At 41.8% G+C, this 207,624-nt stretch overlaps 3 protein-coding genes across 9 annotated transcripts; 2 read left to right on the forward strand and 1 right to left on the reverse strand.

The window, feature by feature from the left end:
• Positions 1–6,617: 6,617 nt before the first annotated feature.
• Positions 6,618–80,244, forward strand: LOC128836010 (signal recognition particle 54 kDa protein). 4 transcript variants are annotated; one of them, XM_054025999.1, is made up of 17 exons: positions 6,618–6,804; positions 11,346–11,456; positions 16,695–16,786; positions 17,569–17,653; positions 20,058–20,162; positions 21,457–21,523; positions 21,613–21,670; positions 22,347–22,497; positions 23,537–23,685; positions 25,430–25,530; positions 25,648–25,734; positions 26,183–26,256; positions 26,770–26,878; positions 27,840–28,010; positions 28,850–28,945; positions 76,428–76,525; positions 77,691–80,244. In XM_054025999.1, the coding sequence occupies exons 2-17, from the start codon at positions 11,379–11,381 to the stop codon at positions 77,901–77,903; spliced, it is 1,734 nt and encodes a 577-aa protein (XP_053881974.1). In that variant the 5' UTR covers positions 6,618–6,804; positions 11,346–11,378; the 3' UTR covers positions 77,904–80,244. The 4 variants fall into 4 exon arrangements, with proteins under 4 accessions (XP_053881974.1, XP_053881972.1, XP_053881970.1 ...); XM_054025997.1 differs by lacking the exons at positions 76,428–76,525; positions 77,691–80,244 and adding exons at positions 8,723–8,781; positions 29,663–30,147 and having other exon boundaries at positions 6,619–6,804; XM_054025995.1 differs by lacking the exons at positions 76,428–76,525; positions 77,691–80,244 and adding an exon at positions 29,663–30,147 and having other exon boundaries at positions 6,619–6,804.
• A 754-nt stretch (positions 80,245–80,998) lies between these two features.
• On the reverse strand, positions 80,999–107,140 carry PPP2R3C (protein phosphatase 2 regulatory subunit B''gamma). 2 transcript variants are annotated; one of them, XM_054026001.1, is made up of 13 exons: positions 107,036–107,140; positions 105,104–105,231; positions 103,719–103,823; positions 101,539–101,651; positions 100,205–100,302; positions 95,261–95,331; positions 94,101–94,233; positions 92,837–92,892; positions 92,684–92,759; positions 91,855–91,991; positions 90,305–90,442; positions 82,491–82,550; positions 80,999–81,707 (listed from the first exon to the last, which is right to left on the reverse strand). In XM_054026001.1, exons 1-13 carry the CDS (start codon positions 107,082–107,084, stop codon positions 81,519–81,521), a joined length of 1,353 nt encoding a protein of 450 aa, XP_053881976.1. In that variant the 5' UTR covers positions 107,085–107,140; the 3' UTR covers positions 80,999–81,518. The 2 variants fall into 2 exon arrangements, with proteins under 2 accessions (XP_053881976.1, XP_053881975.1); XM_054026000.1 differs by having other exon boundaries at positions 105,104–105,234; positions 107,036–107,101.
• Positions 107,141–107,287: 147 nt separating this feature from the next.
• Positions 107,288–196,015, forward strand: PRORP (protein only RNase P catalytic subunit). 3 transcript variants are annotated; one of them, XM_054025992.1, is made up of 8 exons: positions 107,288–107,647; positions 109,430–110,845; positions 112,872–112,919; positions 118,269–118,401; positions 129,294–129,401; positions 189,275–189,423; positions 192,864–193,059; positions 195,682–196,015. In XM_054025992.1, the coding sequence occupies exons 2-8, from the start codon at positions 109,845–109,847 to the stop codon at positions 195,808–195,810; spliced, it is 1,764 nt and encodes a 587-aa protein (XP_053881967.1). In that variant the 5' UTR covers positions 107,288–107,647; positions 109,430–109,844; the 3' UTR covers positions 195,811–196,015. The 3 variants fall into 3 exon arrangements, with proteins under 3 accessions (XP_053881967.1, XP_053881968.1, XP_053881969.1); XM_054025993.1 differs by lacking the exon at positions 107,288–107,647 and adding an exon at positions 107,744–107,909; XM_054025994.1 differs by lacking the exons at positions 107,288–107,647; positions 109,430–110,845 and adding an exon at positions 107,751–107,909.
• The last annotated feature ends 11,609 nt before the right edge of the window (positions 196,016–207,624 follow it).

Genomic DNA, 207,624 nt, shown 5'->3' on the forward strand with positions numbered 1-207,624 from the left:
ATCTCTGCTCATACTCCAATTTTCCCCTCTCAAGGCAAATCTGAATTGTAAAGAATGGAGATTGAACTCTCTTTTAAAGATAAACATTTTCAGAATTATATCACAGAAGAAATTCTGGTTTTTCTTCTAAACAAATGGTACACCTGAAATATCCTAGTCCACCCTATAGGATACTCTGATTTTTTTATTATTATTAATTATGATTATTAAAAGGAGCGGGATAATTTCCTATTCAGTGGGTAGAGAGAAGGCTAGTCAGACTCTGCTCCTGGAATTAAGTGAACAACTCCAAGCTACAAAATTAGAATGTGCAAACCACCCCTCCCAAGAAAGTTTTAAAACATTAATTATCTTCACTATGAAGCAAATAGACTGACTTCAAAACAAGTCAAATTTATTCTTTTTAGACTCAAACGCATGAAGTGGGGAAGAGAGTAGAGAAAATTCGTACATATATATTAAAAGAGAGAGGTTAAACATCCTGAACAGTATTACTCAAATCAGAACAAGGACAGGTAATCAAAAAGAGATCAATGATAAATTTTTACCAGGCTCTTTACAATAACGATTCACAATCTGACTCAGAAGACCCAAATAATTTTGTTCAAACTCTTAACCTCCCACAAATCTCAGAAAAGCAGCAGACCAAGCTGGTTTTTCCTTTGTAATCAGAAGACATAATAAAGGCCATGGAGGAAACAAGTCAGGGTAAGACCTGGTGCTGGTGCTGATGACCTATCAATAGAATTCTATCAAACTTCCAAAGAAATTCTGGTCCCTAAGCTGTTATATATTTGCAAAGATGCCTTAAAAAAAAGGTATGTTACCTTCTAATATGAGGGAAGCCCTTATTACCACCATACAAATTATATCAAGTGAGAATGCACAAAAGCCCAACAGCTATAGACATCTTTCATTAATACTAATAAAAATACTTGAAAAAAATATTGGCTAAAAGGCTTGAAAAAAGTAGAGTGATAAGGTTAATCCCAGTCAGCTGGGATTTATTAAAAAAGGTTAATGTTGTGGTATTCCACCAACACTCTAGAAATTCCCATGCAATCATTTCATTTGATGCAGAGAAAGCCTTTGACAGAGTGAACTAGCAATACCAGTTTCTTACCCAGGATAAATTTGGGTTGGGAAAATCCTTTATTTCATGGATGAACTGTTATATTCTAATTCAAACTCTTGTATCCTATCAAACAACACAACATCCCCCTCCCTGGATCTGTTTTAGGGAGGTAGACAGAGATACCCCCCTTCCCCTCCTGTTCAATCTGGCATTAGAACCACTTAAAATACTAATTAGGGAACACCAAAGTATTCAAGAAAAGAAGAACAGGAGTACTTGTGGCACCTTAGAGACTAACAGATTTATTAGAGCATAAGCTTTCGTGGACTATAGCCCACTTCTTCGGATGCATATAGAATGGAACATATATTGAGGAGATACATATACACACATACAGAGAGCATAAACAGGTGGGAGTTGTCTTACCAACTCTGAGAGGCCAATTAATTAAGAGAAAAAAACTTTTGAAGTGATAATCAAGCTAGCTCAGTACAGACAGTTAAGAAGTGTGAGAGTACTTACAAGGGGAGATAGATTCAATGTTTGTAATGGCTCAGCCATTCCCAGTCCTTATTCAAACCGGAGTTGATTGTGTCTAGTTTGCATATCAATTCTAGCTCAGCAGTCTCTCTTTGGAGTCTGTTTTTGAAGTTTTTCTGTTGTAATATAGCCACCCGCAGGTCTGTCACTGAATGACCAGACAGGTTAAAGTGTTCTCCCACTGGTTTTTGAGTATTTTGATTCCTGATGTCAGATTTGTGTCCATTAATTCTTTTGCGTAGAGACTGTCCGGTTTGGCCAATGTACATGGCAGAGGGGCATTGCTGGCACATGATGGCATATATCACATTGGTAGATGTGCAGGTGAACGAGCCCCTGATGGTATGGCTGATGTGATTAGGTCCTATGATGATGTCACTTGAATAGATATGTGGACAGAGTTGGCATCGGGGTTTGTTACAAGGATAGTTTCCTGGGTTAGTGGTTTTGTTCAGTGATGTGTGGTTGCTGGTGAGTATTTGCTTTAGGTTGGGGGGTTGTCTGTAAGCGAGGACAGGTCTGTCTCCCAAGATCTGTGAGAGTAAAGGATCATCTTTCAGGATAGGTTGTAGATCTCTGATGATGCGCTGGAGAGGTTTTAGTTGGGGGCTGAAGGTGACAGCTAGTGGTGTTCTGTTATTTTCTTTGTTGGGCCTGTCTTGTAGGAGGTGACTTCTGGGTACTCGTCTGGCTCTGTCAATCTGTTTTTTCACTTCAGCAGGTGGGTATTGTAGTTTTAAGAATGCTTGATAGAGATCTTGTAGGTGCTTGTCTCTATCCGAGGGATTGGAGCAAATGCGGTTATATCCAGGGTATCCAGGTTTATGGATCTTGGGTAGCAAATAGAATACTCCTGGTCAGGGTTCTAGGCATGTGTCTGTACAGATTTGTTCCTGTGCTTTGTCAGGGAGTTTTTTTAGCAGATGGTGTAGTTTCTTTAGGTAATCCTCAGTGGGATCAGAGGATAATGGCCTGTAGAATGTGGTGTTAGAGAGCTGTCTAGTGTTAGAGAGCTGCAAATACTCACCAGCAACCACACATCACTGAACAAAACCACTAACCCAGGAACCTATCCTTGTAACAAACCCCGATGCCAACTCTGTCCACATATCTATTCAAGTGACATCATCATAGGACCTAATCACATCAGCCATACCATCAGGGGCTTGTTCACCTGCACATCTACCAATGTGATATATGCCATCATGTGCCAGCAATGCCCCTCTGCCATGTACATTGGCCAAACCGGACAGTCTCTACGCAAAAGAATTAATGGACACAAATCTGACATCAGGAATCAAAATACTCAAAAACCAGTGGGAGAACACTTTAACCTGTCTGGTCATTCAGTGACAGACCTGCGGGTGGCTATATTACAACAGAAAAACTTCAAAAACAGACTCCAAAGAGAGACTGCTGAGCTAGAATTGATATGCAAACTAGACACAATCAACTCCGGTTTGAATAAGGACTGGGAATGGCTGAGCCATTACAAACATTGAATCTATCTCCCCTTGTAAGTACTCTCACACTTCTTAACTGTCTGTACTGAGCTAGCTTGATTATCACTTCAAAAGTTTTTTTCTCTTAATTAATTGGCCTCTCAGAGTTGGTAAGACAACTCCCACCTGTTTATGCTCTCTGTATGTGTGTATATGTATCTCCTCAATATATGTTCCATTCTATATGCATCCGAAGAAGTGGGCTATAGTCCACGAAAGCTTATGCTCTAATAAATCTGTTAGTCTCTAAGGTGCCACAAGTACTCCTGTTCTTCTTTTTGCGGATACAGACTAACACGGCTGCTACTCTGAAAAGTATTCAAGGGTTCAAATCAGAGACTTGGGAGACAAAAATCCTTCTATATGCAGACAATGTCATTTCCTCCTATTTATTAAAAAAACAGCTCAATCCATTCCTAATATCCTACAAATAATAGGCAACTTTGATATATTCTTTGGCTTTGAGATAAATTGGGATAAGTCAGAAGCAATGAAGATCTCATTGGCTTTAGTTAGAAGTGCACCTTAGATCTCACACCAAAGACACTACTTGTAGCTAATCCTATAATAAGATATCTAAACATTTATTATTAAACAAGGAAATGAATTATTTAAGAGGTTAAAGCAGGTAAACACACATACACAGATGTGTTGCAATCAAGTTTCAAAAGATAATAGAAGCTTCTATAATAAGCAAGCTCTACATGTCTTTTATGGTTAAGCAGCTGGGAATCCCTTACTTATGTCTAGAAACCTTGCCCCTGAGAGTCCAAGCAGCATAGAGATCTAGTGCCTTAGTTCTTGTTAGGGTTTTTATCTCCCTCCCCACATTGGTCTGAGCTGCAAACTCAGCTGACAGAAGGAATTCACTTACATAACTCACCTTCAGGAGGCAGGTGGAATAGCAGAACAAACTCTTTTGTCCTTTTTAATGTCCTACAATAGCCCATGTGGTATTGTCGGCCTTTTCCTGTTGGGAAGGTCATAACACCTTCTGTTGGAGATCAGCACTTCACACTAATTAATGTCTCTCTCCTGTTTGATGATTTACACAATTACAGAGGCATACAATACAAATGCTTAAATATTACCGTACAATATGAGATATAGACATTGTAAGAGAGATTAATGCATGCACTAACTCATTCAATAAAGTCTAAACACATTCTTATAATCCTAATATCTAATTTAACAATACTAACACACTGATGGAGCCAGAGTGATTCCAGCTGTATTTGTCAGTGTTCAGGTAAGACATGGGGACTTTGCCGTGAGCTGGTACCTGGTCTGCCAGCAACACAATGGATGTTCTTCCTAGGATAAATTTTATTCTGAATTCCCTTCCTGTCGATATTCCTCCCTTTTATTTTACCAAAATTGACAACATGTTCAGGTCCTTCTCATGGGGTGCTGGCAACAATCTCCTTACAGCTCCCTATCAAAATAGGTGGTTTCAGATTTCCCAACTTTAAACTTTAGCATCAGGCAATGATTCTTAACCAAGCAGGCCAGTGGCTCATTCTCTCATGCTGCAGAGCCCCAGATTGGCTCCAGCTAGAGGCAGAATTGGTTGCTTCTTTTCCTGTTTCCATTGCGCTGCACTCAGATTACCACTGATTTCCTAAAGAACAATTACCAACTATTGTGGCAGCCAGAAATACTTGGTGTACTATGTCTATTAAATGTAAAAATCACTCCCTTCTACATATCAAGGCCTGTATCTGGGATAACTTGAAACTCTGTATAGTAGGCAACCCCATCATTTGGCCAGGCTGGATAGGAAAGGGATTTTGACCATCAGTCAATTTATTGAAAATAATATCTTCCTCCTTTTTCCAATATTAAACAAAAGGTTCAATCTAGAGACTAAGAAGGAGTGGAAATATATCCAATGTAAACATGCCATCTCCCACCTATTTAGCCTCAATGCCTGTGCTACCTCTACCCACCTGAACTGCTTTCATTTCTCCAGATATTACCGATTGCCAAAACCTATGGCAACACTATATACAGACTTGGTCTGCAAATTTGAATTAAAAACAGATCTCCTAAAAAATAATTAGGAGGAAGAAGTAGGCCAATTATTTTCTGCTAACAATGGAAACACATTTTAACCAGTGCTCTGAACTGTTCTTTGGACTTTTGTTTAAGATTAATCCAGCAGAAAATTATATGGAGAATGCACTGGTCCGCTCTCTGTTCAAAATGCATGCTGCTAAATCAGACAAATATATGATTCAGCTTGTGCCAATTTAACCCATATGCTCTGGAAATGCCCCTATACCCATATGTTTTGGGCAGAACTTCATTGCAGAGTAAATTTCACCCTAACAAATAAAACTGTGTTACAGGATAAACATGTAAGTTTAAGCCTAATTGATGTTAATTGGAAGCTGAAGAATTTGGAAAACTTTTGCTCAACAGAGCAATAATAATTGCTAACAGATTAGTACTACCAAAATGGAAATCCAAATAGAGCGCAACAATTGAAGACTGGAGCATAGACATTGTAGGCTTAGCCACCCTGGAAAGAATAGTATATCATCACAGAAATATACAAAGAAAAATCCTCAGAATATGGGATGCTTTTCTAGAAGTATCTGAATTAAATACATTCCGCCTCCTCTTTGCCCCAACCGACCCCTCCTCTCTACCCACTCTCTTCCCTCCCCATCTTTATCTCCCTCCTCTGATTTTTGCTTCTGCTCTTTATCTTTTTTTGAACTAGCTGGATTTGTAAAAACAAAAGTTGTTTCTGCCTAAAATTCTGTAATACAAATAACGGATTTGCATTGTAACCAGTCATATAGCATTAAATAAAACAGACTCCAAAGAGAGACTGCAGAGCTAGAATTGATATGCAAACTAGACACAATTAACTCCGGTTTGAATAAGGACTGGGAATGGCTGAGCCATTACAAACGTTGACTATCTCCCCTTGTAAGTACTCTCACACTTCTTATCACACTGTCTGTACTCGGCTAGCTTGATTATCACTTCAAAAGTTTTTTTTTTTTTTTTCTCTTAATTAATTGGCCTCTCAGAGTTAGTAAGACAACTCCCACCTGTTTATGCTCTCTGTATGTGTGTATATATATCTCCTCATTATATGTTCCATTCTATATGCATCCGAAGAAGTGGGCTGTAGTCCACGAAAGCTTATGCTCTAATAAATTTGTTAGTCTCTAAGGTGCCACAAGTACTCCTGTTCTAATAAATTTGTTAGTCTCTAAGGTGCCACAAGTACTCCTGTTTTTTTGTTTTTTTTAGCTAAGGTGAGACAGCAAAGGGTTAATCTATTATGAGACGTTTCAGCATCGTTTGTTATGTTGGTTTTTCTCTAGAGATACTTTAAAAAGTTAATAAAAAAGAAAATGTTTCGGCCTGTTAGCGCGTGGCTAGGAGCGAGACCCCCTAGAGCGGAACGTCTCAGCTCCACCTTAAAGCGGACAGGCTCAGCTGGCGTGTCCCGGAAACGGAAGTGGCTCCCCGGGAGGTCGGGGATCGAGTGGTAAGGTGACGTTTCCTAGGCTGAGTGGCGGCGCTGGTGCTCGCTGTGTTGTGAGTCGCAGCGGCAAGGGGCAGACGGGGTGAGAGAGAGGAGCGTGGCCCCCGCGGGCCCGGCCTGCCCTGCGGCCCCTCGGGCCCACCGCCTCCCGCGGGACCGCTCTGCGCCTGTGCTTCCTGGTGAGTCCCGTGGGCGGCCGGGCGGGGGGTCCCGGGGACGGGCCCGTTCTCATCTACTTTCCTCCACTGCCCCGAGCGCAGGTTCGCTCTGCGGCACCTGTCTCCGGCGCAGCCCGGCTGTTGGCCTCTCCCCGCGCGCTCGGCGGCAGGGCCCTGCCGGTGATCTCCCGCCTGGCCGGGCCTGCCCTTGCCCCGCACTCTCCAGCTGGGGGAAGTCTCAAGCGGCTCGCTCGCTCCGAGACTGAGGCGGGGTGTCGGCACCGGGGGAGGGGGCACCGCCTGCCTGGCAGCCTGGGCAGATTCGAAACACGACAGACATACACCCTTCCAGGCACCAGCCTGCCGCTGATTCCGGCCCAGCCCCGGGGCTCTAGAGCCGCGCTCCCGTTCTTAAACGGTCCGGCCTCTGCTCTAAAGATCTACCCAGAGTGGGGCGGGTGATGTCTGGTCTCTGCTTCTAGCAATCCGGACCCTCACCTGTTGTAACGGCAGGTATGAAGCGTGGGTATAAACGTTCTTTTTTGAGTTGCTGGTGTTCCAGACTAAATGTGGCTTTGTTGTATTATGCGAAATAATTTCTAGTTGGCCACGGATTTGTTCATAAGTAGCCATGTAGGGTTTTATGTTTGCCATTCTGCATTTTAAAATATTGACACATTTTCGTTCAACAATACCAGATATTTTTCATTAACCATACAACTTTGAATTGCGTTATGTAATTCTACAGAAAAAAAAAAGCAGCAGAGAGGACTCCATAAGTATCACCTGAAATAAATAAACATATCCAGTCTCAAAGTAGATAATTGGTATTCCATAGGCTAGAAAACAATATTTTAATCCTTGGGATAAATTTAATCAGCATTGGGCACTAGTAAATATCAATGTTTCTAGGAGTGTTTTCTTAATCTCAGTACAACAGTCAACTATAACAACCCTATTCCCTGATCTGACTATGCTTGCTGACCCAAGAGTAGAAATTATTTTGGGCTTTCAAGCATGCAGGGTGGTTCTTACCTGAGGGTTTATAGCACTGGATTTGAAACTACTTTGTTTTGAAAGAGCCTGCATTTGTTATGCCTTGCAATGTGACTGGAAGATCATCTGCTCATTTAGGCTTTGAGGAGAGTTCTACTGTTGGCGATTATAACTATTTAAATTTAATATGGTATGTTTTCAGAGAGAACTACAAATTAAATCTTGTGGAAAAAAAATTTTTTTACAGAATGTAAAACAAAAATGTTTTCATGGTTTTTTTAAAATTACAGCCCCTTCCCCCCCCCCCCCCCCCAAAAAAAAAAAAAAAAACCCCAAAGCCCCAGAGAAACAAAGTGGGTGAGGTAATATCTTTTACTGGAACAACTTCTGTTGGTGAAAGAGAAGCCTTCAAGCTACCCAGAGCTCTTCAGGTCTGAGAAAAGTACTCGGGGTTTGTCTACACTTAAAGCTGCTGTAGCACTTCAGTGTAGACATTACCTACCCCAATGGGGGAGAGTCTCCCATCGGCATAGGTAATCCACTTCCTCGAGAGGCGGTATCTAGGTCAATGGAAGAATTCTTCCCTTGACCTAGTGCTGTCTACACAGGGACTTAGGTTGGCTTAACGACGCTGCTCAGGAGTGTGGATTTTTCAGCAGTCATTCACGCATATTCTAAGAGTCCATTTGAGGTCAAGTGGTCTGTTAATATCACTGTGGTCATAGGAAAATAAAGGGGGGTTAGTGGGTACAGATTGTTGTAATAAGCCATAAATCCAGTGTCTTTATTAAGACTTATGAATAAAAGCTCCCAGGTTCATTTTTTAAATGTGTTGTGTGCATGTTTCCTTTGAAGATGAGGACTGAGAGGTCAGATATGGAGTGATGGTTTTGTGAAAAGTGTTTGCCCATGGGTGATTTTGTTTTTTATTATTTTTCTCCAGGAGTTCATTCACCCCCTTTTTTGCCTGTGACTGCCAAGGTATTAACAGGCCACTTCACCGTAAGTGTTCCCTGAGAATGTGTGTTAACTACGTATGCTGAACAGTCTGTTCCACCTTGTGTTTAGCTGTGACACTATCTTTCTTAGACCTGAAGAAGAGCTCTGCGTAGCTTTAAAGCTTGTCTCTTTCACCAACAGAAGTTGACCCATCAGAGGATATTACCTCACCCATCTTGTCTCTCAGGTCTGTCTATGCTACAAACCTATATCGGTATAACTACGTTGCTCAGAGGTGTAAAAAATCCATACCCCTGAGCAATGTAGTTGTACTGACCTAGCCCTTCGTGTAGACAGTGCTATGTCGGTGAGAGAGCTTCTCCCATAGATATGTCTACAGTAGCACTTTTGTAGGTAAAACTTTTGTCAGTCAGAGATGTGAAAACTCCCCCCCACCCCTCCCCCCGACTGACATAAGCTTCACTGACAGAAGCGCTGGTGTGGATGACTGTGTCTGCAGGAGAGGCTCTCCCACTGACATAGCTACTGCCGCTTCTTGGGGGTGATTTAATTATGCTGACGGGAGAGCTCTCTCCTTTCACCATAGAGCGGCTGCACGGGAGCCCTTACAACGGCACAGCTGCAGCAATATAAGCTGTGCCACTGTAAGGTCTGTAGTGTAGGCATAGCCATAGCTGTCACCTCTCGAGGTGAAGTAACTATGCTGACGGGAGAGCTCTTCCCCCTCAACGTAGAGCATCTTTATTAAAGCGCTACAGCAGTGCAGCTGCGTCAGTGCAGCATTTTAAGTATAGATTTACCCTTTAATATACTTGGACCAACAGGGCTGCAACAGAAAACGCTGTTTAAATAAATGCTCTCCTGCAATGTTTGTGACATTAAAGGGACTATTAACAAAAGTAAAGCTGACTTCACTGATTTTCATCGTACAAGCTGTGAGAAATGCAAAAAGGAAACATGATGAAAAGAGATCTGTATTTAACATTTTTTTCCATTCTTAATAATCCAACATGTTGGTAACGTAGGCAAATAAATGTTTGTTTGCAGTATTACTTGAGTCCCTTGATTTTAGTATTCATGTGCCTAACTTTAAACTGTATAAACTTTTACAAATATTTAAAAAAAAAAAATCCCCATGAAGTTTTCTGGTATAAAAGAATGAGTTGAGTAGTATTTTTCTTTTTTACTAATACCAAGACTTGTATTCAAATAATTTCACAAAAGTAAATATTTGGATTTGTCTACCACATGAGATGCTTCCCTTTGAAGAATAGGTGTCTACTTTACGATGATGATGAAGGAATAAAGCAAGTTTATTAAAGTCTTCTTTCCCCATCTCATCTTCGTTAGTTATATCCAAATTTCTGTGAAATATTCGTGGTTTCTTTGAGTCTCGGATTCCTTTAACATCATTAGACTTCAGCAGTTCCCAGCCCTTCTGTTGAAATGTGCTCCCTATGTTAATGGCTGGTAACTCATGGGAGAATGGCAGTTGGAACTAAATGCTGAAGCTGAAATGTAGAGTCTTTTGGCCTCCCCATCCCCAATTTCTTATCTGTAGGCTCACTGTAATGGTGTTACAAGCTGAGCCACTTGATTTCTTTAGTTTTGGTTTCAAATTTCTGTGGCAAAAATAACACTTTGTCAGGAAACAATATGTAACGTCTGCGCTTACAGAATATGAAAGCTTATTTTAAATTCTATAAATATTTACTTAAGACTACTCATGACCACAGTGCACCTATCAAACTTAACATATAAAATAAAGCCCTTGTGTAAATGTCTGCAGGATTGGGGCTTCGATTGGTAATAACAGGAAGCTATTAAAATGTAACTTTAAAAAGTAGATCTTTTCTATTTAAGCTGTGGATTTCACAGAAGTTGGACAAGGAAAATCAATGAAGTCTAGTCAAATTTGAGTTGTACCTCTACCTGGCAGAATCAAAATCAGAAGGTGTACTGAAAGATGAGGGTTTACTGGTCAAAACTGTGCTTTCTTATCTTTATGTGACATCATTCAACTTTCACATGGCTTTTGTCACAATATTTTTCCTACCTAGAAATTTTTTTTCTTGACAGGTTGTCAGATATATATTGTAAGTAAGGCAAGATTTACCATCTAATTCTGGTGTTTTCCTAGTGTCGTTGGCTCACTGAGGGAGATCTAGATTTGAACATGGGTCTCTTACTTGGTATATTTCTCTGGAACAATTTTTCACTTCAAAGTTTGAGTTTGTTCATATCCTCTTCTTCCTTGCCATAACTCAAATCAGGTTGTGACATCACAGCTAGTTGCTTGGAAATGCTCTAAAGAGAATTCTAGGACTTGAGATGAGAAATGAGCAGCAGTAACAAACTCCAAAATAACCTGTTTTTCATGAGTGTCCTCAGGAAATGCGAAATTCAGATTGGTATAGAGCAGCAAAACTCTCTAAATAGTCTTAGAACAAAGCTGATTATGAGACAGAGACTTTCCTTTCACTCTGTATAAACATCAAGATGACATCATGGTAATGTACCTCACCTAAAATCAGACACACAAAAAAAGTAACAGAATATTTCCTAAAATTAATGTAGCATGTTTACCTTTTCTTAATGCTTTACAGATTGTTGTGTGAGATTTCTCTGAAGCCGCCAAGATGGTGTTAGCAGACCTTGGAAGAAAAATTACCTCAGCATTGCGCTCGCTGAGCAATGCTACAATTATCAATGAAGAGGTATGTAATATTTGTGTACATTATAGCTCTGTTATCACAAAGAAGGCAAAATATTACCATGATGGACTAGGCTGATGTTGCTTAAAAACAACTGGAATTTAGTCACCCCAAAGTCAGATGGCCAAACTAATGCGTCAGCTTGAAGATACCACAATTTAATTTTAACTAAGTGTACAAGGCATGGACAGGGGATCACACTGTCTTTTCTGAAGAGGAAATGGGCTGGGGAAGAAGGTAGGCAGCTGAAATCAAAGGAGTAAATGGGAGGAATAAAACGAACACATAAGTTTGGGTCTGCCAGCTGGTAGAAGGTACTGAAGCACATCAGTAAGGGAGTATAAATCTTTTGCATCAACTTCACTGGATATAATTTATAATTTATATGCTTAATAGTATATACATTATTAATTCTATGTTTTTAAGCTCATTTGGGTATCCTCTGTATGATTTTTGGGTTACTTAGTAGTTAGTGTATGTTTAACAAAACCTAGTGAACAGGTCTCATAGCCTTTAAGATCAGAAGGGACCATGGTCATCTAGTCTGACCTCCTGCATGTTGCCCACCCACTCTTGAAATAGACCCCTAACCTCTCACTGAGTTACTGAAGTCCTCAAATCATGATTTAAAGACATCAAGTTACAGAGAATTCTCCATCACTAGTTTTAAACCTGCTTGTGACCCATGCTTCAGAGGAAGCCATAAAACCCCCAGGGTCTCTGCCAATTAGGCCTGGGGGAAAATTCCTTCCTGACACCAGCTATGGTGACCAATTAGATTCTGAGCATGTGGGCAAGATCCACCAGACACATGCTTGGGAAAGAATTCGCTCTAGTAACTCAGAGCCTTCCTCATCTAGTGTCCTGTCGCCAGCTGTTGGGGATTTTTGCTGCTGGCTGTCACTGATGGGCCACATGCCATCATAGGCAGTCCTATCATACCATCCCCTCCATAAACTTAAGCTCAGTCTTGAAGCCAGTTCGGTTTCCCCCCTCACCCCCTGCTTCCCTTGGAGGCTGTTCTAGAACTTCACTGCTCTGATGGTTAGAAACCTTTGCCTAATTTCAAGCCTAAACTTGTTGATGGCCAGTTTATATCCATTTGTTCGGTGTCCGCATTGGCGCTTAATTTAAATAACTCCTCTCCCTCCCTGGTATTTATCCTTATGATGTATTTATAGAGAGCAATCATATCTACCCTCAGCCACCTTTTGCTTAGGCTAAACAAGTCAAGCTCTTTGAGTCTCCTTTCATAAGGTAGATTTTCCATTCCTCTGATCAGCCTAGTAGCCCTTCTCTGCACCCTTAAGAAAGAATTCATTTTTCTTAAACCTGGGAGACCAGAATTGCACACAGTATTCCAGATGCGGTCTTACCAGTATCTGGTATAATGGTACTAAAACTTTCTTGTCTCTGCAGGAAATACCTCACCTGATGCATCCTAGGACTGTGACTGCATTAGCCTTTTTCAATGTAAATTTTTGGAATAATTGGTTAAGCATGCATCCATTAAATATTGAAATAGAGTTTAAACTTTTTTCACCCAATAACAGTCCAATAGTTTTTGAATATAAGTGCAGGTTCTTTTAACAAAAAAGAAGTTAAACAATTATTTCTTTAAAGGACTGAGTTACAGTGCTTGTGAAACTAGTAACATTGGCTATAGGCAGCCATAATGTAGCCAGGAGCTAGTAAACTTTACATTGACAGAAACTCTGGATCTTATTCCTGACTGCGTGGTACCTGTTTCATTTCACTTTTAAGTCTGAGCGTGTTGTTAGATCTCCAAAAAAGCCATAAGCCCATAATTGAGAGAGAGAGAGAGAAGGCGACAGTGGTTAAAAAACAATCCTGGCTTAGAGGGGAAGTGAAAGTTATATAAAACAAATGGAAATAAACAGAAGTTGATAGCAATGAATATGAATTAGAAGATGGGAATAGCAGAAAACTGACATAGGAAGCAAAAAGGACACAGACAGATATCTATGGCCAGCAGAATTAAGGACAATAAGGAGTTTAATTATATTAGGTACAAAAGGAATTCTAACAATGGTATTGGTTCATTACTAGATGAAAATGGTAGAATTGTCAATAATGCAGAAGAGGCAGAAATGTTCAATAAATAGTTCAGTTCTGAATTTGAACAACAAGTATTTCATAATACAATATGAATACATCACCTTGCTTCTCAATCAGTAACTAAAGAGGATGTTAAACAGTAGCTAATAAAGAGATTTTTAATCAGGTTTGGATAATTTACAGGAGAATTAAACAAACTGTTCAAAGAGCTCTCTGGACCATTACTTTTTTTTTTTTTTTTTTTTTTTTTTTTTTTTTTTGAGTCTTGGAACACTGGGGAAGTTCCAAAGGACTGGAAAAAAGCTAACGTTGTGTCAATACTTAAAAAAGGTAAAAGGGATGACAATGGTAATTATAGCCTTCTCAGCTTGACAGCAATCCTGTGGCCCCTTTTTTTTTTTTTTTAAATGGCTGATACAGGATTCAATTGATAAAGAATTAAAGTAGGGTAACTAATGCCAATCCACACAACATGGTTTTATGGAAAATAGATCTTGTCAAACTAATCATCTTTTGATGATAATAGCATTGATGTAGTATGGTTAATTTCTGTAGGTATTTGATTTGGTACTGCACCATGTTTTGATTAAGAAACTAGAATGATACATAATCAACATCGCACACATTAAGTGGATTAAAACCTGACTAACATGACTCAACATATAATTGTAAACAGGGAGTAGCTATAGAGCAGGTGTGTTTGTAGTGGCATTTGCCACTGATTGTTTCTTGGTGCTATGCTATTTAACATTTTTATCAATGATCTGAAAAAAATAAAATAAAACCATCAGTGATAAAGTTTGCAGATGACCCAAAGATTGGAGGAGTGGTAAATAATGAAGTGGACAGGTCACTCATACAGAGAAATCTAGTTCTTGGTAAGCTGGGCACAAGAAACAATAAGTGTTTCAGTATGGCCAAATGTAAGGTCATACATCAAGGAACAAAGAATGTAAGCCATAGATACAGGATGGGGGAAACTTCAGAACTGGACACAGTATTCCAGGGACTGGACACAGTGACTCTGAAAAAGATTGTGTTATGGTGGCTAAACAGCTGAACACGTGACCTCTGTGCAAAGCTGCAACCAAAAGAGCTAATGTGAATCTTACATGTGTAAAGAGGGGAGTACCAAGTTGGAGTAGAGGTTTTATTACTTCTGTACTTGGCACTGGTGCGACTGCTACTGTGAATATTGAATATCTGGTTCTGGTGTCTACACTTAAGGATGTTGATAAATTGGAGAGGGTTCAGAGAAGAGCCATGAGAATGATGCAAAACATGCCTTAGTGACTGAGCTGCTTGAGACTATCTGGCTTAACAAAGAGAAGGTTAAGGAGTGACTTGATCACAACCCTAAATATCTGCATGGGGAGTAGAAATTTGGTGATAGAAGGCTCTTCAATCTAGCAGGTTTCTGTCTAGTTATAACAAGATCTAGTGGCTGGAACACGAAGCTAGATAAATTCAGACTGGAAATAAGGCCTAACTAACCATTGGAACAATTTACAAAGGTATGGTGGATTTACATCACTGTAAATCAAGATTGGATGTTTTTCTAAAATAGGGTCTGATTCAACCACAGCTATTGGACTTGAAGCAGGAATTCATCCAGAGAATTCTATGGCTGGTGTTTTGCAGGAAATCCAGTTAGACAATAACAATAATCCCTTCTTGCCAATTATCCTAAATTTTATCATGTGTTTTTATAACAAATTATCAGATTTGATTGAGACCATAAACTTTTCATCTTACCCCAAGCTCGTATCTATGTCTGAAGATGTATAATACCTCAGACAAAATTCTCAAACCTGGGTGCCTAAGTTAGGCAGTTAAATAAGTAACCTGTTTTTTTTCAGAGGGGCGAGCATCCATATCTCCTGTTTTCTCCAGTGAGAACTAGAAGAGCTCAGTGTTCAGGCCACTGAGAGAGCTGTGTAGAGTATGGATTAGTGGTAACATTCTTAAATACACTCAACTCTTAAAATTTAACCTTTATTATGAACTCTAGCCACCCTGGTTTGAAAACACTGGCCTTAGTGTGTGAACCATGATGTACCTTCTCAATAAAATGTGCTTATTTTGCTTCTAGGGAATACTTTTATTTATGGATGTTACTGTGTTCCAATGTTTGTTCTTGTTCACTTTTGTCTGTGACTGGATATAAACTGTTCTTGTCAATGTCATTTCATCTGCTATTTGTCATAACTATTTTGTGCACATTTATAATTACTTTTTACAGTATAATTCTTTCAATTAACTTGAGTTTATCTTTACATGTGGCTGAATTATCTCTTATTGTTATGAAATTATGATAAGGGGGAAGGAACATTCTTTTAATATAGTAGAGTAAAAGTTGCATGATATAAACTGATCAACTGTGCTTTCCATAGCTGAACTTTTTTTTTTTTTTTTTTTTTTCTCATAGAACTATAGTAGAACCTCAATTACGAACACCTCAGGAATGGAGGTTGTTCGTAACTCTGAAATGTTCATAATTCTAAGCAAAACATTATAGTTGTTCTTTCAAAAGTTTACAGCTGAACATTAACTTCATAGTAAATTTTCAAAGCTTTACTGAGGAGAGAAATTCTGCTTTTAATCATCTTAATTTAAATGAAACAAGCACTGAAAGTTTCCTTACTTGGAAAAAAAAGATTTGTCAAACTTTCCCTTTATTTTTATTTTTTTTTTTTTTAGTAGTTTAACACAGCACTGTACCATATTTGCTTTTTTTCTTTTGTGTCTCTGCTGGCGTTTGCATACTTTCAATGATTGCATACTTCCAATTCTAAATGGGGTGTGAGGTTGACCGGTCAGTTCGTAATTCTGATGTTCATAACTCTGGGGTTCTACTATAGTACTTTTGTTTTATTCCTGTGTTTACACAATTGAATCAAATATTTTTAATTTATAAATCAGTGTGTGCCAGTAAGACCCATCTAAAATCATCAACTTCCACTTAAGGGCTATCATTCTGTCTATGGTTTACATCAGATTAATGGATTACGTTAAGTATTAATCATTTTATGTTTACTGAACACTAAAACAAAAGTGCCATTGTTTTCATGATGCAGATATGAACAAACTTGATTTCCGCACAATTGTAAATTTTAAATGCCCCTTTTTTTTTTTTTTTTTTTTTTTTAAATCCTCCCAAAGGTTTTAAATGCTATGTTAAAAGAAGTATGTACAGCACTACTGGAAGCTGATGTTAACATTAAATTAGTGAAGCAGCTGAGAGAAAATGTCAAGTAAGTCAAATAATCAAAATAAATTAAATTGACTAGTTCTATTGTGTTTGTATGGAGGTTGCAGACAAGTGAGGTGTACAGTAACTTACATATGATACCGTAAGGAACACACACGTGATTTTCATTTAATTATTTCCCCATCATTCCACTTCTTTCACTAGAGAAATTTAGTCTGAGCATTTAAATGTTAGTGTCAATCCAGTTTTACCTAAAACATTTTTCCTCAAGTTAACTAGTTTATGATGATGCTCTTCTAAAGAAGAAAATAGCATATATAAAATCTGTTTTTATATCAAATATCCTATTTCATGAAGTTTCCATGAGAAGTAATGAGGTCAAATTAGACGTTTTAGTGTAGTGAAACTCCTTCAGAGTTTCACTAGTTGGCCGTACATCATACCTTTTAATAGTAACCATACTGATGCCTCTTAAGGTTTGCCTGTTTCATTCTGTGTTTGATATAAACGGGTCTGTTTACATGTGACAGTACTGTTAGACATATTTTAACTTTTAGTGTACTTGACTTGAGTTTATGCTCTTCAAAATATTCAGGTATACTGGAAAGCTGGTAATCTACCCTAAACATGAGAATAATGTTTCTACTGTATGTCTCTTAATGTTTAAGAAAATACGGACAGTTCAAGACACTTAGAGAATGTAGGGCATTTTTCTCTGTTCATGTAAACTAAGACATACTTCTAATCCTCTTCAAGGCTTGCTTAAACTATACTAATGTTTCTTGTCTTGTTTTGATTTTATTTTAACAAATTTTAAAAATTTAGGTCTGCTATTGATCTTGAAGAGATGGCATCTGGTCTTAACAAAAGGAAAATGATTCAGCATGCTGTCTTTAAAGAACTTGTCAAGGTAAAACTGCATGAAATTTGCATATTTTTATTTTGGATTTTTATCTCTTTTTATGTAAGTAACCATCCAGTCCAAATAACAGTTCATGTATGAACATATTGTACAAACATTTGAATTACAACATATGAGCTACTGTTACGTATTAAAATAGATGGGTATTGGTAAACGTTGTTCCTGTTTGGATACATTGCATTTACCTGTGCCAGGACATTAAATCCAAAGATGTTTAACACTTTTTTATGGCAATCTACAACATTATTTTTTTGAATCGTGATTGAACAATGGAAAAAAACAGTCTTTGTAACTAGAGAGTAGAAAAATTGTTTCTGTATAAAACTTTCTGTTGAATTTTGAAAGAATGTAGGATTAGGTAACTGGAGTCCTTTCCAACTCTAGTGCTCACACAAACTATTTCTGTCTGTAACTGGATCATGAAAAATTTGTCCAACATCTACAAGGCTGAGAAATAAGCCTATTAGCAAGTGGAAAAGAGCTGTTCTGCAATGCCCCCAATCCAAGCCACACTGCAATTTAAAGGAATAAAGCGGTTGTGTATTGTTTTTATTCTTTAATAGACACATTGTGACATACTGTCAATTTAATAAAATTTTTAAAATATAATCTACTAAATCTCCCTTGCTTTCTTAGGGTAGGCCTACACTTAACTCTGCAGCCGCAGTGCTTTAGCACTTCAATGAAGGTGTTACTATGCCGACAGGAGGGTTTCTCACAGAGGTGGATTGTCGACTGGAGAAGCCCTTCTGTTGACATAGCGCTTGGCATAACTGCATCGCTTATGTGTGTGGATTTTTCACACCCATGAAATGTAGTTCTACCAATATAAGTTTATAGTGTTGATCTGGCCTTGGACATTTTCTCCCTTCCTGGCTTCACTCCACTTCTTTCTTTCCCCTCACTAGATCACTTTGTATCTTATTCTTGAGCTGACTTCAATGTTTCTTCCTGTTCTCTCCCCTATGTTTTCTGCTTCTCTTTTTTTTTTCCTCCATTTTTCTCAACTTTTCTAACTTATCCCATCATTCTTTCCTGCTTACTTCCCCAGCATTTTTTGTTCCCATTTGCATATATTCCTTTCCTCCATCCACTTGTAAAAATGTCAAGTCCTACGTACAAGACTCTTAATAGCCTAATGTTACTAGCCAAAGACCAAGTGAGAGGGATAGAGGTATTGTTTGTGAGGAACACCTACGTCAGAAACCAACACCCCCCTGCTTCTGGGAAAGAAAAGGGTGCCATGATTTCTCCCTTATTGTTGTGGTGTCCTGGAATGCTGCTTGAGGGGAATAGGGCTGGGCCTGGGTTCCATCTAGAAGACATCTGACAAATTTGAAGTACACCTCTACCTCGATATAACGCTGTCCTCAGGAGCCAAAAAATCTTACCGTGTTATAGGTGAAACGGTGTTATATTGAACTTGCTTTGATCCACCAGTGTGTGCAGCCCTGCCCCCGCCGGAGCACTGCTTTACCGCGTTATATCCGAATTCGTGTTATATCGGGTCGCGTTATATTCAGGTAGCGGTGTATACAAATTCTCCCCAAGGCTGCAGGAGGGGTAAGGAGGGTTCTTCCTCTGGGTACCTTGCTCTCACAATCTCTTGGCTGCTGCATATTCGGTCTCTCTCTAGTAATCTTACCCCTTTTTGTCTCCATTTGTGAGTTGTTGCCCTCATTTAATAACTTCAATGTCTATTTGCACAGTTACTCAGCTTTTCCCAGCCTCTACGGAGCTGTGTGCACACTGCCGCTCTTCCCCCTCGCTAGGGCCATCAGTTGATTGGCGCAGGGACGGAGAGGAGGAGGGGCAGGAAAGCACCACACTGGGGGAAGAAGCGGGGGGAGGAGGGGGAGAGCTTGGTTGCCGCAGAACCAAGCTTCTGCCTCCTGCCCCTGCAGGGGAGAGCGGTGGGTGGGGGGGCAGAGTGGGGCCGGGACCATGGCAGGGAGCTGCGTGCCATTCAAAATCGGGTCGCGTGCCATAGGTTGCCGACCCCTGTTCTAGCCAGTCCTTCAGTCACCTGTTGGCCCGGCTGTCAGTGACACCAGACACCTAAAAATCAGAATTAAGTTTGTTTAAATATTTTGTTTCAAATTAAGCAAAACAAACCAAACAAATTAAAATCTGAACTCAAGGAAATTTTGTGTGTATGTATTTAGGGACTAGCCAAATCTACCTTGAGTTAGACCTATGAAATGTGTAATTAATAGCACTGTTCAATCAGTTAGCCTTTTAAAAGACCAAGCTCAGACTCACAGTTGGGTATGTAAGTCAGGCCATCCTTCTGCACAGTGACTTGGGTGAAGGTAGGAGCATTGTATGTGCTCTAACAATTCCACACTTCTGAGGTTTAACTTTCTATCATTTATTATGCTTTGTCTTACAGCTTGTAGATCCAGGAGTCAAAGCTTGGACACCAACTAAAGGAAAACAGAACATTATAATGTTTGTTGGGCTGCAGGGAAGTGGTAAAACCACAACATGTTCAAAGGTAAGTTACACTGAATCTTTTTACAACACTTAATAGAGAAAATAGTAAAAATTAAACTGTCTGAAACACAATTTTCTGTTAGATGTTACTGTTGGCTTGTATACTTTTATGGTTATTAATATAGCTTGCTGAATACAGTACAACCCTATTTATATAAGATACAGTCTCTGCAGGAAAACTTTTTTCTACACAATGCATAATTAAAAGAAATGATAATGAGAACATTCATTTGTATTTGATGGGATTAAAGAGAGAAGAGAAACCTTGATAAATGAAAGTTGAAGCCAGCCACCAGCTGATGAGATCTGGGAAGAAATTCCTTTCCTCTGCTCCCCCCCCCCCCCCCCGTAGGTTATTCAATAATTGTTCACTGAGTGGTGGTGGTTGTACCTTTTTTTGAATCATTGGGATAATGGCCACTGTTGAAGATGGGGTACTAGACTAGATAGACTACTGGTCTGATCTGGTTAGGTAATTCATGTTCTGACAGTACTGCATAGTGGAAGTGTTTTCTTTCTCTCATTGAGTCACCCTAATGTTTTCTGACATTTGCTTTGCACTGTTGCAGTTTAGTGTCAGTGTTACAGTAAGGGGCAAATTGTTCCAGCTCTTATTAAAGTGTTTATGGAGTGGAGGAGATATATTTTTCTGAAATGGATACATGAAAAATAATTGACTACTGTCACATCTGAATGTTAATGTGGTAGAATGGGATGAATGTATATAATGAAGGCTTTCATTTCACAAAGACAAGTATTTAAAGCAATGGGGCTCGCTTCAAAAGCTGTTATCAGTTGAAAGGTTCAGGACCAAGCAACCAGTCTGCAAGGCCAAAAGTTGGCAAATACCACAGTGGTTGTTCACCTTTCCATTCTCCACATGTACTTCTACATCTTGCTTGACCATCACTAGCTCAGGAAATTAACATTACATGTCCCATTCCAAACCTGCCTAGTGTATGATAAGGCAAAGCCAATCTACCATGATCGAGATGCTAATGAATCACGTGGTAGAAAAGTTTTGCTTTAAATGCTAAATAAAGGCAATAACCTCTGATAATGCCTTACATTTTTACTATTGCTAATGTATGACCGAAGGTCTCTGGTTGCAGGCAGTGTGGTCCAGGAAAAGTGTCTTGATTCTGTCTCGTTTGGAAAATATCAGTACAAAACTTCAGTGACTTATTTAGCTTTTTTATAAATCTAACGTTCTATTTTTAAGAAAAGGATTTTTCATCTCACAAATCACGAAAATGCTTGGTACTGTATTCACATTTTGTATTTCCTTTTAACAGTTAGCCTACTATTACCAGAGGAAAGGTTGGAAGACATGTTTGATATGTGCAGACACATACAGAGCAGGTATTATGAGTAACTTTAAATAGGTTTTGTTACGTTTTTGCACACTTATACATTGCAGATGGTCTGCTGACAATATCTCTATTTTACAGGTGCTTTTGACCAGCTAAAACAGAATGCAACAAAAGCAAGAATTCCATTTTATGGGAGGTATGCACCTTTTGGTTTTGGGAACAGTTCAACTCATTCTAATGTTACATATTTGGAAAATATATATATAGTGGATCAGTGAGCTGTCAAACAGATTTTAACAAGAACAGAACCGTTATAAAAGCGTAGACTGTTGACACATTCAGGTCTTCAGGGAGATATGAATATATCCTTTTTGATCTTTAGAAATGTTAGAAAACACTTAATCTCTATCCCCAAATATAAACAGTGATAGGAGGCTCACAATAAGATGGCAATTCTGTAGAGCAAAAAAAGTGGATCACTCTTCTGAATCATGCTTTGAATGCATTCTCAGTGCTTTTCTATCTTGCTGCCATGTGCACATTGATGGAAGAATATAGATTTTAAACCTGCTCCACCTCTATATTAGTAGAGCTGAGATAAGGCACAGTGTATAAATTTATGCTTTTCAATGCAAGAGATGCCAAAGGAAAGAGGTTAAATATAAAATCTTTAGACGTTGCATCATATAAACCAGAACTCTATAACTAAGAATGTCTATATCTAGAAATTTGGGATGGATTTGAAGTTATTTGATTGCATACGTATGAATTAATTAAAAGTTCGTTTCCTAAAAATAGGTCCTTGAGATGGGGGTGCATGGAGACAGAAAGTTATTTCATGTAATTTAGATATGTCTTTACCTTTTGAATAGTTACACAGAAATGGATCCTGTGATTATTGCCTCAGAAGGTGTTGAGAAATTTAAGAATGAAAACTTTGAGATAATCATTGTTGATACAAGTGGGCGCCACAAACAGGAAGATTCTTTGTTTGAAGAAATGTTACAAGTTGCCAATGCTATAGTGAGTAACTACTGAAAGTGTAAAATGGTTCTTGATTTGCTTTTGTTTTTATAGTAATTTTGAATACAACATATCACTATCCAAATGTGTGTTACATAGATGCTGTCTATTATAGAACATGTCAGGGCTTTAATTTACATCTCAGGAGTTTCTGAAATGTGGGGACAGTTCTGGACTGTTATAAGAGCAAGGATAAATGAAGTCTGAAACTTATTAGCCTTCAATTGGTGAAAGTTCAGTAAAACTACTTAATTTTAAACTGTTCTTCTGCTCATGTATATAATTAGTCATTGAATTAAAGTTGTCTTGCCATATATCAAGGTTGACGTTTTCACTTCACACAATATGTTCTTTTCCTTGGTGATCTTTGCATAAGCAGATTCAAAGAAAAAGGACTGATGTGTATTTACATCATTACGGAGATTTATAGCAAATGTGCTAGGGTTTCATCTGCCACTTCTTTGCATGTCTGGTTTATGTGAGATAGATCAGGTAATCATCGGTCATGCTGATGAACAAATGAATATGGTGACTACACACGTGGATTAAGAAACAGTCTTTACGAAGTAACAAAACTGACAGCCTCATGTTGGCCACCAGACTTGGGATCAAATGGAAGATATTCTTTGGCATGTTTTATTAGTAAGCCTAATACTTAATAGGAGAGTAATAGGAGGACAGCATGGTCAAATATTGGCTTAGCATTGCTTGGTGTAAACAATAATGTTTACAAATATTTTAATAGTTCATATTAAGTAGAGGATTATAACTTGTGAAAAAATCCATCATTATAGCTAGTAGAATATCTTTGGAAGTAAGTATCCTTAGTTTTCTGGAATTTTCTTTGGGGAATGAAGTGAAAAAATATATGTAAAGTTGCCGTTTTTCTTGCTCATTGTTCAGTCTTGATTCACTCTTTAAATACTTCTAGATTTGTACCATTTCTTTAAACATTTCATTGTTCTTAAGAGTCTACTACAGAACATAATACATAGATACAGAGTTAAGACCCAGAAATAACTCATGTTAATTTTTCCAGCAACCAGATAACATTGTTTACGTTATGGATGCCTCCATTGGTCAAGCTTGTGAAGCTCAAGCAAAGGCTTTCAAAGATAAAGTAGATGTAGCCTCTGTTATTGTGACAAAACTTGACGGCCATGCAAAAGGAGGTGGCGCTCTCAGTGCGTAAGTATTGTGCAATAATGGGGTTTCAGCTGTATGTGATGTTTAAACTATCAGAAGAGTTGTTAAACAAAGTTCTCTTGTTTTTGTCATATGCAATTGGGTGTGCTGATTCTTAGCTCAGTGAGTAACACTGACCTTGATGCAAACCACTTATGGCCTGATCCTGACTTCAGGGGGAGTTATGGGTGCTTGGCAGCTTTCAGGATCCGATTGTGTCACTTTTTATATTTTTGATATTACACACCTTTCTGTAAGCGTCAACTTGTTCTCTCAGGATAGTATCACTGGTCTCTCTGTACATGTGAGAGGGGTGTTAAGTTAATGGGAGTTTTGTCTTAATACCCTTTACAAAAATTAGTAGATAAATGCCTTAGAGACATGGTTCAGGTGAAAAAATTGTTTCCCATTAAGAGTCTAAGATGACATACCAAAAAAAGATAAAATTGAAACTTCATATGTTGTGAGGCGATGCTGGATGAGACTCATATCAGTGGAATGCAAGTCAAATCTCTGATTGATAAAAGTCCAGAAAATGGTCAAAGGAACCCACTTATAAATTCCTCAGTTACATTTTCTTTGATTCCATGCTTCTGTCGAAAGCCATGCAGCACATCATCCTGAAACTGAAGCCAGTCCTAAAGTTACTAGAACACATCAGAAATATGATCTCTAAGCATCTTTATACAGGCAGACATGGCAAACCCTCTTAGAAATTAGGTTGGTTATAGAAACCATGGAGAATATTGGCAAAACAATCTGGTCTGTTTTGATGCCAGCTCTTTAAGTCAGTGTCTGACTGAACTGAAAAGTTAAGGCTCTTAAACGCCTATAAATATTCTATTCTGTCAGTAAAAATACAGTTGGCAGAAAACTAAGCGTATTAGCTAGAAATAGACTCTGATGGTGAGAGCTGCACCTTGCAGGTCCTGGGCCATGCAAATAAGATGACCAGGCCCTCTTTTTCTTAACACTCCACCTCTACAGCTGTTGGTAATTCAGAGTGCAGGAATTTCTAGCAGAGTGTGGTCCCTGCTTTAGAGTTTTTTGCCTTTCACATTTCTTGCTGGTAGGTGTCTGACAACCTTGAAGCTCCAACCATCCTCTAACTTCTGGAAGGGAGAAGCTTTATCTGTCTCCCCATTTGGGAGCCTCCTGGCTGCTTTAAGATGTGGAAGAAAAAGAGAAGTCTCCACTATTCTCCATTTTGTTGTCTGCTCCTCAATGAATAACTTCAGTACTTGCCTCTGTTGGCTTCCCAACAGCAGGAAGAAATGGACGGGGTTAAGTTTTAGGTGCCCACGAGGTTCTGAATGTGAACAGTGAAACTGACAGTCTTAATTTCCCATTAGTGGTGCTTGTTAAAGTTATCAGCAGTGTTACAGGCACTGAGTCTGTCTGAAAATTCAGAAACACATCTATTTAAAGTTTGTTCATATTTTGAAGGTTATGTTTATAATCATAAGGAATAAAAACTTTTTTTTTTAAATATTACAAGCCTAAAATGATGGCTTAAATCCCTGAGCTTATTAGGGAATGATTCCCAGTTGCTACTGGCAAGTGGCAGTTTCAAATCCTGTATGCTGAATCCTTTTGCGCTGGTAATTTGAGGAGCTACTAGGATAGTGCAGGCAAGTAAAATCTGACTAGTGTCATTACATTCATTTACTTTAATATAAGGGAGCAGAATTTGGGCCATATTGACTTTGTTTAAAGACACAATCTTATTACTTATACTTCATTGCAGAGTTGCAGCCACAAAAAGTCCTATTATTTTTATTGGTACTGGAGAGCACATAGATGACTTTGAACCATTCAAAACACAGCCTTTCATCAGCAAACTCCTTGGTATGTACTATTTATAACTACAGACTAGACAAGTGTTCTCAAAAATGTCACTGTCACAGAAAAAAATTGGAGCATAATTTTCCTCACAAATTTTGAAGGAGGCTTTCTGTTTTCCAGGCATGGGTGATATTGAAGGATTGATAGATAAAGTAAACGAATTGAAGTTGGATGATAACGAGGCACTCATAGAGAAGCTGAAACATGGTAAGCAAATCCTCCCCCAAAACATTTATTTAACAGAGCTAACCTTTTATTTGAAGTAACCAACTTTTTTTCTTTTTTTCTTGTCATGGTAAACGAAGTAATTAAAGAGAAATATAAATTTAAATCGTACAGGTAAAAAAAAATCCAGACTTCTCATGAAGAGTTGAAATGTGAAAGTAAATGGATTGCTCCTCTGACATAGCATTATTTGCAAGCTTTCTCAACACAATTGCAACTTACCTAAGGTTCTTAAATGTGTTATGCAAAGTGAGATACAGCCAAATAATCGAAGAATATGCAGAAGCAGTATCTTTGTATCTAACACGATTTGGCTCTATGTCCGTTCTTTTCATAAAGTGTAATCAGAGATGGGTGGACAGGATCAGTCTACATAAAAATGTAATTGTGTGATCATCTTCACTAACCTTCCATTTCTGTTGTACTTCAGGTCAGTTTACATTGAGAGATATGTATGAACAATTCCAAAACATCATGAAAATGGGACCCTTCAGTCAGATCTTGGTTAGTTATCCTGAAAATTGTGTCCAAACTTAATTCGTTTTCGATTTTTGTAGAAAGTGCTGGAGAACTTTTGTGAATTTTAAGGAATTCTTCCCATGGAATAACTGTCTGTCTGATAGCTGTCTGAAATGCTACCACATAATTTTAATGGCTTCTGGTAAACATGAATAACTTGCCTATTTCTGCATTTGAATATGTTCGAATTTGCTGAATAAAATATTTTAAAATTATATAGAGCTAGCTATTTCTCAGGTCACTCAGACAGTAGTACACCTCTACCTCGATAGAATGCTGTCCTCGGGAGCCAAAAAATCTTAGTGTTATAGGTGAAACCGCCTTATATTGAACTTGCTTTGATCCACTGGAGTGCACAGCCCCGCCACCCCAGAGCACTGCTTTACCGTATTATATCTGAATTCGTGTTATATCGGGTCGCGTTATATCAAGGTAGCGGTGTATCTTGTAATTTGCAAAACTGACATAATTAACTCCTTTAACTGTACTATTTTATAGGGTATGATCCCTGGTTTTGGAACAGATTTTATGAGTAAAGGCAATGAACAGGAATCAATGGCAAGGCTAAAGAAATTGATGACTATAATGGACAGTATGAATGATCAAGGTAAAACAAGTTCCAGTAATAGAAAGTTAAGAACAGTTACTTAAATTATTCATAGCTGTGTTCATTATTTTATTGGAACAAGTGTTGGAGCGGGTGGAAAGAAACAGGAGAGTACTAATTTATCATGTTGTTCGTATAAATATCCATACATAACTGAAACAATCCAATGAAACAATTGGAAAACTCACACCAGGATTGAAGTGCACATCACATATAGGCTTTCAAAAATAACTCTGAGTAGAGGAGCCAGATACTGCTTGATCCAAAGTAAATTATTTGAAAGGGATATTTTATTTTATTTCATTAGCTAGAGGAGATTTCTAAGCATACTTTTGGAGCTGGAGTAGACACAGTCCATATGCTCATTATCTCTATAATGACTGACCGTCACTTCCTTAAAGTCATTGTCAGGGTAGAATTGCCTGCAAAAATGTGTGAGGTTGCATATTTATTATCTAATATCCATATAAACCTTTATCAGTTTGCAAGTAAAAGTATTGTTTTCCAACTGTCAGACCCACCAGCTCACCCTGGTCTCTGGCACTCAAATTGGTTTGTTTTTATCTTGCACAACATCATTAGTCATAGAAGCTTTGCTGGCAGATTATGCCCTCAGTTATACCTGTGAAAAACCCAGTAATCTTCAGTGGGGTTGCACACATGTAGTTAGGGGCATAATTTGTTATGCAGAACATCTGTTGCTAATGGTGATGCACAAGAATAAAGGAAATCCAGCTTGAGTGACTGCTAGTTGGAAAAATTATAGAAATCATTGAGATACAATGTATATGGAAGTCCACTGTCACTTTTCAGGGTAGCACCACACTTGAGAATTTTTTTTTTTTTTTAATTAAAACAAACAACTACTGAGTTCTCATTAAAACCTGTATTACATCCAGATTATGTGAATTTATTAACATTAAGTTAGGGTATAGATATTTTGCATTGTCTTTAATTGCAGAACTAGATAGTACGGATGGTGCGAAGGTTTTCAGTAAACAACCAGGAAGAATCCAAAGAGTAGCAAGAGGTTCCGGTGTTTCTACCAGAGATGTTCAGGAGCTTTTGACACAGTACACAAAGTTTGCACAGATGGTGAAAAAGATGGGAGGCATCAAGGGACTTTTTAAAGGTAAGTAAAACATCCATCTACTTGGCACTCACTCAGCTGTAGGAAAAGCATTGTGATGGTGGTCACAAGTGGGAATAGGGCCAAAAATGAGGGGGTTTAACAATGTAGTTTGAGGTCTAAGGGAGGAAAGGGAATAAGTGTGGCTGCAGAATGAAAGTGGGCTATAGCACCCTCTATTGCTCTATGGACAATGGAGTTATATAATGAGCCTAGAGCTGAAATTGGTATTTCTGATTTTGAAGTTAGTTAATAAAGGCAAAGTCATTGAACGAACACTACCAATAAAGTGGACAAGATTGAGAAATCTGATTAATGAGGTTTCCCTTCGGTCCCCAAATAATAAGGAAAAAGGATCAAGATTTTTTTCCTATAATCTTTTATTGGTCAGAAACATCATTTACCCAACAGTTCTCAAGTCCTGTTTATAAGCTTATTTTTGCTCTACATGGTAAATTCAACCCAGCAGTGACTGCTACATGTAGATTCAATTTAAGGGGAAATTACTTCTTAGAGGAATGCACCTGGAATTGCCATTTTCTGCTAACCCCTGGAAAATACTTTGAATAGCTTTATGTACCACTAAAAAGTGTGAAGTTCATGAACCGTTTCAGACTGGTAGTAAAGATTTTCTGTTGAGGAGGAGAAAACTTTCTCCACTACAAATATACAGACTGCTGATTTCTCCCCACCCCCTCCCCATGCACTGCCAAACACACATAGATCATCAACCACTTAGCAAGCGGCAGCGTCACTTTTGATCGTTGTTAACTTAAGCTGGTTTGAATCCAGCAACTATCAGTCTTTGGAGTAATGCATATTTCTTGTCACTTGTATTTAAGGAGGTGACATGTCAAAGAATGTAAATCCATCTCAAATGGCAAAACTGAACCAACAGATGGCAAAGATGATGGATCCAAGAGTTCTTCATCACATGGGTAAGTGTTACATTTTTACAGTATAAACTAGGCAATTTGCAAGGAATTATGGGGGAGCATTTGACAGAGCATATTTCAGTGTTACAGATATGGATATGTTTTTATGTTAAGATTTTTAACATTCTTTTAATTACAACCTGGAAACACAACTTGAGCTCATGGAATACTTTGCAGCTATCTTTCCTATTTCAGCCGCCTCTTGGGGTGCTTCGGCAGTGTGGGAAGGAACAATTAGGTGAGAGAGGTGATAAGTAAAAAGGTTCACACAACTGCCAGAAAACTCTTCTTCTATCTGTTACTGCTGGGCTGAACCACAGTGGGCAGCAGCTCCCAGTCCAAACCTTACATAATTTCTCCTGAGAGTTCCAGTACTGTCTTGTGACTGGGCTATTCATTGACAAAAGCTTGTACCAATAATTAGATGGATTAGTTCTGGTTTCCAGGCATGGAAACAGGTTCCTTCTCTCTCTCTCTCTCCTTTAAAATCCACTTTAAATCTAGCCTTCAGTTGCTGATTTCCTCTAACCATCTACTCCCATTCACATACTACTTTGATCCAAACTAGACAATGCCTGTTGTGTTTGTAAAGCACAGTTGAACACCTATGGTGCTGTGCATTAGTGGTGAAGTATGAGGTTTCTTAACCAAAAAGGGTTACTACTAATTGAATTGCCAGGCTACTTACCTACCCAGTTCTCATTGATCTCTCTTCTCTAGGTGGCATGGCAGGATTGCAGTCAATGATGAGACAGTTTCAACAAGGTGCTGCTGGAAACATGAAAGGCATGATGGGATTCAATAATATGTAAAGAAGCCTTAATAAAAACTGACTTGGCTGAGGACATTTGCTGCGACTTCGGTAAAAGGATTTGATTTCTTCCTTTTTACAGTGAGAGAGAAGTGTGTTGATGGGAGTGGAGGAAGTGACCTTTTGAAACTTCTATTTGGGCTTCTCAAGAAGATTCTAAATTGATTTCTGGAAAACAGTTATATTTTTGCTTAGTTCCTTCCCATCAAAAGAAGTTTTTTAGTTTAATAAATAAAAATCATGATGTAAAATTTTAATATGTAGAGACACTTTTTAATTGTTTGCATTAAATGGCAGCCATTATATTTGTAAACAATCCAGATATTTGGTTAATAGTAACATAAAATGTCCCAAGAAATATGTTGTAAAATAAACTTAAATGGTTGTAAATGAAGGATGTGCTTATTTCTTTGGTTTTAAAACGGTCACTAGGAATGCACCTTTTTATTGGTGTAGTATAGCTCAGTGGTCTCCAAACTTTTTTGATCGCGCACCCCTATCAGTAAAAAAAAATTTTGAGCACCCTCCTCATCCCCCCGCTGTGCCAGCTCTACCATTTTTGCCAAAGTGCCAAAAAAAAAAGCTGCTCTGACTACTGCCTGATAAAGCGCAAAAAAAAAAGTGCTCCTCCTGCCACCCCCCCCCCCCAAGGATCCTCTTGTGTACCCCCTGGGGTGCATGCACCCCACTTTGGAGACCACTGGTGTAGCTGGCCACTGCTCACTGATAGCAGTACTTAAATAACAGTTACTAGAGAGATGACCAGAGGAAATATATGCCTTTGATATCCTTGAATGTGAGGTGTTGAGTTGCCTGCAGACCGAAATCAGGGTAGATAGGGCAGCTTGTTGGTGTGCATCTACCTCCTTTGCTGCGCATTCTCAGAGACTGGTTTTGGGGGAACTGCTGCTCCTTTCCATGGACATCTTGTGCAGAATCTCACAAGATTGCTTCTTATCGCGTCTCCTGTTTAGAGTGAGTGTGTGTGTGTGTGTGTGTGTGTTGAGAGGGTTATTGAGGAGACCTGGGTTTCAAGTATCTTCAGTACACTCATGACCTCATCTTTGTCTTAATCTCACCAGACTGCTAATTAAGCAGTGTATTTTGCTGTGAGCATAATACACTGGTGCTCTATAATCTGCACTAAATGGAATTTTAAATATTGATATTGACCATAAAACTCTAAATGGCCAGAGACTGATGAATTCAGAGACCACCTTTCTCCCTGTACAGTAGAACCCCATTTATCTGACCCTTCATTATGTGGTTTTATGTATTAACCGAACAACCTGCGCGCACAGGTCCAGAAGCAGGTGGTCTCACCTGTGGCCGCTAGATGGTGCTGCAGCCTTGCATTTTCCCATTCTCCAGTTTGGATAATCAAAAATTCAGATAATCTGGCTCCCATCCCAATTAGATCAGATAAATGATGTTCTGAGTGAGCAGGGGTGCTTAAGCTAGAACTCCCTTTTGAATAAAAGAGAAGGCATTAGCTGGCAATTATGTGAGGATCTTTGATTTTGGAACTTAATCCCCAGCCCTGGTCTGAAATAGGCAGAATCTACTGACCTTCAGGCATGCTTCAAAGTTCTGGAGTCATAGAAGAATTATTGAGGGGGTGGGTGAAGGGCAAGGACAGATTTTTCAATATCTATTTTCTGTCTATCAATTGTTGACTGGGGAGGGGGTGTTTGTATTAATTTCAGTGGAATATATGGGCCCAAAGAGTCAAAAGTGTTAATGTCACTGCTCAACATTAAATAGTGTTAAACAAGGTTTGGGGTTTGGTATACTGAAACATCAGCCTACTTAGTACCATTGTAAATACCTTTTTATTAAAAAAAATCTTTTAAAACTTTAATGAAAGTTTCTGATTTACAGGCAAAAACGTGAGGCATCGAGTACAGCATTAGGAGGCCAATGAGGATTTGTTTACATTGTACAAATGTATTGTCTTGTTTCCTGAGGTAACAAGTGTCATTTCTCCCAAGTGTGAAATCTGTAGTAAAACATACTTTAACCTGTTTTTCTTTCCTCTTATTACCCTGTTTACACTGCAGTCAGTGGAAAACCACGTTGAGCTGAAACCAGGTCTCTGATATAGCTGTATTTATAATATAGACAGGGCCTTGCAGCGAAAAGACAAAATGTTGACATTGCACTGCGCAAGAGATTAATCAAGACTTCCTGCCACGATTTGTAGGAAAGAATAGTATGTGAGGAAGCTGTCAATCTTATCAGCGTGTGGGGAAGTGTTAGCTATACAGCAACAATATTCATCTTTGTACGGTTTTATCTTTGGCTGACGTGTGACAGGCTGTTACATCCTGCTTTGAATGCTTGCTGCTTGTAATAATCGTGGCTTTACACACTCCATCCCTCTTCAAGTGTAGTCTGAAGTATTCAGCCTAAACAGAATAGTAGTAATCACCTAAATACTGTGCAAGTGTAACTTGGAATACATACAAACATAATTCTACTGCTCAGTCAATTTTCCACATCTTGTAGAGTACATATTGTAGGAGGTGATATCAAAATTAGTTACAGCATGGGGGAATCAAATTCATAGTGGCCTTATATTATTTGTTCTTGCACATGAGACCAGCTACAGCCCTTCTCACCCTTTCCCATTTTAAGTGGGTTTTGTGCTCCCATGTAACATTTGGCATTTCTCTATCTGAACCCAGTAATGCTTTTTCTTCTACAAGCTTTAACTTTTTAGCATATGTTCACATCTTCAGCTTGCATTGCTTCATTGTGGTAGAAGGATCCTTTTTGTGTGAAGAGGTTTCTCTTACTATCTCTCAGATCCTGGTCCCTTCCTGACATCTGTCTTGTCAAGGTGGCTTCTGAGCTAGCTACCCTTCTGTTTTATAGCACCCCCCTTCTTTATCTCTTAGGACCCTACTTCCATTTCCATACTATGTTGTATGTGGATCCCCTAAGGTGGTTGTGACTGTAATTTGGACAGACCCTTTATACAAAAAGAACAAAACCCTTTATTTCCCCTCTTTCTTCTGTTTTTTTTTTTTTTTTTTTTTTAAGATGAACTTTTGTGGACGCAGTTAATAACATCAATTCTTTTTAAAGTTAGGATGATATATCCTAGCAATGATCTGTTTAGGGACTGGTCAGCCAATTGTCTCTTGAAAAGAGTAAAGATACTTTAGGTGGGCTCTGATACATACCCCCAAATGCAACATGTTCAACATACACCTAGATGCTAAGAGCTTTGAGTGGATGAGTGAAGGTTTGGGCAAAAACACATGGCAAGCCTACAGTGTAGACAAATCCAAATAAAACTGATGCTGAGGAATGTTATTGACCCAGTTCCCTGTGCAAGGTAAAACGACAGTATGGCTTGGTTTTATACTCCTGGGGCAATTCTGCATCAAAAAAACAAAAATGCTGCGCACAATTTTAAAATTCTGCAGAATTACTGATATTTTATTTTTCAAAATAACAATATAATCATACCAGTTTAAATTATTTTGGTAATTTATTTCAAAATCCATGTCAGCATGTATTTCTGTAACAATACAGACAACACTAAAAGAGTCAGGAAATGTGTGTTTACCGATTCATAGTAGGCATATATTCATACAAAACTGAGTAATAATTCATTTTCAACTACGGAACAGAACCATATTTCCTACCCCCCTCAGAAGCAGTGTAAAGGCTTGGGCTGAGGGAAGTAATTGCTGGGAAGGAGCCTGGGTGTGAACTTGAAGGGTTGTTGGGTATGGGTGGGAAAAGTATGGAACAGGTTTTTGGGGGTGCAGGGAGTGATCGTAAGGGAGTTGGGGAGCTTCACCCATTCAGTCCCCTGGCCTCTCCCATTCAGTCAAGGTGCATCTGCTCCTGTCTCCATGTGTCCCTGTACCCCCTGTCCACATGTCCCTTCACCCCCACTCAGACACCCTCTTCCCTTATAGCTATGCACCCCATCCCCCTCTGCCCATGTGTCCCTGCACTCCATCAGTCAGCCCTCTTCTCCTGTCCTCCTGTGTGTCTATACCCCCCCCCCACCCTCTGCCCATGTAGCCCTGCACCTCCCTCCGCCCCCTGTGCTTCCACTACCATTCAGACCCTGCCCCAGGCTATCCTCCCCCACTAGCACTTATGAGCCCTTGTCTGACCCCACCCCCCAGCAGCCCCATGCTGTCTGTCTCTCCATATCCCCTGTCTCCTGACCTGGCCTGACAGGTGCTATGAAGAAAGCATTGCAGGCTCTTTTTCTTCCCTATCCTAGTTAGGACTGGCCAGGAGTGGCTGCTGTGTTCTAGCACCACAGTGCCCTCTGGTGGGCAAAAGGCAGAACTGCAGCAACTTTTCAGCAGAAGCTATTTTCTGCAAAAAAAATTTAAAATATGCATAACACATGAAATAGGTGCTGTGGTGCAGCATTCCCCCAGGAGTATTTTTATTTATAACTTTGAGCTACAGTAATGATCTTGGCATTGTCAGCATGGTTCACATTCAATACATCAGATATGTAGTATCTTAGTAAACTTGACATGCAATTCCTCAATTGAAAACACTACATTTTTGCCTTTTTAAGTAATCCCTCTGAGAGATCTTGTACAACTGTTCCTTTGTCTTAAAAAAAAAAAAAATTAAACTACCTGTATCAAAACTATGGACACTTTTGTGTAACCATTTTACATGAGAGCAGTCCTGCAATTGCAAGGGTGCTGTTTTCAAATAACTGTACAGGAATTGAACAGGTTACTTGAACTACCTACTTTGGTTCATTATAAACAATGATCAAAATCCATGTAATCTATAAACTGTTGAAAAGAGAACATGTTTTCTGTTTTAGCAACGGAAGAAGATTCATATAACCATCTTCTCAACCAGAACTTTATATGCAAGAGTTTAGACTTAGAGTTGAATGCCCTTAATGAAAATTAAACTTACAAAGAAGGGGTATATTGAACAGGAACAGTGAAGCACTGTACTTCTGTACAGGCCAATCCACAGAGACAAATGGTTCTTTATTTCTATTTTCAACTCGGAGCACAACTGTGGCTTTCTTACAATTTTATGGTTATCTCAAATCTCAGTTACTGCCACTAGACAGTGATTGTCAGGTCAACACACTGGTGAAATCTTCCTACAGCAGCTCCTGCAGCAGCATGTGCAATAGGCATTTCCTAACCTACTGGGTATGTGAACTGGTCTTCAACTAGACATACACATCACTGTGCACAAATTGCTAGTTCAGTAGTGAAATGTAGGTGATCTCTTGTCTTTTTATTTTTAATATAAGCTTTTGTTTTGGAATTAGAGTTTGTAATAATGGCATCAAAACATGAGCTGAAAAGTGATAAGTAGGTAGGCTATGAAAAGATACCTCTTCCTTCTGGGAAGTCTAGTAGTTCACCATTATAAAGAAGCACTTAGACTGTTGGGAGCTTGTTATAGGGGGAGGGAGAGGAAGTTATCTAGTGTTGGTTTAGTTCATAAACATGACCTGCAAATGAGAATATACTGAGTCTGACTTGCGTTGACTTCTCTATGATAAAGCAATTTAAAACTGGATCCTGTGAAATAATGGATCCGGAAAAGGGAGATGCGTAGGGGATAATGCTACAGTGCTGCCTCGACAGCCAAATTAAGTTGCTGGCTCCACTATCTGGAGTTCCTCCATGCACCCTCTTGGTGGGAACATGGTCCAGAGCCATACTCTTGTGAAACTTAGTTACACCAGACATGGGGAAGCTTGGTAAAAATGCTGCATCTATAGAAGTCAGTAGCAGCAACTCCTACACCCCTTCCCCAGGCAGAGCCTATTGTGCCCCTCCCTGCACCCTCTCTCCTCCCCTTCTTCCTCCCTCAGCACTCTGCCCTATTCTGCAGAAGGAGCATTTCTATTCTTTCTAATTTATAAAGGAGGCCTGACATTTTAAAGAAGCAAAAAGACCTAAACCAATGTTTTGGTTTTGCAGTTCACCTATTCATGGAGATTCTTGTAACTAGTGCATTGAAAGAACTACTAGAGAGAACTAGAGAACAAGGCAGCAGCACATTAAGTTGGTGAGTAGGTAATGTACAAAACTGGTTTACCTCTTTATAGTCAGCTATTGCTATAAACATCTTGTCTTATTTTCATAGATTAGAACAGCGGTTTTCAAACTGGGTTGGGACCCCATTTTAATGGGGTCGCCAGGGCTGGCTGAGACTTGCTGAAGCCCAACCCCCACTGTCTAGAGCTGAAGCCCAAGGACAATGAAGTTTGAGAACCCCTGGATTAGAGATTTTTTTTATCTTTATCACAAAACCAATGACAAAGCCTCTTGTCACTGATGTGGTTAGTTAAAATACATAACTTTATATTTCTACTGATTTCAAACAGATGGCCAGGACAGCTGAGAGTTTGCAAATAATAGACACCCTGAGAAAATTTTAGTCAGTAATGCCTAATGACCTAAAAGTAGGCAGCTCCCAAAAATAAACACTTGGAGATAAATCATCTAGAATTTCAAGAGTGTGTCCTCAAGATTCTGGCTAGGGGCAGGCAGCTGGAGGTCGTCAAGAATTTTATTTTAAAAGTGTAACTTTTGCAGCCTTTTATTTCTTGCCAATTCTAGAGCCTCAGTTAATATGACTAGGTACATGTTTTGTACATTTGTCTTATTTTTTTATTAGAGAAGCGAAAATCCATTGAAGGACTTAGATTGATGGGTTTGACAAATCCAGTTCAAGTGCTAGTCCCTACATGTATTCTATGGTGGGTATCCATGTGCTCCAGGGACCTTAGACTGGAGAACTCTTGCAAGCAGTGTCCATTGATCTGTGCCTGTGCCTTTACTCTCACCGTGCTTTGCTCCAAGCATATAAGGGGCAAAGCAGACCAATTACTTCTCCAGTTCCTCCTTACCACCGCATAGCCTGTGTTGGAATCTCCAGTGGCTGGAGCTTCTCCTTTCTTTGCATCCTTGTCTTCAAATCTGTAAATATTTCAAAGTTTTATATAGTTTTAGATCATTAGTGTAGATGGTGTTAATAGTCTTATTAGGATAACTAGTGAATAGTTAGAATCTCTAATCTGGGGGAAACTTCCCACCTCCCTGGTACAGGAATTAGCTTATACCCAGAATTTCAGGCTTTGAAAACTCTGTTCGGTCACCACTCTTTCTTAGTCAGCAATGACCACCAGCACTGCGCCTTTACTGTCTCAGAGAAATGCGTATCTCCACCCAGTGCAGTATCTGTTGCCTTTTCCCCAGCCAGACCTGACAGGCGCAAGAACTCCAGCTTAAAAAGTACCATCTGGAGAAAGCTATGAGGCTTCAGTCAGACTCAGGCTGGGAGGACCTCCCTGTACCTTGGCCAGAGACATTGAGGAACACACCTCCTAACAGAAGATCTGATGCAGAAGCGGGAAAGGGCAAAGCCAGAGACTGTTCTTTGGGGTTTCCCCATTAGAGTGAGGGATACTTTCATATGTACAAGAGCAGATCCCCCTTTAAGTCCACTTTGAAGCGGATAAATTCCTCCCTCAGCCTGTCCAAGTTGGGTGAGTCTTTGCACCCAAGTTCCAAGGACTTCAGATGTCCTAAGCCTCAGGAGTAGGATAAGAAGGCACAAAGGATCAAGGCTCTCCTGATACTGGACTTTGCATGGGCAGTAATGCCTCCTGTGGTACCATCCAGGTCAAGGGTCCAAGAACCACCAATAATGAGAAAGAGCACTAGATGGGAGACTCATATATTGATAGTACTGCAATGACTCCAAATGGATCTGCCAATCAAGAGTCTTCCCACATCAACTCTGATGGGAGAGGCAAACAAGACCCTGTGTGCCCCAGTGTGTGTAAATATATACACCACTCTGGAGGACATCTTTGTTCTCTCAGATCTGCAATCTCCCCTGTTGCTGGGACCGATCCTTACCAGGGAGATTTTGTCCCCATCAGGAGACACGGAATATGGGAAAATAAGTCTAGCCCCCATCTTATCTACTAGCCAGGACTTTCCTTCAATGGAACTGACAGCACCACCAATTGAGCTGGATCTCACTGGCTTGTCATTGGGGAAAGCAACTGTACTGGAGGAACCACCATCACCTCCACCAAAGGAGTTTAGTCCAGACAAGAGATTGAGAGCTTCCTGGAACCAGCGTCATCCACCCAAACCAGGAGTTGCAGGATCTGTGCAATCTAATAGAGCATCACATCACCCCTCCAAGACAGCAATCAATACTTCCTCCTGAAGTCATAGAGGAAAAGGGGAATGAGCCAGTTCCGCTGGTACCAATGGATCTCTCCTCATCGCCAGACGAGGTGGCTGCTCCGCTTCACCATGTCCTTTGGATGACCACAGAATTCCAGAAGCTGCTACAGAGGGAGATGGAAGAGCTCCAAATCTCCTTCTAGAGGTCTAGGACACACAGCATAAGCTCTTGGACATCCTTCAAGCCATGAGATCCAGCCAGATAGCACTTCCAGTGAATGAAGACATACTGGAACCAGTAAGGGCTTCCTGGTATACACTGGCAACATGAGCCCCTATTCCCAAGAGGGCTGACAAGTGTTACTTTGTCTCAGCAAAGGGAGTAGAGTTTTTATTTACCCACCCTACACCAAACTCCCTGGTTGTTCAGGCTACCACTGTCATGTACTTCTGTACCAGATATGGACTGGGCACAGAGCTTCCTCACACACAGCAGATGTGTTCACCTAGTGGATGAACAGTATAATACAGTTTAGCATTCCATTACAGCCACAGAAAAATACAGGCAGCAACACCCAAGAACCATCCCCATTGATAAAAAGGCCAAATATCTGGACCTTCTGGGGAGGAAGGTATTTACATCTACAAGCCTCTATTTTAGAATAGCAGACTATCAAACGCTGTTGGCTAAATATGATTTTCTAAATTATTCAAAGCTCCTAGATTTGAAAGACAAATTACCACTGCAGGACAGGGCTCAGTTTCAGGGCCTTATTGATGAAGGCAAGCTGGTGACCAGAACTTCATTACAGGCAATGATCAATGCAGCCGATACAGCATCAAGATCAATGGCAACTGCCATTGTGATGGGCTGGGAATCATGGCTATACTCTTCCCAGTTTCCCAGTGATGGCCAGAACACTGTAGAGGACTTGCCCTTAGAGACCAGTCTTAAACAAAAAGACAGGTAAGTCTTTGCACTCACTAAAAGACTCTAGGACAACCTTCCACTCCCTGGTATATATACACTGGCCCTAAAGATGAAATGCCATAAGCAAACCAAGGCCTGTGACGCAGCCATTTTACAATCCATGCCGTTACGAAGCACCTCGCAAATGACAGAAGATGCAAAAAACATGATACCCTCCTCTTTCCACTTCAACAACATCAACCCCAACCTCACCAGCCTGTTTAAAAGATACTTTTGATGAGATGCTCGGGAGTTGCAAACCAATATTGATGCCATCCCCACCTCATCCTCAGGTCTCCTTTCATGCCACCTAGCACTTTTTTCCTACAACTTGAAGGCAATAACAGTGGACAAGTGGGTGTTGGATATCATCCATTCCAACTATACCATTGAGTTTCTTTCCCTTTTCCCTCCAAAACCTCCTTCCCTGGCCCTTTTCGGGAATCACTCCCAGGAGCTGACCCTCCTTCAAGAAATAGAATCTCTTCTCCAATGGGGAGCAGGAGCAGATACCTCTTTAACACCAGGGAAAAGGGGTGTATTCAAAATATTTTCTAGTTCCCAAGAAAGGAGGAGGATGGAGACCCATTCTCAACCTGCAATAACTCAATATTTTTATTTGCAAACAAAAATTCTGCTTGGATACACTGGCATTGATAAAACCAACTCTGGAAAAGGACACATGGTTCACAGCTCTTGATATGAAAGATACATACTTTCATATAATTCACCCTTCCCACAGAAGATTTCTCAGGTTTGTGGTGGCTTCCAACCACTATTAATACAGGGCACTCCCATTCTGTCTAGCAACACAACCCAAGGTCTTCACTAAAGTGTTTTCAGTAACAGCAGCACAGCTCAGAAGGGGCAGCTCCATCATCTTCCCATATTTAGATGACTGGCTTCTCACAGGAAGGACATGCCTAGAAATCCTGACATGGCCCTTGTCACTGCTCCATCTCCCAGCATCCCTGGGAATCTGTGTAAACATGGAACAGTCTACCCTGATTCCGATGTAGACTACAGAATTAATAGGACCAACCTTAGACTTAGTCAGGGTGAGGACTTATCTCCCTATGCACAATTATATAGCTTAATATTTTCAGATTCTTATTAATTAATTGTATGTTTTTAGTACGTTAGAAAATCATGAATGATATATTGTTTATTTACAAAAAAATAACTTTTTAGTCATGATTTGTATCAAGCTACATTAGGATGGTAAATGAAATTTAAACAAACACACAAAACAGAATATAAACTTTATTTTTATTAAACAAAAGAAGCCCTTTATACAGTACACGACCAGTTATGTCATACTTACAAAGCTTGACCTCAAAACTTAGAAGTTTTTTCTCCTGATTCTTCCTTTATATAGAAAAACAGCCTTTAACTCAAAGTTTTTGATAGAGGCACATGGAGTCAGCATATTTATTTTTTATTTAAATGTTATAAGAGATTATAGTAAGTTTAGACCTTAACATGTTTTCTGTTAATTCAGATTTAATTTTAAACAGATTTATTTTTTAAAATAAAAATTTATTATAATTTAAATAGAAACATCAAAACTTTTTTTTTTTAAATCTGATTTTTAATTTTTTTCAAACAAATTGTTTTTACCCACCCTGTACTCCTCCTCTGTGGCTTGCAAGCTTGGTTTTGAACAATAGCTACATGAAGCAAACACAGCACAAACACCATAGTGACAATTCCCATCAAAGTGAGAGTCTCAACTGACTTGCTGGAAAGCTCCTGGACAAATGTGCATGGGTGTTCCTTTGCTGTCCCTGACAAGATGATAATTATAGACACCTCCTTATTCAGCTGGGGGGCTCATGCAGCTCAGGGCTCTTAAATGCCCCAAGAAACTAGAATGCACATAAATCTTCTGGAACAATAAGACAACTGTATTCTACATAAACAAGTAGGAAGGAGTAAGATTCATGTCCCTATGTATAGAAGCAGTCAACTTATGGAATTGGTGTATCAGGAACCACATCACCCTAACGCAGTGTACTTCCCAGGAGCTCAGAATTTGCTGGCAGACAGCCTCAGCAGGCATTTCATTGTCAATCACAAATGGGAGTTACACTGTTCTGTGGTAAACAGCATCTTCATTCAGTGGGGAACTCCCACTTTGTATCTGTTTGCCTCCCAGGAGAAGCAACATATATTGCTCCAAAGAAAACCAAGGCTGGTACTCCAGAGACAATGCTCTGCCTACTCCCTTGAACAAACCACTTGGACTATGCCTTTCCTTCTATTCCACTGCTACCTTGGGTTCTTCGGAAAATTCGACAGGACAGAGCACAAGTCATCCTCATCATGCCCAAATGTCCCATGCTGTTCTGGTTACCAAATCTCCTAGGAATATCAACCCATCCAACCGTCAGCATTCAGCTCTTCCTGAATCTCTTGACTCAAGAGAACAGCAAGGTCAGTCACCTCACCCGGATGCTCTTCACCTCACTGCTTGGTATTTGGATGGATGTCAAACCTAAAACATTCCTGCTCTGAAGCTGTACAACCCATTCTCAATCATAGCAGAAAGGACTCCACCCAAAAATGTTATCTAGCCAAATGGAAGAGTTTCTCTCTCTGGACCCAGCAGAATCACGTGTCTCCAGAAACAGCAAGTATTCCCACTATCTTGGATTACCTCTTTAACCTCAAGATGGATCTTTCCCTTAGCTTGCTACAGGTTCACCTGGTGGCAATCAACAGGTCACCCACCAATACTCTGACTCAACTCACCGAGTAATGTCTAGGTTCCTAAAAGGAGGGATAGGTGAACTTGGTGCCCTAATGGCAGACCCACCATACACAATATTCCATAAAGACACTTTCACTATGACTACACTCAAAATTGACCCGTAAGTGGTTTTGGAATTTCACATAAATCAGATTATCAATTTACCTGTGTTGTTCCCAAAGCTCCATGCTTCCAGCAAGGAGAAGAGACTTCATTCCCTCAATGTGAGGCGAGCATTGGCATTTTACCTGCAAAGGACAAAACAGATGAGAGAATGCTGTTGTGGAATGAATCTGAAAACAAGCTATTTCCTCCCAAAGAATTTCTAAATTAATCGCTAGGTGTATCCTGCTTTATCAGTTGGCACATCTGCCCCCTGACCACCCACATGGGATAAGGGCTCACTCTATGAAAGCACAAGCAGCCTCAGTAGCATCGCTTCCCAAGGCACCCTTGCTTGATATTTGCAAGGCGGCAAGATGGAGTTCCATCCACACATCTACAAGTCATTACGTCTTGGTCCAAGCCTTCTCTACTGATGCATCCTTTGGGACAGCAGTTCTACAAGCAGTCATACCACCTACATCCTTGCAAACTCCTCCTCTCTGAAGTGCTGCTCCTCAGTCACCCACTGTGGAATACACATAGGGACCAGTACTGAAAGAAGAGAGAATGTACATACCCTCTTATAACTGGAGTTCTTCCAGATGTGTGGTCCCTATCTGTATTCCACTACCTTCCCTCCTTCCTCTCTGCTTTGGATTATGTCTGGATTCACGGTAGAGAAGGACCTGGCGAAGCGGTTGGTCTGCACTGTCTGTTATGCCCTCAGAGCAGAGAATGAGGAGAGCAAGGTGCAGGCATGGACCAACGGATGCTTCTTGCAAGAATTTCCAGACTCAGGCATGAAGCACATGCATACGAACAGTGGAACACAGATAGGGATCAGACATCTTGAACAACCATTACAATCGGGTAAACTTCCCTTTTTCACTCTCTTTACAAATGGGTAGAGTACACGCAGCTCTTATGTGAGCTTCGATCTCAAAGGATGAAAGAGTAACTCAGTCCATGACATTCATTTTTTAGCCTTTTTGCTGAGATTGCCAACACAGGAAGCAGTTGTAATGGTGGACAGACACCTGTTCATTAGCAACTGGATAATTAATTCATGTAGGCAACAAAACAGCTATTAAAGGGCCTGGGTGCAGGCAAGCATTTGGCATGATGTTGAATTCTTAATTTCCTAGTAGCAGCCTTTCTACTCTTCATTAGGACTTTCAATACACTGCTAAATTAAAACACACTAACCTCCTGTGTTAGTGGGCATGTTGGTGGAAGGCCAGGCACAATGCTACTGTACAAGGGCTACGGTTATAGTACTGGCAGGGGGCAGCAAACTGGCTGCTGACACCATCTGCTGAGCATAGCCAGGGCTTAAATTCTCAGAGATTATTTCCCAGAGGCTCCCCCCTCTACTGCCTCATTCGGGGTTCCTGACTTCAGCTGTGGGGTGAGAGTCTTGGGGCTTTAGCATGAGGGGGAGAGGAGCACTGGGGCTCAGGGCTTCAGCCCCATAGGAGGCAGTGGGGCTCCTGCAGGTTTGAAAATATTTACCAGAGCTCCGCTCCAGACAGCTCCAGCTGAATTTAAGCCATGAGCATAGCTAATACTTCTTTTGATAGCACTAACCTAACTAGGATTTAAACTGGCAACATAGAGGTGAAGTCATTTTTATTTTCCTATATAGTGCTCATCATAGCGTTTCTGTTCAGTTTTATCTGAACAAAAACACTAGGGATTTTTATACTTTTCTTATCTGAAAGTCTAGGGAGCACTTCACAGTTGCTGTAAATATAATAATTTGGGGTTTTCTTTCTTTCACTAATTCAGTTTTACTCTCCTAGGTCACTAGAAGTGGGTTCCGTGGAATAATACATCTTTAAAAAGGCGATAATAGCTCTTTTTAGAATTCACAACCAATCATTATGACCTAAATGGACCTCTGTTGTTGAATGCTCTACAATCCTATCCATTATTGCCAGCAGAAATGCAGTCTTCCAGCTAAGGTTATAGATATTGAAGAAAATTGTCAAGTTTCTATCTCCTGCACCATTTCAAGCTGTTGTTCCATTTTTGTTTATTTGTTTACTCTTACAATGTACCCTTCTACAAAGCTTATGTAGGTTTGTATTACAGTTGGGGTCCTTGCCACATGTAATGAAGATAACTGTCTCTAAATTTAGATAACACAGCCCTTGTACTCTTCTCCCCTGCCCACACATGAATTCTGTACAGTATGTGTGTGTATAGGGAGTCAGAGTTCTCCAGCCTCTCTTGCCTTTGTAGTAGTGGTGGTTGCAGCAGCTATGCTCTTGCTTAAACCATCCTGTCTCAGTTACAGGGCTAGCTGCACCTCTTTTGCCTGCCTGGTCTCTTTACATGCTCCCCCTCAGGTGTCAGGCTTCGTACCTTTACCAGTCCTGGGTGCAGAATTACATAATTCTCCCCCCCTCCTACACTGGGCAGTGGGCTACAGTACTCTGTGTATCAACAGTGCTTACCCAGTATCTCCATCTGAGGTTGGCACCTGTGATTCTTCTCTGTGGAAGTCTCTGACCAGTGGTATATATGATCATACAGCATTCTGAAAACCACAGTATTTATTTTAGCAGTGGGAATAAAGCCTTTAAAGAAAAAAGATTTTAAAACAACAAATGGTCTAACCACCCATGTCAATCTTACCTAAATTCTTACTATTCCCTACTTGTAAGCTAGGCAGGCCTAACTTTTTCAGACACTGCTAGTGGGATTTCTGTGTCTGTCTGGTTCCCCTCTATAACACCGGCTTCTCTCTCTTGAAAGAAGAACTCATTTAATCCTCCCAGAACTCTTTTGTTCTTCTTTATTCACAGGCTTTTCTGTCCTGATCCAAACCAATGTTGTAGGCTCAGGGCTGGTGCTACTATTAAGGGGAAATAGGCGGTTGCCTAGGGCGCCAAGATTTGGGGGCACCAAAAAGCACTGCCCCCAATTTTTTTTACAGCATTCCTCCCCGAGCGTGCGGTCACTGCTCCACTTCTCCTGCCTCCCAGGCTTGCAGCGCCAATCAGCTGTTTGGCACCGCAAGCCTGGGAGGAGAATTAGAGCGGGGGCGGCATGCTCAGGGAGGAGGTGGAGCAGAGGTGAACTGGGGTGGGGAGGTGCCGCAAGGCTCCCTGGGCCGGGGGTGTGGGGAGTTGCCGCAGGGGTGCCTCAGGGCGGGGGTGGGAACTGCTGCAGGGCTCCCCACCTCAGCTCACCTCTGCTATGCCCCCTCCCCGAGCACGCCATTGCTGCTCCACTTCTCCCACCTCCCAGGCTTGCGGCGCTAATCAGCTGTTTGGTGCCACAAGCCTGGGAGGGGAGGAGAATTAGAGCGGGGGCGGCGTGCTCAGGGAGGAGGCGGAGCAGAGGTGAGCTGGGGTGGGGAGCTGCTGCACGGCTCCCCGGGGTGGTGGGAGCTGCAGCGGGGGTTGGGGGCGCCTCAGGGCAGAGGGAGGGGGAGCTGCTGTGGGAGGGGCGGGGAGCTGCCGCAGGGCTGGAGGGGGGGGGGGGGCGCGCATGGTGGAAGTTTCGCCTAGGGCGCAAAGCTTCCTTGCACTGGCCCTGCATATCACAATCATATCACAGTGGTAAAAATGGAGGTTCCAGGGTGTTACTTTGAAGTACCGAGTGTCAACAGTCTGTCAGTGCTCAGCTGATGCCTATAGACTTGACAAGAGCTGGCACAAGGTTTACCAGTGTCACAAGGGGTTCTGGTCTCTTTGAGTGGAAGTGGGTACAGTAAATGCTCATTAGTAGCAACATATCTGTTCCCCATTTGCTATGTTCCTCCTAAGCAACTGTTGCTGTTATGGGGAGTGTCATCTGACCAAGGGCAGCCTGCTTTTTCTGATAAGTAAACAGTTACAGTATATTCATTATTATTGCTACAGTATTACATTAGTATACCCACTCTACATTTTAAACATATGCTCTGTTCTGCATTTGTAGTCTACTACCATATTGTATCAAGAACATGGTATTGAGTTAATGTTCTAAAAATATCAAGTTTTATTTTTTTGTTTTAAGGACAATCAAACATCAATGATGACAACAAACACAACCTCTTGCTCTTATTTGTAAACATTTTTTGTACTTGTGCTTAACTATAATACTTCGTATGCACTGTAAGTTGCCCTGGATAAGGGCATCTGCTCAGAAAATAAATAACAATGCTGTAATAACCTAAATTAAAATATGATTCCACATCAAAGTGTATTCTACTTATACAGGGGTCTGGCTGTGAAGGTGGGTGGTAGTGACTTCAGGTGGTCCAGCTGTGGGTGTGGGTGGCCTGGCTACGGAGGTGGGTGTCTGGCGGCAGAGGTCCTGGCTTTGGGGGTAGGTGGGTGTCTGGCTGCTTCTGGTTATTGGGGTGGCAGCAGGGGTCCTGGCTGTGGGGGTGGGTCTCTGGCGGTTATGGGGGTGTCTGTGGCGGCGGAGGGGCCCGGCTATGGGGGGTGGGTCCTGGCTGTGCAGCCGGGCAATATCTGGGGTTGCGGGACTCTCCGCCACAGGAGGTGCCAGGCCCAGCCGGTTGCTTGGCAACGGCCTCTCCACCCGCCCTTGCGCTCCGCGGGTGCGTGCGGCGGGCGGGGCCGCTCGTGACCTCACTTCCCAGGGCCCGGCGGAGTCTGGCTCGGCCTGTGCCGCCGCTTCTGTGGTCTGGCGGGGGCATGGAGCAGGGTCTCTCCGCTATCACCCTGTACTGCGCCTCCCCAGCCGGGACCGCACCCGCCGTTGCCCCCCGCGCCATGGAGCAGGAGCAGGTGAGACCGGCTTCCCCAGGGGCTGGGCACCGCCTGAGCCCTCATCCCCGCCCCGTACAAGGGAGGGGCCGGGGCCGGGCTGGGCTGGGCTGGGTCGGGCCGGGCCACGGTGACCCAACACCACCCATGGGGGACTGGCCGGAGCCTATTCTCTGTTCTTCCGAGGGCTTGTGGGGCAGCTGCTGCCCACCGCAGAGAGGCTTCCCGGCCCCTAGGGGAGCAACGGGGGGTGACGTGGGTCCGTACCTAAGCAGAGGGGTTGGGAGTCAGGACTCTTGGGTTCTTTTTCCAGCGCTTCCTGTGGGTGGTCCTCAGCAAATCACTTTTCCACGGCTTAATGCCCCGCCTGTGCCACCACAGGGTAGTGATTCCCTGTCCCCCAGGACTGGCGTGAGGCTGAGGTCATCAATGTTTGTAAACTGGTTGGAGAGTCTTGGGTAGAAGATGCTACATAACTACAAAAATTTTGTTTATTTCGATGGTAATAATAGCCCCCTAAACTCTAGACGTTACTTGCCTCTTCCCGTGGCTCAAAATAGTTGTCAAATATATATAGACACAACATTGTTTTACCTTGTAATGTATAGCTTGAAGGCCCTTTCCTGTGGCTTCTCCTCCCACCTTTAGAAAATTGGACCTCTTTCCATAAATCACTGCTTCAGTAACTGCATGATTGACTTGAAATATGGCTGCCCACTTTTGTCAAGGCTTATTTGTAACCCTACAGGTGATGGTTCTGTAGAGTTTAATATCTGATGGCAAGTGGTTCCTCTCAAGTGGTTGGTAGGGTCGGATTGAGGGCAAAAAATGTCTCTTGGACTTTGGTTTAAGTGTGAGAAGCTCAGTATTTCTTCCTAGCTTACATCTTGTTTTCTTGCTTGCCAAAGCAGCACAACCATTTACTACAATGCCTGTTATGCTTTTGCATAATTTTTTTTTCAAATAGAGCTTTAATTTGTTTTCATTCCATTTAGGTTGTGAACAAAGACTTTTTTCTGGCAAAACTAGCTGTGTACAGTGTACCTGGGTGAGGGTGTGCAAGTGAAGTCAATGTAGTTTTAGTATGTGGCTTTGGTTTAATGATGACTGGCTGGTGAGATAGTGTGTCTTGTCAATTTTTTTTAATCTTTTACAACAGGGGGCAGCAGCATCATGGAGGTGGTGGCCCCAAGTGATACCTGATTCACAGGCCTTATCTTGCAAGCCCTCCAATGTAGAATTCCCAGTGAATTCATTAAGAGTTCTGCACATGGAAGGTTTTGCAGAATCCAGGCTCATGAATAGCATTGGGGAAATTGGAAGCTTACTAGGTTCTTACCTGTCTCAGATTTTATACTAGAATATTAATCACTTCATTTGTTCAGAAGTTTAAACACTTCAAACATATCTGCACTGGCCCAAATTTCTTGTGCTTCACTTAGTAAATAATGTCTGTTACAAATGAGTTTGATACATTTTAAATTCAGACAAGTTTCAGCTTTCAGCAAGTTGTGGTGCTAACTTGGCAAGTGTATTGAGATATAGCCATCTTACATATAAGGGACATTACTTCTTAAAAATAGTCTTTAACCAGACAAATTTCCTTACCTCTGCTACTAGTGACATCTGAGATGACCAAAAGTGAACATTTAAAAAAAACCCAAAAGTAATATGCTCTTTCGCTACTTCATGCTTTGTTTACTTTTTGCATTTCACAGAGTTTCGCTTTTGTAGCCAGCCTCAGGCTGTTTTCAGTTATTGTGTTTTGGTGGTTGCTGCCCTCAGCAGAACACTTTTTAATATTTCAACTGAATTTAATAAAGGTGCAAACCTCCCCCCAAAAACCCAACAACAAAAGAAAATAGGATCAATAAAGGCATTAGGAGGCAGTGTGTATGGAAATATTTCTCACTAAAGCCTGCCAACTTTTCCAGTGCTTCTTTAAGCTCCCTGATCTTTATTTTACTCTCATTTTAGATCTTTTGTCCTATACTGAGGCTTGTGTAAGTTGACAAGTTTTACCTGAAACAAAGTAAGGACATCCTTTGGTATAGAATTTTAGGGGACTTCTGATCTGAACAAGTGATGAGGCTAATGGATTGAAAAGATTGATGCACAGCCCTGGTTTCCATATTATTTTTTTCTCTTGGCATTTTTCTTTAAGTATGTGAATTGAGTACATGTGAAACTGAGGAGGTCTTGTAGCACTGTTTTAGGTCAGTCGTACTATAGCAAGCATAGCAGCTCTGTCAGAGCACCCAAGTCCGCTATTATATTTGTGTTCCAGTAACACCTAGGAGCCCGTCACGGATCCTGGCCCTATTGTGCTAGGCACTGTACAAGCCCAGAACAAAAACTCCCTGCCCCAAATAGCTTACAATCTAGTATAAGACAGGAGACAGATGGATACAGACAGGAGCACAAGGAAACAATGAGACTGTATTGGCCAGCATAATAGGCAACAGTTTCAGTGTGTCAGGAGCCTAACCATTGTCCAGATTTGTGCAGGTGTCCTATTAAAAGAGGGATTTGAAAGAGCACAATGAAGTAGCTTCACAGATGTTTACGAGAGGCTGCTCCCAATTTTGTGGGATAGCATGGGAGAGAGCACAAAGGTACTTGTTTGCAAGAAGTAAGGTGGTGAAGGCTGACAGAGCAGAGATGGGAGTTGACATCTTAATAAAGCATATGAGAGATAATAGGGGATAGGTTGAGAAGGGCCTTGAAGCTGAAGACAAATAATGTGATTTGATGGAGAAGGGGGAGCCAGTGGTTGGATGCAGAGAGTGAGGTGATATTGTCAAAGTGCTGAGCTGGGAGAATTATCTTTGCCTTAGCATTCTGCATGGATATGAGTCGGGGAGGATTGCATTTGTCAAGGCTGAAGCAGAGGTCATTGTAGTGATCCATACACAAGCTGATGTGAGGCTGGGTGAGAGTTTTAGCTGTGTGGACGCATAGCAAGGAATATATGTTGAAGATCTCAAGCACAGAGAATTGCCAAGTCTTTATCACTTCTGCTATTCTGTTCTTGGGCTACTGTTCTTAGCAAACTGCTGGTTGTGTGATGCTTTTATGATGTGCACAAATGAGAATGAGATGAGAATACTAAATTAATTCCTGTTTGTGATCCAAACTAAGATTTGAGCTCAGGTATCATAGAATCATAGAATATCAGAGTTGGAAGGGACCTCAAGAGGTCATTTAGTCCAACCCCCTGCTCAAAGCAGGACCAAGGTATGCAAATAGAAAAGCTAGCATAATAACCCACTGGTATATTTAGCCCCTTCAAGGTGTACTAATTTAGTCTATGTCACACTTCACATGTTCTTAAATTGTTTAGATACTGATTTCTTTGAGATATGAACCTCTTAAGAATGGAATTTGAATAACACTAAAAGCAAACTACTGTATTAATTAAATATTAAGATTGTAGGATTTTTACTTTATAGATGTAGCAGTGCACAAGGCTACATACATACATTTAAGAGTAGTGGAAAAGTAGAATTTAAACACAAATAATAAATATTGAATCATTACAGTTTTATTGTAGGAGTAGCGCAGACAAATGGGCAGTTCCATTATTATAATTTCTATGGTGTATTGCATTGTCATTGTGTGGATATGTAACAAAGAGCCCTATTGTAATGCATATACACAGTTTCCACAGTAGCCTTTACTGTAGCTCCTATCTTAGAATTTACTGACTTCTGTGTAATTAATGCAATGTTAAGGTTTAGATTGGGGTGGGCAAACTACGGCCCAGGGGCCCCATCCAGTCCTCCAGATGTTTTAATTTGACCTTTGAGCTCCCGCTGGGGAGCGGGGTCCGGGGCTTGCCCTGCTCCGGCACTCCAGCCAGGGAGCGGGGTCAGCGGCATGTCCCCTCTCTGGCTCCTACGTGGCGGCACAGCTAGGCGGCTCTGCATGCTGCCCCTGCCCCAAGCGCCTGCAGACAGGGCAGCATGCAGAGCTGCCTGGCTGCGCCTCCACATAGGAGCTGGGGGGGACATGCCGCTGCTTCTGGGAGCTGCTTGAGGTAAGCGCCTGGCCCCCTCCTGCACCCCAACCCTCTGCCCCAGCCCTGATCCCCCTCCCACTCGCTGAACCCCCTCGGTCCCAGCCCGGAGCATCCTCCTGCACCCACTATCCCTCATCCCCAGCCCCACCCCAGAGCCCGCACTCCCAGCTGGAGCCCTCACCCCCCCACACCTCAACGCCTTGCCCCAGCCCAGAGCCCCTTCCGGCACCCTGAACTCCTCATTTCTGGCCCCACCCCAGAGCCCGCACCCCAACCCCAGCTTCATGAGCATTCATGGCCTGCCATACAATTTCCATACCCAGATGTGGCCCTCGGGCCAAAAAGTTTGCCCACTCCTGATTTAGATGTTAAGGTCATCTTTTACCTTTAATTAAAAGAAGCCAGAATAGAAAAGCTGTTTCAATAAATACTTTTTCAAATGCACCTGTTTAGTTTAATGTCTGGGGATTGGTCCTGCTTTGAGCAGGGGGTTGGACTAGATGACCTCCTGAGGTCCCTTCCAACCCTGATATTCTATGATTCTCAAACAGGTTTTCTTCATTTTTCAAAATAATTACCTATGAGTTGAGAATTAGTAGGAGACCTCATTCATGAGTTGCCAGCTAGCCATTTCTGTTCTAAGTGTTTGTACTATTTATAAGCACAGAGATGGGGAAAGGAGAACAACAACAGTGGAAAACATAATAAAGAAAAGCATCTGTGTATGCAGACTTTAGACTTACAGGGGATTTACACTGTAACTTCTACTAGTTAATGTGCAGCAAAACCGTTGGGGAAAAAAATTGATTTACTTCCTGGTGCTGCAGTGTCTTTTCAAATGAGTATTTACAGTTGCAGTATTTACTAGATCTCTTGTTTAAACTAGTGGAAGGAATACATTCTTGATAGATTCAAGTGATTTCATCCCTGACTTCATAATTGTATGGATGTGAAAGAACTGAAGCTAGTCTTGCAATAGCACAAGACAGTGAAGTTATACAGACTAAGCAATTTCACATTAAATATTTTGACACTAGGTTTTGAGTTATCAAAGTTAAGCTGAGATCATACAACCTGAATGTAATAGTAAAAAAATTAATTGGTTTGTCTTCTCTCTTCTCCCCACTTTTTCCTTTGTCTGTTTAGACTGTAAAATCTTTGGGATAGGGACTGTCTGTGAAGCATTTAGTATACGCTATGATATAGAACAGTCTAAATGTTATTAAAATTTATATAATCATAGAAATGTAGGGCTTGTAAGGAACCTCAAGAGGTCATCTAGTCTAGCCTCTTGTGCCTAGACAGCACCAAGTATGCTTTCCTGGACCATTCCTGACAAGTATTGTCTAACCCATTCTTAAAAACCTCCAATGACAGGGATTCCAAAACCTCCCTTGAAAGCCTATTCCAGTGCCTTACTATCCTTATAGTTAGGTTTTTCCTAAAATCTAACCTGTCTCCCTTGCTGAAGATTAAGCTGATTAATTCTTGTCCTACCTTCAGTGGATATGGAGAACAATTGCTGTCCTCTTTATAATAGCCCTGAGTATATTTGAACATTATCAGGTCCCCCTATAGCAGGAGTAGGCAACCTATGGCACATATGCCGAAGGCAGCACGCGAGCTGATTTTCAGTGGCACTCACACTGCCGGGGTCCTGGCCACAGGTCCGGGGGCCTCTGCATTTTAATTTAATTTTAAATGACGCTTCTTAAACATTTTAAAAACCTTATTTACTTTACATTAAACTATTGTTGTGCTATGTTATAGACTTCTAGAAAGAGACCTTCTAAAAACGTTAAAATGTATTACTGGCGCGTGAAACCTTAAATCAGAGTGAATAAATGAAGACTCGGCACACCACTTCTGAAAGGTTGCCAACCCCTGCCCTATAGTCTTCTTTACTCAAGACTAAACATGCTAAATTTTTGTAACCTTTCCTCATAGGTCAGATTTTCTAAACTTTTTATCATATTTGTTGCTGTCCTCCGGACTCTCTGTTGAATTTGTCCACATCTTTCTTAAAGTACTCAGCCTGAGGCCTCACTTGTGCCAAGTAGAGCAGGAGAGTTACCTCCTATGTCTTAAATACATGTGTGTGTTACTTACATAAATACCGATCAGTGTTTAAAATTTCGAAATCGGGTACGGTGTTTTTATTCAACAGAATGTTACTGGTGAATTGTGAGGGACTAGTTTAAGGATAACCCCACAACCCGTAACTACACAAACAAAACAAACTAACAGGAAGTGATGTTAGAAGGACAGGGATTTCTCATTGTGCTTTTACAGAGATAGGACAAACTTATTTATCCACAAATTTAACTTCCAGATCCTGGAATTTTGGGGAGTGGCTCTGGGCATTGGGATGCAGGATTACAATATTTTCACTGAATATAAAAAAAACCCCAAACAACCTATTAGATTAGACTACTGCCGCTTTAATTTAATTATATGTAAACTGTGCCACAAACATGCAAAGGAAAATTGACAACTGTTACAAACCAAATGCATAACTACTTGTTTAGCATAAGTAGTTAGAATATGTGCTAAATGACCATTCAAGGTAGAGTGGCCCCTTAACACACGTGCAGTCATGGGAAGAAAAGAGGGAGGGTTAGTGGGTTACAGATTGTAGTAATAAACCATAAATCTAGTGTGTATCTACTTATGCTAAACAATTTGTTCCACCTTGCATTTAGCTGTGACACTTGGAGTACTTTTCGCAGACTGGAAGAATTGCTCCGTGCAGCTCGAAAGCTCCTCTCTCTCACCAACAGAAATTGGTCCAATAAAAGATATTACCTCACCCATCTTGTGTGTCTCATATCCTAGGACTGACACAGCTAAAATTATGCTGCATTAGCACTAATAGGCTTTATACTGCCCAGGCAGAAGAGATTTTATCTGTTCATCTTAAAGATATGGATCCTGTTTGTATCTGACTTCATTTTGATTCTGTTGGTGGAAAGAATCCTCCAAGCCACCTGATAGAAACTCGTCTTTTGTTCAGCCGTGTTGTGACTGTAAGAATTTATTTTTGTTTTTTGAGCATTAGCATGGTGATGATTTTTCCTGTTGCTGGCTTTGGTTAATATTTTAAATAACTACATTTTTGTAGAGTAGAGGGACTCTATCACAACATAATAGGCTGGATTTTTTCACTGTATAGTATGTTGTTGTTTTCTGTAAGCCTTTATGTATGTGGACGTTTTTGTGTTCCATTCGTGTAGCTAACAAATAGTGTTCTAAACATCACTGCTCAATCATAGAGACAAGGTGGACCAACTCTTTACCTGCCTTGTCCCTCTAATATCCTGGGACCAACACTGCATACAACTGCTCAATCATATTACTTTTTGTTGCATACCATTCTTGTATGTTGCCCATATAGATTGCTAGCTCTTCATGTCAGAGATCTTGTCTTCCTGTCTCTAAAGGGCCTAGTATGTTCTTTCTGTTGTGAAAATGTGTCTAAAACTTACAGATCTATGCAGTCCCATTAAGTGTATGGAAACTCATCTCCTTGCTGGCATCTTCTCTATAGGTACACCTCTACCCCGATATAACACTGTCCTCGGGAGCCAAAAAAAATCTTACTGCGTTATAGGTGAAACCGCGTTATATCGAACTTGCTTTGATCCGCCGGAGTGCGCAGCCTCGGTCCCCCGGAGCACTGCTTTACCACGTTATATTAAATTCATGTTATATCGGGTCACGTTATATCGGGGTAGAAGTGTAGTTGGGCTGTTAAATTCAGTTTGTTGAGAAATAAAAGCAGCGTGAAATTCTTTCCACTGGAATTCTGTTTGGTGGCATGTGTGTTGGAAGATGTCTGTTTAACAGTTAATTCTGATGGTACCCTAAAGTTCACCTTTCTATCTTTCTTTTATGTGCTGTGACTTACTTATTTCAGAATGATTTAGAATTACATTGTGTGTCAGTTTGATCTTGAGACTTGCCTGCTTTTCCAAATCTTTGCAGTTCATTTTCAAAAAATTTTGATCTTTGAAGACCATATTATTGGGTGAGTTTGAATGACTTGGAAACATAATTTAAAAAGGTGATGTTAGATTAGTTCTGCTATCTTTAGCTGTGGTCTTGTGGGAGAAGCAAGGGTACAACATTTGAGATGTAAAAAATGTTTACTAAGTAGAACAGGGAAGTTTTAACATCTATTTGGGGGGAAAAAGTAAGAATAATAATGTAGATAATACACTTAACTATCTGGATTTGTTTTAATATTTTTGATATCTGTATAAAAGGGAATTAGTTTAATCCAGAGTGGATAAAAATAGATTATTAAAACATTTTTTATTTAAATTGGACTCTTAAATTTAAAATTAAATATACCGTATATACTCGATCATAAGTCGGTTCGTTTATAAGCCAATCTCCCCCACCCCCCAAAATGGCTAAATAAAATTGGAAAATGTTTGACCCATTCATAAACTGACCCTATAATTCACAGGTTGGCAAACTTTGGCTCCCGGGCCATCAGGATAAGCCACTGGCGGGCTGAGACGGTTTGTTTACCTTGAGCATCCGCAGGCATGGTTTACCTAAGTAAACAAAGTGTCCCGGCGCGCCAGCTACTTATCCTGACGGGCTGGGACAGCAACTAGTGGGGAAATTTTTCGGGGGGGAGAAGCTGGGGATCAGGGAAGTAACCCCTGTGACCACCCCCCACATGACCACACCCCTAGCCTGGGACCTCCACACTTTCTACTTGGCGGGCGGGGCTGAGCGGCGCAGGCGCAGCCTGCCAGCACCGGAGCTGCAGCTGGTTCCGAGGCTGTTGGGAGAGCAGCATGGCCAGAAGCGGAGAGACTCTGGCCCCGCCTCTTCCCTTCTGGCTCTGCTGCCTCTCCTTTTCCCCCTCTGTTGGGGGGAGAGGCTGTGTCCCACCTCTCCCTCTCTATACCTGTTCATAAGCCGACCCCCTTCTCTGATGCTTCCCTTTTGTACAAAAAAAATTCAGTTTATGAATGAGTATATACAGTAGGTTGTGGTTGTTGGTGTTTGTTTTTTTTTTTTTTTTTATTAAATAAGCCTATTTTAAAATTTGAAATTGACAATTTATTTTAAGGCCTAAACTTATTTAATGTAAATGATTTCAATAGATAAAAAAAAATTAAGCAGTAATGTTTTCTGCCAAGTTTTAAAGAGAATCAAACCACTGAGTGTGTTGAGGTCACTGGATGAGCACCTGGAACCAGAGTTTGTTGATGTGCTAAACCAGTGTTTGACAGCAATAGCCTGTTCTGTAGGTGCAGAGAGAATATTATCTTCATTTCAGCTTATTCAACCAGTTCAGTTCAGTGACTAGCTCATTGATACTTAAAGCCTGGTCTATACTAGAAAATGAAATTGGCTTAACTACGTTGCTCAGAGGAGTGAAAAATCCACACCCCTGACCAATGTAGTTAAGCTGACCTAACCCCCAGTGTAGACAGTGTTAGATTGACGGAAGAATTCTTCAGTTGACCTAGCTTTGTGGTCCCCAATCTTTTTGTGGCCAATAGCACATTCATGTTTTCAGAAGAGTGTGGCGGGCACCAACAATTTTTCAAGGCTTATTTTGTATTTGTACATTAAATAATATGAAAAACATCATATTTAATATTACATAATATATGAATCCATAAGAGAGAAAAGGTAATTTTACATGTAAAAAGGCATTAATTAAATTATCCATCAATTACTCTTTCACCTTACCATGTGAATTTGCTTTTTTATCTGCCTGTAAAAAAAATTAAGGAGTTTTTACAAAATAAATATCATAAACAGTTTACATCTTATTTATTTAAAAAAAGTAAAACATTGTTGAACTGCTGGTCCAAATATATTTTTTATTCTTACTTTAACATAGATAGCCAGTTATGGCTAATTAAAAAATATTCTTTGTATTGTTACTTTGTATCTGGATTTCAATAAACAAATATGAAAAAACGTTAACACAAGTTAATCATACGCACTCATCAGCACTTAATGGAAAATAGGTATCATTAATTCACGTGGTTTTTCTAATAAAGTCAGTGTGATTTTTGGCACTGCATTTCTTCAGCCAATCTTTCGTAGTTGGGAGAGTAGGATGATATTCCAGTTCATAAGCAATCGTCAAGATGGGCATCTGTAAGCTGAGATCTGTATTTTGATTTTATAATGTTCATTGTTGAAAACAGAACTTCACATAGATAAGAGGAACCGAAATAAGATTTTATTTTGTATGCTACATTTTTTAAGGCAGGAAACTTTTTTCGGTTAACCAGATTCCAAAAGTTTTCATCTGTTGCACAGGATTTTAGAACAATATCATTTTGAAGGTCTAAAATCTCCAGTTCCACGTCTTCTGTTCTTACTTGAATGAGACTCGCAATTGATGTAGCCATTTCTGTTACCTCTATTTGGCAAGTAAAAGGATTCACAAGAAAGGCAACTATAGCTCAATGATGGTGAACTGTTGAAATCTCTTTTCAAATTGTTCCAGAAGTATTTGAATGTGGATAACAAATGGTGATGGGTTAAAATCACTGTCACATATCATTTTCTTCATACTTGGGAAATGTACGAGAGACTACTTCTTCATATGTGACATCCACAAGATCAGTTTTGCTTTAAATGATTTTACAGAACCTATCATTTGAGCCACATGTTTGTCTTTTCCCTGGATTTCCCAAGATTTAAAATGTTCAATTTGTCAGTGATGTCGGCAAGAAAAGCCAAGTCCATTAACCAGCTGGAGTCTTCTAGTTGCTCGAAGTTCTGATTTGTGGAGTTCAGAAATTCTTTGATCTCTTCAATTAGGCTTAAAAAACGTGCAAGAACTTTACCTTTGTTCAGCCATCGTACTTCTGTGTGCAAGATAAGATCAGATTGTTTATTATCAACATCTTCCAACAGGACCTTAAAAAATCGGTGTTGCAAAGGTTTCACTCAAATAGAGTTAATTATTTTAATAACAACATTCATGACGTGTTGAAAAGAAAGAACTTTGACGCACAAAGCTTCTTGGTGGATAATGCAATGAAAAGACATAAAGTTCGGAAAGGATTCATTCTTCTTGCAGAGTGCAATGAATCCATTGGCACTGCCCATCATTGCTGGTGCCCCATCAGTGGTGATCGCAGACAGCTTGTGTAGTGGCATATTAATGGATGATGCGTATGATTTGAATAAATGATAGATGTCCTGACCCTTTGTTCACCCTTTCATAGGCAATACTTTTAGTAACTCTTCTTTTACGGTGAAGTCACTAAATACCATCCTCACTATAATTGCCAACTGCACTGTATCCGATATATCTGTCGACTCATTGAACTGCAGTGAAAACCAGTCACATATTTCCAAGTCCTCCTTTAGCTGAATTTGCATGTTGCTTGAAATTGCATATATCCTCCTCGTAACTGTTTCTGATAACTGCAAGTCTTCTATTGCTGACAAAATCTCACGCTTGTTAGGTAATCCTTGAAACAGGCAATCAGCACCAGTCAAAAATGCTTCCTTCAACAATTCACCATCTTGAAAGGGTTTTTTCTTCTTTGCAAGCAGATAAGCAATTTTAAAGGAAGCAGTAGTAGCACTTTTAGACTTTACCACTTGTCTAGTGAAAACAGATTGCTGGACAGATAGGTTTGATTTGAGTTGATTAATTTTCTTCTTTCTCAACTCAGATTTAAGTGGATGGCTAATGTCAAAAGAGCCGTGATTAGTTTGGAAATGGCATTCAACATTGTTTTTTGGCACTGCAACAGTACCACCGCAGAATTAGCAAACACATTTCCCTTTATTTTCAATAAAACAACAGGATTCTTCCCAATCTGCGTTGAAATAATACGTACATTGTCTTTTATTGAACCACTCATTTTGGGGCAAAATGTTAAAAAATAATAAATCACAAGTAAACGGCAGTATCAGTGCAGCGGAAGAATACTCGCATACAGGGCCAGTTCCAAGCACAAGAGGAGCGAGCACGTGCCTGGGGCGGCACATGCTACGGGGCGGCATTCCGTCCATTCTTGGGATGGCAGAGTCCGAGCGGGTTTTTGTTTTTCTTCCTGCTTCGGCAGTTTGGGCTATTTTATTTATTTATTTTATTTATTTGCGCTTTGGCAGTTCGGGCGGCGGCAGTCCGAGCCGCTGCCTTTTTTTTTTTTTTTTTTTTGGCACTTCTGGGCAGCGTAGGGAGAAACAATCTTGCACCTGCAGCCCTGGAGTTCTCTGTCCCCGGCAGGCACGAGGCTGTGGCTTCTCTCCCCTGCTGGGCACTACTTTTTACACCGTATCACTAGGCGGGCGCACATAAATGCCCCGGCGGGCGCCATGGTACCCATGGGCACTGCGTTGGGGACCACTGACCTAACTACTGCCTCCTGGGGAGGTGGATTGCCTATGCTGATGGGAGAACCCCTCCCATCTGCGTAGGTAGTGTCTACACTGAAGCGCTACAGCAGCACAGCTGCAGCAGCATTTCAAGTGTAGATGAGCCCTAAGATACCAATTGGGAGTTTTTGAAAAAGCTGAAAAGCTCGTTTTCCTCTTCCAATATATGAATGAAAATTAAGTATGAGAGGATGTGATATACTGTTTCTATAATTTGGAAGGACATGGCGAGATCAGAAACAGTCAGTTCAATTCACTATCTACAGCTAATACTTCCTAGTTTAATAAATCAGTTGATTCTTAAATGCAAAACATGTTTTGATAACCTTCTTTTCTAGTGTACAGCACATTTAATGTAGTTTTATTTAATAATAATACAAAAATTAAAATGCTGTTTTGAGCTCTTTTAATTGCACATATTGCAGATGATGCACTTATTTACTAGACTATTTTCAAACATAATAAAAATGTAAAAAATAAGAAATGAAAATTAATTGAAATTGAGCTGTATAATTAAATAACTGTATAGGCACAGTGTATCCCTCCTGGTTAGAAAAAGAATAAGCCGCAGATTTAGTGTAAAGTCTAGTTACAAATCAACATGTTTTTATAGTTACCAACCAGTGAGAATCAACTATTTTCTTTAGGAAAAGAACTAACAAGTACAAATACAAAACATGATTAAAATCAAGGTTGTATGGTTGCTGATTTAGGTCATGATGACAATCTGTTATTTAAATAGTTTTGATTTAAATCACTCTATCCTGATTTAATCTCTTACAACAGCATTTTTCAAAGCATGGGTTGTGACCCCTCCTTGGGGTAGGCCTGAAGGACTAAACTGTGTGTGTGTGTATGTATGTATGTATGTATGTATGTATTTGGGGAGGGAGAGAGAGCATGGACAGGCCTTTCAGTTGTTTTTCAGTGTCTCAACTTTAATTTTTTTAAAGTTACTCTCTAGCTCTCATGGTTTTGAAGAAAGAAGAACAGGAGTACTTGTGGCACCTTAGAGACTAACAAATTTATTAGAGCATAAGCTTTCGTGGACTACAGCCCACTTCTCTAAGGTGCCACAAGTACTCCTGTTCTTCTTTTTGTGGATACAGACTAACACGGCTGTTACTCTGAAACTTGTCATGGTTTTGAAGGATACCTTGAAAACATGAATTGAGTGTTATGAGAGAGCTGTCTGCCTGAATTTGCAAAGAGCTTGAAACAGTTAAGAAATCTGACCTCTGTTCATTTCAATGAGTGTTAACTCAGATGCCAATGATGATATTTTAAATGTCAACATTAACTATTCCATTGTTCACCAAAGCATGTAAAGAAAAGAAAGGATGTGCCGTGTAGTGAAGATCTATACAATATAACTTCAGTGACTGGCTCATTTTGGGTAGACCTCTAATAACAAAAGGCAGGGTTGAAGTGAATGTGATTAATTTAGTTTTCTTGAAATAGGGAGCTCAGCTTGCATAAGTTTGGGAAATGCTACCTTACAGCTGCATCACTTAAAAAACTCCACTTCAATCTTCAGAAAAGCTCTCAATGATCTCTGTTACTTCTAGTAAGGTACTTTAGATTGGCTGACAGATATTTTGTGATATTTGTGAGAACCAAACCTCCAGTTTCACTGCTTATCCTGCAGAAGCTTGTGTTTTTGAGACCATTATTTTCTTTGTTACAGCTGCACTCAAATGGCGATAGAGGCTTTGAGAATGTGGAACTGGGGATCATAGGAAAAAACAAGAAAATTCCAAGAAGGGTCATTCACTTTGCAAGTGGAGAAACCATGGAAGAATATAGCACAGATGAAGAGGAAGATCCGGTGCAAGAAAAAAAAGACCTCTTGCCTTCTATTGATCCTGTAGGTTTGTTACAGATAATTCTTTATTTTATTTGCCATTTACTGGAAAAGTGATAACCACTTTTTGCACTTGGAAGAAACATAAATAATTATTGAATTCAAATCTGACTTCTATTTTATTTTAGCTAGTTACAGTTAAGAATGTAAATAGGGTTTAAAAATAGTGACCATGTAACCTATTAAAAGTCTATCGGTTAAATGGTTAACCATTGAGGAGTTCACATAGGCGGGGAACTAGGGATGCAGGGGTGCTGCAGCCGCCCCACGTTTACATGGTGAGCAACTCCGTATAATAAAAGGGAGCAGTAAAGAACTTGCAAAAGTTAAATAAAATAAAAAATTTAAGTGTTTCAGAAAATACCAAAAATATATTTTAAAGTATGTTGTTAGACTACATCAAGTTCAACATCTACATTTTATTTCAACTATCCATATTTTCCTGATCATGTTGTGTTGGAAGGGTAGAACACTGTCTTTAATACTTTGTCTTGAATAAGTTCACTGTGGTGTCTGTAACCCAGGAAGTATAGGTATGGGGGAGGAGATGCTTGCTTATCTCACTTCATTGGAGTGTGTGCTACCATGCTCTAGCCACTAAGTGATGGCACATTAGAGGAACTAACCACACAATCATACCACTGTGTCAATACACCCATCACATCTTAAAGAAATGTGACTCCAATGGAGAGCTTTACTGGTGGGGCACCCACAAGGAGGATCATGGCTTTTGGTATGGATAGTCTGCTTGTTTCTTCCTGAAGAAGTATTGTTGCCATGGGATTTGGTTAATTAGAGGGTAGCTGTGGGAAGGGGCTGTAGATCACATTTGTCTTTTCCATGGGCTTTGAGTTAAACTAGGTGGGAAAGAGAGAAATTGAGGATATGAGAGACGCCAGGTTGAAGATCTGGAACTTCAGCAAAGGGGAAGAGGGTATGTGGGGAACAGAAATTGGGACAAATGCAAATTACAAGGGAAACTGTGGAGTTAATCCATAGTGGATTTGTAGCTTTGAGCTCTCTATTATTGGGCTGAAGCTTGTCTTCATTTGGGAAAGAGAAACATGAATATTGGCTGGAGTGAACATAGGATGGGATAAGCAACAAAAACATGTAAAGCGTGCAACTTATTAAAAATGACAGTATATTAAGTAAAAATGCTTTAAGTTTCTATTCACATGTTTAAGTAAAGGGCTGTTCTTAAGCTTGCTCATATCCCATTTCTTTAAGGAATCTGTGGGGAGGACAGCATGAGTCACTCTGTACTGGCTAAGGAGGTCACAAATTTATGCCTGTATTCAAGTATTATTGAGTCAAAGTTATCCCCAACCACTCAAAATGTATCCAGGTCTTCTCCAATGCAAATCTCTCATTTAAATGTTCCAAACTATCTGCAATCAGCAGAAGGCCAGGCCAGGATGAGTGATGGGACATTGTATGCAAGGTTAGGAGTACAGGTGAACTGCCTTCCCCTACATAAAGTACAAAAAGATGGTTTTCTTTTCAGTCCACTCCAGAAAGCCACTTCTTAGCACATGATCCAAAGCCCATTGAAGTCAGTGAAAAGAGTTTCACTGAATTTAATGGGCTTTGGATAAAGCCTTTAAGAAAAGTGCAGTGGCCAGTTCTTGTATTCCTTTGAATAGCACTCTCCCATCTGTGCTGTGCTGAGGGAAGGCACTGGAGAGTTAGCTGTAGTGAGGGCAGAGGCTATGTCTACACTAGAAACTTCAAAGTGTTGCTGCGGGAGCGCTCCCGCAGCAGCGCTTTGAAGTGTGAGTGTAGTCATGCGCAAGTGCTGGGAGGGAGCTCCTGGTAATCCATCTCCACGAGGGGAATAGCTGTGAGCGCTGGGAGCTTGTCCACACTAGCGCTTTAAAGTGCTCAAACTTGCTGCACTCAGGGTGTGTGTGTGTGTGTGTGTGTGTGTGTGTGTGTGTGTGTGTGTGTGTGTGTGTGTGTGATTTTTCGCACCCCTGAGCCAGCAAGTTAGAGTGCTATAAAATGTAAGTGTGCACAAGCCCAGAGACACACCACTCTACAAACTGGCACATTTTCAAAGTACATTCAAAGATGCATGATAGATGGAAATAGTATGAGTTGTTCCTCTTCTTGCTTCCTGGTTACAAATTTGTGTACACTAAGGAACATGAAGTGTGCCAAAGTTGAGATTGGTTCTCTCCCTCCCCCCCCCCCCCCCAATTACTATGTAATCCTTAGTTTTTTATTAACTTTTTGAATTAAAATAATTCTATGGCTTGTGGAGCACTATATGCTTTATTGTTCACTCCTTTTTTTTCTTTTATGGAAGAAGCTTCATTATAACAACTTCAATTAAGGTAAACTAGATGAAGGGTTGCTATTATCTGCAGTATGTTTTATGTATCCCAAATGAGTTGAGGACCCACTAGCCAAGCTGAGCTGTGATGTTTTGGTAAACAGCTGCTTTAAAAATGTTTTGTATTGTAGGATTTCTATACGCACAAATAAATAGTCAGTTTGCTGGGACCAGCATGTCTACAACTCATTATCCCAGTTGGGATACAAAAAAACTATGTTGCAAATAATAGCAGCTTCTGGTCCAATTTACCTTATGGTACATTTAGTACTTTGGAAATTCTACATCATAAAATTTTGGAGCCCAGCTGGTGTTGGCATCTTTACAGCTCCTCTATTGAGTTGAGGGAAACATTTTTTTTATGTTGCAGAGAAATTATAATTAAGCCAAAACACTTACTGAATGTTTTAGAACTAAACTGAAAATGACCACGTTCCCTTAGCTGACAAGCTTTAAGCTTAGATTTTCAAAGATTATTTGAAAAAATAGCCAGGTCTGAGGAAAAGAAACCGTATCAACCCAGTCTATCTAATTACCCTTTCCTACTCAAAACCCAGAACCAGTACTCCACCCTCATCTGACTTATCGGCCATCTTTGACACCATCTACCATCCTCTTTTCCTTGAAATATTGTCTTCTCTTGGCTTCTCTGACTCTGTTTTCTCTGGGTTCTTCTACCTCTCTAATTGCTCCTTCAGCTTGTTGTTTCCAGAGGATCCTCCTCATTTCCCCCCTCCCACTTAGTGTGGGTTCCACAGGACTCTCTCCTTGGTTCCCTTTTCTACTCCCTCTGCACCTTATCTCTGCATCATTTCATGAGTAAATTCAACTGCCACCTCTATGCTGATGACTTCCAGGCCTGCCGCCTTCTGTCCAAACTAAAATCTCTGCCTGTATCTGGCTTCTCTTCAGTGATGTCTAATCAGAAGGTCATGCTCAACATGGCTAAACCAGAGCTCTGAGTCTTCCCTCAAGCCTTCCCTGCTACTTTATTTCTCGATCACTGTGGACTTGCACCTCTCTAGGTCCTCATATCCAGACTGTCTAAATCTTGCTGATTTTTTTTCTGCATAACATCTCTAAGATATGGCATTTTCTATCCATCTACATAGCTAAAACTTTTATCCAGGCTCACTTCATCTCACGTCTTGTTTTACTACATCGTCCTTTTCTCTGGCCTTGACAAATGCAATCTTGCTCTACCCATTCCGAAAGCTTCTGCAAAGATCATTTTCCTAACTCATTGCTTTGACCATGATGCCTCTGTTTTGTATCCCTCCACTAGCTTTCCCTTCTGTATGCATCAAACATAAGCTGGCTTGTTTTTATTTTCAAGGCCCTTTGTGATGTTTCCTATCCTACCTGTTAACTCTCATTCACTATCAAAATGTCAACTCTCGCCTCCAATTGGCTCATGGTGCTAGCCTCCATCACCCATTTGTTAAATTTTCAAACAAGCACCTTTGTTCGTTATCTCATGCTGCTGCTTATGCTTGGGAGGAGCTCCCCATAGAATCTGCAAAACTACCTCATTATCCTCCTCCAAAAATGTCCTTAATTTTTGTTTGTTTGTTTTTGTTTCATACAAAAGACTTAAGTGGTTAGGTGGCTGATGTGCTCAGACCACTGTCTATCTTACTGACCAATATTGTCTCATTGTTTCCTTGTACTTCCTCATCTGTTTGCCTGTCTCTTGTTTGTATCTCGATTACAAGCTGTTTAGAGCAGGGACATTCTTTTTGTTCCGTATTTGTACAGCACCTAGCACAGTGGGGTCCTAGTCCAGCATTAGGGTTCCCAGGTGCTATTACAATACAAATCGTACATAAATAAGTAATCTGTGAGTTGGTCAGACAATAAAGTAAAAGCAAAGCCAAGGCCATGCACTTTATAAATATATCAGAGGGATAAATATCAGGGAGGGAGAGGAATTATTTAAGCTTAGTACCAATGTGGACACAAGAACAAATGGATATAAACTGGACACTAGGAAGCTTAGACTTGAAATTAGACGAAGGTTGCTAACCATTAGAGGAGTGAAGTTCTGGAACAGCCTTCCAAGTGGAGTAGTGAGGGCAAAAGACATCTGGCTTCAAGACTAAGCTTGATAAGTTTATGGAGGGGATGGTATGATGGGATAGCCTAATTTTGGCAATTAATTGACCTTTGATTATTAGCAGGTAATTAAGCCCAATGGTCTGTAATAGGATGTTAAATGGGGTGGGATCTGAGTTGCTACAGAGAATTCTTTCCTGGGTGCTGGCTGGTGAGTCTTGCCCATATGCTCAGGGTTTAACTGACCGCCATATTTGGGGTCGGGAAGGAATTTTCCTCCAGGGAAGATTGGCAGAGGCCCTGGAGGTTTTTTGCCTTCCTCTGCAGCATGGAGCACGGGTCACTTGCTGGAGGATTCTCTGCATCTTGAGGTCTTTAAATCACGATTTGAGGACTTCAGTAACAGACATAGGTTAGGGGTTTTGTTACAGGAGTGGGTGGGTGAGATTCTGTGGCCTGCGTTGTGCAGGAGGTCAGACTAGATGATCATAATGGTCCCTTCTGACCTTACGTCTATGAGTCTATAAGAGGAAGCCAAAAATGAACTACCCCAAAATAATCATTGGTCTTAAAGATTTTTCAGTTCATGTGAGTGGGGTGGGGAACCTGCACTGTCTAAGTCCTTTACCACAATCTTCAAGGACTTTGTTCAACTAAAACATTTTACGTTGTAAACCTAGTAACACTGAAATTCTCTTGAAATGTATCAACAAAAATACAATTCACTCCCCATCCTTAGCAACAATGTGTGTTGAGTCTTTCTTAGCTTTGGCTAAATGATGTTAGGCTTTTTTGAAATTTAAAGTCGTTAGTCCATTACAGTGTGTAGTTACACTAGATTTGTTGTTCCTATTGTCATGACAGGTAGTTTGCTGCCATGTTCTCTCTCCAAAATAATCTAAATGTGTGGGGTTATCTTTTTTAAAATAATAGGTGGGTCCACAATGTGTAGAGTTCTTATTAAATGTCCTTTTGAGTCTTTTAGATACTAGGGCTAATATTTCTTCTAGTGAGTGAGCTTCTTTACTACAATTCAACTTCCTTAGGAATAGAACTGTATACTGCTCTAGCTGAATCTTCCTTAAGATGTTTGTAAATTTTAATTGCACCTTCCTTCTCTGTCTGAATTTAGTTAGAGAGGGTATGTGTGTGTATTTAATGTTGCAAATCTTATTTAATTTCTGTCTGTTAAGCACTAATACCATCTTCTAATGCAAATTTGATAAATTCCATTAGAAGAACGTAGTACTTTTCCACCCCCATTCTCCCAATCAAAGTATTGAGATTTCTTTGAGCATAGGGGATTGAAATGCACTGTCTGGATGCTTGTTAATAAGGCTTATTTTTAAGTGCCATTTTTTCCAGTTTTACTCAATACATTTAAAGACTCTTCACAGAGTAAGAGTTATATATATTGAGCTATTCTGTGGTAATTCTGTTCATCTAACTCTGAAGGGTCTCTATTAGCCACTTGCAAACTAGCTAATCTCTACATCTTAATTTGTATTGCTTTTGGGAAATTTTGGCACCTTTGGAAAATCCTATCCATGTAAACTGACTGAGCAAGTAAGAAGAAAGGAAAGCAGGATTATTCCCTGTGTGTGTTTCCTTGTTCCTAGTATTTCACAGTGAAACACATCTTTTTCTTTTCCTGTTGAATTAGCACAGAATAACTTCTCTTTTGTCTTTCTCCCTCCTTTGAGACAGTTGAAGGAACACTTTACCTTTTGGATTATGGGACACAATGTTTCATATTGACTAGTTATGCTGGTTGTATTAAGGGCACGATTTGTAATTGAAGCAGGGATATCTGTGATAAATAACTGTTTTTCCTAGAATCTTCTTAAAACTTTCCATAGAGGTGGTCCTGACTTACTAACTTTGTTTAATTTTGCATTGTGGCAAGATAGTGGAAACTAGAAGATTATGTACATATCATTGAATTAAAAGTGCTATTAAATTGTATCTGAATTTGCATTATTTCAATAGTATGTTTAAAAGAATTCTGCATTTGGTTTATTACATTCCTGTTACTTTGAGAAGTTCAGTTCCTTTTGGTATTTTTAAATGTTAAAGTAATGCTTCTAACCGCTTGCTTGCTGCTAACCAGCATCGCTCTAAAATGGTTTGTCCTGTGCTCTGTGTGAATGCCTTTTTCACCTTATCACGTTGTTTATCTGTAGGGTTGTGCTGGTGCCAACCATTACTCCCATTTATAGCAACATCCTTTCTAGCACTCTTCCTGACTTCTTTGACTAAACAGGCACAAAAGTGACTGCCATTAGAACGACTGCCAACTGAGTACTTAATTAACAAGCATAGGGTGCTTTTGTGCAGCTACGACAGCAGCCTTTTTGCTTATGCTTGTCACCATAGCAGAACACTTCATATAACCCCTGCTAAAAATACATCGTGTCTGGATTCTCAGTAGGCAGTCAACAGAATGATGCAGGTAGTGTGAAAGCTAGTCTTGTGTAAGCCAGAGGAACGTTCTATCAGATAAGCACTGAAATCTGGTAATCTGCATACATACACAAAATGTAATTGTAATGCTTGTCTTAAAACCATAGAAATTAGTTCTAAAACCTTTAATAGCTATATACATTTTAAACAGTACTTGTCAGGGTGACTTGCTTTAAATCAAATTGATTTAAATCACTAGTCAGGAAGACTAGATTTAATTATGGATTTCTACGTAAAAGTGCATTCTTGTTGGTTGTTATAACCTAAATACATATTCTTCACAACTCAGAGATAGATGTAGGTTTCATTTTTAGATGGTACACACTATACATTTTTAAAGTGATTTATTTGAGAACTTTCCAGATTAGTTTTACAGCTATATCAGAAAATGAACGATTATTTGGTTATTTCATTTACCAAAGGTAATTGAAGCAGATAGTTCACCTTCCAATGACTTCATAAATATCTCCAATTCAACAGGTTAATCATTAATATTTGGAGGATTTTCTTGCCATGCTGTATTAGGAGGAGAACATCACCAGACATATAAATTGTTTTATTTAACTAAAACAACAACGTTATGTATTCTGGATTTTTTTCTTCAAAAACAAACATATAATATTATAACAAAACAAGCATATGAATTTTTGAATTTAGTTAAACATTCAAGTTTTTTAAAATCAGGTTTGTTTTTGTTAAAATTGTTTTTCTAAAATAGTTGAATGAAATATTTAAAAAAAAAATTAAATCAACTATGTCAGCCAAGTCAACATGAGAAACTTAAAATTTAGGCTTCTGCAGCTAACTCAGTTGTCTTCACCTTCATTTTCCTTTGTTCATTCATAATTTGGAAAATGAAAAACAAGCTTTCCTGCTTTTTCAGGTCTCAAACAATTTCTCAATTTGGAATGAATTAGTCCAAAGGAAGAAAATATTCTTTCACAGAGTGCAGCAGCAGTCAAAAAAGCAATCAGGATGTTAGGAATCATTAAAAAGGGTATAGAGAATAAGACAGAGAATATCTTATTGCCCTTCTATAAATCCATGGTACGCCCACAACTTGAATACTGCATATAGATGTGGTCTCCTCATCTCAAAAAATATATACTGGCATTAGAAAAGGTTCAGAGAAGGGCAACTAAAATTATTAGGGGTTTGGAATGGGTCCCATATGAGGAGAGATTAGAGGCTAGGACTTTTCAGCTTGGAAAAGAGGAGACAAAGGGGGGGGGGTATGTAAAATCATGAGTGGTGTAGAGAAAGTGAATAAGGAAAAGTTATTTACTTGTTCCCATAATATAACAACTAGGGGCCACCAAATGAAATTAATGGGCAGCAGGTTTAAAACAAATAAAAGGAAGTTCTTCACACAGTGCACAGTCAACTTGTGGAACTCCTTGCCTGAGGAGGTTGTGAAGGCTAGGACTATAACAGGATTTAAAAGAGAACTGGATAAATTCATGGAGGTTAAGTCCATTAATGGCTATTAGCCAGGATGGGTAAGGAATGGTGTCCCTAGCCTCTGTTTGTCAGGGGGTGGTGATGGATGGCAAGAGAGAGATCACTTGATCATTATTTGTTAGGTTCACTCCCTCTGGGGCACGTGGCATTGGCCACTGTCGGTAGACAGGATATTGGGCTGGATGGACCTTTGGTCTGATCCAGTATGGCTGTTTTTACATTCTATGTCCTACACCGGCAGAAGAAGCTACTGCTGTTAAAAGTGAGATTATCACTTCAACAGTCTCTGAATCCAAGTGCTTAAGTGACTTCCACCAGTTCACTGGTGTGACTTTCTTTAAAACGTCATCAGTAAACATATTTCTTGAATAGTTCACCCTTAGCTCTGAAGTTTTATAGTTGGCATTATGGAGGGATGATTGCTGGATATCCATGTCATAGCCAACACCTCTTCTTCAGCAGTTAAGATTTGACCCTGGTACCGAGTATTGAGAATATTTGCAAGAAAATGAGCTGGAGATAGTACTGTACTTGTCCCATTTGGTTTTTTTGATGCTTGTAATTTAGCTCTGTTATTGCATATTTCTCTTTTTAAGATCTCACTCAGTTCCTTCCAAATTTCAACAGCATCTGCAATAAAACAGCTATTTCCCTGCATTTTGTTCAAGGCTACAGAAATAGGCTTCAGGGTACTCAGCATGTGTTCAACATTTCTCTTAAGACCAATGTTGAGAACTTTGGCTGTGACAGTGCCATCTATTTTTTCACAGTTTTGTTCACAAACTATCATCAGATTAGGCCAGTTCTTGATATAGTGCTCAAAACAGTCCACCCCTGAGTTCCATCACATGTCTTGTGGGAGAGTTAGCTTGGTTCCTCCCACTTTTTTCAGAGCAGCTGCTGCTGCAAAGTGATTGTTATGGAAGTATTTTGCAATTTCAACAACATTAGCCTTTATTTCTGGAACACTGAAGTCTTTGGCTAGGAGGTGCATCAATTGAGCACTGCAACTGTATGTTGTTAGCTTGGGACTGTCTTCGCTCCCTCTTCTAAATTTCTTCCAATCTTGGATAAATTTGCAGCATTGTCTGTGACCAACCTGCGTACTAGACATTTGAATTTTTTTTCAGTTTGTTATAGCTTTTACTGCTACTTCTTGTAAATATTCTGCGGTGTGTGCATTTCCTGATGTATCAATTATTTCTGTAAGGAAGACATTCCCTTCTTTTGTCACACAAACACATACAACAGGATCATTGTGGACATTGCTCAATCCATCAAGACTCAGGTTAACAATTTTACCCTCTAGACCTTTTGCACACTGCTAAATTTCTCTTTCATGCACTTTATCCAGCAATCTGCCTGCGACATCTGCTCTGTTGGGTGGACTGTATCCTGGTCTTAATGACTGAACCATGTTAATGAAGTGTGGAAATCATACGGAAAGGAGAGTTTGTTGCATAAACAAACTGGGCAATTTTTTCATCAATTACCTCTTTTTGTAATCTGCTGGTTCTTATCACAAACTTACCTATTGTTTCTGGATGATTTTTTTTTTTTCTCTTTCTGCCACAGGTGATATACTATGGCTATGTGACATACATGATGTGACTGAAACACTACTATTGGCAGATAACTCTGAAACTAATGATAGTGATCTTGAAGGTGGATAGTCTTCAGAATCCTGAATGTTGAGGATAGATTCTCCTAAACAAAATAAGTCAATGCAGTTATTTAATTATTAACACACTGCTCATTTAGTATTAGTCATTGTATTCACTGGCACTCAGTACTACTTTAAAGGTGAAATTGTAAAAGGAAGGTCTGCCTATTTCAACTTTTTATTTTTTATCACAACTACATCTAAAATGATAGCACCATAGAATAACTATAGTTTTTTGCTCAAACGTGAGAATTCAAGAATAGTCCAGAAGGAAGACAGGCAGTCCTAAATAAAGAAGTTTACCAACCTGAGATCCTGCATGTTCAGACATTTTCCTTTCATCATCTTCAACGGAGCTTCCTCCTGAGAAGGAACACTTCTCATGATGTTGTTTCCTTTAGGCAACCAGGCCTTGCATTTCTTTGTTGCACTGTTTGCATTTTGCATGCATGCCTGTCTCACCCTCAGGTACAGGAACTTCATTAAAATATTCCCAAACTGGGTCTCTTTTACACGAATTTGCAGAGGGGCAATAGGGTTGAGGTCTGTTATTTCTCACCTCTGTATATTATTTATTTATTTAAAATTTTTTTTGCTGTTAACAAGCATGTTATCTCTGAAGACACAAATCCACAGTTTGAGAACTGCAAAACTAAGCATCTCTGATGTTATCTTCTAGACTGAGCACCGAGTCCCATTGGGTAGATAGAAAGATTAACCTAAATAATTATACAGAAGCCCCTGGAACCTCATAAGATTGGGTCCCTAATCCATGAACTATTGGAACTCATTTACAAAACTTTTCTTAAACATTACATGAATATAGTGTCTCATACTATAGAATTAGAATTTATAATCTCTATTCCATGATGAGATATCTTTGAGTTATACTGTATCTTAGTTTGTTTTTTTCCCTCAAAAAAAAAAAAAATCCGATTTAAATAAAAAACAATCTGATTTTTATCCACCCTGGTACTTGTAATGGCTTAAATAAGTCCATCGTTGTAAAATAGCATCTGAAAACTCTTGCTATTGCACGGGTGTGGCAGTTGGGCTAAGTAATCCATCATCTATGTCGGGGTGGACAAACTTTTTGGCCTGAGGGTCACTTTGGGGTTCCGAAATTATATGGCAGGCTGGGTAGGGACGGCTGTGCCTCCCCAAACAGCCTGCCCCTGCCTGCTCCCCTCAGAACTCCCGACCCATCCAACACCCCCTGCTCCTTGTCCCCTGACCATCCCCTCCCGGTATCCCTACCCCCTGACAGGCCCCCTGGGACACCCACGCCTATCCAACCGCTCCCTGTTCCCTGACAGGTCCCCCAGGACTCCCATGCCTATCCAACTACTCCCTGTCCCCTGACTCCCCCCGGGGACCCCTTACCCCTTATACGACCTCCCCGCTCCCTTATCATGCCGCTCAGAGCACCAGGACTCACAGCCACGCTGCCCGGCAGAAGCTCGCAGCCCTGCTGCCCAGAGTGCTGGTGGCACGGCGAGCTGAAGCTGCGGGGGAGGGGGAATAGCGTGGGAGTGGCCGGGGGCTAGCCTCCCCAGCCGGGAGCTCAAGGGTCGGGTAGGAGGCTCCTGCAGGTTGGATGTGGCCCATGGGCTGCAGTTTGCCCACCTCTGATCTATGTAGTCTCTTTCGTGTGACCAGTGAAATTGTTGCATGCAAACTAGCTGTAGAGTAAGAGTGGTGATTGGTTGAGTTATCTTTGTACCATTTTACTGGTACTTTCCAGCAGAAAGATCCCTCTACTGACAGTTTCTTATAAAAAACAAACCTCATTTGAATTCAGGAGCAGGAGATTTTCAAAGTTTTATTCAGGCAAGCTCTATTATTTACGAGAAACATATATTCGTCTTCTAGTTAATTATATAATTTGTCTTTTCACAATGGTCAAGGTCTCTAGCCTTGTCATTAGAACTGGTTAGAAATTATTTTTGATTTTTCTCCATTCCCCTCCCCAACAAATTGTATGACCTAGAGGGATGCCCAACCTTTCTCAGCAGGTTAGAAACCTAGACAAAATGCCATGGGATCCCCAATTGCTCCTGAGGTTCTAGATAGTGACATCATCAGTGTGTTCTTTAGCCATTTTTTCTGAGTTGCAATATTTCCATTGATGTGCATCTCTCCATAATCATTCATGTTTCTGTTACTTCCAGAGTAGACTGCTGCTAATACTGTTCTGTGCTCTTGAAGACCACTTGGTGGATCTTGTACTAACTGAAGCCAGTAGCTAACTGACTTTGCAATACAAGCTACTTGAAGCATTTTTTAGACTGCATTAGATTATATACTTCTCGGTGCAATTCAAGGTGCTGACTTGGATCTATAAAACCCTATAAGATTTGAATCCTGCCTGACCTAGACTGCCTCTCTCCCAGGGACTATCTTGGCAACTGATCTTCTAATGATCCTTATATATGAATGAAATGGAAATAGAAGCAGGGAATACTGGTGGAGAGGACTCTGGAATTCAGTTTTCCTGGCTGGTCAGAACTCAAGACCTTCAGCATAGTGTGTAAGGCCCATCTATTCATTTTCTCTGATGGAGTGGAGGGTTGAATTTTTTTTGAGGGGGAAGTAAGTATAAGCAATAAGACATACATAAAAAGAACAGGAGTACTTGTGGCACCTTAGAGACTAACAGATATACATACATGTGCATGGACACCTAGAAATGGCTAGTTTTATGACCTGTGCAGTGACATCAGGCTTTAAAGATCTAAAACCAGAATTAGTATAACTTTCTTAAAACCAAAGCACTGACCTGAGCGTTGACAAACTGTTGGCAGAAAGACAAGGTGGCAGCTTTCTCTTCTGGATCTGTGCCCTTTTTAAGTTACTATATACTTCATGTATTATGTGCCACAATTTTATGGTCACAATGCTACTCTTATTAATTTTATCATTACAGACTACACTTACCTGGGGACCCTACTTGTGGTTTCATATGCTAAGAGTTGCCACGTCAACCTTATCAGGTATTGGTTCATTTACTTTTTAAGGTAAACTACTCCAAAGAATATTAACTAGCTTTTTGAAAGCTTGTTACAAGATGAGGTGTAACAACTGGTAGGAGACTTATTGGCCATTTGGAACATTCCTCAAGTCTGCCACACATCTATATTTTGGTTGTGTAACTTTCCATCTTTTCGGTGCCAAGTTATTTCATTTTACAACTATGAGAAAATCAAATTCCATTCAACAGAAAGAGATGTAATGAAAGAATAAATCTTTCTCTTGCTAAAATCAAAATCTCCCTCTTGCTAAACACTCATTTCCTTATCTATGGCTTACTAAGGAAACATTTGTTCAGGCGAGTTGTGAGAAGTAATCAATCTGTCTTCCTGGGAAGAAATGTGCATGATCTGTCAGTTGCGTGTGGCACTTGGTCACCAATTGGCTGACTTACAAAACCAAGCTAGAATCAAAGCTGCTTTAGACACTTGCAGTTCATGAGCATTTAATTGATGTGGCATATGTCCTGATTTGGTTTAATAGGGAAATATTTTGGTGTGCCACCAGACATATAAGAACTTCAGTAGAAGGATATGTGTAAAATAAAATGTTTTCCAATCAAAGGCCATTAGGTCTGTAAGTCTGTTTTCTATAGAACTTACCGTCTACAGCAGTGATGTCTATAAATCACTTGTGTGACTTGGCCTGAAAAGAACTTTGTAGAGAGTCAGTATGCATAAGGTTTTAATTCTTGTTATCTTGAGATTCTGAATATTGTGTTAAATATCTGTATTCATAGTATTTTTGAGATGTTGTTTGTTGGATTATCTAATACCTAGCTTCTCATTTGCTCTTCTCAGAGAGTGTTAAGCCACAGAGCTAACAAGTTTACATTATCCAGTAAGCTTATTTTCCTGAGGGGTCCTGCAGATTTGAGGTACCATATATGCTCGATCATAAGCCGGTTCGTTTATAAGCCGACCCCTCCCCAAGATGGATAAGTAAAAATGGAAAATTTTTATGACCCATTCATAAGCCGACCCTATAATTCAGGGGTCAGCAAACTTTGGCTCCCGGGCCATCAGGATAAGCCGCTGGCGGGCCGAGATGATTTGTTTACCTCGAGCATCCCCAGGCACGGAGGTAAACAAAGTGTCCCGGCGCGCCAGCTGCTTACCTTGACGGGCCAGGACAGCAACTGGTGGGGAAATGCTTTTGGGGGGGAGAAGCTGGGGGTCAGGGGACTCCACGCCTAGCCCGGGACCCCGAGACTCTCCCCATCCCATCCCATCCCTTCCCACCTTATCTGGGGAGGATGTCTCTGACCTGGCTGGGCCGGGCGGCGTGGCCACAGCCTGCCAGCCCCGGAGCTGCATTTGCTTCAGAGGCTGGGGAAGAGCAGCATGACCAGAAGCAGAGAGAGACTGGCCCCGCCTCTTCCCTTCTGGCTCTGCTGGCTGTGCTGCCTCTCCTCTCTGTTGGGGAGGGGCTGTGTCCCACCTCTCCCTCTCTATACCCGTTCATAAGCCGACCTCCTTCTCTGGTGCGTCCCTTTTTTCGTTTAAAAAAAAAAAAAAAAAAAAATCTGCTTATGAACGAGTATATACGGTACATTCTCCATGGTTTTTCATCCTCCTTGCCCTCAAGGCCCTATACTGCAGCAATCATTTTGGCCAAGGAATTGCCATGAGCCCATCTATTCCACTCCTTTGTTAGAAGGGATGCCCACTTAGCCCCTGGTGACTTAAACTGAGAGAACTGAAATCAAATCCCATTGATCTGTGCAGCTGTGTATAGCACACACTGTTGTTAAAACACTGTTAGCCCAGAATCTACATATGTCAATACATATATTCTATAGAACATTCTACATACATACGTGTCTGTGTGTATATACTATATATTCTATATACATTCTGTTCTATTTGCTGGCTGCAAACATCACTCAGTACAAATACTTGTAATCTAGCCATTATTTTACATAGTCTTATTTTGTTCTGCTTTGGAATCTGTTAATGCAAAAGTACCGAATGACAAAATTAAATGTACTTCCTTTGCAGTCAAATTTTCACACTATTTGGTTCCTTTTATTAATGTTATGGGTAGCCTCCAGTTTTGCCATTCATTCCTGCATTTTTGACTAGTTACCCACTGTTATTGGTAACATTAACTGTGCTAATGAATTAAAATATATAAAGGTATTGTATTTTAAACACACTTAATTATCAACTTGTTCATTAAAGTGCAGTTCTACTCTGAAAATGAATGTAAAAATGGGCATTATGGGGTTCTGTTTCTATTTTCCATATTATATGTCCTCATTTGAAGATAATATACTTTTACCGTGGGCCCTGGAAGTTAAGCTCGATTCTTTCCTTCTTGCACATTTTTGCAGGTTATAAAGATTCTGCTGACCAAACTCTGCCCTCTGTGACATTTATGCAACCATGCGTGCAATCCCACTGAAAACAACATGAAAGTGGAACTGACTTGAACTTACTAAACAATATGCATAAGTAACAGAATCCATCTCTTTACCTAGCTAGGTTGGCTGCCCAGTGTGAACAGCAGTAAACAGTAAATATATCACTAAATTGAGCAGTTATGACTGACTACACATGATGATTTTTTTAAGCAGCTGCTCTCTTTTGAAGTAGAACTGCTCTTAAAACTCTGAAAACGAAATCTAAGGAATTCGGGTAAAGGCCTCTCTGTTTTATTTTTAGTGTGTGACTTCCTTGGGGAAAAGATTGCATCCGTTTTGGGCATAAGTACACCAAAATACCAGTATGCCATTGATGAGTACTACAGGATGAAGAAGGAGGTGTGTCTTTTTCTTTACTGTTAAGTTTGACAAAGTAAAAATTGCATTGTCTGTAGTATTTACTAAAGATAGCTCAATCCATTTGGCCTAAATCTCAGCCTTTTCTTTGAATCTTTTTTCTTTTTTAAAGAAGCTCTCTTCCCATATGCTTCCTCACCCTTAGACTCTTACCACTGGATTAGCAATTTCCAGGCCTCTTAGTGAGTCCTGGTCACTGCTGTATTCCAGTCTCTTGCACAGTGCACTTTAAGGACAATTTGCAGATTGTGTGAGATGCATGTAGTGGTTATTGGACACTGACTGAATTCTTTTAGAGGAATGGTGGGGGCTCAGTTTTTAAGGTGCCTTTTTAAATTGTTTCGTACGGTTATTGTTACTCCTGAAAGAACGGGTTAACAAACAGTGAAACAATTTATACTGAAGTCTTTCACTCACAATTACAGAAATATTAAGTAACTTGTCTTTTAATGATCCTTCTGTGTTTTTCATTTGTTTTTATCAAGCTACTTAACTTGTCCTAACTTCCCTGCTTGTGTCCTTTGTTCCCCCATTCCCATGATATATCACAAAATTAATGGCTTGCGCAAATGTCCTGTGTCTTTGCATTGGCTCCTGTTACTTAGAATATTTCTAGTATTTTAAAATGGTAAAACTTTTCATTCATAATGGAAAATTCCTGAAATTCTGAGGGTTGACATTCCAAAGCACATGCTGGGGGAAGATCTTTTATAACCAAGTAATGACTTCTGTTTGCACATCTTTGTAAAATGTCAAAAATGCAAACCTTATTTGAAAGGTAATAGCCAGAAATATTACACATTATTGCTGTTGACAAATAATTGGCTTATTAAGTCAAAATTTATCTGTGTGTATCTCGTTTGCATGTGTAGAGAAAGTTCAACTCTTCAACTTCATTTCTCAGAGTAGTGTGAAAGGTGATTCTGGAAAAAGTATTTCTGAATGATTACTGGAATGGATCAGTGACTTGTAACTGATGTTTGCTTTGGTTATTATGGCTGAACTATCAATGAAAGCAAAATTTTTGTGAGTGCAAAGATGTGCTTGGATACCTGTAATTGAAACTGACGTGTTCTTGCAGAAGGAATTGTGAGGAATACAGGTTGCATAAAGTATTGTATTGTATTTTGTGGAATTTTTTTCTTAGGAGGAAGAGGAGGAGGAAGAAAACAAAATGTCAGAAGAGGCAGAGAGACGATATCAAGAGCAGCAGAGCAAGCTACAAGATGAGACCACTGTCCAGACAGACCAACCTGAGGCAACAGCATGTAATGCATTTGTGAATCTCAATTTTGAAACTGAGGGAGAAGGCCAATCTGTTGCAGAAAGTAAACAAGACTTAACTACTGTCCCTACTTAAAATATAAGGTTCTGCATAACGCCAATTTTTTTAAATTGGCAGCAAAAGTGTGGGAAAAATCTTGTACTTTTTTCAGTGGAATGTAACTTATTTAAAACTCTGGCCAGGAGAGAGCTAAATAATGTCTGTTCAGTCCACAACTATTGAATAAAGCCTAAGACACTGCCAAGCTGACATTTCTGTTAAAATAAAAATTTTGGACAACAAAAAAAATTAGTTGAGTATAAATTAAATATGCTAGACCTCATCTTTTTCTGAACAGTGTAGGTAAAAATGTCTCTAATCTGGTGCCTGTCTGACATTCGTGGATTGAAGATAGTGCTATTTTATACTTTTAAAAGCCTATTTTGTATTTATAAAATCCTTATTGAAAATTAGCTCTCTATGAATAGATTGTCCGACTAATTAGAACTGATTTCCCATAGTGGCTTCATAAGGCACCTTAGTGACTTCCAAGTTCACAATAATGTCTTTATTTATTGTCACCATTTTATGTATTTATTATTTAGACACGAGCTTTAACCTAATGGTGTCTGAGTGCCTGTTGAAACAATTTCCTCTTTTAAAAGGAGGTTGTAAGCTCTATTTAGAACTTGCTCAGCTAAAGCTACATCAATTGTGGAGGTTAGCAGTGCTCAGACAACGAATTCTGTTGTCTAGCAAAGAACAGTATGAGCATCAGCTCTGTGAAGCACAGTCTCACTCCATTTATGAGAGACACTTCTCCTAGCCAGTTAAATATATAGTTTCCTAGGACCTTATTAGAACCTATTGAAGTAAATTGAAATCGGATTCCTGGCCTTGAATTAAACACTCCAATTGTCAACATTTTAAAGACATAGGGTACCCATCTATAGCTAAAAGTGTGCTGTTTGACTGCTTGGTCTGCTCTAGAGCATTTATATGATGCGGTAGAGTCTCCATATTGTTACCTGAATGGAATATTTGTGTATATCATGCAAAAATATTGTATTTGGGTGCAAGTGAGGAGTTCAGCTTTGCAGCTTTTCCCCCCTGAAGTATTTAAAAATGAACTAAAGAAATACAGGCTAAATTTCAGTATTAGAATCTCTCTTAAGGAAGCAATTTCTGTTAGCTCTAAAGAACTAATCAAAATTACTTTGAATTCAGTTGGAATTTCTTTTAAAATCTATTTAACTGAAATTAAGACTAAGCCTTCTGCTAAAATGTTAGTTTGTTTCCAATACAAATATACAGATACTGTCTTACGCAGGGGAAGACGCTGCTCTTCTGCTCAGAGGCCATTGTAAACCAGGCCCAAATAATGATTAGAGGAAGAAGAGTTAACTAAAGTAAGCAGCAGCTCGCTCTCCTAACTTGAAAAAGAGAAATAGTTTATTTCAGGGCACTCATACCTGAGCTCTCTAGGTAAGGAAGGAAGGAACTGGAGTATTCCCCAAGTCTTGCAGTGCAGAATGTTAGTAGGTAAATACAATAGTGTATAGTTTCTTCACCACCAACAGACATCATGTGAGTAATAATTTAAAATGAAAATCTTACTATCTTTAGGTGAAATTTCTAAAGTTTAAGAAAACTTTAGAAATCTTGAGTGAGATCCTTGGGCGGTGCAGCCCACAAGGGGAAAAGTTACCACCTTAAGGGCTTTCTGATTCTGGGTACTTGAGGGTACTGCCTGACCTATGACAATCCTCCTGGGCTGTGGCACTACCAAGAATGCCTATAGCACTCTGAGCATGCCTTCAGTGCCCCCTACACTGCGACTTGTTTAGGATCCATTGCAGAGCTACATAAGGTAGCTTTGTACTGTGCTTGTGATGAGGGAATTCTTCCTCTGCCAGGTATGGGTTTTTTCTGGTCTCTTTATAGTGCTTCAGCAGCTGTCTTAATCAACTATCCTCTTTGCTTTGATGCTCTATCTTTTGCCTCTTTCAGCTTCTGATGAACATCTGCAAGAGGTAGCTTGAGTCCATTGTGAGTGAAACAAAGAGCACATTGGTAATAGATGAACTACTTAGAGCCTACATTGTCTAAAATTGGTATCTGTTCAGGGCAAAAGCCTAAAGTAACTTGTGAATAAAATCTTTATTAATGGAGAGAAGGATGTTTAGCTTTTTCTGCCAGAAATTTATCAACTGTGACTGCACTATTGTCTATTTGCTTGTACTTTCTGTTGCAGTGAGCAAGGAATGCTCGCTGTCCTGGTGTTAAAATTCTTTGTATAAAATGTGTTACTCACTGTGCCTTAATACTTAATCCTTCCTTCAGTTTATGCAAAATGTATGAAAGTGGTTACTTTAACATTTGCTGTAAATGCATAATATTACTGGTTATTTTATATTTAATATAATTTTGAACTTTACCTTGGCTCTGTTTTTCTTTCATAGTGTAGATCCAGCCCCTTTGTAGTTGTGTGCCTGGATCTGGGGTGCTTAAGTTACTCAGTGCTTTCAAGAGAAAACAATAAGATGCATGCCCGTTAAGTCCATGTCCTCCTAAGGGCATCTGTTTGGACACTGAAACTCCAGGGTGTCTTACTTCCCCCAACCAACAAAATGCATCCTGAGATGAACTCTGCACCCAGGCGTAATTGGGATGTTATACATTTTACCATCTGATTTGGGAGGCTTAGTACTACTTAGAGATAAATATGTATCAATCCAAGGGCAGCATTAAGTCACTTTAGCTTAAATCACCACATTTTAGCGATAGGGCAACATTAGTGAAAACTTCTCTGTACTCAACTCAGCCTTCTAAGGTAATATACAGGAATAAAAGTAAAGCCTTGAGGTGTATACAAAAACTTCCAGTTTGACTAGTGGTATGATTTAATTAAACCAGTGAAAACCCTGCTGTAAATACTTGCACGTAGCTTAAACAAATTCTGAATAGACTTAAGCTAAGCAACAACAGACCACTCTTTAAATTGCTGCAAATCCCTCTGTAGATACACTAATATTGTTTTGAAACATTCAGGTTAAACCAGTGCATGTTCCTCATATTGACAAGACGGTTCACTTATGCCATTCAGTACTTTGTGTGTCTACCACAGATGCTAGTGTGTGTGTTAAACTCTGCTTGTCAGATCACTGTTAATTGCTTATTCTCCCTCTTACTAAAATAAAAATTCAATTTTTTTATTTATACAAAACCTTCATCTATAGTTGAATAACGTGGGGAGAGGAAACAATACACATTGCATACATAGTTGCTAGTGAACACTACATGTGACCGATTTAAAAACTCTGACATCAAATACAGCAGAGTTAGACCAATCCCAAGATTCCTACTGACTTCAGCAGTAGCAGAAACAGGCTAACACTGGGCATTTTTGGAAATCCCATCCTTAATATTCTGCAGGTTTTAATATACATCCTAGAACAAAATGTTGAAAGAGAAATGTTACTTGCTACTGTAGGTTGAAGAAAGATTCCAAACAATCTCTTCAGCTTACTAAAATCAAACCACTGTTGCTATTTTGGCTTCGCCATTTATCAATTTGACAACCCCTATACAAAGTTTTAATACCACCCATCTGGGGGAAGATGTAAGTGTCTTATTTGGATAATGAATAGGCCTGCAGCTTCAGAGTTTGTGCACATTTAGGCACATCTCCATGAGTACTGTGTATTCCTGTTATGTATCGTCAATATCTGTAGTAGTGTCATTATCACTTGCTACAAGAACCTCTCTGTTCTCATAGGTCCAGAAGCCATTCAGATCAATTAGAATGCTGGTAACAGTGTCTCCTTGACTACTGTTGATTAAGTCTTGAAGGGAGATCTTGTACGGATCCTTGGGCTTCACCATATCAAAGATTTCATCCTATGAAAGGAAAACCATAGAATTAAAAGGCACATTTATAAGCAGAATCGTGATTAATTTATCCATAGCATGATCATTTGGGCAGTCTGTGCCCCTCACTCATGAAGCTTTGATCTAAAATAAGATTGCATCTTAAGTACAGAGCTGGTAGCTGAATACACTGCCCCTCTAGTAATGGTCTTACTCAGCCAGAGAGGAAGTATGGTGGGCTCAGAAAGGCAGCATGAAGCCCTGCCACTTTAAAAAACAACAAAATGCAAAGAAATCAGGCAAATCCCTACCTAATGTTATGGAATTTTCTCTTCATTAAACATGAGTCACTTGCAGTATTTCAAGACTTCTGAAACTAAATAGGGAACTGCTAGCTAATATTATGTTAGAATGGTATCAATAAGTTGTAGTATGCGTTTAGTTACGGGCAGTTCTCAAGATAGAGCTATTTGATTTCTTTACAAGTAAGATAAACTTCCAATTATTGTCAAGCATCTAAAACCAAAGGTGAGGCTCAGTGTGTGCTTATTGTAGGTACTTGCATCAAAAAAATTTACTAAGAGAAGTTGAGTACTAAAAACTTTGCTTTCAGAATAATTAGTCTAGAATGAAGGGGAATTTCCAAGGTCACACTGCTGACGAGTTATATTTTTTTACAGCATGGCAAAGTTGATTTAACAGCTCACAAATACCCAGTGGCTACAATACTGTGCAAGTAAAATTTCAAATCTGTTTAATTCAAAAATTCCAGTTATGTGCACATGGTACTCTCTATATTTAGGGAAAGCTAACCTTGACATCTTGAAAAGAAACTGGTTCTTGTCCATGGATTTTCATTTGTTCCTGAATAGCCTATAGGAAAAGAAAAGCTGTTAGAGCAGTAGAAACCTAAGAAACAAAACTGATAATGTAGTGTTCTACAGTTGCTCAGTACTAGATTTAAAAAAATATATTTTTAATTGTCTAAAAGAGACAAGTGGGTGAGATCTTTTATTGGACCAACTTCTGTTAGTGAGAGAGACAAGCTTTCGAGCCACACAGAGCTCTTCTTCAGGTCAAAAGCTTGTCTCTCTCTCCAACAGAAGTTGGTCCAATAAAAAATACTACTTCACTCACCTTTACTCTCTAATATCCGGGGACAGCTACACCTACAGTACATATTTAAAGAAAGAGATGTTAACCCTAGTGGTAGTGGCTGCAACCCATCCTTCCTTCCATGAATAGAGTGAGCAATCCAAACAATGAAAGCAACTGGAATTAAATTATCCACAAAGGCAGGATTGGATTAAGGTCAATCACTATGGGTATGTCTACACTGCGACTGGCAGCGTGCACAGCAGGAGAAATGCAACTGGATAAATAGACATATGCTAGCTGTCAGGGTTCCCTCCCCACTCTGAACTCTAGGGTACAGATGTGGGGACCCACATGAAAGACCCCCTAAGCGTATTCCTACCATTTTAGGTTAAAAACTTCCCCAAGGCACAAATTCTTCCTTGTCCTTGGATGAGTACTGCTGCCACCACCAAGTGAGTTAGACAAAGATTCAGGAAAAGGACCATTTGAAGTTACTGTTTCCCAAAATATCCCCCCAAGTCCCTTCACCCCCTTTCCTGGGGAGGCTTGAGAATAATCTACCAACCAGATAGGTAAACAAGGTGAGCACAGACCACACCCATGGGTTTTTAGGTTCTTAAAAAAACAGAACTTTAGTATAAAGAAAAAAAAGTAAAAGAAGCACCTCTGTAAAATCAGGATGGAAGGTAATTTTAGAGGGTAATTAGATTTAAAACACAGAGGGTTCCCCTCTAGGCAAAACTTCAAAGTTACAAAAACAGGGATAAACCTCCCTCTTAGCACAGGGAAAATTCACAAGCTAAACCAAAAGATAATTAATGCATTTCCTTGCTATTACTTACTATTTCTGTAATATTAGCTGTATCATTTCAGTAGGAGCTGGATTACTTGCTTGGTCTCTCCCTTTGTCTCGGAGAGAACCACACACAGCAAAAACGTTCCCCCTTAGATTTGAAAGTAGCTTTTCCCTTTATTGGTCCTTTTGGTTAGGTGCCAACCACATTATTTGTGCTTCTTAGCCCGTTACAGGTAAAGGAGGGATTTTATGCTACCCGTAGCTGTATGTTTATGACACTAGCTCTGTCTGAGCTACTGTGTTAAAAATAGTATTGTGGCCATTGCGACACAGGTGGCAGCATAGGCTCGCCACTCAACAAGTATCAGCCCACCTAACGCTGGGTTGGTAGCCTGTGCCATGACATCCACACTGCTATTTTTAGTGTGCTAGTTCAAGCAGAGCTAGTGCAAGTCTGTTCACCAGGACAGGGAGGCATGCTCCCAGCTCCCGTATAAATATACCCTATATGCCTGGGCCCTCAGCTTCTGGAGTGACATGATGAGCTCAATCTTAACTTTCAGTGAACAAAATAGTTTCGAACCCTCACAGATGCAACAAAAAGCTTGAAAATGTGACCTAAGTGTAATTGAGGCCTGCCTTAGTCTGCAGACAGCCTAAAAGTGTGAAGTGCCCCATTCATTTTAGCTATAAAAGCACCTACCACACAAATGAGGGACATGGCTAAGGCAGGATCACGGGGGCCCCAAGTGGGGGTATATCCGAAAGCCCCAGATTGCCTTAATTTGGTCCTGCACAAATTGCCACACTGCTAGTGACTTGGTAAGAGCACACTTAGGACTTGTCCACATTTGAAATGCTAGAGCTGCAGCTGGGCTGCTATAGTGCTTTCAGTGTAGACACTATCTATGCTGACAGCAAGGGTCCTCCCTTCGGCATAGGTGATCCATCTTCCCAAGAGGCAGTAGCTAAGTCAACAGAAGAATTCTTCCATTGACTTAGCATTGCCTACATTGGGGCTCAGGTTTGCTTAACTATGCCACTCAGGGGTGTGGATTTTTCCTGCGCAACATAGTCAAGCTTACTTAACTCTTAGTGTTGAACAGGCCTTAATATTTTTCTCTGTAGCCCACTTCAATAAACATAAGATAATAGATTTACTGCTGTGGATAAGAAAGACCAATTCAAAGTTTGATACTGACAATTGAAGGGCATTACTGACATTATTGCAAAGGCAGGGAGTCACCTGTATGGAGAAAGGGTGCAGATGACCACACAATCTAATAAAAATTATTGTATTTATATAGGATTTCTGAATACTAGCTGTACCCCAATTGCCTGCCACCCTCCATTACAGAGGTGACTGCATTATAGTGGTACTGTACAAAGATTATATAGTTTGTAAAGTGTTTTGGGACAAAGGGTGTTACGTAAACTATTATGCTGATTTAAATGTTTAGATTCCACAGCAAAAAATACAACTGGTTCTGTATTAACTGAATGAAACCTTGCAGATTAAAGAAATGAATAATCTGAACAAAATGCAATTTTGCAGTGTAAAACATATTCGAACTTAACATCACGTGGAACTACACACTAGCACAGCCAGTTTGAAGCAAAACACAGCTTTTTATTCTCTAGATTTTTTTATTAGAGAAAATTTGAGATAGCACTATACCTATTACACTTAGAAACTCAATGAATAAAGACAGTGATTCCTTGCCATAGGAGAGATTTGAATTGAGGCACAACATGTTTCATTCACTACATAATGAAGGGGGGAGGGATAGCTCAGTGGTTTGAGCATTGGCCTGCTAAACCCAGTGTTGTGAGTTCAATCCTTGAGCGGGGCACTTAAGGATCTGGGGCAAAATCAGTACTTGGTCCTGCTAGTGAAGGCAGGGAGCTGGACTCAATGACCTTTCAAGGTCCCATCCAGTTCTAGGAGATAGGATATCTCCATTAATTTAAATTTTAATTTAATTTATTTATAATTCTGTCCAAACATTTGAGTGGACCTATGTAAATTGTACAGTAAGGGGGAAAAACCTAATCCAAAGATGAAGGACCAATCAATGCCCATGACAGAGTTCTGTATTTATTTTCTACAACAAGCTACTTTGAAAGATGGAACCTGGATTCTGGTTGGTTAAAATAATTCACAGCAGTAGCTAAACTAAACCACAAGCTGGAAAGAGAAGGTTAGCATCTTTGTACAACGCACTAACAAATCTAGTAAGTTAACTAAATGAAGCCATGCAACATGGTGATAACCAACCCAACAGTATTTAGCAGCAGAAAACACATGGCGCCAATAGGCTGAGGGAGTCCAACTTAAGGGCCTCATCAAATGTCCCCTGAAGTCAAGGAGAGCCTTTCCACTGATTTCAATAGGCATTGGATCAGACAGTGAGGACGCCAATTCATGCAGATTTACCTTGTGAAATTGGCAATCATGCTTTATGTAATTTAAGAACTACTACAAGTGGTTTTCTGTCAACTGTGACAAAATTGTCACCAAGTTCTTTTATTACAATTCTCTGGCACCATCTGAACCACCAGCAACAAGCCAATACTAAAGTGAACCTGTTTCACGCTCTGTATAGAATTCAGCTCAGGCTGGATTCTGTACCAGCACAGCACTTACTGAAAAAGCTTTGAAACTATTCCACTGTTTATTTGGAAGACTTCTGTTGAAAGATCGTGCTTTTCCAGAATGATGTAACTGAAGTCACTATCAGTAAAGGGTTTTTGTTTAATAGACAGAAGTTTATTACTGAACAACAGCAAAGGGCATAAGACTATAAATAAGACTTTATGAGCTATGTCTGAATGCTTAATGAGCTGAATGAATATGTAATTGTTCTTGATTTGGATAGTGCAGGCTTGAGTACAATGAAATACAGTTGATTTTAGTATCTTGGTACAAAATGCCACGTGCAGATAACTAAAAATATTTTTGATTCTAACTTTATCTGACACAACTGTTGCTGAAGAAGGATCTTACGCCTGAGAACAGGATCAGGCAAATAATTCCCTTTGACATCAATCAAAGCCAGGATTGAGCCCCAAGCTATCAACACCAAAAATAATTGATAACTTTTCTTACTTACAGTCTATTTTCTGCAAATATAGGCACTGCATAAGTTTCCAAGGAGATTTAACCATATCGAAAGTTTGAAGGGAGCGTTGCACACCAAAGGGAGATAACGTTACAGAAAAGTAAATTTGGAATTAGAGTAATTTTAATGACTGTTTTTTAATGGAAGCTTAACTATGAGAACCTTCTTCACAGCTAAATATTGAGAAAAATATTTGATTCACAGAGCCTTAGAAAGTGCAATGAGTTATTAGTGTGCAATCTTGAAATGTTAATAAATGAAATGCTTGAAAATGCAAGTTAATAAACACAAGTCTGCCAGTTGGCATCACTGAGACTTTGTGGGATAATAAACATGACTGGAATATTGGTATAGAAGGGTACAGCTTGCTCAGGAAGGACAGGCAGGGGAAAAAAGGGAGGAGGTGTTGCCTTATATATTAAAAATGTATACACTTGGACTGAGGTTGAGATGGAAATAGGAGACAGACTTGTTGAAAGTCTTTGGATAAGGATAAAAGGGGTAAAAAACAAGGATGATGTCATGGTAGGAGTCTACTACAGACCACCTAACTAAGAAGAAGAGGTGGAGAAAACTTTTTTTTAGACAACTAACAAAATCATCCAAAGCATATGACTTGGTGGTGATGGGTAAGGCTCCATGTTTGTCATGGAGGTCACAGAAATCACAGATTCCGTGACTTCTGCAGCAGTCCCGTGCAGTTGGCCCAGGAGCTGCCTAAGCAGTTCAGCCAGCCCGTGGGTCAGTTGCAGTGGCTGCTGCTGGGGCAGTCTTGGGGGCCCCCTGTCCCCTCCCAGCAGCAGGAGTTTGGGTGTGGGGGGGGCTCAGGGCTGCTGCTTACCTGGGGCGGGGGAGAGAGCCCCTCCCTCAGCTGCCCTAGCTCCACATGCTGCCTCTGCTGACAGCACCGTCCCCGCAGCTCCCATTGGCCATGGTTGCCAGCCAATGGGAACTGCAGAACTGGGGCTTGGGGCTGTCAGCATTAGAAGCAAGAGGAAGACCAAGGACAAGGTAGGCCCATTACTCAACGAGGGGGGAAAAACAATAACAGAAAAAGTGGAAAAGCAGAAGTGCTAAATGCCTTTTTTGTTTTGGTTTTCATCAAAAAGGTTAGCAGCGATTGGATGACTAACATAGTGAATGCCAGTGAAAATGAGGTAGGATCAGAGGCTAATATAGGGAAAGAACAAGTTAAAAATTACTTAGATGAGTTAGATGTCTTCAAGTCACCAGGACCTGATGAAATACATCCTAGAATACTCAAGCAACTGACTGAGGAGATATCTGAGCCATTAGCGATTATCTTTGAAAAGTCATGGAAGATGGGAGAGTTTCCAGAGGACTTGAAAAGGGCAAATATATTGCCAATCTATAAAAATGGAAATAAGGACAACCTGGGGAATTACAGACCAGTCAGCTTAACTTTAGTACCCTGAAAGATAATGGAGCAAATCATTAAGCAATCAATTTGCAAATACCCAGAAGATAATAAAGTGATAAGTAAGAGTCAGCATGGATTTGTCAAGAACAAATTGTGTCAAACCAACCTAATCATAGAAGATTAGGGTTGGAAGAGACCTCAGAAGGTCATCTAGTCCAACCCCCTGCTCAAAGCAGGACCAACACCAACTAAATCATCCCAGCCAGGGCTTTGTCAAGACGGGCCTTAAAAAGCCTCTAAGGATGGAGATTCCACCACCTCCCTGGGTAACCCATTCCAGTGCTTCACCACCCTTCTAGTGAAATAGTGTTTCCTAATATCCAACCTAGACCTCCCCCACTGCAACATTGCTTCTTGTTCTGTCATCTGCCACCACTGAGAACAGCCGAGCTCCCATCCTCTTTGGAACCCCCTTACAGGTAGATGAAGGCTGCTATCAAATCCCCCCTCATTCTTCTCTTCTGCAGACTAAACAAACCTAGATCCCTCAGTCTCGCCTTGTAAGCCATGTGCCCCAGACCCCTGATCATTTTCATGCCCTCCTAATAGCTTTCTTTGACAGGTGACAAGCCTTGTGGACAGGGAGGAAGCGGTAAATGTGGTATACCTTGACTTTAGTAAGGCTTTTGATACTATCTTGCACGATCTTCTCATAAACAAACTAGGGAAATACTACCTAGATGGAACTACTATAAGGTGGAAGCATAACTGGTTGGAAAACCATTCCCAGAGAGTAGTGATCAGTGGTTCACAGTCAAGCTGGAAGGGCATACTGAGTGGGGTCCCGCAGGGATCATTTTTGGATCCGGTTCTGTTCAATATCTTCATCAAGGATTTAGATAATGGCATAGAGAGTACATTTAAAGTTTGTGGACGATACCAAGCTGGGAGGGGTTGCAAGTGCTTTGGAGGATAGGATTAAAATTCAAAATGATCTGGACAAACTGGAGAAATGGTCTGAAGTAAATGGGATGAAATTCAATAAGGACAAATGCAAAGTACTCCACTAAGGAAGGAAAAGTTGCACACGTACACAATGGGAAATGACTGCCTAGAAAACAGTACTGCAGAAAGGGATCTGGAGGTCATAGTGGAGCACTGCTGCAAAAAAACTAAACATCATTCTGGGACGTACTAGCAGGAATGTTGTAAGCAAGACACAAGAAGTAATTCTTCTGCTCTACTCCATGCTGATTAGACCTCAACTGGAGTATTGTGTCCAGTTCTGAGTGCCACATTTCAGGAAAAATGTGGACAAATTGGAGCAAATCCAGATAAGAGTAACAAAAATGATTAAAGGTCTAGAAAACATGACCGAGGAGGGAAGATTGGAAAAAATTGGATTTGATTAGTCCGGAGAAGAGAAGGCTGGGGGTGGGGGGGGGACGGACATGATAACAGTTTTTAAGTACATAAAAGGTTGTTACAAGGAGGAGGGAGAAAAATTATTCTCCTTAACCTCTGAGGATAGGATAAGAAGCAATGGGCTTAAATTGCAGCAAGGAAGGTTTAGGTTGGACATTAGGAAAAACTTCCTAATTGTCAGGGTGGTTAAGCAATGGAATAAACTGCCTAGGGAGGTTGTGGAATCTCCATCATTGGAGATTTTTAAAAGCAAGTTAGACAAACACCTGTCAGGGATGGTCTAGAGATAATACTTAGTCCTGCCATGAGTGCAGGAGACTGGACTAGATGACCTCTCGAGGTCCCTTCCAGTCCTATGATTCTGTGATCTGCACACTAAATATAAAATCCCTTAAGTGACTGCACACAACTACCATTGCATTTTCTATTACTTATAATGCATTTTGGATCCTCTGAGGCACTGAAACGCTGTGTATAAAGAAATTAAGACCATCCCATACAGCTGTCTTTATTTTTTTACCTTGTAAGTAAGTCTTCATTATAGGGCAATTTCAACTGTTGGAACACCAAAATTATTTTCTATTGATTTAAATTAAATCAAAGCAGTTTAGTTTCTAATGCAGATAAGATGTTGAAAATGCCTTTTGAATTATTTCCAAGTTTTAGAATGTCGGGTTTTAACATTTTAAATCTTTTTTTAAAATTGACAAAAACCTCATAGTGAGCATAGGTAATTTAAAGTGATTCCCTGCAGATCTGTAAGTAGAAGCACAGAGACTATAACAACACACATCTAGAGACTTACCCTAAAGAAATAATTCAGGGAAAAAACATTCAGGTATCCTTTGTTCTCTATATCAAGCAGTTTGAAAATATATTGTAGAGCTGCAGGTTCCTTTCTGTTTTCTAATGCAAGCACAAAGTCCAGGTAGGTCTTATAGTCCTAAAAGAAAATACAATCATGATTATTACAGTCATCTTTTTAAATTGATTTTGCAAGCAGGAACATTGTAATTGGTGGCTATTTCACTGTAGGGTAGCCGTTAGGTTTTTTTGGAAGACAACAACATGAAACAGAAAATGGTTGCTGCCACTGAAGTGAACAGAGAAGTTTGTTTCTATGATTTACTGAGGCAGCATACCCATACTTTTTCACGGACATTTTATTTGTACACTAAGGAGTCTGTCCAGAAATCCAAATGAAACAGGCTATATACATTTAAACAATACTTGTTTATTACATCCTTAGATTGACAAGCATAGTCCAGTTGGCTGAGATGGGGACCATATGACAAGGTAGTTTCCAAAAATTTCCTCCACTTCTAGTCAATAGTTTATAGCACTAAAATATTGATAGGCTTTCCATTGGCGGAGAGTGGGCCACATGACCAATGTACCTAAAACACAGGACTCTCAAAACAGGGTAACTAATGCTGCAGGACTTATAGGACCAAACAGACCCTGGGTTGAGACATTAAATATAGTAGAATTTAGATCATACATTTTCTTTTTTCTGTTAGTGCCACTGCTTTGGTTTCTTGACCACAATACAACAAGTTAACTATAGCTACCTACATAGGTTACATATACACTGTATTTCTATGCATTCATCACAACCCCATCCAGTTTAGCTTAAAATTGGAGCCCCAGAACACAGACCGCTAGGGTGAATTCACAATTAACTAAGTTTGCATTTTATAAACCATCTCAACATAAACACAAAGAACAGTGATACACTATAAATGAAGTGTTTCACGATAAACAATATACACATACGTTTTCACTGATTGTCTTTGTCCATCCTAAGTCTTTAGTTTTAGTTTATAGGCTCCTCACTATTCACTCTCATAGCTGTAGGAGGCACACAGCAAAACCACCATAGTCTTCTGCCTCATATTAACTGCACAATGAGGTTTATTATTTAACTAGCTGCTGGGTCAGCTCTCTAATGAACATTGTTCAGTTACTTGCCATTTGGATTTCATTCTTTGTTTAAAGAGAAAGAGCCAAAATCATTCCAGAAACATTCCTGCCTCTCCACATTTAGTTAACATTACTGCCTTCAGTTATTGGAAAGGAAAATTTATACTGGATTATCTTGGTTTGTTACAATGGTACCTCATCTCCTTTCACAAAAATATACTGGAATAACACATTATGCTTTTTGGTAATAATCAGATAATTATATTCTCTAAGCTTCTGCTCTGTTCTATTTGCAGAAGCAGGTACTAAATAAAATAGTCATATTACTTTAATCTGTTCTTTGTTTTAAAGATAATGCTTATGCTAATATATCTATCATAGTTTTAGTACAGAATGTGTAAATCGGAGTGCAAGCTAGAAATACATGATTACCATTTCTCCATCATAAGTCAGACATTCCTGGAAGACACGATCTAAAAATATGTTGGTTAGAGTCCCTGTTCCATAGCGGGACAGTTCCTCTTTGCTGAGCATACCATTGTGATCTTTGTCAAGATTTAAATACTGGCCTAGGAAGAAGAAAATAGACTGAAAATACAATAAAATCTCCCTACATCATAGAAGAAGTAAATTTTAATGTGACAACACAGAGAAGTGTCAAGTTCATTTAACATATTTCACATTCTTTTGGATTAAATGTATAAGTAAAGTTATTAAATTGTAATGTTCTAGCTCCGTAAGAATATTTATAGTGCACCCTAAGCATATACAGAATGTAGAAAGACAAGGTCCTTGCCCCAAAGCACTAACAGCATAAGTCACATGAAGATGGTACATGGACTAGAACAAGCCTCAGTACAGAAATGGAGAGCAACAATGTAAGAAAGTTTAGCGGCAAAAGTATTTTTAACGAAGGAATGGAGGGCGACTGGCACACAAGGAGGAGGCTGTTTCAGGGGTAAAGAAGAGATGCACAGATAAGAGTGGGAATAGACATAGGGAGCAGTTAGGACAGAAGGTAGGGAAGAGTCTAAGGAGCATGAAGAGAGATGTAAGGGATAGTGAATTTGAGGACCAAAAACATGAACATGATGCAGAAGGTGAGAGGGATGTAGTGAAGAATGGAGGAAGCAAGAGAGGAAGATTATCTAAGCAGTGGGGTTTTACACAGATATGGGACCACAGAGGAAAGGTAATACTGAGTCTCTGACTAAATTATGCAAGCTAGTGAATACAAATGACTGTGCATGTAGGAACATACCATAAACCCTCAATGCGGACGGAGCAGAAAACCAATTTGTTTCTTGACTTTCTTTAGAAAGTTCTTCATCCCTTAACTAAATGAAAAGGAAGCACCCAGTTAGAATTCAGGAAGTGCAAAGTGAAATAACAAAACATGTCAAGAGATTTTTACCTCCAATAAGTCATCCAGAAAGCTGCAAGCTAAAATATCTTGTATCTTTATCTTGCCTGCGGGAAAAGAAAAAAAAATGTAACATGGTCACCTAGTTACACATCAACCCGGCCTTACTCACTTGAAAGGTTCCATTTACTTTTGTGGTACTGAGTGAATAAGGTTACCAAGATTGGGTCCTAAAGATTACCAGGAAAAACAATGCAAACTTTTTATTATCAATTATGCTTCCTAACCCATCAAAAAGAGAATCAATAAAAAAGCTTATCACACAGACACAAGTTAAAACGTTAAATTTAAGGATCAAACACAAGTCATTTAAAAAAAAATACAAATTAGCTGTTATAGTGTACAAAGCCTGACATTTGTAAACTGTGTCTCAGTTCAAAAAGGAATCATTATGGAATTACACAATTTTAAAGACAGGAAGTTAGGATCAAAATTATGAGTGTTTATTATAAAGTCACAAGTGAAACATAAACAACTGGTGTTTGTGCATTTGTGAAAGTTATAGGCCAGGTCTATACCGAAAACTTTTAACAGAATAGTAACATTGGTTGGGTGTGATTTTTTTGCTTTAATACAACATTTTTTATACTGGTAAAAGGCCTAATATGTAGGCGTATTTATAGTGGCAAAACATGCCAAAACAACTTATTTCATTCAGGGAACTGGTATAAGCTATACCAGCAAAAGCACTCTTTTGATGGTGGAAGCTCTGTCTACACTAGGAGGGTTTCCTGGTATAGCTATACCACAAACCTTTTCTAGTGTAGATTAGGCCAGAGATACTCAAAAATCCAACTAACGAGAGTAAATCAGATTGACAGAAAGATCTCTGGCTTGTGTTTTATGAGAATTACTTGGCATAATACCATCAGAACTGCGGTAGTTGTTGTGCTGCACTTAACTGTAGTAGGGATTAATATAAAGCTAATCCTAGTTCATTTATTTTTGCAGCAGTATGGCCCAACACATTATTTTTAATTTCTAAGCAAATACTCTAGAGTACAACTCTGAGGTGGTATTTCATTAGGACTCATTCTGACTCTGATCCTGCAATCTGATCTGTGCAGACACACCATTAAACCTATGCAGAACCCCTAGTCTTCAGTAGAGTTCAGTCCGCACAGATCAGATTGCAAGATTGGGGCCTATGAAAATATTTGTACAATGTTATGAAGACAGAAACAACTTCAGTATTCATATTTTAAAAGTAAAAACATTTCCACATATGTTTTAGAGTTTGAAAACATAAGTTTACCCGTTCTGAGAGGGTCTAAAAAGAAGAAGAACTTTCTAACCGCAGTGCAGACATAGAACGAGTAAAATGATTTTTCTAAACCATCCAACTGTGGCAACGTAGGGATAAGTTCCAAAATATAATTTTCTAAATCCTGCAAAATTAAAAAAGGAAAGAAAATATGCTTTGAGATTATAAACATTGCCATTGTTCAATTTAAATTAATTGTTTAAATTATTCTTTTGCTTTACAAGTTTTATTTGTTGAGAACATTATCCTGCAATGTCACTGTACTGCTTGAGTTATTTAATCACCTAAAACCTCTCCCTTTCTTCCAATTTTTAAACCTGAGTTTGACTAATGATGATCTCTTCCTTTACAAATTTCAGAAATTTACTGCACCTAGTAAATCAGATGGTATCTTGAATAATTAGAGACTAATTAAAACCTCTATTCAGATGGCTTATACCATTGCCAGTAAAAGTGACAGGAGAAGAGCATATGACAGCACAGCAGCAGTTTTTTTGGTGTCAAAATTAAAAGACACCAGGAGCAACAAGAAGAATAGAGGGTGCTCAGTGCTCCCTCATATGATGAAACAAAGATTTCTGTACACTTGAGGTTGTTTCTTCAAGATGAACACCATGTAAAATGCACACCTGGCATTATGACTGGCACTGTTTCATTAGTAAAACTGGGGGGAAGGAGAAATACATGTGAATATGTGGTAAATCGAATATTTGCCGAATGCCAGTGCACAATTGCGGGATCTGGATGTTCTTTTTGCTTAATATTCGATCATAGATTTTATTTTATTTTTTAAGACTGCTACATGTGTAAAGATAAAATACTCTGAAGAGCATCGTTAGCACCAGTCTTTTACATCATCTCTTTATCAATAAATATAATAGAATATCAATTATCTGAAATCTTAGTATTGAAACCTCCCTAAGGAATTACCAGTATGTCTCCCAAACTAGCGATTCCCTTGCTATTAAATCTCTATTACTCTGTATAAGCTCCTCTTTATCCAAACAAATCTGGTGTCACCCAAGATGTCTGGACTATTGGGATCTTACTCTAATGGAGAAACATTAAAGTACAAGTCACCTTTATCCTCTCTGTTGATTTAAGCTACCCAGGATAAAGTACATTAAATTTACTGAGTGGGCAGTACTTACCGATTCTCTGAGGTAACCCTGTCCTGCCACATCATATAAACTGAGGCCTATTCTTGTCTGGTGAAGCCATACTGTAAAAAAGGATTTAGAATCATGATACAGGATCCTTTTTTGGGGCAAAGAATAAATGCTTAGTTAACAGAGTTAAAGTTGACTGACAGTCTCTTGTACCCTTTCAGAATGTCAAATGCACCTATACTTAATCCTCTGAAAACCAGGAATTACAGATTTAAGATACATACCAATCCTGCCCCACAATCTTTACCCTACCACCCAGAGTTAACAAGCGTCACTGTAAGTATGTTTCAGCCAACATTGCCCCACATGCAACTATGAGGAATGACTAAGTAAATGTGCCATTTTATGTGGCGTGTTGTGTCCCATGGAATTGTATTCTCTAATTTATTGGCATGTACTTACTACTCCTGAGGGAATTCTGTGCCAAAAAATTAAAATTCTGCACCCAAAAAAAAAAAAAAAAAATTCTGCACACAATATTTTAAAATTCTGCAACATTCTGCATATTTTGTCAATAAATACATGTGGAGGCTCCAGCATGGCAGTGGGGAGCACAGGCCACTGGCTGCATGGAGGTGGGAGATCATCCTGCAGCCCCACCCTCCCTGGGGACACGGACTTGGCAGTGAGGCTGCACCTGACCCTGACAGAGTGCAAGGGCTGGGCCTGCCTCAGAAATACCCCAGGGTCATGCCCCTCTGTGCCATGCAAACCAAGATAGCAAGTGAGAGAGACAGAGTCTTGAACGCGCACACCCAACCCTAGCCCCCAATCTGGGTGTGGGGCAAGCAGGCTCAGCCTGAAAGGATCTAAGTGTGGAGGGGCTTAGTGTGGGGGGATCCAGGTGTGGGGTGAGAGGCTTCTATGTGGGGCAATCTGGATGTGGGCAGCTTGGTGTGGGAGATGCAGGGTGGATCTGGATGCACAGGTGCTCACTGGGGGGTTCCAGGTGCAGTGGGAATGGGACTCTGCAGGGGGGTCCAGGTGAAGGTGGTTGGGGCTCAGCATGGGAAGTCAGGATGTGGGGGATGGGGCTTGGTGTGGGGGCTCAGTGGGGGGGTCCAGGAGCAACTGGTTGGGGCTCAGTGGGGGGAGGGTGCAGGGAGCTTATCAGGGTGGTGTAGGGGGATGGGGCTCGTTGAGGTGGGGGTTTGAGTGCAGGGGATTCAGCAGGGGATGGTCTAGATGCAGGGGTTGAGGTTCAGGGAGGGTATCTGGGTATATGGGGGTGGGTCTGGATGCACAGGGGTTGTGCAACGGGAAGCAGCTTCCTGACCTGGCCATGGCCGCTCCTTGCAGGGAAAGAGGAAGTCCCGTCCTCCCCGACCTCCAGCCTGGCTGGGACTAGAGATGAGCATGATGCAGGGTAGGAGCCATTGGCCAGTGCATCCCCAGCCACCAGCAGTGATTTACCTCCCTGCTGGCTGCTCCAGGCACCCAAAACACCACACCTACGCTGCGGGGGAGGGGTGTGTGACCACTTTTGCAGCTTCTCTTTGCTTCATCATCAGAAATCATTTTTCTGCAAGGAAGCAAAGAAATCCGTGGGGGCATGAATTTTGTGCATGTGAAGTAGCACAAAATTCCCCCAGGAGTATGTACTTCAATGGCCCTTTACTGTTACTGTTAGGGTATACCAACCCAGCAGCTGGGGTTGTAATTCCCATCTTGAGTAGACATGCATGCATTCTGCTCGAGCCAGCACCTAAAACTAGAAATGTGGCTGGGGCAACACAGGCAGAGTGATTTGGGCTAGCTACCTGAGTACAATCCTAGCCAAGGTCCTAGATCCTTCCTCATGGCTACAATCCTACAATACCTGAGTACAATCCTATCTAAGGTCCTTCTTCATGGCTAGCCGCTCAGGCCACACTGCTACTTCTAGCTTGAGCAAAGCTATTGTGTGTTCGCCTACCTAAGCTGGAAATTACATCTCCCTGATGCAGTATAGACATCCCCTTTAGCAACTGGTGCAGGGATTACTTCTAGCAAGTTGCAATAGCCCACACCACAATATATGGAGAGGTGCATCTACACCTATGTGAAGCCCTCGTTTTTGCACTGAGTTATGTGGGTTGTACGAAGAGTGGAGCAACACAGTTCAATCTTGACGTGGGAATTTGTAGTAGTATGATAGTATCCATGATAGCGCACTACAGGACAGGGATAAGAGTAGGACATATTCCACCAGGAATCCTTTAGGACAAGGGACGCTATCATCTGGCAAAATTGGGGTAGTCTGTGCAGGATAGGTGGAGTGGGTGAGTATAGGCCAGGCTGAGGCAGCTCATGTTCACTAAGCCCAACGTAAACACAACTTTTGCCTTAGTGAGGACATGGTTTGACATTTTCTCCTACTGTACCTATGTGCTTTGTCTCCACCAGTACTCCATATCATCTAGCAGAATAGAGTGCTATGTCACTTGTCAGGGGCAGGTTGGGCTTGTGACACCCTGGCACCCCCATATTCACCACTGCATATAATTATGATATGTTTTGTACAAAGTATGCCTTGTGAATATCATTCTAAAAGTCCTGATCTGCTAGACATCAATATCTCTTTGGATTGTAAGTACTATCATTGTATGTGAAGTTATGAAGTTTGGCTATGTATGTGCTACTGAAACATGTTGTGAGGTTGAAAACACCCATAAGCAGACTTTCAGGTACAACAATAAAAAGGCCAAACAATGTTGATTGCTTATTGAGAAAATACACACAAGCACATGGATTACCCCAGGAACTGCGTACAATAGAAACCTCTCAGACGTAGCACTACACAATGGGAACTGTTTGACCCAGGTCACAGCAAAAGAGCTTTCCAGCAAGTTGGAAGAAGATATAAAACTTGGCTTCAACGTCCCTACAACACAACACCTGAAATTACTGGAGGAAAAAAGACTGAACTGCAGTGGGGGGCAGGGGGGAAGGAGGGCGGCGAGAGTGCTAGTCCCAGGCAGGAAAGAAGGAAGCCTGCCTGTGTATGCAAAAGCTAACCTGATTGTACTATCTAACTGAGTGAGACACTGCTTGATTCAAATCCTAACTATTACATTAGGCTTAGATTGCAGTTTTGTTTTATTTCTTATGGTAATTGACTTTCATCTGTTTGCTATCATTTAAAATCTATCTTTCTGTAGTTAATAAATCTGTTTTATGTTTTATCTTAACCAGTGTGGTTTTGAGTGAAGGGTTTGAGGAAAAATCTCAGCTCAGTTAACAAGGGTATGTGCATCGTCCTCTTCATATTGAGGGAGGGGCGGACTAGTTAATAAATTTATACTGGTCAAGTTTTGACCAGGGCAGGATGGTATAGATCCAGGTTCCTAGGCTGGGGAGCTGCGGGTATTTTGGCTGGAGCCTATCTATTGTTGGTTCACGCAGTGACTGGCAGAGCATCCATGAACACAGCTGGGTGTGATCCCTGCCTGTGGATGTTGGTGTGAGCGCAAGCTTGGAGGGCTTTGCAGCTTGTCACAACGTCACAGTGTGAGAGGGAACCCAGATTGGTAGAACAGAGGGCTCAGCTGTACCCCAGTTCCAGGTGGCACCCCGGAGGAGACATATCACAGGGATATCACTCGAAGTGGGCAGAGTTAAGAGTGCAGGGTAGAACTGGTGTGTGCCTGAACTCTGCGTTTCCTGGTTTGCAGAGGTTTAAGTATAGGTGCATTTGATGTTCTGAAAGGATACAAGCTTCTGCAGGTCAACCTTAACTCTGTGTAAACCAAGTTTTTTGGCAGTGAATTTCTCTTGGTTTTTGAGGAAGTGGTGTTAGTAAGGAAGGTATGATTCAGGGGCATAAGAAGGCTTCCTGGGAACACCTCACTACTATTCAGATACCACTTCTGTCCTCCCCCGGCTCCTCCATGCTCTCAGTAGGGCTGGGAAGGTATGGGGAGAAAAGAAAGTTGTAACTGATGGGCTGTGAGAAGCACATCTACCAGCTGGAAGCAGTAAGGCAGAGTGGAGGGAAGCTCCAGATTCCACTCTGGGGACTAATGTAGGGGGAAGGGGCTCGGCACAATCTTCTGCAGCATAGGAGTTCAGAGGTGTGAAGGGTTCATTCTTCTTAATAAGACATTTTCAGATTAATCAGAACATTCCCTGGAGAAGAATATAGTTTGACACAATAGCTCTGAGAGATGTGAACTGATCTATTCACAAGAGGGTGCCACACAGACAACCTGCTTACACCTAAGTGTGTAATGGAAGAAACCCAAAACTAACAAAAAAAGCTTGTGGTGGAACTCAGGGCTGGTCTACTCTAGAAGCGCTACAGCAACACAGCTGCACTGATGCAGCTGCGCCACTGTGGCACGTCTGGTGAAGACGCCCTATGTCAACAGGAGAGACCTCTCATCACAAAACCACCTCCACAAGAGGTGGTAGATATATTGGAGAGAGAAACTGACACATCTCTGTCCACACTGGCGCTTAGGTTAGTGGCTTATTCACACCCTGGAGTGACATAAGTTATACTGACATACGTGGTAATGTGTACAAGCCTTCGGTTGCTTAAAGAAGAGCATAAGGCATCTTAAATAGTTACCCATTCACTACTTTTCCTTGTGTGGTGTCAAATCTGCAACAGTAGCTTGGAACAGTCTTAGCAGGAAGTCAAGGTGTGAGTAAGCAGGAAGGCAGATGACTTTCAAAAGCTTTATGTCAAAGCCATAAGGAACCTGCCATTGATATTTCAGGAGTTTGAATCTTTTTTCCTATAAAACAATACTCAGAAAAAAAAGGTGGAACAGGAAAATAGGATTTTTAACCTAAGGGCCAGATATTGCTCCTGTTGAAGAGAACTGCAAGTGTCCTGTTAGACTTCAACAGATGAAGGGCCATATACTAGGAATATAATACGATCTAAATACGCCTGAAAATAAAATAATATTCAATATCACAGAAGAAATATCTACTCACCTTTTCTCATCACATAATTGAAGAACTGCATGATAGATATCCTTCCATAGGGATCATTGTGGAGTAATTTAGCAAAAACTTTCGCTGTAAAGAACTGCCTATGAAACACAAGAATGACAACACTAAGGGTTTGTCGACACTAAGGGTCTGAAATGCAAGGGCGTGGATTTTGCACACCCCTGAGTGACATAGCTGGGTTGATCTAACTTTTTACTGTAGACCAAGCCTCAGACTGTACAAATCTAATATAATGATATCAAGTTGACTGGTTGATACAGCTACAATATATAAAACAACTAACATTCTTCTGAATATTATTTCATGACAGGATAGGATATGTTATTTTTCTGGAAATGGATAAAAAGAATAGAAGACACTAGGCCAGCTCTTAATCTCAGGCATGCTATCCAGGGGCCTCAGAAAATCTGTAACATGAATGAATTGCACAAGCAAAGTAAGAGATTTTAAGAGAGATGCGCAGTGACATACAATGGATATAAGAGATCAGAAAATGAACCTGAATTTTCAGAGCTGCCTGGTTTTCTACAACAAAAACAAAATATAAAATGTAATACTGCAGTCGATCCCTGTCCAATTTTCCTCATTGGTTTCAAGAGTAGTTTCCCACATTATAATAGCAAACGCTTTGTTTCTATTTATAGAAAGTAAACTATGCATCACTTAACTAGGACAGCTCAGATTTAAGTTCAATAATGAACAGCATCAACTGCTGCTTAGTGGAGATGCCTTCTGATGATTTAATGATCTTTTGTGTATTTCAATTCTGGTTAAATCTATTTACCCTTTTAGCAGCTTCCAAGTCTCCTTAACTAGGATGATGTATGAAGAAACTGTATGACCTGCCTGACTACAACCTGTTCTTGACTATTAATTTGCTCCTGCCAAATCAAACAAACTAACTGGGCTGCTATGCTGGGTGTATAAAAGAGGCCTCTGACACTGGAGAGGCACCAGGATCAGTCCATCCCTTAGTGTAGATAGTGCTTCTTCCCAGCCACATGAGCTCTGCGGTTTCCTGGACAGTAGCATTACTATTAGAATGGTATTTCTGTTCATAAGAACTTCCTCTTAATTAAAATTAAACAGGATTTACTGGGGCATCTCAATCAAAAGGATCCTACCATGTCTGACATTAACTTTTTTGCAGGGGTGGAAATTGAAGAGTCCAGTGATAATTTTCTTATATAATACCATTTGCTCACCCTTAGTTAAACTTCCTATTATAACTTTAAATAATTAGATAGTTAAATAGTATTATGATCTTAAATAGCTGTTTAGCTTTAGTAAGCATGCACTAGATAAAGGAGCCTTACTTGCACTTGGGTCCAGCTTTCTCACCAACTTTCAAGAAGCTCTCATAATTGATCATTGCTTCCTCCCCAATCATAGGTGGTGTCTGATGTTTGTCCAGCAGAAACCACAAATTCTTAAAAGGGATTTAGATTTGGTTAGGGAAATATCACATAACAAATGTTAACATGCTCAAACAGGTTATTCATATCTAGGGCTCTGTGTCTGACACGGATGTCATAGAAGACATGGATCTGGTGACTTTCTGCGACCTCCGTGTCTTCTGCAGGGGCCAGTGTGGCTGACCCCAGGGCCAGCTGCTCAGGTGGCCCGGGGACAGCCACAACAGCCACTGTTCCAGCAGACCCCGGCAGTGGTCCTGGGGTGGACGGAGCAGCCTCGTCCCGTGGCCCCTGGCAGCTGGTGCCACTGGCCCCAGCTCCCTCCCCCCCGATACCCCTCCCCAGCAGTGCCCCCGGAATGCTCCCCCTCCCCTGGCCAAGATTTAATCGCATGCATTTTTGGTATAAGTCATGGACAGGTCAAGGGCTTTGAATTTTTGTTTATTGCCCGTGACCTGCCCATGACTTTTACTAAAAATACCAGTGACTAAATCGTAGCCGTACTCATATCTAAGAGCATGTCTTCAATGCAGAGTTAATTTGGGCGACTGGCACTCAGCTTTGAGCACTCAGGTTGGCCTAGCTCAGGTGCAAGCCGCCACATTGCAAACCTATAGTTGAATGTGTCCACCCAACTGCATCCATACTGGTACTCTACTCATCTGTGTATATCATTTGGGGGGCCATAGCCCATGGTTCTTTGTACCCAGTAAGTTAAGCTGTTCTTTGATTCTTTCTCAGTGAATTGCATAGGTACTGGAACTAGGGGTGCTCCTGCATCCCCTAGCTTGAAGAAGTTTCTATCATATAGAGGGTTTACAGTTTGGTTCAATGGCTCTCAGCACCCCCATTATTGCTCCAGCACCCCTGGTGAATTGTGGGAAGGCATTGGAGGACTATCAGCACTTGAGCGATTTAACATGCGTTCACACTACAAAACTGGCAGGCTAGCAGCCCATGTGTAAACAGCACTTAAGCTTTAGCTCACACCCCAAAATGGGCCAACTATCTGGGGTGTAAAGCACCACCACACTCAGGTGAGAGGTTTTGTGGGTGGGCAGGAGCCAGGATAGGGGCAACACTTGAGGTAAGAGCTTGAGTTAACTCTGCAGTGAAGACAAGCCCTAACAATAGACTCATAGACTTTAAGGTCAGACGGGACCATCACGATAACCTAATCTCACCTCCTGCATGTTGCAGGTCACAGAACCTCACCCATCCACTCGTATAATAGATCCATAACCTCTGGCTGAGTTACTGAAGTCCTCAAATCATGGTTTAAAGACTTAAAGTTACAAAGAATGCACCATTTACACTAGTTTAAACCTGTAAGTGACTTGTGCCCCATGCTGTAGAGGAAGGCGAAAACCCTCCAGGGTCTCTGCCAATCTGACCCAGGGGAAAATTCCTTCCCAACCCCAGATATGGTGAGCAGTTAAACCCTGAGCACGTGGACAAGACCCAGCAGCCAGACAACTGGGAAATAATTCTCTATAGCAGGGGTCGGCAACGTTCGGCACGCAGCTCGCCAGGGTAAGCACCCTGGCAGGCCGGGCCAGTTTTATTTACCTGCTGACGTGGCAGGTTCGGCCGATCGCGGCCCCCACTGGCCGCGGTTCGCCGTCCCGGGCCAATGGGAAGCCGCGGCCAGCACATCGCTCGCCCGCGCCACTTCTCGCCACCCCCATTAGCCCAGGACGGCGAACCACGGCCAGTGGGGGCCCGCGATCGGCCGAACCTGCCACGTCAGCAGGTAAATAAAACTGGCCAAGCCCACCAGGGTGCTTACTGTGGCGAGCTGCGTGCCGAACGTTGCCGACCCCTGCTCTATAGTAACTCAGAGCCCTCCTCATCTTCTGTCCCATCACCACCCATTGGAGATATTTGCTGCTCGCAGTCGCGGACCAGCTACATGTAATTGTAGGCAGTCTCATCAGACCATCCCCTCCATAAACTTATCAAGCTGAGTCTTGAAGCCAGTTAGTGTTCTTGCCCCCACTGCTCGCCTTGGAAGGCAGTTCCAGAACTTCACTCCTCTGATGGTTAGATTAAAAAATGATACATTCTTAGTGCCTTCTTACCTGCAGCTCTTCATTATCTAACAGCTCTCTACTTTTTCTCTGTAGAAAGACTGCTCTAGATTCTTCTCTTAATTTCTGCAGTAAGACTTCATCTTCAGCTGGTAGCTAAAAATATTACAATGTTATTATTTGTATTGCATTCCTTAATCCCCAATCAGGATCAGCGTCCTGTTTTGGTAGGTGCTCTACAAGCATATCAGAATACAAGTTTCTGTCTTACAAAGAGTTTACAGTCTAATCTGTAACAATATGCAATCTACCAAAAAAAATAGGACGGAAGGAAGGAGTATGTTTTTATCGTGTATTATATATGGCCTAAATATTTCCATAGTGATATTATAAACTTTGTAATATGAACTGGAATTATGTTCACTATGGAGCCAAAACTACTGCAAGATCTTAGTTTCTGATCTCATGAAAGACAAATAACTGCAAAATGTCTCAAGTCACTGTCTCCTATTACTTCTTGGTTTATAGCCCAACTTTGATTGATGCATAAAAATACCTTTTCATACTTTTTTTTGCATGGTACAACTCTTGCCCTGGCTGGGATGATTTAGTTGGGATTGGTCCTGCTTTGAGCAGGGGGTTGGACTAGATGACCTCTTGAGGTCCCTTCCAACCCTGATAGTCTATGATTCTATGATTCTTGCCAAACATCTGACACTGAACAATATCCTGGTCAATGTAACCTAAAATCCTTAATATAGTTCCTGTGAATTTATAAGCATTTTCAATGTGTAAATTTCATATTGCTGCTTCATTAAGTACTTTTGCCAAACAGTACACTCAGATGTGTGCCATGGATTTTACTAGAACCTGAGAATGTATGGGATGTCAGTGCAATCTATATTTCAGTAGGAGCATCTTCAATCCTCAGCATGCTGTATTTAGGAAGATACTATTTTATATAATGGATACACATGTGAAAAAGTAGACAAAAATGGTTTTTACTGATTATTTAAAGGTCTAGGACAGAGCATTCTATTTTTATTGTAAAAATGCTCAGGAAACAGGGTAGGGACTTCACGATACTCGCATTTCAGGGTCATGAATTGCATGTAAAGGTTGGAAAAGATGGGAAGTGGGCTTTCAAGTTTTGAAAACAGAGAAAATATATATTTTATGTTGCTCAATGGCTAACCCGATTAACCAATTAGCTACAGCATTAGCAAACTATTTCATGGCTTAATCAGATCCTCCTCAGCAGCTGTATGAGAGTCATTAAATCCACAGCTAGAAGGGAAAAACACTCACAACACAACTCTCTCAAATTCTGACCCAATGTAGCTTTTGTTACTAAAATGCCAGTATTAAAGAGATAAAGATTTTCTGCTTTGAGTGGTATATTCTTAGGTTTAAGTAGCTCTGGATATACCACTTACCCTGTAATAAAACCGTGGTATATTCACGTAGGATGTATTAACGCTTTTTCTTCCTCCTTTCCATTCCATGTAGTATTTTGTAAACAACTCCATTTCTTCATCCTTTAGCTCTTGTTCACTTTTTTTAGCTGCTTAACACAGAACAGAATATCTTACATTTTACCCCCAGGTAGACTGATTTTAACAAAGTGTTGGGTTAAAGGAAATCCATTTTGCTTTTATATAATTGCATTTTTAAACAACCAATGTCACTATAATCTGTATAATCCGCAGAGGGCATAAAGTAAAAGGCATAAATGCCTGGAAAACAGCGGACGTACATCATGTTTGTCTGCTCCCCAAAGGCTTGCAGAAGACCCTCTCTGCTAACACCATGTGGTCAGAAAGCTTTGAGTGAAGGAGGGCAGGGCTGTGGCTGGAAAAGGCAGGGAGCAGCAAGTTCTCTGGTGCTATTTTTTTAAATGTAATTCTGCTACAAGCACTAAGTCACCTCAGAGTCTTAATGTGCATTCACAAGGGAGGTTTCTGTGGCAACATGACTCCCTCAAGAGTAGCACTACTTTTGGATGAGGGAAAGTAGGAGCAGGTTCCCACAATTTTCCTGCAGATGCACAAGTTCCTTAGGGTTTCAGGACTATGATTCCTGCATACTACTGTAAACCCTTGGAAGAAAGATCCTGTTTGTTTCGTCATAATGTGAAAGTCAAGGTTCCTGTGGTTTTTTCCCCTCACAGGAAGAGTGCACATTCTACATTTGCATTTAGCATAACTTTCTGCACATATCTAACTAAAGACTAATGAAAGCTTAGCAGTTGCTAAAACATACTTATATTAATTTAATCTATAATTTTTGCATTTACTATCTGTAGAAATTATAGATTAACTATCATGAAAAACTTGGCTTCAACACCCACTTGTCTTTTGGGCTAGGACTATTTCTCCCTCTCTCTTCAGATCATTCATTGAAGAGAAATTATTGCTGTACATTACACCTGTATTTCTTTTGGGTAGAACTAAGGGGGCTCCAGTCCATTCCCATGCAGTATTATAAGCAAAGTTCGAAGTGTCAGAAACTATCTCCAGACATGTCTAAGTAATTGCTAATAAAGTGGTAAAATCTTTGAAGAAAACTATAAGAATACCAATGTCCTCAGTAATGTGAATGAGAAATAAAAAGCACAACATTTTATTCAGTCACAACTAAATAAAAGTACAAATTACTACACGTTTATTTGCATTTATTCTTCATATAAAAGGTATGCAAATACATCTCTACCCTGATATAACGCTGTCCTCCGGAGCCAAAAAATCTTACTGTGTTATAGGTGAAACCGCATTATAGTGAACTTGCTTTGATCTGTTTGGAATGTTTTATGTGGGAAAGACGAGAGGTCTTTTTTTAAACGCAAAGAGCTGAAATGTGATTTGTGAGAGACCTTAGCTCTAGTTCCAGGTGTGGGCCTCGCAGTCCTGGAGGCATCTGACGGCCCTCATGAGCACACAGAGTTCCAGCGAGGCTACACTAGACCTTCGGATGTGGTAGATAGCACGTGTTAGCTAATGCCACACCCTAAACGAGACCTGTGTGACCTCACCCCGATCTGCAGTGATCGGGCTCCAGGGCCCGTTCGGGCTTTACCCCTACCCCCGCTGAGGCAGCCTACCGGGGCGGGTCAGACACCCACTACGGTGGTGGTTTGTGACAGGGACGCCCGTCTGCTCGCTCACTGCACTGAGGGCCCGAACAGAGCCAGCTTGGGACCGGCTGGTTCCAGGGCAGGGCCGGGCCGGGCCGGGCCGTCAGCACAGCCCCTTAGCTCCGCGCTGGATCGAGCCTAGGGCAGAGCCAGAGACTCTCCCGCCCGCTCTCTGTGGGACCCCACAACCTCTGCTCCCCGCTTCCCGCTCGCTCCATGTTCCCCGCGCACTCACGGCCGGTGCAGGCGGCCAGCCGGCCCCGCAACGCCTGCTTCCACTCCATGCCCCGCAACGCCCGCCCCAACGGCTATACATCCGGGTTACTGTTCCTCCATCACGTAACCACCATGCTAGGTGCGGGTAAGAAGCTGTTAAGGGCCCTGGCAATTACTTCCGGCGCCTGCGACCTGTCCCATACACCTCGTACGTCTCCGGCCGACTAAAGCTGTTGGCGCGGACACCCTGCCCGTAACCAATATGGCGGCCATGGCCAACTAAGGCCGCTTTACTGTGCTCTGTTCTCATTGGATCCCTGTGATCACATGCGTAACACGAGCCGGCAGTCTGGACTGTGGCGAGCCTCATACAGAGCCCTGATTGGCGGAGGGACCGTTCGGCGCGCGTGAAAGAGAGCAAGTTCAGAGGAAAAGTTCTTCCTTAGGTAGAGCGACTGTCCGGCGCGGCTCCGCCATTACTTGACCCGCCCCCTTCGGCTATGAGTGGCATCCACCAGAGCCGCTCAGCGCTGCGATACTGACACCTGCAGCGCATCGCCTGAGACAGGTCCGCATGGGGAAGGCAGCAAAGGCATGGCCCGCAATTGGACCACAGCGACTACATCCCGCAGTACGTGTTGCGCGCCCTGTATAAGCGGCCGGGTTGCATTGCATGCTGGGAGTTGTAGTTTTCAGCGTGCGGGCAGTAGTCACCAGGGCACGTGAGGTGTGCGCGGTGCTTCCGTGCGCTGCAGCGAGCCCTCGCCTGGCCCCCGCGACTCCGGCCGGCCGTTCTGAATGAGCCGGCTCAGCTTGTGCGAGGGGGTCTCAGCTCCGCAGCGTCTCTGAGCGGCCCAGGGAGCACGTCCCGACTGGCAACGATTGTCTCCCAGGTCTGTGGAGAGGACGTGGACGTTGCACTATTACCATAGGCCCAAGCACGCAGACATCACTAGTCAGGCCCAGATACCGTGAGATTGAAAACGTGCAGAGCTGCTGGAGTTAATTATACCTGTTGATTGTTTGTCTTCTGGTGTCCAGGCTTCACGTTTTCCAGTTAGTCTCTATAATCGTGCTGGCTAGAAACTTTTTTTAAAAGTGAAAGCTGAATCTCTTGCCTAATTACACCCCTTCAGCAGCGGGGGCTTTAAGAAATAGACCAAATACTGTGAAACTTGTGATTAAAAATCACAAGAGCTGGCAACAAAGGTCCTCTCACAAGGATCCTTTCTGCCTCCTCCAAACACGTAAGAACATAACATAAGAATGGCTGTAAGGGGTCAAACTGATGGTCCGTCTAGCCCAGTATTCTGTCTTCCAACAGTGGCCAATGCCAGGTGCTTCAGAGGGAATGAACAGTATAGGTATTCATCAAGTGATCCATCCCCTGTCGCCCATTCCCAGCTTCTGGCAAACACACCCCTTCTCTTATGACAGGTTTCAGAGTAGCAGCCGTGTTAGTCTGTATCCGCAAAAAGAAGAACAGGAGTACTTGTGGCACCTTAGAGACTAACAAATTTATTAGAGCATAAGCTTTCGTGGACTACAGCCCACTTCATGCTGTATGCATCCGAGGAAGTGGGCTGTAGTCCACAAAAGCTTATGCTCTAATAAATTTGTTAGTCTCTAAGGTGCCACAAGTACTCCTGTTCTTCCCTTCTCTTATGATTACACTGGCTGGATCCCAGCTATCACTATCCTTTGTGTACTTTTTAGGAAATAATAGCTTACTGGGAGGTGCCCATATTAAAAACTTGCTTGCAAAATGGTGTTGGCTGGCTCATTACAGAAGCAGCTTTTCCTCTCCTGGAATTGACACCTCCTCATCTATTATTGGGAGTGGACTACATCCACCCTGACTGAATTGGCCCTGTCAACAATGGTTCTCCACTTGCGAAGTAACTCCCTGCTCTCCATGTGTCAGTATATAATGCCTGCATCTGTAACTTTCACTCTATGCATCCGAAGAAGTGAGGTTTTTACTCACGAAAGCTTATGCCCAAATAAATCTGTTAGTCATTAAGGTGCCACCAGACTCCTTGTTGTTTTTGTAGATACAGACTAACACGGCTACTCCCTGATTCCTGAGCTATGGTTATCACTGGGAAAGCAGGTTTTGTTTAAATGGTGAGAAAATTAATAGTCCTATATGTTTGCAGCATGTGAATGCCTGCCTTCCCGGATGTTTATCACAAGCTATAAGTGATAAGGGAGCTTTGGTAGAAGTCCCATGTTAAAATATTGGAAGTTTATCACTGGCTTTTAGGTGAGCAAATTTTGGGTGCCAGACCTAAGATAGGTTAGGTAGGTCACTTTTTTGGTTGTAAAAATGTAAACTGAATTGTAATGTTGAAGTTACTACTCTGGAGGTGTAAGTACTAATTGTGTATTGTTTGTGGTCTGTTTTCTGTAGGTAATTTCCTGACCTGATTTGGATGAAAGCGACAGAACAACTCTTAGTTCTTAGGAAGTTCACATAACTTCTCCCCATTTTTATAGCATAAATTTATGATAAACCTTAAACAGCCTCAGAGGTTGGGCAGGCACAATAAAGTACAGAACCGCCAAGCCTCTTTCCTGGGATGAGAGATGCCCCCTCACTCTTTGTATTAATAGTTTGGTAGTTTGAAATATTTCTTCTTTTGGTGATGAAGGATTTTGCTATTTTTGTTTTAATGAGAGTCTTAAAAGCACCCTTGTGACCTTTATTCCAAAACTTTCACAGCTTGACATCCCTTAAGACTTTTACTATAAACTTCCTCACACAAACTTCACTTCCCACTAGATCTCTCTTGGGGAGTGTTCCCAGTATATGCATTCTCCTCATCATGGCTTTCTTCCGTCCCACTAGCTTCTCGGGTTTGCAGACTTTGTGGAAATACCCCATGTTTTGGCCTGTTCCAAGGCGCCAACAGCTGTTTGCTGTCATCTTCCATCTCCCGAACAGGAAACATGTTAAATGTTTCCCTTTTACTACCACTTCTCAATCCGCAATACCAGTGGATCCCAAAGCAACTCATATGCTAACTACTAAGACCAGATCTAAAGGTAGAGATGGAGAGGAAAAGGAGGGCAGGGCCAGAGAAGACACCTCTTCTCCTCATCCTTTTTCCCTGTTCTCTGCTGGAGCTGCCAAGAGGAGATCAAAGAACCAAGAGGAACTGCTCATGATATCTAAAAAGAATGGTATCCGGCCCCCAGAAAAACCTTTGAGTGTGGCGGAATGGGAAGAGCTGAGGGGAGAATTTAAGGGAATTAGCAAGTTTGAAGAAGTAATGCTAGAGCAAATGATCAAATGCAACAGCTCCATAGATGTGGCCAAGTCCTTGCTGTCTATGGTGGCAATGAGAAAAGGTGACATCAGTTATAATTTATTGGTCAAGTACCTGGCTCTGTGTGTCCGGCAGGAACAGATGGCCGAAGTTTATGATGTCTATGATATAATGAAAGTCAGATTTAAGACTTTAGAAACTGGGGCTTACAGCCTTCTAATCAAGGGGCTGAGTGGTTCCAATCGATGGAGAGAGGCCTTGTCGCTACTGGAAGAGATAAAAAAAGTCATGATCCCGTCAAAAGGGAACTATGGAGATTGTATCAAAGGGGCCCTCAATAACCAAGAAATAAACTTGGCATGTGAACTGTATCATGAAATGCTGGCTAAGGGTTTGATACCAAACTTGGATACGCTGCAGGTCCTTTTTGATACTGGCAAATGTGTGAAGGACGATCAGTTAAAAAGTGAACTCTTAGGAATCCTCTTGTATCTGAGAGAAAATCAACTATATCCTGGAGAAGCTCTTATGCAGAGCATAAAGCTATGGTTTGAAAGGTAACTATTGTTTCAGAAGCAGTTACTGATTAATGGGAATTGACTCTGTGATCCATTAAGACAGTAGTCCAAAAGCCAGTGTAAATCCCTGAAACCTTTTATCATTTTTTGTTGTTTTTCCTTTTTTTTAAAAGCACTGCCATAATCTCTTTATTTCTACTGTAAATAGAAAGTTTTGCCAGGTCTGAATTTCCTATCACAATTTTTACCTTTTCATTTTGCATTTTTCATATAGGGTATAGGTGTAGCATATTCCGATGAGTCCCACATCTCAGAATTTTTGTCTTCACCAGTTCTCATCCTTGGTTTGTTGTGTTTGATAGCAAATACTGAATGTTGATGAGTGTCAGAATTTCCTCTGATATACGAGGGGAGAGAAATGGTAAATTGTACAAAATTGAGACAGTTTCCCTCTGTGGTACAAGAAAATAGCAAATGCAGTGGGAAAAAAAAATTCTGGTTCACTCCTTCAAATATGTGTTGGCTCAGAGGGTCACCAGAATAATTTCAGTAGAAGCCACTGAAGTCAGCAGATATTACAGTACACACAAGAATGAGATCTGTTGACTAAGAAAGTGCTTGCTTTTTTTTTTAACCTAGTCGCTTCTTAGAGTAGAACTGTAATTAAAAAAAAAATCATATTAGTGGAAATAAAAGAGGACAACGTCATTATATTTTGGTCAGGGGGAAAGCCTGCTCATGTAGAGTTGAGTTGGTGGGAGGAAGGGTAACAGGGTTTCCCTTTCCCCTTATCTTTCAAGACAGTTAAAGAACCTCATATATCATTGTGGCCAATGCAATGTAGTGATGTGTGTGTTGGCACTGTGATGATGCAGTGTCAAAAGGTCACAATGCAAGCATTGCAGTGACTTTGTGTGGGATCCATAAAGAGACTTAGGCGTTGTAATGCTGAGTGTCACTGTGCCTAATGTCTAGGCACAGGAACAACATGGTGATCCACAAAGCCGAGTTATTTGCTTAGGCTCCCTGTACAATGAATGGGGAGAGATGGTCACCTAAAAAGTGCAATCCACAAAAGCCAGCACTGGATAGAGGGCTAATCTACACTGGCAACGTTAAGGCGTTGCCACGGCAGTGCTTTAACGTGGCTTTTGTAGTCGCGGCAGAGCGCTGGGAGAGAGCTCTCTCAGCACTCTAAAAAACCCACCTCCATGAGAGGCGTAGCTCCCAGCGCTGCACTCAGCAGTGTGTTTTTTCACACCCCTGAGTGAGAAAGTTACAGCGCTGAAAAGTGTCAGTGTAGACAAGCCCCTGGTTAGCCAATTGGAGATGCTAATGACAGGGGTGTGTGTTAAACCCCACTTTCAGAGATAGGTTCTTAAATCTGGGCTGCAGGGAGGTGCTTGTATCTGCTTAGTGATGCATGGATGGGAACCAGCTGCCTGGAGTTAGTGGGTTTAGGTGCCTAAGCCATTTTTTGTTGGAATGAGTTAGGCACCTGCCTCACTACATGCAAACTGGCCAGAGGAAGTGGTGCTGGTTCCCATGCCCACTTTATAATTTTTATTTCAGTGGTTAGCACACTTGCCTGGGATATGGAAGACCCAGTTCAATTCCCCTCTCTCTGCCAGAGGGGGGAAGAACTGCTTCTCAGGAGAGCGCTGTAATCCCTGAGCTATTCTGATGCATGGCTAACTCACACACTCCTGTTGAAGCTGTTCCACTGTAGATAAATCATGAAAGAGTGATTGGAACAGAGGGACTGGACCAAAATCTTCCACCTCCTGGAGGGGTATGCCTTAACCACTGGACTGCAGAGTTGTTCTCTTTCTGTCTGGCTCAAGGCCTGTTCCACTGTGGATAAATGCTTAAGTAGTCATATGCAGGGTGTTGCACATAAGCAGGTATAACGGATGAGCCTTCATATAATTTTTCCTTAGTGTAAACGGTTATTATTTTTATTTCTAGATGCAGACCATAAAAAAATCTTTTGGCTGTACTGTAGTTCAAAAATGATGACACAGAAGTCTAACATTATTTATATTATATATATTTTTGTTTTTAGCATTCCAGGAGAGAAATGGCAAGGACACTTAACTACCATTAAAAATAGGTAAATACAATATTTTATGTAAAAACTTGATAAATAACGTGTTTGATTTTTTTTTTGCCATGAACTTTACTTTGGTAAAACAAGTAAAAGGACTATTTCTATTATGTTATTTCAAATTTCTTATTGAAATAAATTCTTTGATCATAATTTCTAACACCCACTTTGTGGTACGTGTACAGGATTTAAACCCCTGAGCTGGTGCCATGGATCTGTAATCCCGCCCCAACAGTGCCCTTAGGAAGACTCTGAGCCTGACAGTGTATGTGTCTGGTGATGGGTTTATTTATTCTGAGTTACCTTTCAGGCAGGGTTCAAAGACAGGTCTAGGGGTTGCTCTCAGCTGGGAGCTAATTAGGCCCTGCATCTTAAAGGGGGTCTGGGATACACCTGTAGCAGGAGGAGAAAGCTGTTTTGTTGACCACAGTGGGAAGGAAATGAACTGTTTGTTTGTTTATTGACTGTAAACCTGTATGGGAGGTGGTTAGGAGCCAAGATTATTGATTAGACCCTTGCCGAGATTATTATTTTGGTTAAAGTAAACTGTCCCTATGTAATTGCTCAGAACCTGGCCCTGCCACAGGGGTTTGCACCAAAAAAATGTTAATTTGCGATATGGACAAAATCAAGGAATTGCAAAGTATTTTCCTTCATGGACAATTTAGATACATATTTCTACAAAATATAATATACAAATATTTGTAACTTTGTGAATTTGTCTTACGTATTGTCAATCTGATTTGAAAGCCAGATTTGTGTCTCGTGTATTGGCAATTGGAAATGTGTCAAAGATAAGAATGTTTTTGAGTTATATGCTCCTTAGGGTTTGTAATAAAAATAGAGTGTACAGGTGCTGACTCTTTAAAATTTCTCTTAGCTTTTCTTAAATGTGAGTGTGTATTGCATCTGGTGCTATTGAAGTCGGGGAGGGGGAGAGGAAACATTGACTGCTGTGGGAGCAGGAGTGGGCTGCTGATTTGAAGCATACAGGCTGCTTGTTTTCTTCCTCCTCCAACTTCCTGGAGCTTGTAGGTTCTTCTAGTCCTGATAATCAGGAGCTTAAGACTTAGACTCTTCTGACTATTAATTTTTCTTTGAGAGTTAGAAAGGCTGTTTGACTTCCCAAGGTCAGTTATGGAAAGCTCTAATTCTCTTCTGCTTAGGGATTCCGCATGACAATTGATATATTGGATCCAAACATCAGCTTGTTAAGTCTGGCATTATCCCCACCACTACAGAAAATAATTGAACAGTGCACCTAGCTATCAGGGAATGGTGTTCTTTCCTAAACCATGCAGAGGTGTGATCAGCTTTCATTCCTGAGGCGAATGTATGCTATTTTTATTCTTCAGGAACCTGCATCCAACTGTGTGCTAAAAACAATGTTACCCTGAATAGTCACTGAAACTTACCTCATAGGAGGGGTTTGGTTGGTTATGCTGCTCTTGGAACACCCACTCTGAAATGAGCCGCAACTTCTCTGTCTTTGTAATACACTTGTCAGTATTGCTGGCTGCTTTTCTGACCATTTAAGAAAGTCCCCCACCTTTACTGTGGCTCTTGGGTGATTGCTGAGTATTTTGCAGCATGTATGCATAATAAGAGCTATCTGAGATTACAAAATTTGAAATGTAATTTTAAGGTAGCTTTTTGAAGAGAAATTCAATACAAGAACCCAATTGTGCAAGATGCTAAGTGCCTTTAATTCCCATTGACATTAAATGGAGGTTGAGGACACTCAGCAGGCTTTGGCTCATGGGAAACAATGTTATGAATTTGTTAAACAAAGCATAACATTTGACTTTACTTTATTCTACGATTAGATCTTTCTAACTAATATAAAGTGATACTGGCAAAAGATTCAAGGTTCAAATATGCCAGCTGTAACATACAGTCTGTAAATGTTAAGTTTAATAATTTTTTGGTGGAGTCTCAATAATTTTTGGGGTGGGTCTTGTGGGCTCTTAAATTGTGGAGTTTTAATAATGTTATTCTAATTTCTGCCTGTTGTACTTAGAATTATTTATCAGGAGTTTAGGATTATTTAAATAGCCAGACTTCTGATTAATACAAATGTGTGGCTTAGGCCTATGATCGCAACCAGTGGATTGAGCATGTGGAAAGTACTAAAAGTTGCACATTATTAACGTGTTAAGTCAGCAAATACACTGTCCGCACGATAATTCATGCAATTTTGGAATATTTTTTGTTTATGGTCTGTGTTTTGATATAGACCAGAAGTCTGGTTGTTGTGCCAATTATGTATTTATAGTTGTGTTGGGTAAGAAATATACGTCAACTCACTCTTCGCTTTTCTCTGTGCAAAAATCAGAGGAGAATGATTCTAGGATTATGCATATCAGAACTTCACAAATTGATTGATGTAAAAAAGAATGATCCCTCCTTCAGTTCAAAGCATGCACAGCTGGATGAATGTAAGTCTCCAAACAGACCATTGTAAAGGGGAAAATGAGAAACATCAACATTATACTTTGCATCTATGAAAAGACCTAAGTGGGAGGATGCAAGGAAAAATCCTTTTGTCTGGCAGCCTGGAACAACCAAAGAACTGTTCAGGATAAATGACATTTTATTTATGTAATGCCTACTGGACAACCTGATGACTTGCACTTAAAAATTCTGGAGACAGGGGTTGGCATGTGCAATCTGAGGATGAGGATGAAAACAGGTCTGCTACCTCGTATTTTTTGTAAAAGCCCTCAAAGTTTTCAGGGAGAGCTCAGACATGATTAGCTTAGTTCCCCATGTGCCTACCTGGCCAAGCAACACTACAAGGGGAATTAAGCAAAATAGCTGATCCTGTGTTTCTTTATCCACTGCCACTTTTTACAAAAAAAGCGAAGGTTGGAATTGGTTGTAATTTTCATCCACAATCAAACATATAAGTTAGGTGGTTCACCCAGGATTTTTAAGAGTGTTAGATCATTAGCTTGTCTTTGAGGCAGGGATATGCAACACAACTTAATTAAAAAACATCGACAAAAACCTCATTCTGACCTCAAAGAAATTGGGGCAATCACATTTTAGTTGGGCAAATGAACTTGAGATCCAGGGTGTCCTTGTACATGGGCTTGGAGGATTTTAAAATATTTTTTCCCAAGATGGTATGTATAGAAAGGATGTGGAGAAACTGGAAAGGATACAGAGATGAATGACAAAGATGATTAAAGGAATGGAATGTAAGCCATATGACCAAAGGCTGAAGGAACTGAGTATGTTTAGTTTTGAAACTGGGGCAGGGAAGATACTTGAAAGGCTGCCATAAAAAAGTTAGAGAAAAGTTGTTCTCTTGCCACGGAGGGCAGGACAAGAGGCAATGGGTTCAAACGACAGCATAGCAGATTTAGATTAAATCTCTTGAAAAACTTCCTAGCTGCAAGAACAGTGGGACAATGGAACAGACTGCGTAAAGTGGTTGTGAAAGCTCCTTCACTGGAGGTTTTCAAAAGGAGGCTGGATAGTCATCTGTCTTGGATAATTTAGACACAACAAATCTTGCATCTTGGCGGGGTAATGACCATTGCGATCCCTTCTAACCCTATGATTCTGTGCCTGGAACATGCTTTACATGATACATCTCTGATGGATTTGGAGCTGCTCAGTAATAATTTATGAATAGTTTATGTTGACCTGGTTATTGGGATGTTTACTGTCTGAATATATTGATTTAGTTTAATAGGGGGTAGCTGGCAAAATGGGATCTTTACACCTCAAGCAGTGCCTTCCACATCTACACTGCTACATTGAGCAGTGCAGTGTCTTGCTGCCTCCCTCATGCCAGAGCCTTTCCTCACCTCAGTGAAAGGCTCCTGCTGTGGGGAGTTGCCAGAATTTTTTCCTGCTGCTTCCCCCCTGCCAGAACCTCCCCCCTGCACAGTCCGGGGCAGCAGGTTTGTATAATTTTTGGTGGTGCCCAGAACGGGTCCAAGTCCTGCCCCCTGGCCCCACACCTACCTTGTAAGTCTCTCTATATTTTTTAAAATAATGTAAAAATGGACTGGAAACAGTAAGCGTTTAACAGTTTCCCTATATTGCACAATGTGTGTGTGTGGGGGGGTGAGGGTTCTGGGGTGGGGCTGGGTATGAGGGGTTCAGGGTGTGGAAGGGGGCTCAGGGCTTGGGCAGAGGGTTGGAGTGTGGGGGGATGAGTGCTCTGGCTGGGGTGTGTGGGAGGGGTTCAGGGCTAGGGCAGAGCGTTAGGGTGAGGGCTCTGGGGTGTGGGTGGGGATGAAAACTCCAGGATGCAGGGAGGCTGCCCCGGGGCTGGGGCCAGAGAGGAGGACTCCATGGTCCCCTCAGCCCTCTCCTTACTGGCAGTAGAGAGCTCCGGGGAGGGGCCCCCGTCTTCTCCCCGGTGGCACACTCACCTGGCACCGTCACTGCATGTGCTCCTAGGGGCTGGGCCCCCTCAGGTCCAGGAAGCCCCCTCGCCTCCCCTGTGGTGGGTGCCGGGGGAAGAGGGCTGCCATCACATGCGCGCCTCCTCCCCTCCTCCTTCCGCAGTCAGCAGCTGCGCCGCCACCTCAGCCTGCTGCCGGCGCTGCTCCCTTTTGTAGCCGGCAGCGGCCGGCGAGGGAGCGCAGCGCAGAGTGGCAGAGCAACCACCCACTGCCCAGGGCGCATGCAGGCACGCTCCGGGGGAGGCGCACGGGGATGGCAGGAGGGGCTGTGGGATGCTCCGGGGGAGGCAGATGGGGCCAGGGGAGGCATGCGGGGCAAAAGGAGGGGCTGGGGAAGAGACCTGGCCCCAAATATTGATGGTGCCTGTCCCCCGGGCCGCCCCTCTGCACAGTTAAAAGTTCCAGCAGTGGGGAAAGACTATGTCAGAGGGGGAGTCAACATGGAAAGGCTCTGGTAGCTCTGTCAATGCTTTAGTCAATTTTAGGCTATTTCTGTGGTCCCCTCTGTAGCAGCTGATCATCTGAGTTTTTAATGTATTTTATCTTTGCAACACACCTATGAGGCAGAGAAGTACTGTTTTACAGATGGGGTAACTGAGAGAGAGAGAGACTAAATGTATTTTCCAAGGTCATGCCGGAAGTTTGTGGTAGTGCTTGTAATTGAACACAGAAGTTGACCCCTAAATGTCCCCAAGGATCTGATCCAGAACCCACTGAAGTCAGTTGGAGCATTTCCATTGATTTCCATAGGTTTTGGATCTGGCCCAAACTGGGCACAAGTCATTTTCTGATGACTTATTTATTTTTTGTTTGCACAGAAAGAGGCATGCGTAGTCATTTAATAAACGGAAGTGAATTTTAACATATAGCTCTTTTACTAATCTTATTCACACACATGCATACTTTGTTTGTGGTTTTATTACTGTTACAGCGGAAAATGTCCAGTTTGTAACCAAAACCTGGAAGCTATTCATCTGAGCCAAGAAGAGTACAATGCACTCAAGGAAAAAATAATAAAAGATGTGATGAAGGGAACTGATACATTCAGGAAGACAACTCCTCAGGTAGGTTTCAAGGGCCTTCAGGTTTATTGACTGGAGAGTCATAAGTGACTAATGCTTAATAGGTCTAAGACCCCCTAATAATTTTTTCAACACTTAATTTTATATTAAGGGTTTTTAAAAAAGTTGTGTCGTGCTAACACTATAAATTTTCACTGATTTATAGTAAAATGTATTCGAGAATTCATTTTGACATTCTACTTATAATCATATCAATTTATTCTTAACCTCACTTATCATGGTTTTGTCCTTCAGTATCTCTTTAATTTTTGTCTTAATCAGTAAGAAACTCACAAATATTTTAATAATCTGCCTACATTTTCTCCACTATTTAATAAAATGAATCCAAATGCTGAACTCTTCATTCCTCCCTTCACCCTCATAATTTTTCACATCTTTCTAGTTGGTCATTCAAGGAGAGGATACCTGGACTAGTAGGATTACATTTTAAGTAGTAAATGTTAATAAATGTCAATTTCTTCCCCATCCAAAAACTAATGGAAAATATTCCATGATTCATAACTGAAATTTTCACAGGAGAAAAGTTAAAAAATACCTAGTTTTCCCTAGCAGAAAACTGTAAGTCTCTGCTGTCTCATTAAATATTGTTTCATTTCTGAAGCTTATATTTATTAAATCTTGAATGGTGGGTTTTTCAATAGCGCAATAGTTTAAGTCAAAACCAGGAAAAATCTTTAAAAATAAACATCAGTATTACCTGTCAACATTCACAAAAAATTAACACTAACCCCGCAGTCCTAAATGTACATGGGCTATGGTAATATGATATCTGCAGTGGGAACATCTAGCTTCGAACAGGGATCACTGCATACACATGAGATAGAAATGGTACAGTATGTATGAAATCATGGTCAAATGCTCTTCTTATGTTTTCTTTTTTTGCTTTGCTTTGCCAGTCCTTACTCATCATCATGTGTTGACTTTAACAAATGAGCAGCCTGGGTACTTAATGGAGTTGAAAGATAAAAGACCACTAGATGGAGCCAGTGCCACATCTGAGAAATTTTGTTTGTTTTAATAGTAACAAGATCAAACCATTATGAGAATGCTGTGCTTTGCTGCTGGTGGTGCCAGAGTTCACCTCCAACCTCTGTAGCAGGTAGCTCTGATGACCTTTAGGGAGTACAGCAGCTCCAGCTCTCTAGCACTTCTGCAGGTGAAGAAGCCCTACCAAACCCAGGAGAGTGGGGCATTATGGGGCCCATCACTGGAGGGCTATCCCTGTCTCCACTTACTACTTCATTCCTGCCGTCTCTCCTGGCACCACCCCAAAACCTTGCTTCCCCCCTGTACACACACAACATCAGAAAGGTCAGGGGAGGGATCCTGATTCCCCACAATATACTTGTCAGATTGGCACTTCCCCTGCTGGTGTTCAAGAGAAGGTTTATTGGATAGAGAAGCCATATAAAGAGCTGGGCTGATTCTTCATCTCCTGTATTGGTCTCAGGGACGAGTCCCCCACCCCTGTCTTTCTGCCCCCAAGAGGATGGAGGGAGTAGAATTTGTCCCTAAACTCTGTATGCTGGCAAGAGCTGCTGCAAGAGGAGCTGAGCTGTTATCTACACACCTGTCACAGCTTCAGCTCACAGTTCTCCCCCACTCTTCTTCCTGAACTCACCTAGCCTCTTGTTGTATGGGTCTGGGTGAGTCTGGAAGTACAGTTAACAGCTCAGCTAGGAAGCTTGTGCTTTGTGCCAGCAGTGTATAGATTACCAGCTTTCTGTCATTCCACTCCATAGTGCCAAAAAGAAGGTCTGATAACCTCTCATATTTAGATTTTAGACCTCTGATGATACCCTGCACTAGATATCAACAAGAAGAGTCTAGCTATGTAAGTTTCATGATTACCTTCCTCACTGTTTCTTCCCTAGTTATGTACAGAAAAAACATTAGACATTTGTAACTTTTAAAATACCTAATTTTAGGGTACCCTACGTCTCTGAACCCCATTGTTCAAGTATCTTCATATTTTTCCCACAAAATTTATCCTGGCTCCAGATTTATCCTCCCAGTTTTCAAGCTGATCTGATTTCTTTTGTGAATTTTACAGGGGCTGCAGAATCAGCTTTAAAAAAAATGTGGCAGCATCCTTAATATTGTCAAATGGCTACTGCTGCTCCATAGTATTAAAATTTAAACAAGAATTGGCAAGAATTTGTTGCATGGTAACACGAGGAATACTACCTATTTTTTAGAGTTCCTCAGAGAAATCCTGGTAAAGTAATGGGTTTATATTTCTCTGATTCCTTAACTAGTTAAGCTAATTTATGACGTTTGTTTGGGTATGTTTACGTTGGAGCTGGGAGATGCAATTTTCAGCTTGAGTAGACCTACCCAGCTAGCCCTGATCCAGCTAGCATGATAAAACCAGAAGTATAGCTGCAGCAGAGTGATGGGCTGGCCCTCCTGAGTATGATCCCATCTGAGATCATAGGTATGTACTCATGGAGCTAGCCCATCCTGCCACTCATGCTGCAGTGGCTACGCTAGTACTTTTAGCCCAATAGCCCAATCAGAACTAGTACAGGTATGTCTGTTGGAGCAGGAAATTATACCTTGCAGCTCTAGTATACAGCTCATATCCTTTGAGTCCCAGTTTGAGCCCTGTGGGGAATCAGGGTCTCCCTTGTCCCCTTAACCAGGTTACATCAATAGTACCTTACACCATGAGTGTTCCCACTGGAGTCAGTGGAACTACTGATGGGGCCCAGTGCTATTCCTTGGGAGGAAGGATATCCCTAAGCAGGCCTGGGAAATGGGGAATAAAAAATTGTTGGGGTTAGACTAGATGACCCTTTTCTAACCCTCTGATTCTATTATCACAATTCAGCCTCTAGTTTGGTTTAGTGCCTTCTTCCATTTCTCCATGAATGCACAGCAGTTAGGGCCATATTCCCTATTGCCTATTTCCATTACCTACCCAGCTGGCTGGCAGAACCATTTGGAGTATGTAGGAGAGGGAGAGCAGATCACACATTGAACTACCCCCTAGCAGTGGGGGACCTAATTGAATAGTGTGCTAGGCCCCAGATTTACTTGAACTAGCCCCGATACCAGTACTATAATCTGCATTGGGAACCATTGTTGTGTTAGTATTATCTTCATCTGTTGTCTGCTAGTTGAAAATCTGTTCCACTGAATTTTCTGTAGTGGTGAAGGCCTGCCAGTTGTTCTTACAATTGGCTAATAGAGGGAATACCACAGAGAATTGCAGGTTGATCATCTTTTCATTACTGTAGTCTGAGTAAGCCCTGATCAAAATCCAGACATATCCTGACACTTAAAATCTTGATGTGTCGAAATCCTAATCCTCAATATTCCTCAAACACAACATACATGTCATACATGTCTGTGTGTGCAATTGTACAACTTTTTGTGGCCATTCTTGGGTGGGTTGGTCCACTACTAGCTCTCATTTGGAAGTTTAGGCTGCATAGCTGTCCCATCTGCTTCCTCCTTTGTGGAGAGGAGGGGAAATCAGGCCATGCAGAATTTCCAGAATTTTCCTCTGTTTGGGGGAGGGTTTGGGGCACCTGGTCCCTATATGTGGTTCTTTGCCTGGTTCTCCCTGAAACTGCTGCCCCCTAAGGAACCAGACGATCTTTGTGTGTCCCTAGTTGCTAGCGATGGGTGAGAGGATTGATAAGCAAGGGAGGAAATGGAAAGACTATGGGTTTATTTTTAGTCTGTTTGTTTTGCACTAGAGTCCTCTGCAGTTGTTGGCATGGCTTATCCCTACCTAAAGTCGGGCACTTCTTACTTCATACTGACTTCAATCTAGAGTTCACTGTGAATGCATTTGTCATCTTCCCTGCAGTGATCTTCTGTGTCTTCCCCCGGTCCCCCAAAGTAACATGCCACTTTAGGACTACTTGCAAAGCATCTATACCATATTGAACTGAGTCTTTAGGGACAGTGCATACATCATTGTGGAGAAAGAATTAGAGACTATATTCTCAGTTTAAAAAATAGTCTACTGGCTTTAAGTATTGAGTACAAGTGTCGGTATAGTGAAAATAGCCCTTGCTTGTAAAATACACTCTGGAGTAACTCCAATCTGCTTTATTCACCTTTTCTATCTTTCTTTATTCCCTTTTGCTGTTTGTACCCTTTGCTCATCCACAACTGCTCTTCTCTGACCTTCTTCCAATCTTGGTATTACTGGTGCAAATACTCCCTCCTTTTTTAATTGTCAAGACATATTGAACTGCCATCCTGTATCATACCACCTCAGTGACTTATTGTCTTCTTATGAATCTCAGACAAGTCCAGAGAATAGAACACAGGCCTGGGAGGCAGGAAAACTCGGTTTTGTTCTGGTTCTGCTGTTAACTTTTTGTGATCTTGGAGAAGTCCACTTATCTTTCTGTGCCTCAGTTTTTCCCATCTGTCTGATGGGCATAATGACACCTACTAATTTTTATAAAGCACTCCGAGATCTATGGTGGAAAAGAGCTATATCAGGGCCAAGTATTGTTATTGCTGTTTTTGGTCTCATCTATATATTTTGATGTATTCCTTTTCTATTAATTCTCTGTAATCTTATTTATTTAAGCTATGAAACATACTAGAATAAAGTTTGTATGAAAGATGATTGACCTCAGTGGTGCTGGCGTGTGTGCTGTACAGTTCAGTTCACCTTGTAGTTGATATTAGAAATGTTAACACTCTGAATATGCGGGCATGCTTATCTGTCATTTGAGTTGTTATACAGTTAACACATGAAACCCTGTTATTCGTATTAGTTGCCATAAGTAGGAAATTATTGACTGTATTTGAAGCTATAGTGATAGCTCGGTATGGCTCTGCAGGGTTTTTTTAGCCAAATGAGTGTGTTATGCTCTGCAGTAGCTTAGTGTGCTCTTTTTCCTTTTTATGATCAAAATCAGAGTTCATACTATCTTCTTTCCAATTATTGGTCAATAACCAGAGTTTGAAAAACTTTTCAGGAAACTTGTTTGTGATAGCTCTGACAAAGCACTTCTCACTCTAGCAGGTTGTGAGAGGTTGGACCCTTAAAAATCACATCCTCTTGATTATCCTCCAGTTACCAAACAATTTAGAACTGTATAGGTTAATGACAATATTTTCTTAATTCCACCCTTAAACCTATTGGCACCTAGTTCAGACCCTGAACCTTTTGTGTAATGTGCTTCCAATGGGTAACTCCACTTAATAAGCTGGCCTGCATATTCCATAGTAACTTTAGTTTTCACATGATGGAAAGATACTGGAACAATCAAACTTAAACAATCAATTTGTAAGCACCTAGAGGATAATACAATTATAAGAAATAGCCAGTGTGGATTTGTCAAGAAAAAATCATGCCAAACCAACCTAATTCCCTTCTTTGACATGGTTACTCACCTAGTGAATAGGGGAAAGCAGAAAACATGATATATACCCCTACCTCGATATAACGCTGTCCTCGGGTGCCAAAAAATCTTACTGCATTATAGGTGAAACCACGTTATATTGAACTTGCTTTGATCCACCGGAGTGCGCAGCCCCGCCCCCCGGAGCACTGCTTTATCGCGTTATATCCGAATTCGTGTTATATCGGGTCGCGTTATATTGAGGTAGCAGTGTATCTTGATTTTTAATAAGGTTTAACACTAGATTCTCATAAGCAAACTATGGAAATGTGGTCGTGATGTATTTACTATGACATGGGTGCACAATTGGTTGAAAGACTATACTCAAAGAGTATTTATCAATGGTTCACTGTCAAACTGGGAGGGTGTATCCAGTGGTATCCCACATGGTCAGTCCTGGATCCAGTTCTATTCAATATTTTCATTAATGATTTGGATAATGGAGTGAAGAGTATGCTCATAAAATCTGCAGATGATACCAAGTTGAAAGGGGTTGTAAGCACTTTGAGAGCAGGATTTAAGCACCTTGACAAATTGGAGAATTGGTCTGAATTCACCAAGGTGAAATTCAGTAAAGATAAGTGCAGAGTACTTCAGTTAGGAAGGAAAAATCAAATCTACAACTACAAAATGGGGAATAACTGGCAGAGAGGTTGTACTGCTGAAAAGGACCTTGGGGTTATGGTGGATCATAAATTGAATATGAGCCACTATGTGATGCTATTGTAACAAAGGCTGCTATCATTCTGGAGTGTATTAACTTGAATGTCTGTAAGACATGGGAGGTAATTGTCCCGTTCTACTCAGCACTGGTGAAGCCTTTGCCTACTGTGTCCAGTTCTGGGCCCACAGTTTAGGAAGGATGTGGACAAATTTAGGAGAGTCCAGAGGAGAACAACAAAAACTATAAAAGGTTTAGAAAACCTGACCTATGAGGAAAAGCTAAAATATATTGGGTATATTTAGTCTTGAGGAAAAAAAAGATTGAGGAGGGGCCTGATAACAGTCCTCAAATATGCTAAGTGCTATTATGTACAGGATGGTGATCAATTATTCTCCATGTCTACTGACGGTAGGACAAGAAGTAATGGGGCTTAATCTGCAGCAAGAGAGAGACTTAGTGTTAGATATTAGGAAAAGCTTTCTAACTATAAGGCTAGTTAAGCTCTAGAATAGGCTTCCAAGGGGATTTGGAATCCCTGTCCCTGGAGGTTTTCAAGAACAGGTTGGACCAGCATCTGCGAGGGATGGTCTAGTTTACTTGGTCCTGCCTCAGTGCAGGAAACTGGACATGATAACCTCTCGAGGTCCCTTCCATTCCTACATTTCTGTGATTCCGTTGCTTCAAAGTGCAGCACCATGTAGAGAACATTATATTGTTTGTCAAGGGTCAGAGATGAGATTAATTATGGCAAAGTCTAGATTGGAGTGTAAATGTTTCACTTTTCTAACTAGGTGCAGATCGAAAAAAGTGCTTTGGCATCCAGGAACAGCCCAGGTTGTAATAAAATACTTAGATTATACACCAATGTTACAAGTGGTGGTCATATTACCTCTGACAGTGGCACTTCACTAGCTCTTCTGGCTGCTTTCCCCAACCCACCAACATCATCTCATTCTTATTCAAAATGAATCACGGGAACTAACCAAGTTTGTGTAGGCACTAGGTAATTTGTTCCACTGCACCATCTGGATCAGACTTGATAGAAACAAAGAGCTGGGTTTCATCAGCATATGGAGCACATTGCAGTCCATGTTTTTCTAATAACCAATCCTCCAGTGACACCTCTTAGGAAGAAGCTTTTTCCATACACATCAACAACAGCTTCTGATCCATAGTGTAAAAGGCTGCTAATAGATGTAAAAGAATCAGCCTGAACACTTTTTAATTGTCAGTTTCTAGGAGAAAATAATCAACTAATGCCACCAGCACAATTGTTGTCTCATGCCCAAGCCTATATCTGATAGAGCTCATGCAAATTTGAGGACTCCCAAAACTCTCATAGTTTTCTGGCTGCAACCCGCTCTATGATCTTTCCCAAAAAAGGGAGATTGGAAAGTGGTCAGATGTTAAAATTGTTAATGTCAGGAGTTAGTTTACCCTGTTAATCTCAAATCAGCATGGAATCCAATACACCTCTACCCCGATATAACGCGACCCAATATAACATGAATTCGGATATAACGCGGTAAAGCAGTGCTCCGGGGGGGGGGGGCGGGGCTGCGCACTCCGGCGGATCAAAGCAAGTTTGATATAATGCGGTTTCACCTATAACACGGTAAGATTTTTTGGCTCCCAAGGACAGCGTTATATTGTATCTTAACATTGGCCTTCACCACCTGAATGGTTTAATTAATGATCATGGTGTAAGGATGATGAATCTTCAACTCAAATGTATTGGCCAGACAGCAGGCGCATTAGTGTCTCAAGGAAAATTTGAAAAGGGATGCCTTGGTGTCTTCAATAAAATATAAGTGGCAAAATTCCCTTTGACTTCAGTGGGAGGAGGATTGGCACCTAATAAAATGTCCCAAAAACTTCTAAAATGTCCAAATAACTTCTCCCAAGAAGAACTATTAATAATACCATTAATGGCATGAAAATGGTTTCTTGGGTGTACTGCAGGGGATACTACCCAGAATAGTTGCATAGGTATGTTCTTAGTAACAGATCATATAGCAGTTTCCTAAGAAACAAAAGTATACTTGTGTGGCTAGTTCTACTTTCCTTTTGTGTTGGAGATATGCAGGAGGTAATTAGAGGAGATTGATGACACACGAGTTGATTGGGTTCTTTTCGAAGACACACCTGCAGTACATTTTTTTCATTATCCATAATCCGAGGGATTTCCCTGCATGTTTGTTGTCAGGTAATTTCTCTTCTGAACGTTTAAAATGCACTCTGATGATGCTGACATTTTCAGTATATTGCTCAGGTTTATCAGGGACTAATTTGGAATACATTTCAGAATAGTGCATGACATACCAGGAACTGAATACACATAGAAGCCTCTATCTGCTGAGGATTTTCTAGTGATTACATTACAAAAAGCTTGCCATTAAACACTAATTCAAAAATTGGGCTAAAATATGTGTAAATCCACTGATTTCAACTGAGTTTCTCTTTTTCCACATCAGCAGAAAAGAAAGCTGACTCTAGCACACTGCATTTGTTGGTGAAAGGGACATTGTCAACTCCCAAGCCACATTTTTGTCTGAAATTGTTTTACTTGCTATTGTTACAATAATCTCAGCTGTAACCTGTAACTGAAAGCAATGACAGGGAAAATATTTTTTCTGTATTTTCGTAGTTTTCTTTCTATATTTGACAACTTTTTGAGTGTAGTAATTTCTGTATCTGTTTTCCTGTCTAATCAGTCAGTTTCCTCAGTTATTTGTATGGATTTTTCAGAAAGCACAAGAGAGAGAAAAACAACACCCCACAAATCCCAAAATGGGTGACTGTAAAACCCAAAACAACGTCACTGGGGACTCCAGGTCACATATAGTCTGAAGCTACTTTTAAAAACCTGATTAGATTTCACATTGACAGCATCCTAGCCAACATAGAGTGGTAGACAGTGTTACTTACAGATGCTGCATGATCTAGTGCATGAATCTGGTAAAACTACAAAGCATTCCACAAAGATAATGCTGTGCCATTCCCTAGTTTCAAACAGCCCTATTTAGTACAAAGCCTCCCTTAATCTATGCAACTGCCATGTCCTATGGCTTGTTAACCTGTGCAGCTGCAAACCCTAATCCAGAGCCTGGCAGCTGCGCCATAACGCCATCCAGAACTGCCTGGTGAAAGCCATCGCACCACGCCTGGGGAGATCTCCGTGAACTGCGCCATCCCTAGTACCGACAGCCAGCTCCGACCTGAGATTGTGATCACCGACGAGGCCCAGAAAAAGATCATCCTCGTCAACGTCACGGTCTCCTTTGAGAACTGGACCCCGGCCTTTTGCAAAGCCCGAGCTCGTAAGCTGGAAAAGTACGCCTCCCTGGCCAACACCCTGAGAGCGACGGGCTATGAAATGTAGATGGATACCCTGATCATCGGAGCCCTGGGTGCCTGGGACCCCTGCAACGAGCGTGTGCTGAGGACCTGCAGGATCGGTTGACGCTACGTGTGGCTCACGTGGCGCCTCATGGTCTCAGACACCATCCGATGGTCCAGGGACATCTACATTGAACACGTTACCGGCCACCGACAGTACCAGGAGGCGTGAGCTGGAGTGACATCGCTCTTTGACTACAAGAAAGGGACCGAGAGACTTTGTCCGTTGGACCATATGAACTGGAACCATAAACTCACTGAACATTAAATCTCACCAAATGAGGGTCAACCCATCCTCATCATCGTATCCACTCATTATACTCCACACCTAAACATAGCCATTATATAAACTTCATACCCTCATATCTCAATGTCTGTACTTTGACCTGTCAACCTTTTACCCCCAATCGGGGATATTGCAGATTATTTATTCCTTATGCCACCCGATTTTAAAATGAACTTCACAGCCCTTGATAATCTGTACATTATTCCCTGATAATCAGAAACTTCTATGCTTAAACTCTGTACCTTTCACTTTTTTTAAAAAACATCATCTTAATACAAATTTTAAATCTATTGTTATTCATGTTATATGCCACTCATCCCTGTATGCAGTGGTGTTGTAGCCATGTTGGTCCCACAGGATACTAGTGAGAGACAAGGTGGATGAGGTAATATCTTTTATTGGACAATCTTCTGTGGGTGAGAGAAAACCTTCTGAGCTTACACAGAGCTCTTCGGACTGGTCTGATGCAACTATGATTTCCCTTTGGCTACGAGAGTTGGAGAGATGCTCTTTGATCAGCCATTGGGTGACATTTCTGACATAGCAAAGTTCTCTATTTTACCTGCTTTAAAAGCTTTGTGTATGCCTTACAACCAGAGTAGTAAGCAAATATATCAACAAGAATCTCTTATTTAATGCTTTACATTCAGAGATCTCAAATCTGTTTACTAAAGAAGCTAAATAGTGTTATTCCCAGTTTGCTGATGGGGAAACCGAAGCACGGAGAGGCAACGTATCTTGCCCATGGTTACGCAACTGGTCAATGGCACAGCTGAGAATGGAACCCAAGTCTCCTATTTTCTTTTTAAATGAAATAAAAAAGCGGTACCCAGCTTTGAAGCTTATGTCAGATTTTGACTGACCTACCTATTTTTGTCAAAAATGTTCAGTTTATACTGTGAGTTTAAGAGGGGTAGAAGCTGTGGCGTTTGTTCAATCATAAGAAAAGAAAAATGTAATGGAAAGCATCTAGTACAATGTTAACATCCCTTGAAGATGTTGCAGCAAATATTTCATTAAAGATATCAAAGGGAAGAGACGATAGTGAAGTGAGAGGTTTAGGTTTTTTTGGTCTTTTTTTAAAAAGCTAAAAAAAAAAAAAAAAATCCTGTTAATTTAATCTTTTTTTCTTTTCTCCTCCTTCTAGGAACTTGAAGAATTTCAAAACTTTGTGGAAAATCATCCTCCGTATGATATTGTGATAGATGGACTCAATGTTGCTAATGTTTCTAACAAAAGGAGCCAATCTCAAACTGTAAGTGCGGGTTAATTATTCATAAGGAGTTTCACTTTTCAGTACACTTAAGTGAGCATAAAGCAATCAGTGCTTCGTTTTATTACTTATCCTATCTTGCAAGTGATTGGCAGCATTTTTGTAGCACATGTTAGAGAAATCTTTTGAATTTGAATACTGAATATGTTAATGCAAATCAGTCAGGAGAAGATAATCATTGTAATGCATAACACTAGAGAAGAGAACCCCTGCTGGTCAGTTTCCCTGTGTAGACGGGAACTTGATGGCAGTTTAAATCTATATCCTGTACAAGAACTTTCTTTCACTTCCTGAAGATTCTCACAGTCTCAGGCTTGATCTACACTTGGGCGTAATTATGTCATTAAGGGGTGTGAAAAAATGCATCCCTGACCAACATAGATATGCTGACAAAATGTCTAGTGTAGAGGTACCTGGCCAACAGAATAAGTGCTGTTCTGTCAGCATAGCTAGTGGACATGAGTGGCAGGTGAAGTTTCCCACAGCCCTGCCTCCTCTGATGGAGGCCCCACCCCTGCTCTCAGCCCCCTCCCAATGGGGAAGAGGGCACTGAGGGCTCGGTTGGGGCCACGGTGTAGCTCATGACCCTGGCTGGAGCTCTGAGCCCGGAGCCCCTCTTTCGTTTCATCCCTTCCCCTGCATCCCCGTCCCCATTCCACCTCCACTCAGCCTCTCCCTTCCCCCTCAAGGCTCTGCTCCACCCCCTGCTTGCTCCTCTTCCCCCTCTGCCGTGTCTCCCTCCTCCCCCGCGCTGTGGCCCCGAGACCAGAAAAGCTCTGTGCCGTGGTGGAGGGAGACTTTTCCCCTTCCCACCTGGCGGCTTGAGGTTTGGGGAGGCTTAGCCTCCCCCAGCCTCCATTATGCACCGCCCATGCTAATGGAGGTGTTCCTACACCGACAGACAGATGCCTTTTGTCGACATATAGACTCCCTAGTGTGGATGTCTTGTATCAGCTTTTAAGCTCTGGTATTACAGTGAGAGCTCAGATCATTCTTTCCCTTCAGTGTTGACTGTAATCTTGCTTTAGTGATATCTATTATAGAGAGCTCTTAGCTATTTAGATCAGGGATCGGCAACCTTTGGCACATGGCCCGCCAGGGTAAGCCTCCTGGCAGGCCGGACTGGTTTGTTTACCTGCCGAGTCCGCAGGTTCGGCCGATCGCAGCTTCCACTGGCTGCAGTTCGCCACTCCAGGCCAATGGGGGCTGCGGGAAGCAGTGGCCAGCACATCCCTTGGCCTGGCCCATCAGGGGACTTACCCTGATGGGCCACGTACCAAAGGTTGCCGATCCCGAGTTTAGATTCTTTGTAAGGCAAATATTTGTTTAAAATTTTGAAAAAAAAAGTTCAGCTGCTGGCACTACTTCTAAAGTTAAATGTTAAGCTCTCACGGTTTTGAAAGTAAAGCTGAGTTATAAAATGAGCTAGATACTGAAGGAAGTAAGGCTGCACGCTATTTATAATAAAAGATAATTTTTGTGAAGTGCCTTTCAAATATCGCTGCAGATAAGTACTATTAGTTGCATATTTAGAGATAAAAGCAATTGAGACGGAGGTTTTGTAAGATTGCTTAAGACAATGAGGATGTTGGTGGAATTACTAGCCCATGAATGGGGGTACTTTCCCAGTTAAGAGAGTAAAACAGGAAGTTTTAAAAGTTGTTTACTTGGGAACACTCAGTGAAGGAAGTGTTGATTATCCCGGAAAAGTCCCATGCACTATGTGCTGCACATTTTTTGTTTTGTTTTTTGTTTATTTTAAATCCAGAGTTCAGGATTGTATCTTCCACTTCCTCAAGCATAGGGTTCCAGTTCCAGTGAATCTATCTTGGGTATGAGAAGGATGGGGAGTGAAGAGAAGGGACAGTGTTGGTTCATTAGCATTCTTCCTGAACTCCACTGAAGGTCCTCTGGCGGAACTTTACGTAGTCAGGGTTCTAATTGCTTTTCAGGAGCTGAAAGAAGTGGATTAGGGGGACTGCTTCCCTCTGCAGCTGCTGCTGTGTAGCCAGAGGGGGACTTCAGGGGCCAGGATGCCAGGGAGGTCCAGCAAGGCAGTATGGAGGGGCCAGCCTTCCACTTGAATGCCTCCCTGTCTGTGGATCTAGGGCTTCCCTTTCCAATAAGAACGGCCATACTGGGTCAGACCAAATGTCCATCTAGCCCAGAATCCTGACTTCCGACAGTGGCCAATGCCTGGTGCCCCAGAGGGAATGAACAGAATAGGTATTCATCAAGTGATCCATCCCCTGTCCGCCCATTCCCAGCTTCTGGCAAACAGAAGCTAGGGACACCATCCCTGCCCATCCAGGCTAATAGCCATTGATGGATCTATACTCCATGAATTTAACTAGTTCTTTTTTGAACCCTGTTGTAGTTTTGGCCTTCACAACATCCTATGGCAAAGAGTTCCACAGGTTGACTGTGCGTTCTGTGAAAAAAATACTTCCTTTTGTTTGTTTTAAACCTACTGACTATTAAATTTCATTTGGTGACCCCTAGTTCTTGTGTTTATGAGAAGGAGTAAATAATACTTTCTTATTTACTTTCTCCACACCAGTCATGATTTTATAGACCTCTATCATATCCCCCCTTAGTCGTTTTTTTTCTAGGCTGGAAAGTCCCAGTTTTATTAATCTCTCTTTGTATGGAAGCCGTTCCATACCCTTAATCATTTTTGTTGCCCTTTTCTGAACCTTTTCAAATTCCAATATATCTTTTTTGAGATGGGGCGACCAAATCTGCACGCGGTATTCAAGATGTGGGCGTACCATGGATTTAATAGAGGCAATATGATATTTTCTGTCTTATTATCTATCCCTTTCTTAATGATTCCTAACATTCTGTTCACTTTTTTGACTGCTGCTGCACATTGAGTGGATGTTTTCAGAGAACTATCGATAATGACTCCAAGATCTCTTTCTTGAGTGGTAACAGCTAATTAGACCCCATCATTTTATATGTATAGTTGGGATTATGTTTTCCAATGTGCATTATTTTGCATTTATCAACATTGAATTTTGTTGCCCAGTCACCCAGTTTTGAGAGATCCTTTTGTAGCTCTTCGCAGTCTGCCTGGAACTTAACTTAACTACCTTGAGTAGTTTTCTTATGATCTGCAAATTTTGCCACCTCACTGTTTACTCCTTTTTCGAGATCATTTATGAATATGTTGAATAGGACTGGACCCAGTAAAGACCCCTTGGGGGACACCACTATTTACCTCTCTCCATTCTGAAAACTGACTGTTTATTCCTACCCTTTGTTTCCTATCTTTTAACCAGTTACTAATCCATGAGAGTATCTTCCCTCTTATCCCATGACTGCTTACTTTGCTTAATAGCCTTTGGTGAGGGACCCTGTCAAATCTGAAAATCTAAATACACTATATCCACTGGATCCCCCTTGTCCACATGCTTGTTGACCCCCTCAAAGAATTCCAGTAAATTGGTGAGGCATGATTTCCCTTTACAAAAACCATGTTGACAATTCCCCAACAAATTATGTTCATCTATGTATCTGACAATTTTGTTCTTTACTGTAGTTTCAACCAGTTTGCCCGCTACTGAAGACAGGCTTACCAGCCTGTAATTGCCGGGGTCTCTGCTGGAGCCCTTTTAAAAAATTGGCATCACATTAGCTATCCTCCAGTTATTTGGTACAGACGCTGATTTAAATGATAGGTTACAGACGACAGTTAGTAGTCCTGCAATTTCACATTTGAGTTCCTTCAGAACTCTTGGGTGAATACCATCTGGTCCTGGTGACTTATTGCTGTTTAGTTTATCAATTTGTTCCAAAACCTTCTCTAATGACACTTCAATCTGGGACAGTTCCTCAGATTTGTCACCTAAAAAGAATGGCTCAGGTTTGGGAATCTCCCTCACATCCTCAACCATGAAGACCAGTGCAAAGAATTCATTTAGTTTCTCCGCAATGGCCTTATCATCCTTGAGTGCTCCTTTAGCATCTTGATCGTCCAGTGGCCCCACTGGTTGTTTAGCAGGCTTCCTGCTTCTGATGTACTTAAATTTTTTTTGCTATTATTTTTTGAGTCTTTGGCTAGCTGTTCTTCAAATTATTTTTTGGCCTTCGTAATTATATTTTTACACTTCATTTGCCAGAGTTTATGCTCCTTTTTATCTTCCTCACTAGGATTTAACTTCACTTTTTAAAGGATGCCTTTTTGCATCTCACTGCTTCTTTTACTTTGTTGTTTAGCTATGGTGGCTCTTTTTTGGTTCTCTTACTATGTTTTTTAATTTAGGGTATACATTTAAGTTGAGCCTCTATTACGATGTTTTTAAAAGTTTCCATGCAGCTTGCAGGGATTTTACTTTTGGTGCTGTATCTTTTAATTTCTGTTTAACTAACCTCCACATTTTTGTGTAGTTCCCCTTTCTGAAATTCAGTGCTACAGTGTTGGGCTGCTGTGATGTTTTCCCACCACAAGAATGTTAAATTTAATTATATTATGGTCACCATTACCAAGCGGTCCAACTATATTCACCTCTTGGACCTGATCTTGTGCTCCACTTAGGACTAAATCAAGAATTGCCTCTCCTCTTTGGGGTTCCAGGTATAGCTGCTCCAAGAAGCAGTCTTTTAAGGTGTCAAGAAACTTTATCTTTGCATCCCTTCCTGAGGTGATATGTACCCAGTCAATATGGGGATAGTTGAAATCCCCCATTATTATTGAGTTTTTTATTTTAATAGCCTCTCTAATCTCCCTGAGCATTTTACAGTCTCTATCACCGTCCTTGTCTGGTGGTTGGTATTATACCTCAACCCCGATATAACACTGTCCTCAGGAGCCAAAAAAATCTTGTAACACAGTTTCACCTGTAACGTGGTATCGAACTTGCTTTGATCCGCCGGAGTGCGCAGCCCCCCTCCCGCCCAGAGCACTGCTTTACTGCGTTATATTTGAATTCGTGTTATATCGGGTCGCGTTATATCGGTGTAGAGGTGTATATCCCTACTGCTATAGTCTTCTTAGTCGAGGATTGTAGGATAGCATGTCAGACTAACAGCACTGCAAAGTAGGAAGGTTGACAGCCCAGGCTCAAGCAAAGCCTGAGCTTAAGCTTATACCCTCAACTGTGTCTGCTAGCCCAGCCTTTAAAGTGCCTTGAAGCCCAGGTTAGAGGTTTTTCTGTATGAACAGAAGCGGGGGTTAGGGCCAGCACCTGGGCTATAGCATGGGCCAACTGTAGTGAATTTATACCCTGAGTGTTCAGATTCACTGCAGGATTATGCCAGTCACTGAATGACCACATTCTCTTCCTTCACATTTTCAAATTTCCCTTGTGAGAGAATGTCATGGAAAAGGATTGTGCTTGGGTTGTAAACATGGCATTTTATGACAAGAGCCAGTGCTCAAATTATGGGGGAAAGGTAGGGGGACCCTGAATGGCAAGTGACTTGCTTTAATTTAAACAGTAATGAGAATGGAGCCATAAGACAGAAGTGAAATAACCCCTAAAAGTAGTAAGTGGGCCTGGCCCGCTTAGTTGACTCTCCCCCCAGTCATAGGCACCGACTTCTGCTCGTGCCGGTGGGTGCTCGACCCTCCCCTCCCCCGCCTCTGGCCCTGCCCTGACTCCACCCCTTCCATGAGGCCCCACCCCAACCCCTCCCTGCCCCTATTCCGACTCCTTTCCCAAATCCCCGCCCTGGCCCCGCCTCCTCCCCTGAGCGTGCCACGTTCTCACTCCTTCACCTCCCTCCCGGAGCTTGCTATGCTGCCAAACAGCTGTTTGGTGGTGGCCGGGCGGGAAGTGCTGGGAGCTAGGCGGAGGAGTGGGGAGGCGGAGGAGGAGGTGGGGCGGGGGGGGAGGGGAGCTTGGCTGCCGGTGGGTGCTCCACTAATTTTTCCCTGTGGGTGCTCTAGCCCCCATGGAATCGGCGCCTATGCCCCCAGTAATTCAAGCTCTGACAAGTACTGTGCAGTTCTACTCTCTCCTCTTCTATTCCTGCAAGAATTGTGCAGAATGCCACCTTCCATCCCCTTTCTCTCAGATGAGGATTTGGCCACAGTAATCCATGCATTCGTCACCTTCTTGCCGGGTTACTGTAGCTGATTGTACTTGACTAACTGTGGTAGCAATGCACACACTCAGCTTATTCAGAATACAGCAGCCTGCTTCCTCAGTAGGGAACACGGCCAGAAAGCTGGGCTCTGATCCCTCCTTTGGCTCCCAGCCCATTTTCATTCCATTCAGGGTTTTAGCCTGATCTTCAAAGCTATCAGTTTGTCAGAACTCAGATACATCAGTGACCACATCTCTATACAAGACTCACCGAGAAAGCTGTGCTCCCTGGGAACAGTCCCACCCACAAAGACTAGGATGAAGTGTGTGGGAGTCGCCACAGAGTGTGTTCAAAGATGTGGAATGAGCTCTCAGAATCTGACACTTTTAGGGCATGTTGCAAGACTCTCCTTTATGATAAAGATTTCCTACTGTAATTGGAATGATAATTTTTTAACAGTAAATGAAATCTACTGTAAGTTGAGTCTATCCATGCTTGAGGATAGTGGAAGAGAAGACCCCAACAAGGGCCACTAGGATTCTTGCTACACAGCCCTGATGTACTTGAGAAGCTCTTTGATACTGTAGAAAAGCCCCACCTCCCTTGCATCCAAAGTCCCCCTGCACCCAGACCCCCCTGCCGAGCCCCAGCCACTCTGCTTCTGGACCCCCACTGAGCCCCTCACCCCTGCATCTGGACCCCTACTCCTGCACTCCGACCACCCTGCTCTTGAACCACCACCCTGATGAGCTCCATCCCCCTTACACCTGGACTACCTCAATGAGCCCCCCGAATCCGGACCCCCACCCCACTGAGCCCCAACCAGCTGCACCCAGATCCCTCACCCCACCAAGCTCCAGGCCCCCCCACCCCCAGACCTCCCCACCCCCACCTGGACCCCCTGCACAGTCCCATTCCCACTGCACTCGGAACTCCCCACCGAGCCCCTCTGCATCCAGATCCTCCTCAGACTCTTCACTGGGCCGCCTGCATCCAGATTGCCCCACACAGAACCCTCTCACCCCACACCTGGATCCCCCCACACTAAGCCCCTCCACACTTGGATCCTGCCAGGCTCCGCCTGCTTGCCCCACACCTGGATCAGGGGCCAGGGCTGGGCATGTGTGCAAGACTCTGTCCCTTTTACTTGCTATCTTGGTGTGCCTGGTGCGGAGGGGCAGGGCCCCAGGATATTTCTGGGGCAGGCCCAACCCTTGCGCTGTGTCAGGGTCAGGTGCAGCCTCGCCTCCGAGTCATGTCCCGGGCAGAGCACTGCAGGTGATCTCCCACCTTTGTGCAGCCAGTGGCCTGTGCTCCCCACTGCACAAGCTTCCCATGCTGAAGCTTCCACATAATTTATTGACAAATAAAATATACAGAATTTTGCCAAATTTTAAAATATTGTGCTCAGCATTTTTATTTTTTCTGCACAGCATTTTTATTTTTTTTGGCATAGAATTCCCTTTGGAATAATTTATAACCACACACCCTGTCCCAAATCTGTCTGATATTACTGTATGCAGATTTTCAGTTCTTCAGACCGTGTCTTTTATTTTGTCTGTAAAGCACCTGGCACACTTTAGGTCAGGGGTCGGCAGCCTTTCAGAAGTGGTGTGCCAAGTCTTTATTTATTCACTCTAATTTAAGGTTTTGTGTGCCAGTACTACATTTTAACGTTTTTAGGTCTCTTTCTATAAGTCTATAATATATAACTAAACTATTGTTGTTTGTAAAGTAAATAAGGTTTTTAAAATGTTTAAGAAGCTTGATTTAAAATTAAATTAAAATGCAGAGCCCCCCGGACCAGTGGCCAGGCAGTGTGAATGCCACTGAAAATCAGCTCACGTGCCGCCTTTGGCACGCGTGCCATAGGTTGCCTACCCCTGCTTTATGTGCTCTTTAAATAGTCATGTGAGACATTGCTATATGCAAGAAAAAGAATAGGATTCAAGTTACTATAAATGATCACCTTAGTGCATCCTCATTCGTTATTTAAATGTTAATAGAATGTGTTTTTACTGTGTGAGATTTTTGTAAGACTTTGTATTTATATTTAGTGACTAAATATTTTACTACTGGATATTGTACTATTGCCAAAGAATACCACAGTTTACCCTTAAGTATTCATGTGATTAAACCCCAAAGCAGTGATACAAGATTGCTCCCTTTACGTAATGTCTGTGATTCCCTTGGAGTATTTGGTAGATGTCTTGGGAAATGCCTGCAATGTGTGGGTGAGGGGGAATTTCTCTCTAGAACGGGATGGTTAAAACAGCAAAAGTTGAGGAAATGACTAAATTAATTGCATTGTCATTCCTAACATATTTTGACATTTAGGAAATTTACATGAATAACTGTAAGTAGCCCCCAGACAGCTTATATCTTCATTTGGTTAGCAGGTCAGTGGAGTTGGCAGCTATATAGAAATGTTTTGGAGCAATTTCTCCGATGTATTAGGCACTAGCAGCCTTCTCTTTTCACCAGTTTTTTTTCAACAAATGTGTATTGTGGCTATTGCAAAGGAACAGGATTTAATTGTATACTCATGTTTTGGGAAGTTCTCTGGCAGAATACCATGAAACCAGCATTCATGCTTCTATGGATAAAGTGAACATGTACACATAAGGCACAAAATGCAAAAATCGAGGCCTCCATGTTACAAGTGACTCTACCTCCTTAACAACATGACTTGATCACTGTTAAAATCTTTCTCTAAATGAACAAAGTCAGTAACCCTTTTTAAACCACCAGCTACACCAGTGTCACATCCCCCACTATTGGCTCATCCGCCACGCCAGGATGTTAGGGCGGAAACACTCTGGCAAGAGGAATGGATATCTGTTATAATCCCCAACCAGTCCTTCGTCGCCGGCCCCACAATTTGCCCGCCTGGTTTTGACTGCCCTGCTGTCAGTGGTCCCTGTTGAACAGGTTACAGACCAAGCAAAGTCTCTGTGCAGCCAACCAGTATCGCTGGGGCCTTCATGACAGCCCTTTGTGCAGCTGCAGCGCAACACCTATGATGATGCACATTGTCGATGAATGCCTGCTGACTAGGTTCAGCGGTGGCCTAGAAGAACTGCATCATGCCACTGAAGATGCCATCGCTTGGCTAAATGACTATGCACACACTAAATAAATAAATAATCCTTATGAAAAATTGCTGTTCTTTGTGTAAACAATGGAATAGTCTCTTTATATAAAAAGCTGTATTTGAATAGAAATAGAACATTTTCTGACTTATTGTTTGACATAAAATGCTACACCTACAGATGTTAGAATCATTTCCTTATAGAAGGACGTCAGAGAATGCTTCTGGCTTTTGGATTAAATGGCATATCTAATTTCTGGTCTCAAATTGAAAACAAAATCTCTGGCCTCTCTTAAAAAAAAAAAAAAAAAAATGTGCGCTATATCTTTTGCAATTTTGTATGCAGTTTAATGCTTTGCATAAAGCAGACTTGCCTTGATGGCTCAGTGTTTATAAGCTGCTGTCTTGGTTGTTCCTTGTACTAGTGCAAACACGGATATCTTCCCAGTTTGATTAGGAGAACCCTGCAAAGAGATGATTCATGCTGCGTCACAGCTTTATTTCCATAATCCTTGTCTCCAGATCTACCTGTTAGTCCTTAGAGAGCACAATAGAATTTTGGCACTTGCAACGTGACACTGTGGTACCTAACAGTGCCTCTACCTTTCACCTAGTAAAGATTAAGAGTCAAGAGAGACTAGTTAATTTGCGTTGATTAGCAGAACAGAAACTAGTTGCATACGTTTTAGAAATGTGTTCCTGTATACTAATGTTATGCACTTTCTTATGTAAGTGTTCCTTGCAGGGGGGTGGCCAGCTGGAAGTTTCACTGCAGTATTGTGAGTTTACCCTGATGTTTGTCAGTCGGCACTGGTCCTTAAAATTAGAGAAAATGTTTACAAAATTGTGAATAAATACTGCGAGATACTGATCACCCTGAACTCCTATTTAAGTTGAAGGAAGCTGAGGGCATGTAAAACCTCACAGGGTCATGCCCTGTGAGGGCCTGGGGAAAGAGAAAAAAATTAATATTTTTCTGAAGCCTACACAGTAAGAGGCAGGCAGAGTTACCCCTTTAAGATAGTCCCTGGCTTTGGGAATGAAGCTAGGTAGAGTTACTGAGGGTTTGTCTAAACTAACACCTAGTTTGCAGCAAGCTGTGTGGACCCTCCTGACATCCACTAAAGTTCTGTACTATTGCACTTTGATCTATCCCACTTTGAAACAGGAGAAGATCAAAGGGCACTAGGGCACTAACGTGCAGCAGCAGGGTGCACATGAACATTTAGGGCATAGCAGGCTAGTGTGGGGGTAGATCTATACCTTAGCTTGCTGCAAACTAAGTGTTCATGTAGATAAACCCTAAGAAAACTACCAGGCCAAAGAGTATTTATAAATATGCATTCCTATTACTTCATCTCATTATTTCACGTGCCAGGTGAAGCTGAAAAGTATTGTGTACCACTATGGGAACAGTATATTTATTTTTAAAAATAAAGGGAAAATGGTTACAGTTGTCTCTGCTGTTGGAGAAATTCAATCAGAGAGCTTCCCATTTCCGCCACCCCACCACATACTGTTGGGAAGTCCATTCTCTGATTGAGTTTCCTGACATTCAGAGGCAATGTCAGGCAATTTGACATGGCCACTCTGTAAATCTCTTCTCTAAAATCAGAAAACCCAGTTGGGCGCGTCACATGTGGCCTCCACCCTCTTAGAGTATGTCTGCACTGCACAATAAGCATGGGTCTGTGAGACCTGCGTTTGTAGACTTGGTGTTTCCATGCCTGGGCTTCAGTGTCCACACTTCATTATAAACCTGGGTTTACAATTGCTGGACTCAGGTCTTGTGACCATGCTAATGCGTCCATACTGCATTACACAGACCTTCTGACTGAGGTCTGCGGCTTGAGTTGCAGCCACACTGCAAAATGACAGGGCCTGGATCCAACTCACAGTGAAACTTGGGCTCTGACCCATCTCCATAGCAGTGTCATAGGACTCGGGTCCTGAGTGCTTGCGGACCTGAGTCAGGCTGATTTGTTGTGGCAGAAGGATTTGTTGTGGGCTCAAACCTGATTTAGAACCCAGGCTTAGAATGCAGTGTAGACACACCTTAGAAGAGGGGTGGGCAAACTTTTTGGGGCAGGGTGGGGAAATTGTATGCAGGGGGTTGGGATGCAGGAGAGTGTGCAGGGTGTGGGGGGGTGCAGTGTGCAGGAAGGGGCTCAGGGCAAGGGATTGGGGCAGAGGAGGGGTGCGGAGTGTATGAGGGGGCTGAGGGCAGGGGATTGGGGTGCGAAGTGCAGGAGGGGGTTCAGGGCAGGGGTGCAGGAATGCGGACTGTGGGAGGGGGCTGAGGGCAGGGTCGGGGTGCGGGAGGGTTGCGGGATGTACGAGGGGGCTCAGGGCAGGGAGTTGGGGTGCAGGAGGGATGTGCAGTGCAGGCAGGGGGCTTAGGGCAGGGAGTTGGGGGGCGGGGTGCAGGAGGAGTTCGGACTCTGGGGTGGCAGCGGCATGCACCGGGGCCAGGGCAGGCTCCCTGACTGCCTGCCTGCCCGCCCTGTCCCCGGCCTCGCGCCGCTCCAGGAAGCGCTGCGGCCCCTGGGGGAGGCGGGGCAGAGGGCTCTGCATGCGCTGCCCTTGCTGCGCCTCCAGGTACCTCCCCTGAAGCTCTCATTGGCCGCGGTTCCCTGTTCCCGGCCAATGGGAGCTGCGGGGGCGGTGCCTGGAGGCCAGGGCCCCGGGGGCCGCAGGGATGTTGGACCGACCACTGCTGAGAGCGGCATGGGGCCCGTGGCGCCATACGGGGCAATCCCACAGGCCGGATCCAAAGCCCTGAGGGGCCGGATCTGGCCTGTGGCCGTAGTTTGCCCACCCCTGCCTTAAAATATGTCTTCACCACTAATCGATGGCAGTAATCTCAGTGCCTGGGTCTAGAGACTCTGGCTCACAGGATTTGTGCTACTTTGCTAAAAACAGTAGATGTTGCAGCTCAGGCTCTGAAACCCACCCCCATCCCTGGGCTTTAGAACCCAAGCTCCAGCCCGAGGCCAAACATCTACACAGCTGGTTTTAATGCCTCAGTGCAAACCCAAGTCTGTAGACCCATTCTCTTAGACTCACTGCTGTGGGTTTTCAAACTAGAGCGTCTCCTGCTGACAAAGCGCTGTCCACACCGGCGCTTTTAGTTGGTAAACTTTTTATTGGTCGGGGTGTGTTTTTCCAACAAAAGTTTTATCAACGAAGATGTAGTGTAGACATAACCTAAGTGTCCAGCAGTCCTCTAGTCAGCCTATATTTCTGCCTGAAGCCCACCATGATTAAGTTGCTGATGTATTTATCAGTCTCTCTGTTGTTCATTAACCTTAGCCTTTGTGTATGACGATAAGAAGCTATAGAACAGGAATTCCCAGGCAGCCCCTTTAGGGCGGAAGTTACATTATATTGTATCTTTTGTACGTCAGTTTGGAGTTGAGTAAAGCAGAGGGGAGTTGCCTTGATGAATCATTGTTGAACAATCTCTGTTCCTATAGCAACACTTCATTGTTACTTGCAATATATGACAAAGAGGTCTTCCAAATCTGGTCTGTAAAATCAGATATCAAATAAAGGATCAGCTGAACTGGATGACTATCACTCTTGCTACTTTAGATCAGTTTTGATGAGTTAGAAACTGAAGGACATATTTTTTTGTTTTGTTTTACTTTTCTTGGGCAGCTAGATTAATTCAAGCAGGTAGAGGCATAGTACTTCTACCCTGAGAACAGATGTGTTGGACCTCCAGATATGAAGCCTTATTTTTAGTGAACTGTGTTTCATCTTCATAAGTGGTTTGTAAGTGGCATCCCTTACTATTGAGCAGTATTATTAAAAATCTGGGAGGCAGTCCACAAGAGCATATCCCTTTCACAAAACGGTCTGCAGAATGAAAAAGCTGAAGTATCCCTGTTTCACACAGGGTGCAAGATTATTCTGTCTAGTAAAACATTTTACTTGATTCAAATTGGGAATACTTTCCTTAGAGCCACCATGGAGATAAAATGTACAGAATCCTATGAACAATCACTTAATACGTTCACTCTTCTGAGGCAAGATTTCTTCAGTTATCTGAAGAGCAAGCAACATATTGGTTCACACTTCTGTGACTTGTCTTTGGTGTTTTGGTTGTTCGGTGGTAGAAATGGAAAAAGAAATAAAAGAGCTGGAAGCAAAACCAGTTATTTGTTTCTGGCAACATTTCAAGAACAAAAGAAACTGTAGGGCAGAATTTAAGATGACATGGGACTCGGAGTCCAAATAGCGATTTGTCAGTCAAATTATGAAAAGAGAATTTTTACACAAAGAGATAATTAACAAAAGGCTCAGCCTAATGACATGGTTAGTCACTGTGGTTAACCCCAGTTTGACAACATTTGTTCTTTCACGCCAGGCTGTTCTGTGCTTGGGATGTTAACATGGAGAAGGCACTCTTATACATAGATGATGGAATCAATCTTAATTGGGGTTATTTAATGTGCAGACAGCTTTTAAACAAACTCCGGTTAAAATCAAATAAAGCCCTCTACTGTTCTAAATCCAAGTCTGTTCAGAAACTAAATATTATATAATGTCTGGAATGAGAGAATTATTTATCTAGCTCCCATATGGATTTGGAAGGAAGAACACTGACCAAATCAAACTGAGATCTGTTTGCCATGAATATGGTCCTATTGAGAATGTACTAGCCTGAGACCATACAATGATAATATAAAACACAAAAAAATCATTTCTCAGATATGGATTCTGAAAAATTAAATTGTAAAAGCCAATTAATCACCATTAATAGACCAATCCATATGAGTTCCTACTCTGTATACTGATTATGAAAAATGATTATTCTTCCCAACATCAGTTTCATATACTTGGACCAGATGCAAGTCTGATCACTTCTGTACTTTTAACAGATTCCCTTAAATCCACTTAAATACATTTTACCACCATATATAGGAACCTAAAAGTTGATGTAACTTAAACACCAAAGAGCCAAAAGACTGAATTTTAAATTAGTGTGGAGTCTATTTGAATGTATACCTCCTTCCTTGCCACTAGTGTCTAAATTACACCAGCTTAGGTTCCATTACACAGTGTTAGAAAGGGTACAAGTAAGTTTAAGGGAGTGTGCTAGAGCACTGGCTCTCAAACTTTCTAGACTACGGTACCCCTTTCCAGAGTCTGATTTGTCTTGCGTACCCCCCAAATTTCACCTCACTTAAAAACTACTTGCTTACAAAATCAGACATAAAAATACAAAAGTGTCACTGCACACTATTCATGAAAAATTGCTTACTTTTTCATTTTTACCATATAATTATAAAATAAATCAATTGGAATATAAATATTGTAGTTTCATTTCAGTGTATAGTATATAGAGCAGTATGAACAAGTCATTGTATGAAATTTTAGTTTATACTGACTTTGCTAGTGCTTTTTATGTAGCCAGTTGTAAAACTAGGTATGTGTACCCCTGGTGGAGAACCACTGAGCTAGAGTAAGGGAGCTAGTCTTATTTACACATCACCTCTGCGTATGGGTCATTGTCTCCAATATGCTGCTATGATGATAGATTTCCAGTACCATTAACATTTATATATCTTATGTCCTCTGGGATCTAAAGTAATAACAATGTACAAAACTTCACAATATATGTAAACAAAGCCCTCCTACTCATATGCCCCTCCTTTTGTTCATTCCTACCTCTGGCTGGATCTTTGGATAGCTGTGACCCAATATGGTGCCTCATGATTAGGGGAGGTATGGTCCACTAGATAGGGTATTCGACTGGAACACTGGAGATCTGGGTTTTGTTCTGTCTCAGTCACTAAACTACTGTCTGATCATGAGCAACTCACTTTACCCTCCTTCCCATTGTGTCTCTTGTTTATTTAGAGCCTCAGCTTCTTGCAACAGGGACTATATTTTACTATGTGTTTATATAGCACCTACCATGTTGTCTCTGATCTCATTTGGGGACTCCAGGTGTACTGTAATTCAAATAAATAAGGGGGCATCATAGTGAAGAAGAAAAGGGACAGCCACGTGTTTGTGGGAGCTTTTTCATCTAAAAAACAAAACAAAATCAAAATTGTGCACATCCAAAGTTGTGAAGGGAGATGGGGATATTGATTATACTGCTATATACGCCTGGCACAGAGATTTAGTTTCTGTAGTAGATTCAATATTTCAGAGATGGTGCAGGAGCTGAGAGAAACAGCTTATTCTTTAACATTGTTTTTCATGTTATGCACCTGATACGTGTTCTCCTAAATGGTCAAAGTAAATCGTTGCTAGTTTTCTCCCAATGAGGAACCAAAATGACAACATAGAAATTGAACCTACTTTTCTCATTATGTCATGCAACTGGCTCCTGAAAACCATGCTGAAATGCTGTCTAAGTAACTTTGTCGTGCTCACGGCTAATCTTATTAGCATAAGCATCTGGCAAATTTTGCATCTTTTTCATTTTAATTGAGTTAGTTTCTTACAGAATAAAAGTTGTAATGGAGTTGATCTTTTTCCCTTTTAGTTAAATATAAGGAGGCAATTACAGTAGTGGGTTTTAATTGACATTGAAATTGAATTAGTACCTCAGTATGGCCACAAGAAGGTAGTATAAGTTCTTGTGTGGGCTGCAATAGTAATTCAGGATCAGTGTATTTAGAAAGAAATGAAAGCCTTCTTCACAGGGTGATGTGTTGTGACTTTGCAGTAGGTCAGGTTAAAATGGAAATAGATCTCTCACCCATAGGGAGCTGGGGGGGGGTTTGTTTTTTCTTAATCCAATTTAAACATAGCGTGAAATGGTACAAAATGTGAAATTATTCGGTGTTTAGGAATTACAGGATTCATCTTTATATACAAATTTACAATCAGCAAATCATAGTAAAATTCTTACCATACGTGCTAGGAACTTTAGATGGTTTTGTTGCTAGGTATCAGGCAAAGAACAATATTAGCAACATAATAAAAAGACTATAGCTATTTATGTCAATGTTTTGCCTCCTGAGACTTTCAGGAAAACCCACCACAAGTTAATTCTGGCTCAGTAAACATTAACTTGTATGGATTTCCGCTCTATAATATATATGGAACAAACTTCCTGAAGAAGGGGGAGGGGGGCAGTTCCTTGGGGTAGCATGCAGCAGGTAAGACCTGAGCAACATGGCTCAAACAGAAGCAGAGAAGCTGAGAGGGCAGTCTGGAAGTACAGGTCATCCTTGCAGATGGGCCTTGCCTCTCCTGGCTCCCCTCATATCCGTGGGATGTATTCATATTCTAGAGGGACAACTTTTATGTGGCCACAAACCTCTCTATGGTGTCATGCCTAATACCAGGTTTAAAGCAAGATAATTTCTGCCAGGCCTTTGTGATAGGGTTTCTTGGTACCTGCCGTGGATCATTTGTTTGGTCAGAAGGCCTAGTGGCCTTGGTCTTTGACTCCAGTCTCTCTTTCAGCCCACTGTGTCCTGGACTCCTTGCCTGTAACCCTTTGTACAGTCTGCCTTGGGGCTCACAGTATGGGAATCTGGGGTGCGTAGGAGAATCCAAGACCTCCTGCTTTACCAGGTTTTGGCCTAGGGCCCTGAAGGTGTAACAGCGTGCGGTGTCCAGAGGCTGATCCACCTCCTGTGTACCTTCCTCTGGACCACTTCCTATCAATGCCTCTATTTGGGGTGTGACTGCAGTTGAGTTAAAGTCCTTTGCTTCAAACCCTGCAGTCTAGGGGTTAATGGGGGCGACGCTCTGGTGCTACTGTGCAGGGTTCTCTCCCCCTTTCTGGTAATGTCAAAAAGGTGTGGGAGAAGACTCACAGCCAGATCTCAGCAGGGGCTGCTTCTCCTTCCATTGCCTACCAGTACTCCTCCAGTAAATGGCTTCTCTCTTCCCGGGCTTCTGGAGCTTTCTTTATACTGATCCTTTCTCCAGGAGTATGCTTGGCAGTGCTGATGGCCAGAGCTTTCCTGATCCAGTACTGCTCCAGCCCTTCTCCTGCCTCAGCCTTAGTGTGGGATCTGTAAACCCCATCACAGTACTCTTTGTATTTACTTCTTAAACTGCTACACGGTATTGTTTGGATGATCTTAGTGCATTATCATGTTTTTATGTCCTCACTTCTAGTTTTGTTTTATTTTGTAGCCATTATAATACACCCTTGGCTTGCATTTTACCACACTGTAGAGCATGAACTACAATAGATTAATTGTTATTTGTATCACTGTAGCGCCTCAGAGCCCTAGTATCAGGTGCTACAGATCTTGAACCTAGGCCCTCAGGGTTGTCAAGCAAGAGCCTTACCCTCTATTGTCATGCTGCAAGGTCAGATGTGGGAACTGCAGCTAATACTCCACCACCAGAGGCTACCCCTGCTGACTCAGCAGGATCACCTGCCTTGCAGCAGACTTCTGATTAGACTCCACTGGGTATAAGACTTCCTATTCCTAGCCCACACCTTGTCTCAGCTGCCCAGATCCCTAAGACCAAGTCCCTGCCTCCTCTCCTGGTTCCTACTCCTAATCCCTGGATCCTGCCGCTTCGCCTTGCTCCCTGTTCCCACTGCCATGCCTCATCCCTGCTCCTGTTACCATGCCTTATTCCTGATTCCTTGCCATGCTACAAGTTGCTGTTTCTGGTTTGACCCTTGGTACGACTTCTCACTCCGGCTCTGGATTAATCCTTGGCGTGACTTCTGACCCCGACCTCGGACTTGATCCTTGGCATGACTTCTAACTCCGGCTTGACCCTTGGTGTGACTTCTGACTGCAACTCCAACTTCACTCCTGGCTCCAACCACTATGGAAAATTGCCTCCATTATGGAGTCGTGGACCAAGACCCTGTTGTGTTAGGTGCTGAAAAGACACAGAACAAAAAGACAGTCCTTGCCCCAAAGAGATTGCAATCTAAGTAGACTTCCTCTTATCCAAAATCCCCCATTGTGTGAAATTAGATTATCCCTAGTACAGTAACTCCTCACTTAACGTCCTCTCACTTATTTTTCAGGAACATAACTACAACGTTAAGTGAGGAATTACTGTACATCACTTACATTTAAAAGAGGGACTGGGGGAAGCTCGCTTTTCTCTGAATTCCTCTGCATCTGAAAAAAATTCCCTGTCTTCTATTCCATTTGGATAAATATTCTTCTATAAATGTTTTCCTGAAAAACCACATTTTCAAATCAGTTTGAATTTGTTTAATCTTTGGCTTCATATGTGGTGACCCTGCCCTGTGTCATCTTCAAACCTACCTATCTGTGAAGAATTCCCTGTTCCAGGACATTTATGAACAAGATTAATTTGATGCTAACCCTTGCAAGCCTCTATTTGCTTTCCTTTTTCACCCAGAAGTAGCTCCAACTGTCACTCCCTTCTGGTTTACTGTTCATCAGTCAATTCTTTATTGATTGCAGTAGTTCTGACTATTCCATTTGGACACGCACATCGTGTTATAGGGTGGTTGAGTATGTAAAGTCATGAAGATTACATGAACATAATATACTGTGTCTTTTTCAGCCAATTTTGTGATGTATTTACTGAAGTTTATTGACTGTTTATTAATTTTACCAAAACATGTATAGTATTTTCAAATGTTGCATCATCCTGTTCTTAATCAATATTTCCTAAAAACCGGACTTACAGGTCTGTAGTTGTTTATAATGATGCTGTCTTGCCAATGACATAAATCAGGAAAACGCATTAGTCATCTTTTGTGACTATCCTCATTATGGTGTCAGGAGCTCATTTATGTAGCTGCATGTTTCTGTTACATTCTAAGGAACAATACTGGATTGGCAACAGCATGTCCCTTATCTCTAATATAATTTTGACTTTGTTTCCCTCTCCAGTTTTAATCCTAGCTTTGACGTGGACTCTCTGGCCTTGGCCAAGTTACTTAAACTTTCTGTGTCTGATAAACTGTTGTAAGAAGACAAATGCCAGTAGACTTCCATTGACTTCAGGGGAGTTGCTCTTGATTTACATGGTGTAAGTGACAGAAGAATTGGGTCCTTAGTCTGCTTCTCTGTCTATAAAATGGTGATACTGCAATAGTACCATTTTTACCACCAAGCAGTATGGTGTGAGATTTAATTAGTTATTGTTTATAACATGCTCTGAAGATGAGAAGTGTTGCCTAAGTGCTTATCATTATAATTGCTGTTTTTTTGACTAGAACTTGTGATTTAACTCCAGTATAATATGTAAATGTAAAGGTGAGGCTATGCAGAGTGTTGGAGAAGACGTATTCCATGAGCTCCTGTTCCAATAATAGCTTTGTTTGTCCTGTTGTAAGTCTCCCCCCCCCCATATAAAAAAAACCCTATATAAATATAAACTGGCTCCAAATTGGGATTATTTGAATAATGGAATAGAATACAAAAAGCATGCTTCAGACCTCAATCACCCATTGAGTGGCGCACACAATCCTATAACTTGTAACACAACCTGCAGCTTTATTTTATACTACAGATTAATTTCTGTACATCAAATCTTTGAAACTGAATGGACAAAATCAATCCGTGGATTGATGCTCTGCTAGCATTAGGAATTTCCACTCTATGGGTGTGATACTTTCCCCAGTGAAATCAATGGAAAAACTTCCATTGGCTCATTGGAGGTTAGATTGCGCATACAGTGCAGATCTACTCAGAAAAGTGACTATAAAAATGGTGGTTCTTTGAATGATCGTACCCATATCTATTCCACACATGGGCACGTATGCACACTATGTTCCTGAGTCCCGAAGTTTTTGCAGGCAGTGTCTATTGGCCCACATGTGAGCCATAGCTCTCCTCATGCTCCAAATGAGGGCATAAAGTGTGGTGCAGGCAGATTCCTCTCCAGTTCCTTCTTACCGCTGCACAGTCTGAGCTTTATCTTCAGTGTCTTCAGCTCCTTCCTATTGCATCATTTCAGTAAATATATTTGATATAGTTGTTTTAATAGTTATCTAATCTAATCTAATATAGTTAGTTCCCCCCTGCCTCAAGAAGACTGGGATTATGCCCCGGGTTCTGGGGTTCAAAAACTGCCCTTGCTCCTTGCACTGCACTGCCCTTGCACTGTTTACTGCCCTTGCTCCTTTTTTGTGAGTGACGAACATCAGTGCTGCCTCTACTGGCTGGGTGAGCTCACATCTCTGTAAAGTGCAGCATCTGCTGCTCCTTTCCCCCACAGAACTTGTGAGGGTCAAGAACTGAGCCTTAGGAAACATCTGATGGAGAAGGCAATAAGACCCCAATCAGATCTGAGCTGGGGACCCCCTTCTATATATTAGTCTCATCAAGCAGACAGCTCCTCTCCAAGCACACGCTCAGGGACAGAGGCTAAGACTTCTGTGCTTAAGGAGAAGGCTTCCCATGAGAGTAAGGGACGATCTCATAGGCATAGGGACAAACCATCCTTGTCAAAGACTGCCCCAAAAGAAAAGATCCCTCTTTGACCCCTTCAAAGTCAGGAGAGCATTTATCGGTTCCAATAGTTAAGGCTCAAGATAAACAGCCTGTGGGGCTCCAGTCCACGTCTAGAGCCAGTGGCGTGCCTATAACAACATGGCTCGGGTGGATCCAACTTCCACTGTGACCAGGGAACCTCCGGTTCTGATAGCTCCACCAATGGTCTCACCCCACACTCCAGGACTGTTGGAGAATTATATCTCCCTGGAGGGCATCTTTGCTGTCCCCTATCATTCACCCTTACTATCGGAATTGTCTCTATTCCAGGACAGTGTTACTCCAAAGAATGAGAATATCTCAAGGGTGCAGTTATTCTCCCATCCTATCTGCCAGCGCTGGTGTGCAGCAATCAGTACTGTCCATTCTGCCGGTAGTCCAGGATTCGGCTTTCTCTTCCAATGACTTGGAAGCTCCACATGAGTCTTTGTGCCACTACGTAAAGGCGGCCCTGGACGGAAGCCCTAGAAGATCAAGGTTCCGGCCTTCCATCAGACATGATTGGCCAAGGGACAGATGGTACTCTATGCCAAAGGGTCCTCCCAAGCTGGTTGATCCATCCTAATGGCACTATTGGGGGCTGTGGGAGCTGTATCCCAGACACCTAGGAATGGTATATGAGCCCTGGTTACCATCTGCAGCCAAACCCAACTGACCCCATCAGAGTATTTGGAGGAAGAAGGCAAGCTGGATCCATTGGTTCTGGGAGTAATTTTATCATAGTCGCTAGATGAAGTGGTTACTCCATCTTCTGCATCTCCACCTGATGACTTCAGGCAACAGGACTATGGAGACCTGCATCGCTTTATTGATGCTACATCATTCCTTTCCTCAGATTTTTGGAGACCACGTTCCCCAATTTGCTGACAATGGGAGGTCCCTGATTACCAACAAATGGGTAATCTCATGGTGGCAATCTCATTGAGTTTCTGGCAACTCCTACTCACAAATTCCCTTCCCAGTTCCTTTTCAGGGACTACTCTCAAGAGGAAGTTCTCTGACAGGAAGTGGACTCACTTCTCCTCCTGGAAGCCATAGAAAGGGTTCCACCTCAACACCAAGGAAAAGGGTTGTACTTCCCTTACTTCTTGATCCCCAAAAAGAGTGAGGGATGAAGGCCGATTCTTGACCTATGATGACTGGCCATATTCATCCAAAAGCTAAAATTTCGTGTGATCTCCTGGGCATCAATAATTTCCTACCTAGGGGAGGGCATGCGGTTTGTGGTTTTTGACATGAAAGGTGCATAATTTCACATAGATATTCACCCACCCCATAGAAAGTTCAAGTTTCTCTTCGATCATGACCTTTACCAATTCAGAATCCTCCCCTTTTGACTGGCCACTGCACCCAGTCTACAAAGGTTTTTTCAGTGGTGTATGAGAAGGGAGGGATTTACCATCTTCCCATGCCTCAATGATTGGTTTCTTCCTTCCAAATCCATATGGGAGCTAAATAAATAATTCTCTCATTCCAGACATTATATAATATTTAGTTTCTGAACAGACTTGGATTTAGAACAGTAGAGGGCTTTATTTGATTTATCCTACAAAGAAGTCAAATGGGCAACCCAGTTTCTGCCCAGTCTACTGCCTTCCCTATGTGAATGCGTCAACATGAGAAACTCCCATTGACCTCCCACAAGGTCCATAAACTTCATAGGGGTGATGGACTCATCCATAGCAAAGGCTCAAGAGATTTCAGGCTATAGGTGCTCTCATACACCAAGTTGCTATCAGATCCCAGACTTCAATCAGAACATACCTTTCCTTCCTCGGCCACATGGCCTCATGCACACACATAATGCCATTTGCCAGGCTTTCCCTTTGTTGTCTGTGGGTTAGAAATTTTTTCACATTTGTTTTATATCTTCCCCCTTCTGCATCAGGGACAAGAAACTCTGTCATTGTCCACTCAGCGAGTTTCCTTCCTTTTTTTTTTTTTGTGGGGGTAGGGGCTGGGGCATGGTTAGCCCAGTATGTCTGTCTGTCTCTCTCCTCTCTGCCCTCCCCCATGGAAGTAATCAGAAGTTCTGCTCCCCAAACCAGAGAATCCTGAGATCAACAGCAGCCAAGGCTACCTTCACTACCTTCCCTGTGCCTTTGCTCTGGCTCCCTCCTCCTCCCTGCCCCTTGACAGCACAGCTTCTTCTGGAGTTGTGCTACTAGGGTGTCCTCCACTATCCCTGAAATCCTTTCTGAGAGGGGGTCCACTGTGTATAGGAGAGAAAGGTCTAAGTTAGCACCAATAGAGTCAGTATTTACCTACTAGAATCTTACAGGTTTGGTGGGGGAACAAGACCACAGAGGATAGCTATTCCCATCTCCTCAAGATATTCAGAGCCCATTCCTCTACAGAGGGGATTTTAGAGCAAGAGAAAGAAGGGAACAGTGCTGTCAGGGTGGCACCATTCCTGTTTCAGATCCACCTGATTTTTGTCCATTCTGCTTGCAGTTAAAGGAACAATATGAACTATTATTATTATTTGTATTACCGTAGCGCCTAGGAACTCTATTTCTGGACTAGGACCCCTTGTGCTAAGCACTGTACAAACACAGAACAAAAAGACATGAAGTTCTCATAGATTTTAACCTCCCTCCCGCCCTTTCAGAAAAACTCCCAGATCATTATAATATATATTTGATACAGCAGCCTGAATTATTCTCTTGTCAACACATTTTTATGAAGAAGATAAACAGTTCAGTGGTATTTATATCCTCGTATAATCCTGATTATTTCTTTACCTAGTCACCCATTGTTCTTGTTTTTACAGCACCATTTTAACGTTTTAAAATAATTAAAATGGGAACCGCATATTCCTGAAAGATTCCACATTGACAGTTCTAAAGATGCAGTCTTTTCTCCATAGAACAAGCACTATAGAATGAGTACTGATATAATTATGTTGGCTAAGGGTATGTATTTTTTTAACCAAAATAGCTATACCAGTACAACCCCTAAGGTGGACACTTTATACTGGTATAAAAGTGCCTCATATGGGAGTAGCTTATACCGCTTTCATTATGAGAATTGCTATACCAGGATAATACACTTTTATACAAATATAACAGTGTCCAAGCTAGAAGGGGTTGTATTGCTTTAATTTTGTTGGTATAGTTAAAGCGGTATAGCTTTTGTTTGCAGACAATACCTCAGTTTTTGCGCCTGTGCAGTCCTTAGACAGTTTGCTGAAATTGCCCTCAAGGTGCCAGTTGTGGAAGTGACTTTTTTGTTATGTTGACCTCTGTCCACTGGGAAGTGAATGGAGACCAGAATTCAAGAGTTACAAAATAGGTAACTTTTCCATGTTTCAAAGCCTTTTTGAGCTAAGTGATTTTTGCCTCAGTGAGGGAGCAGCACTTGAGGGAACTAAGTGTCTAGGAGCTGTAGCTTTAAAAGGAAGGCATTAAAAGTTTGTCTTTTTTTTTTTTTCTTTGACATTTTAGTTTGTGGTTGACACGTATATTTTTAGTTCAGCTTCAGACTTTCATACATAATAGACTAAAAGACTGTTCTGTTGGTTGGGCATCCCCAAAGGGCTTTTTAGAAGCATAGTTGCTGTAAGGGAGGGATTTCTGCTTTCCATCCCAGCAACTTTTCACTTCAGTAAGTTAGTTGTATTTCTTACAATTTCCACATGCTCCCTCCCTACCCCTTACCCCACACCTAAAATGATCAGTAATGAGGCAAATATATTTTCTAAAATTGAATGCTACTCATTAGCTGCTGAATTAGCATTCATGTGATGTAAATGGCTAATGCGAAATACTTCTCAAACTGTACATACTTCTAGGTGTCTTTCACTTGCGTATTGCTCTTTCAGTATTCTGAGCTATGTTATTATGGGAAAATGGAAAATCTTGCTTCCCTGGAAAATGGAATAGGGGAAAGGGAAAATCCAACAAACTCCTCTACCAGTGGGCTCCTCCTCTGCTAGTGGTGCGCAGGCTTTCAGGCCCTTGGCTGTCTCAGATTTCCAGGCATAGACAATAGCTGCAAATGTTACTAGTAGTGTAGTAGTGTGAACCGGTAGCATTGCACAATATAGGAATGGGATTTGGGTTCTCAGGACAAATTTTTTGATGGCCACACTCTCCTGGTGGTCGCTCTCATACTTTTTCCTAAAATACTTAACTAGCTTTAGGAAAGCCAAATAAATATGCACTTATATACGTCCAAATTATTATAATTTATTTATTGCTAGCTAGTAACTCTGTTGTGAAAAGTGATATTAACAAACATACAAGTATCACTTTTCACAGCAGACTTAATCAGCCATGGCAAGCCTGACAAATTAAGCCCTGGATGGAGGGTTGGGGAAGGTAGTGGCGGGCCAGAGCCTGAAGCCCCATGGCCAGAGCCCGAAGCCCCACAGCCAGAGGATGGGGTCCAGGGACGGAGCCTGAAGCCGTGTGGCCAGCACCCGGGGCCTGCCACTGTGCAGCCATTGCCAAGGCTGGCGCCCGAAGTCCTGTGGTGAGAGCCTGCTGCCCCACCACCCCAGGGCTGAAGCCCAAAGCCTGAGCCCCACCACCTTTGGGAAGGTGGGTAACTCACTGGCTGCCTGCTCCTACAGTGTTGTGTCCCAGGTGACTCCAGAGGGGGGCAGGGCTCATCCCCTGCTGCTGGCCCCAGCAATCAACACCAGGGCGGTGCATGCAGGAGCAAGAGGGATGGGGAGGGGTCTCTACTTTGCCCTCCCCCCCATCACAACCCAGGAGGCTGTGGCTATGGTGGCCATATTTGAGAAATGCTCTAAGATGCACTGCCCTATACTAAATAATGCTGATATGCAGTCAGCGTTAAATTGTGATGGAATTTGTGTCAGATCTGATGCTGTTTTGAAAGGATCATATGTTACTTATAATGAATATTACCTTAATCCTGGCCCCAACCCTCCATGGTGAAAGCCCCAGCTCCCTTTTTTACATACTAGCGCTTGGTATGCATGGGGTGCAGAGGGACCTGGTTGTGATTGCACAATAATATCCTAAGAAATCTCTTAGCCATTCATCCATTTCATATGATTTTCTTGGGCCCTTTGTACCAAAACTTGCATCCATTTACTTCTCTCCAGGCAAAGGGGATCATATTTCCTTTTCTCTGTTCCCTAACATGCATGTCAATGATACACAGCAAGTCTATCAGTTTTCTGCATGGACATAAGGAGAATTGCACAGATCGTGTATAGTCTTTGTTAATGCATTTATTTGTGTAAAGGATTGGAAAACTCTTACCAGTATATTCACAAAATGAGTAAGAAATGCTTCTCATGTAAATGAGAGAACAATACTTGTTCTGTAATCAAGTTTTTCCAAAGATGTAAACTTTCCTATGAACCAGTTTATCTTTTACAGTAATTAGTTTTCCTTTTTCAATAAAAATGGAACTCCATTTTTAAAAACTAATAGTCGTGATAGTATGTTATCTAGATATGCTAGATGTTATAAACAGATGATAATTCTTTGGTTCTGCTTACTTAATTTTTCAGGAGTATTTACAGCCAGGGGCAATGCCAAACCATAAAAAGAACAATGGTTGTTGTGATGAAGAATTTATTTTTAGAGGCAGTCTTTGTGTATCTACATATTAAACATTGGATGCATGGACAGCCAAAATGAATAGCAAAGAGGGAAAGTTGTGTAATAAATGTCTCTTGCATATTGCAATCTGACTTTATACTGTGAGTTAATGATAAATTCACTGAACTGTTTGCTTTGATTCCAGTACAATACTACTTAGATCAGAATTAAATTGCCCCTTAGGCTGTAGTAGCTTTAATAGAGGTAGTATGTCTGGGCTGTGGAGTTTTTTCATAACTCCAAGTTTATTTGAATGTAGGATGTCTCAATAGAAGTTGAAGTTTAAAGAGTTTTGAAATGCCCTCTGGTTGCAATAATGGTCATCTTCCTAGTTTAGATGGCACCTTTCCACAAAAAATAAAAGTACCTTCTGGGACTTTTTTCAACCACAAAATGGATGGGAGGAAAAAGCCACTTAATATCAGACAGGGAGGGTGACTCTGTGCAGATGTATGCGTAGGCCAGTTGAGAGAGCTAAAATATTGATATCTTTTAAACCGTCAGTTTCAGTCTTACAAATCTAACTACTGGCCTGGACAAAGTTCTTTCTAATCAGTGGAAAAGATCACCATGCTTGTGATTTTACTTTCATAACTCCCCCTCAAGATCCATCTCACATCTTGGAATTTCAGTGTTTAATTGTAATTTGTGACCCATTAATAAATTGTGATACTGGCACAGCTGTATCTGGTTCACAAATCTTTCCCTGTAACAACTAGACTTTTACATTCTCAACAAAAATGGAAAGTGATACTGGAAACTCTTGAAGTCTTAACTCTAGTATGTGCTACTATGCACCTGCTGCAATAAAGTTGTATAAGTGTGCGAACTTATACTGCCTGAGTTGTGTGACATACAAACAAGACTGGGCCTAAAATGAGAGATAATAGGCAGAGAAATTGTTAACAAATTGAAACCAGTCAGAGAGAATGAAGTCACCAAAAATGGTGACAGTGCTGATGGGAAAATTCTTCAATTTACAATCTGTGGCTCTGATAAATGCAGCTTAGCTTCTCTGTGCTATAGGAAAAGTAACTGTAAATCCTTACACCTTTTCATTTTTACATAACTCACTTCACCAGGCCTCCTGGAGCTGATCATGTTCTGTGAAATGACATCCTATAAAGGGAAGCACAAAGGTGAAGTATTTGAAGTGCTTACTAATTGGTGCCAAGTATCACATAGGTAGGACCCTACCAAATTTACAATCCATTTTGATCAATTTCACAGTCATAGGATTTTAAAAATAATAAATTTCATGATTTCAGGTATTTAAATCTGAAATTTCACAGTGTTGTAACTGTAGGGGTCCTGATCCAAAAGGAGACGGGGGCGGGAGGGCACAAGGTTATTGTATGGGGGTCCTGATATCACCAGCCTTACTTCTGCACTGCTGCTGGCGGCAGCACTGCCTTCAGAGCTGGGCAACCTCAGAACGGTGGCTGCTGGCTGGGAGCCCAGCTCTGAAGGCAGAGCCACCACCAGCAGCAGCGCAGAAGTAAGGATGGCATGGTGTGGTATTGCCACCATCACTTCTGCGCTGCTGCCTTCGTAGCTGGGTCCTCAGCCAGCAGCCGCCACTCTCTGACCGCCCAGCTCTCAAGGCAGCAGCACAGAAGTAAGGGTGAAATGGTATGGTATTTCCACCCTTACTTCTGCGCTGCTGCTGGCAGAGTGATGCCTTCAGTGCTGGGTGCCTGGCCAGCAGCCACCATTCTTTGGCCACCCAGCTCTGAAGGCACTGCAGAAGTTAGGCAATGCGACCCCCCCCACACACACAATAACCTTGTAACCTCCCATAACCCCCTTTTGGGTCAGGATCCCCAGTTTGCGAAACTCTGGTGAAATCTGTATAGTATATGGTAAAAGTACACAAAAGACCAGATTTCAGTGGGGGAGACCAGATTTCATGGTCCGTGACGCATTTTAGATGGCCATGAATTAGGTAGGGCCCTACACATAGGCAACAGTAAGAACATACAGAAGAAACAAGAAGTGCTGAAGAATCTGGGAATGAGAACAAAGGGTAGAATTGGTACATGGAAGCTTTTGGTCAACACAGCATGTGTGCCTTGGACTTTGCCTACTTGCTATCCTTTTGATATAGACTCAAATGTTAGGGATGTAAAAGGTGTATTGTATCATCCAGTCCATCTCCATGAAAAGGAGGATCAATATGTTAACTCTGTATAGCACTTCTGCAAAGGTCCAGTTATTGGTATAAAACGTAAGTGCTCAGGAGAGATCTGCAAAAAGGCAAACATCCAAATGTTATTAGTATACACCATAAGTTTTCTTGAGAACTTGGTGTTCTTTTTGCAAGTTGTATAATAACAGCTATTAGGCCATATACACCAATGGAAACAGTAATGTCTGGGGACTTGGTTACAACACTGTTCCTCTGACAGTTAAAACATGGTTCATATGAAGACATTGAAAAGACTGGGATTGTTTACCGTAGAAGGGAGATGGGGGGATATGATAAGAGGGGATATGATAAAAGTATATAAAATAATTAATGGTGTAGAGAAAATAGCTCAGGAACTTCTGGTCTCCCCTTTTTGTAACTCAAGAACAAGGGGACATTCAATGAAATTAAAAGGTGGCAAATTGAAAACTGAAAAAAAGAATTTTTTTCCCGTACACTCTGTAATTAGACTGTAGAAGTCACTGAAGCCAAGAATTTAGCAAGATTCAAAAAGGGACTGGACATTTATATGGATAACAAGAATATCCAGAGTAATTATAATTAATGGTGATAACATTTTTGACAGGGATATTAAACCTCTTGCTTCTATCTAGCTATTAGAGGTCAGGATGAGACCTAATGTGGGGAGCAGATTATTCCACATCTGCCTGCTGCAGAATTCTTGTACCTTACTCTGAAGCGTCTTGTACTGGCCAATGTCAAAGACAGGATACTGGACTTGATGAACCTTGGATCTGATCCAGGATGGCAATTCTTATGTTCTGTCATGCAGTATAAATGAAAGTTAACAATGTTTCAATGATCTGCAATTCATGTTACTAATATGTGCCAAGTTTTGAACCCAGGCCCATGAGACAGCCATTGCATCCTGGCATCCACCCAATATCTGCTGAAATTTCGTGGGCCAAGAAGCTAGTAGGACTACAACCTCAGTCAAGGCACCACCCTTGGGAGCCCTGATTGGATGATTACTCGGCCCAACCAATTGGTTCAACTATGTTATTTGAGCCAGAAGTAGCACTGGAAGTTGTCTGAGCAACTAGGTCATTTCCTGTTGTGGCTGCATTGGATCCTACTTGTGCCTGCCTCCTGCACCCAACCCTGTTCCTGCTCCATTCCTGGCTTTTACCTCACCCGTGTTCATTCTTGTTCCCACTGTGTTCCTGCTTTCCTCCTGTTCCTGATCTTACGCCTCGCTTCCAACGATCAGTTACCAGTCCTGACTCTGACTCTGGCTTCTGACTCTGATTTGACCCTTGGCTATGGCATTTGGTATCTGACCCCAGCTCCGACCCTCAACTTTGATTCCTGGCTGTGACTGTCTTGGCCCCTGGCTCTGATAATCTGCAGTTGATGCTAGTGCTGACCCTAGGCTTTATTTCCCAACTTGAATGCCTGCTCCGCCTACTATACCTGACTCTTGGTCTAACTACTAGGCCAAACCACCTACATCCCGATCCGTAACAGTTACAGCCCAGCTGTGATGGAGACTGTACGATAGCTCAAGGAGTAAGTGAAAAGATGGTTGGGTTTATCTGTGCTGCAGTACAGAACCATATCTTAACTCTAGAGGGACTGCTGTGCCCCTGAAATAGTTGTTCTTGGGTAAATGGGCCCTTTGGATTTTATAATCCTAGTAAAGAAAACAAGGTGATTCAGGATTAGTAACTTCTTAAGTATTGAATTTCCCTTCTCGATTTCCATGTTACGGGGGGAAACCCTGTTTATTTAATTTATGGTGTTGGCTTATAGATTGAACTCTTAGGGAAAAGCTAGTTTTTCAAGAAGGGAAAGGTTCAGGTTTTTCTGTTTCTTCCTGTTGTTAGTGAAGATTTAGTTGAATATGTTAAGAGGGTGACTTTTTTTGGCATACATATAGTATGTCTAGAATAACTTTTAAATGTCTGCTCTTACAATGTTTGAGAAAAGGCAGCATTTCAATAAAATTATGCTTTTGTTCCTGAAAAGACTGCTGTGACACAGATTTTCAGTCTTGTTTCCAAGGAACTGTCACAGACAATAAATAATCTTCACAGGATTTAAAAATGGCAGTCTAAAATTGACCCAGTTTGGAACAAATGAGTATGTCAGGACGGTCACCTAATTTTCCTTTTTGTTTGAGTTATTTCCTAGTTCATTGCTGTCAAAAACCGCATTCATTTCAGAGAGTGGCAAACACTAATATTAGAGCAAAAATCTGCTCCCTGCACTGCATGGCAGACCTCGCTAAAAGTCTGTTTTTCCTATATGTGTACAATTCTCCAGATTTTTAGCAACTTTTGTAATTTGTTTCCTAATCTCTAATCTGCTTTTCAACTTTGATTGCAGGAATAGGATTGAACCAAAACCAATCAATATCTGCAGAACCAAAAAGTTTTCCTTGAAATTAAGTTTCTAACAATTATGACAGTACAGAGAAAACTTTCTAAATTTGACCTGATGAGTGGTTGTTTTACTAAATCTGGAAAGAGGTGGGCAGAAGCAATAGGGATGAGAAGAGTAAATATCCTCAGTTGGATGATAACTCTGAATCCCAATGATGGTGACGCAAATGTCAATGTTGTTAACTGTTTCACAGTCAAGAATAGGGAACCCAATGGGAGGAGCTGATGTAACACAGAAAAGAGCAAAATACTATATTAGGGCCCTACCAAATTCACGGTCCATTTTGGTAAATTTCATGGTGATAGAATTTTAAAAATAGTAAATTTCACGGTTTCAGATATTTAAATCTGAAATTTCAGGATGTTGTGACGGGGTGGGGGGTGTCTCGACCCAAAATTATGTTGGGGTTGCTATTGTGGGGGGTTACAGTATGGTCACCCTTACTTCTGTGCTGCTGCCTTCAGAGCTGGGCAGCTGCTGGCCAGGCACCCAGCTCCGATAGCAGTGCCACTACCAGCAGCAGCGCAGAAGTAAGGTGGCAATACCATACTATGCTACCCTTACTTCTGCGCTGCTGCTGGTGGTGGCGGTGCCTTCAGAGCTGAGCTCCCGGTCAGCAGCCACGGAGCTTTCTGCAGCCGGGGATGGTTCTTGGAGGTGGGTCTGACCTGGCCCCAGGAGTGGCCCGTGCAGGCGAAGTGGAAGTCCTATCCCTCCCCAGCCCATCTGGGATTAGCAGATGGAGCCCAGTGCACAGGAGGAGATCCCAGCTGGGGTGCCCCCAGCCCTCCCCCTCCCTAGTTCCAGACCCAGTGCTCAGGAATTAAAGGGGCATTGGGCTGTGTGTGTGTGTGAGGGAGTGACCAAGGCACCTCCCTGACCATGGTGCCCTGGACGGTTGCCCACTCGCCCATCTGTAAAGCTGGCCCTGCCCCCCCCCCAAAGTGATACCCTCCCCCCATATCATGCCCACCCTCACTTTTGTGCTGCTGCTGGTGGTGGTGCTGCCTTCAGAGCTGGGCTCCTGACCAGTAGCTGCTGCTCTCCAGCTGCCCAGCTTGGTGAAATCTGGTTTCCTCTACAATAACCAGTTTTCACGGGGGAGACCAGATTTCATGGTCCATGGTGTGTTTTTCACAGCCATGAATTTGGTAGGGCCCTAGCTATGAGCAATAGAGAACAAGGGAGTGAATATAAAAGATAGACAATGAGGAGAAAGAAGGTGCAGTTTTTCAAAGAAAGAAAAGGAGAGACAGTAATAAAATAGAAAGCAGTGCACAGATGAGAAAAATAAACTGATATGGAGACGAACAAAGAGAATATGAGCAGGAAGAAGCAAAAAAAAAAAAAAAAAAGAATTAAGTGCGGGGACAGGGAAGGACACACAATTTTAAGCGTAGTGAATTATATTTATTTATGCCCCTTTATTATGTTGCATTTCCCTAACTGATGTCCTTGATCTGTAAAGGATGGAAAGGGACTGTATGACAATCCTGGCTAGTGCTAGCTAATTTTGATTAGGGAAAATACCATGGAATTCCCTTTGTTAGGTGGAAAGAGTACAAATGTTGGCAACGTGTTATTGGACCTCATCGCAAGAAACTGGTCTGGTCTGTGCTTCATCTGCAGCAGAGGAGACTGGTAGCAGTTCAGAGTCCCTCACCCTCTTTAATTAAAACAAGTCTTTCAGTTCAAAAAGGCCCCAAAAATCAGCTTTAACCCCAGGCGATCTGTGAATCATCTCTGTCATTTTATTGCTAGTTTATAAAACGTTTTTGAAACATGTGCCAGCTAATTGTCTTGAGATACACAATGTACTGGGAAATTACAAGATATAGCTCTCCTTTTAAGTTTGCATTATGTACTACAGAAATGACAAGTTAATAATTACCACACCCAATGTGTGTGAGGCATGTTTTTAATTTATTTTTAATTACTTGGTTGAGGAACATAATTAATGTGTTCTGCTTCTGTTAGAAGAACTTCTTATCTACAAATATCGCCTCAGAGTTCTGTCACTGGCTTACTTCAGTGGGAACAGGATTTGGTCCTTACTGTGGGGGTGTTCCTAAATTTTTCTTGTACTTCCAAATAGTGTACTGAGAGTTTAGGAATCCGGGTTCTACTGTAACAATGAGTATCTTACTCAGAACCATTTTTACTTCTTTTCTAAAAACGGAATTTGTGCTGTTTCTTTTCCATATCCCATCTGTGGGTGAGGATGAATACTTCTTTCTCAGCCCCATTAAAGTCAGTAGGCTGACACAGGGTAGATAGGTGAGGGCAGGATTTGTTCCACTCTGTGTGATGTTGTCACGGGGGCCGATGCTCTGGAACTGTTCTATATGAAGCCAGTCAGGACTCTGGTGTAGCATGCCTCCACACTGTCACCAGCATCTCTTTTCACACCGTGCGCAGTGTACCTCTTTATATCCCAAACGAACAGAAAGCTCTCCCGATATTGCTCCAGGGGACCCAAGGGTTGTGGCTCCCAGGATGATGCTCTTCTGCTGTCCTGGACAAACAATCTCAGATATGCCTTTCCTCCTTCCCATGCTTCCACAACTCATAAGGAAGGTACGTCGAGACTGAGCCAACGTCATTCTCCTAGCACCCAAGCAGTTCTGGTTCATAGAACTTCTAACTATGTCTGTCCATCTCCCACTCAGGATCCACCCATTCCCAGACTTCTTAATCCAGGAGATGGGGAAAAATCAAGCACCCCAATCCGGGCTCACTCCACCTCACATCCTGATGTTTGGATGGGCATCAGAAGTAGAATGCTCATGCTTGGCAGCCCCCATTCAGGCCATCCTTAACCAAAGTAAAGAAGATTCTACTGGAACCTGCTATCTGGCCAAATGGAGATGCCTTTCAGCCTGGACACAACTCCACCAACATTTTCCAGGCACTGCAAGCATCCCAGTTGTCCTAAACTATCTCCTTTCCCTGGAGACCTCAGGTCTTTCTATTGTTGCAAATACACCTAGCAGCGATTAGTGCCTTCTTCCTTCTGGTAGAAGAACATTCCACTTTTATTCATCCAACTACATTACTGTTTATGAAAGGCCTAATCAGGATCTTCCCACCAGCGATCAAACCTACATCTCAATGGAGCCTTAATCATCTCCTGTCGAAACTCACAGGTCAGCCTTTCGAACCCATGGCGACATGTTCCATGACCCACCTGTTCGTGAAGGTGGCATTCTTAATGGCTATCATGTAGCCAGGAGGGTCAGCCAATTTGGAGCCATCATGGCAGACCCTCCTTATACAGTTTTTCACAAAGAAAAGGTTTCTCTCTGACTACACCCCAAGTTTCTCCCCAGGATTGTTTCTGAGTTTCACATCAATCAAAGTATACATTTACCTGTATTCTTCCTGGAACACCACGCTTCCACTGAAGACAAGAGACTTCACTTCCTCAATGTCCAGTGTGCCTTGACATTCTACCTTCTGAGAACCAAACCCATTAGAAAATCACTGAGACTTTTGATTGCTACAACGAAGAGATCTCATGGTCAAGCCATATCCTCCCAGAGGATTTCTAAATGGGTCTCAGGATGCATCCTTGAGTGCTACAAGGTAGCAAAAATCCCTTCTCCTGGGAGAGTCACAGCTCACTACACATGAGCAAAGGCTGCCTCCACAGCATCTCTATATGACATTCCAGTGCACGTCATCTGTAAGGCGGCGACCTGGAGTTCTATCCAGATCTTCATGACACACTATGCTTGAGTTTATGCCTCGGCTGCGGATGCAGCGGTGGGTTCTGCAGCATTCAGACACCTTTTCTACAAGCTTCCTCACACCTATCGCCAATCGGAGCACTCTTGCCAATCATCTACATGTGGAATACACATAGGGACCATCACTCAAAGAAGAAATGGAGGTTACTTATTGTAACTGTAAGTTCTTTGAGATGTGTGGTACCTATCTGTATTCTACTACCCACCTTCTGTCCCCTCTGTTTGGGTCCTGTGAGATTGTCGTAAGAGGAGGAACTAGAGAGGTATCGACTCTCACTGATTCTTATATCCTTGGTCAGGAGCCCAAGGAGATCTATGACGCATGTGTGGGCCAATGGACACTGCTTTGAAGAATTTCCAGACTCGGGCGCATTGTGTGCATGCGTACCCACCTGTGGAATACAGATAGGGATCACATCTCAAAGAATTTACAGTACATTTTTTTGTGTATTGAGGAATGTGTTTGACTGCAGCTGAGATTTCAGAAAGACTGTTCACAGGAGTTGTGCAACTAAATAATGTTCTTTAGTCATATGTTGCTTGAACTGTTGTAATATTCTGAAAGCCTAGCATGCTTTTGGGTACTGTAAATAATAATAATATAACAAATGCTTAGATTAAATATTTGCTTTTTTAAATGTGTAATTTTCTAAAAGAATATCTCTTTCTGGGAGAAGGATAGTTATGGTTTTTTGGTTAGATAGTTCCTGACCTTCATACAGCACATATGGGAAACTCACTCCTGCTGTCTCATAGCTTAAGTCAACTCATAGAGAAGGTGGAAGGGTAGAAGTATATTGGTCAGTGTTGTATTCTAATATTGCTACTGTTTCCCAAAAATTCCAATTACAAGAACTCTGTACACATTTGAATTATATGCTAAATACCCTGAATAGGAAGGATCAAAGGAAAGGCATTCAGTAGAACCCTTCAAACCAGAGGAGCGCAAGCTGTGTGTTACCAAAGACTACAGTGCCAGCTTGATAGAAACTTGAGTTTGGTGTCTAATTTAGCATGAATTGTCTTCACTTGTAGCAAAAATAATTGCAAACCTGAAGCTTCTTTTGGATGTGATTCCTTTTTTTTTTTTTTTTTTAGCTAATAATACAATTATTAGTAAATTAATACAAAATTAAAAAATAAAAAACCCTACAATAAGCAGTTTTATCCCAAAAAGGGAGCAGTGCCAGAGAGTCCATAAAATCACTAGGGACTTTGCTATTGCTGTTGATTTTACATGGAAGGCTCTCCGATGCTACAGTGATGGGGGGCAGTTCTAAAACCTAAGATAGCTAGATAGAGGTTTCTGATGAGAGATAAGGAAGGTGCAGCCAGAGTTAGTTGACAAAGTAAGGTGGGCTGAGGTAGCTCTCTAGGTTTGTCTATGCTGGGAAAATGTACCTGTTGTTGTCAATAGGTGTTGGCAACAGGTGCAGCTGACCTCTACAGAACATAGCTGAACTGCAGGCATAGACCAGGACAAACTGTATTCAGCACGGTTTCAGGAACATGGCGAGCAGGTTTTACTTTCAATTGAAGTCAATGGGAAAATTTTAATTACATTCAGTGAAGATAGGATCAGGCCTTTAAAGGTGAACTGCAGAGGTTTGATGAATTTTGAGCTAATCTTAGACTTCTGTGATAAATGCTCCTACTGCACAGTTTGCAGCGTGATAGAGGCAGGTAGCACAGAAATAAGTGTTCAGTTTTACCTTTCATTGAAAAAGTAATCCCCTCACCACAAAAGTCTGCTGCATTTCCAGAGTGTCAAAAGGTGCCTTAGAATGCATTGTTCTGTGACCTCATTAATATTGGAAGTTTTATACAAGTACTGATTTTATTTCTTTCTCCATACAGTGCACCCATCACTGTGCTATCTATGCACAGTATTTTCCATCTTTGTAATGATGCACTCAGGATGTTTTTAGCAAACTTGGAAGCGCAGTTAATTTTCATGCAGGCAAAAATACTTCCCCCCCCCCCCAAACGAAGTTAAAACCTATTCCTGAATTAAGCCTAGACAGTAGGTTCATTCAGCACTGATATGTAGGTTTAACACAACATTTTTTAATCCATTCCAGTTCTCCCTTTAAATATGAATTAGGATTGATTCTTCTATTGAAAATAGATTAATCAAAGCCCATCCCCTGGCCTTCTTCTCTTCCCCATCCAAATTGGCGTAAGGAAGTCAGAGCAGCATGACACCAACCCTAATAAACATTAAAAAGAAAAAAAAAGTCCCCCAAAGTTCTTGAGATTACAGATTTACCAAAAGGCAAGGATGACTTGATCATTTTCATCCTGTGCCAAAAAGTCTGGAAATCATTCCAATACTAAAATCACAATTTGTGATTGAGTGGCGCCTACGATTTGCTATTTATGTTGGCCACACAAGGGTCTCTAAAGTTTGTTATTTTCATAAGCATTCCTAATGAAATCAATAAAATAAAAAGGGTGATGGAAAATGGGTGGGTAATATAACAGAGCCTAGCCTTAACAGTGGGTGAAAGAGATGAAAACTAAACACCTTTACATAATGCTTAAAATTCTGATACAAAGTTCAAAGTTAAAGCAAACACTTTACTCGTAATGACTCCCTTTAATAGGGTTCTATCACGGTTGCAGTCCTATTTGTGCAGCATATGTAAAAAGTGATTTTATTAAATACAGAAAGTAGGATTTAAGTGGTTCCAAGTAGTAACAGACAGAACAAAGTAAGTCACCAAGCAAAATAAAATAAAATGTGCAAATCTATGAGTGTTTGTATCAATGTCAAGTGTGATGCACCATGGGTAGATCTATCAGTATGCCACATGCCACCATTTGGCACAATGCCTTTTGGGACATTTTTGGATGTCCCCCCCCCCCGCCGTTGGCCCAGTGCAGGGTTGTTACAACCTATCACATTCGCATCTTTTAGAACACAGACTGTTCAGAAAGCTGCAAGCAGGGACTTTCTTTCACATCCAGCAAACTACCATTGGTGATGCTGAAATGTCAGTAGTGAGTCTGAGGGACCCAGCCTACTCTTTGCTCCCTGCCTCGTGAAGCCGTACACCTCGACAGCACCAAGGAAAAATTCAGCTGCTAGCTCAGTAGGTACCGAATGACAGTTGAATGTACTTTTGATATATTGAAGGGACGCTGGCATTGTTTACTCACTAGATTGGGTCTCACTGAGAAAAACATTCCAATGGTTATAGCTGCCTATAATAATAGCTGTCCTGCATAATATCTGTGAGGCAAAAGGGGAAAAGCTGATGCCAGGGTGGAGGTGGAGGTGTGGAGCGGCTGTCTGCCGAGTTTGACCATCCAGACACAAGGGACATTACAAGAACCCAAAGTGGAGTGATGCGGTTGAGGGAGGCTTTGAAAGAGCACTTTACTGTCAGTTGCAGTAGAGTGGCTGGAGTGTTCTCTGAGCTTGGCGCTTTGCGTGCCACTAAAAACTGTGTGTGCTTCCGGTACATTTATAAACAGGGCTGGCTGTTTTCCTAAAGCTATGTATTCTGTGATGCTTGGTGTGCATTTAAAGTACTGTTTGCTTTCACTACTGTTATGCATTCTAAAATATTTGTTATGAACTCGAAAAAATAATTTGATTCTCCAAAAATAGAACTTCACTGAGTGGGAAAACAGTGCAGAAGATCAACACACAAAAAACCACACAGGCAATGTTAAACACATTTTAAACGTAAGTTAACAAGGTGAAAATTTTAGAATTAAAAAGGAAATAAATATGTGACCACACGAGTAAATAAATGTAGTCTGTTGTGGCTACACATACATCAACTGTGGTTTTCCTCTCTGTCCCCCTGCGTGGAGTAGTAGGTATAAGGATGCCCTGTGGTGTCACGTGGTATGTGTAATAAGCAGTGACCATGGAGTTCTTCAAGAACTGCAAAGGGTGAAGAGTCTGGAATTTTTGGACCTGTAGGTCAGCAAGGGTCTGCACCATTTGGGTTTGCTGCCTAAGAAGACTCCATTATGTCCTGGTGCATTTCCTACTCCTTGTCCTGCTGGGACTCCTGGGCCTTTCTTCTGCCCTCTTTTTTCCTTCTGCATCCTTTTGGTCCTATTGGGGAGGTTCTCCGAGTCCTTTGTTCAGTCTGATGCAGCAGTAGTTTGGAGGATTTCTCAGAATATGGCCTCTCTCGTCCTCTTCTTTCTCATCTTCATCAGGGTCAGGCGTTCTCTGAGCATGAAGGGGGCACCCCTGCAGGCAGCCTGCCAGAAGCTGCTAAAACCAGACAGGTGTGCTACTGGATTTACAGTCACAACGGAAAGGGAAAGATAAGTTTCAAAACTCCCTTCCCTTATTCCCATAAACACTTTTAATAAGAAATGCTTATTGACACTTCAGTTTTGGAGTGCCTCTGCACAGTATTGTTTTCCAGCCCTAGCCCTGGTGAGTATGGCTGGCCAGGAGCAAGTGGAGGAGGATTTTCTGTTGTATGAAGCTGTAAAATTTTGATCCCTGTTCCATAGGTATGAATATAAGGCAATGACACTGAATGTTAGCATTGTTTTCACCAGGCAGTGGTGATTTTAGCTGATATTCTCACTCCTGAGGGTGACAAAAGCACAGAGAATACAGCTGCTACTGACGTCCAGAAGCTGCCCAGGCCTATATGCCACTAGCCACTTTACTACAATGGTGCCAGTCAAACACGTCACAGAGTGGTGTGGGAAACTGTCCTACCGTGGAGACAGCCATCCATAGAAACTTTTGGGAGAGGATTGCAAAGTATCTCCATGAAAGTTTCATCGAGATCTCTCTGGAGGATAAAAGGGGCATCCCTATGCACATAAACAAAGTGCTCTACGTGGCCCCCCGCCTAACACTAACAGGGAAATGAAAAGCAGATGCCAACTCTGCCTCTGTTTCTTGTACCACTACCTCTTCTCATATGAGTAAAACAATGAAAAGTTGATACTCTGGCCTTGTTAACTTGGGAATGGATCAGGTACCATCTTTAAATTTAAACATAAGGAAAAACGTATGCACACATTTATTTGAGTTTCTTCCTCTTCATCAGGCTCAACCACACTCGCCTGGTGGGACAGGCTAGACTCTGAAGGAGTCTCAAACAGGTCATGGCATGGCTGGAGTCCTCTGCTGCATCTTTCTTCTCCTCTTCCTCGTAGTTCACAGCAAGGGTCTCTGTCTTGGGCTCCTCCAGCGTATCCACAGTGACCTGTGGGGTGCTGGTTGGGTCTCCACCAAGTATGACATGCAGCTTGTTGTAGAAGTGCGAGGTCTGCAGTACAGCACCAGATCTATTGTTGTGCACTCTTGCCTTGTGGTATCCCTGGCAAAGTTCCTTTACTGTCATGCGGCACTGCTGCTGATCCCTGTCATGCCCTTTGCCTGCATCCCCAGTGCAATCTGCTCATGGATGAGCTTATCCAGAGCTGTGCCTGCACAGCCTCTTCTCCCCACAGGCCCAGGAGATCCAATACTTCCTGTTTACTCCAGGCAGGATTATGTCTATTACTTCTCTGTGTGCATGGAGGCAACATAGTCAGTTGGGCAGCACACAACAAGGGTGAGCTGGTAGGCATGCTCATAAAATTGGGCAATCGGGAAGAGGCATTTCAAAAACACATGGAAGGCTTTAAAGAGGGGTGTGCCTCTGGTCTCTGTGACCCCTGAGCAGTAAACAGACAATTGTGACCAGAGTGGTCACTATCACAGGGAATGCCGGGCATTACGGAACAGCTGCTGGAGAGTTAAGGGTTAAGCTGTTAGGGTCAACACAGGTCATGCAATGTCCACACTCACACTATATCGACCATGGCTCTGTGCCATTCAGAGAGGTGGTTTTACTCTGTCACATAACAGGTCGTTTACATCAGCCAGAGACAACTTTAAGTGTAAACACACACACAAACAGATCGACGCAAGGTGACTTACGTCAACCTAACTTTGTAGCATAGGTCAGGCCTCAGTAATGCCACCAATGGCTGGGATCACTGCAGCAATCTTTTTTATCGATTTCCACAACAGTAGCATTGGGCAGGCTTGTACCACTGCCCTATGACAACACACAAGTTATCGTCTGTTAGCCATGGTCAGAATATCTGAAGGGATTTGTTTCTGCTTTTATATGCCAAAATTACTAAGGCCTGCCAGAATGTTTAGAAGCCATCTGACGTGAATTGTTAATAGCAACGCTGTCTTCGCTTTGTGGTGATTTATTTCTTTGAGCTACACCTATCGAACAGGTGAGCCACGTTTGGCTGAGTCATTACACATCATGTTTTCCTGGAGAAGTATGTAGGGAATTCCCACCTGACAAGCGTTCCCAATACTGTCCAGAGGAGGAAGATTTTTATACAAAGAGCCTGACCTTTGAAAATATGACACACTGTACAGTGTGTGATGTAGTGATAAGAGCAGATGATTGAAAGTCAGGATTTATGGATTCTGTCACCTATTCCGCTAACTCATGGTATGAGTCATCCAACTTCTCTGTCTCATTATAAACCTCTGTAAAATGGGGAGATGGTTATTTACTTCCTCCATAGGGGTGTTGTGAGGCTTAATGAATTAGGGTCTCATCCTTAAATGTGCTGAACACACTCTGCTCCCACTGACTTCACTGTTACATTTGATCCCTTGTTAAAGTGTCCAGAGTTATGACTACACTACCCTTCTAAGACCTTATTTTCAGGCACTTATAATATATGAAAAAATACCTTTTGCCCTGAAATTGTTCATACTTGTTCTCAACAGAAAAGTGACTTAGAAATATAAAAATTGTATTGCAATATTTTTAAAGGTTAAATGACCATTTCAGCTTTTTGCAGATGTATTATTTATGCTCAGAAAACTCAGTTCCCCCTCACCTTTTTATTTGTCAACTTCTCCTGGACTATGTCCTCAAAGATGATAAATGCCTTTGATATGTTTGAACAGATCTGGTTTAGAAAAAATGTTTTATAAAGATTTATAAATCATGGATTTGGGGTTTTTTGTTTTTTTGGCATATGTAATTAACCCTGGCTGCAAAACTATAAATACTGCAGCTGTCAGAATCTAGGACCTCTCCACCAAAAACCGAGGCCTCTACCACTTGAACCATAGAAGAGCTCTTTTACTTGTGGGTAAATTGTAGGCTGCTGTTTTCATTGGGAGTCGGCCACTCGAGGGAAACAATGACTGCATACATGAACCAGAACCCTGTATGCGTTTTCTGCTCATTTTCAGTAGCTCTAACTCTGTATCCTGATATGTTATCTGGAGCAATGCACATTGAATAAATGCATGTGTGCAATCCTGCTTCTCCTAGAGAAAGAACTTAATAGTGGCAATACAGAGAAGGACCGGGATATCATATAGGAAGATCTGGATGACATTGTAAACTGGAGTAATAGTAATAGGATGAAATTTAATAGCGAAAAGTGCAAGGTCATGCATTTAGGGATTAATAACAAGAATTTTTGTTATAAGCTGGGGACACATCAGTTGGAAGTAACAGAGGAGGAGAAGGACCTCGGAGTATTGGTTAATCACAGGATGTCTATGAGCCGCCAATGTGATATGGCCGTGAAAAACGCTAATGCGGTCTTGGGATGCATTAGGCAAGGATTTCCAGTAGAGACAGGGAAGTGTTAATACCGTTATACAAGGCACTGGTGAGATCTCATCTGGAATACAGTGTGCAGTTCTGGTCTTCCATGTTTAAGAAAGATGAATTCAAACTGGAACAGGTACAGAGAAGTGCTATTAGGATGATCCGAGGTATGGAAAACCTGTCTTATGAAAGGAGACTCAAAGAGCTTGGCTTGTTTAGCCTAATCAAAAGAAGGCTGAGGGGAGATATGATTGCTGTCTGTAAATATATCAGAGGGATAAATACCAGGGAGGGAGAGGAATTATTTAAGCTCAGTTCCAATGTGGACACAAGAACAAATGGATATAAACTGGCCATCAGGAAGTTTAGACTTGAAATTAGACAAAGGTTTCTAACCATCAGAGGAGTGAAGTTCTGGAACAGCTTCCAAGGGGAGCAGTGGGGGCAAACGACATATCTGGCTTCAAGACTAAGCTTGTTAAATTTACGGAGGGGATGCTATGATGGGATAGCCTAATTTTGGCAATTAATTGATCTTTGACTACACTGGTCTACAATTTTTGAGAAGTCGTCTGCTTCAGAGATAAAATGTGCTATTTATTATGTATTTTGATGTGCTGAATTCAAATATGACAATTAAAACAACTGATTGGCTACTCTTTCTAAGATATTTAAGTTTTTACATTTTAGGTCTATGTATATTCTGTAGATAGTAGAGTTTTAATCATAAATTGTAAACCTAGGTCTTTTCATGGGTTTATGGTTGCTTTACATGATAATATTTCACCTGTCCTGTTTATGTAAACACTTTAAAAATCAGCAAAAGGGTTTTATAAATAAAATGTATTATGAAACAAAAGGCAAAAAACAAAAAACAATTATGTACATAGTTTAGTCCTATTCAGTGTCTACTCGGCGCTTCTTGGCTTGTCTCTGGTATTCATTAAATGGAGCATCTCTTGTCACTGTCCAGCAATAGTCTGCAAGCATTGATGGGCTCCATTTGCCCTGATAGCGTTTCTCCATTGTTGCAATGTCCTGGTGAAATTGCTCGCCGTGCTTGTTGCTCACTGCTCCGCAGTTCAGTGGAAAAAAATCTAGATGAGAGTGCAAAAAGTGTATCTTTAGTGACATGTTGCAACCAAGTTTTTGTATGCCTTGAGGAGGTTTTCCACCAACAACCTGAAGTTGTCTGCCTTGTTGTTTCCGAGAAAATGTATTGCCACTAACTGGAAGGCTTTCCATGCCGTCTTTTCCTTGCTACACAGTGCATGGTCAAATGCATCATCTCGAAGAATTTCACAAATCTGAGGACCAACAAAAACACCTTCCTTTATCTTAGCTTCACTTAACCTTGGAAATTTTCCACGGAGGTACTTGAAAGCTGCTTGTGTTTTGTCAATGGCCTTGACAAAGTTCTTCATCAGACCCAGCTTGATGTGTAAGGGTGGTAACAAAATCTTCCTTGATTCAACAAGTGGTGGATGCTGAACACTTTTCCTCCCAGGCCCCAATGACTGTCAGAGTGGCCAATCTTTCTTGATGTAGTGGGAATCTCTTGCACGACTATCCCATTCGCAGAGAAAACAGCAGTACTTTGTGTATCCAGTCTGCAGACCAAGCAAGAGAGCAACAACCTTCAAATCGCCACAAAGCTGCCACTGATGTTGGTCATAGTTTATGCACTCAAAAGTTGTTTCATGTTGTCATAGGTTTCCTTCAGATGGACTGCATGACCAACTGGAATTGATGGCAAAACATTGCCATCATGCAGTAAAACAGCTTTAAGACTCGTCTTCGATGAATCAATGAACAGTCGCCACTCATCTGGATCGTGAACGATGTTGAGGGCTGCCATCACACCATCGATGTTGTTGCAGGCTACAAGATCACCTTCCATGAAGAAGAATGGGACAAGATCCTTTTGACGGTCACGGAACATGGAAACCCTAACATCACCTGCCAGGAGATTCCACTGCTGTAGTCTGGAGCCCAACAGCTCTGCCTTACTCTTGGGTAGTTCCAAATCCCTTACAAGGTCATTCAGTTCACCTTGTGTTATGAGGTATGGTTCAGAGGAGGAGGACGGGAGAAAATGTGGGCCCTGTGACATTGATGGTACAGGACCAGAAGTTTCATTCTCTTCCTCTTCCTCGTCTGACTCAAGTGAGAATGATTCCGGTGCATCAGGAACCGGCAGTCCTTCTCCGTGGGGTACTGGGCGTATAGCTGATGGAATGTTTGGATAATGCACAGTCTACTTTTTCTTCTTTGACACACCTTTCCCAACTGGAGGCACCATGCAGAAGTAACAATTACTGATATGATCTGTTGGTTCTCTCCAAATCATTGGCACTGCAAAAGGCATAGATTTCCTTTTCCTGTTCAACCACTGGCGAAGATTTGTTGCACAAGTGTTGCAGCATATGTGTGGGGCCCACCTCTTGTCCTGATCTCCAATTTTGCAGCCAAAATAAAGGTGATAGGCTTTCTTAACCATAGTGGTTATACTGCGCTTTTGTGATGCAAAAGTCACTTCACCACAAACATAGCAGAAGTTATCTGCACTGTTCACACAAGTACGAGGCATCTCTGCTCACTTTGGCTAAACAGAAACATGTCCCTTTGCAAAATCAAACACTGACAAATAAGAGAGCACGACACTGTATGATTTCTAGAGCTGATATAGGGCAATTTGTTCAGCAGAGTGATGTAAGCTTCATTATGATTGCATCATCCATGACTTCTAGGAATAACATGATGCAATTCATATCTTGTATGACGCAATACCAGCTTCAGATTGCATCATTCATTGTTTTTGCCTAAAAAGCAAGTACTGTCCAAACCCAGTCATAGATTTATTCATAGATCCAGTCAAAGATGTATTTTAGTCATTCCTGGTTTAAATTGAGATCCCTTCCCTTTATAACTCACTTATCCTCCGTCATTCCCAAGTTAAGGGTTGTATATACTGACCCAATAGCATATCTTGAAAACTAGAGCCAATCAACAATTTTAAGCATCATTTTCATTCTCAGTGACCCAGAATTAGTAAAGTTTGACTACATTTATTTCAGAAGCATTTTGGCTGTAGAGCAGTGCTATTAGCGGTAAATATGCCCAATGGTGTGTGATGGGATGTTAGATGGGTGGGATCTGAGTTACTACAGAGAATTCTTTCCTGGGTGTCTGGCTAGTGAGTCTTGCCCACATGCTCAGGGTTTAGCTGATCGCCATATTTGGGGTCGGGAAGGAATTTTCCTCCAGGGCAGATTGGCAGAGGCCCTGGGGGGGTTTTGCCTTCCTCTGCAGTGTGAGGCACGGGTCACTTGCTGGAGGATTCTCTGCACCTTGATCTCTTTAAACCATGATTTGAGGACTTCAATAGCTCAGATATAAGTTGCGGGTTTATTAGAGGGGTGGGTGGGTGAGATTCTGTGGCCTGCATTGTGCAGGAGGTCGGACTAGACGATCATAATGGTCCCTTCTGACCTTAAAGTCTGTTACTCTGTGATCAGAGATCAGAATTGGGAGCAGCCTTGACATATTTATTTACTGTTTGGAAGACTAAGTGAACAGTTGGACCCAGATACTGCAGTGACCTCTGTGGAGGCAGAGATTCCTGTGGTTTTAGTAGAGCTCCAGGCAGGCACAGAGCTGAACTTACACAGAGCTCATCCAAGCCTAATTTAGCAAAATATTTTGAACTCCAAATTGTTTAAATTATTAGAAAATCCTAAAGTTAAGGAGAAATTCAAGAAGGCTCTAATTAAACTCAGGGATTGGGTAATGGCAAATTTAAATGTAATTTTCATAAATGAGAACAAATGCATACAGGGAAGAAACTTTTAATATGATAGGCTCTGAACTGCAGGATCCTGTCAGAGATAAAATCCAGAAATCTTCATAAATAGCTCAGTGAAAATGTCTGCCCAGTGCACGGCAGCACTTGGAAAGGAATAATGTTGCTTTGAAATATGTAAAAGGGAATAGAAAGTAAGAATGAATTAAATTATGACAGTGATAAAACAGCTGTGTGTCTGTTCCTTAAGAACTTTGTTCCTGTGCTGGCAGAGCATGTGTCTGTGGTTTTGAGTTCTTTGCGCTACCAGTGACTTGCTGTGTGAACATGGACAAATCTCTTTAACCTCTTCTTGCCTCATTTTCATCATCTGCAAAATGGAGATTATAATACCTATTTCTCAGGGATGTTGTGTGACTTTATTATTAAAAATTTGTAATATGCACTGAGATCCTCAAATGAATGGTATGATATATTTGTGTAAGCTATCATAGTTTTATTAATTTTAATCACCTCCCTTCAAGAAGCAGAGATTACATATGTTCAGCAAAGGGCAAGCAAACTGGTTAAGAGGCATGGTGCAGATTAACAACAATCATTGTGCCATCAGAAGCCATACACCTGAAGACCAACAAGAGATTCCATTCAACTAGGGGAAGGGTAATAAGTACTAGAATGAGACCTACAAAATAATGTAGGGTAGAATGAGAACTAACTGGTTCCTCCTTCTTACTATGTTCTCAATATGAGAACAAAGGATGCTCAATGAAACTAGAGGGCAGCACATATTTTAAAAAATAAGGAAACTTTTTATACAGCTTGTCCTTCATGTGGGATTGAGTAACACAGAAATACATTCAGACAGGTAATTTAGTAGGATTTGTTGAGACTGGATAACACGTGTAATATAATGCAAGCTAAGATGATGAAGGGAAAGCAATCCTAAATTTTCAGGGAATAAATTAATTGCCTGTAAATGTTAGGAAGTATTTTTTCTCCATGGCAATGCACAATTAGTTGGCTGAATTACAGGGTGCTTTCACCTTTCTCTGAAGCATCAGTTTCTGTTCGCTGCTGGAGGTGGAATCCTAGATTTGATTGAATAACATGTCAAAGGCACACACTGGTCCTCACTGAGGTCAGTAAGGCTGTCAAGCTCAAGTTAACATGAAATGTTGTAGATGGAGAGGAGTTGATTATGAGAATTCTCAAGTGGCGTGTGTATTTGTGCCATTTTTTTCAATTGTCTTCCAAAGACTTCCTGCTGAACAGATTATTCAGCTGCATAGCTGATATTTGACACTTAAGTGATGTGGCAACCTTCATACAAATTCTGCTGCATGGAATCTTATTACAGGAAGCATATTTGCATTATGCAGTTACATGGAAGAGTAATTAGATAACTTTACTATATTTTAGATAACTTTGAATTATTTGACAGATCAAGAAAGGGTTTATTCGTGCCTTTTTAGGCAAGGGACTTCTGCTGCTCTTTCCTTGTTACTTGTGCTATAATCTGTTTTCTTTATGACTAAAAGTAGTTTGATGGTGTGTCTGATGTCTTCCTTTCTTGAGAAACAGTCAGGCGTGGGAGTATACTCAGTTAGGAAATCCCCCAGCACAAGTGATGTGACTATGTATAGACCACCAGAAATAAATGTCCAAGTCTAAAATTAGACACAAAGTACCCTTTAGTAAAGTAGCATCAAGAACAGGAGTGTTCAGGAGGAATCATGTTTTTTCAAATAGCAAAAATGCATTATTCTAGGGTTCAGGCAACATTTTAGTTTGTATGAATAAAAGTTAATTTTAATGGAATGTGAAGCGGGGTGCTATTGTGAATGAAGGATTTTTAATCACTCTTCTTATGGTATTTCCACTTAATTTTCTTCATATTTTAGTTAACTGTTAGTTTTTCCATTGCAAAACTGAAGCAATTTAATACTCACACCTCCAAAATGTTTCCCCAAACACTTTAACTTTGTTTTCCTTATTCAGCGGAAGTAACTTCCACTTTAAAGTACAGAATCACTGGTGCCACTAAGATATGAGCTGTGTTCTGTGGGAGCAGAAAGTCCAAATGACTAGCATTTACAATCTAGTCATGTTCTTTATGATTTTTAAACACTTAAGCGCAGGGATCTAGCTTCCCTAAGCCTTGTATACATTCGGGTGTTGCCCCAATTCAGCAGTCTTTGGCCATTGCTGACCCCTAAGTGTAAACATGGACTTGGAAGGGTTTGCTGATTGAGTTTATCAAGTTTTACTCCTACTTCAAGCATGAGCAAACCCCAATACATTCCATCATTGCAAATGCTGACACACTAAGGCCTTGTCTATACTGCCGGGGTATGTCGACCTAAGTTATGTTTACGTAGCTTAGGTCGACTTACTGCAGTGTCTACACCGCGCTGCGTTGATGGGTAATGCTCTCCCATCGACTTACCTTACTCCTCTCGTTCCAGTGGAGTACTGGAGTTGACCGGCGAGCACTCTGCGGTCAATTTAGCGGGTCTTCACTAGAGACACTAAATCGACCCCTGCTGCATCGATCGCAGCAGCGTCTATCCTCAGTTACTGTAGTCATGGCCTTAGAGGCAGCACCGGAGTAGCTATCCTGATTGCTGAATTGAGGCCATATGTAGACTGGTCTTAGCACTGCCCCTTCTTTGGTGCCTCATTGTGATTACTGAAATCAGTTGAGGCACTCTTCCTGTCAGCAGGGGCGGCGAGTTGTATAGGCCTATGGTGCCCGTGCTCCACCAATATGAGAGCATGGGGGCCCAGCTCCACCAAAGTTCGGGGCTGGGTCTCTCCACCGGCAGCGCAAACAGGGCTAAGGCGGCTTCCTGCCTGCCTGCTCTGCTTTCGGAAGTGACCAGTATGTCCCTGCGCCCCCTGGGGGGGAGCATGTCTCCACACGCTGCCGCCGCCCCAAGTTGCAGCCAATGGGAGCTGCAGGGGCGGTGCCTGTGGGCAGCAGCGCATGGAGACCCCTCCAGCCCCCGGCCTAGGAGCTTCTGCCAGAGGGGTGTGCGGGTTGCTTTCGGGAGCCCCAAGGTCAGCGCTGCACCCCTCACCCTCTCCCGCACACCAGCCCCCTGCCCCAGACCAGACTCTGCACCCTGCACCCAAACTCCCTCCCAGAGCTCGCCCCCTGCATCGCCTCCTGCACCCCAACCCCCTTCCCCAGCCTGCACCGTGCACCCTAACTCCCATGTACCTTTCCAGTCTAGCTTTCACATAATTATTGATGCTTCAGCCAGGAAGATCCAATAAGGATCAAAAGGGTGGGATTTTCCACTCTTTGAAGATTGTACATGTGTTTATATTTTAAAATTTTAAATTTTGTACAGTGGCTAGATGCTGCAGTGGTGAGCATCAAATCTACAAATAACACAAGACCCTAGAGTCCAACAAATTAGTTTATCATAATCCCAAAATACTGCATCAAATCTTGGTCTTTCCTCATATAACGTCTCAACAAAGGCAGAGTAAGAACTTTGTGTGAGGTAAAGAGGTGGAATAAACTGAGAAAAAAGCTCCGGATTTGGGTTTTTTTTCAAAGAGATATAAAAAAGTATGCCAAGTATTACTTTTACTATTAAGCAGGGAGACAAAAAACTGTAGCCACCCCTCTCCAGTACCAGATAAATGCCAACACCTTTGTAGTTTCATTTTGGGGTCAGAAACAAAGATGATCATCAATCAGTCAAGATGCTTCAGTTTACAGGGGAAACTCCAGGGAACAGGAGAAGATAAATGTGACCTACAAAGGGTTTTTTAAATGGTCTTTTGCTCCTCATGATGTATAAAGAAGACCTGAAAGTTGGGTGTTTGGGTTTAGGGATTTTTTTGGAGGGGAGGGATGGTGAAGGGGGTTGATGGAGAAAATTTTAAAAAATGATTTTTTCATTAAAGTCTGGTCTTGTTTTTTCAGGAAGCCTGTGTGAATGAGTAGAGAAAGTAGGATTATGACATCCCCTTGATACCAAGCAGGGTGAACCCTGGATAAGTACAAGGAGAATTTTTTTATTCAGACTGCAAAAGGGGTTGTCTGCATAAGTTAAAGTGGTGCAAACTCCTGTGTAGACACTTATTTCCCTTTGAATGCCTTTTCTGAGTTTAGTTGAACCTGTTTCTCATTGACCGAGGGCTGGTCTACAGACAAACTTACACCAAAATAACTAAATTTGTTGTAATTTGCACCTTTTGTTATTTTGGTGCAAGTTCTGTGTGTGAACACTATGATTTCAGAGTAAAAGTAAATTTACTTTTAAATACTCTAAATTTACATGTGCAAGCTAAGCCAACATAACTTAGGTTTAAACTGTTATAAGTGTGTCTGATATAACTCAATCAGTTTAAAATTACACTTTTATTTAAACCAGTAGAGCAGGCCTAAATTTAAGTGAGAAAGGAATTGACTTATGCTAAATCAAAATAAGACACTTGTATTTCAAAATAAGAATGTCCATACATAAACTTTTGAAACAAAATATTAGAAGATGTTAATTAAAACCAGTTTAGTTATTTGGGTGGCAGTTTGTGCGTGGACCAGCCTTAAGATTTGATAGTCTTAAGGCAAAAAACAAGCTGAGGGGGGAAATCAAACAACTCCACGCCCCAGCCTTTCAGTCATCTTGTACATTTAAAAAAAAAAAAGGCAAAAAGAAAGCACAAGTCCATTTCCTTTTTCTCTTCAGGTCACTTTCAAGAATAAGTTAGTTATATCAACTATAGAATCGCTACGGTACCACTATCAAAAATGGAAAATTTGCTGTCTAGGATTACTCAGAAAATCTCTCTGCCATTCTCAGCCCACTGTGTGAGACTTTACCCAAAGTCAGACTTCATTTCCTGAAAGCCATTGCATGCAGTTAATTCTACCACGTGGAAATACTTTGAACACAATGTTTTATTAAAGCAATATAGTCTTGCCCTGAAGAATTCATTATTTTAAAAAAAGGTTTTTGTGCATAATTAAAAGGCTGTGTGAACTGATTAGTTAGGTGGGATTATGGTAAATAGGCATTTGAGTGGAAATGATGTAAATGGCAAAAAGAAGAGTTGTGTCTTCCTTTAAACTTTTGGCCTAAAATTTAAAAATTTCAAGTAGTATAAATCAGTACATTGGAGTAGCATTGACTTACAGCAGCTTAGGATCTGGCCCTACATGTTGTAACAATCAATTTTTAGAACACCACCAAAAATATTTCCATTAAGATTTTTAATTTCTGTGGAAACAATTTTAAGAAACCAAACATATTCTCTTTCAGTGTTTGCATCCCAAACATTGCAGCACCTGGCCTGTGCTCAGGGCCGGCTCCAAGCACCAGCCCACCAAGCATGTGCTTGGGGCGGCGCCTGGAGGGGGGCGGCGCGGTGTGGTACTCTGGCCCGAGAGCAGGGCCGCGACTGGGCTCGCTGCCCTCCCCGCGGTGCTCCGGCCGGTCGGGGAGAGCGGGGCCCCGGCCGGGTTCGCCGCCCTCCCCCTGGTGCTCCGGCCGGTCGGGGAGAGCGGAGCCGCGGCGGGCTCACCGCCCTCCTCCAGTGCTCTGGCCGCCGGGGAGAGTGGAGCCCTGGCCGGGCTCACTGCCCTCCCCCCAGTGCTCCGGCTGCCAGGGAGAGCGGAGCCCCAGCCGGGCTCGCTGCCCTCCCCCCGGCGCTCTGGCCACCGGGGAGAGCGGAGCCCCGGCCGGGCTTGGCGCCCTCCCCGCCGGGGGTGGAGGGCGGCCGGAGGCTTTTTTGCCTGGGGCAGCAAAAAAGCCAGAGCCAGCCCTGCCTGCGCTGGAGAACCTGCAAGTGAAAGTGACTATAAAAAAGTGAAACGGACCAATCAATTATCCCTGTACAGTTGAGATATGCAAAAAGTAAACAACATAAATAGTGAGAAAATATAATTGAACTTTAAAATTATTTCAGCTCTAATGTGTTATTAGGAACATAGATAAGGAAATTTGTTATTTAAAAATATATATAATCTGACAGGTTTCAGAGTGGTAGCCATGTTAGTCTGTATCTGCAAAAGGAACGATGAGTACTTGTGGCACCTTAGAGACTAACAAATTTATTTGAGCATAAACTTTCGTGTGCTAAAACCCACTTCATCGGATGCATGCAAACGAAAATACAGTAGGACGGTATATATACACAGAACATGAAAAAATGGGTGTTGCCATACCAACTATAACGAGAGTGATTAATTAAGGTGGGCTATTACACTGGTCTACAATTTTTGAGAAGTTGTCTGCTTCAGAGATAAAATGTGCTATTTATTATGTATTTTGATGTGCTGAATTCAAATATGACAATTAAAACAACTGATTGGCTACTCTTTCTAAGATATTTAAGTTTTTACATTTTAGGTCTATGTATATTCTGTAGATAGTAGAGTTTTAATCATAAATTGTAAACTTAGGTCTTTTCATGTGTTTATGGTTGCTTTACATGATAATATTTACCTGTCCTTTTTATGTAACACTTTAAAAATCATCAAAACGGTTATATAAATAAAATGTATTATGAAACAAAAGGCAAAAAACAATTATGTACATAGTTTAGTCCTATTCAGTGTCTACTCGGCGCTTCTTGGCTTGTCTCTGGTATTCATTAAATGGAGCATCTCTTGTCACTGTCCAGCAATAGTCTGCAAGCATTGATGGGCTCCATTTGACCTGATAGCATTTCTCCATTGTTGCAATGTCCTGGTGAAATCGCTCGCCGTGCTCGTCGCTCACTGCTTTGCAGTTCTGTGGAAAAAAATCTAGATGAGAATGCAAAAAATGTATCTTTAGTGACATGTTGCAACCAAGGCTTTTGTATGCCTTGAGGAGGTTTTCCACCAACAACCTGTAGTTGTCTGCCTTGTTGTTTCCGAGAAAATTTATTGCCACCAACTGGAAGGCTTTCCATGCCGTCTTTTCCTTGCCACGCAGTGCATGGTCAAATACATCATCTCGAAGAAGTTTACGAATCTGAGGACCAACAAAGACACCTTCCTTTATCTTAGCTTCACTTAACCTTGGAAATTTTCCACGGAGGTACTTGAAAGCTGCTTGTGTTTTGTCAGTGGCCTTGACAAAGTTCTTCATCAGACCCAGCTTGATGTGTAAGGGTGGTAACAAAATCTTCCTTGATTCAACAAGTGGTGGATGCTGAACACTTTTCCTCCCAGGCTCCAATGACTGTCGGAGTGCCCAATCTTTCTTGATGTAGTGGGAATCTCTTGCACAACTATCCCATTCGCAGAGAAAACAGCAGTACTTTGTGTATCCAGTCTGCAGACCAAGCAAGAGAGCAACAACCTTCAAATCGCCACAAAGCTGCCACTGATGTTGGTCATAGTTTATGCACCTCAAAAGTTGTTTCATGTTGTCATAGGTTTCCTTCATATGGACTGCATGACCAACTGGAATTGATGGCAAAACATTGCCATTATGCAGTAAAACAGCTTTAAGACTTGTCTTCGATGAATCAATGAACAGTCACCACTCATCTGGATCGTGAACGATGTTGAGGGCTGCCATCACACCATCGATGTTGTTGCAGGCTACAAGATCACCTTCCATGAAGAAGAACGGGACAAGATCCTTTTGACGGTCACGGAACATGGAAACCCTAACATCACCTGCCAGGAGATTCCATTGCTGTAGTCTGGAGCCCAATAGCTCTGCCTTACTCTTGGGTAGTTCCAAATCCCTGACAAGGTCATTCAGTTCACCTTGTGTTATGAGGTGTGGTTCAGAGGAGGAGGATGGGAGAAAATGTGGGCCCTGTGACATTGATGGTACAGGACCAGAAGTTTCATTCTCTTCCTCTTCCTCGTCTGACTCAAGTGAGAATGATTCCGGTGCATCAGGAACCGGCAGTCCTTCTCTGTGGGGTACTGGGCGTATAGCTGATGGAATGTTTGGATAATGCACAGTCTACTTTTTCTTCTTTGACACACCTTTCCCAACTGGAGGCACCATGCAGAAGTAACAATTGCTGGTATGATCTGTTGGCTCTCTCCAAATCATTGGCACTGCAAAAGGCATAGATTTCCTTTTCCTATTCAACCACTGGCGAAGATTTGTTGCACAAGAGTTGCAGCATATGTGTGGGGCCCACCTCTTGTCCTGATCTCCAAATTTGCAGCCAAAATAAAGGTGATAGGCTTTCTTAACCATAGTGGTTATACTGCGCTTTTGTGATGCAAAAGTCACTTCACCACAAACATAGCAGAAGTTATCTGCACTGTTCACACAAGTACGAGGCATCTCTGCTCACTTTGGCTAAACAGAAATGTGTCCCTTTGCAAAATCAGACACTGACAAATAAGAGAGCACAACACTGTATGATTTCTAGAGCTGATATAGGGCAATTTGTTCAGCAGAGTGATGTAATCTTCGTTATGATTGCATCATCCATGACTTCTAGGAATAACATGATGCAATTCATATCGTGTATGACACAATACCAGCTTCAGATTGCATCATTCATTGTTTTGCCTAAAAAGCAAGTACTGTCCAAACCCAGTCATAAATTTATTCATAGATCCAGTCAAAGATCTATTTTAGTCATTTCTGGTTTAAATTGAGATCCCTTCCCTTTATAACTCACTTATCCTCCGCCATTCCCAAGTCAAGGGTCGTATATACTGACCCAATAGCATATCTTGAAAACTAGAGCCAATCAACAATTTTAAGCATCATTTTCATTCTCAGTGACCCAGAATTAGTAAAGTTTGACTACATTTATTTCAGAAGCATTTTGGCTGTAGAGCAGTGTTATCAGCAGAAGAAAAAAAACGTTTGTAGTGAAAATCAGGATTGCCCATTTCCAACAGTTGACAAGAAGGAGTGAGTAACAGTAGGGGGAAAAATTAGCATGAGGAAATAGTTTTTACTTTGTGTAATGACCCATCCACTCCCAGTCTTTATTTAAGTCTAATTTAATGGTGTCCAGTTTGCAAATTAATTCCAATTCTGCAGTTTCTCTTTGGAGTCTGTTTTTGAAGTTTTTTGTTGGAGTATTGCGACTTTTAGGTCTGTAATTGAGTGACCAGAGAGGTTGAAGTGTTCTCTGACTGGTTTTTGAATGTCATAATTCTTGACATCTGATTTGTGTTCATTTATTCTTTTGCATAGAGACTGTCCGGTTTGGCCAATGTACATGGCAGAGGAGCATTGCTGACACATGATGGCATATATCACATCGGTAGATGTGCAGGTGAACGAGCCTCTGATAGTGTGGCTGATGTGATTAGGACCTATGATGGTGTTCCCTGAATAGATATGTGGACAGAGTTGGCAACGGGCTTTGTTGGACGAGAGCTGAGGAATCATTGTTCTAAGTCAACCATAAGCCCAGGAACCTATCCTTGCAATAAAGAGAAAGAGAGAGAGAGAGAGAGAGAGCCTGTCAGACAACTTACTTTATCTGCCATTTTATAGGCTAAAACCATATTGTTTAGTTATTGTCTAGCCATATTATGAGCTATTTCTTTCAAGCAGAGGAAAGTAGACCCCATGTATGTAAAGAAATGTTGGATGTCTAGCATGATTTCCTGCAAATGGCAGCCAACTCTGTCAGTCACTAGTAAACTCCACTGCTCCGCTCCAGCACCGAGACCACCTAGGCCCATCTTTAAATTTGGGCTTGTCTGCACTTACAGAGCTGCATCAGTGCAGCTGTGCTACTGTAGCTCTTAGTGAAGACACTACCTATGCCAATGGGAGAGCTTCACCCGATGTCGCATGTGGGGTTCCATGCGGAGCGGATAAAGCACACGACCAATGTGGTTGCAAGCTGAATCCGAATCCTGTTTATTGCAAGCTTTCTTTTATAGTTATTCTCAACATTACATAACACAATTAGGCTATAATAACACATCTATGGATTGGACAAGAAGGAGAATCATGTGTTTATCACATGTATAGCCCCACACCGATTGGTTCAACTGTTCCTTACATAAGGCCATGATTTGTTTACCTCATCTTATATAATACTAGACCACCAGGGGGCCTTACATAAGGCCATGATCATTTTATATAATCCTAGACCACCAGGGGGTCTTACATAAGGCCATGATCATCTTATATAATCCTAGACCACCAGGGGGTCTTACATAAGGCCATGATTTGTTTACCTGGCAAGTGTCCCATCGTGACCCTTACCGCCTCATGGAACTTTTCATTAGGTTGGTGTAGGGATGATACATCCCCACACCTCCCCCCTTTTTCTTAAATAAGGCCTATAGGAGGGTCCAACTAACATTAGGACAATTACTAGCCACCTGACTACTTTTTTTGAACCTATAAAACTGATGACAGGTGACATTTAACAACTGGGAAATATATGGAGAACTATTAAAAAACATAACATTACATAAATACCCACGAAAACCATTGGGGTGTAAATAAGGATAGCCAATAAGACATGTCTTCTTGGCCAGTCTGGTTCGCCCAGGTGATACAAACATTTTGTCGTGGGTTAACAAAAGGTACAGAGTTTGGACATACAAAGACCCCTTCTCCTATAATAAGGAGTCTGAACAAACAGAAGTACAGCATTATTAGGTGTTTAGGCTGTGACAAACAAGTGCAAGTCCGGTGCCACGGGGTTCTGTGGATCCGGTGTTACTACTGGATAAGCCTCAGGCGCAAATTCCCCCTCTATATGGGCTTCCCTAATAAGTCCGCGCCAACGCCTTACGGGGTCCGGGGGGCCCGAGCCGCCCGGGATATTGTCCGAAGCATGTCGCAGGGTGGAAACATCGGATGAGTATGCCGGAGGCTTTGGAGCAAACGGGTTGGCGACATCCAGTGGCCGGTGCGTGGACACGTTATCCCGTCCAGTGCACCCAATCGCGCAGCCCCACAAACCACAATGAGGACAGGGGGTAGCTACATCATCCGCCGGAGGGATCTTATCTGGCGGTTTTTTCCTATATGTCCTTTCAAAGTTAGATAAGCCTGGCTCCGCCATTCTTTTCAACCTATTCCGCAACTTCTCACCCTGCCCCGGGAACTCCGCCCGGAACTCTGGGGTACAAACATCACTGGTGACAGGAAAGCCGGGCTGGTTCAGGGCTCGCAATGTGTGGGACTGCGGGGGATGGCTCTTACCGGCCAAATGGGACAACTGATTCAGCATGTCCTGTAGCTGAAGGCCCTGTTTGTACATTCCCGCTTTTCTGCCCCCATTTCAACAAACGGGACAACGCGTCAGAGGGAAGCTTCTCTCCCCGCTTTTTAGCGATGCGTAATAAAAAATCATGCACCATCTCCTCCCCTGCAGACAAAGCAGAGCCCATTTTATTAAAAGCAGCCGCTCACCTGTGAGCTCACGAACGTCTCTCTCGGACGACCAGGAGCCGGTATCCTCCGGTACCTCCTGCCGCGGCTGCCACCTCCGCCTTTTCTCACCGAACGCTTCCGTCGGCTGTGAGCTCACGAACGTCTCTCTCGGACGACCAGGAGCCGGTATCCTCCGGTACCTCCTGCCGCGGCTGCCACCTCCGCCTTTTCTCACCGAACGCTTTAGTCGGCTGTGAGCTCACAAACGTCTCTCTCGGACGACCAGGAGCCGGTATCCTCCGGTACCTCCTGTCGCGGCTACCATCTCCGCCTTTCCTCACCGAACGCTTCCGTTGGCTGTGAGCTTACGAACGTCTCTCTCGGACGACCAGGAGCCGGTATCCTCCGGTACCTCCTGTCGCGGCTGCCACCTCTGCCTTTTCTCAAACCATGTTCAGTTTTTGGTCGTGCTCCAGTTGACACTGAGCTTGGCAAACCATCTAAATCTTGGTAGCCTGCCCTCTTATTCCCACAGATTCCCTTTATCTCTGTGAAGAAGGCCTGTCTCCACCTTAACAGGGCATGGCTGTTTGCGCTTTTTGGAAGAAGGAGTTTTGGAAGGAGAAGAGCCAGCACTGAGAGCCTCTTCAATACCTAAATTTAATTGTTCCAGTTTCTTCATGAGAGATGACATAGTCTGACCACTCAGATCCTTTTTTTGGTTGGATCTGCTTTTTCTTTGCTCAGCTTTTGAGACAACACCTGTTGGGTCTACTGTCTGAGAACATTGATCCCTGCTAGCTCACTCTGGGCAAAGTCCTGGCTGCCTTGATGTTTAAGCCGAATCACGTCGGGGTCACCATTTGTGGCGTCCCAGGCGGAGCGGATAAAGCACACGACCAATGTGGTTGCAAGCTGAATCCGAATCCTGTTTATTGCAAGCTTTCTTTTATAGTTATTCTCAACATTACATAACACAATTAGGCTATAATAACACATCTATGGATTGGACAAGAAGGAGAATCATGTGTTTATCACATGTATAGCCCCACACCGATTGGTTCAACTGTTCCTTACATAAGGCCATGATTTGTTTACCTCATCTTATATAATACTAGACCACCAGGGGGCCTTACATAAGGCCATGATCATTTTATATAATCCTAGACCACCAGGGGGTCTTACATAAGGCCATGATCATCTTATATAATCCTAGACCACCAGGGGGTCTTACATAAGGCCATGATTTGTTTACCTGGCAAGTGTCCCATCGTGACCCTTACCTCCTCATGGAACTTTTCATTAGGTTGGTGTAGGGATGATACATCCCCACAGTCGCAGATAGTCCACCTCCCCGAGATGCGGTAGTTATGGCAATGGGAGAATATAAATATAGCACTGTCTACACCAGGAGTTAGGTTGGTATAACTGCATCACTCAGGGGTGTGGGTACCAACACAGTTATACTGATATAAGTTTGTAGTCTAGACCAGGGCTCAGTGTACATAGCCTTCACCCCCATCGTTCCAGTATTATAGCAGCAGCAGCTAGGAGAGCCAGCAGACAATAAACCATAAAACATTTTTGGATCCCTTTCCCACTTCTATGGCTACTAAGTGAATCCTGTCTTGTTCCTATGGCAAATGAGCCTGTTGAAGACAGTCACAAAGAGGAGGAGAGGGTGGGAGAAGAAACCAGGGGGAGGAGGGGCAGGGGAGAGGGCTAGGGAGTCAGCAGTGATAGAGGAAAAAATACTAACAGACTATGGAGGCAATAGCAATAAAGAATTAGGGAGCTCTCTTTCCTAAAGCATTTGTGTGCAGGCAATGTGCTGCAATCTCAGGAACTAATTTTCCTCCTTTTTTGGGCAATATGGTAATGCTATTAATTTGCAGTTGATCCATATGTGTGTTCAGTGTACTTAGAGGGTTAGGTTCTCCACCCTGTCCGATCTCTGCCTGGGTGCAATGGAGAGGGAAGGCCACAGGGAGACAATTGTGGCTCCCTAATCCTCAGTGACCTGGCCCCAGAACAAGTTAGAATGGCACAGGTGCAGTTCTAACTTGCCCCTTTGGTGTATGGTCCCTCAGTGGAGACTCTGACATAGTGGTGACTTTTACCACCCTGGAATATTGATTCATGCCTTGGTTGATACTGGTCTTAATGATGCTTTCATCAACCACGTCATACTTTTATAGTCTCTCTTCCTCTGTTAGAGTAGTACCGATCAATTATACTTTTGCAACCACTACAGTAGGTGGTGCTAGTGGAGCAGCACAGGCTAAACAATCAAGCCTTCCTCACTTCCTTGACTAAGCTCAAGGGCTTCACCTCCGCACCATTCCCAGTGTGAGAATCCCAAGGTGATTCAAGTCTTCCATTTGACTCTTACTTATTGAGCTGTCCAGAGAGCTCTGCATCAATTCCCATGTATTAATTACAAGAATGTTGCGAAAGTTTAAAGCAGTTAATAACAGTACATTTTTCTTTTTGTGTATGTGTTTGATAATTGACACTTTTTAACAGGTTAGTTAATTTTTTTATACTTAAAAATGAGAGTTTCCTACCTACTGCTGACCCTAGGAATGATTCCTGGGAGACTGTCCAGGAAATTATAGGAATCCCTTGACTAAAGACATAGAGAAGAAAATATAGTTCCTGTCATTCTTGTTTTTACAGCTAAAACAGTCTGTGCTTTTGCTTTTGTTTCCTGCAGCTACTTGATGTTGTCTTCCACCTGGCACAGCAGAATCTGCGGTTGCTCGTGCTGGGCCGCAAACACATGCTGACTGGATCTCATAGCTGGAAAAGGCACATTGTGGCTGCTATGCAGAAGAAAGCAGACTTCTTCTTTGCTGAAAATGTGTAAGTATTGATGAAGATGACTCAGTTTACTGGCAGTCAAAACTAGATTCATTTTTATATTTAATTACTTAAACCAGCTAATTTTGTGACTTACTACAATACTATTTATTATTAAGCACTGACAGTGCTCAGCCCTATACATGCAAAAGAGAACAACATATTCCTTGCTCCATGGAGTTTACAGTCTAAATGGACAGAGAAAACAGATTAAAAATTGTGCTAAAATACAGAGCTCTAATAATGTAGATGTCTGAGACCAATACAGGTTCGAATGAGGATCAAGTGGAAGGGGGAAAATTGAGACAGAGGCAGATTGCAATTCAAAAACAGGTGGCCGTTTATTAATGGGAAAAAAATCACAACTTGGGTTGGGGAGGAGCACTTTTACCAACCAACAATACAAATTCAAACAAGTAACCAACCAGAAATATCACCAGAGCAGTAATATAAAACAAGCTATATACATTTAACAACAAGGAATCTACAACTATTTACCAAAAACCAGAACAAACATACAGAACTGAATAAACTGTAACAATTTGCCCTCTATACACTGTACAAGAGATTTGGTACCAAGTAATAAAGAAAAAAGGGCCTAACCAACAGAATATCTACAAAAATTAATACCTGCATACCACACTTCAGGCGCAGCTGACCAGCAGTACAGACACCAAGGACATGATGAGATGGAACCCGAAATTACACGACACGAGCTAGCTAAATCCGGAGGAGATCCTGGCTGAAAGGGTGATCAGGCCTTTCAGCTAACACGCGGACACTCCTGCTGATTTAGACCAGAGACATAGTTTTGTTCGAAGACCCTTGCACATGCTAGCATCTAATTGGTTCCCCGCTCCTACACCAACCAGGCTCCAAGCTGGTGCCCCCTACGTAACAGGCACTGCACACGGCACACTAGGCTTATGCACACGGCCTGCTGGAATTGTAGCACACGATACCAATGTGACCTACAATTGACCAGGCAGAAGGTTCGAGAATGGTCACACGGCCCCAAGGTGCTGCACACGACACCGATGTGACCTTCTGACCGACAATTGGCCATCCGGACGCCATGACAGAGCATAGGGCTGCGACAGTAGAGTCTTAGGGTATGTCTATACTGAAATAAAAAACCCGCAGCTGGCCCAGGTCAGCTGGCTTGGGCTGTGGGGCAAAAAATTGCTGTGTAGATATTCCGGCCCAGGTTTGAGCCCAGGCCCTGGGACCCTCACCCCTCATGGGGTCCCAAAGCTCAGGCTCCAGCCTGAGCCTGAATGTCTGCACAGCAATTTTACAGCCACACAGTCCGAGCGCTGTGAGCCCAAGTCAGTTGACTTGGGCCAGCCGTGGGTGTTTGAGCGCTGTGTAGATGTACGCATATTGACACCTATATGGATCATCAGCAGGGTAGGAACCTTTAGATCCACAGGTAGACCTCTGCCAATTGAGCTAACAGATTAACTGATAGTATAGATTGTCATCCTATATGTCAGTGGTTTTCAACCTTTTTCATTTGCGGATCCCTAAAAAATTTCGAATGGCGGTATGGACCCCTTTGGAAATCTTAGACATAGTCTGTGGACCACCAGGGGTCCACAGACCACAGGTTGAAAACCACTGCTCTATGTAGACCAGTACTAGAAGGGGATGAGACGCACATTTTGCCAAATATTTCTTGACAGCAGAGGAATGTTGAGAGTAGGGAACCTTGAGTTCTACTCCAGGTTCTGGAAAGGGAAGTGTTTTTGAAAAATCTTAGTTCACACATGCTCAGTAGAGACTTGTTAGAGTTTGGCAGCTAAGTGTAAATGGAATCTACAGAGAATTTAGCTAAGATTTTTCAGAAGCTCATAACTTGGCCAGATGGGGTTGTTTTTCATGGGAACAGGAAAAGGCACATCCCTGGCAGAAAGATTCCCTCATCCACTATGCTGAATTTAAGTCCCTGCTCCAGTTTGGATGTGCTAGAGAGCTTCTCAGCAAAATGGTTGTAATAATTTTTAACATGGGCAAAACTGCATTTTTTCTTAATCTTCTCAGAAGGAGATCAACCAATTTTGCTGAAACTTTAAAAACAAACAAACAAACAAACAAAAAAACCACGCTATCCAGCCTGAGCAGAAAGCCAGCATGGAAAATTTCAACCTGAATGGTTAAAGTTTGGCAAAGTTGTAAGCAACTGAAAACAGAATCTTGTAATGCACAGTGTTAACTATAGACACACCTACTGGCTCTACCTATAATAAATGTGCAGCATTTCTTCTGACTTACCTATTTTTAGATCCTTGGATGGAAAGTACTGTAGAATTGCAGAGCTGTTGTTATGTAATGGAGCTTTTCTCAGGGAGGGATAAAAAGTTTAACAAAAAAATTAATGTCCCCACCCCATCCCACATCTGTCTGATTTCAGTGAAGATGAAGTCGAGTATATTCTCTGAAAAAATCTTAGCGTTTCTTGGGAATGAACCCACCCACAAGTCTATGAATCAGAGTTACACTGTGCTATGCATGACACTAGAGCAGGGGTAGGCAACCTATGGCACACGTGCCGAAGGCAGCACGTGAGCTGATTTTCAGTGGCACTCACACTGCCCAGGTCCTGGCCACCAGTCTGGGGGGCTCTGCATTTTAATTTAATTTTAAATGAAGCTTCTTAAACATTTTAAAAACCTTATTTACTTTACATACAACAATAGTTTAATTATATATTATAGACTTATAGAAAGAGACCTTCTAAAAACGTTAAAATGTATTACTGACACGCAAAACCTTAAATTAGAGTGAATAAACGAAGACTCGGCACACCACTTCTGAAAGGTTGCTGACCCTGGCACTAGAGACACTATCAGATGCTCACATGAAATTATTGATCTATATGGATGCAGTACAGTTTTGTGCAAGTATCAGAGGGGTAGCCGTGTTAGTCTGAATCTGTAAAAAGCAACAGAGGGTCCTGTGGCACCTTTGAGACTAACAGAAGCATTGGGAGCATAAGCTTTCGTGGGTAAGAACCTCACTTCTTCAGATGCAAGACACATACTTCTGTAAGTCTCAAAGGTGCCACAGGACCCTCTGTTGCTTTTTACAGTTTTGTGCAAGTGTGTGGGGCCCCTGAAGACACAATCTGAATGTTAGTGCTTCTGTTCACGGTAGCAGTTTATTGTTAAATCACATGGTAAGTTACCATGTTGTTACTTGCTGTGTTGTAGTGGGAAGGGAAAACGTTCTTTCTTCTAGGCAGCTAAATTTTAATTCCCTTCCAAAAATTTGGATGCTTTGTGGTAAACAGGAAAAGTTCTTTGTTTTAACAGAGAGCTTGGTGGTGATGGGAATTTGCATTAATGATGATGAATAAAATTCAGCTGAATGCTTGATTCATTTCCTGCATCCTTTTAGTGCCCATGAATGACGTTCGTCTTTACTCTTCGTGGTTTATTTAGGTCAGAAGATGACCCCTTCCTATTATATGCCACTCTTCACTCAGGCAGTCATTGTAAGTTTCTTACTAGAGACCTCCTGCGAGATCATAAGGCTTGTCTTCCCGACAATCTTACTCGGCATCTGTTCTTTAAGTGGCAGCGTGGACACCAAATGGTGCTTTCCCACTACTGGCCAGGAAAGAGAATAAAATTTCAGGTAAGTTCTCTGCTCTCTTCAGAAAACCTACAGAACATACTCAATAAATGCATAAAATATGAGCCACAACTAATAAAAAAATGTAGAAAAAATTCCTATTGAGGCCTAAGGGCAGAATTTGTATGGATGAGCACATAAGAGGCAGTGTGCTCAAAACTCCAGTTTCACTCTCAAATAGCACTTCTGCTCACAAAATGTGTGATTTGCCATTGTAGGCAAGAGGACTGATTAATAGACAAGAAAGTGACACTTCAAGGGCATAAACATCTGTTTACCTGTACAGTTACATGTTTGCCTTTACAGACCTTTTGGGTGAAATGTATCATAGGTGGACATACTTGAAAATTTTACCCTGAGGGTATGTCTACACTGCAATGTAAGTGCACCATTAGTGGGACTCGAGTCAGCTGACCCGTGTTAGGGACTCATGGGCTTGAGTGTCTACATTGTATTTTAACCCTTTGTTAAGACTTTTCTAACCTGTGCTCAAACATAGGGCTCTGGTGTCCACACTGCAGTGCGCAGACCCAAGTCAACCCTAGTAAAGTAAACTGTATCCCAGAATCCCTTGTGCTCCTCACCCTTGAAATGTCGCTGTTCTAGGCCTAGGACAATGGTGTACTGTGTGAAAACTTTACTGCCTACCCTGTACATTGCCAGGAAGCAGCTCATTTTGCAAAAGTCTTGATCAATTCGCTCTCCATTGCAAACCCAGGAGGCTCTCTGATAGCATACTTGCAGACCAGTGATCGGAAGAGAATGGGTTAATGGTGACCTCAGCTGCTGCCATTTGCAAAGGAGGGGTGGGTTATATTTCAATAGAGTGGATTGAAGATTCTTGGGATAGAGAGGGCTAAGGAGGTTGTCCTGTGGAATTGTGGGATACTTCCAGCTGACTCTTGGGACCTGAGTCAAATGGTGTCTACACTGCAAAGCAATAGGGCTTGAATCCTGGTTCCCAGCTCACCTTGAGCTCGGACCCTCCAGACCTGCAGGGTCCTGGGACCATGGGTCTGAGCCCTGGGTTAGTGCAATTGCAGTGTAAATGCAAGGGGGATTAGGCTTGAGCCTAGGCTCAAGACTGGGCTTACACTGCAGTATAGACATACCCTTAGAGCCCTTCATATCCGGCTTCCAAATTCTGCTTTTTCTTGCATCTGTTATAAGCATGAAAATAGATCATTCTCCTCTTCAGTTCTTCCATAAAGTGTGTATTTTTAATCCCAAAATAGAATGCATTTTTAATTCCTTTTTAAAGACGTGTTCACAGACAAATACAGGTATTCAGTGCAGCAATGTTCTAAACAGGTAGGTTCACAGATATCTAAGGTGCAATAAAGAGAGACATATTAGTCAGATATGCAATCAGTATACAGCTAAATGAGTGACGACCTTTTGAGCATAGTATGCGTAGTTTTGGCTGGAGGAAGTCACTTGCTGTTTCCTTGGCGAGACCAATAATAGAATACTGCGTACAGTTATGGTGTCTACAGTTTAAAAAGAATGTTGAAAAATTGGTGAGAATGCAGTAAAGAGCCACAAAACAAATTCAAGGGCTGGAGAAAATGCCTCTCATTGAGAGAATTAAAAAGCTAAATCTGTTTAGTTTATCAAAAGAAGAGTGAGAGGTGACTTGATTACAGTATGTAAGTAGCTTCACAGACAGAAAATACCAACTACTAAAGTGCTCTTTAATCTAGCAGAGATAGGCATAATTAGAACCAAGGACTGAAGTTAAAACCGGACAATTCAACTTAGAAATAAGGAACACATTTTTAAACAGTTAGGGTTGATTAACCATTGGAACAAACTACTAAGGAAATTGGTGGATTCTCTATCTCAGGGGTTGGCAACCTTCAGCACGCAGCCCATCAGGGTAATACGCTGGCAGGCCGCAAGACATTTTGTTTACATTGACCGTCTGGAGGCACGGCCCCCCACAGCTCCCAGTGGCCGTGGTTCACCGCTTTCTGCAGCTCTCATTGGCCGGGAACAGCGAACCACAGCCACTGGGAGCTGCGGGGGGCCATGCCTGCAGATAGTCAATGTAAACAAATTGTCTTGCAGCCCGCCAGCGAGGATTACCCTGATGGGCCACATGCCGAAGGTTGCCAACCCCTTTTCTATCTCTTGATGTCTTCATATCAAGATCAAATATTTAAAGATACACAAACCAGAAAGATTCTGTGTAGAGGAAAAAATATTGAGAAGATGAGTCATGATCCAATGAAAAAGATCAAGTAAACAGTAGAAATCTTGAAGTCAACAAAGAGATTCCTGTGGTGGTGCTTTTTGAGTTCAACAGACTATAGTTAAAGAAGAATACTAGGACTCTGTTAACATTTTGTATATTTATATTAACTGGGATTTATACACGTCTTAGGTGGGTTGGGTGCAAGGTTTATGAACAGAAATATCCAGTGTTCCTTGCAGTCAGACTACCTATCTATTTACTTTAACATGCTCTGCTTTTCGTGTTTGCTGTTCTGCAAAACCATCCAACAGCTTTCCACAGATACTCCTGAGAAAGGGCAGGAAATGTTTGCTAGTCATTGCAACATTTTTATTTTTTTTCCATTGAGGAAAGTCAATATAACATTTTTTTCTTGTCTTTACCCACAGCCTATTCTCACTTACGACACAGTGGTACAGACTACTGGTGACACTTGGCATATTCCCTATGATGAACAGCTGGTGGAAAGATATTCCTATGAAGTGCCAACAAAATGGCTTTGCCTTCAACGGAAATAATAAAGAATGCAGTTTTACAAACTAAAACTACAATTGTTTGCCACTGTTGCTAACAGGCAGAATCCAGTGATCATGCACAGTCATGGGATTAATACACCAAATATGAATCCTACAGCTGACTAAATGTTCACCAAATTCATATCCGCTGTAACTCCATTGAAGTCAGAGTTCATTTTGCCCTGTAATAAATAAGAGATTTGTTGTAGCACCATTTATTAAGATTTTATTGGGATGAGGTGATGAAGGGATTGAGCACTAGGATGGTCCATAGATCCTCCTAATAAATTTTAGCTTCTAAATTTCCAAAGATATAAAATCTTGAACTTATTTCTTAGTTAAAATAATAGTTTGTTTTTTACATAAAAATTGATCATATTAGGGACTTCACTGTGGGCAATAATATGACACAGCTGAATTTTGTATAGCCTCTCATAGAAACTTGAGGTAATTAGAAGACAGCAAAAGTGGTATAAATTACAGAAAAAGTGTTGTAAACCATTATCATTATTTATTAACTATTTGTATGACAGTTGTGAATCCTGTTTTTTCCATCTACCAGCCTTATACGAGAAAGTCAAATGGAAATGAAATATTTATCTTTGTGGAAGGATCTGAAGAAAAATTCACTGTCAAGTTTTGCAGTATAAGAAAGCTGATGGGCCTCTTACCAAATGAAGTAGCTCCCACCTGGGCCCTCACAAACAGCTTTCCAGCATGCAAACCACACCCTGAATGTCTGCGTGTAACTGTAGCCTGCCATACACACACTCTGGCTTTCAACAGCCTTGGTTATACTGCAGGGTGTTGTCTAACTGCACTTCCCCAGTCTTAGATTTTCCACCAGAAATGTATGTCCTGTACTGCCCAGCCCTCTCCTGGACACTACAAGTTATATTAAGTCTGTTATTCCTTTAGCAGAATAATATGCCAACTTATTATTTCAAATAGTTATTCAGACATTTCAATTTAAATACACTGGATTAGATAAACAGTAAAACAAGTTTATTAACTACAAAGAGAGAGATTTTAAGTGAATACAAATAATGAGGCATAAGGGTCAGAAATGGTTACAAGAAAAATAAATATAAGATGTTTACTAATACCCAACTTCATAAACTATAGCAGATTCAAGCAAAGTTTCTCATTATATGCTTTCAGCAGTCTTACTGACCAAACCTTCCCCCAGAGTCCAACAAATGTTTCTTTGTCGCTTCAAGTGTAGTGAATACGATGGGTGGGGGGTGTTCGTACCTCCTTTTTATAGTTTCAGTCCCTCTCTTGAACAACATTTCCAGCTAGGCACCAGGAGACAAAAAGTCTATGAGGAAGGATGTTCCCTGCTGCTTTTTCCTCACCTCTTTGAGCTTTCTTTGCTCCCTGCTTGATGACTCTGTTTACTACTTAAATGCAAATTAAGCAGAGCACTCATTCCTTTGTTTAGGACAGACTTATTTGTCAACTTCTGTTTGAACAGGGCTGTGGGATTTGGAACATGGGAAAATACATGTTTTATCAGCATGATACTGACCAGCAAATTATGAGTCTTCAAATGATACCTTACAAGGCATACTTTGTACAAAGATTATTACAATAGTAGGTAGGATGTTAACAAGGGATTCTGTTAACTTGATCAGAATTTACTTAGCTGCTGTTTTGGCACATCACCTGCATACAATTTCTTCACACCCAACTGTGAACAAGTTTCTGAGGGATCTTGTCAGAGTTTTTCCTCCAATTAAAGAACTGCTCTTTTTGTGGGGAGCTTAACTTGGTTTTATCTGCCCCGATGGTCCCACCATTTGAACCCATTTTCTGAAAAATGCATTTTTAATTGCAGTCAGATCAGCGAGGAGAGCTGGTGACATTCAGGACTGCATGGCAGACCCACTATATGTATTTTTTTATACAGACAAGGTATATCTCTGCACGGGCAAGTTGTCAAAAATTTCAGTCTCAACCAACATTTGGCCTTATTTTTCCCCAAGCCTTACTGTTCCAAAGGAGAGGCTAACTTCAGCATTTTATTGTCACGGAGTCCCCGGGCGATGCTCTGGAACTGCTCCCTATAGAGCCAGTCAGGACTCTGGTGAAGTCTCCTCCCTGTGAGCAGACTGTCTTCAGGGCAAGGAGCTCACACGGTTTCCATCTTCCTGGGTCTGACCTTTGGAGCATTCAGCATCCTCTGCCCTCCGTGCGCTTCCCACAGTGAGTCCGCCCTGGCGGGGTCCTGGGGAAGCCACAAGGTCCTGCACCCCCACTTCGCAGTCAGACGTGACTCTTAACCAGCCAGTAAAACAGAGGTTTATTGATGACAGGAACATGGTCTAAAACAGAGCTTGTAGGTACAGAGAACAGAACCCCTCAGCCGGGTCCATCCTGGGGGGGCAGTGAGCCAGACACCCACGTCTGCACTCACTCCTCGTCCCCAGCTAGCTCCAAAACTAACTCCACCTCCAGCCCCTCCTCCTCTGGGCTTTGTTCCTTTCCCAGGCCAGGAGATCACCTGATCTCTTTGTTCTCCAACACCTTTAGCTATCTCCTTGCAGGGGGGAAGGGCCTGGTTGCCAGGAGATAGAGTGTCAGCCATTTATGTGCACTGGCCCTTTGCTCTGCAACAATCTCACCCCCTAGAGACTTAAGAAATGCATAGGGGAAACTGAGGCACCCACACAGTATTCAGAGGAAACATTAAGAACAGCCCCACTTCGTCACATTTATTGCAAAGGACTAAACCATTTAGACCCACCTTTATGGGGATTGTCTGCCCCAGTCTTTGCAGTTCACCCTCATTGAGTGACCTTAGCTGGCTCCCCACTAGGAGCCCGGTCACAGTGTCTAAGCCACAAACTCTTCACTTGATATCTATCCATAGAGATATTGCACCAGCTACAAGAGCCTTGGTCTACTTGGGACTGGATAATGACTTAACTTTTCACTGACTTTTGGAGGTGACAGCTCATATAAACAAATGCAACTCCATGCTTTGACTACTTCCAGCAGGTTGGAATGGGTGGGATTCCAAACAACTAATGTTAAAATAATAAATTTGGAGATACCAGTAAATGTCACAATTTGTTACTGAATATTTAAAGGGAAATCAAAGGAACTTAATTGAAATTAAATCTAAGGACCAAAATAAAATGATCTACCAGCAAAAGAGAATTTTCTTACAGAATGATTACTGGAAGCTTTGGGGCTGTACCACATAGTATACTTCTGAGGGAATTCTGTGCCAAAAAAATAAAAATTCTGTGCACAGTATTTTAAAATTCTGCAAATTGTATGTGTCAATAAATAAATGTGGAGGCTCCAGCATGGTAGTGGGGAGCACAGGCCACTGACTGCACGGAGACAGGAGATCACATGCAGCCCCTCCTCCCCAAGGACAGGGACTTGGTAATGAGGCTGCACTGGACCCTGACACAGTGCCAGGGCCAGGCCTGTCCTGCCCCAGAAACACCCTAGGTCCCTGCCCCTCTGCACCATGCATAGTAGGTGTGGGTAGGCAGGTTCAACCCAGCAGGATCCAAGTGTGGAGGGGCTTAGTGTGGGGGAATCCAGGTGGGGGGTGAGAGGGTTCTGTGTGGGGCAATCTGGGTGTGGGTAGCTCAGTGGGGGATCTGGATTCACAAGGGCTCATTGAGGGGTTCTGGGTGCAGAGGCAATGGGACTCTGCAGGGGGTCCAGGTGAAGGTGATTGGGGCCCGGTGTGGAGGGATGGGACTCAGTGGGGGCATTTGGTTGCGGGGGACTTAGCGGGGGGGCTTGGGTGAAGCTGGTTGGGGCTCAGTGGTGTGGGAGTCTGGGTGCAGGGGCTTGTCGGGGTGGTCCAGGTGCAGGGGAGGGGAGGCTTATTGGAGTGGGGGTTCTATTGGCCTGCTTAACAGAGTAGCCTCAGCTGCTGCTGCTAAGGAGAAGCCATATACCAGGCTCTCCTCTCCCCCACGCCCATTCCCCTATACCCTTTTCTTCCCCATCCAATCCCCCTTCCCCACTGCTTCTTCCCCTCCCCACTGTCCCCATGCCTCCCCCTTCCTTTCCCCAATGTCACTTCCCCCATCCTCCTTCTCTCACTCCCACATTCCCCTGCCCTATCTCTCTCCCCTCACTCCCACATCCCCCTTCCCTTGCCCTATCACATCCCCTTTCCTTCCCCACTGCCTCTTCCTCCCACCCTACCTCACCTCCTTCCCCCATTTGCCCCACCCCTCCTTGCCCCACCGCAGGACTCTTATGAAGTTATTGTTAAGAACTTTTTATATGTAGGAAGGATGAAAGTCTCCATTGTTTAGACTCTAAATTTTAGAAGGACAGCACAAGCCCCATGAGGAAGTCTGCTCTAGAGCTAGCACCTAAAAGTAGCAGTGTGGCTGCAGGGAGACAGATGGCTGCTTGGGCTAGTCCCCTGACTAACAGGTTAGGCGGCATTGTACTTAGGTGGTTAGCCTGAGCTGTTGCCTGTGCCACTGTGGCTACACTGCTATTTTTAGGTGCTAGCTTGAGATTGGTAGTTCATTGCTGGTGATGTTGACAATGTTATCACAAATCTCATCTGTGGCTATGCATATGACCGAAGACCAAACCCTGATGTACAGAGTCACTGTACTATGAGCATGGGAAGTCTGTATCCATGATGTTTGAAGATACAGTTCTATGGCGCCTTTCATATGCAGCCTGGAAACGATTTAGTCGATCCCACTCAAAACTGATGCATGCTGATCTTGTCAGAGACCGCCTGTGAGTCCTGTCCTGAGCCATTTGCCAACCCATTGCAGACTGCTCTTCAGGCTGTCTTTGAAGTGCTTGTATAGACGACCAGGGGTGTTGAGTTATATGGGCTCGTGGTGCCCATGCTCCAGCAAATTCAGGGCCTGAGGGCCCAGCTCCACCAATGTTCGGGGCCGGGTGTCTCCTCGAGCCACACCTGCCACCCCACGCGCCTCCCTTGGAGCATTCGCCAGCCCCGCCTGCTGCCCCCGCACGCCTCCCCCTGAGTGTCCCCCGGCCCTGCCTGCTGCCCCCACAGGCATCCCCCAGGTCCCTGCCTGCGCCCTGGGCAGCAAGCGGTTGCCTTGCTGCTCTGCGCTGTGCTCCCTCGCCGGCCACTGCCGGCTACAAAAGGAAGCGGTGCCGGCAGCAGGCTGAGGTGGCTGCGCAGTCGCTGCCTGTGGGGGGAGGAGGGGAGGAGGCGCACACATTATGGCAGCCCTTCCCCGCCCCCCCCCCCCCCCCGGCACCCACCACAGCTGAGGCGAGGAGGCTTCCTGGACCTGAGAAGGGCCTGGCCCCTAGGAGCACATGCAGTGACAGTGCCGGGTGAGTGTGCTGCCGGGGTGGGGGGTGAGGGGGACCCCTCTCCCGGAGCTCACTGCTGCTGTGGGGGAGAGGGCTGGGGGGACTGCGGAGTCCTGCCTGACTGCACCCCAACTCCTTATCCCCAGCCCTGCCCCATTCCAGAGCCCGCACCCCCAGCCAGAGCCCTCACACCCGCCACACCCCAACCCTCTGCCCCAGCCCTGAGCCCCTCCCACACCCCAAACCACTCATGCCTAGCCCCAGCTGGAGCCTTCATTTGATATGCCATCTATAGAGAGTTCATGGCTGAGAAACATAAAGGAGAGATGTTAAAACTACTGCAGTATAGATCTTCAGTTTGGTAGAGAGATGGTCAGCCAAGGGCCTGGCTGACTTTACTAATTCTGAAGGAAATTTCCGTGTCAAGGGAACCCTCACTGGAGATGGTACTGCCCAGATACTTGAATTGATCCACATTTTTCAACTGTGTGCTTCGGATGGAGATGGCTGGTACTGGGGCATTGGCTACCTTGAGCAGAGGTAGTGCATGCACATCTACCCAAGATGGGAATTGCATCTCCTAGGTCTGTGTAGATGTACCCTATATTAACTAAAAAAATCAGAGACAACAGCCTTCCTGTGTAGTTCTGATTTCACTGGTCTACAATTTTTGAGAAGTCACCTGCTTCAGAGATAAAATGTGCTATTTATTATGTATTTTGATGTGCTGAATTCAAATATGACAATTAAAACAACTGTTGGCTACTGTTTCTAAGATATTTAAGTTTTTACATTTTAGGTCTATGTATATTGTGTAGATAGTAGAGTTTTAATCATAAATTGTAAACCTAGGTCTTTTCATGGGTGTATGGTTGCTTTACATGATAATATTTCACCTGTCCTGTTTATGTAACACTTTAAAAATCAGCAAAAGGGTTATATAAATAACATTTATTATGAAACAAAAGGCAAAAAACTATTATGTACATAGTTTAGTCCTATTCAGTGTCTACTCGGCACTTCTTGGCTTGTCTCTTGTATTCATTAAATGGAGCATCCGTTGACACTGTCCAGCAATAGTCTGCAAGCATTGATGGGCTCCATTTGCCCTGATAGCATTTCTCCATTGTTGCAATGTCCTGATGAAATTGCTCGCCGTGCTCGTCGCTCACTGCTCCACAGTTCGGTGGGAAAAAATCTAGATGAGAGTGCAAAAAATGTATCTTTAGTGACATGTTGCAACCCAGGCTTTTGTATGCCTTGAGGAGGTTTTCCACCAACAATCTGTAGTTGTCTGCCTTGTTGTTTCCGAGAAAATGTATTGCCACTAACTGGAAGGCTTTCCATGCCGTCTTTTCCTTGCCACGCAGTGCATGGTCAAATGCATCATCTCGAAGAAGTTCATGAATCTGAGGACCAACAAAGACACCTTCCTTTATCTTAGCTTCACTTAACCTTGGAAATTTTCCACGGAGGTACTTGAAAGCTGTTTGTGTTTTGTCAATGGCCTTGACAAAGTTCTTCATCAGACCCAGCTTGATGTGTAAGGGTGGTAACAAAATCTTCCTTGATTCAACAAGTGGTGGATGCTGAACACTTTTCCTCTCAGACTCCAATGACTGTCGGAGTGGCCAATCTTTCTTGATGTAGTGGGAATCTCTTGCACGACTATCCCATTCGCAGAGAAAACAGCAGTACTTTGTGCATCCAGTCTGCGGACCAAGCAAGAGAGCAACAACCTTCAAATCGCCACAAAGCTGCCACTGATGTTGGTCATAGTTTATGCACTCAAAAGTTGTTTCATGTTGTCATAGGTTTCCTTCATATGGACTGCATGACCAACTGGAATTGATGGCAAAACATTGCCATTATGCAGTAAAACAGCTTTAAGACTCGTCTTCGATGAATCAATGAACAGTCTCCACTCATCTGGATCGTGAACGATGTTGAGGGCTTCCATCACACCATCGATGTTGTTGCAGGCTACAAGATCACCTTCCATGAAGAAGAACGAGACAAGATCCTTTTGATGGTCACGGAACATGGAAACCCTAACATCACCTGCCAGGAGATTCCACTGCTGTAGTCTGGAGCCCAACAGCTCTGCCTTACTCTTGGGTAGTTCCAAATCCCTGACAAGGTCATTCAGATCACCTTGTGTTATGAGGTGTGGTTCAGAGGAGGAGGATGGGAGAAAATGTGGGTCCTGTGACATTGATGGTTCAGGACCAGAAGTTTCATTCTCTTCCTCTTCCTCGTCTGACTCAAGTGAGAATGATTCCGGTGCATCAGGAACCGGCAGTCCTTCTCCGTGGGGTACTGGGCGTATAGCTGATGGAATGTTTGGATAATGCACAGTCCACTTTTTCTTCTTTGACACACCTTTCCCAACTGGAGGCACCATGCAGAAGTAACAATTGCTGGTATGATCTGTTGGCTCTCTCCAAATCATTGGCACTGCAAAAGGCATAGATTTCCTTTTCCTGTTGAACCACTGGCGAAGATTTGTTGCACAAGTGTTGCAGCATATGTGTGGGGCCCACCTCTTGTCCTGATCTCCAATTTTGCAGCCAAAATAAAGGTGATAGGCTTTCTTAACCATAGTGGTTATACTGCGCTTTTGTGATGTAAAAGTCACTTCACCACAAACATAGCAGAAGTTATCTGCACTGTTCACACAAGTACGAGGCATCTCTGCTCACTTTGGCTAAACAGAAACGTGTTTGCAAAATCAAACACTGACAAATAAGAGAGCACGACACTGTATGATTTCTAGAGCTGATATAGGGCAATTTGTTCAGCAGAGTGATGTAAGCTTCATTATGATTGCATCATCCATGACTTCTAGGAATAACATGATGCAATTCATATCATGTATGACGCAATACCAGCTTCAGATTGCATCATTCATTGTTTTGCCTAAAAAGCAAGTACTGTCCAAACCCAGTCATAGATTTATTCATAGATCCAGTCAAAGATGTATTTTAGTCATTTCTGGTTTAAATTGAGATCCCTTCACTTTATAACTCACTTATCCTCCGCATTCCCAAGTCAAGGATCATATATACTGACCCAATAGCATATCTTGAAAACTAGAGCCAATCAACAATTTTAAGCATCATTTTCGTTCTCAGTGACCCAGAATTAGTAAAGTTTGACTACATTTATTTCAGAAGCATTTTGGCTGTAGAGCAGTGTTTCCTGTGGCAGAGCATGTGATTGTTATAAGACTTTGAGAGAGATGATGAGGATTGGACTAAAAAAAATGCATTTTATTTCTTGGCTGGTATTTTGATATAAAAGCTTGGTGTGAAGTTTGTTAACATGCTGCATGGGGTGAGGCAACTGGTGGAGAGGCGCTCTGAATGGGGTATGTCATCCACCCTCTCATGCCCTTTGGTATTAGGTAGCTTTTTATTTTTTTATCCATCGTGGGTCTGAATGAGATATTGAATCTTTGGTCTGAATGAGATATTGAATCTTTGATTCAAAATACTTGAGTATATAACCTACTGCCACAACTGCTTGGCAATCAGACTGAATATTCAGTAATTCTCTCCATTTCCCCTTGCAACTGCTTTTCCAAAAGGAACAAAAAGATTCTGGAAGCTATCTCCTTTAGCCCCATATATTTCCAATATTTACATTGCTGTATTTATATTTTTTCTCTGTGTGCCTATGGAGTGGGTTACTTACTATAAGGCAGTGGTTCTCAAACTGTGGATCGGGACCCCAAAGTGGGTCAAACCCATTTTAATGGGGTTGCCAGGGCTGGCTTAGTTTTGCTGGGGACAGGAGCTGGGACCAAAGCCCAAGTCCAAGCCTGAGGGTTTCAGCCCTAGGCGGCAGGGCTCAGGTTACAGGCCCCCTTCCTGGGACTGAAGCCCTTGGGCTTCAGATTTGGCCCCCTACCCTGGGGCTGTGGGACTTTAGCTTTGCCTCCCCGCACTCGGGGTGATGGGGCTTGGGCAGGCTCAGGCTTTGCTTCCCCCCTCCAGGGGTCGTGTAGTAATTTTTGTTGTCAGAAGGGGGTCGCGGTGCAATGAAGTTTGAGAACCCCTACTACTGGGGAAAGTGCCAGTGTATTTTAATGCACAGATAGACTTTTTGTTCTCCTGTAATAAATTCAAAAAAGTAATTTTTTAAAGGCATGAAATATACAACATGATCCAAAATGCAGATGCAAACATGCAGCATTTCGCCAAAGAGACATATTCCACCTAGTTCTATTATATTAAAAGGGAAATGGATATTGGAACATAGCTTTCCCAGCTCTTTTAATGACATAATTACAAAATAAAATAATAATAATTCCCAACAGGAGAAATCCAATGCCAACAGAGGATTATGTTCATGGCTTTATGGTGGGGAATTTCCCTCTGTACTAGATACTGATATAGAGAATCAGTCTTTCAAATGTCTTGCGGTGTGATGATGCGGCCGTGGAAAAATATTGTCTAGAAATAAAAGCCCAAACTTCTATTCTGAGGTCAATAGATTTCCTTCTTTTAAAAGAGAACTTGACGGACATATTTTATTACAAAAACAAATTCTTTAAAAATATTATTTTGAGATGTAGTTTTTTATATGAAAGAGTTTTTTCTGAGACCAAACTTTCTGAAATTTTTGATGAATCATTTCTAAACATGTCAAATGTGAACCACAGCAGTTTTTCAGTGTTCAGAAAATATTAGACTGCAGGGATGTTAGTTTGTGAGTGTATATCACAACTTAAGAGTTTTGTCACAATTTAGCAATAGTATTGGAACACAATTCACTCTCACCTTCACAGCAGGATCAAACCGTGTTTTATTTACAACCATAGTTAAGTTTTAAAAATGCAGTAATTTGTTCATAGTGTAGAGCAACTTAAAGCTATAATGATTTTTGATTGAGAAAAGCTCAACTGTAGTCCAAGTAAGCGACTATTTTCCTGTTGTTACCTAAATGTGTTTGGGATCAGGAAAGGGTAATAACATTGTTGCAAAGCTCTGTTTTAATTAAGCTAAGACAAGCCGTGGTGGTGTGTTTTTAAACCGATGGCAGAAACTACAGTGATCTCTAAAACTTCTTGCTTTTTCCTTTCTCTATTAAAGTGGAAAAAAAATCCAAAATGTATTGCCTTTGAGCAATGCCTTCTACATGCCTTCAAGTAATACATTTTCTTTCTGCACGCAAAAATGCATTGGATGCTGGGCATCCTACATTCCCTCTGAACACATTTGCCTTGTCTATCCTCTATCTTCTGTCCATATTGTCTCCCCCTTCATACCCTTTTTGTTTGTTTTCCTTTGCTTTGAGTGCAAGGGATTTTGTTGTTCTTTTACTCCTCCTGGTTGGGTATTGATTCCCTGTCCCTCTCCCTTTCCTCATTCAAACAAGTACATCTGCCTTTTAGGGGAGGTTGGTCGGAGGTGGTGTAGTTTGATGCCCATCTGGTCTGAGGGCTGAACTGAGCACCATCGGTGCAGAAACACTGGGGTCACGGTAGCCTTTTTGATTAATCTTGGGAGGTGCTCAGTGTGATTTTGTCTCGTGATTTTTGTCATGAGTTTTGCAATATTGGCTTTTCTTAAAGCCAGAGATCTTGAAGTCGGGAATTTACATAAGAATCTCAGCTTTCATTTTGAAAAAGTTTCTAGCCCTCATAATTATGGAGTAAAGCTAGAAATTGTGACCTCTAAAGTCTCAAACATACAAAAAAGCCGAGAAAGCAAATAAAAAGAACCCATCTATTATTTTTAAAATGTGAAATGTTTTAAACCAATCTTGACTTTTTAGGAACTTATCTAATGATTTTTGATTGCTTGGGCTAGATAATACTGCTTCAGAGACAGAGGCTGGGAATGTGTTAAAAATACATCTAAAAAACCCTTTCAAGGTCAAAGGTGTTTGGTGTATTTGGAGAAGCATGCTTTTTTTTTTTTCTTTTTCAGGTGTCTTTTTTAAAGTAATAAGTGTAGCTGTAGCTATATTTGTGGCTACCACTGGGAGGGAGAAGAGGTGGTCTGTTTGCAAAGATCCAGCCACTCTTAAAGTTAGAAGAGCATGTTCACAGGGGAAGTAGAATGGATCCAGGGTCATGCAACTTCCCAAGCTGCTTTTCTCTGCCTTGGGAGGACCAACATCCCAACTCGGCCGAGGCCAGAGTTTTCCAAATTGTATACTGCTGGTTGTACATGAGTTTGTACATGTTCCATCCATCTGCTTCACACCAGTTCTTTTGGAAGGTGTAGGTGAACCAACATGTGAGAGCTACAAGCCTGATCTGTCACACGGTGCTCCCACAATGTAGGAACTGCATATTGGGGGTATCTGTGTGGCCACTTTATGAGTCTTCAATACGCAACAGGGGCTGGGTGGCAGCAATAAATTGCAATAGTGCAATCATCTCCTGAGTCTGAGGACAGCTGGATTTATTGGCCCTCAGTTTTCCAGACAGCCTTGCCCATGTGAACACGGATGTCCCATGCCTCACTGGTGAATTACATTATTAAACTTTTAAATATTGCAACTTCC

Source organism: Malaclemys terrapin, chromosome 4 (genome assembly GCF_027887155.1).
Source record: "Malaclemys terrapin pileata isolate rMalTer1 chromosome 4, rMalTer1.hap1, whole genome shotgun sequence".
Classification (NCBI taxonomy): domain Eukaryota; kingdom Metazoa; phylum Chordata; order Testudines; family Emydidae; genus Malaclemys; species Malaclemys terrapin.

Bases quoted from the DNA above. Each gene is read 5' to 3' on its own strand.
- LOC128836010 (XM_054025999.1), top strand. From the start codon at position 11,379: ATGGTGTTAGCAGACCTTGGAAGAAAAATTACCTCAGCATTGCGCTCG. The intron at 16,787-17,568 runs GTAAGTCAAATA...TTAAAAATTTAG, and splicing joins CAGCTGAGAGAAAATGTCAA to GTCTGCTATTGATCTTGAAG. The intron at 28,011-28,849 runs GTAAGTAAAACA...CTTGTATTTAAG, and splicing joins CATCAAGGGACTTTTTAAAG to GAGGTGACATGTCAAAGAAT.
- PPP2R3C (XM_054026000.1), bottom strand. From the start codon at position 107,084: ATGGAGTGGAAGCAGGCGTTGCGGGGCCGGCTGGCCGCCTGCACCGGC. The intron at 100,303-101,538 runs GTAAGGCTCCTT...TGTGTTTCATAG, and splicing joins AAAGCTGGACCCAAGTGCAA to GCAGTTCTTTACAGCGAAAG. The intron at 95,332-100,204 runs GTGAGTAGATAT...CCTTTTTTACAG, and splicing joins CAATTATGTGATGAGAAAAG to TATGGCTTCACCAGACAAGA.
- PRORP (XM_054025992.1), top strand. From the start codon at position 109,845: ATGGCTTTCTTCCGTCCCACTAGCTTCTCGGGTTTGCAGACTTTGTGG. The intron at 118,402-129,293 runs GTAGGTTTCAAG...TCCTCCTTCTAG, and splicing joins TCAGGAAGACAACTCCTCAG to GAACTTGAAGAATTTCAAAA. The intron at 189,424-192,863 runs GTAAGTATTGAT...TGGTTTATTTAG, and splicing joins TTCTTCTTTGCTGAAAATGT to GTCAGAAGATGACCCCTTCC.